General features: G+C 38.5%; 2 protein-coding genes, 1 long non-coding RNA gene and 1 other non-coding gene across 11 annotated transcripts; 3 read left to right on the top strand and 1 right to left on the bottom strand.

The window, feature by feature from the left end:
* Positions 1-8,256: 8,256 nt before the first annotated feature.
* Positions 8,257-191,811, top strand: TFDP2 (transcription factor Dp-2). Of its 8 annotated transcripts, XM_058730088.1 has the most exons (15): positions 70,035-70,080; positions 74,790-74,856; positions 119,693-119,773; positions 120,269-120,349; positions 131,331-131,365; positions 136,007-136,110; positions 143,572-143,693; positions 145,102-145,149; positions 163,179-163,341; positions 167,296-167,439; positions 170,739-170,807; positions 183,377-183,528; positions 186,855-187,021; positions 191,294-191,399; positions 191,611-191,811. In XM_058730088.1, exons 1-15 carry the CDS (start codon positions 70,050-70,052, stop codon positions 191,792-191,794), a joined length of 1,554 nt encoding a protein of 517 aa, XP_058586071.1. In that variant the 5' UTR covers positions 70,035-70,049; the 3' UTR covers positions 191,795-191,811. The 8 variants fall into 8 exon arrangements, with proteins under 8 accessions (XP_058586065.1, XP_058586066.1, XP_058586064.1 ...); XM_058730084.1 differs by lacking the exons at positions 70,035-70,080; positions 120,269-120,349; positions 131,331-131,365 and adding exons at positions 66,792-66,897; positions 72,513-72,589 and having other exon boundaries at positions 119,693-119,777; positions 167,293-167,439; XM_058730082.1 differs by lacking the exons at positions 70,035-70,080; positions 119,693-119,773; positions 120,269-120,349; positions 131,331-131,365 and adding exons at positions 8,257-8,589; positions 66,782-66,897.
* Positions 80,673-80,745, top strand: TRNAN-GUU (transfer RNA asparagine (anticodon GUU)). Its single transcript has one exon. It is a non-coding gene; the product is annotated as a tRNA-Asn (tRNA).
* LOC131511944 (uncharacterized) lies at positions 163,608-164,208 on the top strand. The gene is made up of 2 exons (XR_009261834.1): positions 163,608-163,816; positions 164,105-164,208. It is a non-coding gene; the product is annotated as an uncharacterized LOC131511944 (long non-coding RNA).
* Positions 180,773-181,857, bottom strand: LOC131511943 (ATP synthase subunit s, mitochondrial-like). Its single transcript, XM_058730089.1, has one exon. It carries the CDS (start codon positions 181,847-181,849, stop codon positions 181,214-181,216), a length of 636 nt encoding a protein of 211 aa, XP_058586072.1. The 5' UTR covers positions 181,850-181,857; the 3' UTR covers positions 180,773-181,213.
* Positions 191,812-219,360: the final 27,549 nt, after the last annotated feature.

Below are 219,360 nucleotides of genomic sequence, written 5' to 3'. Positions count from 1 at the left end.
TAAATGAGCCATATCTTTCCAAGAAACTTTCAGACTGTTCGAGAGTAGCAGTACCATTTTACATTCCAACCAGCAGTGGATGAGAGATCCAGTTTCTCCATATCCTCACCAGCATTTGATGTCACAATTTTTTATTTCGCCACAGTGATAGGTGTGAAGTTTTCTCAATGTGGTTTTAATTTGCATTTCCCTAATTAATAATGATGCTTAACATCTATTCATGTGCTTTTTTGCCATCTGTTTATCCTTTTCAGTGAAATGCCTGTTCATATCTTTTGTCCATTTGCTAATTGGGGTGTTTGCTAAATGAGCCATCTTTAGATTAAATCTCTTTAAAAAAAAAAAAAAAGAAACAACTTTAAAATCAGTCCAGTGACTTAAGAAGTCATTAAGTAACATTCCTAAATCCTTCTAGGCAAAGTGTATACAGCACTTGAATGTGATTTTATAATGTAGGGAGCAGAAGAGTTCTTACATTCTTTCTGTATTCGTGTAGTATAGTCATAATATTGTATAATGGCAAAAAAGTTTCAAGGATACTTTTCCTTAGAATGTTAAATAAGGTGTACAAATACGTATTTTGTACATAAGCTATCATGATGTTTGTAATCATTTTTATTTAAAATAAGCTGATTTGTATAAATGTTTCAGAATGATTTTGTGGAAAACTAATTTGAAATTTCCCTATTTGTGCAAGACAATTTTGATTGTAATTCATATGCATCAACAAATTTGTAATCTTATTTCTCTGATGTTCTTTACAAATTTCAGAATTATACTAAATAGTCATTGAGAACCTCATAAATCAATGTTAAGATCTACAGTTAAAATCTAGGATGCATTGCAATAGAAATGTATTATGTAAGTTTTTCCCTTACCTTTTTTCCACTTTAACTTTTGGATTTGTTTTTTAATTTTACCTGGAAATTCTTTAATACTATTTCCTGTTTTGGTTTTTGCACATTAAGAAGGTCACAGAGAAATAAGCATATGTTACTCAATTGTTACTCAAGGTAAATGTGAGCTTAATACGGTCAGAGAAGAAAGGTTTTCTGTAACCCTGCCTCTTTAGATCATGTTAGACTTATTCTACATTCTACATTCTTGCACAAGGGAAATTACTAGAGAAGAGGGTTAATCCTTTGCGGTGGGAAAAAGATGCTATAACTTGTTGTGACAATATACTGTATTTTTAAATACTTAGATTTTAAATAATGAGGAAAAATTCAAATACTAATATGATAGAATCAACCTAGTAGTTAAAAGTCCCTTCTGAAAATTACCTAAAATTATTTGGGAAACTACAATGAAAAAGTAAATTATTTTTCTATACATATTATGTTTTAAGGCCATTTTTATTTAGTCTTTCTCTGTTCATTGCTTTGGGTTTGCACACATACACATCCAGTATGGTGAAGTGACATCCAGATGGTGAAGGATTCGGTCAGTCTGGATTCCATTCCTTGACTGTAATGGAGACCATGGTATCATTCCAAAGTAGGATATTTGAAGGATGATAGACATTCACTTAATAGAGTAAAGGGGTTTTCTTTTAATTTTATTTTAGGTCAAAGTAATATTAGTCTAAAGAGGAGGATAAGGAAAGGGGCTATTATGGAGATAATGTGGAGCTGACTTTTCTGAAATTTATCTATTTTATAGCAATATTTTTAAAGAATCTTGCAATTGTAAAAAATTGTAGGAAAAAATGGGGATGGTAGGGAATAATGATGGGTTTTTTACTACTTAGAAAAAGGAACAGAACCCATTAAGAGGTGAAGATTTTAGGGCAGATATATTAGATTTGCTAATTTCCCTTCCTTCTCACCTACCACTTGGGTAAGAACATGAGCTAGCAGATACTAGGAAATTCCTGTATCCTCATGCAGTCCACAAGCCTCTCGTCCTGTCTCTCCTAGAAAGTCCAGTCTCTGTCGGCATCTCGGCTTCATCACCAAATGCTGTCAAGAACTGAAAAGGAGTTTGAAATTTTACTCTACTTGAATGGAAACCAATTTGACAATAAACTTCATATATTGGGGAAAAAAAAGAATAAGAAAGGCAAAAAAAAAAATTTACTCTACTTGGAAAGTAATAAGTTAAGTGTCCCACAGTTCTATGGATATTGGCAGAAGATAGGAGACTCCTGGGTCAGAGATTAAGGACTTTTTACTCAGGCATAGCAAACATCACAATCTTCATATTTACATTGGTTTCCTTTGCCACTCAACTCCTACATGGAGCAGTCCAGGTTGATGCTGTGCACACACTGAGTCTTCTGTACAGCTGAGGACTCTCAAGCTGAGGAAATTTGAGTCTTTTGTAATGGGCTGCAAGTAAACATGTCCAATGCTTACTCCAGAGGAAACTATTTTTATTATAGTGGATAATAAGCAAAAATGCCCTCTGTTCTGGATGGAGATGTGTATTTTGGGACAAAGGCCTCAGTGCCTCTTCTTGTAAGACAAACAAATGAGAGAGCCATGTAAAATTGACTGTCAACAATAAATTCATTATCTTAATAGTGGCAGTGGTCTCATGGGTGTATGCATATGTCAAAACTCACCAAATTACGTTTACTTTTTGCAAGTTTATTGCATATCAGTTTCACTTCAACACAATGGGGGGAAGAAAAGTCCCAAATACGTTGTTGAGACCAGTAGCTTTAGTGTCCCCAAAGTGCTTTTCAGAAAATGTAATTTCAGGCCCCATTCCAGATCTTCTAAATCAGACCCTGTATTTTATTTTATTTTATTTTATTTTGTTTTGTTTTGTTTTTTATTTTCAGAGAGAGTACATGTGAGTGGGGAAGGGGCAGAGAGAGAGGGAGAATCTCAGTCTGTGCTGACAGCACAGAGCCCAACACGGGGCTCCATCTCACAACTGTGAGATCATGACCTGAGCTAGAATCAAAAGTTGGATGCTCAATCAACTGAGCCACCCAAGTGCCCCTGGATTCTGTATTTTAATAAGATCCCCCAGTATTTAGTTTTTTAGCTTTGTATTTTGAAGTAATTTTAGACTTAACAAAAAAGTTGTGAAAATGGCACACAGAGTTCCCCCCAACACCCAGCTTCCCCTAATTAACATCTTACTCAAACCAGGACATTCACATTGATATAAGAGGATTAACTAATCTACAGATCTTAGTTGGATCTTATCAATTTTCCAACTTACTGTCCTTTTTCTGGCCCAGGATTTAATCACAGATCCCACATTGCACTTATTTTCATGTCTCCTTAGTCTCCTCCAATCTGACAGTTCCTCAGTCTCTTTTTTCTTGACATTTTTAAAGAGTACTGGCAGTTACTTTCTAGAATACCCTTCAATTCTGGTTGGCCTGATATTTTCTTAGGATTAGGTTAAGGCTCTGCGTTTTTGTTAGAATGCTGCAAAAGTGATGTGGCCTTCTCAGTGCCATTAGCATGTAGTCTTATTGATGACGTTAACCTTGATCTGCCATTGTAAGGTTACTATTCACCCCTTTGTGGCTAATAAGTGTCTTGTGAGATCGTTTTAGACCGTGTAAACATCCTGTTTTCCATTACACTTTCACTCACTATTTTAAGCCTTCGTGGTCGTTTCTTGGTGGCAACAATCATTCCTGTACTATTTGCCTAATAATCGTGATTTTCTACTTACATTATTTCTCTACGTTTATTTGTTAGAATTCTACCATAAGGAAGAGCTGTCTCTTATCCTCCATTTATTATTCAATTATTTGTATCAGTACTGGTCTTCTTTTGGTCCACTTGACATCTTCTTGGCCCACCTTTTTATTCCAGTTGTTGCAGCAATCAGCTGTCCAGGTATAACCTCACAGCACCTTGCATCACCATAATTTCTGGGCTGGGCTTTCTCTGCCTCACAGCTTAGAACTGATTTGAATGCACTCTGTCATTTTCACCTATGGTCAAACCAGGAGGTGCTAGAGAGTTGGCACCCTATGGTCCATCTTTTAAACAATGGGGATGGGAGCCAGTATACAAATACACACCCCTTAAGTGGACAGTTCTGAGGTGTGTTCTTCACAGGCCCTTGCAGAATCTTCACTATCAAGCCTCAGTGGCCTCCAGCAGGTGATCATCTCAGAAACAGCCTTGGATTGGCTTTTCCTCCCTCATGTTTCAAGCTTCCCAGCCCCTATTCCTGTTCCTTGGAATCATTTTCCAAAATAAACCACCTGCACAGAAGAATTTGTCTCAGAGTGGGAGTGGGGAAGGAGAACAAGTAAAGATTTATGTATTACCAGTTGTTAAATATTTTGACTCTCACCCCTGTACATAACTAAAATCCTATGGAAACTTTCACATCTCCAAAGGAGTTGTACAAGTATATTCATAACAGCAGAATAGAGAAAAAACCCAAATACCTATCAATTAGAGAATGGATTATGTAAATTTTGTTGTTTTTTCCATCAGTGAAAATGAATGAACTATGTCAAGAAAGATGACTCAAAGGAAATGAGCAAATAATAACAATAATTTGCAGATGAGTAATAAAGTTTGACCCCAAATGTATATAGTTCAAAAACATCCAAAACTAAGCAATATATTGCTTGGAGTTACATATATATGTGTTAAAATTTTCAAGAAAACCAAGAAGATTGCAATTCAGAATAGGGTTATTTTGGGGAGAGAAAGGTGGAGGGTCACACTGGGGAGGCACACACAGAGCCCCAGTGGTGTTACTAGTCCATTTCTTAAGCTGGTACATAGGGTTTATCATTATTCCTTATACTTTATATTTTTAGGATAAAATATTTTATTATAAAAAGATTTTAGGTTTGATATTAAGAAGTGGTTACTTTTATTAAGAGTGGCTGTGGGGGCGCCTGGGTGGCTCAGTTGGTTGGGCGTCCAACTTCAGCTCAGGTCATGATCTTGCGGTCCGTGAGTTCAAGCCCCGCATCAGGCTCTTTGCTGACAGATCAGAGCCTGGAGCCTATTTCGGATTCTGTGTCTCCCTCTCTCTGACCCTCCCCCATTTATGCTCTGTCTCTCTCTGTCTCAAAAATAAATAAACGTTAAAAATAAATAAATAATAAATAAAGAGTGACTGTGAAATCCTTCCACTGGCCTAACCAACTAAGTCATTCCAGAAATGAACTGAAAAGAAGGTTGTGTCCCTGGCTGAGAAAATTCCAAGGCTTAGATTCTCCTGTGCCCTATTGACGTGATTAAACTGTGCATAATAGGACAGTTTCTGGAAGACGAGGTCTTGATTTAATACATTTTTAAGTGTTATTTCTTTTGTCAGTCGCTGGATGGATTAGGTGTGAAAACAGGATGCTGTTTAAAAAAAGTCATATCTGCAACCATCCAGACAACCACAGATCTTTTTGTATAATAAAAAGGTGTCATCAAAGGACCTGTTACTCAAAGTGTGATGTTTGGTGTAGCAGCACCAGCACCAGGTGGAAGCTGGTTGGAAAGGCTGACTCCATACCCCACATCAGATCTACTGACTCAGAGTCTGAATTTTAATAAGATCTCTAAGTGATTCTTGTATCTCCCTCTCTCTCTGGCCCTCCCCTGGTCGCGCGCTCTCTCTCTCAAATAAAGAGAGAAGAAAGAAGAAAGAAAGAAAGAAGAAAGAAAGAAAGAAAGAAAGAAAGAAAGAAAGAAAGAAAGAAAGAAAGAAAGAAAGAAAGAAAGAAAGAAAGAGCAAGCCTCCAGCACCAGGAGAGGGGGCAGCTCATAGAAGCTCCTCAGGTTTAACTGTAACAGATCTGTCTCTTCCATGATCCTTTCTTTGTTGGCCCAAATATTTGTAAGGAGAGACTTTATTTATGCTTCTTTCCTCTTTCCAACTGTGCTGGGCTGTGGCACTCTCATCCATTCAATAAAAACCTACTGAGCTTCCCTTGAGCATTGAGGAAAGGGTAGTGAATAGGATGACATGAATCAAAATATCAAGGAGCTTCCAAAATACAGATACTAAATGAGTAATTACGAGTTTGGTGAATGTTAGAAAGCAAAAAATTTTAGAGCTGGCTATGGGAAGTTAGAGGAAAGTAATCTCAGCTTAGATGAGAAGGCATATATGTAGGTGAGATGTGGGTGAACTGTGGGATTATTCCAAGCACAAGGAATACCTGTGAATGGAGCTCTTTGGGCACTTATATGTGTATTTCCAAAGCCTTGCACTGTTCTTGGCATACAATAAGTGCTTAATAAGTGTTTGCAGAATCAATATGTGTTCTGTCATATTTCAGACATCTACTCTCTGGCATGGGAGATAGTGGAAGCTTTATTTTCCTTTTCAAAGGAAATAAGATCCCTTAATGGGGAAAAGAGAAGGAAGAGAGCTGACTGTTGTGCAAATTGCTAAATTGGAACTGTGAGTGGGAACGAAAAATTGATTTACATGAATTTTCCTCCCAGAGGCAACTTGACAATTTATTCTGTTCTGGAGAATTTTCAGTTTTTGGCTTCAAAACCAAGCTGTTCCTTATTCTGAATTTCTTGGCCTGCTGTGAAACTAGCATTTAGTGTCTTTTACAGCATACCCTGATTAGGTCATGGAAATTCACAGCTAGATCAAACCAGTATATGGAAAATTTGAAACTTTCACTGCCCATTTTATTTCATAGTGCTGGAAGAAACATTGACTTTTAAATAATTTTTTTCAAAAGCAGTATTATCTATTGATCATAATTGCCATCATTTATTGAACACTTACTACATATATATATTACAGAGCAAAATCCTTATATTAACTCTATAAGAGGGTAAGTTGAGCCATATGAAAACTGCCAAATATTAGCAATTCATATGGTTCAACTTAATGTTGTTTTCAGACTCTCATTTTAGAAACTTATAAAGAGATTAGAGAATCCCTAATAGCCATAGCCCTCCTCCAAAATTAAGCACTGAATTTTCACAATAGATAAATCCTGCGAGAGTTACAGCTCCTTAATAACATCCACCCATCTTATTCGCATTAGTACATGTGTCTATCGTGGTTTACACATTGTAGTGAAGTGGTTTACAATCCATTTCCCCTGATAGACTTGAGTTCCTTGAGGGTGGAGGGTTGTTTGGTTTTTTTTTTTCTGTCTTGCTCATTTTTGTATCATGCATAGAGTGTTTGAAAAGTATTCGTTAACTTGAAACTTTAATAACATTTCTGTCAAAACTAGACTAATCCTATTGATTTTTTACTGGAAAATGCTCGGTAATCACTCCACTGGGGCTTTTGCATTTTAGAATCAGTCTGAGGAGGAGTACTGCATTTGGCATTCTTGAACTCCTAGGAGTTTATCTATGTACAATTATGCAGAAATTGTCTCCACCCCACCCCAGAGAAAAGTCCAAAGGTACTCTCTCACCTCCCTCACCTCCTTTAGGTATTTCCTTAAATGGCATCTTTTCTGCCCTTCCCTGAGCACCCTATTTAATAAAAGTCATCCCTCAAACACTTTCTCTGCTTATTCCCCCTGCCCCATAGCACCTATCAGCATGTAATAGTTTACATTTTGCTTATTTCTTTTGCGTATTTTCTTTCCCAACTCACTAGAACGTAAGCTCATAGGTGATTTTTCACACAGGCGCTGAATAGGCAGAGTGTTCTCATTTTTGAACAAAATGTATGGGTATTTGGGAGTGTGGGCCGCAATTTTCTCTTTAGCTTCTAAGTGACATGGTGACCTGGCCTGGTGTGGATCTTGCTTGCCCGGATATTGAAGAACTCACGTCCCCAGTGGTCGCTAACCCATTGTCTGAATAATTAATTTCAGGGTGCCCCACACGTGCCTCAGAGTTATTCCTCCCCACCCCCCTCCTCGCTGCTCCCCAGGGGTGAGCCAGCAAAAGCCTGGGGACCCAGATGTTACCACCTTAGTTCCCCCTTTTCCAAGACAGATGGGGTTTTCCTGCTTCGAGCCTGGGGGATGGGGTTGGATGGAAAAGTCAAGATTCTGACCCAAGTCCGAGGTAAAGGAAGGGGGAAAAGGGCGTGTCTATAAATTTTAGGCCTCAGGCCTGCAGCCCGCCTCGCAGGCGGCCTGGGAACTGAGTGTTGGTGTCAGCGCGGGGCGCCCACTGGGAAGCTCCTGTGAGCACTGGGTTGCTTGAGGTCCCGCCCCTTCACCTAGCGGCCCCCTCCCCTCTTTGGGAAGCCTGGGGGCGGGGTTTGTTTACTCCTTGCACGCACCGCCGACCTGGCCAATCCGTAGGGACCGGCGCCTTACGACACACATCCGGGAGCCAATCGGCACCCACCGTGCTGCTCCGCCGCCAAAGCTTGCGCGGGGGAAGCGGGGCAGTGGCAGGGTTGGGTGAGGGCGGACGAAGCAGCCTGTGATCTAGGCTGCAGCAACCACTGCTGCTCGGCACGCGGCCGCGCTCTGACCCTTCCTTTTTGGGCAGGCTCGCAGGCGCAAGCACGGTCGGCGTCCCACGGCCTCGAACTCCAGGGCCTCCCCTGGGCAGGCCGCGGATCGCCCACCCCTGCCCCGAGTGTGTATCCGCCGGGACCCAGCCGCCGCCTCGCGCGGGCGGCACAGGAGCGGCGGCGCCGAAGCCGCGCCCCAGGCTCGGAAGAACAACCCTGAGAGGCCGCCTCGTCCTCTGCAGCCGAGCGGCGGTAAGGTCCAGGGCGAGGGCGCGGGGCCGCGTGCCGAGGGCCTCTGGACCCGGCCCGGCGTGTTCCTGGGCAGGTTTCCCTCCCTTCGCCTCGGGGCCCCCTCGTTACCGCGAGTTCCATCTGTTTATTCCCACGCGTTCTCCCAGGCCTGGCCGAGTAACCCCTGAGTGTCTGGGGGGAGTCGGAAACCGGCGAGCCCCCTCCCCCGCCCCATACACACACAGCAGATTGGGAGGAGGCAACGTCCCCGTGTCATGCCTCGTGGAAGAGAGGAAGGGCTGCTTTCTACTTTCTCGGTCTCTGCAGGTCTTCAGGGCAGAACGATGGCTTCTAAGTCTGGTTTTCTGACTTTTCAGCCTTTCATGAGTCACACGCCTCCATCTGTTTCTACCAGGTGTATTTCAGAGTTCGAAAGCTTTGAACTTGAAAGAACCTCCTATCCCGCAGAAGGGAACTTTTCTTTAAAGTAGAGGATCGCTTTTGGGGCCCAGACTCCTTTGAGAAATTCCAGAGAGCCAAATCCTCTCCACAGAAAAGTATAAAGGTTTTGTAGGATCTCTCAGAGAGACGGTTCAGCTAAGTGGATGAGCGCTCAGTCACTGGTACCAGCTTGTGTTATCTTGCATTGTGTGGTCTCAGTTTCTTCATCTGTAAAATAGTAGTCACTGCCTATTACGGGTGTTTTGAGGAGTAAATGGACTAATCTGTGGAATGCATTTGGAACGGCGCACCACATATTAAGTGCCCTGCATGAGTTAGGCATTTTTATAATGGCCTTCCATGAATGCCCGGTCAGAAAAGTGCCCCGCGTTGTTTCTCTTTTTCTGTTGAAACAGTTAACAGGCTCATCCTTTTCCATATTTACTGCTGAAGCTCCCTTTGAGCCTTTGATACGTTTCTCTTCCTCATTCAGTCTCCTAGGGCTAAGGCTCCCTGTCCCACTTATTTGCTCTCTTTTTAGTAAGTTAGTTAGCTCATTCTCTTCCTTCCCCTTTCTCCCCTAAATCTTAGTTTTGTGTCTTTTCGTTTGACTTCTATAGCCTAATTTTTTCTGGGCCACTCTCCTTTTCTCTTAATGGTCTGAAATTATCTTCACCTAATAAATATAGTTACAGTTATTCATCTGTCCTCTGTACAGTGTAATCATGACCCAGTCTGTGTTGAAAGTTAAATGTAAAAGGAACTTAGTTGATCTGACATCCCATTTTGCTTTTCCATTTCCTTGGTGAGCCTATAATTTAGCTAAAGCTTTATCACTGTCCTGTTACTGTAATAAATCTTTAATAGTAGTGTCCATTCTCAAGTAGCACCAGGAGAAAAAAATCAAATGCCTAGACCCACCCTATGTACTGGCTCTGGATGCTTTTGTTATTTCTTGGAACATCTTGTGCCTGGAACTAGAGTCTAGTCTACTGGCAGACATGGTGTCTGTAGCACTGTTTTGGCGGTATAGTTGCAGCAATGTGGCACCTGTATTTAATAAAGGCCAAACACTTATTAAACTTACTTTTGGGTTCTCGTTATTTCTAGTTGTTTAAGAGGGAAAACAGAATTTTCAAGTGTGTAATGCTTCATATTACCATTCTGTGACCATGTAACTTTCTCCCCAACTCTTTTAAATATGTAGTCCAACTGGCACCTTCAAGTTTTTCCCTGGCAGCCAAAAATCTTAACTGAGTTATGTGCTCTCAGTACAGCTTGAAATTGGATGTACAGATGTTTATCCTTAATGTGAGAAGCATTTGTGGATGAAAATTATACACTAAAAGATACCCTAAAGGATTCAAAGATTGTTTTTTATAATTAGGAATTGAAATGTGAATGTACATTTTCTTTTTTTTTTTTTTTTTTCCCCTTAAACATGATAGGAAGACTGGCTTTGTTTTCTGGCTGTTGATAATTTATGTTTTGTAAAAAATGGATGACTTATTTATATTTACATTGCAAAACAGTATATTTAAAGCCCTTTTTAGATATTTGAAAGTTTTTGGAACACAGTGAGGAAACAAACTAAGCAAAAGTCAAATTCATGGCAAAGGTAGTAAATTAGAACCTAAGTATTCTGACTTCTAGTTTATTGTTTCTTTGTCTGTCACTCTTACCAGTTAACCCGGAGCAAAGGATAGAAAGGGAGAGTTTAAAATGAAATTTTAAAAGCAGAGGGGGGAAATTGCTAATTTGGGCCTTGAATATTAGATAGGGAGTAGTACATTAGCATCTTTTTTTTTTTAATCTTTAAACTTAGGTATTTTTTTTAAAGGTTAAATTATAAGCCATATATGTATGAATTTACTCACAGTCAAGTTTATATTGTCACTTGGCAAATTTGATTTCACTTTTTTTCTGACCTTGTCATCATAGTTTAAACTTATTGCAACGTGCATTATGATGGATCTCAGAAGAAACTAGAAAGCATAGAGTTGAGAGTTTTTTAGATAATAGAATTGTAAGTTGTAATGAATTTTAAAGATTATTAAATATACTTGCCTTTTCTTGAATCCTTTCCATTTTGATCTGGGATATATTACTCTAGGGGTGGGGATTTAAAAGTAGATTTGTGAACTCTTGTAATTTTATGCAAAATTATATGTACTTGTGTATTTTTCTGGAGAGAAGATTCATAGTTATCTAGTTTCTGAGGCAAAAGTATTTGTACAACTCCAGTTTTTATAATATGATTTCCTTTGCTGAATCAGAAATTACATTCTCACTGGTTCTAGTTCTCTCTTCCATTAGTGGGTTTTCAAATATTTGAAGATACTTATTATAGTCCCATTAATTCTTTTCTTCTCTAGACAAAATATTCTGTCTTTAACCTCTTCTAATCATTTTGCTGGTTTGATTTGAGTCTTCTCACAATACTGATGCCTTATTTGTGGATTTGTTTGAGTTTGTCCGTATTCTTGTTAAAAGTGTGATACTCCTAGATATTAACCTGTAGAGAAGACCGTAAGTTACCTCTTTGATTTTAAATCATATACTTTAAGATTAAGAGTAGATTTGTTTCTTTGACAACCATATTGCACTGTTAATTCAAAATAATGTCCTGGCGAAGACAGACTCTGGAGCTAGCCTGCCTGGGTTTAAATCCTAGCTCTACAGTTTATCAGCTGGTTGACCTTGAGTAAATTATGTAAACATTTTTTAGGCCACAGTTTTCTCATCTGTAAAATGGGATTTATAATAGTGCCTATCTCATAGGATTGTTACAAGGAATGAATGAAAGATATTATGTAAAATATTTAGAATGGTCCCTGACATTTAAATGCTGTATACATTACCCATTATTACTGATTTTGTAGTCAACTAAAATTCTTGAGTTGTTTTATGTTCTTCCAATTCTTTAATAGAGTGTTTTTTTGGTAGGGCTTTATATTTATCCATATTAAACTTTATCTTGTCAGACTGGTTATATTCTGTTGACTTAAAAAAAAAACTGATTTGGGGGCACCTGGGCGGCTCAATCTGTTAAGTGTCTGACTCTTGATCTCACTGTTTCTGAGATCAAACCTTGCATTGGGCTCTGCGCAGACAGTATGGAGGCTGCTTGGGATTCTCTCTCTCTCTGCTCTTCCCTTGCTTGTGCATGCACGTGCACTCTCTTGCATGCTCTCTCTCTCTTTCTCTCTCTCTCAAAAATAAATAAATAGTTAAAATTTTTTTTTAAAAACTGATTTGGTCATATGATATGTATGGGCTTATTTATTTATCAATGGATTTGATAAACTGTAAGTGTGATAATGCTGACATTGCCTTCCTGCAGATCTTATTAAAATGTTGAGTAGGCAGGGCCAAGAACAGAGCTCTTGCTCTGCTAGTGACCTCTCTTAAGGGTGATAAAAAAACTAATTCTTTGGTTCAAGTTGTTCAGGCAGTTAGAAATCCAGCTAATTTAACATTATTCACCTCAGATATTTCCAAGTTTTCACAAGGAATATATAAGAAACTTCAATAATTGCCTTCCTAAAACCCAAATAATTTTATATACTTTATTAAAAAAAAATCCTATCAGTTCAGTAACTGTCAGGAAAAGAGCACTAATCTGTGATTATTTGTCTGTAACCACTATACTGGTTTCCAGTAGTGTATGTTGGCTACTATCTTTTTCTGTGTTCAAACTTCTCTTGGTAATGATTCTAGAATCTCGTCTAGAGGTACATTTAACTTCAATGATCGATAGTTGGCAAGGTCACCTTTCTCCTTTTTTGAAGAGCAGTACTACATATCCTGTCTTTAGTCTTATGGTAACCTCTCCTGCTTTCCATAGTTTCTGAACAGTTGCCAGCAGCTGTGTGGAAATTTCATCTGGAGCGATATACCTTATTGAAAGTTTACTTGGAGCAGTTAGGAACTCTCTCTAATCTTCTCATTCATATTGAGCTTTGGTTTTCATTAACTCATTGATTAAATTTATTAGATGCCCCTTTTACACAGAATACCAGTGTTTGTTTCACCCCATCCAATCTGAGAGAATGTTTCTTAATAGAGATGGCTGAAGCAAAGGAATAATCCACATCCATTTCTCTCTGTTACTACTGTTGTTATCATACATAGCCTGGGCCTTCTTCTCTGGACAGCAGCAGTAGCTTCCTATTAACCTTCTTTATTCTAATCTTTTTTTTGTTTCTAATGCTTAAGCATTATAGCCCTTGGCATCCTTATTTTTAAAAATGCATGGATCTCAGGGTGCCTGGGTGGCTCAGTCAGTTAAGCACCCAACTTCGGCTCAGATCATGATCTTAGTGGTTCGTGAGTTTGAGCCCCACGTCGGGCCCTGTGCTGACAGCTCAGGGCCTGGAGCCTGCTTCCCATTCTGTCTCCCTCCCTCTCTGCCCCTCCCTGACTTGTGCTCAGTCTCTTTCTCAAAAGTAAACAAACATTAAAAAAAATAATAAAATGCATGGATGTCAGGGGCGCCTGGGTGGCTCGGTCAGTTAAGCGTCGGACTTCAGCTCAGGTCATGATCTCACAGTTCTTGGGTTCGTGCCCTACGTTGGGCTTTGGGCTGACAGCTCAGAGCCTGGAGCCTGCTTGGGATTGTGTGTCTCCCTCTCTCTTCCACTCCCCCACTGGTGCTGTCTCTCTCTCTCTCTCTCTTTCTTTCTCTCTCAAAATAAATAAACATTTGAAAAAAATTAAATGCATGGAAGTCTTTAAAGTCTTCTCTTCTTCATTGGAATAATTCAGTTTCTGACTTTGAGTAATTCCCAACTTCCTTAGCTTGTTCTGTTTATTGTCCTTTTAAATTCAATCCCCCTCCACCTTTTTAACTTTTCTTATTCTTAGGGATGATATGGATCATCAGGCAGATAGGCATGGAGAGATGGTGGCTCTCCACCGGCTGGTCTTTGTGTGAGTCACTTAGTAGACAGATAATGGAGTGATTACTATGTTATGGACACTTTAGGCACTGAGTTGACAAAGGAACATGATACAAACTCAGCCCTTCAACAATTCTAAATGCAGGGAAAGATAGAATAGAGGAAAGTATTTGAAGAACCAGAAATCTTTTTTTTTTTAATACTCATAAGCATAATAAGCAAATAAGTTTTTAACAGACTCCATTTTACTTTAAAAAGAGCCAAGTATGTTGTTACTTAAGGATGAGTTTGTTAAAGTGGCCAATTCAATTCTAGTTGAGTTAAATCAGATTGTAAAATGGCAAACCTATAAATGTGGGAAAATAGTATGTATTTCAGAACTGCCAAAAGAAAATATTTAATCAAAACTAGAAGGAGAAGGGGAATGGGGGATGGGCAAAAGGGGGTGAAGGTGAGTGGGAGGTACAGGTATATGAGTAAGCATAGGCAATATGGTCAGTGGAACTATAATTATGGTGACAGATGGTAGTTTTACTTGTGGTGAGAACAGCATAACATATAGAGATGTTGAGTCACTATGTTATCTACCTGAAACTAATGTAACCTTGTGTGTCAACTATACTTCAATAAAAAGGTAAGAAAATAAAAATAAATAAATAAAAGCAGAAAAGTGGTTATATAAACCTATTCCTACTTCTCAGAGGCTCCATCCTCTGAAGTACACAATGAAGGACCCCCTTCAAAAAAAAAAAAAAAAAAAAAAAAAAAAAAAAAGGATAACCAAAAAACTGGTAGCACTAACTTCTCTTTTATAGTCCACTTCAGAGTGGACACTTAAAAAATCAATTTATTAAGTTTTTCTTCACAGCATCCTTGAAATTGTGGTGGTAATATATATAAAACTAAGTATAAAAAAGAAGGATTTATTAAATGCTCTTCAAAGGAAAGAAAGGTGATGATAAGCAGTTGCTGTAATAACATATACAAGTAACAAATGATGGTCAATAAAGTGATTTCTAGGTTAATAAGTGTTTGAAAAACCTGCCAGGTAGGTAATTCTGCACTAATTGATACATTTTTAGCTATAAAATCTATACAAGTAGAAAAATTTTGTAAGCCTAATGATTATGTATTTTTAAGTTGAATAAATCAGTGTTTGTAGGTAACAGAATAATAGAAAAACAGGTAATTTGTGCAGGCATTCCAAGAAACATAAACTGAAACTCTGTGTGAAAAGTTCCATCATTAAGTATGAAAAGCAATAAAATTTTTACCGATACTAACATTCTGCCTGAAATTTTGCTTTTAAGTTCATATTGTCCCAGACATACTGTATCATGGTTGTTGTAAACATAGCTACTATTCTCTCTTCCCAAATCAAATTATTTTCTTTTATTGTTATTGTATCTTTTACTGTTATTGCTATTCTCGAGGTAATCTGGAATATCAGATACTACAACTCTGAGAAAGATCTCTTTTGAGTTACTAGTTTTGTAGGTTAGTTGAAGTTACGCTCTAGGGAAAGAGTTCAAAACAATTGAGTTTCTTCTCGACACAAGTGACAAAAAATAAGAATAAATTTCAAGAAACTGAAATGCTAAGCAAAAAGCATGTGAAATAATGTTAAGGAAATGAATTTTTAGAAAGCGATCTCTACATGCAAAACACTTCTTCCTTATAACAAGGAGATTCCAAGAGAGATGTGAGAGAGATCATAGTAAGTAAAGAAAATAAGAGATTCTGTTAATATAAGCAGCTCATTGAGAAAAATTAAATCTTGTTTACAAGGCCATTCCTCGTAATCTGAAAAATATAAAAGACCATGATATATTTTTTTAGGATTAAGTAGGAAGATAAAGATCCATATTCTGGGAACTTTGTGTTCATTATGAATTCCTAATGGCTTACTTTACCCAATACTTACTATGTGATAAGGATCTCATTTAAACTTCCCCCAAAGTGTATGAGATAGATTTTATTGTCTTTCATTTTACAGATAAGGACATAGGTTGCTTTACTGGGATCAGAAAAGCAGTAATGGCAGAGCTGGGGCTGAAACATGAATCTGTAGGACTGTAATGCTAGCCGCTTCACTGTCTTGCTTTGCTAACATACTGTTTTACGCCTGTAACATTCAAGAGCCCAGAATCTTTTTTTTTAAATTTTTTATATGTTTTTATTTATTTTTGAGACAGAGAGAGATAGAGCATGAGTGGAGGAGGGGCAGAGAGAGAGGGAGACACAGAATCTAAAGCAGGCTCCAGGCTCTGAACTGTCAGCACAGAGCCCGATGTAGGGCTCAAACTCACAAGCTGTGAGATCATGACCTGAGCTGAAGCCGGTGGCTCAACCGACTGAGCCACCCAGGCGCCCCGAGCCCAGAATCTTTATAGCTTCTTAGTTGGGCCTTTCCAGTATAGTTCCACATATAAGTGAGTGACTTCAAAATTAGCCATTGTTTTTGATTATCCTTTCACTGTGTCACTCTTTTACTATATATTTTTTTTCTTTTACTATGTTTTATTTTATTTTATTTTTTTGTAGTTTTATTTTTTATTTTTTAAAATTTACATCCAAATTAGTTAGCATATATTGCAACAATGATTTCAGGAGTAGATTCCTTAGTGCCCCTTACCCATTTAGCCCATCCCCCCTCCCACAACCCCTCTGGTAACCCTCAGTTTGTCCTCCATATTTATGAGTCTCTTCTGTTTTGTCCCCCTCCCTGTTTTTATGTTATTTTTGTTTCCCTTCCCTTATGGTCATCTGTTTTGTATCTTAAAGTCCTCATATGAGTGAAGTCATATGATTTTTGTCTTTCTCTGACTGACTAATTTCACTTAGCATAATACCTTCCAGTTCCATCCACGTAGTTGCAAATGGCAGGATTTCATTCTTTTTGATTGCTGAGTAATACTCCATGGTATATATATACCACATCTTCTTTCTCCATTCATCCATCGATGGACATTTGGTCTCTTTCCATACTTTGGCTATTGTTGATAGTGCTGCTATAAACATGGGGGTGCATGTGTCCCTTTGAAACAGCACACCTGTATCCCACGGATAAATGCCTAGTAGTGCAGTTGCTGGGTTGTAGGGCAGTTCTAGTTTTAGTTTTTTGAGGAACCTCCATACTGTTTTCCAGAGTGGCTGCACCAGCTTGCATTCCCACCAACAATGCAAAAGAGATCCTCTTTCTCTGCATCCTCGCCAACATCTGTTATTGCCTGAGTTGTTAATGTTAGCCATTCTGATACCTGTAAGGTGGTATCCCACTGTGGTTTTGATTTGTATTTCCCTGATGATGAGTGATGTGGAGCATTTTTTTCATGTGTCGGTTGGCCATTTGGATGTCTTCTTTAGCGAAGTGTCTATTCCTGTCTTTTGTCCATTTCTTCACTGGATCATTTGTTTTTTGGGTGTTGAGTTTGATAAGTTCTTTATAGATTTTGGGTACTAACCCTTTATCTGACATGTTGTTTGCGAATATCTTCTCCCATTCTGTTAGTTGCCTTTTAGTTTTGCTGATTGTTTCCTTCACTGTGGCAGAAGCTTTTTATTTTGATGAGGTCCCAGTAGTTCATTTTTGCTTTTGTTTCCCTTGCCTCTGGAGACGTGCTGAGTAAGAAGTTGCTGTGGCCAAGATCAAAGAGGTTTTTGCCTGCTTTCTCCTTGAGGATTTTAATGACTTCCTGTCTTACATTGAGGTCTTTCATCCACTTTGAGTTTATTTTTGGAAGAAAGTGGTCCAGGTTCATTCTTCGGCATGTCACTGTCCAGTTTTCCCAGCACCACTTGCTGAAGAGACTGTCTTTATTCCATTGGATATTCTTTCCTGCTCTGTCAAAGATTAGTTGGCCATACGTTTGTGGGTCCATTTCTGGGTTCTCTATTCTGTTCCATTGATCTGAGTGTCTGTTCTTGTGTCAGTACCATACTGTCTTGATGATTACAGTTTTGTAGTATAGCTTGAAGTCTGGGATTGTGATGCCTTCTGCTTTGGTTTTCTTTTTCAAGATTGCTTTGGCTATTCGGGGTCTTTTACTATATTTTAAGAAAGAGACGTTTTGTTTCTCTTTACGTGTAATGTATGTGATAGATATCTTAAATTCAGCCGTATTTCAGTTAATTGGTTAAATCATGATTATGAGCTATGGGAATCTATTATACTGACTTGTTTGCTGTGAATAAAAATAAGTACATACTTCTGGGGCGCCTGGGTGGCTCAGGCGGTTAAGCCTTCGACTTCAGTTCAGGTTATGATCTTGCAGTTTGTGGGTTTGAGCCCCACGTCAGGCTCTGTGCTGACAGCTTGGAGCCTGGAGCCTGCTTCAGGTTCTGTGTCTCCCTCTCTCTCTGCCCCTCCCCTCATACTCTATCTCTCTCTCAAAAAAATAAATAAACATTTAAAAAATTAAAAAAATTTACACACTTAGATAAGACATGAACCTAACTTCTTTTAATATAAAAATTTTTCTTTTATTGTGAGTTCTATATTGTGTCACCTGTCCTTTTGAATTATTCAAAAATTAAATTATGTAGTCTAAAAGATAAAATGGGTATAATGAAACGATGCAAAATCTTGAACTTGTGATGAAGGAAGAGAAAAAGGCTAAAAGTGTTTTCAGAAAGTAAGAAGAATAAAAATATAATAGCAAATAATAGTGACAGTGTTCATTGTTAGGCACAGAACAGGAGCACCATGTAGTTCATAATCACAGATGTGGTGGCTAATTCATTTTGTGTCTGTAAATTGAATATGCAACAAGAAAATAAATGTATTTGAAAATAAGAATGATAGTACATATCTTTTCATCAAAGTAGAAAATATAGCACAAAAATATTTTTTTCTTTTTGACTTTACACATATATCGAAGCCTTCTGACAAACTGCTGAATGGAGCTCAGATTGGCTGTCTTATCTACTGTCTTAGTATGAAAAGTCTCTGACTTATTAATACTTATTCCTGTTTCTGTAAAATTCACTCCAGAGTTTCACCCTGGAAAGAAACAGTTTGATTCAGATTGGCTTTGAGTGAAAATAGACAGCTATTACATTAATTTAACTTACTTTTATGTAAAACTTTTCCTCATAATTTTTTACCATCTTAATTACCTCAAGGGATTCTAGAATAATTTTCAGCCTACCATGTAATTATTTACTAGGGTTGCTAGAACAATAGGCAGAATATGAAGCAATTTTTCATGTTGTGCTAAAGCTGTTTCAATGAATTTTATGCAGTTAAATAGTTACATCTATTTTAATTAACCAGTCTGTGGTTGGTAATATTTGTATGTCCAGTATTGGAAGTTTTTATAGTTTACATTTTCTGGTGCTTACTGTGTGAATATTATGTGTCTGATAGTCCTCATTACGACACTGCCTATTTTATTTACTGTTAGTGTTTTTTTTTAAGTTTATTTATTGAGAGAGAGAGAAAGAGAGAGCGAGCAAGTGCATGAGAGGGACAGAGAGAATCCCAAGCAGGTTCCACACTGTCAGTGCAGAGCCCAGTGTGGGGCTCAAACTCACAAATTGTGAGGTCATGACCTGATCTAAAACCAAGAGTTGGACCCTTAACCAACGGAGCCACCGAGGCCCCCCCCCTCCCCCCCGCTCCACTGTTAGTTTTAAGAGTGTGTTCTAGGAGATCTGGTGGCTAAGGGTGAGGAAATAAAGTCAGCCAACTGTGCTTTCTGGATTCTTCTGGGCTTAGGGTCTCAGGTTTACCTTTTGACTTCTTATATTAATATTTAACTGTTACCAATTTTAAAGTTTTTTAAAAGAAAGGCTTTCTTCATATTTTTAGTCCCATTCTCTAGAGTTAAAATCATGTTTTTAAAAAACTATTCTTTTAATTGAAAGGTGGTTGATTTTTAAAATTCCACCATTTTTCACTAACTAAGCAACAGCTGCGTAACCAGCACCCTAGATTCAGAAACAGACTATTATTGGCACCCTAGTATCCCTTTGCACTCATGAGCCCCTCAGCCCCCAGGGAACTATCCTAACTTCTAACAGCATGGATTGGTAAAACTACCTTTAACCACATCTACATTTAGTTCTTTTGATGGTTATCACTCTTAATGGTGTAATTATTGCTATGTTTCTTTAAAAAAAAAACTTTTTATTTTGAACTAATTTTAGACTTACAGGAAAGTTGTAAAAGTTGTATAGAGAGTTTAATTGTATCCCTCAGCCCATTTCCCCTAATGTTAGCATTTTATGTAATTATAGTATAATTATTAAGAGCAAGAAACTAACATTGGTACAATATTGTTAGCTAAACTACAGACCATATTTGAATTTCATCAGTTTTTTTTTTCATTAACATTTTCTGGTCCAGGATCCTATCCAGGTTCCCACATTGCATTTAGTTGTTATTTCTATTTAGCTTTCTCTGTTCTCCAGTAGTCTTCAGTTTTTCTTTGTTGCATGACTTTGACCTGATGTGTCATTCTTTCATAGAGCATCATTTCAAGGGGTTCATGTCAATGTGTTTTATCATTAGTGATGTTTACCTTGGCCACTTGGTTAAATCGATGGATACCTGTTTTCATTTTTTATGTCTAGTTCTCTAATCCTTTGGAGTTTATTCTTGTGTATGGAGTGAGATATGGCTCTAATTTTCTTTTCCAAAATGACTACCAAGCACTCTTTATTTAAAAATTCATCTTTTTGGGGTGCCTGGGTGGCTCAGTCGGTTAAGCGTCCAACTTCAGCTCGGGTCATGATCTCACAGTCTGTGAGTTCAAGCCCTGCATCGGGCTCTGTGCTGACAGCTCAGAGCCTGGAGCCTGCTTCGGATTCTGTGTCTCCCTCTCTGTCTGCCCCTAACCCACTCGCATTCTGTCTCTGTCTCTCTCAAAAATAAATAAACATTAAAAGAAAATTTTAAAAATTCATCTTTTTAACTGGTACAGAAAAACATTTGAGGGAATCCAACAGTCTTTCATAATAAAAACATTCAACAAACTAAGAACAGAAGAGAGCTCCTCAACAAAATACTTCTAAGTTCAGGAATAAGACAGGGATGTCTGCATTTACTCCTTCGATTTAATATAGTATTGGAATTCCTAGCTAGAGCAATTTGGCAAGAAAAAGAAATGAAAGGCATCTAAATTGTGAAAAAGAAGCAAAATTATCTCTGTTTATAGACAGATCTTATATGTAGAAAATCCTAAAGATTTTGCAGACAAAACCTGTTAGAACTGATAAATTCAGCAGAGTTACAGGATAAAAAGACAACACACAAAAATCAGTTGCATTTCTGTACACTAACACAGTGAACAATTCTAAAAGGAAATTAACAAGATTCCATTTAAGATAGCATGAAAAAGAATGAAATATTTAGGCATAAACTTAACCAGAGAGGCAAAACATAGTATGCTGAAAACTACAAAACATTGCCGAAAGAAGTTAAAGAAGACACAAATAGATGGACAACCTGTGTTCGTGGTTGGAAGACTTAACATTGTTAAAATACACAAAGTGAGATGTAGATTCAATGCAATCCTTATCAAAATCCCAATGATGTTTTTTATGGAAACAGAAAAATCCATCCTAAAATTCATATAGAATCTCTAGGAACCCTGAATAGCCAAAAGAATTTTGAAAGAAAACAAGGCTTGGAGGTCTCACACTTCTCAATTTCAATACTTATTATAAAGCTTCAGTAATCAAACAATATGGTACTAGCATAAGGACAGCCATGTAAATCAGTAGAATACAATAAATAGCCTTGTATGTATAGGCAAATGATTTTCAACAAGGGTACTAAGACCCTTGGCAGCCTTTTCAACAAATGATTTTGGGGAAACTGGATTTCTACTTGAAAAAGCATGAGCTTGGACCTTACTTGATACCATATACAAAATTTAACCCCAAATGAATCAAAGACCTAAACTTAAGGGCTAAAACTACAAAACTCTTAGAAGAAAAAATAGGGAAGACACTTCATGACATTGGATTTGGCAAAGATTTCTTGGATCTGATACCAAAAGCACAAGTACCAAAAATAAAATAGGTAAATTGGACTGCATCAGAATTTAAAACTTATAAAAGACACCAACAACAGAGTGAAAAGACAACCTGTGGAATGGGAGAAAATATTTATAAGTCATATATCTCTTAAGGGGTTAGTATCTAGACTCTATAAAGAACTCCTACCAAAAAACAAACAACCTGATTTAACAATGGATAAAGGACTTCAATAGACATTTCTCCAAAGAAGATATGCAAATGGCCAACAATCATATGAAAAGATGCTCAACATTATTATTAGGGAAATGAAAATGACAATCACAATGAGATACCACTTCACATTTTTTAGGAAGGCATCTATCAAAAAAAAAAAAAAGAGAAAATAACAAGTGTTGGTGAGGATGTGGAAAAATTGGAACCCTTGTACACTGTTGTTGATGGGAATATAAAATGGAACAGCTACCATGGAAAATAGTATGGAAGTTCCTCAGAAAATTAAAAATGGAATTACCATATGCTTTAGCCATTCACTTCTGGATATATACTCGAAAGAACTGAAAGCAGAGTCTTGAGATATTTGTGCACCCATGTTTACAAAGGGTAGAAGCAACCTGTGTGTCCATTAACAGATGAATTTGGGTAAGCAAAGTGTGGCATATACATAAAATGAAATATTATTCAGACTTAAAGAAGGAAAAAAGTTCTGCCACATGCTATAACGTGGATGAACCCTGAGGCCAGTACGCTCAGTGAAATAAGCCAATTATAGAACAGACAAATACTATATGATTCTACTTATATTCTACTTAGAGTAGTCAGAATATAGAGACAGTAGAATGATGGTTGTCAGGGGCTGGGGAGAAAGGAGTATGTGTGGAGTTATTGTTTAATGGTTATAGGGTTTCAGTTTTTCAAGAGGAAAAGAGTTCTGGAGATTGGTTACATGCAGTGTGAATGTACTTGATGTGCTGGACTCCGTACTAAAAAATGGTTAAGATAGTAAATTTTAGGGGTACCTGGCTAGCTCAGTTGGTAGAGCATGCAATTCTTGATCTCGGGGTCATGAGTTCAAGCCCCATGTCGGGCTTAAATAAAACAACTTAAAGTAAAACAACCCTTCCCCCAAAAAGGTAAATTTTATTTTGTGTGTATTTTACCACAGTTTCAAAAGTCACCTGAAGAAAAAAAGTCCACCTTTACTCAGTGATTGGAGCTGCCACTTTTGTCATATACTAAATTTTCATGTATATTTGGGTCTAATTCTGGACTTTCTATCCTGTTTCAGTGATCTGCTAGTGAGTTCATGCATCTGTACCACAGATTATATTTAACTATAGAGGCTATACATAGTATTTTTAATGTCTGGTAAGGCTGTTTTCTCTTCGTAGTTTTTCATTACTTTCTTGGTTATTCTTGCATGTTTGTTTTTTCATCAACTTTATTTTGTTTTGTTTTGTTTTGTTTTGTTTAAGTAGGCTCCACAGCCAATGTGGGGCTTGAACTCAAGACCCTGAGATCTAAGAGTGGCATGCTGTACAGCCTGAGCGAGCCAGGTACCCACCCCCCCCATATCAACTTGTCTAACCTCATAAAATGGCTCGTTAGTATTTTGACAGGGATTATATTATATGTATAAATGAAGTTGGGGAGAATTTATATCTTTATAAGGTTCAGTTATCTTAGCCAAGAACAGGATGGGACTTCCCATTGTTTATGTCTTCTTATTTTAGGAGTTTTAAAAAATTTCCTTAAATAGGTTTTTTGGTTTTTTTTTTAAAGAGCTTTATTGAGGGGCGCCTGGGTGGCTCAGTCGGTTAAGCGTCCAACTTCAGCTCGGGTCATGATCTCACAGTCCGTGAGTTCAAGCCCTGCGTCGGGCTCTGTGCTGACAGCTCAGAGCCTGGAGCCTGCTTCGGATTCTGTGTCTCCCTCTCTGCCCTTCCCCTGTTCATGTTCTGTCTCTCTCTGTCTCAAAAGTAAATAAAAACATTAAAAAAAAAAAAAGAGCTTCATTGAGATATAATTCACATAAAATTCACCTTTTAAAGTGTATAATTCAGTCATTCTTCTTATATTCACAGTTATGTGAAATGATCCCCACTACCCACTTCCAAAACATTTTCATCACCCCAAGAAGAAATGATGTACCCATTAGCAGTCACTCTCCAGGCCCCTTTTCCCTCCTGCCTCTGGCAGCTAATCTACTTTATGTTTCTGTGGATTTGCCTATTTTGAATATTTCATATACAGTAAAACCTAGGTGTGCGAGCATAATTCATCCTGGAAACATGCTTGTAATCCAAAGCACTTGGATTTTAAAGCAAATTTCCCCATAAGAAATAATGGAAACTCAGATGATTTGTTCTGCACCCCAAAAAAATTCATATAGAAATGATTACAACACTGTAATATAATACAAAATAATAAAGAAAATACAAAATATAAAGAAAACAAATTAACCTGCCCTTACCTTTGAAAACCTTTGTGGCTGGTGTGACAGTGACAAGAGAGAGGAGGGTTATTGTGTAGGACGACTTTCACTATCACTATGGAATCACTGCTATCTTTTGGCTCACTGGAATCTTTTTCTTAAAAAAAATTTTAATGTTGATTCATTTTTGAGAGAGAGAGAGAGACATTGTGAGTGGGGGAGGGGTAGAGAGAGAGGCAGACACAGAAGCAGGCCCCAGGCTCTGAGCTGTCCACACAGAGCCCAACATGGGGCTCAAACTCATGAGCTGTGACATCATGACCTGAACCGAAGTGAGACGCTTAACTGATTGAGCCACCCAGGTACTCCCAGAATCTTTTTCTTTTTGTGTGGCTTTAACAAGGAACCTATCCAATGATACTTATTTTTGCCTCCTTTTGAGAATTTTGCCGAAATGTGACGTTGCATTGTCATTAAACAGATTTATTGCTTGCACTGCTACAGCCTTTTTCGGGTGGTGCTTTTCTACAAAATTTTGCACTGTTTCCCACATTTTACACATCTCCCTAATCTCATTGAAGTGAGGGATTCCTCCTCCTTTTTCTTCTCTTCCTCTGCAGACGAGATCTCCTCCATAACCTCTTGCTATTGCTAATGATGCAGATCCATTAGTTCATCGGTGGTCAGCTCCTGGCCATGTTCCTCCACCAGCTCTTGAGAGTCATCCTCATTCACCTCCAGTCACATGCTCTTCCCCAAGGACACAGTTTTATCGATAGCTGGTGGCTCCTGTTTGTTCATTGCAAGGCCCTCTAAGTCATGTCCAAGAATGCAGTCAGGCCACAGTTTTCTCCAAGCAGAATTGAGGGTTCTCTTGGTGACCTCATCCCAGGCTTTATTGATGATCTTGAGGCAGTTCACAATGTGGAAATTATTTTTCCAAAACTCTCACAGGGTAAGGTTTGTTCCTTTGGTCACCTCAAAGCATTGCTGAAATAGTGCTTTGGTGTAAAGCTTTTTAGAGTTCGAAATGACCTGCTCATCCATGGGCTGGAGGATTGGAGTGGTGTTGGGGGGGGAGGAAACTTGACCTTAATGAACTCAGATTCCTCCAGTACATTGTCCTCAAAGCCTGGAGGATGAGCAGGAGCATTATCCATAACCGGCAAGGCTTTGAGTGGCAGATTCTTTTCTAAAAGGTATTTCTTCAGTGCAGGACCAAAGACCTTGTTGATCCACTCAACAAACAAGATATGAGTGACCCAAGCCTTGCTGTTGAACCTCCACATAACCTTTAACTGTCTCTTCTGCACCTTGCCTTTCTTGAATGCTTGTGGATCTCGGAGTGATACACGAGCAAGGGCTTGACTTTGAAATCCCTGGTTGCATTAGTACAAAACAAGGGGGTGAGATGGTCTTTCGTGGGCTTGTGACTGGGCATTACATTCTCTTCTTCTGTAATGTAGGTCCTCTTTGGCACCTTTTCCCAAAAAAGCCCTGTTTCATCACAGTTAAAAACTTGCTTCGGCAGGTAACATTCAGAAACCATGGCCTTCTGGAACTTGGTAGCAAACGCCTCAGCTGCCTTAGCATCTGAACTCGCAGCCTCTCCATGCCTCACAACAGTATGGATACCACTTCTTCTCTTAAAGTTATCAAACCATCCCCTGCCTGCCTTGAAGCCTTCTTTGTTTTCTGTTGACATACCTGGCAGTTTACTTACGAGGTCCATGTAGGAAGCCTTTGCCTTCCCACAGATAAAGTTCTTGGTCACAGTATCACTTGCTAGTTGCTTCTCGTTTATCCAAACCAGAAGCAACTTTTCTCCATCTTCCAGAACACATGGCCGTGGCTTTGATACTTGCGTGACTCCTTTTGCTGCATCTAGCCCCCTTATTTCTTTTTTCTTCTTTAATATTGTGCAAATGGTCAATGTAGACTTCTTATAAAATCTTGCAATTTTGGCCACTCACATACCTCGTTGGTACTTCTCAATGATTTCCTTCTTAACTTCCACCATAATCTTCACCTTATAATCATCTTCACCTTCTTACTGTCTTTATTTTCAACCTTTTTCTGGATGGGGTCATTGTATACATTCACACAGATGTTGACTACTGTATAGTATTAAACTCTTGTCATATACTGTATTTAAAGTAACTGGCAATAAGGCAGCAGAGGCATGGGTCTATATCTGCTGGCAGCCTGACCTAGAATGGAGCAAATCATTCCTAAGCTTACTCTTGTATGGAAAAGCAGAGGACTGTCCACAGGTGCTTTGAAGTGACAAAAAATACATTAGTACTAGTTATGGGCACCTTCCAATATTCTAAAAAAATCACTGATTTCTGCCAAACACCATGGCCTGAGACTGAGCATCCAAACATGGGAGATGATCACCCATAATCCTGCAGTGAGAGAGAGAGAGAAGAACCATTGGCTTGATTGTGATCATGTGACATCTGGTATTGTGTACTACTCGTATTGCAAGTCATCGCTTGTTTGTCAAGTTAAAATTTATTAGAAATGTTTGCTTGTCTTGTGGAACACTCTCAGAACAAGTTACTTGCAATCCAAGGTTTTACTGTAAATGGTGTCATACAGCCTTTTGTGACTGGCTTCTTTCACCTAACATAATATTTTCTAGGTTTTTACATGCTGTAACATGTATCAGTACTCCATCCCCTTTTTATTGCCAAATAATACTCCATTGTGTGGATATTCTACATTATGTTTCTCTGTTCATCAGTTGGCGGACATTTGGGTTTGTTTATACTTTTTGGTTATTATAATAATGCTGCTATGACCGTTCATGTACAGGCTTTGTGTAGATCTATGTTTTCAATTCATACATAAAACTCATGCAAGGTTTATATATTTCTAATAATCTGTTCTTAAGTATTTCATCTTTGCTGTTGGGTTGTCTTTACCATTATAATCCTCCTAGTATTCATTGATTTGTTTGTTTTTCTGTATTTATTTTGTTGCTATACATTAGTTAAATTCAACTGTAACTTAACATTATTGGTTCTATTTTTTTTAAGTTTATTTATTTATTTTTAGTAAGAGAGAGACAGAGCACAAGCAGGGAGGGGCAGAGAGGAGAAATAGAATCCCAAGCAGGCTCCACACCATCAGTGCAAAGCCCGATGCTGGGCTCAAACTTATGAACTGTGAGATCATGACCTGAGCCAAGATCAAAAGTCAGACACCTAATTGACTGCACCACTCAGGTGCCCCTATTGGTTCTATTCTTACCTGGTTTTGGTGTAAAGGTTATGCTGACCTCATCAAATGAGGCACTGTTTGGAAGAGAATTCTTTGGAAGACAATGTGTATTCTTTCATTTGGAGGGGGGCTGGTTTCTACATATGCCTCTTACTTAGATCAAACTAAGTGTGTTGATGAAATTTTGTATCTATTTGGCTCATCATTTCTAAGAGATACGTTAAAATTTTCCTATATAATTGTAGATTTCTCCATTTCTCCTTGTACGTTTCTCATTTTTTGCCTTAACATTTGTAAACTATGTTATAAAATACTTTGAAATTTAGAGTATTTGTGTCTTCCTGCTGTAAAGAACCTTTAATCATTATATCCTCTCTATCCTCTGTAATGCTCTTAATATAAAGACCATTTGTCTATTTATAGAGTCACATTGTCTTTCTGTTTTCATTCTATTACTTTCTCTGAAGGTATGCTTTTGGCATGCCTTGCAAAGAGCAGTTGGATTTTGTTTTGCTTTTTGTTGTTTATTTTAAACCTAGTGTGACAATCTTTTAACTAATGAGTGTACTTATGTATTTGTGTTTCTCTACCATCTATTTATACTGCTTTTTCTGTGCTGCTTCTCTTCTCCTTTTCTGCATGCATTTGATTATTCTTTTATACTTTCATTGGTTGCCTTTACATTTTTAGTGAGCACATTTAATTTACCATGGTATTTCCTAAACAATACCAGGCCCTTAGAATTCTTTCATTCGGATCAGACTTCTCCCTTCTTATGTTATTGTTGTCCAAGCTGTATTTCCTCCTGTTCCCCCCTGCCCCTTTTTCATCTTTTAATGCATTTTTTTTCAACGTTTTTTATTTATTTTTGGGACAGAGAGAGACAGAGCATGAACGGGGGAGGGGCAGAGAGAGAGGGAGACACAGAATCGGAAACAGGCTCCAGGCTCCGAGCCATCAGCCCAGAGCCTGACGCGGGGCTCGAACTCACGGACCGCAAGATCGTGACCTGGCTGAAGTCGGACGCTTAACCGACTGCGCCACCCAGGCGCCCCTCTTTTTCATCTTTTAAAATTATTCAGTGTAGCTATTGTACAGATGATGTTTGTTTATATATACTCCTTTGTTTTTTAATTCTTTTGTTCCTGTTTCTTGAATTTCTACTGTGGTTTCAGTTTAGTTTCCATTTTCCTGAAGTATATTTTTTGGATATCTCTTTATTGAATGTCTACTGATGATAAACTCACTGAAAATGCCTTTATTTCACCCTTATTTTTAAAAAATAGTTTAAAATTTTAGTTTGCTATTATTTTCTTTTAGTTGGCACCTTGAGGATTTACTTCACAGTGTTTTTGCTTTTAATGTTGAGAAGTCTTCTGCAGTCTGTCATTTCTTCTGCAGTCTAACAGACATTTCTAACTGTCTGTTTTTCTCTCTGCCTGATTTTTCCCCAGAGTTTTTTTATTTATTTATTTTTATTATTATAGTTAAATACACAAACATAAAGTTTACTATCTTAACCATTATTTTTAAGTTTATTTATTTATTTTGAGAGAGAGCAAGTGGGAGAGGGGCAGAGAGAGGGGGAGAGAGGGAGAATCCCAAGGCAGGCTCTGCACTATCAGAGTGTGGGGCTGAAACCCAGGAAGTATGAGATCACAACCTGAGCTGAAGTTAGACAGGTAACCAACCGAGCCACCCAGGTGCCGCACTATCTTAACCATTCCTAAGTGTATAGTTCAGTGTTAAGTGCACTTACATTGTTGTGTTACCATCACCACCATCTCCAGAACTCTGTTCATCTTGAAAAACTGAAAGTCTGTCTTCATTAAACAGTAATCCCCCCTTCTCCCCTCCCCTTAGCCCCTGACAACCACCATTCCAGTTTCTATGATTTTGACTACTCTAAGTGGTTATATAAGTTAAATAAGTAAAATCATACAGTATTTGTCTTTTTCTGACAGGCTTATTTCACTTGTTATAGTGTCCTCAAGATTCATCCATGTTTTAGCACATATCAGAATTTCCTTCCTTGTTAAGGCTGAATAATAATATTCTTCTGTACGGATATGTGGCATTTTTTGCTTGTCTGTTTATCCATTGATGGACACTTTGGTTACTTCCACTTTTTAGCTACTGTAAATAATATTGCTGTGAACATGGGTGTACAAGTATCTCTTTGAGACCCTGCTTTCAGTTCTTTTGAGTGTATTCTCAAAAGTGGAATTGCTGGATCATATAATTCTATTCTTAATTTTTTGAGGAACTTCCATACTGTTTTCCACAGAGACTGTACCATTTTATATTCCCACCAGTTATGCATAAGAATTCCAGTTTTTCTGGATCCTCACAACACTTTTTGGTTTCTTTCTGTCTTTTATTTTTTTGATAGTAGTCATCCTAATGGGTATGAGGTGGTACCTCACTGTGGTTTTATTTTGCATTTCTTTAATGATTAGTTATGTTGAGTGTCTTTTCATGAGTTTGTTGACAATTTATATATCTTTATATATCTTCTTTGGAGGTCTTTTCAAGTCTTTTGTCCTTTTTTGACTCAGGTGGTTTTTTTTTTTTTTTTGAGTTTGAGGTACTCTCTCTATATTTTGGATATTGATCCCTTATCAGATATATGATTTGCAAATGTGTTCTCCCATTCTGGGGGTGGCCTTTTTCCTTTGTGGATAGTGTTTTTTTAAAAAATATTTTTAAAAATGTTTTTAATGTTTATTTTTGATAGAGATAGAGACAGAGTGTGAGTGGGGAAGGGTCAGAGAAAGAGGGAGACAAAGAATCTGAAGCAGACTCCAGGCTCTGAGCTGTCAGCACAGAGCCTAACGCAGGGCTTGAACTCACAGATCGCGAGCTCAAGACCTGAGCCTAAGTCTGACACTTAACCAACTGAGCCACCCAAATGCCCATGGATAGTGTTTTTTAATGCACAAAATTTTAAAGTTTTCAAGAAATCCTGTTTCTCTTTTTTTTGCTTATACTTTTGGTATCATCCTCTGCCTGCTCTTAAGATCTCTTTTAATGTTTTGCTGTGTCTGGATGAATTGCTTTTGTTTTGTTTTGTTTTTAATTGGAGGCCATTGTGAAATCTGAATCTGTGGATTTTTAGATTTTTTTATTCCCCTGGTTCCCAGAGTCTAGAGCTAGAGGGAGACATTTTCTTGTCTTTTCTTTAATGTTGGTTGATTTTTTTCTCCCCTCCCTAGTCCATTCTTTCACTGAGAATGTGTTTAAGGGGGTGGGGAGCCTCAATTCTAACTTAACTTCATGTGGTTCCCAAGGCCTTGTCCCTTGTCACTGTAAAGCCATTAAAAACAGAAGTTTTGGTTATTTACGTTGACAAAGTCCTCTGTGGCAGCTGAATGCTTTGTTTTTTTGTGAGCTCAGTGTTTGAGGGAGTATTTATTTGATTTCTCCATTTCTAGATGTTTTGTTAAGGTGAAGTTTACAGATCATTTATTTCACTGTGTTGCCAGAAACAGCAATCTCATATTTTTTGTATAATTTCTTTCCTTTTTCCCTCTTTTCCTTTTCTGTAATTCTTTTGTAGTTGGACATTCTGAATTGGTATTCTAATTTTTTTTTTTAACATTTTGTTCTACTTTGTGTTTCTTACCCTTTCTTTTGCTTTTTTTCTTTCTCCCTCTCTGTCCTTCTTTTCTTTTTTCTTTCTTTTGTATTTTGTTTATTAATTTGGTCTACCATTGTTTTGTTTATTTGATCTCTTCATTTCACATTCAAGGCGTTTTCTCAATTGTTCAGTAAAGTTTAGCCATCTGTTCAGATTAAAGAATGAGGGAGTAAAAAAAGCTGAGTAAAATTTCTGTGTATGGGGAGCTGTGAACTGCAAGTCTTAACACAGCGTGATTGAATGATTGCAGGTCTTTTCTCTTGGGTCAGATTCCCCATGGAGGAATCTGCTTGATTGGGCTGTGTTCTGAAGCTGATTTGGAAGATAAGGCTTGGTCCACCATTCAGCATGTAAATCTCCATTTAATCTCTTTGTGGTATCATGTGACACACTACCTTATGTGTACTTGATTTCTACATCTTGTCTGGTTTAGTACCTTAAGAACATAAACACTTGTGTCTTGCTAGGGTGCACAAGAGGTAGTTTCTTGGTTACATGGTAAGGCATCTGGGTAAAAACTATCCCTTATTCAAACTTTTAACTTGATATTCTTATTTTCAGCCCCAAGCCACACTCCTACCTTCCAATGTCTCCAATTCTTGAGCATTTCTGTTGTGCTTTTTAGTGGTTTCATACCTTCACCGACTGTCATATGCTCAGGTTTGGCTTGTGTGTTTTACCAAGTCAATTATTATTCACCAGTCTTCTATCTAGCTTCAAAAAGCTTTATTTATGTCTCATCGGCTGTGGTTCCCTTTCATTATAGAGATGTACAGAAAGGTTTTTTGATAGCTATATCCTTTTTCAGTCGTTTCATATCATTTTATTGTAGTTTCAGGAGAGAATGGATATAAACCTGTGTGTTCATAATTAACCAAAACAACCTTATAATACATTTTAGTTAGTTATAGTTGCTTAAAAATAGTATTGTTATAAATTGAGGAATTTCTTCTATCTTCCTTTTCCATTTATGTTTATTTCAGTTTCATATCATGGGTGAAGAGTAGAAGGATAGGTAAATATAGGAGGGAATGCAGGAAGGCAAGGAGAGAGACATAAGAAGAAAATCAGGTTTGTTAATAACAAAGGATCAGAAGCTTAGAGACTGGTACCAGTGGGACTTTAATGAGGTAATATCGCCATCTTCTGGCTTTTTAAAAACTGTGTTCTGTAATTTTATCTGTGTGTGTCAGCTTTAGTGAATTTGGTCTTGTTTAGTTGTTCTCTGTGCTATTGTAGACAAAGACTTTTCTTTACACAGGATTTGATTACAATATAATAACTATGTCTTCTCAAGTTTCCCAAGAGAGGATTCTATCTAAAATATTACAAAAACCATACCCTGTTTCTCTAAAGCTCAGACAATTATTTCTTCTTATATCATGAAAACAAGCATTGTTTCTATATGAAGGAAAATTGAGAATTTTAAGAATTAAGTTTATTATATAGGTAGTTTTTGTTCATGGTATAAAATACAAAATGTAGAAAGGGCATCAGTAGCTCATCTTACTATTTCATTAATATTAATCAAAGAAAAGAAAAAAAAATGTATTCTTTATACTCTTTGCCATACATCCAGCCAGTACTGTGGTCTCAGAGATGGTCTTTTTATACAAATGCCGGTATGCCACACATACTTCTCTATTACTTAGTCTTTTTCACTGAATAAACTGGAGGTCATTCAATCAGTACACAGTGTGCTCCCTTATTCCTTTTTTTAGGCCTTGATTTGTTTAACTAGTCTACTATTGGTAAACAGTTAGGGTTTATCTGTTACCTAACCAAAAGATCTTTTGCTCTAAAAATGACACCATTGTGATTATCCTTGTGTGTATGTGTATTTATGTATGTGTATGTGTATATACGTGTGTGGGTGTGTGTGTATGGTATCATGTGACTCCATAGAAAAAAACTCAGGATATACATATTTATGATTTTCAGTGACATGGTGAAATTACCCGCTGAAAAGATGGTACCTATTTATTCTACCACCAGCAAAGTATGAAAAAGTCTGTTTTTCTCCATCCTTCTCAATATAGTATACCAGTATCAATATTTTTGATGTTGTATATTACAACTTTATTTTGCATTTCTCTTATGAGAGAGGTTGAACTTTTTTTTTTTTTTTTTTTATGTTTAAAGGCCATTTGTGGGGCCTTTAAACATTAAAGGTTGGTTGAGCATCTGACTCTTGGTTTCGGTTCAGGTCATGATCCCAGGGTCACGGGATCAAGCCCTGTGTCAGACTCTGTGCTGAGTGTGAAGCCTCCTTAAGGTTCTCTCCCTCTCTCTCTCTCTTTCTCTCTCTCTTCCTCCCTCCGTCTCCCCCCTGACCCCTTCCCCTGCTCCCACTCTCTCTAAAATAAGATTACAACTTTTTTTAATTTAAAAAAAGAAACAAACTTAAAAAAATTGTTTAAAGCCATTTGTATTTTCTATTATAAAGCCTTGGCCATTTTTTTAAGGCTCTTCATGTTCTATTTATTTATAGCTTTTATAGTATAGAAATTAACTCTTTTTCTGTAATGTGAATTACAAACGCTTTTTTCCAGTTGACTTTTCCTATGGCTTGCATTGTGGTGTTTTCTTTAAAAGGCAAAAAAAGATATATGCACATATTTTGTATTTATATCAGGTTTTTTTCTTTTATAAACTCTGGGTTTGGGTTTGTAGTTAGAAAGTTTTGCACACATGGAGATTAAGAACTCTAATTCCCATGTTTTCTTCTAGTACCCCCCCAAATTGCATTAAATTTCTTGATCCACCTGGAATTATTTTGAATGAGGTGAAAATTATAGTTCCAGTTAATTTTTGTCAGATGGTTACTCAATTATCTATCTCAACACTATTTATTTAATAATACACTTAAGCCACTTAAACCCCACTGATTTGAAGAGTCAATTTTGATACACTCTCAATTTCGATAAAGAAATCCATAAGGATTTGGGTTTATTATCAGACTTTTTCTCCATCAAACTATATGCCTTTTCATTTACAGTGTATAATATTTTAATTATTGTAATTTTATAACTTGTTTTAATAATTGGGTGGGGCTAGACCTTACTCTGTATTTTCAAAATTTGGCTATTCTTGCTCATTTTTTTATATGCTTTCTTTCTTTCTTTCTTTTCTTTTCTTTTTTTTTTTTTTTTTGGCTTGGGATCGACTTCGTTTTCTGTCCGTTAAAAAAAAAATTGTATTGTGTTAAAATACCCATAACATAAAATTTGCCATTTTAGCCATTTTTAAATATACACTTCAGTGGTATTAAGTATATCTGTAATGTTTGCGACCACCACCCCCATATCCATAACTCCTTTCATCTTTTAAAACTGAAGTTCTATACCTATTGGTAATTCCTCATTCGCACCCCTTATCCCCCAGCCCCTGGCAACAACTATTCTCTTTTCTGTCTCTGTGATTTTGACTACTCTAAGTACCTCATGTAAGTAGAATCAATATATTAATATTCAGTACATATTATATGTTATAATGTATATTGGATTTTTTAACATATTATAATATATAATATGTATTGATTTTTTTAAATTAAGTCTTTTGTTTTAATTCCAGTATTGTTAACATACAGTGTTATATTAGTTTCAGGTGTACAATATAGTGATTCAACAATTCTGTACATTATTCAGTGCTCATCTCATTAAGCGTAGTCTTTAATCCCCATCACCCATTTCACCCATCCCTCCCCACTTCCCCTCTGGTGACTATCAGTTTTTTCTCTATAGTTAACAGTCTGTCTCTTGATTTGTCTCTCCTTTTTTTGTTTGTTTTGTTAATTTTGTTTCTTAAATTCCAGATATAAGTGAAATCATGTGGTATTTGTTTTTTTCTGAATTATTTTGCTTAGCATTATACTCTAGTTCTATCCATTTTGTTGCAAATGGGAAGATTTCATTCTTTTTTATGGCTGAATAATTATCTGTCTATCTGTCTGTCTACACAAACACACACACACACACACACACACACACCCTACACCTTTATCCATTTATCTATTGATGGACACTTGGGCTGCTTCCATAATTTTGCTTTTGGAAATAATACTGCAATAAACATAGAGGTGCATGTATCCCTTTGAATTAGTGTTTTTGTATTCTTTGGGTAAATACCCGGTAGTGCAATTGCTGGATAGTAGGGTAGTTGTATTTTTAACTTTTTGAGGAGCCTCCATACTGTTTTCCACAGTGGTTGCACCAGTTTGCATTTCCACCAACAGTGCACTTAGAGTTTGTTTTTTTCCACATCCTCACCAACATTTGTTGTTTATTGTGTTTTTGATTTTAGCCATTCTAAATGAGGTGATATCTCATTGTAGTTTTGATTTGCATCTCCCTGGTAATGAATGATATTGAGTATCTTTTCATATGTCTGTTGGGCATCTGTATATCTTTTTGGAGACATGTCTAGTCATGTCTTCTACCCATTTTTTAATTGGATTATTTGTTTTTGGGGTGTTGAGTTGTATCCGTTCTTTATATATCTTGGATACTAACCCATTCTTTATCAGATGTGTCATTTGCAAATATCTTCTCCCATTCAGTAGGTTGCCTTTTAGTTTTGTTGATTGTTTCCTTTGCTGTGCAAAAGTTTTTTATTTCGATGTAGTTCCAATAGCTTATTTTTGCTTTTATTTCCCTTGTCTCAGGAGACATACCTAGAAAAATGTTGCTATGGCCAGTGTCAAAGAAATTAGTGCCTGTGCTCTCTTCTACGATTTTTATAGTTTTAGGCCTCCCTTTAGGTCTTTAATCCATTTTGAATTGATTTTTGTGTATGGTTTGAGAAAGTGGTCCGTTTTAATTCTTTTTTGTGGTTGTTCCAGTTTCATTCTTTTGCATGTAGCTCTCTAGTTTTCCCAAAACCATTTGTTGAAGAGACTCTTTCCCCATTGCATATTCCTTCATCCTTTGTCAAAGATTAATTGACCATGTAATTGTGGGTTTATTTCTGAGTTTCTATTCTGTTCTATTGATCTAGATTTCTGTTTTTGTGCCAGTACCATACTGTCTTCATTACTACAGCTTTGTAATATAACTTGAAGTCTGGAATTGTGATACCTCCAGTTTTGTTTTTCTTTTTCAAGATTGCTTTGGCTATTTGGAGTCATTACTTGTTCCATACAAGTTTTAGGATTGTCCATTCTACTTCTGTGAAAAATGCTGTTGATATTTTGAATAGGGATTACATTAAATCTGTAGATTGCTTTGGGTGGTAAAGACATTTTTAAAATATTTTTTATTTGTTATTCAACATTACTTGTTCTTCTAGTCCATGAGCATGGAACGTCTTTCCATTTCTTAGTGTTGTCTTCATTTTTTTCATCTAGATTTTATAGTTCTCAGAGTACAGTTTTTTCACTTCTTTGGTTAAGTTTATTCCTAGGTTTTTAAATTATTTTTGGTGCAATTGTAACTAGGTTTGTTTTCTTAATTTCTTTTTCTACTGCCTCATTATTAGTGTATAGAAATGCTACAGATTTCTTTTTTTTTTTATGTTTATTTATTTCTGAGAGACACACACACAAAGTGCAAGTGGGCGAGGGACAGAGAGAGAGAGGGAGACACAGAATCCAAAGCAGGCTCCAGGCTCTGAGCTGTCAGCACAGAACCCAGTGCAAGGCTCGAACCGATGCTTACCTGACTGAGCCACCCAGATGCCCCTGGAAATGCTACAGATTTTTGTACATTGATTTTGTATCCTGAGACTTTATTGAATCCATTGATCAGTTCTAGTTTTTTGGTGGAGTCTGTAGGATTTTCTATATATACTATCATGTCATCTGCAAATAGTGAAAATTTTACTTCTTCCTACCAATTTAGATGCCTTTTATTTCTTTTTGTTGTCTGATTGCTGTGACGAGGACTTCCAGTGCTATGTTAAATAACAGTAGTGAGAGTGGACATCATTGCCTTGTTTCTGACTTTAGGAGAAAAGCTCTCAGATTTTCTCCATTGAGTATGATGATGCTGTGAATTTTTCATGTAAGGCTTTTATTATGTTGAGGTACCTTCCCTCCAAACTGGCTTTGTTATCATGCATGGATATTGTACTTTATCAAATGCTTTTTCTGCATCTGATGAAATGACCATATGATTTTTGTGTTTTCTATTATTGATGGTATGTATCACACTGATTGATTTGCAGGTATTGAACCACCCTTGTATCCTGGGAATAAATCCCACTTGATTGTGGTGAATGATTTTTTTTTAATGTTTATTTATTTATGTATTTTAAATTTCTTTTTTTTTTTAAGTTTATTTATTTTGAGAGAGAGAGAGCATGTGCTGGAGGGGCAGAAGAGAGAATCCCAAGCAGGCTCCACACTCGCAGTGCAAGGAGCCTAATGCGGGGCTCTAACTCGCAAACTTGCCAGATTATGACTTGAGCAGAAATCAGTAGTCAGATGCTTAACTGACTGAGCCACCCAGGTACACTTGTTTATTTATTTTTAAGAGAGAGTGAGCGTTTATGTGTGCACATGTGAGCCAGGGTTGGGGCAGAGAGAGAGGGAGACAGAGAATCCCAAGCAGGCTCTGTTGCTGTCAGTGCACAGAGAATCATGAGGTCATGACCTGAACCAAAATCAAGACTCAGACACTTGACCGATTGAGCCACCAGGTGCCCAGCAAATGATTTTTAATGTATTGTTGGATTAAGTTTGTTAGAATTTTGTTGAGGATTTTTGCATTTATGTTCATCAGAGATATTGGCCTGTAGTTCCCTCTTTCTCTCTCTCTCTTTCTTTCTTTCTTTTTTTTTTTTGTGTGGTGTTTTTAATCTATTTTGGTATCAGGGTTATGCTGGCCCCATACAATGAATTTGGAAGCTTTCCTTCCTCTTCTATTTTTTGGAATAGTTTAAGAAGAATAAGTATTAACTCATCTTTAAATGTTTGGTAGAATTCTCCTGTGAAGCCATCTGGTCCTGGACTTTTGTTTGTTTGGAGTTTTTTGATTACTGATTCAATTTCATCGCAGGTAACCAATCTGTTCAAATTCTCTATTTCTCCTGCTTCAGTTTTGGTAGGTTGTATGTTTTTAGGAATTTATCTGTTTCTTCTAAGTTGTAGAGTTTGTTGGCATATAATTTTTCTCAATATTCTCTTACAACTGTTTGCATTTCTGAGGTGTTGATTTTTTTCTCCTCTTTCATTTGTGGTTTGGTTCTTTGAGGCCCCTTCCCTCCCTCCGCCTTTTTTTATGACTGGTAGAGCTTAATCAATTTTTTTGATCTTTTCAAAGAACTAATCCTGGTTTTGTTGATCTTTTCTATTGTTTTTTTAGTTTCTATATTTCTGCTCTAATCTTTATTGTTTCCTTCCTTCTACTGGTTCTGGGGTTTTTTTTTTGTTCTTTTTCTAGCTTTTTTAGGTGTAAGGTTAGGTTGCTTATTTGGGATTTTTCTTGCTTTCTGAGGTAGGCCTATATTGCTATATAAACTTCCCTCTTAGAACTGCTTTTGCTGTATCCCACAGATTTTGGACCATTATGTTTCCATTTTCATTTGTTTGTTTAGATGTAATTTTTGCTTTCTTTGGTTTCTCATATGACCCATTTATTGTTTAGTAGCATGTTTTGTTTGTTTGTTTGTTTGTTTTTAAATGTTTTATTTATTTTTGATAGCGTGCAAGCAGGGGAGGGGCAGAAAGAGGGAGACAGGGGATCTGAAGTGGGCCCTGCTCTGATAGCGGTGAGCCCAGTGTGGGACTTGAACTCATGAACTGGGAGATCATGACCTGAGCTGAATTCAGATGCTTAACCAACTGAGCCACCCAGGTGCCCCTGTTTTGTTTTTTAATTTTTTTTTTTTACATTTCTTTTATTTTTGAGAGGCAGAGAAAGAGCGTGAGTGGGGGAGGGGTACAGGGAGAGGGAGACACAGAATCCGAAGTAGGCTCCAGGCTCTGAGCTGTCAGCACAGAGCCCAGTATGGGGCTCGAACTCATGAGCCTGTGAGATCATGACCTGAGCCGAAGTTGGACACTCAACCGATGGAGCCACCCAGGCACCATTGTTTTTTTTATTTTTTTTAAGGTTTATGAGAGAGACGGAGACAGAATGCGAGTGGGTTAGGGGCAGAGAGAGAGGGAGACACAGAATCTGAAACAGGCTCCAGGCTCTGATCTGTCAGCACAGAGCCTGATGCGGGGCTCAAACTCACAGAGCTGTGAGATCATGACCTGAGCCTACAGCCTGACGTTCGAGCCACCCAGGCGCCCCTCCCCTGTTTGTTTTTAAGTAAGCTCTATACCCAGTGTGGGGCTTGAACCCATAACCCTGAGATCAAAAATTGTAGGCTCTACCAGCTGAGCCAGCAAAGCACCCTAGTATCATGTTATTTAACCTCCATTATTTGTGCTCCTTCCAGATTTTTTCTTGTGATTGATTTCTACTTTCAAAGTGTTGAAGTCAGAAAAGTTGCATGTATCATTTCAGTCTTTTTAAATTTGTTGAGACTTGTTTAGTGGCCTAATATGTGATCTATTCTGGAGAATACTCCATGCGCACTAGAAAAGAATGCATATTCTGTAGTGTTAGGATGGAGTGTGCTGAATCTATCTGTTAAATCCATCTGGTTGGTGTGTCATTCAAAGCCATTGTTTCCTTGTTGGTTTTCTGTGTGAATGATTGGTCTAATGATACAAGTGGAGTGTTCACATCCCCTGCTATTATTTTATTATTATTATTGATTAGTTCCTTTATGTTTGTCGTTAATGGTTTTATGTATTTTGGTACTCTCATTTTAGGTACATAAATAATTGTTATATCTTGCTGTTGGATTGTCTCCTTGATTATTATATAGTGTCCTTCTTTATATCTTATTATGATCTTTGCTTTAAAGTTTGTTTTGTCCAATAAAAGTATTGCTACTCCAGCTTTCTTTTGGTGTCTATTTCCAAAATAAATGTTTTTCCATCCCCTCACTTTCAATTTGTAGGTGTCTTTAGGTCTGAAATGAGTCTCTTGAAGGTAGCATTTAAATTAGTCTTTTTTTTTTTTGAAATATACTCTGTCACCCTATCTCTCTTGATTGGAGTATTTAGTCCATTTACATTCAAAATAATTATTGATAGATACGTATTTATTGCCATTTTGTAACTTGTTTGTGGTTGTTTTTGTAGTTTTTTCTCTGATCCTTTAATGCTTTGCTGGCTTTCTTTAGTGATATACTTGGATTCCTTTCCCTTTATTTTTTGTGTATCTATTAATAGTTTTTGACTTCTCTTTACCATTAGGTTTTTATATATGATATCATCTGCATATAGTAGTCTGTATTAAGTTAATTGTTACTTAAGTTTGAGCCCATTCTTTACTTCTCTCCCTGCCACATTTTAGGTATCTGGTGTCATATTATACACCCTTTTGTTTTGTGGACTCCTTGATTGATTTTTACAGATATATTTATATTTACTGTTTTTGTGTTTCCAGCTTTTCATACTCTCACTAATAGTCTTTCCTTTGTACTCAAAGAACCCCTTTAATATTTCTTGTAGGGCTGGTTTAGTGGTCATGAATTCCTTTAGTTTTTGTTTGTCTGAGTGACCCTTTATCTTTGCTTCTATTCTGAATGATAGCCTTGCTGGCAGAGTATTCTTGGCTGCAGATTTTTCCTTTTCAGCACCTTGTCTGTGTCATGCCACTCCCTTCTGGTGTGCAAAGTTTCCGCCTACGAATCCCCTACTTGCATTATGGGGTTTTCTTTGTATGCAACTGTGTTCTTTTCACTTGCTGCTTTAAAAATTTTGTCTTTATCACTACTTTTTGCCGTTTTAATTACTATGTGTCTTGGTGTCGACCTCCTAGGGTTGATTTTGTTGGGGGATCTCTGTGTCTCCTGGGTCTAGGTATCTGTTTCATTCCCTGGATTAGAGAAGTTTTCAGCTATTATTTCTTCAAATAAATTTTCTTCTCTTTTTTGTCTCTTCTTGTTCTGGGATCCCTCTAATGTGAATGTGATCGCACTTGATGGCATCACTGAGTTCCAAGACTATTCTCAATTTGCATATTCTTTTTTCTCTCACTCAGCTTGATTGCTTTCCATTACTCTGTCTTCTAGGTCATTAATTCGTTCTTCTGCTCCTGTAGCCTGCTATTAATTCCATCAAGTATTTTTAATTTGATTTATTGTGTTCTTCATCATTCATTGGTTCTTTTTTATCTCTTTGTTAAGGGTCTCACTGATGTCTTCCTCTCTTCTCAAGTCAGTGAGTATCTATATAATCATTGCTTTCAGTTCTCTGTCAGGCATATTACTTGTATCTGTTTTGCTTAGGTCTCTTGCTATGGTTTTTGTCCTGTTCTTTCAGTTGAGATATATTCCTCTGTCACCTCATTTTGTCTAACTCTGTGTGTCTGTTTCTATGTGTTAGGAAAGTGAGCTGCATCTCTTGATCTTGAAGATAATATCCATGTAAAGAAGAGATTCTGTAATGCCCTGCTGTGCAGTGTCCCATTCCTCAGGACCTGGTGCTTCAGGGAGTGTCTCCTGTGTATATTGCCTGTGCCTTGCTCTTGTGTCTTGTGTGCGTTTTTCTTCAGTCCTGTCATCTGCAGCCCTCCTTTTACCTGTTGTGGGCAGTGTTTGGTCCCAGCCAAAACTTCTGCTTGTGAAATGAGACCTGCTGCTGCTGTCACCAGTACTTAGGCCTTGCAGAACGCTCATGTTGGATACATGGTGTTGGCAAGGTTTGCACTGGTCTTCTGAGAGGAGGGGACCTGCAGGGCCGGGACTCAGGCAGTGTGACTGGGAAGGGCAGATTGCCCAAGCATGGAGGAGCGAGGCTTGTTGTGAGCAAGTTAGTTGGTGAGTGTTGGTGCTGAGCTGGTTCTTACAGGTAGCCATGTGCTTTGTGCTGGGAGGCAGGGGAGGGAAATGGCACCTGCCAGCACCTTTGTTCCTGGAGAGGTCTCTCTCCCTGCATCACTGCGTCTCTAGGACCTGCTCTGAGATGAGTAAATAACTACCTCCTGTCTGCCCCAGGAGTTTTTCAAACTGTAGCTTCTATGCTGTATCTCTGGAGGCTGTTTGTCACTGGTCTTTTTTTTTTTGAGAGAGGGAGCAAGCAGGGGAGGGGCAGGGAGAGGGAGAGATTGAATCCTAGGCAGGCTCAGCACTGTCTGTGCAGAGCCCAGTGCGGGGCTGGAACTCACAAACCATGAGATCATGGCCTAAGCCCAAGTCGGATGCTTAGCTAACTGAGCCACCCAGGTACCCCTGTCATTGTCTCTTTTAGCATGGGACATCAACTTCCTTAGTTCTTAGGGCTCTCCCAGAGCTGAGCCTGCTGAGTTTTCAAATTCCAGCCTTTAAGTCCCACTGGCTTTAAGAACGCATGAAATTCAGCCCCTCTCACTTTTTTTTTTTAAGATTTTTTTTCTTCTTCTTTTTTTAATGTTTATTTATTTTTGAGAGAGAGAGAGAGTGAATGCACATGCATGGGTAGGGTAGGGTAGGGGGCAGAGAGAGAGGCAGACAGAGAATCCAAAGTGGGCTCTGTGCTGACAGTAGAGAGACCGACGTAGGGCTCGAACTCATGAACCATGAAAAAATATTTAACTTCATTAAAAAATTTTTTTTAAGTTTATTTATTTATTTTGAGAGAGGGAATGAGAATGAGCGGGGGAGGGGCAGAGAGAGAGGTAGACAGAGGATCCGAAGTGGGCTCTCTGCTGTCAGTGCAGTGAGGAGCTCAAACTCACAAACCTTGAGATCATGACTTGAGCCGAAGTGAACCACCCAGGTGCCCCAGCCCCTCTCACCTTCAAAGCCAAATGCTATGAGGATTCATCTTTTATGTGCAGTCTCCCTGGTGTGCTAGTCTGTTTTTCCCCCTTCCTTGTACCACAGCTCCCTCCCTACTGCAGATAGCCATGGTCTGTTCTTCCAAATTGAGTCTTTGTCCTTCCTACCTTCTTTGATGTGGCTTCTTCTCTATCTTTGGTTGCAGAGTTTGTTGTGCCAGTTTTCGGGTCATTTTCTGGGTTATTTTGGCTGATGTGAGCATTATCTAGTTGTATCTGTGGGATGAGGTGAGCTTTCTGGTCCTCCTACTCTACTATCTTCCCAGCCTCTGGTGCTAGTCTTTTTTTGACTGGCTTATTTTACTTAGCCTAATATCCTCAAGATTCATCCATGTTGTAGCACATGTCATAATTTCTTTCCTTTTAAAGTCTGGATACTATTAGTTTTTCTGTATATATCACATTTTCCTTATCCATTCATCCATTGATGGACACAGATTGCTTCCATGTTTTAGCTTTTGTGGATAATGCTGCTCTGAACATGGGTGTACAAATATGTCTTCAAGACCCTCCTGTCAGTTCTTTTGGTGTATACCCACAAGTGGAATTGCTGGATCATGTGTCAATTCTATTTTTTTTTTAAATTTTTTTTAACGTTTATTTATTTTTGAGACAGAGAGAGACAGAGCATGATTGGGGGAGGGGGGTGGCAGAGAGAGAGGGAGACACAGAATTGGAAGCAGGCTCCAGGCTCTGAGCCATCAGCCCAGAGCCCGACGCGGGGCTCGAACTCACGGACCGTGAGATTGTGACCTGAGCTGAAGTCGGACACTCAACCGACTGAGCCACCCGGGCGCCCCTCTATTTTTAATTTTTAACGTTTTGAGGAGCTTCCATACTGTTTTTTACAGTGGCTGCTCCATTTTTTTAAATGTTTATTACTCATTTCTGAGAGAGAGAATGCAAGTGAGGGAGGTGCAGAGAGAGAGGGGGACAGAGGATCTGAAGCGGGTTCCGTGCTGACAGCAGAGAGCCCAGCATGGGGCTCAAACTTAGGAGTCATGAGATCGTGACCTGAGCCAAAGTTGGGTGCTCAACCGACTGAGCTACCCCAGTGTCCCTGTGGCTGCATCATTTTATATTCTTACCAATAGTGCACCAGGCTCCACTTTGTCCACATCCTCATCTCCTTTTTTTAAACTTAACTTTTTACTATCAGTTTTAAATGGTATTCTTTGACTCTCACCCATTAAATATGTAACAATCAATGATGTTACTTTACTTTCCTCCTTTTCTTTGCTCTCTCCTAACAGTTTTTAGTTGCATTTTTTATACTTTGTCAAAGCCTGTACTGTTTACATATTGTCCTTCCCTCCATGATCCCAGTCGTGTTTTAGTTTTACGTCTACAATTGAGTATATAAAATGCTCACTGGAAGTCCTCTTGAAAAATTTTTCCAGACATAATTTGGTTAGATAAAGCTAATCCTTTAATAGATTGCTCAGAAAGGGCACACGTGCATAGTATTTGTTAGGTTACATCATATTCAAACTGGGTTTTTCCCCAGTTTTAGTGATATAATTGACATGTAACATTGAGCATAAGGTGTACAACATATTATTTAATATGTATATATATTGCAAAGTAATGACCACAGTAACTTTAGTTAACGTTTATCATCTCATGTAGTTAATACAAATTCTTTTCTTGCCATTAGTGTTTTTAAGATTTATTCTCTTAGCAGCTTTCAAATATACAATATAGTATTGTTAACTGTAGTCACCATGCTGTACATTATATCCTCAGAATATATAACTGGAAGTTTGTACATTTTGACTGCCTTCACCTAATTCACCACCAACTTCCACCCCCTGCCTCTGGCAACCACCAATCTATTCTGTCTTTATGAGTTCAGTTTTTTTAGATTCCACATAAAAGTGAGATTATACAGTATTTGTTATTCTCTGATTTATTTCAGTTAGCATAACACCCTCAAGGTCATTCATGTTGTTACAAATGGCAGGATTTCCTTCTCTTTTAAGGATGAATAACATTCGGGGCGCCTGGGTGGTTCAGTCGGTTGAGTGTCCGACTTCAGCTAGGGTCATGGTCTCGTGGTCTGTGAGTTTGAGCCCTGAGTTGGGTTGTGTGCTGACAGCTCAGAGCCTGGAGCCTGCTTTGGATTCTCTGTCTCTTTCTTTCTCTGCCCTTCTCCTGTTCACACTCTGTTTTTCTCTCTCTCAAAAATAAATAAACATTAAAATAATTTTTGAAAAAAAAAATTTTTTTTTTTAACGTTTATTTATTTTTGAGACAGAGAGAGACAGAGCATGAACAGGGGAGAGGCAGAGAGAGAGGGAGACACAGAATCCAAAACAGGCTCCAGGCTCTGAGCTGTCAGCACAGAGCCCGTCGTGGGGCTCGAACTCACGGACTGTGAGATCATGACCTGAGCCGAAGTTGGACGCTCAACCGACCAAGCCACCCAGGTGCCCCTAAAATAATTTTTTAAAAAAAGGATGAATAACATTCCGCTCTCTCTATATACACATCTCATTTTCTTTATCCATTTATCTGTTGATGAATAGTTCGGTTGTTTCCATGTGTTGGTTTTCGTAAATGCTGGATGAACATGGGGGTGAAGATATCTCTTTGAGATAGTGGGTTTAGTGATATCATTTCCTTTGGATATATGCCCAGAAGTGAGATTGCTGGATCATATGGCAATTTTAATTTTTTAAAATTTAATTTAATTTAATTTTTTGAGGAAACTCTATGCTGTTTTCCATAGTGACTACACCAATTTACATCCCCACCAACAGTGCACGAGGCTTCCCTTTTCTCCACATCCTCACTAACACTTATCTCTTCTGTTTGATGGCAGTCATTCTGACAGGTGTGAGATGGTATCTCATTGTGGTTTCGATGTGCATTTCTCTGATGATTAGTGATAAGCACCTTTTCATGTACCCTTTTGCCATTTGTATGTCTTCTTAGGAAAAATGTCTGTTTAGTTCCTCTGCCCATTTAAAAATCAGATTGTTTTTTGCTTTTGAACTCTATGCTTTTTAAAATATATTTTGGATATTAACCCCTTATGACATATATAATTTTCAAATATTTTCTCCCATTTAGTAGGTTGCCTTTTCATTTTGTTGATGGTGCCCTTTGCTGTGCAGAAGCTTTTTAGTTTGATGTAGTCCCACCTGTTCATGTTTGCTTTTGGTGCCTTTGCTTTTGGTGTCAAACCCCCCCAAAAAAAATCATTGCCAAGACCAATGTCAAGGAGCATACCCCCAAAACTGCTTTTTGATGTCCTTGAAACTTGAAGTACAGCTTAGCAGGGTATAATATCCTTGGTTTCCATTTTGTTTCCTTAAGTTTCTTGAAAAGACCTACTGTTGTCTTGCTTTATATGTTATTTTTGAGAAATCTCATGCTAGTCTAATTCCCTTGCCTTTATCTTTGTGAATTGTTTTATCATTTTGCCTGGATGCCATAAAATTTTGTTTTGCTTTTTTTTTTCTTTAAACAGTTTACAAGGATATGTGTCCAAGTTGATTGTTCTGGGTCAGTTTTCTCAAGTATCTGATAGGCCTTTTCCATATGTAGATTCAGGCCTTTTATTTCTGGAAAGTTTTCTTGTGTTATAGTTTCAATGTTTGTGCTGTCCCATTAATTTCATTTTCTTCAATAGGGACACCAATAATACTAATGTTCTTTTCCTGTTACCCATTTCAGACAGTTTCTCTCTGACACTTTTCCTTCTTTCTTTATGTCATTTTCATTCTCTTTATCATTTTCTTCCTCTTCTTCAACAACATTTATTGAGTTTTCATTAAAATCTGTTCTCTCTCATGTGTGCCTTATAATTTATTTTTCATTTCTTTTTAAAAATTTAATGTGTTTATTTTTATTTTTGAGAGAGAGAGCATGAGCAGGGAGGGGCAGAGAGAAGGGGACAGAGGATCTGAAGCAGGCTCCGCGCTGACAGGAGTGAGCCTGATGTGGGCCCCGAACTCATAAACCTTGAGATCATGACCTCAGCCGAAGGTGGATGCTCAACCAACTGAGCCGCCTGGGCATCCCAGGAATTTAATTTTTCATTTCTTACATGATTTTGTCTTTTCTTCTACTGATGGAGTTCAACTCTGATTTCTTTCTGTTTTTGTCTGTTTTGTTTCTTTGTTTTTGTATTTCTGACTCAAGGTTTTTTTCAGATCTGCAAATTCTTGTTTGGAGATATTTAATTCAGTTTGAAGTGAGTGCTGGTTTTCCCAACTCCATGATTGGTTCTGGGAGAGAAAACTATCAACAGAAAACCTTTTGTTTGTATTTTTCTGATTGTTGCAATACTTTAGTAGGCATATACTTATTTTTGTGTCTCTTCCTTCTGTGAACAAAGTGTGTCTAGTTTTAAGGTTCTTCTGCTACTCTTCCCTATTCTGTTCAGTTTTTTTTGTTTTGTTTTGTTTTGTTTTTTTATGAATTTGTGGCTTTGGTGGTGCAGAAAAAGGGTAGAAGAAGGGTTGGTGTGTCGTGTTCCCATTTTGTTTCCGTAGTATGTGTAATTAATTTCTCCCTCTTATTGCCTTTTTTCCATTAAATGCCTTACCTGCAAGAGTTACCATCTCCTCTCTCTATCTGTATATGCAATTTCCCGCCAGAAGCACTGTTTCTGGGGGGCTACCACTGCTGGTTCAGTGGTTTCTAGATACTTTCACATCACTAGAGCTATGAACTATTAAGTCCTAACCTTGTGTTCAGTATTTTCACCTTAATTATTTTACTCTTTGGGGTAATTCTGTATGTGTTTCCTCTGAATTTTTTGTACCCCTGTGCTCTTTTTCATTGAATCTTCATAGCCTCCTTTCACTTTCTGTATCCACAGACTAGAAGGTAGAGAATTTGTTTTCCTTTACTTATACCTAACTTGAAGGTTGCTGTAATCTCTGCCTCTTTTTAATGATAATGTTGAAGGCGTGAGTCCTGTGTGGTTTTATTTATTCTCCTTGTTTATTTTCTATCTGTTTGGGGAAGCTGAGAGAGATTAGTAATCAGGCTACCTCCATTGTTCTATAAGCTCAAAAGATCCAGTAATCCCTAGTTTCATATAATTTTATACCTGAAAAACCCAAGAGTCAAGTGAAAAACTACTATAGATAGTAAAAAATTCAGTTTTGTAGTGAGTATAAAATTAGCAACTAGAAATCTGTAACTTTATTACATACAAACAGCTTGGAGGCTATGATGGAGAATTCCACGTGTAAAAGGACAACAGCCAGCTAAAACAACAACAACAAAACCTGGGGATAGCTATAAAAAGAAATGTATAAAACCTAGTGTGTTGGTTTCCTAGGGCTGCCATAACAAAGTGCCACACACTAGGTGGATTAAAACAATAGAAATTTATTCTCTCACTGTTTTATAGGCTAGAAGTAAAAATCAAACTGTTGGCAGGACCATCCTTGCTCTGGTGCCTTTAGGAGAGGATCCTTCCTTGTCTCTTCCAGTTTTTGGTAGCTCCAGGCATTTCTTGATTAGTGGCAGTATAACTCCCATCTCTGCCTCCATCTCTACATGGCTGACTTCTCTTTGTGTCTTTGTCTTTATCTCTTCTGTTCTTTTTTACTTTTTTTACTTTTTTTAAGGTTTATTTATTTTTTGAGAGAGGAGAGACCGAGTGTGAGCAGGAGAGGGGCAGAGAGAGGGAGTCGCGGAATCTGAAGCAGGCTCCAGGCTCCAAACTGTCAGCATAGAGCCTTAAGTGGAGCTTGAGCTCATGAACCGTGAGATCATGACCTGAGCTGAAGTCACACGCTTAACCGACTGAGCCACCCAGGTGCCCCTCTCTTCTCCTGTTCTAAAGAACACTAGTCATATTGGATTAGGAGTCACCCTAATTCCAGTGTGCCCTCACCCTATCTTGATTCCATCTACAAAAACCCTAATTTCCAAATAAGGTCACAATCATAGGTATCAGGGATTAGGAATTAGGAATTGGACATATCTTTTTGCAGGACACAGTTCCACCCATAACACCTACGTGAGGAAAAATTGTAAATATCCCTGAAGGGCATAAAGCAGATTTAAATAAATGGAAATATATACTCTGTTCTTAGGTAAGAGGACTCAACATTTTTAAGATGTGAAACTTCTAAATTAAGTTAATTTAGGCAGGATTGACATCCAGTAAAAACACTGACAAGTTTTTGGTTTTTGTTTTTTTCTTGGAATTGGAGATGCATATTCCAAAGGCTAAATCAAGAAGTAGACAAGTAGGGGTGCCTGGGTGGCTCAGTTGGTTAAGTGATCGACTCGATTTTGGCTCAGGTTGGGATCTCACAGTTATGAGATCTGAGACCCATGTTGGGCTCCATGCTGAGCAGGGAGCCTGCTTGAGATTTTCTTACCCTCTCCCTCTACCTTCCCCCTTTCAAAATAAACATAAAAAAAAAAGTAGACTAGTAATGATCATCAAATAAACTGAAAAAGAACAAAAAAATTGCAAGTAAATGTCATCTAAAAAATCTTTTAATAAACACTAATAAACATTCTGTACTGGTGAAGCTATGGCGAAACAAGTACTTTTATATACTGCTGGTTGGGGTGCAAATTTTCACACCTGTCGGGGACAATTTAGCAACATTTCTATAAGTGTATATATATCATTAGATCAAAGAATTCCACATACAAAATTATGTGTGTATAAGGTTATTCATTGAGCCATTGCTTATAATAGAAAAGATTGGAGACCCAAATTCCAACAAGAGGGAACTGGTTAAATGTTATATTACAAGCAGTTGTAAAAGGGAATAAGGATATTCTCTTTGTACTGATTTGGCAAGATCTCAATGCTGTATTGTTAAGTGTAAAAAAACCAAGATACAGAACTAAATGTTTAGCTTTTTTAAAAAATAGGAAAACTAGACCATTTTTATTTTACCTGTATATACTTAAAAAAACCTGGGGCAGATACATCAGAAACTTAAGTATTGAGACTTGTCCATACAGAGGTATAAATGAGATAGGTAGGAAATAGGCAAATGGAGGAATAACATTGGGAGAATGATGTTTCACTCTGTACCTTTCTGTACTTTCTACCTTTCCTGTCCTCTTTTTTTTTTTTTTTTTAATATAGGAAATTTATTGTCAAATTGGTTTCCATACAACACCCAGTGCTCATCCCAAAAGGTACCCTCCTCAATACCCATCACCCACCCTCCCCTCCCTCCCACCCCCCATCAACCCCCAGTTTGTTCTCAGTTTTTAACAGTCTCTTATGCTTTGGGTCTCTCCCACTCTAACCTCTTTTTTTTTTTTTTTTCCTTCCCCTCCCCCATGGGTTTCTGTTAAGTTTCTCAGGATCCCCATAAGAGTGAAACCATATGGTATCTGTCTTTCTCTGTATGGCTTATTTCACTTAGCATCACACTCTCCAGTTCCATCCACGTTGCTACAAAAGGCCATATTTCATTCTTTCTCATTGCCACGTAGTATTCCATTGTGTATATAAACCACAATTTCTTTATCCATTCATCAGTTGATGGACATTTAGGCTCTTTCCATAATTTGGCTATTGTTGAGAGTGCTGCTATAAACATTGGGGTACAAGTGCCCCTATACATCAGTACTCCTGTATCCCTTGGGTAAATTCCTAGCAGTGCTATTGCTGGGTCATAGGGTAGGTCTATTTTTAATTTTCTGAGGAACCTCCACACTGTTTTCCAGAGCGGCTGCACCAATTTGCATTCCCACCAACAGTGCAAGAGGGTTCCCGTTTCTCCACATCCTCTCCAGCATCTATAGTCTCCTGATTTGTTCATTTTGGCCACTCTGACTGGCGTGAGGTGATATCTGAGTGTGGTTTTGATTTGTATTTCCCTGATAAGGAGCGACGTTGAACATCTTTTCATGTGCCTGTTGGCCATCCGGATGTCTTCTTTAGAGAAGTGTCTATGCATGTTTTCTGCCCATTTCTTCCCTGGGTTATTTGTTTTTCGGGTGTGGAGTTTGGTGAGCTCTTTATAGATTTTGGATACTAGCCCTTTGTCTGATATGTCATTTGCAAATATCTTTTCCCATTCCGTTGGTTGCCTTTTAGTTTTGTTGGTTGTTTCCTTTGCTGTGCAGAAGCTTTTTATCTTCATAAGGTCCCAGGAATTCACTTTTGCTTTTAATTCCCTTGCCTTTGGGGATGTGTCAAGTAAGAGATTGCTACGGCTGAGGTCAGAGAGGTCTTTTCCTGCTTTCTCCTCTAAGGTTTTGATGGTTTCCTGTCTCACATTCAGGTCCTTTATCCATTCTGAGTTTATTTTTGTGAATGGTGTTAAGAAAGTGGTCTAGTTTCATCCTTCTGCATGTTGCTGTCCAGCTCTCCCGGCACCATTTGTTAAAGAGACTGTCTTTTTTCCATTGGATGTTCTTTCCTGCTTTGTCAAAGATGAGTTGGCCATACGTTTGTGGGTCTAGTTCTGGGGTTTCTATTCTATTCCATTGGTCTATGTGTCTGTTTTTGTGCCAATACCATGCTGTCTTGATGATTACAGCTTTGTAGTAGACGCTAAAGTCTGGGATTGTGATGCCTCCTGCTTTGGTCTTCTTCAAAATTACTTTGGCTATTCGGGGCCTTTTGTGGTTCCATATGAATTTTAGGATTGCTTGTTATATTTTCGAGAAGAATGCTGGTGCCATTTTGATTGGGATTGCATTGAATGTGTAGATAGCTTTGGGTAGTATTGACATTTTGACAATATTTATTCTTCCAATCCATGAGCAGGGAATGTCTTTCCATTTCTTTCTATCTTCTTCAATTACCTTCATAAGCTTTCTATAGTTTTCAGCATACAGATCTTTTACATCTTTGGTTAGATTTATTCCTAGGTATTTTATGCTTCTTGGTGCAATTGTGAATGGGATCAGTTTCTTTATTTGTCTTTCTGTTGCTTCATTGTTAGTGTGTAAGAATGCAACTGATTTCTGTACATTGATTTTGTATCCTGCGACTTTGCTGAATTCATGTATCAGTTCTAGCAGACTTTTGGTGGAGTCTATCGGATTTTCCATGTATAATATCATGTCATCTGCAAAAAGCGAAAGCTTGACTTCATCTTTGCCAATTTTGATGCCTTTGATTTCCTTTTGTTGTCTGATTGCTGATGCTAGAACTTCCAGCACTATGTTAAACAACAGCGGTGAGAGTGGGCATCCCTGTCGTGTTTCTGATCTCAGGGAAAAAGCTCTCAGTTTTTCCCCATTGAGGATGATGTTAGCTGTGGGCTTTTCATAAATGGCTTTTATGATCTTTAAGTATGTTCCTTCTATCCGACTTTCTCAAGGGTTTTTATTAAGAAAGGGTGCTGGATTTTGTCAAAGGCCTTTTCTGCATCGATTGACAGGATCATATGGTTCTTCTCTTTTTTTTTGTTAATGTGATGTATCACGTTGATTGATTTGCGAATGTTGAACCAGCCCTGCAGCCCAGGAATGAATCCCACTTGATCATGGTGAATAATTCTTTTTATACGCCGTTGAATTCGATTTGCTAGTATCTTATTGAGAATTTTTGCATCCATATTCATCAGGGATATTGGCCTGTAGTTCTCTTTTTTTACTGGGTCTCTGTCTGGTATAGGAATGAAAGTAATACTGGCTTCATAGAATGAGTCTGGAAGTTTTCCTTCCCTTTGTATTTCTTGGAATAGCTTGAGAAGGATAGGTATTATCTCTGCTTTAAACGTCTGGTAGAACTCCCCTGGGAAGCCATCTCGTCCTGGACTCTTATTTGTTGGGAGATTTTTGATAACCGATTCAATTTCTTCGCTGGTTATGGGTCTGTTCAAGCTTTCTATTTCCTCCTGAATGAGTTTTGGAAGAGTGTGGGTGTTTAGGAATTTGTCCATTTCTTCCAGGTTGTCCAATTTGTTGGCATATAATTTTTCATAGTATTCCCTAATAATTGTTTGTATCTCTGAGGGATTGGTTGTAATAATTCCATTTTCATTCATGACTTTATCTATTTGGGTCATCTCCCTTTTCTTTTTGAGAAGTCTGGCTAGAGGTTTGTCAATTTTGTTTATTTTTTCAAAAAACCAACTCTTGGTTTCGTTGATCTGCTCTACCGTTTTTTTAGATTCTATATTGTTTATTTCTGCTCTGATCTTTATTATTTCTCTTCTTCTGCTGGGTTTAGGCTGCCTTTGCTGTTGTGCTTCTATTTCCTTTAGGTGTGCTGTTAGATTTTGTATTTGGGATTTTTCTTGTTTCTTGAGATAGGCCTGGATTGCAATGTATTTTCCTCTCAGGACTGCCTTCGCTGCGTCCCAAAGCATTTGGATTGTTGTATTTTCATTTTCGTTTGTTTCCATATATTTTTTAATTTCTTCTCTAATTGCCTGGTTGACCCACTCATTCTTTAGTAGGGTGTTCTTTAACCTCCATGCTTTTGGAGGTTTTCCAGACTTTTTCCTGTGGTTGATTTCAAGCTTCATAGCATTGTGGTCTGAAACTATGCATGGTATAATTTCAATTCTTGTAAACTTATGAAGGGCTGTTTTGTGACCCAGTATATGATCTATCTTGGAGAATGTTCCATGTGCACTCGAGAAGAAAGTATATTCTGTTGCTTTGGGATGCAGAGTTCTAAATATATCTGTCAAGTCCATCTGATCCAATGTATCATTCAGGGCCCTTGTTTCTTTATTGACCGTGTGTCTAGATGATCTATCCATTTCTGTAAGTGGAGTGTTAAAGTCCCCTGCAATTACCACATTCTTATCAATAAGGTTGCTTATGTTTATGAGTAATTGTTTTATATATTTGGGGGCTCCTGTATTCGGCGCATACATTTATAATTGTTAGCTCTTCCTGATGGATAGACCCTGTAATTATTATATAATGCCCTTCTTCATCTCTTGTTACAGCCTTTAATTTAAAGTCTAGTTAGGGTCGCCTGGGTGGCTCAGTCGGTTGAGCGTCCGACTTCGGTTCAGGTCATGATCTCGCAGTTTGTGAGTTCGAGCCCCGCGTCAGGCTCTGTGCTGACAGCTTGGAGCCTGGAGCCTGCTTCGATTCTGTGTACCCCTCTCTCTCTGCCCCTCCCCAACTCATGCTCTGTCTCTCTCTGTCTCTCAAAAATAAATAAACATTAAAAAAAATTAAAAATAGGGGCGCCTGGGTGGCGCAGTCGGTTAAGCGGCCGACTTCAGCCAGGTCACGATCTCGCGGTCCGTGAGTTCGAGCCCCGCGTCAGGCTCTGGGCTGATGGCTCGGAGCCTGGAGCCTGCTTCCGATTCTGTGTCTCCCTCTCTCTCTGCCCCTCCCCCATTCATGCTCTGTCTCTCTCTGTCCCAAAAATAAATAAAAAATGTTGAAAAAAAAAAAATTAAAAAAAAAAAAAAAAATTAAAAATAAATAAATTAAAAAAAAATAAAGTCTAGTTTGTCTGATATAAGTATGGCTACTCCAGCTTTCTTTTGGCTTCCAGTAGCATGATAAATAGTTCTCCATCCCCTCACTCTCAATCTAAAGGTGTCCTCAGATCTAAAATGAGTCTCTTGTAGACAGCAAACAGATGGGTCTTGTTTTTTTATCCATTCTGATACCCTATGTCTTTTGGTTGGTGCATTTAATCCATTTACATTCAGTGTTATTATAGAAAGATACGGGTTTAGAGTCATTGTGATGTCTGTATGTTTTATGCTTGTAGTGATGTCTCTGGTACTTTGTCTCACAGGATTCCCCCTTAGGATCTCTTATAGGGCTGGTTTAGTGGTGACAGATCCCTTCAGTTTTTGTTTGTTTGGGAAGACCTTTATCTCTCCTTCTATTCTAAATGACAGACTTGCTGGATAAAGGATTCTCGGCTGCATATTTTTTCTGTTTAGCACACTGAAGATATCATGCCAATCCTTTCTGGCCTGCCAAGTTTCAAAAGAGAGATCAGTCACGAGTCTTATAGGTCTCCCTTTATATGTGAGGGCACGTTTATCCCTTGCTGCTTTCAGAATTTTCTCTTTATCCTTGTATTTTGCCAGTTTCACTATGATATGTCATGCAGAAGATAGATTCAAGTTACGTCTGAAGGGAGTTCTCTGTGCCTCTTGGATTTCAATGCCTTTTTCCTTCCCCAGTTCAGGGAAGTTCTCGGCTATAATTTCTTCAAGTACCCCTTCAGCACCTTTCCCTCTCTCTTCCTCCTCTGGGATACCAATTATGCGTATATTATTTTTTTTTAGTGTATCACTTAGTTCTCTAATTTTCCCCTCATACTCCTGGATTTTTTTTATCTCTCTTTTTCTCAGCTTCCTCTTTTTCCATAACTTTATCTTCTAGTTCACCTATTCTCTCCTCTGCCTCTTCAAGCCGAGCCATTGTGGTTTCCATTTTGTTTTGCATTTCGTTTAAAGCGTTTTTCAGCTCCTCGTGACTGTTCCTTAGTCCCTTGATCTCTGTAGCAAGAGATTCTCTGCTGTCCTCTATACTGTTTTCAAGCCCAGCGATTAATTTTATGACTATTATTCTAAATTCACTTTCTGTTATATTATTTAAATCCTTTTTGATCAGTTCATTAGCTGTTGTTATTTCCTGGAGATTCTTCTGAGGGGAATTCTTCTGTTTGGTCATTTGGATAGTCCCTGGAGTGGTGAGGACCTGCAGGGCACTTCCCCTGTGCTGTGGTGTATAACTGGAGTTGGTAGGCGGGGCGGCAGTCAGTCCTGATGTCTGCCCCCAGCCCACCACTGGGGCCACAGTCAGACTGGTGTGTGCCTTCTCTTCCCCTCTCCTAGGGGCGGGATTCACTGTGGGGTGGCGTGGCCCGTCTGGGCTACTTGCACACTGCCAGGCTTGTGGTGCTGGGGATCTGGCGTATTAGCTGGGGTGGGTAGGCAAGGTGCACGGGGGCAGGAGGGGCAGGCTTAGCTCGCTTCTCCTTAGGTGATCCACTTCAGGAGGGGCCCTGTGGCAGCGGGAGGGAGTCAGATCCGCTGCCGGAGGTTTGGCTCCGCAGGAGCACAGAGTTGGGTGTTTGCGCAGAGCAAGTTCTCTGGCGGGAACTGGTTCCCTTTGGGATTTTGGCTGGGGGATAGGCGGGGGAGATGGCGCTGGCGAGCGCCTTTGTTCCCCACCAAGCTGAGCTCTGCCCTCCGGGGGCTCAGCAGCTCTCCCTCCCTTTGTCCTCCAGCCTTCCCGCTTTCCGAGCAGAGCTGTTAACTTATGACCTCCCAGAGACTAAGTCGCTCTTGCTGTCGGAACACAGTCCCTCCGGCCCCTCCGCTTTTGCCAGCCCGACTCGGGGGCTCTGCTTGGCCGGCAAGCCGCCCCTCCGCCCCGGCTCCCTGCCGCCAGTCCGTGGAGCGCGCACCGCCTCGCCGCCCTTCCTACCCTCTTCCGTGGGCCTCTCGTCTGCGCTTGGCTCCGGAGACTCCGTTCTGCTAATCCTCTGGCGGTTTTCTGGGTTATTTAGGCAGGTGTAGGTGGAATCTAAGTGATCAGCAGGACGCGTGATGAGCCCAGCGTCCTCCTACGCCGCCATCTTCCCTCTCTCCCCTGCCCTCTTTTTTTTTTTAATCAATGTTAATTTTGGTTTATTATTAAATATTTAGTAAATACTAAATAAATCAAATTAAAAATTATGCAATAATTATCTTTAAGGATGGGAGCTCATGCACGTGAGACAAATGTTCTTATGACCTGCCATTTTTCCAGAAGTCGCTTTTAGATCATTTTAAACTGTGTAGTATTTAGTTTATATTCTTCAACATTTGTAAATAACACAAACCTTCAGTCTCCTAAAAATCTTAAATGTAAAATGAAAACTGCTTGGAACTCATCTTTTCATGATTTCATCGAACATATGTATAGTAACATCTCATTTCTGTAAACTTTATTGTAAATTTTGGTTCTCTGTGACCTTGGGGAAGTTATTTAAGCTTTCTGACTCAGTACCCCTCTCCCCCCCACCACCCCCTAAAATGGAAAAACTATTCTGCACAGTTATTTTGAAGACTTATATAGTAAATAGCTCTTATGATGATGCTGATTTTAAAATTGTTTCATTTTCATTTGAATATAGATTAGGTACCTATATAAGTATGGTGGTATTCCAAATGACAATTGGAAATTGTACTATTTTCCTCACAGATTACTCCTTTTTGATTGCCTGCAATTTTGTCTTTGTGCACTTTTGGGTAAATTGAACGTTTGATGCTTGCATAGTTCTTTGTACAGTACTTTGTCTAAATTTATTACTACCCAAATGATATTTTAAAAACTCACCTGTCCTGTTGTGATGGATCAAGTTGGGATAAGTCTTAACATTTGTATTACTAATCTAAAGCTGTGTTGATCTGGAAATGTGACTTTGCTGAAGAGCGTATGTGCAGCCAGTGATTGAATCCGTGTTGTCATTGTACATAAGTGAATAAAGGTTTAAAATTTGGCTTGCACTGCTTGCAAAAAAAAAAAAAAAAAATTTGGCTTGCACTAACGAACCTTTCTGTTAGGTCTTGGCATGATTTTGAAATGTGATTTTGTTTTAAATTTGGGTGATATCTTCTAACATTGCTTCTTTGGTCAGGGTAGACTTGTTTTCAGTGAGTGAGAACTGGTAATAAATGTTATAATCTATGGAAATGTTTGAAACAAAAATATCACTTAGGTTTCAATATAGAAGCACATATAAGGAACATGTCATAAGTCCCAATTTTGTCAGGGAATAAGGAAGGAATTCTACTTCAGTGAATTTACTTGGTGAAATGTAATTCTATGTCTAATCTTTCTTTAGTATTAAGCTATCAGTTGTGAATTACTTTGCTAATGTACTCATCCCTAACACTAGCTAACCATTTGTTCCCTTATTACTACATCTTTTCTACTGGATATAATTGGCTTGACGCCTGAAAATCAAGATAAGCAAATTTAGTAAGAATTTTATGTTAATTAAAATTAATAACATGAAGGAAAGCCTGAGGACTTGAGTTACTGACTAATGCATGGGTTTTGTGAAAGCTAACTTGAAGGCTGGAGACCCTTTTTTTTTTCCTCTCATTTCTGGGATTTGCTTTGAGTTTTGTTTCTTTGAGTTAAGTTTGTTAGATAAATGGATTATGGATGGTAATTATAAACTTATCTGATGTACACAAGAAGTGAGCGAGCATTTCAGTTACTAAAGAATTCCAGAATATAGCTGATATTGCTAGTTTTTAAATAATTAAGATGCAAGTAATTTCTACATAATCTTTGGTGAACATAATTTAGTATCTCTCTGGTTCAGATGTTTGGCTACCTGCTTAAAATCTTTTTGAGGCTTCCCACTAATCAGATGACGTTTCACTGTGCACCTTTTTGTTCTTTCTGGCTTTTGTGTCATCTCTTAGCAGCCCTCCCATTTGCCCTATGTTTTCAGGTACCTAGATCTTCCTTCAGTTTCTGCAACTTCCCATAGGCTTTTCTTCCCATGAGCATTCATTTCCCTGTGCTGCTGGTTGTTCCCTCTGGCTGTGTTGTACCCTCTCTCTTTGCCTCTGGTTTACAAAGTTTGCTTGTTTGTTGAGTTTGGCTCAGACTTCACTTCCTGAAAGAAATCTCTAAAACCACTGGAGGCCCAGTCCTTTAGTGTACATATTTCCTTTGCATCTTTTTTGCCTACTGTAGTAGCACCTACAGTGATTGTCATAAAGTAGTTAATTATAAAATGCATGTTTAATGCCTAAATGTAGGTTCCACAAAGGCAGGGACTGTTATTGTTTCTCGTAGTATCTTTAATGCTCAGCCTAGTGTTTGACATGCAGCAGACATTCAGTAAGTATTTATTGAATAAGTAAATGAATGAGTAGCGCTGAGACAACATTATTCATCATTTCACTGCATGTCTGTAGAAGACTGTTAAAAGTTGTTATTGATTGCTTATAGTATTAATCAGGTTTTATTGTTGCTCAGGATCCTGAATAAAAGCTTATGTAACACTGGAAAATTTTTTTCAACTTAAAAAATAAGCAATGAACATAAAACCAATTTTCTTTTCCTTTTTTTTAATTAAAGATTTTTTTTTAATGTTTATTTATTCATGAGAGAGAGACAGACTGCAAGCAGGGGAGGGGCAGAGAGAGAGGGAGACACAGAATCTGAAGCAGGCTCCAGGCTCTGAGTTGTCAGCATAGAGCATGCATGATACAGGGCTTGAACCCATGAACCGGGAGATCATGACCTGAACCAAAGTGAGACCCTCAGCCGACTGAGCCACCCAGGTGCCCCTCTTTTCCTTTGTAAAATGTTGACGGTTCTTTGGAAGAGTAGCTTTTGGTAAAAGTGTTTTTCAGATTTTACTCTTGTGTACTGTTGTTTTCACCTTAAAAATTAGTGAAATTAAATGTGCCCTTTTATAAATATTTTTCTTATAACTTAAATTAATGAAACACAAATACACTGCTGGATCCAAAAAAACCTTTCTGTTCATGGTAGAAAATTGTCACTCAAAATTATCCTATATAGCTTAATGACATTTCAGAGGTGTAAATGTGGTATATGGTTAAAAATCTTTTCATTTTCTGCTTTCAAGTCATTGTTCAATGAGATTATCACTCTATTTATTTATTTATTTAAGTAGTCTCCACACCCAACACGACCGACCCCAAGATCAGGAGTTGCATGCTCTTCTGACTGAGGCAGCCAGGTGCTCCGAGATTATCATGCTATTAAAGGATGAAAAAAAATAAAATATTGAGTATGTAATTCATCAAATAAATATTTTCTTTAAAACAAACAAAAAACATGGGGCGCCTGGGTGGCGCAGTCGGTTAAGCGTCCGACTTCAGCCAGGTCACGATCTTGCGGTCTGTGAGTTCGAGCCCCGCGTCGGGCTCTGGGCTGATGGCTCGGAGCCTGTTTCTGATTCTGTGTCTCCCTCTCTCTCTGACCCTCCCCCGCTCATGCTCTGTCTCTCTCTGTCCCAAAAATAAATAAAAAACGTTGAAAAAAAATTTAAAAAATAAAAAATAAAAATAAAACAAACAAAAAACAAATATCACTTGAGTTCCAACCATGTACCAGACACTGGGTATATATAATAGTGAACAGATAGGGTCACTGTCCTCATGAAACTTACACTTTAGTTGTCAGAGATAGGCCACATTCTGATAATCGCACAAATAAATAGATAATGAGAAGCTGGTGTGTACTGTGAAAGAAGAAAGTACGAGAGAGGGTAAATAGAGGGAGACCCTGACCTAGTCTGGTAGCAGGAGAGGGACAGTTTTCCCTGTGGAAGTGACATTGAGAAGAAATCTAAAGGATAGGAATTAACTTTGGTGAATATTTCAGGCTGAGGAAACAGCGTGTGTGGAGGCCCTGAGGCAGGAGGAGCATGTTTTTGAGGAACTGACAGAAGACCAGTAGAATTAGATCACAGAGAGGAAGTGACTCAACACAGAGATGGAGAGGTAGTCGGAGACCAGATCAAACATTAAGGATTGAGTCATTAAAATGTGATTACTGACACCAGTTTGTAGCCTTAAGAAATCTAAATATCCATCGCTAGGGGACTATATCATAAATTATGGTACAATGATGTAAAGGAATACTATGTAGCTATAAAAAAAAATGAAGTTTACTTATGTACTCAAAAATAAAGAAAATTTCAATTTAATATTGAAATTAAAAAAGAGAAAGAACTAAAAAAGGTTAAAACCTGACCCAAAGATATGTGACCTGTGCCATATGAAACTTTCAAGGATGTTGTTGGTGTAGTAAATTATCCTTTTGTATACATGTATTGTAATAGTCATTGCATATTTTGTTATATTTTGAGAATCTGTTATATCTCAAGTCAGATATATTATGGAAATTAGCATAATAATTAAGAACATGTCTACTGGTCTGAGATCCCAGGTTGATATACCGGCATTGCCATTTACACAGTTGGTTAACCAGGCAAGTTACTTCAACTCTCTAAAGCTCAGTTTTGTCATCTTAAACATGTAATAATATTTATCTGATAGAGTTGTGGTATGAATGGTATGAAATCATGCCTGTGAAGCATTTAGGAGAGTGTTTGGAAATGCTCATCACCTAAGAAAGAGTTACACACTACCACTTTGTATGAAAATATCTTCTCATTAATACCACTTACGGGAGTCAGAGTGCAGAAAGAGAACACCGAAGGATGTTATACCCAAAGCTTATTGTAGTTGCCTCTGAGAGGTGGGATCATGGCTGATTATTTGTTTCTTTAGATATTTGATTATTGTTTTGTATATTCTCCAGACTTTGAAACATGGGCATGTTTTTAAAATTAGTAATGTCTTCATTTAAATATGCTGCCTTTGCTGAAATGTAATTGTTTCATAGCCTCTTTTTCAGCAGTGTTAGAAAGTCTACATACCCAGATTTAGGTGATGTTAATCCTACAGACTTATCCATAATTATTCCTTCTCCTTATTTTGATTAGTGCTGTACAATTTTAAAAGGCTTTGTGGCCAGAGCTGCTAATTGTGATTGGGAAGGAAAAGGATTTGCATTTTGAGACCATCTGTGGGAGTTGCATTGTTTGAAACTGACAAGAGATCATGGCAGATGGTGAGGTCACAAAGATTGACTTTTTGAGCTTGACATAATGTGTTCATGAAGCTGGAAGAAGAAATCCAACTTATTTTTTAACCAACTGAAGAGTTTAGTGACAGGAAAAAGTATACAGTTGTTGAGCTAGGATAAAACATAATGCATTAGTGCACATGACTGGTTTATCTTTGAAAATCACCAGTGCCACCAAAGATGGCAAGTTCTTGAAATATTCAGTGCCATGTGTATTTACTTTCTAGATACTTGGTTTTAATCATATGTTGCAAATAAATTTTAGATTGAAGACAATGTTTAAAAGCAAAAGCTTTAAAAATACTTAGAAATGTGCATTTTTATTTATTATTTATTTACTTTTTTAAAAAAGTTTATTTTGAGAGAGACAGAGACAGTGCGAGTGGGGGAGGGGCAGAGAGAGAGAGGGAGACAGAATCCCTAGCAGGCTCTGCACTGTCAGCGTGGAGCCTGATGCAGAGCTCCAACCCACAAAACTGTGAGATCATAACCTGAGCCTAAACCAAGAGTCAGCGCTTAACCTACTAAGCCACCCAGGTGCCCTAGAAATGTGGTTGGTTGGTTTGTTTGTTTATTTATTGATCTAGTATTAAAAATTTTTTTTATTAGAAATGTGTATTTTTAAATCAAAGGCTATACGCTCTCAAAGGCAGTATAGCATCCTTTTCAAAGGCAGTATAGCATACTTCTTCAAAGGCAGTATAGCATACTTCTTCATTTTTAATTGAATGAGGCAGATCTCTATCATAATCCCATTTCTTTTTATAACATTTTTCTTAATGTAATTTTACATAATTTAAATTACATTTGAAGGTTTATGCTTGCTCTTTCATCTACTACGATGTCTTCAGTGCCTAGATTAGTGCCTTGCACATAGTGTTCAGTGCTTACTGAATGAATAAATAAATCAACGAATAAAGTTATTGCCTACTTTTGTTAATTTTAGGAGAGTTTTTCTTAACCACAATTAGACACATTGTTTCCTTTTTAAACTAGATTTATGGTGTGGTATTTTTTACTTCTACTTACATGTGAATTATGTATTATTTACTTTGGAAGAAGAAACCTTAATTTGTTGTTTGTTTTTTTTTTAATTTTTTTTTCAACGTTTTTTATTTATTTTTGTGACAGAGAGAGACAGAGCATGAACGGGGGAGGGGCAGAGAGAGGGAGACACAGAATCGGAAACAGGCTCCAGGCTCCGAGCCATCAGCCCAGAGCCTGACGCGGGGCTCGAACTCACGGACCGCGAGATCGTGACCTGGCTGAAGTCGGACGCTTAACCGACTGCGCCACCCAGGCGCCCCAGAAACCTTAATTTGTCATGAGAAAACAGCAAACTACTTTTTTCTCTAACATTGAGGGCTTACACTGTGCTAGGCCATGTGTTATCTTGACTTGTTGAATTAAGTGCTATTTATTACTATTTTGAAGATGAAGAAATTTTTTTTTTTTTAATTTTTTTTTTCAACGTTTTTTATTTATTTTTGGGACAGAGAGAGACAGAGCATGAACGGGGGAGGGGCAGAGAGAGAGGGAGACACAGAATTGGAAACAGGCTCCAGGCTCTGAGCCATCAGCCCAGAGCCTGACGCGGGGCTTGAACTCACGGACCGCGAGATCGTGACCTGGCTGAAGTCGGACGCTTAACTGACTGCGCCACCCAGGCGCCCCTGAAGATGAAGAAATTGAGGCACAGAGATGTTAGTGTAAATTTACTCAAGAAATCCATGTGCTTTGGCTCTGTTTCAAACATTTATCATTTAGGTAACATTTAGAGGTTTTAATTTGTCCTTAGTTCTGGTGAGAGGATACAAAGGGAATACTAAACAAAATTAAGTTAAAGTTAATTAATGTGGTTAAGAAGTATTTTATTGGTAGCCACTTGTTATTGTGTGCTGAAATAATAACGCTCTGTTAGATTTTTTCTTTTAGTTGGGTGAATATCACAGTGTTGCTCAATAGCCCAGCCATTAGGAAATATAGTACCATACTGAATACTGAATATTGTAATGAAGCTAGAAGCAATCCTGACCATTACAACCATATTCTGGAATGAAGAAATGGGAGAAGGGAAAAAGGACATTTACTAGTTGAATCTGGTAGCTCAACCCAGTGATGTCTGCTTATATTTCACTGACCAGGATTATGTCATACAGTCAGACATCTGAAAGGGAGAGTGAGAATGTAGTACTTTTCTTTAGTTGGGCATATTGCCACCTTCAACTTCTCCTAAGGAAGAAGAGGGAAAGATACTGGATAGGCAACAATATCTGCCTTAGATAGATCTAGCAGGTTTCTAAAATTTAACAGGAACTTTGAATGGAAAACCCTTCCTTATTTTTTGTTGTACATTTAGGGGCACCTGGGTGGCTCAGTCGGTTAAGCCTCTGACTTCGGCTCAGGTCATGATCTTGCGGTTCGTGGGTTCGAGCCTTGCCTTGTGTGGGGCTCTGTGCTTACAGCTTGGAGCCCGGAGCCTGCTTTGGGTTCTGGGTCTCCCTCTCTGTCTCTACCCCTCCCCCGCTTACACTCTGTCTCTCTCTTTTTCAAAAATAAATAAACATTAAAAAAATACATTTCAGGGGCGCCTGGGTGGCTCAGTCAGTTAAAACGTCCGACTTCAGCTCAGGTCATGATCTCGCGGTCCGTGAGTTCGAGCCCCGCGTCGGGCTCTGTGCTGACAGCTCAGAGCCTGGAGCCTGTTTCAGATTCTGTGTCTCCCTCTCTCTCTGACCCTCCCTCATTCATGCTCTGTCTCTCTCTGTCTCAAAAATAAATAAACGTTAAAAAAAAAAAGAATAAAAAAATACATTTCAATAGGTCAGAAGGTAATCTTAGAAATATTTAGAATTGACTTTTCATGGGATGCCTGGGTGGCTCAGTTGGTTAAGTGTCCGACTTCACTCAGGTCATGGTCTCGTGGTTCATGAGTTCAAGCCCCATGTCGGGCTCTGTGCTGACACCTTAGAGCCTGGAGCCTGTTTCAGATTCTGTGTCTCCCAGAACTTATTTCTGCGCCTCCCCTGCTCGCACTCTGTCTCTCTCTCTCTCAAAAATAACTAAACATTAAAAATTTTTTAAAAAATAAAATAAATAAAATTGACTCTTTGTGATTAGGAATGTTCAGTGTTTATGAATAAAATTTGGTGTATTAACTTGGTGGATCTGATGATTTTCATTTGGACAGATTGTACCTAATTTACTGCTTAACATAACCCTGAAAAACTCAGTATACCTGTTTTTCAAATGGGGACACTGAAGCTCAAAGTGGTTAAGTCACTTTGTTCAAGGTTGCACAGCTAAGTGTCAGAGCTGAGATTGAGCCTAAATTTAAAAAAATCCATGCTCAGGGTGTTTGGGTGGCTCAGTTGGTTGAGTGTCCAACTCATGTTTCCCACTCAGGTCATGATCTCACCAGTTTGTGGGATGGAGCCCCATGTCGGGCTCTGTGCTGAGCGTGAAGCGTACTTAGGATTCTCTCTCTCCCTCTGTCTCTCTCCTCTGCTCTTGTGTGCGTGGACTCTCTCTAAAATAAATAACATTTTTAAAAAGTTAAAAAATAAGAAAAGTAAGAATACTTTTTTTTTTCCCCCACAAAGTTTTACTTATAGATTCCAATTCTAGTGTATGAGATGGACATTTTGGAGTTCCTGTTTCTTCAAGCTCCTATTGTTTATGGTCTTTTCCAAATTAAATTTTATTTTTTCCTTCCCCTTAAATTTCTTTATTAAAGCTTTAATTTTGAAATGATGGTAAAATAAGAGGAAAGTTGCAAAAGTAGGGCAAATAACATCTAAATACCCTTTTCTCAGATTAACCAGTTGCCAACATTTGCCACATTTGTTTTATCATTCCCACTTTATCTCTATATACAGATTATATATATTTTTTCATCATTTGAAAGCTAGTTGCTGCTATCATACCTCTCCACTTCTAAATATTTTGGTGTATGTTTTCTAAAAACAAGCACATCCACCTAAAAAAACCCCATGGTCCTCTGATCAAAAGCAGGAAATGGAACACTGAAACAATACTATTATCCAGTCTGTGGACTCTATTTCAATTTTTCCAGTAGCCCTAATAATGGTGTTCATAGTAAGTATTTTTTTCTGGTCCAGAGTCCACTTCAGGATCATACTTGGAATTTAATTTTTATGTGATTTTTGTCTTTTTAAATCGGGACTGTTAGTCAAGTTTTTTTATTTTTTCTTTCATGACAGTAACATTTTTGAAAAGTTCACCTGTTATTTTATAGAATGACCCTCCATTTAAATTTCTCTGATATTTCCTCATGATTAGATTTAGGTTATGCATTTGGATGGAAATACCTCAGAAGTGATATTATATCCATCTCAGTGCACTTGTGGAGACGCGTGATGTTGGTTTGTGCCACTGTTGGTGGTTATTTGGTAGGTTTGATTACTTTGGCTATGTGGTGTGTGTCAGGTTTCTTCACTGTGAAATTTGAATTAGTAGGTATTTTGTGGGGTGATATTTCAAGACTGTGTAAATATCCTTTTTCTCACCCACTTTCACCCACTAGTTGTAGTATCCAGTAATGATCCTTGTCTAATCAGTTATTATGTTTACAAATTGGTGGTTTTCTTACGTCGTTATTCCTTTCTATTTACTAGTTGGTATTGAATTGCAAAGAAGAGCTTTCCCTTCTTTCTCATTATTTCGTTTAATCTGCTTTTTATCAGTATGCAGTCCTGGATCGTTACTTTATTCAAAGAGTTTATAGTCATAATCTGTTACTGTCACTGTATACTTTGGCGCTCAGTTGTTCCAGATTGTCCAGTTGTAGGCCCTTTAGGCTGGCTCCTGTATACTTTTGATATATCTCCATCATTTCTTGAGCTCTTCCTTACTGTACAATAAAATGTTCTAGTCATATCTTGTACATCTCCTGCCCCAGCTCTGGAATTGGCTATTTCTCCAGTAAGCCTTGGTGTTTCTTTCATTGCATTATCTAAAGTAACATAGTATGATATTTCAAAGCCCAGGTTTTATCACTTGTTAGCTGAGTTGATTGGTCAAATTTTTTAACTTCTGTGAGCCCAAATTTTTATCTGGAAAATGAGGGTTAAAATGGTATGTGTCTCATAGTGTTGTGAAGATTAATTTAAATGATCCCCTTAAAGAACAATGCATGTCACTTGGTAAATATGACATGAACATTGCCTATTATTACTGTTATTATATTACTGTTCCCTCTCTTTTCCCCTTTTAACAGGATGTTCTTTTAAGGAGTTATTGAAGACGAAGTTTTTTTGTTTTTGTTTTTTGCTTGTTTTTTAATGGCTTTACAGAATTTTAAATCGAATACAGTTTGACATGACGGCAAAAAATGTAAGTATTTGTAAATTTTTAAATTTAAGTATTCTTAATGTGAGTTGTACTTTTCCCTATGTACATTTTCTTCACTATTCTAATTTTACTGGCATTAATTTATAATTGTTTTTGTTTATGCATAGAACAAGATAGTAAACTTTAGTGCTGTTGAATATAGCATTCTACTGGACACGGTAGCATTCTTATAAATTGCTGCCAAGTTGTGTCTTCTCAACAGCTGCAAAATTTCCATCTGTAGAAAGTTTCCCACCCCTCTCCTTTTTTGGTACTGTAATAAATTTGTTTTCGTGCTTGCTGGAGATTTTTACTTAGAAGATCACTGTTTTCTTTGGCCCAGTTTTTTTCTTGTGGACATAAGGGAATATGTATACTGGATATTGTTCAAAAGAAGCTTGCTATCTTCCATGAGATGATTCCTGAGGGGACATTAGATTTTGGATTTTTTGGAGAACTTATTCAGTTTGTTTCCTCTGCTTGAGGCTATCATTTCTGAATCTACTTCCTTTCAAGTTATTTTCTTATTGTCAGGCTGTATCAATGGATTTGTTTCCAGTTATGTGAGGATTATGCTAGAAAATAAATACTACAACATTTAGGGAAATAACTTACAATTGCTTTACTGTTCCCAGATTGTCATTTTGGAATCTTTGATTGCATGTAACAGAAGCCAGCTTAGGCTACCTTAAAAAGGGAATTTATTATAAAGATACTGGAATGTCTCAAACAATTTATGAGTAGGAATTTAGTGGGCCCTCAGAAAGATCTGAGTACAGGAACTTGAAATCTACCAGGAACTGAAGCAGTGTTTAGTTTCCATTTATTAACTCTGCTTGTCTGTGTGCATCTGCTTCATTCTCTCTCTCTCTCTCTCTCTCTCTCTCTCTCTCTCTCTCTCTCTGCAAATCATGCTCCTTAGTTTTCCAGGCAGCATCTCAATATATGTGTTACAGAGCCAGCCTGTTCAGAGAAAGAGAGGTGTGAAGGAAAGGAAGGAGGCAGCTTGGCAGATCCTGTCTGCCCATGTGAGCTCCAATTCCAAACTCCTTGGGGTGGACCTCTGACACTGCTCAAGTGTGATGTCTACTAATGGTTTAGTTAATTGCGACCAGGAAGAGCCAGCATTCTATTGTGTGGAAAGGTCTTTTGTAAGCCAGGCAGTTCCAAATACTGCCTGTTATACATCTAAAGAATAACATTAAAAAAAAAACAACCACCTTAATTATTTATCTCTATTTTCCTATTATTAACTTTGCTTTTGACATGCTGTAAGTAGCTGTAAGCAGATATAGATTTTGTTTCATTATAATTTAATTAATTTCATTAGGATAAATTATCAGGAGTAGTAGGCTTTAATCTAAGACTTACATATTTGTTAAAGTGCTGTTGGGGGGAAAGAAGAAACAAAGTTTTAGTCTGTGTATAGGGAATTTTCTTATAGGATATTATCCTGATTTTTTTTTTCCTCCTTTAGGAAAAAGGGGAGGTAAAACTTATCCTGAACCACAAGATGGTTAACATTCAAATAGCAAGCATATTTTGGCTTAAAATGTGCCTTGAATCAAATATCATCTTCTTAGTCATATGTACAATTCACTATATTAAAAGTTGTTTCCCTAAAGTAGCATAAAACATTTGAACCAGTGATGATTATACTCCCATTATTTTGTTTGTATATTTGGAAGAAATCAAACAGTGAGCAATATATTTCTCTTTCTGCTATGGCATCCTAGGGGGAGAGGGATAAGTGATGAGCTGATGGTCTTTTGATACCTTTGAGTTAGGGACATGGAGAAGTCAAACCTCAGATTAGGCTAATGTATGTGGAAAAGAATTGGAATAGACTGTCTGAAAATAACCAATCAAGTTTACTACCTATTCTGCAATAGATACGAACATTTTTGTGGCTTTTAATATGTTTTGTCAAGATACTTAGTGAAAGGATTATACTAGTTCACAGTGCCACAAACAATTCATTCTCCTTCTTCCCCCACCCACCAAATATATGTACCTGATCCTGTTCTAGGCTCCTGCCTTCTTTGGGCTTATAGTCTAGTGAGAGAAGACAGTGAATACATATATACTGTCAGGTAATGATAAATGTCACGAAGAAAAATAAAATAGGGTAAGAAGAAATAGGGTGATGGTAGCAAGGGAGAGCTCTTTCAACTCAGGTGTTCAGAGAGTTCTCTTTAAGGGCATGACATTCAGACAATGCTCTTGAGTCTCAATCCAAGAAGAAGCCAATCATATGAATATATGGGAAAAGATCATTCCAGGTAGAGGCAGGAAAAGGTGTGGTTGTTTAAGAAACAGCAAGGTGACCAGTTTTATAAGTGGAACAGAGTAAGCAAGGGATAGTGGTAGGGGATGAAGTCAGAAGGGAAGCAGGGGCTGGATCATGTGGACCCTCAAGGACTGGGGCGTTGGGTGTGTATTTGAAATGTCAGTAAGGAGCCATTAGAGATTTGGTGGATAATTGCATGACCTGACTTACCATCTTAGAAAGTTTGTCCTGGCTGCTGAGTCAATAGATTGAAGAGGGGCATAGTAGAAGCAGGAGACTCATTTGGCACTTAACTTAGTAGTTCAGACACACGCACAGGTCTTAGAGAGGCATTAGTAAACACATACTCAAATATTTACATCCTTATTTTCTGTTTCTCATGTTACATTTCTCTTACGAGAGCAGGTTTTTTTGTGAAGAGTTGTTTTTGCCTTATCCATGCCATAGTAGGCCTCATGATTACAAATGATAGCGACCCTATTCAAAATAGCTTAAGGCAAAAAATGGAATGTGTTGATTCACATAACTGAAAAGTTTGGAGTAGTGTGGCTTCAAACATATCTGGATTCAGGGGATCACATGATGGTGTCAGGGATCTAGTCTCCCTTTTTCCATCTCTTGGCTCTATATGGTAGCAGAATACCCTATATTGGCCTTATAATTCTTATATCAGAAGAAGAGAGGGAACTTTTCTTTTTTAGCGTGTATATTTCAGATTCCCTGGAGGAGCTTTGTTTGACCCTGCTTGGCCCACATGTTCAGTTAGACAAGTGGAGAAAGAAGTGGGCCAGGTCTGGGTCATGGGTCCACTTTTGTTGAAATAGCACAATTGAAGCTCAAGGATTAACAGCCATACTGAAACTACATGGATTGTGGGATGGGTCATTTTGCAAAAAGTAAGTTCTGTAAAGCTGGCAATATATTCATTGTTTCTGAGATAAAATTGTTGTCAAATGGTATCTAGTAGCCACTGATATGCTTCATGACCACAAATGCAGGTGTGTTCTAACTTAAGCTCCCTCAATATACAATCAAGAATTTGGAAGGTAATTTGATGTGTATTTTGAGCCTTGTCAAATAATCTTTTAAAAAATATGTAAGCCTTGGGGTGCCTGGGTGGCTCAGTTGGTTAAGCGTCCGACTTTGGCTCAGGTCATGATTTCATGCTTTGTGGGGTTGAGCCCCGCATTGAGCTATGTGTTGATGGCTCACAGCCTAGAATCTGCTTCAGATTCAATGCCTCTCTCTCTCTCTCTCTCTCTCTCTCTCTCTCTCTCTGTGTCTCTCTGTGCACCTCCCCGACTCACCCTCTGTCTCTCTCTCAAAAATAAATAAAAAACATTTTTAAAAATGTAAGCCATGATACTCATTATAGAAAAATTAGAAAATACAGATAAGGAAACGGCATAGAGATTAGCAGCAGAATTTTGCCTAGGAAGACATCTGGTATATATACAAGTGTGTGTGTATGTAAAAAATATATGTATATATTTCTAATAAAAATGTCATGCTGTTTTGTAACCTACTGTTTAGCTTAATCTCTGTGATGAATGTCTTTTCTTATCTTAATATCTCTGCAACCATTTTAAATGACTGTTTTATGTTATCTACTAAATAGGCATTATACTTTCTTAATATTGGCCATTAAGTTATTTCTATTTTTATATATTTTAAAAAATTTTTTTAATGTTTATTTATTTTTGAGAGAAAGTGAGCGGGGAGGGGCAGAGAGAGAGAAAGACACAGAATCTGAAGAGGCTCCAGGCTCTGAGCTGTCAGCACAGAGCCTGACTCGGGGCTCAAACTCACAAGCCTTGAGATCACGACCTGAGCCGAAGTCAGACGCTTAACCGACTGAGCCACCCAGGTGCCCCTCTATTTTTATATTTTTTAAGTTTATTTATATTTCTAGAGGGAGAGTGAGGGGCAGTGGAGGAGGGGAAGAGACAGGGGGACAGACAAACTGAAGCGGGCTCTGCACTGAAAGAAGAGAGCCTGATGTGGGGCTCAAACTCACAAACTGTGAGATCATGACCTAAGCTGAAGTCGGATGCTTAACTGACTGAACCACTGAGGCACCCCAAGTTATTTCCATTTTTTTTTTAACTTTCTTTCTTTCTTTCTTTCTTTCTTTCTTTCTTTCTTTCTTTCTTTCTTTCTTTCTTTCTTTCTTTTTTCTTTCTTTTTTTTTTTCTTACTCATTGGATTATTCTCATAAGGCAAAGTCTTAATGAAATTACTGGCCGAAAGGGTGTGTGCTTTTGGGGGCTTTTGTTTCATATTGCTAAATTGCGTTTCAGAAAGGTTGTACCAATTTATATATTCATCAGTGGTATATGAGAGTGCCATTCCCCTTTCTTTTTTTTTTTTTTTTTTAATGTTTATTTTTGAGAGAAAGAAAAAGCGAGTGCATGAGAGCAGGGGAGGGAGCAGAGAGAAGGGGACAGAGGATCTGAAGCAGGCTCTGTGCTGTCAGCACTGAGCTCTAGGCTCCAACTCATGAACTGTGAGATCATGACCTGAGTAGCTCAACTGACTGGGCCACTCAGGCGCCCGCCCCCCCCTCCCCCATTATTTTCTTTTTAATCTTTGTCAGTATAATCAGCAAAAAATGGTATGTAATTTATTCATTTCCCTCATTACTAACTAAGTCAAACTGGTATGCTGTATGTTCATTCATTCATTGGTCCCTTGCATCTCCTATGAATTGACTGTCAGTGTTGAAAAGTTAAAAGCCATTACCATTACCGTTTGAATAACAATCCACACTTGAACGTTGCTTTCATTAATAATCATATTCACATAATTATTTAATTTGATCTAAGGAGCTCTCTGAGTTTGTTGTGCACATGTTTTGTCAGCTCCATTTTGCAGTGATTGTTCCAGGATCACCTTGCTTGTAAATGTCAGAGCTGAACTTGGAATACAAATCATCTCACTCTGAATCTTGTTGTCTTTCAGTTGTCAATCTAAATATGTTAATGTCAATGAAATTATAATGTTGTTAGTGGGAAATATGGTTTTATTCTTAAAAACTAGGCTTGGCTGGGGCGCCTGGGTGGCGCAGTCGGTTAAGCGTCCGACTTCAGCCAGGTCACGATCTCACGGTCCGTGAGTTCGAGCCCCGCGTCGGGCTCTGGGCTGATGGCTCGGAGCCTGGAGCCTGTTTCCGATTCTGTGTCTCCCTCTCTCTCTGCCCCTCCCCCGTTCATGCTCTGTCTCTCTCTGTCCCAAAAATAAATAAAAAATGTTGAAAAAAATTAAAAAATAAAATAAAATAAAATAAAAAAAATAAAAAAACTAGGCTTGGATATTTTTTATTCTACAGACATTTAGTGACTGTTTACAGTGTGCAGCACAGTGTTTGAATAACCCAGTAGAAGCCTTTTCTCAGGACCTTGTTAGGTAAAAAATTTTACATAAAATGAGTTCACCTTTTTCTTTTGCTGTGTGAACCATTATTATTATATCCTTTTTAAGTAGAATAAGGAAAAAGGCTGTTTTTAAATGCCTTTCCTAGCCAACTTTTTCTATTCTCAAATAATCCTTTTCTTTGTCTTTAAACTATAAAGTGTTTATGAAAGCAGAAATTATTGCATTTTTGAAATTTTAATTAAGTTAATTTTAGTGTTTATTTAAAGTCTAGATACAAACACTTCTCCATCTACTGGACCCAAATCAGCATATAGTATTGACCCACAACTGACCTTTGTCTTTTTAGTGTGTAATTTGTTGGTTATTAAGATGCAAATGTAGTTCTGTTTAAAAGTTTCCAAATTGATTCACTGCTTCACTCTGCAGAAGTTGGCCATTAAGAGCAGGTGTTTAAGCATAACAGTAACTCAGTAACTGTGAACTCTCTCCACTGTGAATATGTGGTTTCAGTTGAGGTTTTTGCCGTTATCTTTGTTTAGTAACAAAAAGGTATAAACTAATGCTTTTGAAATAATTGTAACACATGTATTAAATGATCACATTGTATTAACCTTGGAATATTAAAATCTGTCTTCGCCTTCTTTGCTTTCTTTTTACAGTAGAACACCAATGAAAGTTTTGTCTTTCTCTTTTTATAGCAAAAAATTTTGTTATAAAAGGGCAGCATGTTAGTGATGCCACAGTAAACTCTTGGCATTTACAAGTAAAGCTCGCCATTAATATTTGTGAACAACTCTGGAGATCCATGTAGTGGTAATTTGTTGCAAATTTTGTTGCAAAGGGTTTACTTCCAATAGCATACTTATAAGAAGCTAGATAGAATTAAGTATCTGCACCATTATATACATAGGATTAAGAAGCTGCATTTTAGATGTCTTCTGCTCAGCTGCTGTCATAAAAATTTGGTATTCAATGAGAGAAATAGGTTTGCATCAGAATTACTTTTCCATGATGTGAATGATATGTAGAAATATTTCTGGTAACATATCTCTTGACAAAAAGAAACAGCTATTAGTAGTGCATTTGAATTATTAAATAATGAAATAATTACTCTTACATTATGAAATTGTGAAGTATCAAATGAGTTCTCATGAAGAATATATAATGCTAATACAGTGTGTAGTTTAAAAACAACACAAGTGCACAGACATAAAGTTATAAACCTTTGTGTGCTTTAAAATGTTTTCAGTGTGGTAGTACTTTGAAAGGATGTTTGAGGTACCAAGTTAGCATTTGGTAGATTACAAATCTACAAGGATTAAAACAATAGCATAATAGTAATAATAGAACAACTTATTAGAATCTTGCTTTATGTCAAGTTTTCAAAAATGTAGAGTCTTTTCATTCCTGGCTCTATAATAAATTTTTTAAACTCTGTTTGATGATACTACTGTATTTAGCTCTATGATTCCAAGAAGTCCAGTGGCCATCACATTAAATGAAATAAATTGCCTCAAGGTGAATTTATAGTTACACTTGTTATAGATAGCCCCCAGGTATTATATTAAAGTAATGAAGGTTAACATGAATTGAGCACTTTGTGCCTTACACTGGGCTAGATGCTTTATATGAATTATCTTAATCTTTCTAATAACCTCAACTGATAAGCACTTCTAGCACCAGTTCAGAAGACTGAGGTATAGAGAGCTTGTGTGATTTGAACATGACCATGTGTCTTACTGAACCAGAATATGAGCCCAAGCAGTTGTATTTGAGACCAGTAGATCTCACCTCTGTGGTATAGTATTAATGGTCTTTATCTGATCCATTACGTATCACAATGTTGAAAAACGCATAATAGGCAGTGATTGTGAACAGTAAAAATTAAGGGCAACATGAAAATGGAATTTTGGTAAATCTGTTGGCAGCTTCATGGCTGCCACAACTTGCTTTCAAAAAAACCATCAGTAAAATCTGTAGGTCTCAGTTCTGCTCACAAGTAACATTATTTCATTGATTTTTATCTTAATCTGTACAATTCCTGCTTTTCCCATTGCAAGCAACATTTTCTTTTAATTTCTACTCCTATTGTTGATATAATTAATTCATTTTTATGTGGCTTTGTTTATTATTTTACATGGGATCTTCAGTGGAAGGTATAAAATAACTTATTAAATGATCACATAATACTTAAGATTCTATTTTTAATTTTTAAAACTATTTTATTCAGGTTGGTTTGCCTTCCACAAATGCAGAACTAAGAGGATTTATAGATCAGAATCTCAGTCCAACAAAAGGTAAGGACAGTTGAATAGAAATTTTCTGCATTGAGCCAGTTTGATTGCATTTGTTTTATAAAATATGCAGCTATGAGTATTACTTTACGTATAATGATTGCTATATAATATCACTGGGTTGTGTTATACCAAATAACTTATATCATATGAAAGTCAATTCTGAGAGGTGGGGAGAGAGTGAGGTTGAGTGTGTGTGATATTTGTGATACTTTTCTCCATCTCTTTCCTAAGAGGTCTCTAAGACCACCCTTGATAAATGATCCTCTTGCTGTTGAAACTAACTGTTCAAGCTACTTTTTTTCTTGATTTTCTTGTTTGATAGTCCTACATCCTAGTAGTTTAACTTGTAAGGAAGTACAGTAGAATGAATGAATATACATAACATTTCTGTATCTAATATATGGTTTACTGGAGGAATGCTTATATCAGAAATCTGACCCACCAGTGCAGGAATTTATGCAGGACACTGTCTGTATCTTTCAGTATGTATCTTTCATCAGTATCTTTTAGTATGTAGAGATAATATACTGAAATATTTATGGTTGAAATGATACGATGTTTGGGATTGCTTCAAAATAATCCACTGGGGGAAGAAGAGTAAAGTGAGTGGAATTATAGATAAACTGTCTATGAGTTGATTAAGTATTTTAAGCTGGGTGGATAGCTGTAAGGGGTTTCATTATTCCTTTCTCTCTTCCTTTGTATATGTTTGAAATTTTTCATTATAGAGGTAGGAACAAAATAGATGTCATTATATACACATAGCTATGAGAGAAACATCAGCTTCCTCAAAGGGTTTATGTCCAAGGTAGGCTATATGCTCTGGAGAGAAGAGTAGAGAAGTCTGTATTTCAGTATTAAAAAAATCTAGTTTAATAATGAGAATGTCTGTGAGAATTTAATTATGTGTATGAAACAGTGAAAGAGACACCACAAGCCTTAATGCTTTTCATTTTTCCCCAATTTTGTCATTGTAGTAAAATACGCAGAACATAAAATTTACAACTTTAACCATTTTTACGTGTACAGCTCAGTGGTATTAAGTACATTCATGTTGTGTGGCCATCACCACCATCCATATCCATAATTCTTTTCACCTTGTGAAATTCAAATTCTATACTCTTTAAACAATAACCCCCCACTCTCCTTTTCCCTGTTGTCTCTGGCAACCACTGTTCTTCCTGTCTCTATGATTTTGACTACTCTAGGTACCACATGTAAGTGGAATCCTAATAGTAATTGTCATTTTGTGACTAGCTTATTTCAGTTAACATAATGTCCTCAAGGTTCATCTATATTGTAGTATATGTCAAAATTTCCTTGCTTTTTAAGGCTGAATACTATTCCATTGTGTATGTATACCACTTTTGCTTATCATTCATCCATCACTGGACACCTGGGTTGCTTCAGTGTTTTAGCTGTTGTGGATAATGCTTTTATGAATAAGGGAGTACAAATATCTCTTTGGGACCCTTCTTTTAATTCTTTTGGTATATACCTAGAAGTGGAATTTCTGTGTCATATAGTAATTCTATTTTTAATTTTTTGGAGGAATTAACCATTCTGATTTCCACAGTAGCTGTACCATTTTACATCCCTACCAACAGTGCACAGAGGTTCCAGTTTCTCCACATCCTTGTCAACATTTATTTATTTTTTGTTTTATTATAGCCATCCTGGTAGATATGAAGTGATATCTCACTGTAATTTTGATTTGCATTTCTTTAGTAACTAGTCGTGTTGAGCATCTTTTTATGTGCTTATTGGCCATTTATATATCTTCTTTGAAAGGTCTACTCCAGTTTTTGGAGTTGTGTTTTAGGGATTCTTTATGTATGCTGGATATTGATCCCTTACGAGATAAATGATTTGCAGATATTTTCTTCTGTTCAGTAGGTTGTCTTTTCTCTTTCTTGATCATCTCTTTGGATGTGCAAAAGTTCTTTATTTAGCGGAAGTCCAGTTCATCTGTTTTTTTCTTTTGTTGTCTGTGCTTTTCTTGTCACATCCATCACATGGTTGCCAAATCCAGTGTCATGAAGATTTTCCTCAATGCTTCCTTCTGAGAATTGTATAGTCTTGGTTCTTTAGTTTAGGTCTTTGATCCATTTTGAGTTAATTTTTATATAAGGTAAGGATCAAATTGGCATATGGATAACCAGTTTTTCCATTACTGTTTGTAATAGAGGTCAAGGTCTTAGCACCCTTGTCAAAAATAAGTTGGCCATATATGTGAAGGTTTATTTCTGGGCTTTTTATTATTTTCCCTTAGTATATATGTCTGTCCATATGTCAGTACCATAATGGGGTTTTTTTAATTAATTAATTTATTTTTGAGAGAGAGCAGGGGGGAGTGGCAGAGAGAGAGGGAGACGGAATCCCAAGCAAGCTCTGTGCTGTCAACACAGAGCCCAGTGTGGGGCTCAAACTCACAGAATGGTGAGATCATGACCTGAGCCAAAACCAAGAGTCAGACACTTAACTGACTGAGCCACCCAGGCACCCCCAGTACCATTATGTTTTAAATTATTGTAGTTTTGTAATAAGTTTCAAAGTTGAGAAGTGTGAGCCCTTTAACATTATTATTTTTTAAGATTATTCTGCTATTTAGGATTCCTTGTAATTCCACATGAATTTGAGGATCAGCTTTTCCATTTCTGTAAAAAAAAAAGGCTGTTAGAATTTTGATCGAGATTGCATTGAATCTATAAATCGCTTTAGTTTTATTGACACCTTAACAATGTGAAGTCTTCCTATTCATCAAAAAATTTCATATATTCAGGGCCTGTTTGATTGTATCATTTCTTTTTGAAGTAAGAAATATGTTCTGGAAATAGATAATGGTGGTGATGGTTATACAACTTTGTGAACATACTGGAAACCACTGAATTGTACTTTAAAAGGTAAATTTTTGGTATGTGAATTATACCTTTATTTAAAAAAAAAAAAAAACCACTAACCACTTTCTTTAACTTGATGTCTGTTTCCAGCTCTGATTTGTTCTTCCCCTCATTGTCAAACTTCTGGAAGAAGCTATACACTTATAATCCTATTCTCAGCTTTAATTTACTCCTCTGCCCAATGTAATCTGGCTTTGACTCCAATAATCCACTGAAACTGCTCTTGGTCTTTGTTTTTTTGCTTTGTTGTTTATCAGCTTTTCATGCAGTTAATTTCCCCTCTTGTTTTTTAAATAATATTTTACTTTTAGAATAGTTTTAGATATGCAAAGAAATTATAGAGAGAGTTCAAGAGAGTTCTCATAAACCCCTTAGTCAGTTTCTCCTACTGCTAACATCATACATTGGTTTAGTACAGTTTTTTCAATTAATGAGCCAAAATCAACGTATGTTAATTAACAGAAGTCCAACTTCTTCAGATTTCCTTAATTTTTAGCTAATGTTCTCTTTCTGTTCCAGGAGAGCATCCAGGATACCACATTACATTTCATGACCATCATCCTTAGCCTCCTTTTGTCTATGACAGTATCTCAGACTTTCTGTGTTTTTAATGACAGTTTTGAGGAGTGTTCAGGTATTTTGTAGAATGTCCCTCCATTGGGATTTTTCTGATGTGTTTCTCATGATTAGATTGGAGTTATGAGTTTTTGAGAAGAACCACAGAGATAAAGTGCCATTCTCATCACAGCATATCAAAGGTCCATACAATCAACATAACATGACTTATCATTGTCGATGTGAACTTTGATCACTTGGCTGAGGTAATGTTTGTCCTGCTTCTGTACTGTAAAGTGACTTTTTTTTTTTTTAATTTTTTTTTCAACGTTTTTTATTTATTTTTGGGACAGAGAGAGACAGAGCATGAACAGGGGAGGGGCAGAGAGAGAGGGAGACACAGAATCAGAAACAGGCTCCAGGCTCCAAGCCATCAGCCCAGAGCCTGACGCGGGGCTTGAACTTACGGACCGCGAGATCGTGACCTGGCTGAAGTCGGACGCTTAACCGACTGCGCCACCCAGGCGCCCCTAAAGTGACTTTTTAACCTCTCCCCCTTTCCATACTGTAGTCTTTGGAAGGAAGTCATTATGTGGAACCCATATTTGAGAAGTGGAGAGGTTGCTCTACTTCTGGGAGGGGGAGTATCTGCATAATTTATTTGGAATTCTTTTGCACCCTAGATTTGTCTCTTCTCTCTTGTTTCTTCACTTATTTATTTAATGCTTGATTTATATTATTTAGTTTGTACCTGATATTTCGTTTATACTCTGGGTTATAGTCCAATACTTACTTAATTTTCTGCTTGAGTTGATACAGCTGTGGCCACAGTTGGTTTTCTGTGTTCCTTTGGCATATGTCCCTTGTTGCGGGTGTGGTTTTGTGTTTGTTTTTGTTTTGAGCGCTTATTTCTTTAGCACTCCAAGATGTTCCAGGCTCATTTTACATTATTTCTTGCCTACTTCTCAGATCAGCCATTTTCCCAAAGATTCCTGATTCCTTTTAATGGAGAATGTTATTAGAAACCAAGATCTCGGTGCTGGATGAACTCATTGCTCCTGGGATGGTGTCTTTCTTTTTGAATCACTGGTTTTTACGTGTCTGTGATACCACACTTTTTAAGACTTTCATAAGAAAGCAGTATAGTGTAGCAGTTGAGAACAAGGGCTCTAGAGGACTCAGTGTGATCTGATCTTGGTTGTACTTCTTACACCCAACCAAGTGTGTAAACCTGAGCAAGTTGATCTCCCTAAACCAAAGTATCCAATCTATAATGAAGCAGGTAGCAATAAGTTGCTTAGAGAGTGTCTAAGGATTAAATGAGGTAGTGCACATAAGTCACTTAGTACAACACCTAGCACATAGTAAGCATTCATTAAGTGCTTGCTCCTTTTCCTCATATTAATATTTTCATCTTCCTTTTTGTCTGCTCTCTTTCAGTCTACTCTGCTAGCTCTCTCTCTGTCTCCTAAATGTTAATGTTCCAGGGGCAACTTGGGTGGCTCAGTCAGTTAAGTGTCCAACTTTGGCTCAAGTCATGATCTCGTGGTTCATGGGTTCGAGCCCTGCGTCAGGCTGTGTGCTGACAGCTCAGAGCCTGGAGCCTGCTTCGGATTCTGTGTCTCCCTCTCTCTTTGCCCCTCCCCTGCTTGTGCTCTGTTTCTCTCTCTCTTAAAAATAAATAAAAACGTTAACAAATTTTTTAAATGTTCGTTTCCCATGGGGTTTTGTCTTAGGTTTTTTTCCTCATTTTGTAAATTCTCCACAGGCAATTTCATCTATTCATCATTGCTATAGTTATCATTTACTTTGTATATGGACTATTGTCAAATCTATATCTCTGACCCAAATTTGTCTTGAGATTTTGTATAGCCAGTTGCTTATTGAATGCCTTCACTGAGTAACTTAAAGCATCTCAGGCTCAAACTCCAGAATTAAAGTAATTATTTCACCCTCTCAAAACCTGCTTTCCCCTTTTCCTTATCTTACTGAATAGTAGTACCATCCATCCTTTGCCTAAACCAGAAATTGAGGTCTCATATTTGATTCCTTTTCTTTCTCTCTGCTTCCAGTCAAATCATTTATAAGGCTTGTTGGTTCTGCGTCCTCAGTCTCTCAGTCCTCCCCAACCGTTTTCTCTATCTTTGTTGCTAATATCTTAGTTCAGACTACGATAAATCGTTTCCTGGATTACTGCAACTGTTGTACTTACTTCCAGATTTCTTTCTTTCTGTTTCACTACTGTAGTATAGCTCTCAAACACAAACCTCAACAGTCTTTCCATGTTAAAAAAATTAGTTTAGTAGTTCCTTATTGCCCTCAAGATAAAGTCTAAACTCTGATTTGAAAGATCCTTGGGGCGCCTAGCTGGCTCAGTTGGTAGAGCATGTGACTGTTGATCTCAGGGTTGTGAGTTTGAGCCCCATGTTGGGTGTAGAGATTACTTAAAAATAAAGCAAATAAAAAATCCTTCATGTTAGAGTTCTTGCTTTTATCCAGAGCCTTATCTCAGATACCTCTTCTTCTGCCACTTTGCACTACGTTCTCTCTTTAACTTTCTGTCTCTGTCTGTCTCCGTCCATCTGTACACACCTCTCTGTGCCTGGAACTCTGTGATCCCTGACATGGTCTTCTACTCCACTCCTGACACATATTACACCTGGCTAATTTCAGTTCATTATTCACATCTAAGTTTAGGTCTTATTTCCACTTGGCCCATAAGCCTCTAATACTCTCTCCTTATCCCTTCTGTAGTATTTATCACACTGTACTTTAATGACTCATTTACTTATTTGTCCCCCTCCCCGGACTCTGTAAGTCAAAGACTTTTTCTTAATTCATCATTGTATCTCTAGGACAAGTATTTCAAAGTATCTATCCCACAGTATCTGTCTCAAACTAGGAACATCGTTGAAAGAATGTTATGTCCTTACCTTCTGTCTATAATTTCTTTGACCACTGGGCAAATTCCTATTTACTCTTTAAAATCTAGCTGGCCACGAATTCCTTTGTGGCTCCTTGTTACTACAGCTCCTTTCTGTTAGTTAACCTTTGGACCCTGTACATACTTTATTATTGTCCTTATCACATTATATTGTATTTCTTTATAGATTGTCCTTTTCTTTTGCTAAACTCTGAGCTCCTTGAGAGCAGGGTCCTTTTCCCTATTTTTGTCTTCAGAATCTTGCTTGGTGTGTAGCACAGTTATATTCAGTAAATACTGAATTGCAAGAGTTTGTTTTGCTATGTTTCCAGACTTGTAATAAAAATGTTTATTTATCTAAACGTTGAGAAGTAAGCATAGAAGGAACTTACCTTAAAACTTTCTGAACAAAGTGTTAAGGAATTTAGAGTGAGGAAGGTTTCTGAACTTTTTGTCTTAGGACACATAACTAAGAGTTGGAGCTTAAAAATTACTAATTAATTAAAATAAGAACAAGCCTGAAGATAATTATATTCACTCATAACCAGGCGAGTAGTAGAGGATTTAAAAGCAATAGAGTATTTGTATGTCCTGGTTATGAATCATGTAACTGTGCATTATTGAGGAAAACGAAAGGTAAAAATCCTGTGACATACAACTTCACTTTGTGTGGTGTCGAAAGTCCATCAGTGTCTTTGGTGAAGACCAAGGATCTCTCAGTTATCTGGGAGGTGCATGCTGTTGGGTGGTCTGTACGTTTGGATATTTCTGCATGTGGAAAGAGGCCATACTTGCCTGCAAGCTATACACAGTCCTCTGGGAAGCTGCCTGATCAGCAGCTGCTAGGAGGGTTGCACTTGTGGGATGAATTGCTCATGTCTTTGCAGGCAAGTGAGGTCTGCCATATATTCCCCGCTTGTTCCTTTATAACCTCAGCAGAGCAATTTCACTTTGCCAGCTCCTTCATTGCTTGCACATCAAATTTAAAATATGCATATCTTATACTGACTGCCAGTTCTCCACTATCCAAGAGATTGCAATACCCTATGGCTATTAAAAGTTCAGCCTATTAAAATGAATTCAGCAACTTGAAAGAGGGAATCACTGAATAATCAAACAGATTCCTCCTGTGGAAACAGAGCTAATGGAAAAGATGAGAGAAAGCCGTGATAGAAAAGGGAATGAAAACTCTCAAGAGGATACAGTTGCAACATAGAAAAAGTTGTTTTGGAACTAAAAATATATTCAGAATTCTTAAATCTAAGAAAGATTGAAAATAAGGAATGGCCAAAGATGTACAATGAGCAAAACAATATTGATATCAAATAAAATACACTAAAAGTCTCAAGGCATTAAAGGGAAGAAAGGAATATTGTATAGTGAAACAAGGGAAAAAAATCCAACCAACAACCAAATTTTTAGAAAATGGGCAAACCTTGTGAATAAGGGGTGCCTGGGTGGCTCAGTTGGTTAAGCATCCAACTTCAGCTCAGGTCATCATCTCGTGGTCCATGGTCCGTGAGTTCGAGCCCCACGTCTGGCTCTGTGCTGACAGCTCAGAGCCCGGAGCCTGCTTTGGATTCTGTGTCTCCCTCTATTTGCCTCTCCCCCTCTCACGCTCTGTCTCTGTCTCAAAATAATAAACATTAAAAAGAAAGTTATGAATAAACAGTTACAGAAAAAGAAATATTAATGGTTCTTACACAGATAAAAAGGTACTGTACCTCATTCATAAAACGTGTAATTTGAAAGTACACTGAATACCACTTTCCACTCTATAAGATTGGTGAATATTAAGAAGTTTGATAAAACACTGTTGTGAAGAGTATAGGGTAACATGTTCTCTTACACTGCTGGTAGGAGCATAAATTAGTACAGCCTTTATGGGAAGCAATTTCACAGTACTGTAATTGATTTATCATTCACATTTCCTATAACCCATCAATCCCAGTTTTAAGAATTGATTCTACTGATGTGCTAGCAAATAGGGAAAGTGAAGCTTAATGTTTGCAGTATTACATGTAATAGCAAAATATTGGAAACTCTTAAGCTCATTGGTAAGATTTGATTAAATAGTGTTCAATATGTACAAAGGAATACTATGCAGATATAAATTTGGGAATGAGAATGCTATGTACAAGTATGGAATGGGGGCGCCTGGGTGGCTCCTTCAGTTAAGCATCCTACTCAGTCTCAGCTCAGGTCTTGATCTGTGGTTGTGAGTTCAAGCACCACATTGGGCTGCGTGTGAAGCCTACTTAAAAAAATTTTTTTGTTTAATATAGAATGATCTACAAAGATACATTATTAAGTGTAGAACAATGTACTATATATATAACCATTTGTTTAAATAGAGGTGTAATACAAACACATAATGTTTCTTGTAAGAAAACACAAAGGCTTGACATTCATTATCTGGTGGTAGAGAAACAGTGTCTTTCACAAAGAAGTTTTTAATTTTAATAAAGTCCAACCTGGCAGTTTTTTCTTTCATGGATCATGCTTTTTGGTTGTATCTAAAAAGTCATTGCCACAAGCACCTGGCTGGCTCATTCAGTACAGCATGTGATTCTTGATATTGTGGTCATGATTTCAAGCCCCACATTGGGTGCAGAGACTTCTTAAAAAAAAAAAAAAAAGTCATTACTAAATTTGAAAGCACTTTCGTAGTCTCCTGGGGCTTTAAAAAAATTTTTTTTAATGTTTATTTTTGAGAAAGAGACAGAGCACGAGTAGAGGAGGGACAAAGAGAGAGGGTGACACGGAATCTGAAGCAGGCTCCAGGCTCCGAGCTATCAGCACAGAGCCCGATGCAGGGCTTGAACTCACGAACCTCAAGATCATGACCCGAGCCAAAGTTGGACACTCAACCAACTAAGCCACCCAGGCGCCCCTGTTTTTCTTCTAGGAATTTTGCTGTTTACATTTAGGTCAGTGATCCGTTTTGAGTTTATTTTGTTAGAGGTGTAAGATTTATTTCTAATTTTTTTTTTTTTTTTTTTTTTTTGCATGTAGATGTCTAGTGTTTCCAGCTTCATTTGTTGAAAAGACTCCTTTCTCCACTGAATCTCCTTTGACCTTTGTCAAAGATGAGTTGAATATATTTATGGGGTTCTATTTCTAGGCTCTTTTTTCTATTCTATTGATCTATTTTCCTGTTCTCTTGCTGATACCAAATTGTCTTCATTACTGTGGATTGATAGTAGTCTTAAAGTTGAATAGTGGCAATGTTAGCTATTCTGAATCTTTTGCCTTTTCACGTAAATTTTAGAATTAGTTTGTTGATATCCACAAAATAACTTACTGGGATTTTGACTGAGTTTGTATTGAATCTGTACATCAAATTGGGAATGACTGACATCTTAACAATATTGATTCTTCCTATCCATGATGGAACATCTCTCCCTTTTGGGGGTGTTGAATTGTATAAGTTCTTTATATATTTTGGATACTAACCTGTTATCAGGTATGTCACTTGCAATTATCTTCTCCCATTCCATAGTTTGCCTTTTGTTGATTGTTTCCTTTGCTGTGCAGAAGCTTTTTATTTTGATGAAGTCCTAGTAGTTTATTTTTTCTAGTGCTTCCCTTGCCTCAGGAGACATATCTAGAAAGAAGTTGATACAGCCAATGTCAAAGAAGTAATTGCCTGTGCTCTCTTCTAGGATTTTTATGGTTTCAGGTCTCCCATTAAGGTCTTTAATCCATTTTGGGTTTATTTTTGTGTATGCTGTAAGAAAGTGGTCCAGTTTCATTATTGAGTATGTTATTGTCCAATTTTCCCAACACCATTTGTTGAAGAGACATCCTTTTTCCCATTGGATATTCTTTCCTGCTTTGTCAAAGATTAATTGGCCATATAACTGTGGGTTCATTTCTGGGTTTTCTATTCTGTTCCATTGATCTATGTGTCTGTTTTTGTGACAGTATCATACTGTTTTGATTACTTCAGCTTTGTAATATAACTTGAAGTCTGGATAAATTCCCTAGAATCTTCTACATATACTGTCATCTGTGATTAAAGACAATTTCACTTTTCCTTTCCAATTTGTATTTCTTTTTTCTTTCTTGGTATCACTGATTAGGACTTCCAGTTCAAAGTTGAATAGAAATGGTGAGAGCAGAAATCCTTGCTGTGTTCCTGATCTTAGGAGGAAAGAAAGCATCTAGTCTGTGTTATTAGGTATGATGTTAGCTGTAGAGCTTTCCCATAGCTGCCTTCCATCTGGTTGAGTAAGTTTCCTTCTATTCTTAGTTTTCTGAGTATTTTGATCATGAATGGTTGTTGGATTTTGTTGTTTTTTTCTGTACTAATTTATTACAATGATTATATGGGGGGTATCTGTAGCCCATGAATATGGTGAATTACATTGATTGATGTTTACATGTCACAAAAACTTTGAATTCCCTGGACAAATACCACTTAGTTATGAGAGAATCTTTTAAATTCTCCATTTGGAGAGTATTATTGCTTAGAACCTGTTCTGTGCTATTTTTAATCCTTTCCAGTCAAGAGATGATTGTAGGATCCCTGAGTAGCAACAGGGAACCAGCTAGGGTCAGAGTACATATATCTGTAGTGAAACTAATTGTTTCAGGTTTTGTAACGTTTTTGAACAGATCTTCATAGCCTGGGAACAGGAATAAAGGAATTTGTGGGCAAAGCAGTAGGAACAGAAGGAATTCACAGTTTCACAAAAAGTGTTGCTGGAATGGCTCCCTATAGGGACCTTAATAGTGCATTTCTGCCAAGAAAGGAATGTGAGCACTTTATTTCTTGGTAAGAAAAAATTTTAAAGGAGTTGGAAAGGTGAAAAAGGTAGGGAATTGGTGTTAAAGATCATTTCACTGTTCAAATTCTTAAAAGTAAATTAGCTTACATATTTTAGATTTGTATGTTTAATGTAAAAGGCTACTAACGTTTGCCCATAGGCTCTTTCTCGGAGTTTACTTAATGATTTAAGTCCTGAAATATCTAGTAAGCTTTTATTTTATTTTATTTTATTTTATTTTATTTTATTTTATTTTAATTACTCTAAACAGTAGGTATAAGCAACATTTGGTTGCTATTTCTATAAAGATTCTTTGGCAGGGTTCTAAATCTAAGGTCATGTTAGGGTGAGTTTGGCCTCTCTTACTGTGCAAGACTTAGTAAGAGATTGTGTTTTAATAAACACAGTGAATGGTTCTGGCTTTGCCTTTTGAATCTGGGTTTGGTTTCAGGATATTTAAAAATATCTTAATGATCTGAAAATAGACAACTATCCCATTCTACAAATAGTTTTATTGACCTGCTCATTCCAGTAGCTTGCTTTTCCTGAAGAACCTGTATCATCTGATCTTTTTTCTCTCTTGTATTTTTCCTATATTTGTCTACAAGAAAGCTTCATTTAAATAATAGTGTTAGGTTGCCATATTAAGTAATTAAACACTAGAATTAAATAAGAATTACCTTTTGGAAATAAAATAAAAGTGTTCCTGATTTAAAAAAAAAAAAATTAAAGTGTTTTAAAATGGGCTGTGGTTACCACATCTTTTACCTTCCTGTTAACTGCTTTCACAATGTATATTGTGGTTAGGTAGAATTACATAACTTTGCTTTGTGTTTTGATTGCATGTTGTAGATTTATAAATAGGTTTGATAATGCAGTATGTTATATGTGAGTCACAATCAAATGAATAAAAATAACTTTATTCTCTATTCTGGTAGTTCATATAAATTGCTTTGTTATAAAGAGTATGATATGATGATGCCTATTTTTTTTATAGTTCTTGAAATCATTGTTTCTTATGAAAAGGTGATATACTGATATTCTTCTTTTGGGAGGAAAGGATATCTGCAAGCTTGTTTCTATATTATTTTAATATTCACTTCCAGTGAATTACCTTATAACTCAGTTGGCAGAGTAGAGTGGTGTTGAAATTAAAAGGTCTTTCTTTATGTGATTTATTATTTACTTAGTATTTTTAAAATGGAGTTGATCTGATTGTTCTGTTTACTATTCCCATATGGCCCATTGTATTCTCATGGAAGAAAACCTTTTCTATAAAGGCTTTAACTTGAGCTAGCCATCTTGCTTACCATTGGTAACAGCTGTTTTGGTTAGTTCAAACCCACAACACTAAGGGAAGATCATTTTGATTGCCAGTTTGAATTTAGTTCTGAAACTCGCATCTTAAATGTTTTTATTTTTGAATTTGTCTTGTTTGTGACCAACATAAATGTGCATGAGTTGCCAAATCCAAAGGCAAAATATCAAGAAACATGCTTTAACGGTATTAAACAACTTTGTTGCCAACACAGTGTTTTTAAAATTACATCTAGCAATTTGCCTAATCTGACGTTTAACCTGGTTTCTCCTCCTCTTCTTTATAAATTATATGGTAAATAAAAATGTTCTTTTTTTAAAGTTGTATCTGTCTTGGCTTTTAATAGCATAGATTTATTATTTACTGTTTTTGTGCCTTATATATGGAATCATATGGTATTCTTTTGTGACTAGCTTCTCTTGCTCAACATTATGTTTTTGAGATTCATCCATTTTGTATGTAGTTGTAGTTAATGCTTTCTCATTGCTATATAATATTCCATTGTGTGAATAAACCATAATTTATTTATTTATTCTAATGTCATTAGGCATTTAGGGAGTTTTCAGTTTTTGGATATTACAGTTAATGAGCTTATGAACATTCTAATCTCTGTCCTTTGATGAACACGTGCATGAATTTCTCTAGAGCATATACCTAGGATTGGAATTGTTTGGTTAGAATATACGTCTTCAGCTTTAGTAGATATTTCCAGATGACTTTTTCCAAAGTGATACTACCAATTTACCCTGTTAGGTAGCAATATATGAAGATTCCCAATTGCTCATATTGTTGTTAATCTTAGTATTTTTCATCTTTTCCCTTATACTCATTCTGGTGGGTGCTTAGTGGTAATGCACTGTGCACATTTCCCTGACGATTAATGAGGTAAAGAATCTTTCCCATAGTTTGGCTATAAATTATGATAAAACATTGTTGTAGTGTACAGTTCTGTACCAGATATATTTCGTTTCATTCCAGGGAGCTGAATTTCAAGAATTATATTACAAGCGTTATGTGCATTTAAAGGATACTATAACGAGTCAAGGCCATGGATGTGGATTTTTAAAATAGCATACATTTAATACTAGAAGTAAGACTGAAGTAATAATATAATGACCTGTAATATGACATCTACTGAAATTTGGCTTGAATCTGTCAAGTGTATATTTATAATTGAATTTTATTTCATTGTGACTTCAGTTATAAAATTGAAGATATGTTCTCATATGAAAACCTTTCAGCAGAATGAGTTTTAAGGTTTTTTGGCAAAAACAAATGAGTAGATTGATAGACTTTGTTGGCTGTTGTAATCAGGAACATTGCTAGACTCAAATAAAATATTTATAAAGCATTACACAGATTCTTATATTACTTTTAGAGCTTTGATAACTTTGAAATGTTCTTAACATCTTGGTTTTCTTTTCATTTTATCAACCAATACCTTCTTCCTAACTCTACATGTATAATTCTCAGAATTGATTCCTTTCTTCTGTTGTCAGAATCTTTAGAACAAGGTGGAAAGCACAAAACAATTCTAAACTTCTCCACCAAAACAACTATGTGTGTGTGTATGTATAATTTTACTTAATATATTTAGCTAATTTTAATGTATTTAAAATACATAAAAATTTGAATGTATTTACTATATTTAAAATAATTTGATATACATGTAATTTTATTAGCCTTGTTGGTATTTTAAGATTAAATTATAATGGTAGGCTCTTGAGATAAAGTAGGACTTGTATCTAAAACAATACCTGACTCACAGGAGTTTAATATCTGTTTATTGAGTAGATGAAGCAGTGACGAAATTCTGTGAAGTTCTTCTCTTTTCACATTGTTGGTGTTTCCACTTGTTGTCTCCTCCCCTCCAATTTTGGCTCTCTAGTTTACAAAGGAGTATTTGAGGTGAATAAGAGAAAGTTGTTGTTAATGAAGTTTTTCAAAGTGGCACTTTCTCTCAAGATAATCAGTGAAATAAGAAATTCTGCATTATATAGTAATTATTTATGAATGAAGAGAACTAGAAAAAAATGATGTTTTATGAAGAGGAAAATTAAAGAAGTTCCAAATATGTGGAAAGAAAGCTGGAGGCAGAGAGAGTAGGAACAATGAAACCGTGTCTAAGTAGCATCTGTTATCCTAGATGATATTAATGAATTTTGTGTTGAATGTTTTTTTTTTCCTCAACTTTTTTCTACTCTGGATCACAAAATATTGTATAGTGTATTGTTTAGTTAGAAAAGACAGCTAATCCTCGAGAAATTTTTGATAGTTTTGCTGGCTAATTTTTAAAGCTTTCCTTGGTTTTTGGTTCCAGATCTTTAGACCTCACTATGAACCAACAATTGTTAAGAAACATTGGATACAAGTCATTGGAAAATCTTAACTATATGTGTTAGCATAGCCATAGAGAAAATGCATGGGTCTTAGGCCTGAAACTTCAGGGCTTTGTTTAATATGTGTATCAATTTTATATATTTAATGAAAGCAAATATATAAAATTGCTACCTAATTCTGGAGAAAAATAACTGAATAACTATTGCTTTATAGTATCAGCTACTCGAATTCAAAGATACTCTAGATTTTATTTGCTTTGATTGCTGTGTTCTCTCTTTTCATATCTAAGATTAGTATACCAAGGTAAATTTTAAATGAATTGGGTATTTTTAAAATAGAATACTGAAAAATGTTAACTGACATAAAATTTCTAGAAAACAGGTTAGATAAGGCTTTACGTAGATTGGTGAATTAACTATCCTGGAGATATAAGTCCATTAAGACAATGTCCTTGTCTCAGTTTCTATGAATATTGAATTGGGGATCTTGTAAAACAATTGTGACTGTTTTGCAGGCCATAAAGAAAAAAGTGACATCTGATATATCTGGAACACAGACCTTAAAGGATTCTAACATACTAGGCTCGTTGGTATTGAACTGGCCTGGGGAAAAATATGTCATAATAGCATGAACTCTGAGATAATTTGGATAGAAAACTTTATTATAAAGCCAAGGGCTGAGTCTGGGGGCTGTGGTCAAAGAAAACTTCTGGCATCTGCCTATAGTCATATTAGGTTCTACACTTATTACCCACTCCCTTTCAACTCATCCTGTGTTAGGGGGAAAAAAGAGAAATGATTTTCTCTGAAATTTTTCTGTTTACATTAGATAGTTGGAATGAAATCACTTAAACTTGATCTGTTGGAATAAAATAATTTATGGAATTTATAACACTCAAATTGTTTCATCAAAGTACTCTTAGAAATTCTGGATTAGTTAATTAACCACAGCTCCCAGCTCTTCAGTTGTACATTATCCTTAAGTTTCAGAAATTCCCTTCTGGATGGGAGAGTCAACACAATGTACCCAGGAACAAACTGTTTTCCTGGTTGTGAGAGCAGTATTAATTCTTAGCACACATGAAATCAAGCTGAGAACCACAGCTAATCCAAGACCTGGATTTTTCTTTGCTCTATTACTTTACTCTGTTATTTTGCTTTTCCTTCTGTTTTTACACAGTTCTCTCAAGTGACTGAGCTGCACTCAGAGAAATATTTCTGTTTTGTTCTTTTAGAAAGATTTTCTTGTGTTTTAGAAGGATATGCTGTCCTTCATAAGCTTTTATGATGCTGTAGCGACCATGGAAATACACCATTCAGATCTCCTGATGGGAGGTGTAATTGAGTGACAGTCACAGCTGTGGCCCTTCTGGATCCACCACCTCATTCTTGCTGAGGCCACCCACACTAATTGTGGCTGTTTTCAGCAATGAATGAGCATGATGGGGTCCTAGTGTAGGCCCATTATTTTGGGATGCAGAACTCCTCTAGTGGGCACAGCATTACTTACTTACTGCCACATAACAAGATATCCTAAAACTTGACAGTTTAAAACACCAAACATTTCATATCTCACACAGTTTCTGAGGGTCAGTATGGCTTAATGAGGTGATTCTGCCTCAGGGTCTCTCATGTATTGTAATCAAGCTGTTGACCAGGGCTGTAGTCGTCTGAGGGCTGGGCTACATCTGGAAGACCTACTTCTAAGATGGCTTACTACGTGGATCTTGGTAAGAGCCCTCAGTTCCTCACTGGCTGTTGGCAGGAGGTTTCAGATCCTTGCCACATGACCAGCAACTGATAAACATTTTCAGCGTCCAAATTCATTCGAGACAAGTAACAATTCAGTTTTCATCTTAAGTGTCATTTCCTGTGAGATACTTTTCTAAATACCATCGCTACCTAGGGTTGCCAGATGTAGCAAATAAAAATACAGGACAGTATTTGGGACATACTTCTGAAAAAGTATTCATTGTTTATTTGAAATTCAAATTTAACTGAATGTCCTGCAACCCTACTAAATTTCTGTGTTTAGTTGTCTTGTTTCTGCCCCTTTGGCACCCTGTGCTATCCTGTTTCTGCATTACTGCACTATATTTAAATTTTCCATTTAGTTGTCAGTAACTTCCCACTAGGGTAAAACTTCCCTATGGGTAAGAACTGTGTCTTGTTGATTTTATTCACTGTTGTATCCCCAGTGCCAAGCACTGGCTTGACGACGTTTATAGGTACTCAATAAATATCTGTGGGCCATTCAAAGAATGAAATCACTTGGTCTTGTAATTCATGTACTTCTCTCCTCCTCCATTTTTTCTCCTTCATCATCATTATCAGGATGAAGGTCAGAGAATGCTAATACAGAGAAACGCCATGATTTAGAATGCCATGATTTAGAAACGTGCTGTATCACTTTGTATCTAAGTTTTAGTTTCCCCTTCTGATAGCTGGAGGTAATACCTGTTTCCTGCCTGCCTTAAGATAATATCTGCCTCCTATCTACCTTGGAAAAAAAGCAAAGATTATTATGCCTGCTATTTTCTAGGAATTGTGCTAGCTTCAATAGTTGGGAGCTAGACTTTTTATATAATGGTAATAGGTTTTAAGTAATGGTAAGGACATGTAATCAAACGCTGAGTTTGAATCTTAGCCTTGCCACATACTAATGGTGTCACTAATGGTGACTGCTTAGATTACTAAATTGTGTTTCAGAATGTCAACTTTCGCATCTCTAAAACAGGAATAATAATCTCATCTCTAAAATAACTACTTTGTAAGGGCTAGTGTAAAGATTAAATGATAAAATATGTAACCTTGCACATGTTTTTGACACATGGTAGGTATATAGGAAGTCCCTATGAACCTTCTCAGTCCCGCCATATTGTAATTCCTCGAGTGATTCTGGCTTTTGATTTTACAGGCTTTCATAATTCCACCAATTGTAGATTCTCAGCCAATTTCATATACCAAATATCAGAACCTGTGACTTCTCTTTTACTGAAATACGTTACTGTGGGAATAATACGTCAGTAGAGTAAACTAACCTGTTTTATATCAGTCTAAAACAGCTAATTTTCCCTATGTGTAGGGTCTGTTGAATCTTATTCCCAATGATAGAAAAAAATTATATTGGCTCGAAAATGGATGCTTCTTTGATTGTCTGCCACAAACCAGTTATCCCTGTAGTAACTTTTCTGATATCTTCTCCTTAACATCCAAACGGGTCATGAGCCCCCACTTTCTCAGTCTGTGGTTCTTCTGAAAAATCAAGCTTGAGTGTGACTTTTGGCCCTTTGCTCTTCAGGAGATTTCTGTCCTTACTGTGGCCTCACATACATTGGGATTACTGATTGTACCACTCCAGGGTTCCCAACACTCTTTCTGCACTTCATCCCAATGCTTTTCGGTTTAATGAATGAGGAAAGTGAATCTCATGTAGATTAAATGACTTACCCCAGGTTACTCCATGTAGTCAGCTACGATCTGAACCCAGGTGTTCTGACTCTATTGTAATATGTGTACTACATTCCACCGTTTTATTGAATGAGAATTATGGAGCCTGTGCATTGATACACATATGTGTAGTAGTATTGTGAAGTGCTGTGCGGAGATACACAATAACCCTTATGGGGGTGCCTGGATGACTTAGTCGGTTAAGCATTCGACTTTGGCTCAGGTCGTGATCTCATGGTTTGTGGGTTCAAGCCTCACATTGGGCTCTGTGCTGACAGCTCAGAGCCTGGAGCCTGCTTCTGATTCTGTGTCTCCCTCTCTCTCTGCCCTTCCCCCACTCACACTCTGTCTCTCTCTCTTTCAGAAATAAACATTAAAAACACACACATACACAATAACCCCTATGGCGGAAGGTTTATAGTTGATTTGAGGCTAAACACATAAGTTAATAAAAAGTAGTTAAATGCCAGTGATTAATATAACTACAAAAAGCTACTGAAAATCAGAATTATTTTTAGCTATATAGAATAATTTTGGATATTTTATTAATACCATTTGTATCTGGATTCCTATACTGAGGTTAATGCTTTTGAGATTTATTAATGTTGTGTGTGTTAGTAGCTCTTTTTTATTACTGATTAGTATTCCATTGTGTGGATGTATCACAATTTGTTTATCCATTCACAAGTTGATGAATATTGGTATTGTTTCCACTTGTGGACTACTGTGAATAAGCCTGCTATGAACATTCGAATACAAGCTTATGTGTTGACATAAATTTTTATTTTTCTTTATTTTTAAAAAAATGTTTAATTACTTACTTTGAGAAAGTGCGAGTGAGTAGAGAAGGGACAGAGAGAGAGGGAGAGAATCCCAAGCAGGCTCCATGCTGTCTGCATAGAACCTGACGTGGGACTCTCACAAACTGTGAGATCATGACCTGAACTGAAACCAAGAGTCAGACTCTTCATCAAGTGAGGCACCCAGGTGCCCCAAGTTTTCGTTTTTCTAAGGTAAATACCTAGGAGTGGAAATTTTGGGTCATCTGGTAAGTGTATGTTTATAAGAAATTGCCAAACATGTTTCCTAAAGTGTCTATACAAATTGGCATTCCCATCAGCAATGTACAAGAGTCCTAGTTGCCCTGTGTTCTTGTCAGCACTTGGTATGGTTGGCCTTTTTTTAAATTTTAGCTATTTAAGTGGGTTTATATAGTATCTCAGTGTGGTTTTAATTGGCATTTCCTTAATGACTATTTCACACGCTTATTTGCCATAGCATATCTTCTTTTTTTTTTTTTTTAATGTTTATTTTATTTTTGAGAGAGAGAGAACATGAGCAGGGGAGGGGCAGAGAGAAGGGGACAAAGGATCTAAAGTGGGCTCTATGTTGACAGCAGACAGCCCAATGTGGGGCTCAAACTCACAAACTGAGATCATGACCTGAGCTGAAGTCAGATGCTTAACCAACTGGGCCACCCAGGTGCCCTGCCATCAGCATATCTTCTTTGGTGAAGCAGCTGTTTAAATTGTTTGCCCATTTTTCTTTATTGGGTTTTTTGTCAGATTGTTGCCTTATTCTGCATACAAGTTCTTTATCAGATGTATGTATTTTACAAATATTTTCTCCCAGCCTGTAGCTTGCCTTTTTATGTTCTTAACAGTAAGTTTTAGGGCACAAACATGGTTTATATTTTAATGTGTAATTTATCAACTAAAAAAATAGTTTGGGGGGGCGCCTGGGTGGCTCAGTCAATTGAGCATCCGACTTCAGCTCAGGTCATGATCTCACAGTTCGTGAGTTTGAGCCCCACATCAGGCTCTGTGCTGATAGCTTGGAACTTGGAGCCTGGAGCCTGCTTCTGATTCTGTGTCTCCCTCTCTCTCTCTGTCCCTAACCCATTTGCATTCTGTCTCTGTCTTGCTCAAAAATAAACATTAAAAAAATTTTAAAAAAATAGTTTGGGGCGCCTGGGTGGCTCAGTTGGTTGAGCATCTGACTTGGGCTCAGGTCATGGGTTTGTGAGTTTGAGCCCCAAATCCGGGGCTCTGCTGTCAGTGCAGAGCCTGCTTCAGATCCTGTCTCCCTCTTTTTCTGTCCCTCCTCTGCTCGTGTGCTTTAAGGAGAAAGAAGTTTATTGAATATGCCACGAGGGAGTGGTGGGAAGGACAGCAGAGGAGAGACTGTCTGCCTGTTTCACTGATTTAAATGTCTATCTTTATGTCAATAACACGCTTCTTCATGTAGCTCCGTAGTTCAACAAAGGGCAAATTTGCCCCCCGTGAGACATTTGGCAGTGTCTGGAGACATTTTAGACTGTTACAACTCTGGCAGGGGAACGGGTTGCCTTTGATAGGGGTAGAGGTCAGGATGATGCTAAACATCCTACAGTGTACTGGCCAGTTCCCCATCACAAAGAATTAGCCAGTGCATAATGTCAGTAGCACCAACATGGAGAAACTCTCCTTTACCTGTATATTAAAGTCCTGAAATCAGGCAGTGTAAGTCCTCCAACGTTGTTCTATTTCAAAGTTGTTTTGGCTATACTAGGTGTTCTGCATTTTTGTATACCTTTTTAAATCAGTTTGTAAATTTCTACAAAAGTGCCTGTTGAGATTTTGATTGGAATTGAGGTGAATCTGTAGATAAACTTGGAAACACATGACATCTTAATACTGAATCTTCCAATTTATAAGCATGGTTTATCTGTCCATTATTTCTTCTGTAGTTTGTCTTGGCAAAATGTAGTTTTCATTATACAGGCCTTGCACATATTTGTTACATTTATTGCTAAGTATTTTATATTTTTCATGTTATTATAAATTATATCTTTTTATTTCAGTATCTGATTTTTTAATTGCTGGAATACAGACATACAGTTGATTTTTTTAAATGTTTTTTTCATTTTTGAGAGAGAGCATGAGCGGGGGAGGGGCAGAGAGAGAGAGAGAGAGAGAGAGAGAGAGAGAATATGAAGCAGGCTCCAGTGCGAGCCTGATGTGGGGCTTGAACCCACAGACTGCAAGATCATGACTTGAGCCGAAGTCGGTCACTTAACCGACTGAGCCACCCAGGCTCCCACAATTGATTTTTTAAATTTATTTATTTTGAGAGAGAGAGAATGTGAGCTGGGGAGGGGCAGAAAGGGAGAGAGAGAGAATCCCAAGCAGGCTCCACACTGTCAGCCCAGAGCCCAACGTGGGGCCCCATCCCATGAACCATGAGATCATGACCTGAGCCAAAACCAAGAGATGGGTGCTTAACTGAATGAACCACTTAGGCACCACTATAATTGATTTTTATATATTGATCTTGTTGCCTGTGACCTTGCTAATAAACTCAGTGTAAGTAAATTGTTATAGGTTCCATAGAATTTTCCACATAGACCAACATTTTGTCTGTTTTACTTATTCCTTTCTTATATTTATGTCTCTTTTCCTTTTTCTTGACTTACTGCGCGAAGAGTATTTCAGTGTTGAATTAATGAAAATAGGCATCATTGTCTTGTTCCTAATCATAAGGAGAAAGCAACAATTTTTTTTACCGTTTAATGTGATTTTTAGCTATAGGTTTTCAGTAGTTCCCTTTTTAGCACATTGAAGAGATTCATGTCTATTCCTTGACTACTAAAAGTTGTTATCACAAATGGTTATTGAATTTTGTCAAGTACCGTCTCTGTATTTATCAAGATGATAGTGTAGTTTTTCTTTTTTATTCTTTTGATACACAGTGAATTACACAGATTGATTTTCTTTTTAAAAAATTTTTCTGATATTAAATCAACATTGGATTCCTGATGTAAACTCCAGTTAGGCATGATATATTTTCTCTTTATATATTCTGGTCTCTATTTACTTATGTTTTTGGGTTTTTTTCCATTTGATTTTACTTTTTGCCCGAAGTACCATTTGACCTTAATTACTACCTTGTTTTATCTCAGCACTTTCAAGGGATTAACACCCTGAAAGAGGAAGCCAATTTACTTACTACAAAAAGTCTGCTGTGTGTTGAAGTGCTATTTGCCAGAAGTTGTGCTAAGCTCTTTTTTTTTTTTTTTTTTTTTTTTACATAATCTCTGCACCCAATGTGGGTCTCAAACCCACAACTCCCAGATCAAGAGTGGCATGCTCTACAGACTGAGCCAGCCAGGCGCCCTTGTGCTAAGCTCTTTATGTTCGATATTTCATATAATCCTCACAACTTCCTTACAAGGATAGTACTATTATTATATCCATTTTAGAGATGAGAAAACTGAAACTCAGAGCCACTAACTTATTTCCTAAGTGGTAGAGACAGTTCAAATCATATCTTTCAGGGGTGCCTGGGTGGCTCAGTCAGTTGAGCGTCCAACTCTTGGTTTCAGCTCAAATCGTGATCCCCGGATCATGGGATTGAGCCCCTCATCTGGCTCCGTGCTGAGCATGGAGCCTGCTTGGGATTCTCTCTCTCCCCTACTCATGCTGTCCTTCTCTCTGTCTCTCTCTCTTTTTCTCTCTCTCTCTCTCTCAAATAAAATAAACAAATCACATGTTTCAGATTGGTGGGCAGACTTTTTAAACACATTGCTCTGTGTTCATGTCTTTCTCAAGAAATCTTTGACTATGAACACAGAACATTATTGATGAGAGCAAAGGGAATTCAAAGTAATCTCAGTCTACCTCACTATATTAATTGGTTTTAATATTATTTGTATGCTAACTTGTTTTTTAGTTTATTTTGAGAGTGTCTCTGATAATTGGCATACTAGCTCACCAATTTCTAAGTTTTATCATGTGTACTTTATTGTGGAGGAACTTGAATATATATATATATATATATATATATATATATATATATATATATTAATGTTTATTTAGAGAGAGAGAGAGAGCACGAGCAGGGGAGGGGAAGAGAGAGAGAAGAGAGAGAATCCCAAGCAGGCTCCATGCTCAGCATGGAGCCCAACGTGGGGCTCGAACCCACAAACTATGAGATCATGACCTACACTGAAATCAAGAGTCAGACGCTTAACCAACTGAACCACCCAGATGCCCTGGAGTTTGAATATTTCTAATTGGTTGCTATAATGCTTCTGTTTAAACCTTACATCTATTGGCAGTTTCTAGCTGTTGTTAATCTGGGCTAGAGCTTCCTTGAGAGAAAATAATACTTTTCTTTTTTTTCTATGCTCTATTCTGTATGCTCAATAATATCAATAAACATTTCTATATATGTGAAATCGTAGTATGTGTGAGAGTTAAAGGAAGCAAGAGTAGATCAGAAGCTATCTCTTCTACCTATCTGTTGTTCCCAGGTTGCATATGTGCCAGATTAGTGTAGGACCTTTTAACCTCAAAAATTCAACTGTGGGAAGCTGGGCTTAGCAGACAATCAGCTAGTCAGATGCTTAACCAAAGTACCCAACTTAATCTCCTCTGTTATCCCATGGTCAAATAGGTGAAAATATAGAGAAGCAGAGTTATAAATAGAATGAACAACTAGAAGTACAAATTAGAACATATCAGGCATTAGGAGGATTTTCTGTCAGTAGAAGACAGATTTCTGTGCCAGTAGCAAGGACAGACAGGAAAAAGGTAGATTTTTCTACCCATCTCTGTTGCATACCTACAACTTAAGGAAGTAGGGTCTTTGCCAACCAGAAACTTGGCAACTACCCACTGTGTGTTGCAACTGTTATCTGCAGCATCCAGGGTTCTTTCTCCCCTCCCATCTCTCTTATCATTACCTCTCTACTTCCCTTGGTGACCGCAGTTCTGTAAAGGCAGAAGTGAACTCGTTTGGGCACATTTTTCAGATGTAAAGGGAATAGTAGTAGGAAGGGACAGAGAGGAGAAAATCCATGGGGTTGGTATGCATTTTTTCAGGCCCTACTTCAAATAAACACAAATGAAGTGTTTCTTTTGGAAAATTTCAAGTATGTGTAATAGTAAAGAGGATAGTTTATGAACTCTCTTGTACCAGCCACCAGCTTAAACAGCTCTTACTTAGTTAGGCCCTGCCTTTTTTTAAAAAAAGTTTATTTATTTATTTTGAGAGAGGGAGGGGCAAAGAGGGAGAGGGAGAGAGAGGATGCCAAGCAGGCTCCGCACTGTCTGTGCAGAGTTGGATGCGGGGCTTGGTGCGGGGCTCGATCCCATGAACCTGTGAGATCATGACCTGAGCCAAAATTAAAAGTTGGGTGCTTAACCCAAGTACCCCAACCCCTGCTTTTTTTTTTTTTAACTTTTTTTTTTAACGTTTATTCATTTTTTAGAGACAGAGACTGAGTGCAAGTAGGGGAGGGGCAGAGAGAGAGGGAAACACAGAATCTGAAGCAGGCTCCAGGCGCTGAGCTGTCAGCACAGAGCCCCATGATGGGCTCAAACTCATGAACCATGAGATCATGACCTGAGCCGAAGTCGGTTGCTCAACCGGCTGAGCCACCCAGGCGCCCCTCCAAGCTCTGCTTTTGATTAGGGAAGAACTATGTCCTGTTTCAAAGTATCCGGGATTAAACTGCTAATTGTATACACCGCATAACCAGGCAACAGGGTCAGGAGAGCCTTCCTTAGTTCATCAGAGCAAATGGTAAGTCAAGGGATCCTTAACCTAGGATCCACATATTGACTTCAAGGCATGACAGACTAAACTGGTAAACAAAATTCTTTGTGCTGGAGAGAAAATATATGATTCTGATGGATCCTCAAAGAATCCTTAATTTCCAAAATAGATGAGAGCCACAATAGTATATGACTGCCTATCACCAGATAGTTGACTGAGTTGTATGAATCAATCTTTTCTCCAGATAAAGAACTGAGAGTTAAAAGTCAAATAATACTGAAGTGGATAGTAAAGGGGAGAAACTAACTAGAATTTATCTACCTTTTTTCTTAGCAAACACCAAACCTGGATAGTTTGCCCAACCTTCAAATAATCGATTTTTTTTTTTAAAGCCATCATGGGCTTATTAAGAAACTGCAAAATAAATAAATCTTATACTTGACACACAGAGCAAAATTGTACTTGGAAAAAACAAGATATTAGGTGGTATTTGTTTTCTTCTCAAAGTTATTTAATGAATCTGAAATGGAATGTTAAAGACAACAGATTGACATAGAAGGGAACCAGTCAAGATATCAGCAAAGATTATAGTAATAATAACTAAATATTTATTGAGTATAACATACTGTATTAAAACTGCTCATGAATTAGTTAATTAAATCTAATTAAATGAGTATTCTCAAGAAAATTTAAATAAATAGTTTAAATTACTTCCCCAAGATCCTACAACTAGTAAGAGGGAGGTCTCATATTTGATTCCATATAGACTGACTCCAGGGCTCTTGAGCTAGAGGAAATAAGGATGATGACAAAGGTTCTTGAATCATTCTTGGTATTTTTCTGTGTTTTAAAATTTCTTCAAGACTCAACAAAACTCATAAAAATACTGAAATTCAGTATACTTTTAAAATTCACAATGAAGGGGTCAAAAGATAGTGTGAAAATCAAGTCAGTGATGTGGAAGAGAAGTTGGAGGATGTCTTCTCAAATGCAGCAGTAGAAAAGGATCAAAAAGTTGAAAATGACAAAGGGGAGCCTGGGTGGCTTGGTTGAGCATTCAACTTTGGTTCAGGTATTGATCTTACGGCTTGTGAGTTCAAGCCCCTCATCAGGCTCTCTGCTGGCAGCTCAGAGCCTGCTTCAGATCCTCTGTCTCCCTCTCTGCTCCTCCCCTACTCATGCTCTCTCTCCCTCTCTCTCAAAAATAAATAAACATTAAAAAAAAAGATGAAAATGACAGGTACAAAGAATAAAGACTCAATGTGTAGATGAATAGTATTCCTGAATAAAAGAATAATAAATAGAAGAGAAGCAATAATCAAAGGTGAAATAGACGACAACATCCTTGAACTTAAAAAAGCCCAAGTTTATAATTTGAAGGATTTCACTGATATATTAATATGAGATATATCAGGTTGAAAATTTTGAGGATTAAAAGATATGCTGTAAGCATCCAGGCAAAAGGTGAAAAGGAGACTGCTACAAAAGCTCTAAATAAAACTAATCAAAGAGTTTCTGTTCACTATGAAATAGCAAAAGACAATGGAACAATATTTATGGTGTTATTAGGAAAAGGAAAATGTCTACACATTTGCCTATTAGCAAAGGGCAGAAAATAAAGGAGATAATATTAAAGAGGTGCAAGAATAATAGAGTGATAGAATGTAAGACCACCTTATCATCAATGAGAATAAAAATGAATGCATTAACATATACATTTAGAAGACAGAGACTCAAGTTGGGTCAAAAAAACAATATCCAAGATTTACATGACCTGATTCTGATGCTTACTATAAAGCTACAGTAATCAAGACAGTGTAGTATAAGTGAAAGAAAGATACTTAGATCAATGAAGCAGAATATAGAGCCCAGAAATATAGTTGACTGATCTTTGACAAAGGAGGAAGGGCAATTCAGTGGAGAAAGGAGAGTCTTTTCAGTAAATGAGGCAGGAGCAATTGAAGTTTACATGCAAAAAAATGAACCTATAAATAGATCTTACACCTTTCACAAAAATTAACTGGACATGATTAATAGACTTAAATGTAAAACCTAAAAAGATAAAGCTTCTAGAAGAAAAGTAGAAAATCTAGGTGACTTTGGGTTTGGCAACACCTTTTTAGATACAACAGCAAAACATATCTGATGAAGGACTTTACAAAGTCAGCCAGTTGCAAAGTTAGGGAGCAGTGCACAAAAGGCTACCCTTACTTCTGACATTAGTTGCAAGTTCAAGGGTCTTGTAAATTACCTTCAGGTTTGGTAGGTTCAGAAGGACTCACAGAATTCATTGAAAGATATTTTACTCATGGTTATGGCGTATTACAGCTAAAGGATGCAAATTAAAATCATTCAAGTGAATGGGGCACCTGGGTGGCTTAGTTTGTTGAGTGTCCAACTCTTGATTTTGGTTCAGGTCATGATCGCAGGATCATGAGATTGAGTCCTGTGTCAGGTGCCATGCTCAGCTTGGAGATTCTCTCTCTCTCCTTCTGCCCCTCTCCTCTCTCTCTCTTCTCTCTCTCTCTCTCTCTCTCTCTCTCTCTCTCTCTCTCTCTCTCTCCCTCCCTCCCTCCCTCCCTCCCTCCCTCCCTCCCTCCCAGAGACTGGAAAAAATAACCAGTCAAGTGAAAAGGCACATAGGCCAAAGTCCAGAAAAGTACCAATGTGGAGCCTCCAGTTGTCTTCTTCCCATAGAGATATGGACAGATATGGACTTTGCCAATATTGATGCTTGACAGCTTTGCACAGAGTATTGCCAACCAGAAAAACTCACATGAGCTTTGGTGTCTGGAGTCTTTTTTGGGGTTCAATCACCTAAACCTGACTAGCAGTTCATGTGACTCATTTGTCTCCAGTCCCTCAGCAGGTTAGTTGATGTGACTCAAACACCCCCAGTCTAAGTCTCATTGTTGATATGACTCAAAGCCTCCACCCTTTATCATATTTTTAAACACTTTTATCAGGCAAGACGTTTTAATTAAGAGTTTAGAGATTACCTCCCAGGAACTAAGGACAAAAGCCAGACTTCTCTTTGGGTAAGAAATTCTTGACTACCTAAATAGGTATCCAAAATATGAAAAGAATAATAACAAGAATTGTATTCAACAACAATAAGAAAACAAACAACTGAATTGAAAAGTGGGGAGACACCTCACCAAAGGATGTATACAGAAGAATATGAAAAGATACTCAGTGTCATTTGTCAATAAGGAATTGCAAGTTAAAACAACAGTGAAATAGCACTATACTCCTTTTAGAATGGCTAAAATCCAACAAGATGACAATGCCAAATTGTTGATAAGTATGTGGAGCAAAAGGGACTCTCATTTATTGTTACAGAAAATGCAAAATGGTGCAGGCACTTTGGAAGTTGGTAGTTGCTTTCAAGCTAAACAGTCTTCGAGAAGTCCTGTCTTCCATTATCCTTTAGGTGTTTACTTATGTGATTAATTTCCCATATATAACCAATTTCCCATCTCTGCCACTGCCCTAAATGAAAACCTTCCTCACATTAATTCAACTCTGAAACTGAGTACATTAGAAACAGAGAATAACCCTTCTCCTCAAGCATTCATAGAGTATTTACAGACAGTTGTCATACTAGAAAACAAAAATATCAATGTAGCTTATTGAGCAGAAGTGTGATAGACCATTGTATCTGGCCACAATGCAATAAACTTGAAATTAATGAATGAGGCCCACTTGTCACTTTCTCCAAAAAGCTATTAAATCAAAGCGGAAACCTAAACTGCAACAACTATTAAAAATAAGAGGAAATTATAATTTTATTTATACATACCTATACACATATATATGGGATGCAGCCAAAGCTGTTTATGTGCTTTTATTATTTTAAAATGGAATAAAGGGAGGGGTGCCTCGGTAGCCCAGTTGGTTGAGCATGTAACTCTTTGATTTTAGCTCAGGTCATGATCCCAGGGTCATGAAATCCACCCCCATGTAGGGCTCCATGTTGAACGTGGAGCCTGCTTAAGATTCTCTCTCTCCCTCTCTCTCTCCCCCGCTGTCCCTCTCCCCCACTCATGCTTTCTCTCTCTCTCTCTCTCTTCAAAATAAAATTTAAAAAATTTTAGATGGAATGAGGGGCACCTGGCTGGCTCAGTTGGAAGAGCATGCAACTCTTGATCTCAGGGTGGCAAATTCAAGCCTCCCATTGGTGTAGGGATTACTAGAAAAATAAACTTAAAAAAAAATAATAAAATGGAATGAAACAATGAATTCACCTCCCAAAGTTAAACAAAGGTTAGCAAGAGGAGGAATATATAAATGTAAAGACAAAATTGAGCAAAATCAGAAGATAGAAAAGTGGTAAAACAAAATCCAGGTAAATTGGCCTGGTAATAAACAAACTCTAGGAAGTCATTTAGCGTAATGTTAGAATATTAGAGGAATCTTTATATAGAATTTTTTAAAAATTATCAAATTACCATATAGCAATTATGTTAAAAATTTGAAAATACTGATGAAAGAAATTATTTGGGGGAAATATAAATGATCAAAATTGAATATGTTAACATTAAAGTTTGTTTATTTTGAAAGGAAGGGTGAGGGGCAGAGAGAGAGGGGGAGAGAGAATCCCAAGCAGGCTCTGAACTGTCAGCCTGGAGCCTGACACAGGACTCAAAGCCACAAACTGGTGTCATGACCTGAGCTGAAGCTAAGAGTCAGACATTTAGCTGACTGAGCCATTTACATACCTCTAATCTATTTTTTTAAAGTCTGTTTGGGGAGCCTGGATGGTCAGTTAAGTGTCCGACTCCTGATTTCCGCCCAGGTCATGATCTCATAGTTCATTAGTTTGAGCCCTACATTGGACTCTGCACTGACAGCAACAGAGCCTGCTTGAGATTCTCTCTCTCTCTCTGCCCCTCCCCCCACTCATTCTCTCTCTCTCTCTCTCTCTCTCTCTCAAAATAAATAAATAGACTTTTTAAAAAGTCTGTTTTATTATTATTTTTCAGTAAACTCTACACCATCAACATGGGGCTTGAACCTGAGATCAAGAGTCACATGCTGTATTGACTCAGCCAGCCAGGTGCCCCCAAAATTGATTATTTTAAAAAGTAGAAAAATTGAATTCTAATATGTTGGAAGAAATAATAAATATTATTATATCCAAAACTCATTTTTTTTTAGAGAGAGAGAAAGAACATGCAAGCAGGGGAGAGAGGGAGAGAGAGAGAGAGAGAGAGAGAGAGAGAGAATCTTAAGCAGGCTGTATGCTCAGCAAGGACCCTGACACAGGGCTTGATCTCACAGACCTGGGATCACAACCTGAACCAAAATCAAGAGTTAGACGCCCAACCGACTGAGCCACCCAGGTTCCCCGCCCCCCTGCCTCAAAATCACTTTTAAAAAGACTCTTCTCACAGTGTTAATGGGTAAGCTTTTTTCCTGTTGCTGTGAATATATAATTCAGGTGATAAAACGTGCAGACTATAAAACCAAAGGCTTCCATTGCATGAAAAACTAATTTAACTCACATAATAAAATGTAACAGTACAGAAAGTAACAAACCAATCACACAACTATTAAAGCAAACAACCAAATTATTAGCAAATAAAATTGACATTATCATAAGAGAACTATGTAGCATGAACCAGATAGAATTTGTTTCAAGACAGTATGATAAGAAATTACCGATAATACAGTTATATAAGTAGATAAATGGGAGCCATATTTTTGTCTGAAATACTTTACGGGCTACAGTTTTAAAAATTGGGTCACTTTTTAAAAAATCTCGATGAAGTAGGAATTAAAAGATTAAACTATATATTTTCTAAAAGTCCATCTTTTTTTTTTTTTTTTAAGTTTATTTATTTTGAGAAAGAGCAGTGGAGGGGCAGAGAGAGAGAATCCCAAGCAGGCTCCACATCGGCAGGGCAGAGCCCAGCTCGGGGCACTAACTCACAAATTGTGAGATCATGACCTGAGCTGAAATCAAGAGTGGGACACCTAGCCAACTGAGTCACCTAAAAGTCCATCTTCAAGTTAATTAGCCAATATCATGTTAAAAACATTTCCATTAGAAAAAGAATTCCCATTTAAAATAGAAACAAGATAAGAAAGTTCACCGGCGCCATTATTATTTATTTGGTTTTCTGTTTTTGTTTTTGGTTTTTGGTTTTTTGAGAGGTTGCCTGCGCGTTCATGCACAAGTAGCGGGGAGGGACAGAGGAAGGAGGAGGGACAGAATCTTAAGCAGGCTCCACACCCAGCCTGGCGTGGGGCTTGATCTCACAACCTCAAGCTATTGACCTGGGCCACAATCAAGAGTCTGATGCTTAACCAACTCAGCCACCCAGGCACCCATATTTCAGTCATTTTCAAATGTGTCATTTGGTGGCTTTAAGTACATTTATACTGTTGATGCTTAACCATCTGAGCCACCCAGGACCCCTCTGTTGCTTTGTTTTTTTTAAGTCAGGTTTATTGAGGTAACTACATGCAGTAAAGTTTACTCGTTTCTGTTTTTTTGTATGTTGTATATAATGAGCCCTGCAACCTTGCTAAACTCACTAGTTTACTAAAATTTATTACTTTTGCTAGCTTTTTAAAATAGATTTGGAGTGTCTGTGCCAGCCAGCATTCCTTGGATAGGCACCATGTGCTCATAATGTAATATCCTTTTTTATCTATTGCTGTATCATTTGCTAACAATTTGTTAAGGATCTTTTTTATAGTGGTAAAATATACATAACATAAAATTTACTATTTCAACCGTTTTCTTTTTGAACTTTATTTATTTATTTTGAAAGAGGGAGAGAGAGAGAGCACATATGTGGGAATATGTGAGCGGGGGAGAGGCCAAGAGAGAGGGAGAGAGAGAATCCCAAGCAGGCTCAATGCTGAATAGCATCTTGATGCAGGGTTCAGTCTCACAAACTGTGACATCATGACCTGAGTTGAAATCAAGAGTCAAACGTTTAACGGACTGAGCCACCCAGGTGCCCCTATCTTCACGTTTATAATTTGGTGGCTTTAAGTACGTTCACATTGTTGTGCAACTATCACCGCTATCCATCACCATTTTTCTCATCATCCCAACAGAAACTCCATACCAATGAAATAATAATTCCTTATTCCCCCTTTTCTGGCCGCTAGTAACCATTGGGTCTCATTTTTTGTCTTTATGAATTTGATTATTCTAGGTAACTTATGTAAGTGGAGATATATATTATTTGTTCTTTGGCTTATTGTACTTAGCATAATATTTTCAAGGTTCATCTAATTATAGCATGTATCAGAATTTCCTTCCTTTTTAAGGCTTAATTAACTGGTTTTTTGCAACTGTGTTCAAGAAGGATATTGGTTTGGAATTTCTTGTAATTTATTTGTTTGGTTTTGTATCTGGTTAGTGCTGGCCTTATCAAATGAGTTGGAAAATGTTTTCTACTCTTCTGTTTTCTGGAAGAGTTTGTATAATATTAGATTAGTTTTTCCATAAATGTTTGGTAGAAATTGCCATTGAAGACCTTTGGTTCTAGAGTTTTCTTTGTGGTGAAGTTTTAAACTGGGAATTAAATTTCTGTAATAGGTATGGGGCTATTCAGGTTGTCTGTTTTTTTGGTTTTGGGGGTTTCGTTTGTTTGTTTGTTTGTTTTTTCTTTTTGAGTGAGCTCTGGTAGTTGGTATCCTTCAATGAATTTGGAAATGTGTTGTTTAATTGGGAATTTTCCAGAAATCTTTGTTATTGATTTCTAATTTAATTCTTTTGTGATCAGAGACCATCCTTTGTTTTACAGTTTTGAAGTTTGCTTCAAGATCTGTCATATGGCGTATCTCAGTTAATGTTCCAAGTGTACTGAAAAGATTGTGGATTTTGCAGATGTTGAATGGAGTGTTCTATAAATATTAATGATGCCAGCTTGATTGCTAGTGTTTCTCAGATTTTCCATATCTTTTTTTAAAATTAAAAAAAATGTTTATTTTTTGAGAGAGACAGAGTGCAAGCAGGAGAGGAGCAGAGAGAGGGAGACACAGCATCTGAAAGCAAGCTCCAGGTTCCGAGCTGCCAGCACAGAGCCAAGCATGGGGCTCGAACCCATGAACTCCAAGGTCATGACCTGAGCCAAAGCAGACACCTAACTGACTGAACTGCCTAGGTGCCCCCAGAATCTCTATATCTTTATTTTGTGTCCACTTGTTCTGTTGATTACTGAGAAAGCAATGTTGGTCTCCAGTTTTAATGGTGCCTTTTCTATTTCTTCCTTGAGTTGTCACTTTCTTACATATATTTTGAAACTCTGTTGTTGGGTACATGCACAGTCAGGATTGTTATATGTTATTTTGGGTTTTTTGTGCTGTTTTCTCATATCATTATGTAATACCCGTGTTTATCGCTGGTAACAGTGCTTGTTCTGGGAATCTATGAATTTTAATTAGGGTCTCTAGATAAGTTATATTCAATGTAATTATTGAGAAGTTGGATTTAAATCTGCCATATTGCTAACAATAAATTTCATATTAAAAAAAAATAAATAAATCTGCCATATTGCTAGTTTTTTTTTTTTCTTCCTGTACGTCCCTTCTGTTCTCTATTCCTTTCCTTTTTTTCCCCCTTTATTTATTTTGGATAAATTAGGTATTTTTATTGTGATTCCATTTTATTTCTACTTTCTACTTTGCTAATTTGTTATATCTCGTTTTAATTTTTTTTTTAGTGTTTGCACTAAGGTTTACAGAGTACATCTTTAAGTTATCACAGTCTCTTTCTTTTAAAAAATTTTTTTTAAGTTTTATTTATTTATTTTGAGAGCAAGAGAGAATAAGCAAGGGAGGGGCAGAGAGAGAGGGAGACAGAGGATCCGAAATGGGCTCTCTGCTGTCAGTGTGGAGCCCGATGCGGGGCTTGAACCCACAAATTGTGAGATCATGACCTGAGCTCAAGTCAAAAATTGGATGTTTAACCATCCAGTTAAGCCACCCAGGCGCTCCTGTCACAGTCTACTTTCAAAGAATGTTACCATACCATGTATACTTCCTTTTCTACTCTCTTATCTTTTGTGCATTGTTAGCATACATTTTGTTTTTACATTATTACAATCCTATAATACATTGTCAATGTTTTGGTTTATATTCTCAGTTATCTCTTAAAGTGATTAAAGATTAAAGAGAGGAAGAAATTTTTGTCCAGTCTAATAATGAGAAAGTTGAAATAGTTATTTTAAAGCCCTTGTCTTATGTTTCTAAAATCTGGGTCATATATAAGTCTGTTTCAATTGATTGATTGATCTCTTGCAATTGTTTTCCTCCCCCTATTGTAGGTGTGTTACAGTTTTAATACCAGACATTTCATATAAAAGAACAGTGGAGATTGAAATGAATAGTACCTATGCCTGGAAATGGGCACACTTCTTTTGTTAGGCCATTTGTTTATGGGATTGAGGCAGTCAGTCAGAAGTTGAGCTAGGTTTAGGTTCTAGTATTGCTGTGATTATGTTCAGTGTGCGTCAAGGGAAGAAAGAGGTTGAACCTTCAAGAAAAATGTTGGTCTTTAGAAAGGGAAAATAATTCTTTTTTAATTAACTAGTTAATTAATTAATTAATTCTTGAGAGAGAGAAGGTGGGGAGGTACAGAGAGAGAGGGAGACAAAATGCCAAGCAGGTTCTGCACGGTCATCACAAGAGCCCGATGCGGAGCTCGAACTCATGAACTGTGAGATCATGACCTGAGCTGAAATCAAGAGACAGATGCTTAACCAACTGAGCCACCCAGGTGCCCAAGAAATAATTCTTAATACTGCATAATGGTAGTAGAGTTTGTCTTATGGCCAGACCTATTCAAGTCATGTGTGACTCTTAAGAGAATAGGGTAGGTGTAAATTTTTATGAAACAACAAAACAATTAGCTTTTAAAATATAATTTAATGAGAGTGATCTTATTAACTCACTAGCAGTACTGTCTATGTGTATCCCTTATAGGGTAACATAATATAGTAAGGGAGCAAAATATTCTTCCTTATTTCAGAAAAGGCAAAACTTGAAACTTTGGCATCTCATAGACTACCAGTGTTTCCACAGAGGAAGGGGGAGGTGATCTGTTCCTAGTGGAGGCAGCATTACTCAGCAATACTTACTAGGAATGAGCTTTTAATGAAGCCACGTAAAAGACTAAAGTGGTGTTTCTTAGCTTCGATACACACTAAAATCATCTGATTCCTTTAGAGCCATATTTATGCCTTAGTCCTGCCCTCAGTGATTCAGATGGAGTTGCTTTGAGGTGTGACTTGGATGTAAGTTTCCTAATCGATTCTAATATGCAACCAGGCCTGGGGATCACTGCTCTAGAGGCTCACAGAAATCCGTGTGGGCTGTTGGAGACTTTGTAAGGTCTGGAATATTTGTATTAGCAGATGAAGGAAATACCAAGTGATATTTAAGTTACTATTATTGCTGTGATATACAGAAAAAGCAATTGTTTTTCTTTTCTTTTTTTTTTTTAACATTTATTTATTTTTGAGACAGAGACAGAGCATGAACAGGGGAGGGTCAGAGACAGAGGGAGACACAGAATCTGAAGCAGGCTCCAGGCTCTGAGCTGTCAGCACAGAGCCCGACACAGGCCTCGAACTCACGATCCATGAGACCATGACCTGAGCCAAAGTCAGACACTTAACTGACTGAGCCACCTAGGGACCCCCAGATTTTGGTTTCTAATACTATTCTCTAAGACTCCTTAGAAAAATAGCTAATGTAGGGGCACCTGGGTGGCTCAATCAGTTAAGTGTCCAGCTCTTGATATCAGCTCAGGTCATTATCTCAAGTCTCATGGGATCAAGCCCCGAGTTGGGCTCTGTGCTACCTGGAGCCTGCTTGAAATTCTCTCCCTCTCGCTCTGCTTCTCCCCCACTCGCACTCTCTCACTCTGTCTCTAAAATAAAATTTTAAAAAATAAAAATAAAATAGAAAACTAGCTAATGTAGGTTTGGGGCAGGAAATACACAAGATGAAGCTGGAGTGCCTTATCATACCAGAAAGTAAGGAAGTGCTACCAAAAAAAGTGGATCCTGCAGAGCGACACAGGAGCCAACTTGAAAAAGTTCCCAGTGGCCAAAACTGGAGCAATTTGAGCAGCAAAATAAATAGGGCGATGTTGGATTTTAACCTGAGGTATGAAATAAAAATACGTGAGGGGCGCCTGGGTGGCTCCATCAGTTAAGTGTCCAACTTTCACTCAGGTCATGATCTCATGGTTCATGAGTTTGAGCCCCACACTGGGCTCTCTGCTGTCAGCACAGAGCCTGCTTCAGATCCTCTGTCTCTGTCTCTGTCTCTGTCTCTGTCTCTCTCTGTTCCTCCCCCGTCCAAAAAATAAATAAACATTAAAAAAATAAAAATACATGAGTACATACTCATATAAATAGTGATTGAATAAATAAGTGAGGGAGAAGAGACAAGTCTCTATACAGAATTCCAAATAATTTACTTAGACACTGATTGAGACACTTCTCCCTCAAGGAGGTAGAGCTTAAACTCTCCAGCCCTGCCTTGAATATGGGCTGCACTTAGTGTGGTGTTTCCAAATTGTAGTTTATGGGAACAAAGGGTGGAGGTGGGAGAGTAACTTTATGGTGGAGACACCTAGAAAAATAGCCCTAGCCAGTTGATCCTCAAAGTTCACTTTCTCAGACATAAGTCATGTTGATAGCAGGTGCCCTTGATATGATGTGATGACATCTTCTTCCCTATAACTCATAACCCTAGTCTAACAATGAGAAAAAATCAGACAAACCCATATTGAGTGGCATTGTACAAAATACCTAACTTCTCAAAACTGTCAAGGCCATCAAAACCAAGGCAGATTTGAGAAACTTCACAAACCAGCAGAGGCTTAGTAAACATAACTACATATAAAACAAATAAATACATTAAATATTGGCATTATAAGAAAAAAACAGAGTAGCAGTGTGAAAAATTCACAAAAGAAATGTAAATGGATGATAAAAATATAAACATGTATTCAACTGGACCAGTAATCAAAATGAAAATTTATTTTATTTTTAATTTTTTTTTTTACATTTATTTATTTTTGAGAGACAGAGACAGCATGAGCAGGGGAGGGGCAGAGAGAGGAAGAGACACAGAATCAGAAGCAGGCTCCAGTCTCCAAGCTGTCAGCACAGAGCCCGATGCGGGGCTCGAACCCACGAACTGTGAGATCATGACCTGAGCCAAAGTCTGAGGCTTTAACCAACTGAGCTACCCAGGCGCCCCAAAATGCAAATTTAAATTAAAAAGCCAATGTTTGCCAGTCAGTTCAGCAAAGATTTTGCTGTTTTGTTGTTGTTAATACCCACCTTGAGGTAGTAGAGGATGGTCTAGGGACTCAGAGTGATACAACCTCTCTGGAGGATAATTTGCTCAGTGCCTATCAAAAATCTTCAAAATAGGCAAAGTCTGGCTCAGATTTTCTCTTCTGTGGATTTATCCTGATTAAAGAAGATCTGTGGGAAGATTTTGGCAAAGAATATTTACCACAGCATTGCTGATGAGAATGAAAAATTAGAAGCAGTTAGATAATTAGTTGAGCATTGTGACACTGTTGTATGACGGTATTCTATAGATGTTACAAACTAAATAATTTATTGTATTAAAAAATTTAAACCAGCATGGATATAGCATGATCACTCCCCCTGCTTTTTTTAGAAAAAGAAAAATACGTAGCATAGGAAAAGATATATGTATGTAAAACATTAATTATAATTATTTCTGGGTATTTTAATTACATATTTTATGTTTTTCTGCAATGTGCATGTGCAATATTTTGAACATCATGTAAAAAGTTATTTCAAAAAAATCTTTTTTCCTCTGTGAAATTAACAAAAGTTTCTTTAAAATTTTGACCTTGTTGGCAAAAGTGTGGGAAATTGGTATCTTCATATCATATCCACTTCTTTTTTTTTTTTTAATGTTTATTTATTTTTGAGAGAGAGACAGAGCACAAGCAGGGGAGGGGCAGAGAGAGAGAGAGAGGGAGACACAGAATCCAAAGCAGGCTCCAGGCTCTAAGATGTGAGCACAGAGCCCGACATGGGACTTGAAGTCACGAACTACAATATCATGACCTGAGCCAAAATTGGATGTTTAATTGACTGAGCCACCCAGGCACCTCTTCTTATCCACTTCTTAGTCTACTTGTATTTATTCTCATCTTCTTATCTATTTCTTATTCTTCATATCTACTTCTGTTAGGAGTGTCAGTCAGTATAAGTCCTCCGAGAAGCAAATTGGTAATACACATCAAACTCCTAAAAACAGTTGATATGCTTTCACCTAGTAAAAACCCTTCTGGGAGTTTGTCATTAGAAAAAAATTAAAGATTTGAGGGGCACCTGGGTGACTCAGCCAGTTGAGCGTCTGACTCTTAATCTTGGCTCAGGTTGTGATCTCACGGTCATGGGATCGAGCCCCATGTCAGGCTCCATGCTGGGTGTGGAGTCTGCTGAAGATTCTCTCCCTCTATTCTTCTGCCTCTCTCCCTTGCTCACACACACAGTCTCTCTGTCTCTCTCTCTCTGTGTCTCTCTCTCAAATAAAAATAAAATAATACAAAAAAAATAAAAAATAAGAGATTTGAGTGTAAAAGTGTTTACTACATAATTATGTATAATGGCAAAATATAGAGACTGTGTAAATATCCACTTATAGGGAAATAAAATATGACACATCTGCACAGTGGAATATTGTACATTCATGATGTGTTTAGAGAATATTTGTTGAGGTCTGATAATCCTTGTGTTCCTTTTTAGACTTCTCAGAATGGCATCCATAATCCTGATTCATTCCCCATGTTCTTTGCTGTAGCCTCAGACAAGAAAATAAGAAATAGTTTCCTTCTACTATTTTGTGCAAAAGATAAAAATTAGCCAGTTACTTTTCCCCTAGAGCCAATCCCTCATGTGGATTTTATTTGGCTTCTTCAGTTTATTTGGTTTACTTTTAAGATTATAGGTGTTATGTGAGCCTTTTCACGGTTCTGTGCTGCCTGAAATGCTCCTCTCCCTGCTTTTACCATGTTGACACCTCCTCATCCTCCAGGTTGCAGCTTAAATATCACCTCCTTCAGAGAGACCTTCCTAGAACACTTTGTCTAAAGAACACACGTGGAATATCACTTCCCAGCTCTCTGATACCACTAGTTTCTTTCCTAGTAATGGATGTAGTTGGCATTTTTATATCTGCTTGCTTGTGTATAGTGTTTCCTCCATTAAACTGTAACTTCCTGAGGCTAAGGATTATATTTTTTCCTTCTCCAGTGTATTTTTAGATCCCCTGCTTAAGGCTGGCGTAACAGTTAGCGAACAGTTAGTAAATATGCATAGATTGAATGAACTGACTTAATTTTACATCTCATCAAGAATTTATCACGTAATTTGGGGCACCTGGGTGGCTCAGTTCATTCAGCGTCTAACTTAATTTAGGCTCAGGTCATGATCATGTTTGAACCTCGCATCAGCCTCTGCACTGACAGTGTAGAACCTGCTTAGGATTCCCTCTCTCCCTCTCTCTTTCTCTCTCTCTCTCTGTCTCTCTCTCTGCCCCTCCCCAGCTCACTCTCTCTCTTTCTCTCTCAAAATAAATAAATAAACTAAAAAAAAAAAACAGAATCGTCATGTAATTTGTTATTATAATGTAGATTGTACCAAAATTATTTTTATAACACATTGATCTTAGCTGTCCTGGTCTTGATATTTTAATGTATTTAATGTTGAATATAGAGGTAGGAGGTTGGGTTAGACTCAAGAAGTAAAAGATGCTCTTATAATAGAGGTGGAACTACTAATGGATGCAGAGGAGTGGGTGGACTGAAGAAGTAAAGCAGAGGAGAAAAGACATTTTCACAAGACTGTTGTATGTGTTTTTTTAAAAAGTAGACTTTATTTTATCAGCAAAGTTTTAGGTTCATAGTAAAATTAAGGGGAAGGTGCAGATTTCCCATATGCCCTCTGCTCCTGTTCCTACATTTTTTTTTTTAATTTTTAAAAAATACTTATTTATTTTGAGAGAGTGTGCACACAAGTCGGGGGGGGGGGGTGGCAGAGAGAGAGGGAGAGAGAGAATCCCAAGCAGCCTCCGTGCTGACAGTGTGGAGCCAAAGCCCAACACAGAGCTCAGTCTCACAAACTGTGAAATCATGACTTAAGCCAAAATCAAGAGTCACTTGACCAACTGAGCCACCCAGCGCTCCTTGTTGTTTTTTTTTTAATGTTTTTATTAGAGTAAAATAGACATAATATAAAACTTATCCTCTTAGCCATTTTTAAAGATTCCATTCAGTGGTACCGAATGCATTCATAGTGTTGTGCCACCATCATACCATCCGTTTCCATAATTTTTCATCTTGCAAAACTGAACTCTTTACCCATTAAATAGTAACTCTCCATTCTCCCCTCCCTAAGCCCCTGACAGTCACAATTCTGCTTTATGTTTCTATGATTTTGACAACGCTAAGTAGTCATGTAAGTAGAATCCTACAATATGTCTCTATGTGACATAGTGTACTGTCCTTAAGGTTCATCTGTGTTGTAGCATGTCTCAGAATTTTCTTCCTTTTTTTTTTAATGTTTATTTAATTTTGGGACAAAGAGCACAAGTGGGGAGGGGCAGAGAGAGAGGGGGTCAGAGAATCCCAAAGTGGGCTCCATGCTGATAGCAGAGAGCCCAATGGGCTCGAACTCGTGAAGTGCAAGATCATGACCTGAGCTGAAGTAGGATGGATACTTAACAGACTGAGCCACCCAGGCACCCCGAATTTTCTTCCTTTTTAAGGCTGAGTAATATTCTATTGTATGTATTTACTACATTATGCTTATCATTCGTGCATCAGTGGACACATGGGGTTCTTCTGTGTTTTAGCCATTATGAATAATGCTGCTAAGAACATGGAAGTACAAATGTCTCTATTAGGCCCTGCTTTCAATTCTTTTGACTATATACTGGGAGGTGGAGTTGACCCAGTGGAATCATATGGTAATCCTGTTTTTAATTTCTTGAGGTGTCAACATTCTGATTTCCATAGTAGCTGTACATTTTACATTGCATCAACAGTGCTCAAAGAATCCAATTTCCACACATCCTCATCAACACTTATTTTCTGTTGTTTTGATAGTAGCCATCCTAATGCTTATGAGGTGATACCTCATTATAATTTTAATTTGCATTTCCCTAAAGATTAGAGATACTGAAATCTTTTCATGTGCATATTGGCTATTTGTATATTTTCTTTGGAAAAATGGTTATTTAAGTCCTTTGTCCATTTTTGAATCAGGTTGTTTGGTTTTTTGTTGTGGTTAAGTTTTAGGTAGAAGATAAGGTTTGATACCTTCTAAGATAGAAGATAATGGGCCAAATCAAGGAAAATTTAGATTACTGTCTTAAGTAGTTTGCTGTTATTGTCTAGACCAGAGATGTTTAATAGAACTTTCCATGATGATGGAAATGTTCTGTATCTGCAAGCCGTTAGCCACATGTGGCTGTTGAGGACCCAACATGTGTATAGTGCAACTGACAAATTGAGTTTTGCATTTTATTTAACTTTAATCAATTTAAATTTAAATAGCCACATGTGGCTTAAGGCTACCACTATTTTTGATAGAGTAATCAGGAGGTCATCAGTTGTATTTCTTATTTCTTTTCATTTTTAAACCAGGAAAATGATGTGTGGTTTAGGAAAAACACTGGAAACAATGTGGGCATTTGAATGGTGAGGAAGAGACAAGAATAGAAAATCACTTTCTATTTTGGATGAATATGCCTTTAATGAGAATGGGGAACATAGGAGGATGAGCTGATTGGGGAAGGTAGACATGGCGTTCACTACTGCAGAAATTGACTTGAGAGTGTGGGACATAGAGACAGAGATGTCCAGTAGGCAGTTATAAATAAGAGTTTAGAGCAGAGCAGAATAGGAAAGCCTAGAGGTAGAAGTATAAATTTTCATTGTCATCTACAGAATGGTGATAAAGACAGAGAAATAGCTAATACCCTTTAAAGAGGGGATGTAAATCTTAAAGAAACAAGCATCAAGAATAGGTCCTTGAAAAAATCTGTATTTAAAAGGTGGGAAGAGGAAGAGGACCAAGTGAAGGTGAAGTTACTTTACCGCAAGGTGTTTTTAAGCAACTATCATTTATCTCTGCAAGAGGTAGCAGGAACCCTTTGCATTAGATGTAGTTCTCATCAGGAAGATTAGACATTTTATTTCAAAAGGTGATTGAGTATAAGAAATTAGCATAGGTGATTTCCATTCCCTCACAGTATGGATCTGATAGGTAGTTATTTTAGCAGGAATAGGCAAATAAAAACTATTATTGTGCTATCATAGTGTCATTTCTGCTTATAGAATCAGAAAGGGATCTGTAAAATGTGGTTGATATTTCGTCAAGTTACCAATAAGCATAGCAAACTCTAGTCTGAATAAATTAGCTTATAAACGTGAGGGAAGGAATCCCTAGCCCCATTTGGTGTTTTCTAGATATTTAGTAGTTATAAATAATACAATGCTTAAGTGGATTTTCTAAGTAAGATTAAGGAAAAATTGTTTGAGACGACCCACACAAGATGCATTTTCTTATGTTGGTAGGAAGACTCCTTATTCCCCCCCAGTGTGTGATACAGTCATAAGGGAACACAGAAGCTACTAATCGTGCTGCCTGCCTAAAGGCTTGGGAGTAGATCAAAGGGCAGTGTAAGTGAAGTTCTGGGGACTGGATAAAGAAGGGGCACTGGCAATGAAGGCATATAGGGAGAAGAAACATGGAGGAATAGGAATAGGCTTAAGGTCACATCTGTGGAGTAGATATGGGGGTTCTAGGGAGCAGATCAGTTTGTTGCCTAGCTCAGTGCCTGATATATAATAGGTACTTAATAAGTACTTCTTGAAGGAAAGAATGAGTGATGGTTAGGGAAAAGAAAAATCGCTTCTGCAGGAGCCATTCCTGACGAAATCCTGCTTTGGCTCCACCTTATCTCACCCATGACTTGACCTCTGTCATCGCATGTCTTCCTGACCTTGGGGTGCTGTTAGATTTATTGTTAGAACACATGCTAAGTATGTGAATATTCCAGGTAGTTTATATTTGAACTTTCATATTTGAACTTTTATATTTGAATATTCGTCCATCTCTAGAGGTGGGACAGAGGGAGGGAGGAATACTCTATTTGGAAGTATGATGAGCGTATCTGAGTGCTGAGAAGTTTAATTTCCTTTTGTTTTAAGACTATACCAGAATAGGTGTGACGGTATGTAGCCCTTGAATATCCTGGCCTTGAGTGACATGTACAGGACTTCTGGCTGATTTGACAGGGTAGAGGTGTACACTTATTTTCTGTGTCTCACTGGTTTACAGTAAGACAATCAAGAATGATGAGAAGGAGAGTTTAAAGTTATTTCCACACACACAAAACTGATGGGATGCTATGTAATTTCCAAGATTCTTTTTTTATTCAGACCGCTCTAAAATCTGGTAATCCACAAAAAGTTAGTGTATAGAATTTTTTGAATGATTCTTTTACTCAAATACAGTGACCTCACATTTGATAGCAAAAACAGGTTTTATTTTATTATTATTTTTATTTATTTATCTTTTAAACTTTTTGAGAGAGAGAGAGAGAGAGAGACAGAGTGCAAGTGGGGGAGAGGCAGAGAGAGAGAGAGGGCGACACAGAATCTGAAGCAGGGTCCCGGCACTGAGCTGTCAGCTCAGAGCCTAACGCAGGGCTCCAACCCACGGACCACGAGATCATGACCTGAGCCGAAGTCTGACGCTTAACCAACTGAGCCACCCAGGTGCCCCGCAAAAACAGATTTTAGACTCTGAAAAGGTACAGGGCCATATAGGTAGTGTTTTCAGTTTTAAGCTATTATGTAATTGCAACCCAAGTTAATTAATACCCTCGTGCATGTAAGTGTAATAATACATGGTGCATAGTCTGCAGAGATGGACTAAGGAAAAGCTCTTTTTGATCTATTTCATTTACTGTATATCTGTTTGAAGGTCTAATAGGCAGTGTTTCAGACACTAAGGATGTAACACTGAAGAAAGCACAGAATCCTTGCCCTTCCTGAAGCTGTTGTCAAGACATACTTTCAGAGGGGACTATTTCAGATTAGATGGGAACTAATCAAAGAAGCAGAGAGCTATCTTAGTCTATCTAGGAGAGTTGTACATTCAGGGAACTGAAATATAAACTAATAAGCTCACTGAAGATAAGGATTTTTGTTTGGCTTTTGTCTGTTGTGTTCACTGCTATATCCTCAGAGCCCCAAGTAGTACTTGGCTCATAATAGGCATTAAGTAAATATATGTCATTGTTCAAAGTGTTTATTGATTTCAATTTGTATAATCATACACATGTACTTTAGTAAATGATTTTTACATCTAGCTAACTGAAAATTTTATCTCAGTTACTTTATTTCTATGTTTGTTACCTACTTTTAGTTTCCCCTTGTGCCCACATGTCAGGATGCAGAAAAAGCTTATTAATATTAATAGTCATATGGTGATCTTATATTGCAAAGGGTAGATTTAGAAAGGAACTTCAGAGGTCATCTTTTGTTTAGCTTCCTGACTAGGAAAAACAGAGTTAAGATGATTAGGTATATATTTTTAATTAATCATTTTTAAAACTAGGACAACATAATTGGGTTCTCTTGAGAAAATGGACAAAGGTACTTAACCCTAGATATAAAGATACTAACCTGAAAAATTTGGAACTTCTAACTGTGTGGGAAAGTGAAAAAAAATGGAGCACAACTAAGCTGCTCTTTGTTGATATCAGAAATGGGCCTGTCATTCATTTTGGCATTGAAACATAGCCTCCTATCTCAGGGGGCAGGACCAGGACTTTTTTTTTTTTTTTTTTTTCCCCCTCCCAGAGGAACTAGACAGTTATTACAGGTTGAAAAGCCCCAGCCAGTTTTTCAAGAGTCTCTCCTCCCCAGCCCCCTTACCCCCTCCCCACCCCCACCCCACCCCCCCCCCCACCTATGGTGGTTTTGCTCTGCTTTCAAGATGCATTAAGGTCTCCTGCTTTGTGACTGCTTTGGAGCCAGCAAATACCCTGACATGCACAGTTCGAATTATGCAGATTTCGTGAGTAAGTTTAATCTTATTTTTTAGCTAGTTAAAGTTCAAATGATATTTTAAAATATGTTAGCTTGAAGTTAGCCATTTTATCGTTTTACCACTTTTATTTTAAGCATATTTTTAAAACAACCTTTAATTAATGAGAAAGTAAGATTCTGCACATAAAAAAGCCCCTTTGTGTCTTTAGACTTACACTTCCAGTTTCTTTTGAATGATCTTTGTTGCATTAGACAGTTCTCATATGTCTTTTGAAAGTCAGTTACCTAAACAGTTTTCTTGAGCATCTTTTTAGTTTTATTGAGTATTTTAAATTGAGCTTTTCTGCGCTCGATTGCTTATGTCTGACACAGTCTCAAGTTTCCACTGAATGGTAACAAAGACTGTAGAGTGTTGTTGGTACTGCAGTGAGAGGCATGCTTCTTTAGACCAGGTAAGAGAGATCATTTTGTTTCTTAGTGCTGGGTGAGTTTTTACCGCGTTTATTTTATATTCTTCCAACAGCAGCAATATTAAGTTGATAAACAGCCAGGAGCACGCTGAATTCAAGACGTCCTTGCTTGTTGCAGACAGGAAAACTACAGGGTATGGGGGTTGGGTTGGGTGGGGGGGGGAGGGGTAGATTAAGCTTAGTTTATCACTCAGTTACTTATATAAATCAATTAAAATGTGAAAATAATTTTGGAGCTCACTTTTCCTCGTTCAAGAACTAAGAAAGCATTTGAGGAAATGAATAATTCTGAAGGTACTTTATAGTTATTACTTGTGACTGCAATTCAAATGATAGTTTTTACTTTCATTTCTTTCCAGTAGTTAATAAAATAAGCTTTGACCTTAACTCTACATTTTTTTATGTATGAAAACTTACATTGTCAACAGCAAAATATGCTTCCTCGGGATCTTTGAAATAAACCTGACACTTAAAAAAAAAAATTTCAGCTTTTATAGCTGTTTCATTCCTTTCTTTCCTAGTACTTTTTTCTTAAAAGTATTTGTGCTTTGAAAATGTCAGCTGTATTCTAATGAAGCTCAGGCATTGTTTGCTCATAAAGGGGCCGGTGCATTCCACTGCTTTATGGTTTATTATGAGGCACAGTGTGAGAGTGTGGGTGGCACCATTTGGTGTCTGCCTCTTGGGGTAGTGACTGCCATTATGTTAGCGTTAGATTGGCAAAGAAAATATAGCATGCAAGATCCCATATGAAGAAAATCTTAACCCTAAACAATACTGAGTGAGCCCGGAATGTGTGACAACTTGATTGAGTTGATCACTTCAAGTATCCTCTCGAAAGTCTGCATTTCAGTTACAATTAATATTCTACCAGTCACATCTCTTATTTTTTGATGTATATAACATACTCATTCTTTGAATTTTAATAAGGAAGTGAATGTTTCTGGATAAATGATGACATTTTAAGTAGATACAGTAAAATTTTAAATAATACATTTACTTAAAGAGTTTTAAGGAACTTAGTGTGGGTGGGAAGGGGGAGTGGAAGAGGAGGTCAGGCAGAGAGCCTTTCTTTCAGTTAGGAAAGCCCTTATGAAGAAAAAAGCAACAGATGTTTCTTCTGTTACAATTGAGGTTGTTTTATTCAAAATTCACAGTAGCTGGAATGGGGAGGGGAGATCATAAATCTGACTTAATCAGGGGATAAATAGAACTTAGTCATTTAAAATTTATTCTTTTATACTTGGAATTTGAGAATCAGTAGAGTAACATATTCTGAGTAGCATACCTTTTGGAGAGGCTTTTTTTAATCTTAAAAAATTAATGTGTAATTAATGGAAATATGAGAAAGTTAACTTTAGTGCACTTAAGTTATGGAAAAAATTCATCATTAAATGCTAAAGAATATTTGGAAAAAAACTTAGTATTATAAAATATATAAGGAATACTTAGGTTGCAAAAGTTTGTAATTGCACAATAGGTACTGAGGCTCAAAATGAAATTTCATTATGAAACATTGTTTACATACAGTGAGAGAGACTTTTATCTTCAGTGAGAAGCATGAGACTTATTCCAAAAAAGATCTTTGAATAAGAAATGTGGGAGAAACATTTTAAGTTTAATTAAAATCAGCCTCTAAAAAGAAAGATAGTAACCTTAGATTGGTTGCTAATGGACAGAGAAGAATGTTTATTTGCTTAAAAAAAAAAAAGCAGCAAAGGAAGAGCTTGGAAGCAATATGCATGTAATGAAAGCAGTCAAAATAAAAAAAAAAAGTTTTTGAATTTGTGGAATTCATAATGAGTAAAAACCTTTCCCTTTGCAAGTAACAAAGAGAAGTTCCCTGCTATTGTGTAGTGTGCATTTATACACATTACAACTTGATGCATTTCTTAAAGTTAGCTCTTGAAAAACCAGGCCTGAGCACCAGATCTTTCACAAATTAGGCACTTAGTAAAACTTTGCCATGCCCTACACTGTAAAATTACAGTGTAAGAATAGATAATAGCCAAAAAATTCTGTGAACCACAGTTCAGAATTTGCGTAAGGAGCAAATATTGAGTGGTTTTCTGAATGTTTAATTGGTATAAAGAGAAGACAGGAAAAGATATCAACATTCAAGGAGATTATTAAAAATTTCCCTTGCTCTTAGCTGGGATCTGTTGGTGTCCCTGAAGGTTTTCTTTGTTTCAAATGATGACAGAATGTAGAGATTTTGAAGCTTTTCACATCATTGTTTTAATTAAGATTATAATTATATCAATTCTCAAATTGATCTTCATATATTTTGCTTTTGTAAGGAATAGCAGTAGGTAGCAGTTGAGGCGTGTTTTTCTCTGTAGGGTAAATAAAATAACTTATGGAGTTTAAAATGGATTTACAAACTATACAGGTATGACTAAAGTAAGAACTTTTACAATTGTGACCAAAGTAATAGGTAAGTTTGATGAAATAGCCCTAAAAAAATATTGACGGCCCCACATGTGATACAGTTATCAAAATTTGTAGATTGTAGTTATCAAAAATGTGCATCACTTGTGCTTATAAGTGTAGGCATGGCAGTAGATTACTTAGCAGCATTAGCAACAACAACACAAATCTCTGAGACTGTTAACCCTTCAAATTAAGAGCAATACACTGAAAGCAGACTTCTAGAGTGAGTTAGCTGTGGTTCTTGCCTTGTATATTTGAACTCTTTAGGACAAACCTGAGGCCTGGGGGATTCTGAGCCTTACCTATTGCATTGTTTTCCAAGTTGGAATACCCAGAGAGTGACTGGTGTAGACATTCTTTCTGCCTTACATATATGTGTGCAATTAGAAACAACAGCAACCTGGAAATCTCCTTTTTTCTGAGGTGGAGGGCAGAGGGAAGATTTGCCTGATCCCTGCATTTTTCGAAAAAGAAAATCTTTTACATCGCTGTTTAGGAGCAGATAAAATAGTATGGATATTGTGCTTCAAGTATATTACGAGTTAACTCTTGTGGATGGATCCAGGAACCTATCCTGTAATGGTAGCATTGCTTCTTTCTACCAAGTTTCAAGCAAGTAGTTTGCAAATAAACTTTTGGATCTTGACTCTGAAGCTAAAGACCATCAGTAGGGGCCTTTGTTTTGGATATTTTGCTCACTTATGGTGCAAAGTTTGTCACTCTTTTGGCAGTTTGTCTGGCAGAAAAATGAAGAGACTGCTAACCGAGCGCTTACTGTGTGTCAAGTAGACCCAGGGAACTTATTTATAAAAATTTGCAAAATCTTTTTTTTTTTAATGTTTTAATGAATAAGATTTTGATTAAAGGATTATTGTTGATATTGATGTCTGACTTTAAGATGTTTTTGCTCTTCAAAATACGATTTAGATGTAGCTTCGATAATAGCTCTCAAATGGAACGTATCGGTAAAGTAATATTGATCATTGCAATTTTCAGTATTGTATTATGGAATACATTGCTGCCCTTTTTAATTTGCTAGGGAACAGAACTGCTTTGAAAAACTCTAATTCGTGGGTGGTCTTTGGTCTTTTTGAGTTTGTCCTAAAGTTTTAAATTTAAGAATGCAACTTTTAAGTTGTAGGTGCATCTGTAGTCATTGCCATCTTTTATAAAATCAGGATGATATCTCTCTTGACTGTGAATTTTAAATGATTTCATTTGTTAACATGGTCTGGGGCAGGTTACCATCTTAAAGGGGTTGTGAGCTTCTTCATGAGGATGATTAAGAGTGCTTGTATATTCTAATCCTTGTAAATTCTGATCCTTGTGGTTGCACACAGCTGCCTTGATCTACTCTAGCCATTCAGTGGCTGTTGGTGTAAGATAAAATGTGCTCTCTTCCTCTCACTCTTTTACTAGGCATGCACGCAGTGCCCGTGTGCCATCTGGTGGGTGTATTGGCTGTGGTGATGGTGCTGGAAGTAGTGGTTAAATGTATCTAAACATTGAAAAGTTGTAACATTTAAGAAGGAGAGACTAAAGAAAGGGTCATTCACCTTTCTTTTTTTTTAAGTTTAAACAGAGATAAGTGTAATAGAGAGTCTATTTATACTCTATTACTTCCTTAATTCGAACAAAGAGAAAAAGGAACCTTGAAGCAGTCTTTCCCATATTTGTTAGAAATATGCATTCCCACCCAGTTTCTGATTCTTTAGATGTTGAGTGGAGCCCAGGAATGTGCATTTTGAATAAGAAGCACACTAGCCCCCTCCACCCCCTTTGCATCTTATGACCAGGCACATTTGGGAAGAATTGCTATGAAAGATTGGAAGAGCCAAGCTGTCTGAGGCCATATGGTAAACTTATTCAAGTATTAATCAGAAGATATATTGTCCAAAAAATGGAAAATTCTAATTAAGCATGTAAAAAGAAATGAAAAAATTAAGACTTAAAGGTTTCCTTTAGTGAGCAAGATCATAGAAAAAGGACAAAATGACATGTTTTAACTAAAGATAAAGAAGCCAGTGAAAAAAGCAATAGGATCAAACCTATAGATGAGACCAATATTTTCTTTTTTTTTTTAATTTTTTTTTTTAACGTTTATTTATTTTTGAGACAGAGAGAGACAGAGCATGAATGGGAGAGGGTCACAGAGAGAGGGAGACACAGAATCTGAAACAGGCTCCAGGCTCTGAGCTGTCAGCACAGAGCCCGACGCGGGGCTCGAACCCACGGACCGTGAGATCATGACCTGAGCTGAAGTCGGACGCTTGACCGAGCCACCCAGGCGCCCCGAGACCAATATTTTCAAATAGACATTTAAAATATATTGAAAAGGGAGCACCTGGGTGGCTCAGTCAGTTAAGTGTCCAACTCTTGATTTTGGCTCAGGTCATGATCTCATGGTTCATGAGTACAAGCTCCGCGTCAGGCTCTATTAACTGTGGAGCCTGCTTGGGGTCCTGTCTCTCTGCCTCTCCCTCCACATAAATAAATAAACTTAAAATATATATATTTTAAGGAAAGGAAAAGAAAAAAATATATATTTTAAGGAAATATATATTTAAAGAAAGGAAAGGAAAATATGTATATTTTAGGAAAGGAAAAGGTCCTACAAAGAAAACCTAGTGAGAATGGATTAAATGAGTTTGAAGATGTTTTAGGTTTGAGGAACTAAATGAAAACAGCTATAATATTCCAGATATCAGAGCTTGAATTAAGTTCATTCAAGAAATGAAGAGGCATTGTTTAAATCCTGGCATATGGGAAGGTGAAGGAAGAAATTCTTTTCTCCTTTGAAAGTGAAGAATCCAGGGCATTTATGGTTTTAGATACCAGAGAAACAGCAAATCATTTTCAAAGGTGTCCTCCATGTAAAAATGCTTATCAAAGCCAAGAGAACAGATTTGATCCTTTAGGCAAAGTATGTAGGAAAGACTGACAGAAAGATTTATTGACCCATTTAGGAGCATGCCCTTAGGGCCAAGAGCCTGTTTCTTGTTAGGGCCATTTCAAGGGTTCTTTCTTTGGATCCAGGAAAGATTTTGGTTAGATGGTCCATTTGGGGGAATCCTACAAGTTCTGTGTTCTAACAGCTGCAAAAACATTGAAGCTTTTCTTCCCTGCCTATGGTCTGTAGGAATGTGCATTTCAGATCTTCTGTCCTTATCTCTGCACTATAGAATGCTTGAATTCCATTTTAGAACCAAGTACAGAGGGGGAGATTCTAGAGGCCACTTTAACTATTAAACTTTGGAGATACTAGGAAATTTATCTTCTGTTTCTCATACCTCCCATTTGCAGCAATGTTGTGGTTATGGTTATGTAGATATGCTCTATTTTACTTATCTTACAGTTTTGGTGTTTCCAGTTGGATATGCTGTCTTTTCAAATAACTATGAGTTATTAATGTGTTTTATTTATGAAGATAGTGTGTGGAACTATTGAGCCTGAGTTACTTGTCAAATAAAAGTGATAGATATCCTCTAAGCCATCCGTATTGTTTCTCTCTAGTCCACTCTTCAGTGATGTATATGGCTTTCTAGATGGCTGGCTGAAATTAGAGCTACAGTCTTAAGGTGTGGAATCTTTTCTGTTTGCAAAATGAATTGGCCTATTCTAGAATCAACCTGTGACTTGACCTCATTAGTACTGTATTTGAAACCAATTGATAGTTCTTTATAACACTTATTAACAAATAGCTAAAAGGTTAGTGCAGGAAAGAAAGAAATGCTTGACACTTTGCATTTCTGACTCTGCTTACTCTCTGGTGGAAATGTTAATCACGAATGAAATAAAAGCATGTGATACTGTCACATAAATAGGCAGATCTGTGGAGCAGAATAGAAAGCTAATAAATTGACCCAAATGAGTAAACAATCAAAGTAACGTTTCATATCAGCATAAGGGAGGGAAAGTAGATTATTAAAAGTAACCATTGGGGGGGGGGGGAGTGGATCTTTTACTTCTCACATTGAATAAATTCCAGATGAGGCAAGGATGTAAAATTTTAAATGAAGGCATCAAAGTATAAGAAAACATGGGGTGTGTTTAATACAATCTTAATGATAGCTAATTTCAAAGAACAGCATAGCCAACTGGAAATACCAAGCCTGTAAGATATGTAGAATGTAGTATGTCTATGTATAATGTGCACCTCCAAGGAGGAGAATAAAGATAAATAAACTTTGCTCTGACCTTCATTATTATATTTAAACATACTTACAGGCCTTTTTACGTATGACACAAAAGTCACAAAAGGAAAGAATTACTATAAAATTGACCACCTTCTTTAAAAATGTGCTTAGAAAATCATACGTAAAAGCAAAAGGCAAATGTCAAATTGGGAAAAATATTTGCATCAGATATAACAAAGTATACTTTTTTTTTTTTTTAATATTTAAAGAGGGTCTGCCGATAAAAGAAATCACCAACAGCCAATAGAAAGATGGAAATCTTCAGGAAGGAAAATTTAGATGACTTAAAACATGTCAGCCTTACTCATAATAATAAATTAAAATCAAAATAAAATGAGAGGCTGTTTTCAATTTAAAAGTTGACAAAGTTTAACACACTGAGATGGTAAGGATATGTGGAAATGAACATTTTTATATATTTCTGTATGGAGGGTGAATTGCTGCAATCATACAACCAGTGTGTGTAAAGACACATATAGTCATTGCATTATTATTTGCAGTAATAAAAGATTTTGTTAATAATGTTTGTAATACTAAAATATTTTCCATTACTAAGGGATTGATCAATAAACTTCTAGAACCATAAAAAGTAATACTGTGTAGCTAGCAAAGTAAATATTGAGGCAAAAGTATATATATGGGTTTGGAAGGACATCTAAGATACAGTTATTAAGTGGGGAAGAAAGCACATGCAAACTGATATATGGGAACAACTATATGGGAAGGAAAAAAGAATGTTGTGCATATATGTTTGTGTATGCTTAGAATCCTTCTGGAAGGTTATATACAACTTGGCACCAATAGCTATCACTGGGAAAGGGAATGGTTAGGTGGTGGTTGGGGATGGGACGAGACTTACGCGTCTCCTGAATCTGTATCCTACGCTTCCATCCAAACATTCATGTATTCATTCATTCATGTAGCAATATCTGTTGAACTCTACTATGTTGTCAGGCACCATGTGCTAGGTGCTGGAGATAGAGCAGTGGATGAGATAATGAAGCCCCTGTCCTTATGGAACTTAAATTCTGGGAGTGGGCAGGCAGATAATAACCACCACAGCAAGTAAATATTAATAAGCAATATATCATATAGAGATAAGTACTCCAGTGAAAAACCATAGTAAATTAGGAAGTACTTGTATAGAGTGGTCAGGCATCTCTGAAATGATGACCAACCAGAGACTAGAATAAAGCTAGGGAATAAGGCAAGTAATTATCTGAGGGAAGAAAGCAAAAGGATTGCATAATCTATAATTAGCCTGTTACTAATGAGTATGAAATTGCCTAAGTCACTTTTTTCCCATCATTTTTATTAGTAAGGTATAATTTGCATGGAACAAATCCTAGTCCTTTTAGCCTGGAGTTGTACAACTTGGATGAACACCTACACCACCACAAGCTAGGTCATTTTCTAACTATTTAGAGCTGAAGTTGGACCCTGTGTATGTGTATGGGATATACCACTACTTCTGATTTGAGGTATTTATAAACCCATAAAATAGCCATATTCTTTTTTATGGTAACTTTCTAATTTGGTTCTTCTAGAAAGGATGTGATATAGGCTTAGGTGAAGGTTTTTCCAAAAATCAATTCAAGCCAAAAAAAATTTTTTCCCCAGAGAGTCAGTACTGTGAAAAAATAACTTATACTGGCATCATGTAGACAAACCACAGTTATTTCACTGAATTTTTCATTCTAATTGAATATTGAAGGTGACTAACTGTAACTGGAACCCTGTAAAGAATTATGAGTGAAAGAAATCTTTGGTGTCTAGACAATTCTAATGGAAAACAGAAAGACTGTAATTACTTAGAAAATTGAAATAAAATTTTGAGCCAAAATTGTGTGCCTGTGCCAAGATTTGGCATAAGTTTTCAGCTGTTTTTCCAAGCCACTTCCCTAGGTGATTGATCTTATTTAGTTAATTCAGGGAATTGCCAGAACCAAAATCCAGGAAGGCCTTTAAATTTTTGTTTTTAATAAACACACCAACTGCCAGAAATTGGCTTCTGGACAGTGTCAGGCCCCTGTTGCCAAGGAGCTGTGAATTAAGGCCAGGTACTTAGGAAAAATTCTTTAGACCTGCTTTGGTTTACTTCTCTTGACCTGACTGAAATTTGGGGATATTGGATGTTTATAACCTATTTAAATACATCCTTTTGAGTCACACAATTTTTTAATCTTCAAGAAAAATTTGTTTAATGTTTATTTATATTTGGAGAGAGAGAGACAGAGACAGAGTGTGAGTGGGGGAGGGGCAGAGAGAGACAGAGACAGAATCTGAAGGAGGTTGCAGCCTCTGAGCTGTCAGCACAGAGCCTGATGCGGGGCTCGAACTCACAGACTGTGAGATCATGACCTGAACCGAAGTCGGACACTTAACCGACTCAGCCACTCAGGCACCCCTTGAGTCAGAATTTTAAACATTTTCATTCTGCTGCTGAACCTAATTGATTTGATGAAAGTGAACAACGTCTGAATACATGGCTTTTATTTCTGAATATTACAATTACTGAAATCTCAGTGGGGCACCTTTAACTACTTCCAAAGCAGATTTCATTTTAACTAATTATAAAACACAGGTACCTCATTTCTAGATCTTTATGTTGTTTCAACATCTATGACTGATTCTCACGTGCTTTCCCTTCCTCCCTCCTCCCCTCTATCTTTTCCCTCCAGAATGGCAGTGGTTTTTTAAATTATAAAACAAGTACATGCATGTTCATAAAATGTTTTTTCAAGTAATAAAAAAGTGTAAACCAAGTAAAACCTTTCTCCTCACCATAACCTCTCTTACATTTGTTGTTTACCTTGCCATACCTTATATGCTTATATAAACTTATGTGTATATGTAGTTAGGTAAATGGAATCCTACTAATCATAATCTCTTATAATGAGAACGTTTTCCATGGCAAACATATACTTGTAATTTTGTTTTAGGGACTGTATAATATTCCATCATATACATGTACCAAAAGATGTTTATACATTTAAATTGTTTTTAGGTTTTTGCCTGTATCTATAATGCCGCAATCCTAGGACATGTATAATTGTTTTTATCGGCTTAGTTTATTAGGATATATACCCAGCAGAGGAATTGCTGGTCACAGGATGTTCTCATTATTAATTGTGATGTGGATGAAGAGGCCAAGGGTCAGCTTGCCACTTAGGCAATGGAGGGCAGTTGAAAGGACATTTGTTGAAGTGGAAAGAAGCTTTAAAATGTATATAATTGTTTTTAAAGGGCTTATTTAAAATTTTGTACTCTAATTCACAGACTCATTCCTCTCTAATTACTGTCCTCCAGAAAGACTCTTTAATACCCCCTCCACCACTAGGGTGTTAGCCCCTTGAGCACAGGGGATGGTGTCATTTGCACTGAATATCCATAATGCTTGGCATAAGTACTTAACATATAGTAGGTGCCAAGTAAATATTTTTTAAATGCACCCATTTTGCCACATTTTTACCAACTCAGGGCATTATCAAACTTACTCATCTTTATCAATCTGGCAGGTGAAAGGTTTATTTATTTATTTATTTATTTATTTTTTTAATGTTTATTTATTTGTGAGAGAGAGACAGAGTGTGAGTCAGGGAGGAGCAGAGAGAGAGAGAGACACAGAATCCGAAGCAGGCTCCAGGCTCTGAGCTGTCAGCACAGAACCTGACGCGGGGCTCGAACTCAAACCACGAGATCATGACCTGAGCCAAAGTTGGATGCTTACCAACTGAGCCACCCAGGCGCCCTGAAAAGGTTTCTTTTTTTAAAAAGTGTTAAATTTTTCATTAAAATCAAGAATCTTTTCATATCCTAGATAATTTGGGTTTCTTCATGTGCTCAGCTTATTTTTGTATTGAGGTACTGTTTTATTGTTGTAGACATATAAGTGGGAAGTTAAGTAAATAAAAGTTTTTAAGGATAGTTTTTAAGGATGACCTATGTGTTGCAAATTTGTTTACCAAGTCTGAGATTTGACTTTTAAGTATATTAGGTCTTTTGCTATTTAGAAAAATATTTATTTTTAGGTAGTCATGTCTGTCAGTCTGTTTTCAGTTAAGATTTCTAAATTCTGGGGCACCTAAGTGGCTCAGTCACTTAAGTGTCTTGATTTCAGCTTAGGTCATGATCTCACAGTTTGTGAGTTTGAGCCCCGCTTTGGGCTCTGTGCTGACAGCTCAGAGCCTGGAGCCGGCTTCGGATTCTGTGCGTGTCCCTCTCTTTCTGTCCCTCCCCTGCTCATGCTCTGTCTCTCTCTCTCTCTCTCTCTCTCTCTCTCTCTCAAAAGTAAATAAACTTACAGATTTCTAAATTCTGTAACATGATCAGAAGGACCTTCTTCATTCCCAAATTATAAAAAAACTATTATTATATTTCTTTAAATACTTTTGTGGCTTTAATTTTTATGTTTAAGTATTTGATCTTTCTGGAATTGATTTTTGTACAAGATAAGAAATTGAAATCTAAGGTTTCTTTTATCCAGGTGGACACTTCTTGTCTCAGAAACATTTCTTTCAGGTGTGTGTCTTTATTTTGTTTTAAATTGAAGTATAGTTGGCATACAATGTTACATTAGTTTTCGGATGTGCAAGCAAAAACATTTTTTAAGTAATCCACCCTTTCCCCACTGATTTGAAAATGCTACCTTTGCCATATATAAAATTTTCATGTATACATGCAATAATTTCTGGACTTTAATTTCTGTTTTGTCAAGGTTTTTCTATCTGCTTCTTAGCAATAGCACATTTCAATCACTTCAACTGTGTAATAATTTTGAAATCTGGTAGGCTAAAGTTCCCCTCTTCCCTGTTATTCCTTTTTTTAGTTTTCTTGGCTGTTCTCTTTGTCTTTATTCTTCCAGATGCACTTTAGAATCAATTTGTCAAATTTATGAAGTTCCCTCTAAATTCTTTTGGTATTAACTGACATAACAGATCTGGCTTTAGTGATGTTTTTCATTTTGTTTTGACCAAAGTTCTATACTCTTAATTCTTCTTTAGTGTTAGGTTTAAAATTGGAGTCAATTTGTTCCCTAACCTTAATTGTCTTTTTGTGTTTCTTGTTCCACTGGTTTTTGCAAGTTTTTGACTTTTGTTTCTACCAGTATGTCAGTGATGATCTCATTTTAAACATTCAACAGCACTGAGGTCAATTTTTAAAATCATCTGAGAAGACAAATACCACATGATTTAACTTACATGTGGAATCTAAAAAATAAACGAACAAACAAAAGCAGAAACAGACTCGTAAATACAGAGAACAAAACTGATAGTTGCCAGAGGGGAACAGGGTGGGGGATAGATGAAGCAGGTGAAAAGGATTAAGAGGTACAAACTTCCAGGGACACCTGGGTGGCTCAGTCAGTGAAGCGTCCAACTTTGGCTCAGGTCATGATCTTGCACTTTGTGGGTTCGGGCCCTGCGTCAGGCTCTGTTATGACAGCTCAGAGTCTGCAGCCTGCTTTGGATTCTGAGTCTCCCTCTTTCTCTGCCCCACCCCTGCTCACACTTTTTCTGTCTTTCAAAAATGAATAAACATTAAAAAAACAAAAGAAGTACAAACTTCCAGTTATAAAATAAGTAAGTCCACAGGGTTGTAAAGTGGGGAATGTAGTCAATAGTATTGTAGTAATGTTGTATGGTGACAGATGGTAACTGCACCCATCATGGTAAGCATTTTGTAATATGTGTAATTGTCAAATCATTATGTTGTACACCTAAAACTATGTAATATTGTGTGTCAGCCATACTTTAATTAAAAAAATAAATGTGAGGGGCACTTGGGTGGCTTAGTTGGTTAAGCGTCTGACATCGGTTCAGTTCATCTCACTTTGTGAGTTTGAGCCCCATGTCAGGCTCTCTGCTGACAGCTCAGAGCCTGGAGCCTGCTTCAAATTCTGAATTCTGTTGTTTGCCTCTCTCTCTGCCCCTCCCTCCCTCCCTCACTCTTTCTCTCTCTCTCTCAAAAATAAGTAAACATTAAAAAATAATAATAATAAATCTGAGAATCAGACTTTTCAGTGTTGTGCTCTTCCTCATATGCCTGTCCTACCTGGGACTGAGTTTATGGCACAGGTCTATCAATTCCATAGCTGTTCCTCCCCGTAGAATCATAGGTTATTACTATCCAGTTAGGGTGAATTCTAAAGTGGTGAACAACTATATTTAGGATGTTTGATATAACCTTAATCTTTAGCAATTGGTAAGATATGCATCTTAGATAAAAAACAAAAATCAGTTTCATGGTTACAGAGCAAGGAAACTTTATTTGATATACCAGTTCAAAATAATAAACAAAGGACCTAGCATTTTAACTTATTTCAAACCCAGTATAAGTAATGGCACCTACTAAAAAGTCACAAAAAAAATGCAGCTTAGGCTATATTATAGGAAATATGGTATCCAGATTAGAAAAGGTGATAGATAGCTCCAGTCTATGCTAATCAAGTGGTTATATAGCTTTGTGCATCTGTTTTGTGCCAGGGACTAAACCAGGTGCTAGGATTACAAAGCTTAGAGACATAGCCCACTTAGAACTATGTAAATGGTAGCTAGAACAAGCAACTATCATAGGTTTTGTGAAAAGTCAGAAGGGCATCCAGGAACTAGACCACAGAGGCTGGGGACAGCTTTTAAGGAGGAGGTGACACACAGAGCAGAGGCTTGGGAGGTGGAGCTATAGCCACCTTGTAGAAATTATTTGTCCTCACTCTGTCTCCATTACTTCATGTGTAAAACGGAGTCTCTAATAATACATTTTACACTGTTGTCCTAAGTGTTAATGATATATATATGTATATAATATATATACGTATATATGTATATAAGTATACACATATATACATATATATGTGTATACATATATACATATACATATATAATATATATAATTGTATATATATTATACAATTATATTTAATATTTAACAATTGTATAATGTATATAACATATATACATATATATATACACGTATATATGTATATAACATATAATGATACACACACACACACACACACACACACACGTATAGGAAGCCTCTGGAGCAGACTCTGGCACACAATAATGACTTAGGAAATAGTATGGCATGCCATTTTGAAGTGCTGGGAGGTAGAAGTTGTCCCAGCAGAGAGAGACTTCAAGCAGAAGGAAAGGAGTGTGCCAAAGCTGGAGTGGTTGAGCTGGAGCCTTTCTGGAACTGCAAAATATTTAACCTGATTAGAGTGGAGGAAGCAGCCGAAGATGAAGCTGCGAAGGGAGGCAGGGGTGAGATCTCCAGATAAGAGCTGTTGTGCCATGTTGAGGAGTCTGAGAGGCATTGGACATGTTTGGAATCTTTAAAGGCCTAAAGTAGGGGAGTGTCCAGAGCAGTTTCCCCAGTTGAAAGACGGGTTTGTTACAGATGTGTGGAGGGGCTAGGAAAGCTGTTTGAAGTAGCATTTCCAGGTGGAGTGGTAGTGCTCAGCCCTGGCTGCAATGCTGAAGCCATCTGGAGAACTTTCAACAGTCTGATGCCCAGGTTCACTCCCAGTCAGTTTTATCAGCAGCTCTGGGGGTGGGACTGAGGCCTTGGTATTTTTTATTGAGTCCCAGATAATTCCATTACACAGGCACCATGGTGAATCACTGAGTTAGCGGGTATATGTAATTCGAATCAGATTTAATAAAGTTGCAAATTAAACAAGTGCTAGCAGCATAAAGGAACCAGAGTAAGAAGATAACAAGTAGGATACAGTGGTCAGTTGAATGAGGTGGGGTTGGTTATTTCTGGATTGGGTCACTGGGATGATTTTGATCGTATTACCAAGACTCAGTCATATACCAAGACTGAGGACATGAAGGCAAAGCAGGTTTGTGTATTAGACCTTGCTGAGTGGGCGTGAAGAAGATAAGGAATTTTATTTTTAAATGTGGGTATTGAGGGAAAATGATAGAGGATAAATGGACAGAGAAAGAAACTGAAGGGGAGAAGCCAATGGTGCGGTCGAAAACTCAGGGGACAGAGTAAATAACTGATGAGTGAGACCCCTGAGAAGACAGGACGTGCAGAGACACTAAAGTAATTTGAGAATTTCCACTCAGAAAGAAGTAAAAATATGTGAGGGTGCAGATAGGTTCACAGGTCCAGGAAGAGAAGCTATAATATAGCCTGATGGCCTGGTTTCCTTAATTGTCATTTTTTTCCCCCAGAGTTTCAATATTGAACCTCTTTCAGATACTTTCTTGGGTGATCTCTTTTGTTATATTAGGTTACTAAGAAAAACATTGATAAACTGAAGTTTGTCCAGAGGAGTTAATAATTGATACAGTTCAGAAAATTATAGGTTAGTTTTTCATCTCAGGAGTAGCACTTGGCTGCCTTAATTTGAAATTCAAAGAGGGGCGCCTGGGTGGCTCAGTCTGTTAAGCATCTGACTTCGGCTCCGATCATGATCTCTCCATCTGTGAGTTTGAGTCCCGCTTTGGGCTCTGTGCTGATAGCTCAGAGCCTGGAGCCTGCTTTGGATTCTGTGTCTCCTTCTGTCTCTGGCCCAACCCTGCTCATGCTCCTTCTCTTTTTCTCAAAAATAAACATACATTAAAAAAATTTTTTTTGATTTAAAGTGTTGAAATCACTTGAAAACACTGTACACATCCCATAGTTTCCGATATCACTAACTAGGTAGCATCATATTTTTTTTTCTCTAGTATAAAACCTCAAAAAACTACCGTCTCATTTTGAAAACATGTTAATTTTTAGTATAACTATTTTCTATTATACTATAAATATAAATAAATTCTAATGGATATTTTACTTCATATTCTACTTCATACTTCTTTTTATTCTATGATACCTAATAAAGACCTAACTGGATTTCTCAACTGTGATACAAACTGTGATTTGCATTATGTATTGCATTATGTTTTTTCCTCAAAAAACCCACTAAAAGTCTGTCAGGCAGACTGAACTATTTATTTTATAGTTTTCCTATTCAGAAGTAATTGTATTCACTACAAGAAAGCAATCATTAGTATGGCTTTTCAGTAAGGCTTCTTATATATAACTTAAATTATTAAGATAATTATAATTACTAAAGCAAAACTGGGGTTAGGAGCATGAATGTATAGATAGAAGGTGGCCTTGATATTGCAGACATTAACCTTATATTTGGTATCATTTCAGGTAACATTTCATTTGTTGCGTTTCCGGTTTCCAGCACCAACTCACCAACAAAGATTTTACCAAAAACCTTAGGACCAATAAATGTGAATGTTGGACCCCAAATGGTAAGAAAATCATCAAATCTTAGAATTGGAAATTTTGCGTGGGCAAGACTAATTTAAAATTAAAGTTTAAAATTTAAAGCTGTAGGTAAAAAATTCCCATTCATTTCTTAACTCAGTCACTTTTTGAAAAAAATTTTGTTTTCATCTGAATATAACTGGTTAAATCTTGAGAAAAAGAAAGCCACTGTGCTCTTCAGTGTTTAATTTTCATGTATTTGAATATGTGATTTCTGGATGTGTAATATCAAGGTTTTTTTGCTCCCTGTGTGAGGATTCTCTTGTTTTTAAATTGTTTGATTAAATTGGTTCAAATCTGTTATGTTTTATGTTCTCTTTTTTCTTATAAAATAACTTTTATTGCCCTAAACTGCGTACTCTCCTATAAATTGAATATGACCCAGCAGTTCATCTATATTGAGAGCTATTAATCTTCGGCAGTAGAAATAATGAATGAAAAATGAAAAATGTTTAACTGTTACTCTGAAGGTAGTCCATTAATTATTTAATTATGCAAGAGCTTGAACTATACAGCACTTTTAGAAAGCTTTATTTATAAACAAAGTTGCATGCAATTTCTCTAAAAACTGCTTACTGTAATGGTCTCACCCACCTTTAGCAAAAGTATGTAAACACTTGAATAGTAAACCTTCATTGTCAGCGCTTGCATATGTTCTCATCTACAGAGCAATAAGGATACATTTTGCCCATAATACTCACTATTGTGGACTCTGTTGAGTGCAACATTATTCAGGCAAGAATATATTTTAACATACTTAGTGACTTCAGCAAATCTTTGAGATTTTAAGACATTCTAGAAATGACATTTTTCTTGATCACTTGAGGACTGTTAATTATCTAAAAAATTCAAGCCAAAGATCTTACACAATTTACTCTAAGTATGTGAAGAATGTTATCTAGCTTCAAACCACATGGAGACTTAAGCTCAGGTAAGTGTCCCCATTTGTAGGTAGTTCAGGGTATGTTTCAGACATTACTGAGCTTTTGCTTCTCACCAGCCCCTGCAGTGGGTGCAAATGAGATAAGGCACCTGACTTTAAAGTCTGTATTTTGAAAGCCTTTTATATAAACACGAAAATTAAATAAACATGCCCAAACTCTTACGAGTTTCATCCTTACAGTACTCCTCTGTTTTGAGAAACTGTTTCCTGTCAGTATTTTAGTGATACTGCTACGGCTCAAATTTGAATTCCTCTTTTGGCGACAGTTTTTCTTTCCATTGTCCATTTGAACTAATATGTATGGAAGTAACTTTATACTTCAGTTTTGACGATGATAGGTGGTCTTACTCCATTACTACAAACCTGAGAGTCAGCAAAACAAAGGTCAGAAGAAGGGAAGGAGATTGGGGCTCTTTAAGCCAGGCCTTAATTTGTCTCCTTAATTCTGAGGTGCTTTTTACAGTTCTTAGTTCTTAGACAGGAATGAGAGCTTTCTTTTTGACCTCCTAATTGTTGTAGAATTCCACTTAGTGCCATTTCTCTCTTCTGTTGCTTGTCTCTTCCGAATATTGTCCCTTCACCCTCAATCTCTCATCTGTGATTAAAAAAGCATTTTTTTAAGTTGAAAAATTCTTGACTAAACCTCACCCATTTGCTTCTTACAGTTGTCTTTCTCCACTTGCCCTTCAAATTTCACATGACTCCTTGCAAGCCAAGTCTTAATGGTAGATAGAAATTTCAAATAGCCCCAAGAAGAGAGTAGTTTTCTGTGTTAATAGAAACTAGTTTAGCAATAACTGTGTTAGTTTGGGATACTTGCCCTCTACTTAAAGGTATCCTGTTTTTATATATATATATGTATGATAATCTCATAACTGTATTTTAACATGGTTAAAAAGTACATGTTTCTTGGGGAGCCTGGGTGGCTCAGTCAGTTAAGCATACGACTTTGGCTCAGGTCATGATCTCACAGTTCGTGGGTTCGAGCCCCGCGTCAGGCTCTGTGCTGACCACTCAGAGCGTGGAGCCTGTTTCAGATTCTGTGTCTTCCTCTCTCTCACCCCTCCCCCACTTGTGCTCTGTCTCTTTCTCAAAAATAAATAAACATTAAAAAAAATTTTTTAAGTACATGTTTCTTATAGTGAAAACTAAAGTTTTGTGAAATAATGAAATCCTTTATTATAATCCCTTATAATTATATAGATTTTTTCCCTTCAGAATACAGATATTCCTTTAGTTTGTCTTTCTTTTTTTAAATTGAAGTATCATTGACACACAATATTACATTAATTTCAGGTGTACAATGTAGTGATTGGACAAGTCCATACTTTATGCTGTTCCCCACCAGTGTAGCTACAGTACAAGACTACTACAGTCTCTTGGCTCTTACTGTAGATGGCAGTAGTACATAAGATATATTGATTAAAGGCAGAAAATCTTCCGAATGAGGTTCAGTTGCTGTATGATTTTCATAACCCAACTGTAATCTGTTGTCAAAAAAACCACATAATTACACTTAAATTAAGGATGTCTTTGGGCATGGGGAGAGGTGGGCACTTAAATTTAAAATAAGTGTTCATTTTCCTTATTAGATCAACAGAATATAGGAAGTAATTACCTCTAATTTCAACTTGGGATTTCACAATTATGGTTCAGTTTTAATAAAGCATATCTGGACCATCACCTATGTAATTTTCCTGCGTTCAGTGGTTGATCAAGTTCTGTTGACTTTTCTTTGATTTTGTTTCTTAAGTTTCACTGCCATTGTCCTAATTTAGGAACTCATTGCATCTCACACGAACTTCTAAATTGTCATTTTAGTTCAAGTCCATCATTCCTCCAATTTGTTCATTCAGGAAATGTTTACTAAGGATTTCTATTATTTTTTTTTTCAACGTTTTTTATTTATTTTTGGGACAGAGAGAGAGCATGAACGGGGGAGGGGCAGAGAGAGGGAGACACAGAATCAGAAACAGGCTCCAGGCTCCGAGCCATCAGCCCAGAGCCTGACGCGGGGCTCTAACCCACAGACCGCGAGATCGTGACCTGGCTGAAGTCGGACGCTTAACCGACTGCGCCACCCAGGCGCCCCTAAGGATTTCTATTATTAAGGACACACCAGGCACTGTGCTGAGAGAAAGGAATAGAGTATTGTTAATCACTCTCAGATCAGCAAAGAATATCAACTGACAGTTTAACATTGAGGAAGAAAAGAATAAGCCAGAACATAGCAATTCATTTACAAAGCCCTTCTCAGTAATGATAACTAGCTTTTTTCTATGTCCTATTTTCCTTCATCCTCTCTTCATCTTTACTTTTCTACAAAGCCCTTTAAATTGGGTAAACTGAGCCTGTAGGCTACCGATAACAGATATAGAAAAAGAATTTAGTAATAATATTGCACAGGGGCCCCTGGTTGGCTCAGTCAGTTGAACATCCAACTCTTGATTTTAGCTCAGGTCATGATCCCAGAGTCGTGGGATCAAGCCCCGCATCAGGTTCCATGGTGAGCGTAGAGTCTTCTTAAAAGTCTAAGCTCGGTGGGGCGCCTGGATGGCGCAGTTGGTTGGGCGTCCAACTTCAGCCAGGTCACGATCTCGCGGTCCGTGAGTTCGAGCCCCGCGTCAGGCTCTGGGCTGACGGCTCGGAGCCTGGAGCCTGTTTCCGATTCTGTGTCTCCCTCTCTCTCTGACCCTCCCCCGTTCATGCTCTGTCTCTCTCTGTCCCAAAAATAAATTAAAAAAAAACGTTGAAAAAAAAAAAATTAAAAAAAAAAAAGTCTAAGCTCGGGGCGCCTGGGTGGCGCAGTCCGACTTCAGCCAGGTCACGATCTCGCGGTCCGTGAGTTCGAGCCCCGCGTCAGGCTCTGGGCTGATGGCTCGGAGCCTGGAGCCTGTTTCCGATTCTGTGTCTCCCTCTCTCTCTGCCCCTCCCCCGTTCATGCTCTGTCTCTCTCTGTCCCAAAATAAATTAAAAAAACGTTGAAAAAAAAAATTTTTTTAAATAAAAAAAAAGCCTAAGCTCCTGGGTGGCTCAGTTGGTTAAGCGTCTGACTTTGGCTCAGGTCATGATCTTGCAGTTTGTGAGTTCAAGCCCCACGTTGGGTTCTGTGTTGACAGCTCAGAGCCTGGAGCCTGCTTCGGGTTCCCTCTCTCTCTGCCCCTCCCATGCTCGAGCTCTGTCTCTCTGTCTCTCTCAAAAATAAATAAACATTAAAAAAAAAAAAAGATGCTCTTTCTCTCTCTCTCCCCCCCCTCTGCCCCCTCCCCCCACTTGCACGTTCTCTGAAATAAAAAAAAATAATACTGCACAAATTATGCAGTCTATTTCAAGGGTAAATTGGAATGCTTAGATTTGTTTTGTCTCCTGTTCTAGAAATAGAGTAGACAAAGACTCATCAAATACTCAAATTTTCCTTCTTAAGCTTCACACTCAAGGTCGGCATGATATAGGACATTTGAACGTGTGATGTAGTGATTGTTGAGAATGATATCCTTTATATTGTAGAGTATTTCCTTACTGGATTTTATGTGGACCTTTGGCATGCCAGTGAATAAAGAAGCTCCTTTATTTTCATTTTAAGAGCTAAGTCTTCAGTTTCAGTTCATTAAGTATTTGCTGTGCCTTTTCTGTGAATATCTCCTAGCAGTGTATGAGGCTCTGCAAACATTCACTCTACCCTTAAAGATGGTACACTGAAATGGAGGTGCAGAGGTGAGGTGGAATGTGTAGAGGGGGTAGGAGGTACAAACACATTGTCCAGTATTCATATTTTTTCATGAGGTAAACTTCTGCATTCCTCATTTAATAGTCCTTGGAATATAGTAGAGAATCAGAATTCCCCAGATACCTATCAGTGTTTCTTGTCTTTTGTTTTTATTTTCTTATCTATAGAATTAACTTACTAAAATTATTTCCTAGACATTTGTATATAGTAATATCTCCCTAGCCCCAAATTCGCAAAATACACACAAACAGAGGTAACTAAAGTTCTTAAATATTTAGCAAATGAATAAATGTTGGCAAGACTTTATTTTTTTTAATAAGTTCTTCTTTTTTTTAATGTTTTTGAGGGAGAGAGAGCACGTGCATGTGTGAGCAAACGAGGACAGGGGCAGAGAGAAAGGAACCAAAGCAGGCTCCACACTGACCACAGAGAGCCTGATATAGGGCTCTAGCCCACAAACCGTGAGATCATGACCTGAGCCAGAGTCAGACCCTCAACCGACTGAGCCACCCAGGCACCCTGATGAGACTTTAAAAACCAAGTCTGCAGGCCTCTGGGTGGCTCAGTTGGTTAAACCCCACACTCTTGATTTCTGCTCAGCTCATGATTTTGTGGTTGATGGGCCTGAGCCCCAGGTCGGCTCTGTGCTAACAGTGCAGAGCCTTCTTGGGATTCTCTCTCTCCCTCTCACTTTGCCTCTCCACTGCTTATGCCCCTGCGTGTACTCTATCTCAAAAATAAATAAACATTTAAAAACCAAGTCTGAACTGAACTTGAAATACAAATGGATCCTTCTCTTTGTTCTTTACGGAGCACATTAGCAACTAACTTAATGACTAGACTTACACCCAGCTTGCAGAAACAGGTGTCATTTGATCAGGGAGACAAAAATTAATTAATATTTTGACCTACATAAGGCAGTAGAAGTAGAATTATTTCTTTTAAGATCTGTCATTTAAAAATTATGTGTTACATAGATGCTTTTCTCTCTTAATTGGGACTTAAACAGAACCTTACTATTGTGGAAATTTTCAAAAGTATACAAAAATAGAATCTCTTCCCTTAGAAAATCCAAAGATCTGGGGTTGCCCAGGTAGGGACAGTCCCGTGCCTCTGGGTTGGAATGAAAAAAAAAAAGAGCATCCCTTTGTGCCCAGCAGCTCATTCTTTGACGGTTATTCACATGGGGCCAATATTGTTTCATTAACATCCCCATTCACTGGAGCATGCCCTTAATTTTTTGACAAAAATACTTTTAAAGATATTACTAAAATACTAAATTGTTTTTTGTATTAATTATTATAAACATTTTGGAAAGAAACATGGTCTCTTTACCAGTGAAGTCTAAGAAGCATTTTGGTAACATATATCAAAGAACTTTTTTAAAATGTCTGTATCCTTAGTTCCATTAGTTACCTTTCTGGAGTCTGTCCTTAGGAAATAGATATTAAGGCTAAGATCATTGTACAAAAATGTTCATCACAGTATTGTTTATACTATTGGATAATTGATCATCCATATGTATCTAACAGTAGGGAACAGTAAATCAAATGTTTTACCATTAAAATGTGTTTGAAGAGGAGCATCTGGGTGGCTCTGTCAGTTGAGTGTTTGACTCTTGATTTCGACTCAGGTTGTGATCACCGGGTCGTGGGATTGAGCCCTGCCTCGGGCTCCAAGCTGAGTGTGGAGCCTGTTTAGAATTCTCTCTCTCTCTGTGTGTGTCTCTCTCTGTCTCTCTCTCTCTCTCTCTCTCTCTCTCTCTCTGTCTCTCTCTCTCTCTCTCTCTCTCCCCAACTCAGGCTCTCCCTCACACTCCCTCTCAAATTAAAAAAAAAATTAGTAACAAATACAATGTCTTCAAAGAATATTTAATGACATGAGGAAACGCTCTTGAAAAAGAAGATAAAATTGCGTCTGTATAATAATCCAAATTGTGGGGAGCCTGGGTGGCTCAGTTAAGCTTCTAACTTCAGCTCAGATCAGGATCTCCTGGTTTGTGAGTTCAGGCCCCACATGGGGCTCTCTGCTGTCAACGCAGAGCCCCTTCAGATCCTCTGTCTCCCTCTCTTTCCCCCCACCCCCGCCCCAGTCTCCCATGTGCACATACATGCTCTCTCTCAAAAATAAAAAACATTTAAAACATGGGGCACCTGGGTGGCTCAGTCAGTTAAGCGTCTAACTTCAGTTCAGGTCATGATCCTGCAGTCCATGAGTTGGAGCCCTACATTGGGCTCTGTACTAACAGCTCAGAGCCTGGAGCCTGCTTCAGATTCTGTCTCCCTCTCTCTCTGCCCTTCTCCCACTCACACTCTGTCTGTGTCTCAAAAATGAATAAATGTTAAAATTTTTTTTAAATAAATATAATAATAACAAGCTAAATTGCATAATGCCTTTGTATATATTTGGACATGAAGATCCAATTTACTGTTGCCCTAGTTTGAATACATCAAGTTCAACTGCAGTTAGGTTCTGTAATTTCAAAGAAAGCTTCTTGCTTTTCTCATTTTTAAAACATTGTTAGTTACCAACTTAATCCTTCCAAATTGCTGTTCACTTGCTGAAACCTGAAGCCATATCACTATTCAAGATACTTGTGCTTTAAGATCCTAGAATATAAGCAAATCAAAGTTTATGATTTAGATGATTGATATTAAGTACATTTTAGGCAGTGAGATTTCCTCCTTATATGTAGCTTAGCAATCAACATGATTTTCTACATGTATGCTTTTCTTTATAATTAAGAATATTATTTTCTGTGTCCTAACCTTATAGATTATAAGCACACCACAGAGACTAACCAGTTCAGGAAGTGTTCTGATTGGGAGTCCATATACCCCTGCACCAGCAATGGTTACTCAGACACACATAGCAGAAGCTACTGGCTGGGTCCCAGGGTAAGACTGTTGTTGCAAGTTAACCATTTTTAAAACTTTTTTTAAGCTGTGATCTTTTCCTCTCACTCTCTTGTGTTCTGTTCTTGTTTCATGTTAGTCTAGTCCTTAAAAACTAATGTGTGGCCTTTAAAATCACCTGTTTTATTTCACTTTATATCTCAGATATGAATCATTTATGGAGCAATCATTTTTAAATACAATAATTTGTACCTGTGTCTTCTGACTTTTTCACCTCTCAAAAAGTACTGTTTTTATGATTATCACATTTAGCTGCTTTGGAGATGCACGAACTATATTGTTTTAATAAACATAAGAAAAGAGTTTTATATTAAGTGTTGGCTATCCTCCGAATTTCCTATAACTTTTTATTTCCTTAAAAACCAGAAAAGGAACTAGGGAAAAGAAGCCAAATACATTAAAATTTTTATTGAGTTTTTTCTTGATCCTTTTAAAACACTGGACAGTTAAATCAATATCCCTTGCGTTATTCATTTACCACTTTTAGTATTAAACTTTTACATGTTTCATCTCTGCCTGTAGATACCCTTACCCAGCCTTTCTCTGCTCCTTATCATTTTACCATTTAATCGTCCTGTAAAAGAAAAAAATCTTAAGATAAAGGACTCAAAACTTCATTTTGTCACTTTAGAAGTTATTTTCATGGTGACATACTGTACTCGTAGAGTAAGTTTGACTTACAATTGTGAGTTAGCAGACAGTAAATTTTGGTTGTGTAAGAGCTTTCTTGTTCCCAGGATGTTAAATAATTCTGGCAAAGTGTTTTAAGCCATATACATGTTCATGTGTATACACATATAAACACACATTAGAGACAGAATAGTTTCATATGAATACATCCTTTTCCACTATCAAATGAGATGAAACGACACCATCACCTGTAATCCCATGGCCTCTATTCAGTCCTTAATACATGAGGACCTAGAAGTTACCTTGGATTTCTGCACAGCCTTGAGAGATTATAACATGAAAGCCATGCCTGTGCCAGTCGTGTTGGCCTGCTTTGGAGATGGCCAGGGTTTGGGTATTTTCAGCCCAGCTGTGTTTCATATTAGGGGTGGAATGATTGCTCTGTTGTTCTGGAATGAGTCATACTTTCTGTGCCTTTCTAAGTCTGCAACATTGCTTCCCATATTCCTCGAGCTCATTTCAGCCTACAGTATTATATTGTGGTCTTTTTGATCCTATGATAAATTTTATTATGTTGTGATCTCTTACTCCTATGATAAAATTATAGTTTTTATTTTATGGACATATCTTTCATGTTTGTTAGGTTTTGTGTTTTGATATATTTGCTGTGAAACTAGACAAGTTACAGTAAATTATTCATAAAATAAAGTTGTGTTTAAATACCTGTTCTTTTTATGCTATCTTTTTTTTTTCTTTTTAGTGATAGAAAACGAGCTAGAGAATTTATAGATTCTGATTTTTCAGAAAGGTGAGTATAAGCGTTAAGTGTTTTGTTTGAGAGATGCTACTGTGTAGAGAGGAGTTTGATGTCTGGACGATTCTAGTTTAATTAGAGATGTTTTTCTTCACAGGACTTAATTGAGTTTCTGCCATTATTTTATACCTCATTGAGTGTTGTATTTAATTTGTCATTACATAAATTCATTATATTTACATAGGTTCAAAAGAAATCATCCTGTTAGTAGATTGGCTGTTGGTAGTGTATTATTTAGCCCTCTCCCTCCTTTTGGAGGATGAAGTGTCCTACCAAAGTGAATATTCGACGTTACCTCAACATGCCCAGATTTTTTAAAAAGAAGTTTTATTGAACACATTTAAAGATTGTAGTAAATTCTCACTTCTTTCTTAACTAATAAGTCGAGTACAATATAACATTTCCTTAGACTATTAGGACAGTGTTTCTCAGTGTGCATCAGAATCACCTGTGGAGGGGCGCCTGGGTGGCTCAGTCGGTTAAGCGTCCGACTTCAGCTCAGGTCACGATCTCGCCGTCCGTGAGTTCAAGCCCCGCATCGGGCTCTGGGCTGATGGCTCAGAGCCTGGAGCCTGCTTCCGATTCTGTGTCTCCCTCTCTCTCTGCCCCTCCCCCGTTCATGCTCTGTCTCTCTTTATCTCAAAAATAAATAAAACATTAAAAAAAAATTAGAAAAAAAAAAGAATCACCTGTGGAGTATTGAATGCAGTATGAATGTCCACCAAGTCAGAAACTCCAGGAATAAAAACGATCATGTAGGGTCATTAAAGTTCAGTATGCCATGAAAGCCACTACATGAGGTACCATATTAATGTTGTGCTGGTTTTTTTTTTTAAGTTTATTTATTTTTGAGAGAGAGAGAGAGAGAGAGAACACAAGGCAGGGAAGGGCAGAGAGAGAGGGAGAGAGAGAATCCCAAGCAGGCTCTGCACTGTAAGCACAGAGCCCAGTGTGGGGCTCGATCTCACTAACCCTGAGATCATGACCTGAGCCAAAATCAAGAGTTGAATGCTTAACCAACTGAGCCACCCAGGTGGCTCTATATAAGAGCCACGAGGGGCTCTATAGTGCCCAGTGTGGCACTATATTAAAATAAGACCTGTTGTCTTCGAGGCAGGAATTCTCTAAGGTTGTTACTTACTATCTTAAATAAAACTTCCCCAGCTGTGCTTTCTAAATTTAATTTTTGATTTTTGATTCTAAGATCTTTTAACTCCTTTTTCCAGTGGTGTTTTAATCTCTGTTCTTTTGTTAGGTCATTTGCTCTCAGGATGATAAATAGTTTTCTGTCTTATCTCTTTTCTAGTTTGCCACCTCTGATTTGCTGTGCCCTGAGAAACTAGGTAGCCAAATGCGTTAACATTCAGTCTAAAATAAAAATGAGAAGACTCTGAGTGAGGACCTTGAGGCGATATGTATTTTTTAAAATGTGTGTTTTCTTGCATTGGGACTGGCTGTACTTCTGTTCCTTTGTGGCATTTGTTGCTTGGTTCTTGATTCTTAATTGTTTTGAACAGATAAAATAATGTCTGAGGAACTGCTATATCATATAGAAATATATGGGGAAATATATTCTTTTCTTCCTACCTAATGGAAATTCCTCTTTCTAGCTCCTGCTGGTCTTTGTGTTTATCCCTAGAAAGGGCAGCAGTACAAGTTCTTATGATGTATTCAGCAATGCATAAGGCCTTTTATAGTACTTTTCATTAGTTATGATTGGTGGCCCTTATGTACTGCCAACAATATAAAAAACATGATTCTATTTACACTCCTTCATAAGAGAGACCTCTAAAGATCACATATAAAAGTGCCAGATTGAGTTTGTTGGTATAAACACTGATTCAACTTTTCCTTTTTGCATATGATTCAGTGACCTTTTTTTCTAGTGATTTTTATTCTTTTTATTTTTTAACGTAACTTTTCTACAATGAATCCCACCCCCACCCCCACAATCAAGTCACGAAGATTACTGCATGTGATTTTTTTTAATGTTTATTTATTTATATTTATAGAGAGGGAGAAAGAGAGAATGCAAGCAAGGGAGGGGCAGAGAGAGAGGAGAGAAAGAATTCCAAGCAGGCTCCATGCTGTCTGTGCAGAGCCCAACAAGGGCTTCATCAGGAACCATGAGATCATGACCTGAGCTGAAATCAAGAGTCAGACCTTAACTGACTGAGCCACCCAGGCACCCCTATTGTTTTTCTTACAAATGTTTATTTTCCTCCAAATGCATTGTGTTCTTCTGTAACGCTGTGAAACATCTTTGTTTCCCTTCTCCCAGAGTTGAGGTTCAAAAAGCCAGCTCTCAACCATAGACTAGTCTTTATCTCTTCAATGTTTTGTATGTTGATTTAGTATTATATCTGTAAGTATTTGTATTTGTTTTCTTCAGGGATTTATATATCAGTATATAGAGATACGTTCAATGTTTTTATCCTCATCTTAACACTTGACAGTGCAACTTTAAGTATGTCTTACACAGCTGTTCCTTTGTCAAGGTCATTTGTGAGAGCAAGTCAGTTTCTGAAGAAATCTTGTTTGGTAGGTAAAGGATCCTTTGAGGGATTCTCATTAGTTTTTTCCCTGTATTCTGATCCACTGGACTTCTTTTCAGAGAGCTCGTAGAAGAAGATGTGAAAATCCCCTTTCTGTTCTTGTCTGGGGGTTTAATCCTGAAAGATGTTTGTTCACTCTCTCTTTCTTCCTTTGGACAGAATCTGATGGTGTCTTCTACATGCATCTCTTCCAGATCTAATTTTCCATTTGAACCTCTGCTGAGGGATTCAGAAGGTCCTGGGTGCCCCACAGGCGGCAATGGCAGCTTGTGGGTGTTTTTCTTTGTTCTTGTCTTAAATGAAGATTTGGCACGCTAGTGTTGTATTCTTCCTGTAGGCTCATGTAATCTCAATATCTTTTTGTTGGTGGAAAAGTTAGAATTCCACTTATTTATAATAAACTAATAATTTATAATTAACTAATGTAAACTGTAATAAGCTAATAGTAATCAAAATCAGTATAGTTAATATGTGTACAGCTTCAATGATGTTTATGAAATTGTTCATTTAGCAAACATTTTTAATATCTACTAGCTTATGTTCTAAGCATTGGAGAGAATAATAAACAAGACAGTAAGTCTGCCCTTAGAGAGCTTATATGGGGGGGGAGGGAGTATAATAAGCAAATAAGATTATTTTTATTTTTATTTTTTTTTAATTTTGTTTAATGTTTATTTTTGAGAGAGACAGAATGTGAGCAGGGCAGGTGTAGAGAGAAAGAGAGAGACACAGAATCTGAAGCAGGCTCCAGGCTCTGAGCTGTCAGCACAGAGCCCGACGTGGGGTCAGACTCACAGCCGTGAGATCATAACCTGAGCCAAAGTCAGATGCTTAACCAACTGAGCCACCCAGGCACCCCAGATTATTTTTAGATTACGGTAAGTGGTATACAAAAAAATAAATAAATAAATAAATAAATAAATAAATAAATAAGAAAAGTGATTGTGGCTACCTTGGAGAAAGCCTAAAAAGGGAGGTGATATTTGAATGCAAAGGAGTCATGCTGCTAAATAGATTAGGTGAGGTGGGAGAGACAGGGATTCTGGGCAGAGGGAGTGGCAAATGTAAAGCTCCCAACTGAGGAACCAGGTTGATGTATTTGGGGAAGCACAGTGGCCTAGAGATAGTTTGAAAAGCAGAGTGAGGGGCGCCTGGGTGGCGCAGTCGGTTGAGCGTCCGACTTCAGCCAGGTCACGATCTCACGGTCCGTGAGTTCGAGCCCCGCGTCAGGCTCTGGGCTGATGGCTCGGAGCCTGGAGCCTGTTTCCGATTCTGTGTCTCCCTCTCTCTGCCCCTCCCCTGTTCATGCTCTGTCTCTCTCTGTCCCAAAAATAAATAAAAAACGTTGAAAAAAAAATTAAAAAAAAAAAAAAAAAAAAAAGAAAAGCAGAGTGATATGACATGAGGGTGGAGAGGTAGGCAGGGTTCAGATCATGATGAAAGACCTTTGCAGGTCCTGGTAGGGAGTTTGGTTTCTGTTCTAAGGAGGATTTTCAGCAGGGAAATGGCATGATTTAAGTCACTGGCTACTGAGGGGTAAATGGATTCTAAAGAGACAAGGACAAAAGCAGGAAAATCAGAAGACTATTGCAGAGGACAGTGGCCTGGCAGTGGAGATGGGAAAAAAAATGGATAAATGATAGACATAGAACCAACAAGATTTATTGATAGATTAAAGGAAGGAAGAGGAGAAATAAAGGATAGCTTTGGTTGTTTTACATGAACAGCTAGGTGAATATTGATGCCATTTACATTTAGTGTATTTAGGAGTAGGTTTGGGAAGAATTTTGTTTTAGACATAATGAAGTTCAATAAGTTTATTAGTTATCTAAGTGATGATATCATTAGTATATAAGTAGTATCATTAGCACATAAGTGGTCGCAAGCCTAAATGATATAACCCAAGGAGGGAGAGAATGAAGATCCATAAGGAATAAATATTTATTTCCCATTTCACACCTCCTCTTCCACCCATACCCAACACAATGGATACATACTTCCAGGAAAGTAAAGAGTTTTTTCTAAATTGTTTTACTAAATTACCACATGAAATTATTTTGCTGATTTACGTATTCTTGTTGGCTCACTTAAGTGGGAAATGAAGTTTTTATTACTTTTGTAAATAAAAATAAATCATTATTGGGAAAATATAAAAAGACAGTGGTTATAGGTTCTAGTTAAGCACCTGGAAAGATAATATTCTTTGGGTATAATTCATCTGAATACTTCAAACGAAGTTATAAAAGTTAACATGCATTTCAAACTATACCATATTAGTAGTTTTGTTTTCTATTTATTTTCCTTTTTTTTTCTCAATTTGGCTTTATTTGGTAAAGAACACTTCCTACTGGTTTCTTTATTATATTAATAAACTAATAGAGATCATAGTGTTTATACCCTGTAGCCATATTTTGGTGTTATTTGGAAAGAGGGTCCTGGTGTTCCAAATAGCTCGATTCTGAGAAAACTTAAGTAAAGTAAACTCTAAGATTCAGATAGTGAGTTGGACACCTGGGTGGCTCAGTTGGTTAAATGTCAGACTCTTTTTTTTTTTTTTATTTTTTTTAAGGTTTATTTATTTTTGAGGGAGACAGAGCGCAAGCAGGGGAGGGGCAGAGAGAAAGGGAGACACAGAATCTGATGCAGGCCCCAGGCTCTGAGCTGTTAGCACAGAGCCTGATGCAGAGCTCAAACCCATGAACTATGAGATCATGACCTGAGCTGAAGTTGGATGTTCAACCAGCTGAGCCACCCAAGCACCCCTAAGCATCGGACTCTTGATCTCAGCTTAGGTCTTGATCTCAGGGTTGAGAGTTCAAGCCTTGCGTTGAGTCCTGCACTGGGTGTGAAGCCTACTTAAAAAAAAAAAAAAAGATAGTGAGCTTCCAATTTAAGATGATAGACTGAACATCATGTTTATACCCCAAACCCTAAAATCCTATCGAAATTTTCATGTAAAAAATAATAAAAGGAAGTATATCTCTAAAAGTGCTATAAAAAGTGGTAAAGATATAGATTTTCCAATTATATGAAAGCCATTGTGATTACAATAAAGGACAAGTGGTAGTAGAGAAATTCACATCCCAAAATATGCATTGGAGAAGTCAGAATTGGAAATGGAAACCATTCTTCCCTATACTGACTGAAATGGAGAGGCTCTAGGCTTAGAGGTAACAAGTATGAAAAGCAAGAATAGGGCAGCTGGGTGGCTCAGTCAGTTGATCATCTGACTTCGGCTTGGGTCATGATCTCACGATTCCTGGGTTCTGGCCCACATCGGGCTCTGTGCTGGCAGTGCAGAGCCTGCTTTGTATTCTGTGTCTCCCTCTCTCTCTGCCCCTCCCCTACTCGCACTTGTCTCTTTCAAAAATAAACATTAAAAAAAATTTTTTTTAATTTTAAAAAAGCGAGAATGAATTAGGGAGGTAATGAGGGCACTGAAATGAAGATTATCCAAGGAGCACCTAGCAAGTTGAAGCTTGCCAATCTTCCAAATCCCTTTGTACCTCACATTTCATCTCCATACACATAGATATTACACCAAAGACATTTCTTCCCCAGGGCTGAAACTTAACAGAATTGATATCAAGGAAATAGGACTCTTTGCCTTGGTTAAGCTTGTAATTGACTTCTTTCATTTAGCATATTTTCTTTTTTTTTTTTTTAATGTTTATTTATTTTTGAGAGAGAAAGAAAGCATGAGCAGAAGATGGGCAGAGAGAGGGAGGCACAAAATCTGAAGCAGGCTCCAGGCTCTGAGTTGTCAGCACAGAGCCTGACATGGGGCTTGAGCCCACGAGTTGTAAGATCATGACCTGAGCTGAAGTCAGATGCTTAACCGATTGAGCCACCCAGGCTCCCCTTATTTAGCATATTTTCAAGATTCATCCATGTTGTGGCATATATTAGTATGTTACTCCTTTTTATTCCATGGTGTGGATATACCACATTTTGTGTATTTGTTCATTAAAGTTGGATATTTGAGTCGTTTCTGCTTTTTGGCTATTATGAATGATGCTGCTTTGAACATTTGTGAACAAGTTTTCATTTTTCTTTTTATATATATACCTGGGAATGGAATTGCAAGGTCATATGGTAATTCTTTAGCCTTTTGAGTAACTGACAGGCTGTCTTCTGGAGTAGCTGTACCATTTTACATTCCCACCAGCAACAGCTTCCAATTTCTCCACATCTATCCAACACTTATTATTTGTCTTTTTTATAGAGCCATCCTTGTGGATGTGAAATGATATTTCATCATGGTTTTGATTTGCATTTCCCTAATGGCTAATGCTGTTGAGCATCTTTTCATGTGCTTATAGGACCTTTATATATCGTCTTTGAAAAAGTCTTTCTAAATCCTTTGGTCTTTAATTATTGAGTTGTAAGAGTTCTATATGTATTATAGAGGCAAGATCCTTATGAGATATATGATTTGCAAAAAAATGTCTTATTCTGTCTCAGTTATCTTTTCACCTACTTGATGGTGTCCTTTGAAATACAAAGTTTTTAATTTTGGTTGGGTTTAATATATGTTTTTTGATTCTTGTGTTGCTTATGCTTTTGGTGTCATCTTTAAAAAACAATTGAAAAAGCCAAAGTCATGAAGCCTTAGCCTGTGTTTTCTGCTAAGAGTTTTATAGTTTTTGCTCCTACATTTAGGTGTTTGACGTAATTTGAGTTACTCTTTAAGGTTAATTTGTGTAACATAACTGAAAATCACACAGAATACATGTGAAATGTGTACTTCTTTGGCATTTATTTTTATAGCATTTCACAATTATGTAAAATTTTTAAATAGGCTTAGTTTTAAGTTTATTATTTAAAATTATTAACCACAGGGGCGCCTGGGTGGCTCAGTCGGTTGAGCGTCCCACTTCGGCTCAGGTCATGATCTCACGGTCCGTGAGTTCGAGCCCCACATCCGGCTCTATGCTGACAGCTCAGAGCCTGGAGCCTGCTTCAGATTCTGTGTCTCCCTCTCTCTGCGCCTCCCCCACTCATGCGCACGTGCGCACACTCTCTCTCTGTCAAAAATATACTTAAAAAAAATAAAATAAAATAAAATTACTAACTACATTAGAAAGCAAACTTTATACTATTTTGTCTTTAACTCTCATTTTATGATGGTGAAATGAGCATTCCTGAACTATTTTCTCAAGAAAAGGCAGACCTTTTCTGAATGTGACCATGATAGTAGTAAACCAGATTTGAAGTGGGAGTGGTTTAAAGAATGAAGAACAATAGAATTTGTAAATGTTTTGCTGAGAGGCATGATCCTTTGTATATTGAATTTGGGTTTTTAGCCATAACTAATGATGAAATGCTAAAACCATGGCATCTTATTTTACAAAAATATACTGGCTAATGAAGCCATGACACCATCAACACTTAAGCATAAAAGACAACAAAACATAAAGAAGTTTAAAACCAAAAGAACCACTGAGTAAATAAATAATAAACTATTGTTCACCTATCACCACTATCCATCTCCAGAACTTTTTCACCATCCCATACTGAAATCCTGTACCCAGTAAACAATAACTCCCCACTTCCCCCTCCCCCAGCTCCAGTAACCATAGTTTTACTCTCTGTCTCTATGAACTTGACTGTTTCTATTTCATGTGGGAGGAATCATATAGTATTTACTCTTTCATCTCTGACTTATTTTACTTACCATGTCTTTAAGGTTTATTAATGTTAGAGCATGTATCAGGATTTCATTCTTTGTTACGGCTAAATAATGTTCCATTATATGCATGTACTACATTTTGTTTATTCATATGTTGATGGACTTTTGGGTTGTTTTCACCTTTTGACTGTTGTGAATATTGTTGCTGTGAAGGTGGGTATAATAAGTATCTGTTGGAGTCCCTATTTTTAATTTGTTTAGCTGTAATAACACAAAGTAAAATTACTGGATCAGATGGTAATTCTATGTTTAAGTGTTTGAGGAACCATTGTAGTATTTTTTATAGCTACTGCACCATTTACATTGTCACCAGCAATGTACAAAGGTTCCAGTTCCTCCACATTCTCACAACACTTCTTTTTGTTTTTGATAATAGCCATCCTAATCTCATTGGGGTTTTGTTTGCATTTCCCTAATGGTTATTGATGTTAAGGGTCTTTTTATGTGTTTATTGGCCAAGTTTAATTTCTTGATTCAGCCAGGGCTGAGTAGTATCCTTCAGTTTTGTATTGCTCATGAAAATTCTGGTAACTCATGAAGAGTTTAATCCTTCCTCATAGCAGCCTTGTGAGACAGGCACTTGTATTTCTGTTTTTCAGGCAGAGGAGTATCATGGGTCAGAGCTAAATGAAGTAAACTGTTCAAAATACATAGCTAATAAATAGTTTACCAATGTTGGTATTTAACCAGTTTTCTTCAGGTTCATGAACTGATTGTATAAAATTATTTTATCTTTATATTTTTATAAAATATATAAAAATATATTTTTATAAAATCCTAAAAAATCTTATAAAATTATTTTATTTTCTATTTCTATTTTATAATTAAATCTTATTTCATTAACTGAACTAATCTTATAAAATTCTTATATATGGTCTTGTATTTGTTCCAAGGTCATGTTCATCAGCTATTGAAAGTCTAGTTTCTAGTTTTTCCTATTTAAGGACTGTGTTTAGTTTCTTCCTTTAAATATTATCCATGTCTGACAATAGAAGGCAAATTAGTCAGGTGATTGCCCTACACTATGCTATCTTATTGCTCCCTTTTTATTTTTTTTAAAAATGTTTATTTGTTTTTGAGAGAGCACAAGTCGGAGAGGGGCAGAGAGAGACACACACATACACACACAGAATCTGTGTCAGGCTCCAGGTTCTGAGCTGTTGGCCCAGAGCCCAATGCAGGGCTTGAACCCATGAACTGTGAGATCATGACCTAAGCCAAAGTCAGACGCTTAACCAACTGAGCCACCCAGGTGCCTCTTATTGCTCCCTTTTTAAAAAAGACCTAGAATTACATGAAAAACAACAACCCTGCTCCATCCCTGGCTTTTAAAAAGTTTATAAACATGGAGTTGAGAATTTTATTTACTTAAACCATTATCCACTTCTTAGCATAAATATAAAACCCCATACACAACATATTTCTTTCAGAAATAACTCATGCACTATTTTTAACAGTTCTTATTTACTTTTTTTGCCTACCTTGTACTAATTATACATATTTACATATGGCTAGCCATTTGTATCCTAAATACCCCAAACACTGAGGGCAAATCAGCATAGAGTGGGGCTTTGTGTGAAAATATATGTAGCAAATGGGAATTGGTAGATTCTTTTAAAAAATGAAATTACTTAGAACAGTAACTAGCACATACATAGCATTCAGTAAGTATTTACTATTTGCCATTACCACTGATTTTAAACTGAATAGGCCGTGATCCAGTTTACGTAGAAAGATCACCATAATGGCCTTATGGAGGAGGGATTGGAATGCCTCTAGACAGCACAAAGGAGAACCCTTATAAGGCTCTAGTGATATTCTAAGAGAGATGATGAGGGCCTGGACCTAGGGCAGTGAGAACTTAGAGAAGTGAAATTCAAAAGCTAGTTAGGCCTTGAAGTAGATTAGATTTGATACAATTAGATTGATTCATTAGAAAGGGAATTAGAAGAACGTAGGATGAATCTGGTTTTTGGTTAGGGTGATTGGGTGGATGGTTCTGTCACTCATCTAGATGAGAACTGCAGTAGGATCCAGAGTTACATATTGTGTATGTTGAGTTGTCCTTTATATTAATAGGGTATTGTGATGTTTAAACACCCCTTCCTGAGAAAGCTGAGCTGAGTATAGGAAACTGAGGATAGGACTAAACCATTATAAATAATCAAAGATATGCTCAAACCATTCTTTTTTCTCTCTTTTTAAAAGACTATTTAATTTAGAGAATTTAAAATGCAGAAGTAGATGACTGGTATCATGAACCTCCTGTGTGTGCACATCTCTGAACTTCAACAACAATCAATTCATGGCATATCTCATTTTGTATATACTCCCTCTTGTATTGTAAAGCAAATCCCTGGCATCCTATCATTTTCATCATAAATCTCTGTACTGGTATCTTAACTCCTTTTTAAATATATCTACAATATCATTGTTATACCTAGGAAAATTAATGATAATTCCTTAATATCAAATATGTAGTATTCAAATTTCTATCTGTTTCAAATGTCATGTTTTGTTTGCTGGGGTTTTTTTTGTAAAATATAATTCAGTTACATACTGGCACAAAAACAGACGCTCAGATCAGTGGAACAGAATAGAGAACACAGAAATGGACCCAGAAACCTATGGCCAACTAATCTTTGACAGAGCAGGAAAGACTATCCAATGGAATAAAGACAGTCTCTTCAGCAAGTGGTGCTGGGAAAACTGGACAGTGACATGCAGAAGAATGAACCTGGACCACTTTCTTACACCATACACAAAAATAACCTCAAAATGGATGAAAGACCTCAGTGTAAGACAGGAAGCCATCAAAATCCTCGAGAAAGCAGGCAAAAACTTCTTTGATCTTGGCCGCAGCAACTTCTTACTCAACATGTCTCTGGAGGCAAGAGAAACAAAGCAAAAATGAACTATTGGGACCTCAGCAAAATAAAAAGCTGCACAGCGAAGGAAACGATCAGCAAAACTAAAAGACAACTGACGGAATGGGAGAAGATATTTGCAAACGACATATCAAATAAAGGGCTAGTATCCAAAATCTATAAAGAACTTACCAAACTCAACACCCAGAAAACAAATAATCCAGTGAAGAAATGGGCAAAAGACATGAATAGACACTTCTCCAAAGAAGACATCCAGATGGCCACCTGACACATGAAAAAATGCACAGCATCCCTCATCATCAGGGAAATATAAATCAAAACCACAGTGAGTTACCACCTCACACCTGTCAGAATGCCAATATTAACAACTCAGGCAACAACAGATATTGGCGAGGATGCAGAGAAAGAGGATCTCTTGCACTGCTGGTGGGAATACAAACTGGTGCAACCACTCTGGAAAACAGTATGGAGGTTCCTCAAAAAATTACAAATAGAACTATCCTCTGACCTAGTGACTGCATTACTAGGTATTTATCCAAGGGATACCTGGTATACTGTTTCGAAGAGGCCTATGAGCACCCCAGTATTTATAGCAGTGCTATCGACAATAACCAGAGTATGGAAAGAGCCCAAATGTCCATCAATGGGTAAATGGATAAAGAAGATGTGGTGTGTGATATATGTATATGTATATACATATATGTGCACTGAATATGTATATACATATATGTGATATATGTATATGTATATACATACATATATATATATATATATATATATATACACATACATACATACATACAATGGAGTATTACTCAGTAATCAGAATGAAATCTTGCCATTTGCAACTGCGTGGATGGAACTGGAAGGTATTGTGCTAAGTGAAATCAGAGAAAGATAAATACCATACGACTTCACTCATGAAGAATTTAAGATACAAAACAGAAGAACATAAGGGAAGGGAAGCAAAAATAATATAAAAATGGGGAGGGGAACAAAACATGAAAGTCTCTTAAATATAGAGAACAAACAGGGTTGCTGGAGGGGTTGTGGGAGAGGGGATGGTGTAAATGGGTAAGGGGCATTAAGGAATCTACTCCTGAAATCATTGTGGCACCACCATATGCTAACTAACTTGGATGTAAATTAAACAATAAATAAATTAAAAAATAAATAAATACCAGTTACAGAAAAATCAAAAAGCAAATGTATGACTAATGAATTACTTTAAGGCAAACAGTCTTATAACCATCGCCAGATCAAGAAGTATAACCCAGAAGCCATGTCCCATGCAAATAACTATACCCTCTCTCCTCTATAATTAACCATTATCCCAATTTTTATAGTAATCACTTCCTTGCATTTTTAAATAGTTTTATTACCTAAATGTGCATCCTTTGGCACATTTTAGTCTTGTCCATTTTTTTAAAAAGTTGAGGGATGCCTGGGTGGCTCAGTCAGTTGGGTGCCCGACTTTGGCTGAGGTTGTGATCTCACAGTTTGTGGGTTCGAGCCCTGTGTCGGGTTCTGTGCTGACAGCTCAGAGCCTGGAGCCTGCTTCGGATTCTTTGTCTCCCTCTCTGTCTGCCCTTCCCCTGCTCATGCTCTGTCTCTCTGTCTCTCAAAAATAAATAAAGTTTAAAAAAACAGTTATCTTAAAAAAAAAAGTTATCTTTTATATATAGATTTCCCTTCTGTCCCCTTATTTTCCTTATACTTTAGTTGTTGAAACTAGGCTGTTTGTCCTCTGCAGTTTCCCACAGTCTAGATCTTCTTGATTTCATACTCATGTGCATCTCAGTATCTTCCTGTTTTCGGTGTTTCGTGTAGTTTGGCAATAGGATTCAGTGGCTTTGTAGACTGGTGTTTGATCCTTGGCAAGACTATAGATAATGTGTGTTCTTCCATTGTCTCTTTTTTTTAATGATGGTAACACAACCAGTGTTTAATGGTTATAACTCTTAATTTCTTGTGAGTTGCAGTTAGTGTTATTCTAACTACTGGCACTATTTTTATATAAAGACACTTTCCCTCTTTTACTATTTATTTACCTGCAGGTACAGTTACTATAAGAAAGCAGGATAACTGCTTGACCCCTTTCCTTTTGTTGTAAGTGTTATCATGGAGTTTTGGTTTTGCTGTCTAGTTGTTCTCTTTTTATATGGGGATTTGGAGAGTTTGAAAACTATACTGCTATTGCTGTTTTCCCAGAGTCCCCTATAACTGGTGTGTGTGTGTGTGTGTGTGTGTGTGTGTGTGTGTGTGTGTGTTATAGTCTATTTGAAATAAATTTATATGTCTTATAAAATCTGTAGATTCCCCTTCTGTATCTATCCTCCCCCCTAACTCCCCTTCTCTCTCCCTCCCTCCCTCTTTTTTTCCCTTACAGATTTTTAATTGAAGAAACCGCTTTATGTATCCTAAAGAGAAGGCCTAAAGAGTTTGCTTACTGGGGCACCTGGGTGGCTCAGTTGGTTAAACATCTGACTCTTGGTTTCGGTTGAGGTCATTATCTCACAGTTCCTGAGATGAGCCCCTCACGTCAGACTCCATGCTAAACAGATTGGGATTCTCTCTCCCTCCTTCTCTGCCCTATTTCCTGCTCACACTCATGTGTACTCTCTCTCTCTCTCTCTCTCTCTCTCTCAAAATAAATACACTTTAAAAAAAAGTTTGCTTATTGCATCCCTGTAGTGTAATTTAACATGTTCTTCTGTCCTTGGTATTCCCTTTAAAGTGGCAGTTGGATCTGAAGTCTTTATCAGATTCCAGTTTCACAATAAAGTTATATATTAAGAACAAACACTGGATAGAACAGCTCAAAGGAGAGCAAATACAGAAACAGAAGCACTGGAGTGAAAAACTCAAGTTGAAAAGTTGACTTTGGCAAATAGGCAAATCCATAGCAACAGAGAGTAGAATAGTAGGGGCTAGGGAGTGAGGTATGACTGTCAGTGGGTACAGCATTTCTTTTTAGGGTGAAGAAATTAGATTGTGGTCATGGTTGCATAATTCTTAAAAACCACTGAATTGTATACTTTAAAAAATGGAATTTACGGTATGTGAATTATATTTCAATAAAGCTGTTATCTTTAAAAAAGGAGGTTAGATTTAAAAACAAAGAGGAATACCTAATCCTTTGAGACTGATAGGAAGAAGGTTGGCATGGTACACATGCTGATAAGTTTATAAGTGACCTATCCTATAAGCTCACTTACAAAGTGAGACTTACATATTTAACTATCTATTGAATATATTGATTGGGAAATTCTATTGACGTCACTCTGTATCATTGCTGACCAATAGAAATGTGATTTTTTTTTTAATGTTTACTATTTTTGAGAGAGAGACAGAGCACTAGCAGGGGAGGGACAGAGAGAAACACACACAGAATCCGCAGCAGGTCCCAGGCTCTGAGCTGCTAGCACAGAAGAGCCTGATGCAGGACTCGAACTCATGAACTGTGAGATCATGACCTTAGTGAAAGTCGGACGCTTAACCAGCTGAGCCACTCAGGTGCCCCACAATAGAAATGTAATAGGAGCCACATGTGACTTTTAATTTTATAATAATTAAAAAAATAAAAAATATGAAATTAATTTTTTAAAGATTTTATTTATTTATTTTTAGTGTCTGGATATTTCTTTTTTTTTAATCCAAGTTAGTTAATATATAGGGTAATAATGATCTCAGGATAAGATTTTATTTTTAATCTCTACACCCAACATGGGGCTTGAATTCACAAACCCAAGATCAAAAGTTGTGTGCTCTACCAACTGAGCCAGCCAGGCACCCCTGAAGTTAATTTTTATATCTCTTATTTAATCCAGTGTATCTAAAATATTATATTTCAGGGGCACCTGGATGGCTTAGTCAGTTAAGTGTCTGATTCTTGATTTTGGCGCAGGCTATGATCTCATGGTTCATGAGTTTGAGCCCCATGTCAGGCTCCATGCTGACCGTGAAGAGCCTACTTGGCATATTCCCCCCCCCCCCCTCTCTCTCTCTCTCTCTTCTCTCTCTCTCTCTCTCCCTCCCTCCCTCCCTCTCCCTCCCTCCCCCAGTCACCCACAATCTCTCTCTCCCTCAAAATAAACCTTAAAAAACAAATAAAATATTATATTTCAACATGTAATTAATGTAAAGGTTACTCAGATATTTTACATTGATTTCTCATACAAGCTTTGAAACTCAGTGTGTATTTGATACTTAAAACATATCTCAATTCAGACTTCCCAGATTTCAAGTGCTCAGTAGCTGCGTGTGAGTATACCTAGGTATTGGACTGTGCAGATGAGCAGGTTTAAAATGGAACTCATGAACTTGTTCATGTCTCCTTGATCTCAGTAAATGATGCCTCTTCCTGAGGGTCATTCTCTTATTTCCCTCTTTCTCACCGTTCACATCAGTCACTTCCTTCTACTGATTTTTATCTTTAAAATTTATGCCAAGCCGTCTCTTCTTATCCAACCCTACCAGTTGCCCCAGTTTCAGGACTTGATATTTCTTGCCTGGCTTGCCTCTCAGCTGTTCTTCCTGTCTCTGCTCTTGCCCCTCGTAAGTACATCTTCTACTTTGCAGCCAGAATCTCTGCCTAACTAAAAATCTCACTGTGTCACTCCCCCACTTAACACCTTTAACGTCTTCCCAGTATTTCAGCAGTAGTCTGACCACAGTGAATGGCCACGTGATTCTTTGGGAATTTGGGAAAAAGAAAGTAGATATCCTTACTTCATTCTTTTAAAAAATACATTTAGTCTATTTCTTAAGGTATGTAACACAGAACATGTAAATAATTTATAAATGAATATAATTATACTGGTGGAACGTGATCAAGTGCATGTTTATCTTTGTGGCGATGCTGCTGGTGCTGGTGCTGGTGCTGGTGTTAAGAACACTTAACATGAGATTTACCACTAACAAATTTGTAAGCGTACATTATCATTGACTACCGACACTAGGTTGTATCAGCAGATCTCTAGAACTTGCTCATTTTGCGTAAATGAAACTTTATACCTGTTGAGCAATTCCCTATTTCCCCTTTCCTTCCAGCAAGCACCATTCTGCTCTTTGCCTCTATGTGTTTGACTGTGTGGGACACCTTATACCAGTGGAATCATACATTATTTGTCCTTCTGTGACCGGCTTAGCATAATGTCCTCCAGGTTCATCCTTGTTTACTGCATATGGCAGGCTTTCATTCTCTTTTGAGGCCAAATAATATTCCACTGTATGTATAAACCATATTTTTTAGTCCATTTATCTACCTATGGACATTGAGGTTGGTTCCATATCTTGGCTATTGTGAATCATGCTGCAGTGAATAGGAGAGTGCAAATGTCTCCTTGAGATCCTGATTTCAATTCTTTTGGATATATACCCAGAAGTGGGATTTCTGGATCATATGGAAATTCTATTTTAAATATTTTGAGGAACCTTCATACTTTTTTCATAGCAACTGTACCATTTTCCATTTGTAAAAGGGTTCTAATTTCTCCATATTTTCACCAACACCTACCTTTTGTTTCTGTCAATTTTTAAACATAGCCATCCTAACAGGTGTGAGGTAATACTTCATTGTGGTTTTGATTTACAGCTCTCTGATGATTAGCAGTGTTGAGCACCTTTTCATATAGCTGTTGGCCATTTGTGTGTTTTCTTTAGAGAAGTTTCTACTCATGTCTTTTGCCCATTTTTTAATTTGGATGTGTGGGTTTTTTTGTTAATGAATTGTTGGAATTTTTTAGATATTTTGGATATTGACCCCCTATCAGATAAAGGGTTTGTAAATATTTTCTCCCATTCCATACGTTGCCTTTTCATTTTGTTTATTGCTTTCATTTGGCTTTTACCCCAGCAAGTCTTCCTCCTCTAGGTTAAATGAGATGTCCCTCTTCCTAATTCCCATGAATATTGTAAATAACTGACGTGGCACTTACCTTACTATATTGGAATTCTCTGTCCTTTTAGGTCTGTTTTGTCTTTCTCCCGTCTGCCAAGACTCAGTACTGAGAGAAAGGATTTTGCCTCAATTGTCGTTTGTGTGCTCTAGTCCTTGTTCCAGTTCTTGGCATATAGTTGGCACTCAGAAATTAGTAGAATTAAATTGAACCCCTGAAAATGTTAGTAAGTTATCAAAGTTTGGGCCTAGGCATTAACCAAACTTAAAATAATTGAAGACTTAGATCCGTTATTAATAGTATGACCTCTGTTTGAAAATTTAGTAGATAAATGAAACTGATGAAAGTGGTACTTTTAATTTTAGGTGAAATAGAACTGTAGCATACATAGAATACCAAAAGGTAAGCATGTAAACTCTACTAGGCTAGGCAGTGTTTTTGTCGGTTCCTTTCATGGATTTATTCCTAGTGTGTAGAACAGTACCTGGCACATAATAGTAAGTTACTGGTCAGTAAATACTTGTTGAATAAATGAATGATGTGTGTAGAAAAGCACTCTAACTTCATACTTTATTAAGCTTGTAAGGCAAAAGCATTATAAGTTTATATATAACATTGTAAGTTCAAAAACGTTTCTTCATTTCTAATTCAGTTTAAAATTTACCACTTGAGGGGCACCTGAGTGGCTCAGTTGGTTAAACGTCCGACTTTGTCTCAGGTCATGACCTCGCAGTTCACAAGTTCAAGCCTCACATCGGGCTCTACGCTGACAGTTCAGAGCCTGGAGCCTGCTTTGGATTCTGTGTCTCTTTCTGTCCCTGCCCCTCCCCAATTCACGTTGTGTCTTTCTTTCTCAAAAATAAATAAACAAAAAAAAAATTTTTTTTAATTCTTTAAAATTTACCACTTGAAACAAAAATCAAATTATATTCTCACATTATTTTTTTGTAAAGGAAGTCTGGTGTATAAATATATTTTTCTCTTTTAGTAAACGAAGCAAAAAAGGAGATAAAAATGGAAAAGGCTTGAGACATTTTTCCATGAAAGTGTGTGAGAAAGTTCAGCGGAAAGGTACAACATCATATAATGAAGTGGCTGATGAGCTGGTATCAGAGTTCACCAATTCAAATAACCATTTGGCAGCTGATTCGGTAGGTAGATCATTCCCTTGACGTTGATGTGATGAGTGATGGAACAGTGTATCTCTGGGGTGACTGTGTCCTTGATTTAAGGACTCAGACAAGCTAGGGAATCCCCAACTCCTTTACTTGAGGGTTTCATATTGTCTTCTGGGGAGTTCTTTTGTTGTTGACTTTTTGTTTGTTTTGTTTTAGAAAGGATTATTTTATTATATATTTAATATATTATATTTAAAATATTATATATTTAAACATAAAGATGAACATGTATTTTTAAAACATAGTTTTGGGGGTTACAAAAGGAATATTTATATTTGAATGACTTTGGAGATGTTTCTGAGTCCTTTAGTGTTTCTTCTATGTCCAAGTCAATTAGAAAATTTTGTCTTGTTTTTCATTGAAAAAATAATACATGAACATGTCTATTAAAAACTCAGTTGTGGGCGCCTGGGTGGCTCAGTAAGTTAAGCTTCCAACTTCGGCTCAGGTCATGATCTCACAGTTTGTGAGTTCCAGCTCCACATCGGGATCTGTGCTGACAGCTCAGAGCCTGGTGCCTGATTCAGATTCTCTGTCTCCCTCTCTTCCTACACTCCCCCACTCACACTTTGTCTCTCTCAAAAAGAAATAAGCATTAAAAAAATTTCTTTCTCTCTTAGATTCAGTTTGGTGTTTTATATATTCTTAGGAAATCTTCCATTTCATTCGTGTTCTCAAAATTATTTGCAGGGGCACCTGGGTGGCTCAGTCAGTTAAGCTTCCGACTTCACCTCAGGTCATGATCTTGAGGTTTGTGAGTTCAGTTGTGTCTCCCTCTCTCTCTCCCCCTCCCTGGTTCATGCTGTGTCTCACTTTCTCAAAAGTAAATAAACATTAATTTTTTAAAAAATTTTCAAAAATTATTTGCAGTTATTTTTCCCAACAAACCATCTCTTGAATTTGTACTGACCCTCCTCTTTTGCAGTTAATTTCTTTTTTTAATCTTCATTTAATAGTCTCTTCTCTTTCCTGAAGTTACTTTTGTTACTTTTCTGCCCTATAGACTCTGATGTATACTTTATTTACTTTTATTATTTTTGTTTAGTAATGAAAATCTTTATGGCTGTGACTTTTCCTCTTGTGCGCTGCTTTAGCCATATCCCATTGATTCTGATATAATGTTCTACTTTAGATATTCTGCAACTTTGGTTTTAATTTCCTCTCTGACCTAAGAATGGCATTAGAATTTTTATAGTTTCAGGTGATAGGGAATTTTGTTTGTTTGTCTGAATTTTCACTTTTATTACCTGTGTTCAGAGACTGTGAGTGAGTGGAACTATTTATATTTTTTGGATCACTTTGAGATTTTTCTTGTGAGCCATTAGATGTTTCTTTTCTCTGGCATCTGTAGAGAAGATATATGGCATTCTGATTCTGAGTGAAAGTGAAAGTTCTCAAAATGTTCTACAAGACCCTATGTGACCTGGCCCATTACCTCTCTGATCTCATCTGCTACTATGCACTATCTCAGTTACTACACTATAGCATACATAACATTTCTTTCATTTTTCTCCAAACTTTTTTTTTTTAACATTTATTCATTTTTGAGAGAGAGAGAGAGAGAGACAGACAGACAGATCACGAGCGGGGAAGGAACAGAGAGAGAGGGAGACACAGAATCTGAAGCAGGCTCCAGGCTCTGAGCTGTCAGCACAGGGCCTGACGTGAGCCTTGAACTCACGGACTGCGAGATCATGACCTGAGCTGAAGTCAAAGTCTTAACCGACTGAGCCACCCAGGCGCCCCTCTTTCATTTTTCTTAATTAAAAAAAATCAGAAATGGATATTGAATTCAATCAAATTCTGTATAATTTCCTGAAAATTTAGGAGTTTTACACTGGTCATGAATGAGATTGGTGGGTTTTTTATTTTTTTGTTTTGGGGTGACTATGCCAGATATGCTCCTTATGAGACTATTACACTTGCTATTTCCTTTGTCTGAGTCTCTTTGCTAAGGAGCCATATGGTTTTTCTCCTCCAGTTTTCACTCAGATGTCACTGTACGGAGGCATTTTTTCTTAACATGTTTCATCATCCAACATACATTTTTACTAACCATTCCTATCCTCACCCCTGAATAGAAGCAAGGGTTGGGTTTTTTTCTATTCCCTTCTGCATTATTTTTTTTGATAATTTGGAAGATTTGTAGTCTTTAGTTCTTTAGTTGATTATCTTTATAACTTTAAGTAACTTCAATATTTTATTTCTTTTGTTTGTTATCACCTGTACCAGTATGTTGATTATAGAGAGGAAAAAGTTAATATATTTATATGTACTTATATCTCCTATTTTTCCTCTCTACCACAGGATTCAGATTGACTATATTCATGATAATTGTTAAAAGAATAATATTATTATGGTTGTTATTATGACTTTAAATGAATATATTGTGCCAAACCTCTATTATTAGTTAGTTCATCTGTCTGAATAGTTCATATGTGTTGAATCCCAGACCCTTTAAAATATCAAGGAGAACATAAGCAGACTTAATTTGTTGCCTCTTCCTCATATTTTTTACTATATTATTGTTATTTATTTAAAAAAAAATTTTTTTTTAATGTTTATTTTTGAGACAGAGAGAGACAGAGCATGAACGGGGGAGGGTCAGAGAGAGAGGGAGACACAGAATCTGAAACAGGCCCCAGGCTCTGAGTTGTCAGCACAGAGCCTGACGCAGGGCTTGAACTCACGGACCGCGAGATCATGACCTGAGCTGAAGCCGGATGCCTAACTGACTGAGCCACCCGGGCGCCCCAATATTATTGTTATTTCTAAAGTGTCAGAATTTCAGGGTTTTTTTAAGTTTATTTATTTATTTTGAGAGAGAGAGAGAGAGTGCGCGCACAAGCTGGGAAGGGGCAGAAAGAGAGACAGAATTCCGAGCTGGCTATACGCTGTCAGCACAGAGCCCAACATGGGACTCAAACTCACAGTCCATGAGATCATGACCTGAGCTGAAATCGAGAGTCAAATGCTTAAGTGACTGAGCCACCCAGGTGCCCCTACAGTGTCAGGAATTCTAATATTTACACTCAGTTCTATAACTTAAATCTCCTATTTATATAAGTTTAGTTCTGTACTTAAATGGATTCAGTGTACTCCAGCATCCTTTATTATCATGGCATTTGATTGATTGGATTTTGTTCTTAGGAACTGCTTGTCCACAATAAAATGGACTTTTTCCACAATCTAAGTTGAAACAGTCTCTTTCACTGAGAAAATCTTGCTGCCATTAAAAACAAAACAAAACAAAAAATCAGCTGAAGTAAACCGTGTGTTTTAGTGCTCTATGTAATGATGTTTTGTGCAAGTTCCCTATTTTCATTGTAGACTAGTAACAGTTTGCAGATCGGTACTAGTCCTTGGACCACATACTTGAAAGCACTGTTCACCTAGAGCTTGAAACATGCATTCTTTTCAGAGTCTAGTATCCTCCCAGACAATGCAGGGTTTCAGCCCACTTTAACATTACCCCTCTGATATACATACTGTTGTCATGTATGTTAGTTCTATATATATTCTTGATTCTACAAGACGTATTGTTTTATACAATGAGGTTAATTGAGATATACCCACAGATTTACCTTTCAAGTGGTCTTCATTCCATACTGTGTCTCCAAACTCCCATCTTAGATCCCATCCATCTTTATTCTGCTTAAAGAAGGCCCTTTAGTGTTTCTTCATTTAGATCTGTAGGTGTCATAATCTTTATTTTTTAGATTGTTTTATGTTTTAGATTGTTAGGAAGTATCTTTATCTCTTCTTTACTTTTGAAGGGTATTTTACTGGCTATGGAATTCTTTAAATACTCTAAAGATACAATAATAATAATAATAATAATAATAATAATAGTTAAATATCTTAATATCCTGTGACTATATCTTAACCCTTGGAGTTTATCACTCATTAAAAATTATTTTTTAGCAGGCCTATGACCAGAAGAATATTAGGAGAAGAGTTTATGATGCTTTAAATGTGCTAATGGCAATGAACATAATTTCAAAGGAAAAAAAAGAAATCAAGTGGATTGGTCTGCCTACCAATTCTGCTCAGGAATGTCAAAATCTTGAGGTAAGTGAGCAAAATCTGTTTATAGATAGTAGTTTGCTTTATTTTACATGAGGCATTTTAATTTAGAAATACATATAATATTAAAATATTTCTAATTGTACATGTATACTATGCCTTTTTTTTTCCTTTTCTTTTTAAGCAGACTCTTCTGTGCAGGATTTTAGAACTAGAAGGAGATTTAGAAAGATGTATAGTTTGACTGAATTCCTGATAAAACTGAGGGACATAGAAATTAAGTGACTTGATTTTTACTGTTTCTTAGAGAAGATACTTACTTTATTATAGTTTAATTCTGAGCACTCTATACAATAGATTTTTGATAATTCATGAATAGAGATAATATTTGATGAAATGCTTGTTATATACATCCCCCTCCCCAAAATAAATAGGATCAAACTGGCTGTTTACTTCTTGTGTTTAAACTTTTATCTTTGATGCATAGGGGCACTTGTACCCCAATGTTTATAGCAGCATTCTCAACAATAGCCAAATGATGGAAAGAGCCTAAATGTCCATCAACTGATGAATGGATAAAGAAATTGTGGTTTATATACCCAATGGAGTACTATGTGGCAATGAGAAAGAATGAAATATGACCCTTTGTAGCAACGTGGATGGAACTGGAGAGTGTTACGCTAAGTGAAATAAGCCATACAGAGAAAGACAGATACCATATGGTTTCGCTCTTATGTGGATCCTGAGAAACTTAACAGGAACCCATGGGGGAGGGGAAGGAAAAAAAAAAGAGAGAGGTTAGAGTGGGAGAGAGCCAAAGCATAAGAGACTCTTAAAAAATGAGAGCAAACTGAGGGCTGATGGGGGGTGGGAGGGAGGGGAGAGTGGGTGATGAGTATTGAAGAGGGCACCTTTTGGGATGAGCACTGGGTGTTGTATGGAAACCAATTTGACAATAAATTTCATATATTAAAAAAAAAAAAAGTAAGAAAAATAAATAAATAAATAAATAAACTTTTATCTTTGACCCTAGAATCAGTAACAACCAGATGGTATTTCATTGGTATCTTTATCACAAAGGATACAGTGTTCAGCTTGCATGAATTTTGGGATGATGTTTGCAGAAACATTTTTATTCCATTAACTTTAATCATTATAGAAAATCTGTCCTATATGAGCATGTGCCCCAACCTACTGATTTTAAATTGGTTTGACATAATTGTACTATCATGGCCATAAATTGAGGTTACCTATAGTTTCTGGAAATAAATATGGTCAGTTTCATGTTTTTCTCCATCCCTTTTTCCCCTCAGCAAGTCAAAACTTATTTGGTATTATTATACTTGTAGATGGAGAAATTAGACATTCATCAAAAGTTATGGGATGTTATACATACACTACAGTGGAAATGACCTCTCTTTCTCTTTCTCATGCAGTGGAATCTGAGGATCATTTTTATTACCAGTAATATTAAGCTGATAACAAAGACTCAATAAGCAAAAATCTTTTAGCAGTTCTTGCATGTTTACCCAAAGATTATATGAGACAAAATCTCTGACCCCAGGAGCTTTCATTCTGATAAAAGGAATAATAGTCAAAAGGAGTTACCAAAACTGATTGATTACTCCTGTGAAAGACATATGTACAGATGCTCTGGAAAGGGAGATAATGGAGGGCTTTTCAAGGAAAGAAGAAAATCGCCGGGCTCAGTTATGAGGGAGATGTAGGTGTTTGCCCAGAGGCTTAGGGCAGGGAGGGCCTTCCAGAGGCCCCGCATGGGCTGTTCACAGCTGGGTGTGAGCAGAGTGCAGGCAGGGCTAAAGGAGATAGCTTTCTAAGTGGGAGGCTTTGGGACTTGATCCTGTAAGCAGTGGGAAGAATTATAAAGAGGGCTGATAGGACACATTCTAAGGCATTACCCTGCTGGTGGGTTGAACTGATGGAAGTTGAACTGATGGAAGATGAGGAGGGAAACTGAGGGGGTGGATTGGAGATGTTTTGAGTCAAGTCAGTGGCCTGAAGTTGGAGAAATGTTTTAGAGGTAGAATCGATACATCTTGGCCTGGTGTTAGATGGGGGGCATGAGAGGCAGGTAGTCGCTTGGCATGGCCTGTCCCAGCTGTAGATACAGATACAAAGTCCTACAACATCTTTTCAGATATGGAAAGCCACACAGATTTTCGAGTGAATGTTAAGTAATTTAGGATGAAAGTGGTATAGTGGTTAGAGGATGAGAGGATGCTCCCGGTGCATACTAGAGTAGATACAGAGCAAATAAGAAACAAGCTTGTCATTTAAAAAAAGAGGAGGTGGGGAGCACCTGGGTGGCTCAGTCAATTGAGCACCCAACTTTGGCTCAGGACATGACCTCACATTTTGGGAGTTTGAGCCCTGTGTCGGGCTCTCTGCTGTCAGCTCAGAGCCCACTTCAGATCCTGTCTCTCTCTCTCTCTCTCTCTCTCTCTCTCTCTCTCTCTCTCTCTCTGCCCCTCCCCCATTCATTCATTCTCTCTCTCTCAAAAATAAATTTTTTTTTAAAAGGAAACATGGTTGGAATAGACAAGAAAAATGTTATATTTGATGTCATTGACTTTTGCCCAAAGACACAGTGAGGAAGTCATCCGAGAGAAAATTCAGAAAGAGTGAGGAAAATAATGGTTGTGTGAAGCTGGGAAATTTGCCCCATAAGCATGTTCCTTACTACAGGTTGGAATTGTGTATTGAATATGCAGGCTAACTGTATTAGGAGCTATGCCCACTTAAAAGTCAGTTAAACTGCGATCTTAAATGAGATCTTCCCTGATTCTTTAGGTTAGGGGCTAATGTAGCAAAGTAATTAATAATAGAGTCTCTGGAACCAGGTGGCTTAGGTTCAGATCCTGCCTCTTTCCACTTAATAACTACGTGACCTTTGGCAGTTCCTTAACCCTCAACACCTCCGTTTCTTTACATGCAAAACGCAGTACTTCTTACTTCATAGGGTTTTGTGAAGATGAATTAAGATAATGTGTGTAAAGTGCTTGGTTGAGTTGCTGGCACCTAGAGTAAGTATTCACTAAATGTTAGCTATTATTCTGATTAGAACTTGAGTAACAAATAGCAACAAGTACTGCATGCCAAGTATTCGTTAAGTGGATGGATGTCATTATAGATAATAGTTGCCACAATTCTGCTATCATGCCTACTTGCTTACCCTAACCCTAACCCTGCTCCTCAGTAATGATATTGGTAGTTAAAATGGATGGAGGTTGAAGGAAAATTCTTGATAACTCAGATAACTGAAAGGTAGGCAGTACTTTATACTCCACGTATGCTCATGTTCTTTCATAACCCATGTTTTAAAGATCGAGAAGCAGAGGCGGATAGAACGGATAAAGCAGAAGCGGGCCCAGCTGCAAGAACTTCTCCTGCAGGTAAAAATGTCGGGATAGTTTTCATTCTCTTCCCTGCCTGTATTCTGCTGCTCTGCTTACTTGCTTTTAGAGTCAGTGTTTAATACTTTGGGTGCCTTGAGTAGTGTCTGATGGTACCACATTAGGGCAACCCCTCCACATCTGAGCTCACCACCATCTCCATGGTCTAGCTTTATGAAGGTTCCACCTCTCACCATCATCATGGCTCCCTGGCAGCTCACCTGCCCTGTGTGTGACTTATATATGCAACAGTTTACTTTTGATACTTATTCTTACTCTGAACAGAAACCGTATCAGGAGTCCTTTCCTGTGTGTTTATCATGTTAGCCCTGATTTGGAATGTCAAGAAGTAAGACTGCTTACACTTCAGGCACTTTGAGTAAAATAATCAAATCCACCTGTCATACTTATTATCTGTAAATAATAGAATAACATGTAATGATTCAGTAAGCTTCGTAGAAATACCAAAAGCTAAAATGCCTTTCTTTTAAGAAAGTTAACTTTTATAGTGTAATAAGGATCCCTATATTTATACTGTTTTGGATAATTGCCTGGAATTTGAAATTTTTTTCAATATAATAGAGCCAATGTATAAAGTCATGTGAAGTAGAATCACATGTAATTTTTTTTTAATTTTATTTTTGGTAATTGCAGTTGCTATGAAAATTCACTTTGAGTAGTACACTGGGATCATTTTCAGTGCAATCAGAAACCCTTTTTAAAATGACCCAGAGGGTCTTTATGCTTTTTTTTTTTTTTATCAGCAAATTGTCTGTATATGAAGAGTTTTCAACCACTCATAAAATCCACTTTGATTTGACAACGGTTAGATCCTATTTAATTTTTGATGTAATCCACTTTTCAGAAATAAAGGTAACAAGTTACCAAATATCGTAGCAGGTTTTTTTTCTAAAGCACTCCCTTTGTCTAATGGACAGAATATGGTTAGGTATTTTTAAATACTCCACATTTTTGTTTTTCACTTTCTAGATGCTAATATTTGTTCATTTGTTTCACGTTCATGATACACGAGAGCAGCAAGAGAAGACCGTTGAGCCCTTGCAGGGGCCTATGTGTAATCTGAGAAGGAAATAGGAAAGGAAGTAGGTCCGGGAGAGGAATAGCCCCAGACAGAGCAGAGATTGCCCAAACACAGCAAGCCCCAGAGGTGATGTTTCCACCCTGATTAGGCCATTTCTTTCTTCCTTATTGTTCCTTGTCTGCTTTTCACACCGAACCCCATTGGACCTACCTGAGGAGCTAGTGCTGGAGCAAGCATTTTATGTATTTTTCGTACGGGATTTCCAAATAAGGTTATATTTGAAGAGTGTATTCTGGGAGCGCCTGGGTGGCTCAGTCGGTTAAGTGCCCGATTTCACTCAGGTCAGGATCTCACAGTTCGTGAGTTCGAGCCCTGCATCAGGCTCTGTGCTGACAGCTCACAGCCTGGAGCCTGCTTCAGATTCTCTCTCCCTCTCTCTCCGCCCCTCCCCCGCTCACACTCTCTCTCTTTCTCTCAAAAATAAACAAACATTAAAAAAAAATTTGAGGGGCGCCTGGGTGGCGCAGTCGGTTAAGCGTCCGACTTCAGCCAGGTCACGATCTCGCGGTCCGTGAGTTCGAGCCCCGCGTCAGGCTCTGGGCTGATGGCTCGGAGCCTGGAGCTTGTTTCCGATTCTGTGTCTCCCTCTCTCTCTGCCCCTCCCCCGTTCATGCTCTGTCTCTCTCTATCCAAAAATAAATAAAAAACGTTGAAAAAAAAAAAAAATTTAAAAAAAAAAAAAAATTTGAGGCTTCTGGGAAGATGGCAGCATAGGAGGACGCTGAGCTCACTGCGTCCTGCGGATCACTTAGATTCCACCCACACCTGCCTAAATAACCCAGAAAATTGCCAGAAGACTAGCAGAACGGATTCTCCGGAGGCAAGCGTAGACGAGAGTCCACGGAAGAGGGTAGGAAGGGCCGAGAGGCGGTGCGCGCTCCACGGACTGGCGGGAGGGAGCCGGGACGGAGGGGCAGCCCGCCAGCCAAGCAGAGCCCCCGAGTCTGGCCTGCAAAGGCGGAGGGGCCGGATGGAGTGTGTTCTGACAAGTGGGACTTAACATCTGGAAGGTTATAAGTTAACAGCTCTGCTCAGAGAACAGGAGGGCTGGAGGACAATGGGAGGGAGAGTTGTTGAGCCCCGGATGACAAAGTGCAGCTTGGCGGGGAACAAAGGCGTTCGCCAGCGCCGCCTCCCTCGCCCATCCCCCAGCCAAAATCCCAAAGGGAACCAGTTCCTGCCAGGGAACTTGCTTGCACTGCACAAACACCGAACACAGAAGCTGTGCTTCTGCGGATCCATCCCTCCAGCGGCGGGTCTCACTCCCTCCCGGTGCCGCAGGGCCCCTCCCAAAGCGGATCACCGAAGGAAAAGCCAGCTGAGCCTGCCCCTCCTACCCCTGTGCACCTTGCCCATCCACCCCAGCTAATATGCCAGATCCCCAGCACCACAAACCTGGCAGTGTGCAAGTAGCCCAGATGGGCCATGCTACCCCACAGTGAATCCCGCCCCTAGGAGAGGGGAAGAGAAGGCACACACCAGTCTGACTGTGGCCCCAGCGGTGGGCTGTGGGCAGACATTAGGTCTGACTGTGGCCCCGCCCACCAATGGAAGTTATTCAAGACAGCACAGGGGAAGTGCCCCACAGTCCTGCATCACTCCAGGGACTATCCAAAATGACAAAACAGAAGAATTCTCCTCAAAAAAAATCCTGGAAATAACGACAGCTAATGAACTGATCAAAAAGGATTTAAACAATATAACAGAAAGTGAATTTAAAATAATAGTCATAAAATTAATCACTGGGCTTGAAAACAGTATAAAGGACAGCAGAGATTCTATTGCTACAGAGATTAAGGCACTAAGGAACAGCCAGGAGGAGCTAAAAAAATGCTATTAATGATCTGCAAAATAAAATGGAGACAACCACGGCTCGGATTGAAGAGGCAGAGGGGAGAATAGGTGAACTAGAAGATAAAATTATGGAAAAAGAAGAAGCTGAGAAAAAGATTAAAAAATCCAGGAGTATGAGGGGAAAATTAGAGAACTAAGTGATGCACTAAAGAGAAATAATCTATGCATAATTGGGATTCCAGAGAAGGAAGAGAGAGGGAAAGGTGCTGAAGGTGTACTTGAAGAAATAATAGCTGAGAACTTCCCTGATCTGGGGAAGGAAAAAGGCATTGAAATCCAAGAGGCACAAAGAAATCCCTTCAGACATAACTTGAATCGATCTTCTGCACGACAATATCATAGTGAAACTGGCAAAATACAAGGATAAAGAGAAAATTCTGAGAGCAACTAGGGATAAATGTGCTCTAACATATAAAGGGAGATCTATAAGACTCGTGACCGATCTCTCTACTGACACTTGGCAGGCCAGAAAGGAATGGCAGGAAATCTTCCATGTGATGAACAGAAAAAATATGCAGCTGAGAATCCTTTATCCAACAAGTCTGTCATTTAGAATAGAAGGAGAGATAAAGGTCTTCCCAAACAAACAAAAACTGAAGGAACTCGTCACCACTAAACCAGCCCTACAAGAGATCCTAAGGGGGACCCTGTGAGACAAAGTACCAGAGACATTGCTACAAGCATGAAACCTACGGACATCACAATGGCTCTAAACCCATATCTTTCTATAATAACACTGAATGTAAATGGACTGAATGCGCCAACCAAAAGACATAGGGTATCAGAATGGATAAAAAAACAAGACCCATCTATTTGCTGTCTACAAGAGACTCATTTTAGACCTGAGGACACCTTCAGATTGAGAGTGAGGGGATGGAGAACTATTTATCATGCCACTGGAAGTCAAAAGAAAGCTGGAGTAGCCATACTTATATCAGAGAAACTAGACTTTAAATTAAAGGCTGTAACAAGAGATGAAGAAGGGCATTATATAATAATCACAAGGTCTATCCATCAGGAAGAGCTAACAATTATAAATGTCTATGCGCCGAATACAGGAGCCCCCAAAAATAAACAATTACTCACAAACATAAGCAACCTTATTGATAAGAATTTGGTAATTGCAGGGGACTTTAACACTCCACTTACAGAAATGGATAGATCATCTAGACACACGGTCAATAAAGAAACAAGGGCCCTGAATGATATATTGGATCACATGGACTTGACAGATACATTTAGAACTCTGCATCCCAAAGCAACAGAATATACTTTCTTCTTGAGTGCACATGGAACCTTCTCCAAGATAGATCACATACTGGGTCACAAAACAGCCCTTCATAAGTATACAAGAATTGAAATCATACCATGCATACTTTCAGACCACAATGCTATGAAGCTTGAAATCAACCACAAGAAAAAGTCTGGAAAACCTCCAAAAGCATGGAGGTTAAAGAACACCCTACTAAAGAATGAGTGGGTCAACCAGGCAATTAGAGAATAAATTAAGAAATATATGGAAACAAATGAAAATGAAAATACAACAATCCAAACGCTTTGGGATGCAGCGAAGGCAGTCCTGAGAGGAAAATACATTGCAATCCAGGCCTATCTCAAGAAACAAGAAAAATCCCAGATACAAAATCTAACAGCACACCTAAAGGAACTAGAAGCAGAACAGCAAAGACACTCCAAACCCAGCAGAAGAAGAGAAATAATAAAGATCAGAGAAGAAATAAAAAACATAGAATCTAAAAAAACGGTAGAGCAGATCAACGAAACCAAGAGTTGGTTTTTTGAAAAAATAAAATTGACAGACCTCTAGCCAGACTTCTCAAAAAGAAAAGGGAGAGGACCCAAATAGATAAAATCATGAATGAAAATGGAACTATTACAACCAGTCCCTCAGAAATACAAGCAATTATTAGGGAATACTATGAAAAATTATATGCCAACAAACTGGACAACCTGGAAGAAATGGACAAATTCCTAAACACCCACACACTTCCAAAACTCAATCAGGAGAAAATAGAAAGCTTGAACAGACCCATAACCAGCGAAGAAATTGAATCAGTCATCAAAAATCTCCCAACAAATAAGAGTCCAGGACCAGATGGCTTCCCAGGGGAGTTCTACCAGACGTTTAAAGCAGAGATAATACCTATCCTTCTCAAGCTATTCCAAAAAATAGAAAGGGAAGAAAAACTTCCAGACTCATTCTATGAAGCCAGTATTACTTTCATTCCTAAATCAGACAGACCCATTAAAAAAAGAGAACTACAGGCCAATATCCCTGATGAATATGGATGCAAAAATTCTCAATAAGATACTAGCAAATCGAATTCAACGGCATATAAAAAGAATTATTCACCATGATCAAGTGGGATTCATTCCTGGGATGCAGGGCTGGTTCAACATTCGCAAATCAATCAACGTGATACATCACATTAATAAAAGAAAAGATAAGAACCATATGATCCTGTCAATCGATGCAGAAAAGGCATTTGACAAAATTCAGCAATGTTTCTTAATAAAAACCCTCGAGAAGCTCGGGATAGAAGGAACATACTTAAAGATCATAAAAGCCATTTATGAAAAGCCCACAGCTAACATCATCCTCAATGGGGAAAAACTGAGAGCTTTTTCCCTGAGATCAGGAACACGACAGGGAGGTCCACTCTCACCACTGTTGTTTAACATAGTGTTGGAAGTTCTAGCATTAGCAATCAGACAACAAAAGGAAATCAAAGGCATCAAAATTTGCAAAGATGAAGTCAAGCTTTCACTTTTTGCAGATGACACAATATTATACATGGAAAATCCGATAGACTCCACCAAAAGTCTGCTAGAACTGATACATGAATTTTGCAAAGTTGCAGGATACAAAATCAATGTACAGAAATCACTTGCATTCTTATACACTAATAATGAAGCAACAGAAAGACAAATAAAGAAACTGATCCCATTCACAGTTGCACCAAGAAGCATAAAATACCTAGGGATAAATCTAACCAAAGATGTAAAAGATCTGTATGCTGAAAACTATAGAAAGCTTATGAAGGAAATTGAAGAAGATATAAAGAAATGGAAAAACATTCCATGCTCATGGATTGGAAGAAGAAATATTGTCAAAATGTCAATACTACCCAAAGCTATCTACACATTCAATGCAATCCCAATCAAAATGGCACCAGCATTCTTCTCGAAGCTACAACAAGCAATCCTAAAATTCATATGGAACCACAAAAGGCCCCGAATAGCCAAAGTAATTTTGAAGAAGAAGACCAAAGCAGGAGGCATCACAATCCCAGATTTTAGCCTCTGCTACAAAGCTGTAATCATCAAGACAGCATGGTATTGGCACAAAAACAGACACATAGACCAATAGAATAGAATAGAAACCCTAGAACTAGACCAACAAACATATGGCCAACTAATCTTTGACAAAGCAGGAAAGAACACCCAATGGAAAAAAGACAGTCTCTTTAACAAATGGTGCTGGGAGAACTGAACAGCAACATGCAGAAGAATGAAACTAGACAACTTTCTTATACCATTCACAAAAATAAACTCAACATGGATAAAGGACCTGAATATGAGACAGGAAACCATCAAAACCCTAGAGGAGAACGCAGGAAAAGACCTCTCTGACCTCAACCGTAGCAATTTCTTACTTGACACATCCCTAAAGGCAAGGGAATTAACGGCAAAAATGAACTACTTGGACCTTATGAAGATAAAAAGCTTCTGCACTGCAAAGGAAACAACCAACAAAACTAAAAGGCAACCAACGGAATGGGAAAAGATATTTGCAGATGACATATCGGACAAAGGGCTAATATCCAAAATCTATTAAGAGCTCACCAAACTCCACACCCGAAAAACAAATAACCCAGGGAAGAAATGGGCAGAAAACAGGAATCAACACTTCTCTAAAGAAGACATCCGGATGGCCAACAGGCACATGAAAAGATGCTCAACGTCGCTTCTCATCAGGGAAATACAAATCAAAACCACACTCAGATATCACCTCACGCCAGTCAGAGTGGCCAAAATGAACAAATCAGGAGACTATAGATGCTGGAGAGAATGTGGAGAAACGGGAACCCTCTTGCACAGTTGGTGGGAATGCAAACTGGTGCAGCCGCTCTGGAAAACAGTGTGGAGGTTCCTCAGAAAATTAAAATAGATCTACCCTATGACCCAGCAATAGCACTGCTAGGAATTTACCCAAGGGATACAGGAGTACTGATGCATAGGGGCACTTGTACCCCAATGTTTATAGCAGCACTCTCAACAATAGCTAAATTATGGAAAGAGCCTAAATGTCCATCCACTGATGAATGGATAAAGAAATTGTGGTTTATATACACAATGGAGTACTACGTGGCCATGAGAAAGAATGAAATATGGCCTTTGTAGCAACGTGGATGGAACTGGAGAGTGTTATGCTAAGTGAAATAAGCCATACAGAGAAAGACAGATACCATATGTTTTCACTCTTATGTGGATCCTGAGAAACTTAACAGAAACTCATGGGGGAGGGGAAGGAAAAAAAAAAGAGGTTAGAGTGGGAGAGAGCCAAAGCATAAGAGACTCTTAAAAACTGAGAACAAACTGAAGGTTGATGGGGGGTGGGAGGGAGGGGAGGGTGGGTGATGGGTATTGAGGAGGGCACCTTTTGGGATGAGCACTGGGTGTTGTATGGAAACCAATTTGACAATAAATTTCATCTATTGAAAAAAAAATTTGAAGAGAGTGTTCTACAGCTTAAAAGAAAATAAAAAACAAACTTGAAAGCTGACGGTTTATTCCTGTGCTCCTCCTTGTGGCATTCTGCCTTCTGAGATCTGGCCTGCCATGCACTGGCTTCTAACCCACACTGTCACTTTCTCTCCCCAACTGCCTGTGCTGTCCCTCTCGCTGCACTGTTTCCCACTAGCTCACAGTCTCTCACCTCTGTGCCATGTCTTCTTTAGATTTCCTCAAAACCTTCATGGAACATTTTGGAGCTTGCTTTTTGACATAATGTTACTAAAAAAACCTTTTTTTTTAGTATGCCTGTAATTATCTATTTATCAGTAAGAATGGTACTAGGCACAATCACCCTCAGGTATGTGGGACATTTACATCCCTAGAAAGCCTTCATAAAGAATGAAGTTGAGGGGTGCCTGGGTGGCTCAGTTGGTTAGGAATCTGACTTACTCTCAGGTCATGATCTCACAGTTTGTGAGTTTGAGCCCCGAACTCTCTCTCTGGCCCTCCCCTGCTTGTTGTCTCTCTCTCAAAATAAATAAATAAACTTAAAAAAAAATAAAAAGAATCAAGTTGAATATTTTTTCGTCTGCTTATCTTTGTACAGTGAACACTATTTTTTTTAATGTTTATTTATTTTTGAGAGAGAGACAGAATGTGAGTGGGGGAAGGGGCAGAGAGAGAGGGAGTCACAGAATATGAAGCAGGCTCCAGGCTCTGAGCTGTCAGCACAGAGCCCGATGCGGGGCTTGAACTCACGGACCGCGAGATCATGACCTGAGCTGAAGTCGGACGCTTAACCGACTGAGCCACCCAGGTGCCCAAGTGAAAAAGTACTATCTGGTCTTCTGGTAGACAGACATACAGCTTATTTCCTGCTAGTGTTTTGTTTTTCTCTCCTTCATCAAATGACATTCATGAAGTTGTCATAGAAAGTAAATTAAACACATGCCTGAACATTAATAATTTGCCATGGCAAAGCTAGCTTGATTTTTAAGAAGTTAATGTCACACTTCACTGACCTCACGTGACACAGGTAAGTTCTACTTACCTGCCACCACCTCTCATTTATCCTTGGAAGTGTAGGAGAGGAATGGCCTGAGTAAATTACACCTATAAGTAATCCAGATATCCTGCTCTCATCCATACAACTGTCCTTACCAGCCCTGAAACCTTTTCCAGGACCTGCTAATAGTGCACAACAAAATGAATGTCTGAACACACCTGAAACTGTTCAGCCTCTGAAACTGCTGTTAATGAGCCTGGAAAAGAACAAAAGGCTGAAGGAAATCAATCAAAGGGCAACAAATAAGGAAATCAGTCCAAAACAAATGGGAGTTGATTCTTCTTTTTTCTATCAAAGTAACATTGTGTATGTTATTACTGCTCTCTTCACCTGGAAAATCTCTGATGCTGTTCAGTGTACATAACAATGAACAGTGAGTGATAAATACATAATAACTCTTATTTCTTACTGTTTGTATTCTCTCCTATACTGAGACCCTCCCGTGGCACTAGGGCCACAAAGCTAGGCAAAGTATGAGAGAATCTCCTGAGATGCTTTTTCTAGTAGAAGGGAAGAGAATCTAGGCAGAAGTATTCAAACATTTCATTCTTTTTTTTTTTTTCTGCATCATACAGTGTTTATTTTAAAATTATTTCCAGCTAAGGTTCTATTCAAGACCTTATAGTTTATATTCAAGAACCAGACATACAGAAATCTACAGACAAGTTGGCCTATAATTAACAATAATAGAACCAGGGCCATTTCAGGCAGGTGAAAATAAAGATCTGTTTGTACCTATTTGTGATATTCTTTATCACTGCTTTCTAGTATAAATTGAATTTTGTGTTTATACTTCTTTTTGATGTCCCTTGAAGTCATAGGAAGCAGTACCCAACATATATGGGGAAATTTAAATTAGTTTCTAATTGGCATGTCAAAATTTTTGGTTTAAATCAATATTTTAATTTAAGCAAAAAGTATGGTCTTCATGACTATTTCCTTTGTTCTACTGCAGTTGGCAAAACTATTTGAATTCAGCCAGATATTTATGTCTAGTTTTAATAAAACACCTGACTAAGCTTACAAAATAGACAAATTAGAAACTATTCGTTCAGAGAAAGGTGTAGGTTATAAAGAACAAAGGAATGTAGGATCATGAGAAATGAATGCAAATCCTGGGAAGCAATATGGATGCCTCAGCAACCAATGACTGCTTTTCATAATCCATCAATGAATCTGAAACTTAGCTTTCAGTTTTTCATAAATATACATTTATAGTAACATGCTTCAATAGCTTTAAAGTAAAATGTAACATTAACATAAATTACTGATAAAATACAATAAAGAATATCTGTGTTGCACATTTAAATCACTTTAAAGAACTCTGTCAGTATCTACATACTGTACTGATTTCTGTATAAAATGAGGAACATATTAGAATTAAACTGCTACCTTGTTTCCATTTTTCCTAAAAGGATTTAATGTACATATATTTTTACTTCCGACTTAGTAACTTCAGTGAGTCATGTCTGAATATTTATTTTCTACATGATGGACTCTGCTTCTGAAATGTCATGATTGGATATCCTTAGGGTCTGTTGATGATTATAGAGTATTTATGATGTTTAGGATCAACAATTTCAAATGATACTTTATATTGAAATACGATACTTCTTGAATATGATTATTTTACTTCAAGTCTAATTTTAGTTCCAGAGAAGGCAGTGCTGTCTTAAAGGCGCGGATAAGGTTTTCTTTTTTTCTTACTCCAGGAAGATCACTTAACAGTAAATATTTCAGGTTTCTTGAGTGATATAAAGCAATGATGCCTTTGTCTGTGACATTCACACATGAAATTATTTCTATTTCCAATACGCTCTTTTGTAAATTTTCAAGTTTACCAAGTTTCTCCAAATAGTCATCCTTGATATAATGACACTTGCGTAGCCTTATTTTTTCAACATGGTGTAGGCCCTCCATGTAATCAAACCCAATGCTCATGATACAAGAGTCGGTGGCATCAATTGCCTGAATCTTGTACTTGTCCAGAGGTCCTGTGGGGAGGTGGTTGTAGTCCTTCTGCCACCTCTCCTGGTTGTGGTAGCGCACCATGGCCCCACAGCGCAGCAGCCACTCCGATGCTGCCCTATCGGGTCCCACATCCCTGATGCGTTCATAATCCACTTTATGAAACACTGCATTCAACCAGCCCCAGAAGTATCTGCAGTCACATGACCATGGGAGTTTCTTTAAGCCACACAACTGCTGGGAAATTTTTCCAAACAGCATCATTTGATGGCATTGGAGGAAGGGCAGACATTTCATTCTTTTTCTCAGGTTTACAGTAATAGCATATTCTTTTCGACATTAAGTAAATTAAGCAATAAATACAAAACAGCCCTCATTCTTCAGCAGAAAATAATGGGGTATGACCGAAGTAACATTTGATAGTATTGACAGTGATAGTTTTTTGATAGTGGTTGATATTGATAGTGATTTTTGGACACACTGTTGGGGCTAGAATAAATTGGTGTCCCATCTGTTTCGTGCATTTTAAGAGTAAATGTTCCCTTTCTTTTTTTTTAATATTTTAATGTGTATTTATTTTTTGAGGGAGAGAGAGACAGAGCATGAGCAGGGGAGGGGCAGAGAGAGAGAGAGGGAGACACAGAATCTGAAGCGGGCTCCAGGCTCTGAGCTGTCCGCACAGAGCCTGACGTGGGGCTCGAACTCAGGAACCATGAGATTGTGGCCTGAGCCGAAGTCAGAGGCTTAACCGACTGAGCCACCCAGGCACCCCTAAGATAAAAATAATCTTAATCAAACTTTTGTTAAGGCTCTAAACCTAAGATCAACAATCCTAGGATAAGATTGCTGAAACATAGAAAGTACCTTAAATTCATCCCTACTGGGTGAGAAGATGGGACACACTGATGGAATGAATGGATCTGACTTTAGGAGCATTTAAAACCACTCTGTTTCACGATCAGATGGAAAAGTTGAATTGTGTGGTCTTTCTAGCTGTGGAATTCTATGATACATTTGCCTTATTAAAAGGGAGTGGGATGGACATTCATTTCTTTGACTTGCAAGTAATGCTTATATTAAAAGTAGCAGTAAGATTCAGTATAAAGGTTCAGGCCTTGATATATCTTATAAGTGCTAAGCCTCACTTTCTCATCTGGAAGATGTCAGGTGGGGAGCTGGTTGACCCAGATTCCAGCTGTGCCCTGAGGATGTGGAGTCTGTGGAGGTACCCTAGGAACCTAAAGGGTGAGCGGGGGCAGAGATCAGCTGAGTTCTGGACTCCCTGCCCCACTGCACCAGCCAGAGCAATGCTACTTTTATATAGTGGGTTTTATATAGTGGGTGTCCCATAGATTTCGTGTGAAGAAAGGATGCTGTGGCTTTATATAGTTGGCTTTATCCCTGAGCTAGACTGTCTAAAAGCTGTATTGAACCCTAAACTCCCAAGAGTCTGTGTTAGATAAATGGAAGGTGTAAGTTCAACTTGGCGTCATTCTCTCTGCGTCACTCTGAGTTGGAGGCGCTATGGGGCTCTCCCAGATTTGTAAGATCCTGTTTCTGTGGATGGTGGAAACCATGGGCCCCATTATTTACATTAGGATGATGTTCACCATCATTTAAACGTAATTTTCCCTTGAAATGTATCTGAGTTAGATCATTCTAATCTTCTTTCCTAAATACTTAATTTTAATGAACTCATAGGTGGAAGGCCTTATTAAATACTCTAATTTTAAACTATTTCTTAAATGCATTTATTTTAATTCACTTAATTCTAACTCATTTATCCACATCAAATGACCATATTCTTTTTATTGATCATTACAGCAAATCGCTTTCAAAAACCTGGTTCAGAGAAATCGGCAAAATGAACAGCAGAACCAGGGCCCTCCAGCTCTGAACTCCACCATTCAGCTGCCATTTATAATCATCAATACAAGCAGGAAAACAGTCATAGATTGCAGCATCTCCAGTGACAAGTGAGTGGAGAACTAGGGGAAGAGAGTAGGGCCGGCCTCCTGGTAATGTATTCCCATCATTTGCGACATAAAGAAGGGTGTACTTCCTAATGTGAGGCCTCCAAGGCTGACTTCCTGGGGCACGAGAAACACCTTTGCAGACATGGAGCATTCTTCCTCACTCACTCTCTGCAGCCCTTTCATGTGCCTGGCACCGTTCTGCCCATGCTAGATACATAATAGAGCCTGGAGCCCAGGCAAGATGTGCACATATGTACGCTTATGTGCTAACTCTGGGCAAGTAACTGCCTGAAAGTAGACCATGCGTGAGGGCCTGGGACAAGGTAAGGTCACTGGTGATTCACTTTCCTTGTTTATTGTAGAAATACTGTACATGAGCGTGTGGCATTAAAGCAATTGTTTCTTTGTTTTGCTGTATCGTAGTTGAGTGTGCTTCTGTTTATTAATTAATGGACATGAAAATGCTAGATGCATTCTCTGCTTTCTTTTTTTCTTATTTATTTTATAACTAGAAGTTTATACCTTTTGACCACCTTCAGCTATTTCACACACTTCCCACCCCCGCCTCTGGCAACCACCAATCTGTTCTCTGCATCTATGAGTTCATTTTTGGTTTTTAGATTCCATACATAAGTGAAATCATACAGTATCAGTCTTTCTTTGTCTGACTTATTTCAGTCAGCATAATGCCTCAAGGTCCATCCACATTGTTGCAAATGGTAGAATTTCCTTCTTTTTTATGGCCAAATATTTCATGTATACACCGCCACACCGCATGCACCACATTTTCTCTATCTATTCGTATGTCAGTGGACAGGTTGTTTGTGTCTCTTGGCTATTGTAAATAATTCTGCAGTGAACATGGGGGTGCAGATGTCTTTGTGAAAAAGTGATTTTATTTCCTTCAGATATATACCCAGAAGTGGAATTGCTGGATCGTATGGTAGTTCTATTTGTAATGTTTTTACGTTTTAACTAAGATTGATGATACTTACCATAGCAAGTGAGAAGTAGCAGTTTTAGAAAGTACTGCTAAGAATTAGTTTGTAATTTATTTTACCCTTCATGAAAAAGTAGTGGACTTTAGGCTGCAACTGGGGTCCTGAGATAGTGAAGGGAATAGGGTGTAGAGGGCGATAGATCCAAGTGTGGATTGTGGCTCCCCCCACTTAGCTGCTTCCGAGCAGTTTTCTGAAGAACTAAAGGGGATGATTCCAAGGCCTCTATCACATGATGGCCTTGTTGTCTATAAAGGATCTGACCCAAGGCAAGCCCTTTATAAATATTAGCTGCTGTTACAAGGAGTCAGTGTGTAACTTATTGACCAAATTGGGATTCATCTGAAAGCGAAAGAGGGCTCAGTAATTACATCAGTACCAGGGGCATGGCCCAAAACTGTCCGCGGAGACTGGGACCTCTGGTCTCTTCTGAGCTACAGCATTGCCCTTGGGCTTGGCCTTGTCTTTACCACTCTTTTCTAGGGCAGTGTTGCTTCCCTGTTTATCTTGATGGTGTACAGAGATTCTAGGTCACTTAAATAAGAAGGTACCAAAAAGAAAAAGAAGAAAAACAGTGAGCAGGGATTTCAAAAGTATTTGATAGTTAAGACCCTAGACCCCATTAGAAATAGGCACCCAGTAGGCTATGAAGTCAGAATCTCCATTTTTCAGTCTTTCCTCTAGCTACAGTTTTTTAAACTCTCTGAGATCTGGTGCTTCTTCCACAAAAGTAAGAATTACAATATTTAACTTGCTGATTTTCAAAAGTTGTAGATAAAGTCTTAAAGGACCTAGCCCACTGCTCAGTAAATGGTGCATGATGGTGTTATTCACACACTTGTAAATCTTCACAAACACCTACATCTAAAGGGACTGTGTTAACATATTCTCATAAAACTGAGATTCCTAGAGAATGTTTAACATATTTTTAGGAGAAACAAACTTAGAATTCTACTTCCTCTCTCCAGTTACCTCTTGTTTTGTGAGGGATTATTAAATTCTCTTCATCATTTAGTCTTCTAAGTCTAAAAAGGGTAGCAGGAATATCTGGGAACCATTGGTCTCAGGGAATTATAGATTCTGTTCACCCCAGGCTAGGGCCTGGTAAGATTTCCATCCGTGGGTGGTTACTGACTCCTGCCTTTGCCCAGCCCTTCCCTGAGTAAGGGGAAGAGGCTCTGAGCTGCTTGTAGAAACTTGTTATTCAAGGTAGGTCCCTAAAGCCTTGTCTTTCAGTTACTTTGATGATGCAGTCTTTCCCCCTTAATTAGCCTGGAGGCTTTTTCATGTAGGGGATTAAATTTACAAAGCCATTTGTTTTTAACCTATGCCAAGGGTCATCCCTATGACAGGCACACACTTAAGACTTTCTGTGTTTTGTGGTTTTTTTATGAAAATTTGTTAATGTCCTTTATTCAGCTTTATATACTTCAGATTATTTAAGCATGGCATTTTACTTTCAATTGTAATTTTTGCCCTGATCTAAAATCTAGCATAAATAATTTTTACCTTCATATGATTTTAATTAAGAATTTTATGACAGCATAAACCCACCATTGTCCCAAAACATTTCATCTGCACTCTGTCCCTGTAGGGTTGAGGCCTGTAGGTGAAGGTGCCCTTGGGCCAAGCCCAGGAGTCAAAAGGACCGTGTTCTCCTACATTAACCTTTTTTTTTTTTTTTTTTTTTTAAGCATGTATCAGGTAGCCGGGCCTCCTGATTTGGTAATTTTCAAGAACATTTGGGGAAATGTGCTATATATTTATGTGGTACTTTTTCCTTAAGATATTTCACTTCTTAGGCTCTTAAGACAGGATTTGAGTTTTGGTTCGTTTGTTAAAAGTCTTCCATTTATTACTTGTCTAAAGTATGGTACAGCTAACACTTGATTCATGAACATGAAGTAAGCATTCAAAATGGTTTTCTTTCTCAAACCGAATATAGGCCAATTCATAGTAGGGATGTCTTATATTAAACTGGAAAGGCTTTCTTACTATTTTACCTTTTTGAAAAAGCTGAAGGCAACTTTGAATAGTGCTAGATTTAGACCAAAGTTTCTGACCCCTGTTTGCAGCAGCTTAATGAGAGCTGAAGGTTATGGACTCCTATTGTCTATCATAAGAAAGTTGTTTTAATTGGGCAAGTGGCGTATTTGAGATGTCATTCCCCTGAACACAGCAGAATGACTCTTACTGCTCTGAACGATAAGTTTCGAGTACTGAGGATGAATTTAGGCCCTCATTCTTTTATATAATGTACAGAGTACAGCACTGTGCAGATGTCCTCTATGCCACTGAAACACATTCTAACTTTGTTTTCTGATGCAGGTTTGAATATCTTTTTAATTTTGACAACACCTTTGAGATCCATGATGACATAGAAGTACTGAAGCGGATGGGAATGTCCTTTGGCCTGGAGTCAGGCAAATGCTCTCTAGAGGATCTGAAACTTGCTAAATCACTGGTGCCGAAGGCGTTAGAAGGTTATATCACAGGTATGTTAATTAACACTTTCACACGTTGTCCCTGATTAAATGCCAAACCCCGACCTGTTAAAACCTTCCTCATAGAAAATTAAAGCCCATTCTGTGTCCTTCCCTGCCCCTTTAAATGTAACCATTCTCTTAAATTTCTTTTTTATCATCACTTGCTTTTTTTAGAGATACAAACATATAATAAATTGGAAACCATTTATTGTTCAGTTTTACCTATTTCTCCCCTTTATGTAAATGGGATCATAGTGATGCATTCTTTAGAGATAGGGGTTTTTTCCACTCCACATCATGTTCTTTTCATCCGTCCACATGATTTCATGTAGCTGTAATTCATAGATTTTTACTGGTCTGTAGAATTCTATTCTATGACTATACCATGATTGATTTGTTCATTTTACTGGTGATAAGCCTTTAGTTTTGTTTCCAATTTGTTGATGTTCCGAAGCAGTGCTGCTTTGAACCTTCCTCTAGCGATAACCTAGTGCACGCATGCCCGCGTGTAGCGTCCGATTGCTGGGTCAGAGGCACCTGCAGCTTCAGCTGTGCCAGATGATGCCAGAGCCTTATTAGCTTGATTTCACAAGTTACATTCTCACCTACAGAATGGAAGTGTTCTGATTTCCCAATCAGGTGGATGTGAAATGGTATCCTAATTTTTTTTAATTGAGGCTTAGTTCACCTACCATAAAATTCACCATTCAGTGGTACGTGCAGTTCAGTGGTATTTCGTATATTCACAAGGTTGTGTAGTCATCACTAATTCTGAAACATTTTTGTCACTTCAGAAGGAAACCCCACACACATTAGCACACTCCCCACTCCTCCCAGCCCTAGCAACCACTAATCTACTTTGTCACTACGGATTTGTCCATTCTGGATATTTCATATAGATGGGCTCATAAATATGTAGGCTTTGTGATGGACTTCTTTGACATAGTATTATGTTTTGAAAGTTCATCCATGCTGTAGCATGTGTTAGTACTTCACCCCCCTTTTATTGCCATTCTATGAATAAGAGCGTGTTTCATTTATCCATTCACTAATTGGTATTCATTTGGATTGTTCCCACCTTGGGGCTGTTATGAATGATGCTGCTATAAACATTCTTGTACAAGTTTTTGTGTGATCATAAATTTTCACTTCTGTTGGTTGTATACCTAGAAGTGGAATTGCTGGGTCATATGGTAACTCTATATTTAACATTTTGAGTTACTGCCAAACTATTTTCCAAAAGCAGTTGTGCCATTTTATAAGCCTACCAGCAGTGTATGAGGGTTCCATGTTGCCCACATACTTTTCATTTAGATGTTATTGTCCATCTTTTTTATTATGGCTGTCCTTGTAGACAAAAGGTAGTATTTTACTGTGGGTTTATTTTGCATTTTCCTGATTACTAATGGTGTCGAGCATCTTTTTTGTGTGCTTATTGGCCCTTTGTGTATCTTCCTTGCAGAAGTGTCTATTCAGATCTTTTGCCCATTTTTGCATCAGGTTTTTTTTATTATTATTATTATTATAAGCTTTAAGAGTGTACTGAGTAAGGGCACCTAGGTGGCTCAGTCAGTTGAGCATCCGACTTCGACTCAGGTCATGATCTCATGGTTCATGTGTTTGAGCTCTGCGTCGGTCTCTGTGCTGACAGCTCGGAGCCTGGAGCCTGCTTCGGATTCTATGTCTCCATCTCTCTCTGCCCCTCCCGTGCTCATGCGCCGTCTCTCTCTCCCTCAAAAAATAAATAAACATTAAAAAAATAATAATAAAAAGAGTGTACCGAGTGTACTAGAAAACAAAAACGGTATGTTTTGCGTGTTCTATAATTCATATTTTTTTTCACTGATTCAGAAATCTTTATGATTGTTGTAATTCTTAAGACTGTGATATATTCTGCACATATAATTTGGATGCATAAACAATGCTTTCTGCCTTTGCTTTTTGCTAGTTTCCTTCAGTATTACCACCTAGAATGTCACATCATTTTCTGAAGGCATTGTAATATTAGCTCTAAGGTATATTAAATCAAATATAAGCAAAGAGGTAGTTCTTATTTTTTTTAAAGAGTTTATTTTTAAGTAATCTCTATACCCAGTGTGGGACTCAAACTCACAACTCCGAGATCGAGAATTGCATGATCTACCACCTGAGCCAGCCAGGTGCCCATCATTCTTATTTTGTTTTATGGTTTTGGCCCTTTGGTCAAAACACAAGAGTTTGTTGATTGAGATTTGGCTTCTGTTGGATTTGGTTCTTAAAACTGGCACCATCCACCTGCTGCAAGTGTGACCCCTTCTTTTGCCCCTCAGTCAACTCGCTCCATATCTTCACCCCCCCCGCCATGCTCCTTTCTCCTCCCCCGCCAACCCCAGAGTAGGCCCTGCTGTTTTATTAGCAGCCCAGTCATACTGGCAGTCCAGCAGGGTCTGAAGAAAGAGCTTACTCAATAAATCACCAGAACTTTATTTTAACTTCTTCTCAGTGAAAAGGCACAGGGCAATTAGGCGGGCTCTGTGGTTTTGATCTCTTTGTGACCTCATTTGCAGACTGGGATGTAGACTTTCTGGTTACTTTAAAAGAAGAAATGTGTGCCTTTAGTGTGCAAAGGGACAGAATGGCTCTTGAGTAAGATTGTGAGAACTATTGTGTGGATCTTATGATAATGTGAAAGAAATGTAGGCTTTTCAAAGCCATTGTGAAAAAGAAAAACTTAATGTGGTATGCACTTGGAAACAAGTAAATAGCTGTCTTCTGACACAAAGTTTCCATATATACTAATTAATATTCACCACAGGATTCTGGCTTTAATTTCATCTTGCACAGGCTTGTTCTTATTTAATATATTTAAAGTCTGCTATTCCTCTTAGAATTGAATTTTTTTTTTCCACAGCTGCCTTAGCCTCTAAAGAAAAGGTTCACACAGCCATTCTAAAATTAATCATTCAGTATCCTTTTTTCCTACATAGGAAGCCTCTCACTTGGTCAGACAGTACAAGGATAGCAGGGTTCCTAATCCCAGTCCACAGAGTGGTGGGGGCTTTTTTGTTTTGCTTTGTTGTTGTTTTTGCACAGTAATTAATTACCAAACAATTTCAATTAACTCTAATAAACGTTCATTACTAAGTTATACTTTCTGAGTATACATTCAGTCTTATTTTGTAATGTCATGTAAGTCAAAGAATTTCTTTTTAGGAATACATTTTTTATTATTTCTTCCACCTCTTTTGTAAACTTACTGTTGGAAGAGACTATACTCATGTCATGCCTTCAGTAACATTTAGATCTTACATGTTCCAGTCACTGCCTTCTTTGAGCTAATGTTCTGGATAATGTGACAAGTATTAAATAAAATTACAATAAGAATTTATCACGGTTGTGATTGGAGAAATATGGTATATGCACAGAAAATAAGATTGCAAGGATATACTTTTCTGCAGACTAAAACAGTAATGCCTGTCTCACCCTCGTTAAAAATGTGACTGCGTAACATAAGGGCTTTTAACGCAGGGCTGGTTTGGGCCACCTGGGTTGCTCAGTCAGTTGAGTGTCCGACTCTTGATTTCATCTCAGGTCATCATCTCGTGGTTGATGAGACTGAGCCACGTGTCAGGCTCCACACTGAGCCTGGAGCCTACTTGGGCTTCTCTCTCTCTTTGCCCCTCCCCTGCTTGCTCGCACACTCTCTCGCTCTCTCTCAAAATAAATAAATGTTAAAAAAATAAAATAAAGGCTTGTTTGAATTATAAAGCCAAGGATACCAGGATAAAGAATGGATCGTTGATGAGTAATAGCCCTGAGTTCATTCAGGGACATGTGAAAAGATGGTACAGTGGGGTTTTAGCAAACATGTGTGTGTGTGTCCTTCTTTACCTGTTTCTGATTTGACTTCCTTTTTACCCGCTCCTGGCTTGACTTTTAACACCAGAGTCTTTGGTGGTGAGGCCAGTAGGTGTCCAGGAATAGTTCAGCAATTACTGTACTCTGAGCTACCCTCTCCAGGTGTTGTTTAAGAAAAAAGAATGGGTGTCTGTGATTGGTTTAATTTGAATTCTTCCTCACTGTAGTCTACCTTCCTGTATTTTCTTCCTGTTCTTATGTCCTAGAAATTTCTTTTTTTCCACTCTGAAGAAACCTGGGTTCTCCCCGGGGCAGGAGACTTACCTAGCTGTGATTTAAATCAGGCTCGTCTCCTTACTTGTCTGTGCTTCTTTAAGACTGTAACAGCAGCAGCCACAGAGCTCTCAGCGTGCCTACATCTTCTGTTTTTGTTTTTTCCTGTAGATATCTCCACAGGACCTTCTTGGTTAAATCAGGGACTACTTTTGAACTCTACCCAATCAGTTTCAAATTTAGACCTGACCACTGGTGCCACCTTGTCCCAATCAAGGTATGTATTTTTTCAGGATTAGGAAGAGAAGCCACGCGGCCCTGACCTTCCCCGTGGGGGAGAGCAGGTGTCACTGCCGTCCCAGGTCTCGAGCAGCTTTTGGCAGAACTCCCCAGTGGCACCTCCTTTCCCATGTTTTGATTCCTACATTTTACAGTGCTTAAAACATTTGCCACATTAATGAGCTTCTGTGTTTTTAATCATTTGCTAGCGTAAACCAAGGGTTGTGCTTGGATGCTGAAGTGGCCTTAGCAACCGGGCAGTTCCTTGCCCCAAACAGTCATCAGTCCAGCAGTGCGGCCTCTCACTGCTCTGAGTCCCGAGGCGAGACCCCCTGTTCCTTCAACGACGAAGACGAGGAAGATGACGAGGAGGATTCCTCCTCCCCAGAATAAAGCCAGGAGGAAACCCACGTTTTACTAGTTGATGCTCATGTGTGTTTTTAGTGTGAGCTCTTGTTTTTGAAATGATTGCTTCAGTCTTTGCCTTTGTTTGCACTGTGTGTTCAGTGAAAACTAGGGAAACACAATAAGCAAATTCTGTGAAGGCTGAGAGGATTGAGATGAAAAAAGCTAACATAGCGTGAACGAGAACTTTAAGCAACAGAGCAGTAGATCACACCGCAGACAAAGCGGTTTTCTGAGGTGATAGAGGGGACAGTCCCTAAGGAATTGGCAGCATGAATGAAGCTCGTTTATCTTCCACGAGGTGGGGTCTTTGTGTTCCCCCCACACCCACGTAACCCTCCTTAGAATCAGGATTGCTGTAATGAACAGTCCTTGACATCATGTTTGTCGTGTTTCTCTTCCTTGCCTGGGCTGCCTTTTACAAGCAGAAATGAACGTGAGAAGATCCCAGTGTGGGTGAGCGGGACAGCACAGGGCGGAGGTGGCAGTCCTCGTGGTGTGAGGAGCACAGGTTGAACCGCTGAGCCAGCTGAAAGTCTGGCTGATGTGCTTTACGCATCAGCTGCCTTAGACGGCTTCTAGAAAGGAGCAAGCGCTGATTCTTAAGTACTTAAGTGACATGTAGAATAATTTATAGTAAAACTGAAATGATCATTATTAGCCAATGCATTGGTGCATAGAATTTTTTAGGGCTACTTCTGGAAGCCAAAATAGAATAGCATTTCCACGTGCATTAAATACTTTGCCAGCACTGCCTTTGCCAGCATTCTAAATCTGGAGTTTTACAGAGAAGGAAATTGTACCTATAGTTTTAATCAAAGCTGTGCATTTCATATAGCTTTTTCATTTAAAACAAAACAGACGGATTCCTGTGACCGAATTGCTTGCTTCTAGTTCCCTGCAGTACTTGTATGATTCCACTCGATGTGCAGTTTGTGAACATGAACCAAACGTCATTACTTGTCTTTAAAGTCTGTTTCAAGAATATGAACAGCAACATTCTCCTGTACATGTCACCGTTTGTACGTTTTCATTCATCAAAATTACCTTATCGGGTTTATTCCTGGGTAAATTGCATTTCACATTAACCCGATAATTCACCGTTTCACAGGGACAACCGACAAATGTTGATCACTCCAAACGATTGGATTTATAGCAGTGCGGTATACAGTTTGTTATTTCATAGCCAAAGATGCCGCTGGGCATACTGCACTGGTGTGTTCACAGTTCCTGCCCCTCTGAATATTCAGGGGAGTGAATATTCCGCCAGCATGGCCTAACCTCGATTTAATTTCACACTAAGGCCTTGAGAAGAGCAAATAATAATGGAAAATAACTTCGACTCAACTCATTTGGATATGCCTCTGGATTATGCATCTAACACCTTTGGGCCCAGCACCAAGCCCATCCCAAATCAGTTCTTTTCTAAATCCATGGGGGAAGTACAGATGCCTTCTTAAAGTTCTGCCACTCTGCTTAGAGTGAGCCAGCGGTGAAAGATTTGGCTGACCTAAAATTTTGTTACTAAGGCCATGAAAATTAATACACAAGGGACCTGCAGCTTTAACTGAAGTTCTTTGAGACAACACTCATTCTGTCAGAAATAAGCCATAGTGCAAACTCAAGAGGGGTCAAGGGCGCAGAGAGATTGAGGCAGCTTTTAGAGAATTGTGTCTCAGCCTGAGTTCTGGGGCATCTCAGTCTGGGTGGATGGGAGGGGTCCGAAATACTGCAGAGGCTGCAGCAGGTCCCTGAGGGCCTCCAAGATACTTCTGACTTGAAGACCATCAGCTACACGGGCGGGTAAAGCCAAGTTTCCTTCCAAACTGCCGCCTCCTTTACTGACCCTTTAGTACCCGCATCCCTATACTTGAGGGAGCCCTGAGCAAAGGGCCACAGCTAGCTCTTTAGTCTTCAAAATATGGTGTACAGGTCCCAAGACCTGTACATCAGTGTTTGTGATAGGTACACTAATCATTCCTCCACCAAATAGCAAAGTCCTTGCTGGAGTTCTTGGGGTACCACCCCCTTCTCTATTCTCTTTCTCTCTCTGTCTCTGCTGCAGTAGTGTTTTAAACTGATAAAATACAGGTTTGTTTGTTTTTTTTAAGCAACCAAAGACTCTTAACATTATTAGTGTCCCATCGCTGGCCATAAGTGTGTGCTCTTTGGTGGGAGGTGATCTCCGTCCCTCGATAATGTGTTTCGGTTACCACGGAGGACATCTGTTGGCACCGCACCGTGGTCTCCAGTACATGTTGGCGTAAAGCCTTGCCTGAGCAGAAAAGTAGGTTGACATGTTTAGAAAGATAACTTCTGTTATTCTTCTGTGTCTCCCACAAACAGATTTTTGAAAAATTCAGCACTTAATCACAATTCCATTTAGAAAGCAAAGTAACAAAATGTTAGGAAATGATTGTTACCATATCCAGGATTCTCTATAGGAGTAGCACTTGGGGGTTGCATGCGCACACACACACACACACACGCACTCACACACCCCTCCCGAAGGTGCTGGTCATACTCTACTCTTTGGGGGAGTTTAAGAGGCCTTTTCCTCCTCAAGGGTCAGTTCAGCTATTAACCCTTTCAAGTGCATAGTAGCATTCGGTCAGTAAATTCCTGTTTCCTTCAGCACTTGTACAGGGGTCACCAGACCTGCCACATCTGACCCTTGTGTGGGAAGGCCACGCTGCCGGAGTCCACGGCAGTGCTGAAGGCACCCGGGTACCTGCCCAAGCCTCCCTTCACCCTACCCACTAAGAATTTGTCTCATCCACTTAATCTTTGCATGTGATGAAAACAGCTTTAGTAAGTGCTGATGTGAATTGTGCCTTATGATCAGAGCGGGTGTCAGGGAGGGGGCAGGAATGGAGGTGCTAACACAGTGATTCCTCACCTCAGTGATGTGCACTGTCCCTGGAAGACTTCACAGATCATGTCCACAGTTTTTGTTTCCTTCAGTTTAATTCTTTATAAATGTACGACATGTCTGCTATGTCTTATGACATGTCTTACCAGGATGAAAGAGGATAACTCCGCTCATTCGCAAAATTTAACAGTTGTAATCATAACCCTGCCATACTTGAAAAATAAAGCCACGGTCAGTCCTCAAATGCAAACGAGCTCCTATCAGAAAATTAAAATGGAGGTATTTCACAAAGACGTGGCCCACTTTAGCCATCTATCACTCGGCTGTTTGCTAAGCCACGACTTTTTTACTTTTTTATTTATGTTTTAATGTTTATTTATTTTGGGAAGACAGAGACAGAGTGCAAGCAGGGGAGGGGCAGAGAGAGAGGGAGACACAGAATCTGAAGCAGGCTCCAGGCTCCGAGCTGTCAGCACAGAGCCCGACATGGGGCTTGAATGCGCAAAGTACAGGATCATGACCTGAGCCAAATTCAGCGCTTAACCGACTGAGCCCCCCAGGCGCCCCTGCCATGACTCTTTTTAAAAGACAACAGTGTTGCTCCAAGTACAGGCGACACTTCGGCCCTGGGGAGTCAGAACGCAGCAGCAGTGCCTGTTCCTGGGGGCAGTTACAAAGGAAGGGAGCTGCCAGAGCTGTTTCTCTCATAACCACACTCAGAGAGAAGCCTGTTTAACTTTATCAGGGATTCACTGGAAGGGCCCTTTAAATACCTCTCCGGCTCCCTATCCACAGGCCTATGGAAGAAGGGTCTCTACCCAACAAATCTGATGCGAACGTTAAGATTGTGCCTCCTTAGCTGGGAGTACTGGGTGGGAGTTGGGACAGTGAGTGGCAAGATTGAATCCTCCAGTAGGTATTTGAGTGAAGACAGAACAGAAAACATTTGAGAATGATTAGTGCTAAGGGAAAATATGACCGGGTAATGAGACAGTGGGGGAAAGGCCACTTTGCCTGGGGGTGGCCAGGGAAGGCCCCCCTGAGAAAGTGACGTTTGTCCTGAGTCAGACAATTGAAAAGACTGACGTCTGTATGTTCTTACCACACCACTCTGTCCCATACATGTACTTGGAATCCCTACTGAATTCCAAAGTCACACCATTCCAGGTTGAAGCATACATTTTGGAGTTTGTTAAGGAATTTTTAAGATTTAAAAGAAAACCAAACTTAGCTACCAACAGTATCCATAGACCAAGAGAAGATTCTAACTAATCCAGGACGTTCTCATTATTAGCTCCATAGCTGGCAATGGAACCTATACCGTAAAAAAGCAATCATTTCTCTAGGTGTTTTCTTCTAGTTTTTCAAGCTGTTGGATACGTAAAGGTCTTCTTTTTATATTAGATACGCAAAAGGTAATCTTTTACTCTGCATGTGGATTGGCTTTAGTGGAGCCACAGACTCCCTGAGGATGTTTTCACAAATAGGTTCCCCATTTTCATGACCCAAGGCACTGGTCCCAGGCACTGATGGCCATAAATGTATATTTATCAAAGACCCACGGAGTGTGTGTCAGGGGCCTGCACCATGATGTCCGACCCTCAGAAATGTGCCTCCCTGCCCTCTAAATCACAGTCGATACAGTGTTCAGTTAGTTTAACTTCATTCAAGCCACGCTGTTACTCCAAAGGGGAAAGTCTGATGTTTGATTAAGATCTTACCTTTTTAAGAAAACTTCAAACTGAATACCCACATACATTATAATCTTTCTCAGGAACCAGCCTCTCCAAGGTATCTCTGAAAAGTTACACTCCCATAACCTTTGAGATTTCCCCCCACACATCTACATTCACTCCATGCTAAAGAAGAAAAGGTGGGGGGCACAAAACTTTGACCCTCCCATTATGCCTTGGGGACCTCTGACAAGTACGGGAACTTAGATGGCAGCAGGTGTCCATTCGTGATAGGACTAAGACAGCAGAAAGTATCTTCGTTTCTTATGTGCATTCTGCGCAGCTGTTCTCTCATTCAAGGTGAAATCTTGTATCATTCTCACGCAGCCTTTGCTTTACATAAAGGGCTGTAGAAGTCAATGCTGTCTTCACCCCTTGCTAATGCAGCAGATTGGACTTTGGGCCTCCCAGCTTATAGCTGCATTGGAAGCCAGTGTAGATGAAACAGAGGAGCCGGACTCCCCCATTCTCCACTAAGGGTCTCAGAATGGAAGAGAACATCTCCTCCACCCCACTCATAGAAACAATCTGAGAGCTTGACTTGCCTAACATCCCTCAGCTTATCTGGCAGAGTCTGTACCACAACCCAGAATGTCTTCCTCCGCTGAGGGCCACACGGCCTCCTGAAAACCACACCCTCACCACGGTCCTTCCAAACAGCCTTTGGATTAGCACCAGTCCTCTGTCACACCAAGTGCTAAACAGCTGAGGAGAAGTGGGACTCCACCCACAAGTCCCCAGCATGAGGCAATGGTGTCAGCTTTGGGCCTCTCTCAACTTGGAAGACCCCAGGCTTAGACCTCACACCTGGGAAGAAATTCATTCCTCACGAGCAAAGACCATCCTGCATGATGGTCATTGGTAGGAGGCTTGAGAGGTTGGGTTATCAGTGGACCCTTCTGTACCACGTTAGCTTGTTTCTGTCTATGTCTCTCAGCATGACCAGGAAACTTCCCCAGATCATGTTTGGGTTTTAAAACCCCTTATCGCTTCAAACTCACCATGTTGGCACTTACCATGCATCATCTTCAGCGTTCCAGGCACCACCTAATAACAAATGGCCTGATTCTTTATTTTGCTCGTTCATGACTGAGTTCAAAGGTTTTTTTTTTTGTTTTTTTTTTTGTACTAAAATGTAGAGGACCCAGATACTTTTCTGCTAAAAGACTTCTCTGAGCACACTGTAGTTCTCTTTCTCCTCATAGTACCATGGCAGGTTCAGCCTTTCAGTGTCCTGAAAACAGAACTCGCAACCAGCCAGCTGTGCTGGCTGCTTGGTAGGTAGGCCTGAGCTCTGAGGACCATGATTCAGCACTGAGTTCCCTGAGGTATCTGGTTTACCACCACCACACCTGACTTTTACACACAAAAAAAGAGGCTGTGAGCCCAAATCACAAGTTGGTTCAACTTTTCGTTTGGAGATGCTTTACTCTGATCATGTGCTGTTGGGTTTTATTTCCAGAAAGTATTGGTCTGCTTTTTTTTCTGCATGAAGGAAACACTGTGGTGCCACATGCTTTAAGCAGTTTAAACAAGAGAAGTAAGGGGAAAATGCAGACACCACATCTGACTTGCCTAATGTAGACTTTATTAGATTGAAGTACCTAACCTAATATGATGTATTATTTTATAGCATCTCAAACTTTGTAAATAAATACTGTTATTTTTATATGGAAATTTTATAGAAGAGCTATTTCTGTATACTTAATTATTCCTTTTCCTGAAATTGCTTCCAATAGGTAACAGACAGGTCCTAGGCAGTTTTCCTCTAAGGATGGTTCAAGGACCACCTGCAGCAGAATTAATGGGGAGAGTTTTAAGATTTTGCCTCCCTAGGACCCACCCCGGACACTCTGAAGCTCTGGGAGTGGGCCCTGGGAAACTGTATTTTTAAAAACTCTGAGTGATGGTTTTTGTCCATTAAAGTGTATCTTTATCCATCCTGTAAGATTTAAAAAAGGAAAGAAAGAAAAAACATCTGAGATGAGTGTAAGTTGTGCTTGAGAAAAAAAAAAAAAAGATGGGTCAGACTATTCTATGATTTGAATGAGATGTACTATAAAAAAAATAAATCATTTAAATGATGTTGGTCTCTTGTTATTAGTGGGCCCATGGGGGGTTAGTGGATATTGTTTGCTGCCCAGCTCCCTTCCTTTAGACCACGACACTCCCTTTCAGTCCCCCAGGAAGTGCCCTCAGGAGAGAGCTACCCTTCCCAAAGCTATGCCCACATGCAACCAGTGAGGGTATTAAAGCCTAGCCTCCTTGCCCCAGTTTGGGGTATCTGAAGCACCCTCCCAACTACAGAATTCCTCATGGAGCTGGGCAGTTCCTCCAACAACTGCATCATGGTTCAGCTTCCTGCTTCCCCCACTCTGCAGGTGGTGTTCCCAGGAGCACTCTTCAGTACATGGACACCACCTGTCCCACCTGTGATGGAAATATGTCAGATATTTTAAAGGTTTTTCTATGATTGTACATCTTTTTAAGGTCATTTGAGAAGATTGTAGCACAAAGAATAATGTCTTCGAAGTGCCAGAAATTATTGGCCTGAATACATTTGGGGGGGGGGGGGAGGGGCAGAGGGGGAAGATGCTTTCTTAACTTCTCTTTACACCAAACCAGGATCAGTGAGAACTGCAGTGATGAGTACAAAATGCGATGCTCCCAGGCCTCAAACAGAATGTCAAGGTTCCGGGCCTCAGGAACCATAATAGCCCCTCGGCACCTGTTCAAGCAGTCTGCTTGCTTCAGGGAGAGGCAGGAGCTCTCAGTAATGTCTATCTCCTTTATTCCAACAGGCTAAGCAGAGTACATGGTCGGCACATGGATAGGAAGAAGGTACAGAAGGGTTCAGAGCAATTTGGGGACCATACAATGGGGCCAGGTCTTGAGACATTAGGAAATGGCTGAGGAAGCACTCACTTGAATGTTAATGCCCAGAAAGGAAGGTATCTTCCTGTAAAGACTCACCTGAATTCAGTAGACCAAGTAAGTGATGGTGTGGAACACCTAGTGTTGAAATGGGAGCCAATGCCCACTTCCTGTCCCAGGGATTTCCTGGAGTGGTAAACCAGAGCTGGTATGCCCTCTGCTCCTTCTATCCATCCCCTAGTAGCCACTTCTTGGAGCCATTTGGTTAATGTGTCCAAGGACCTATGGGAGTAACTACTGGATTCTTTGACCATGAGAAAGTGCTTTAGCTGTTGTGGCCATGTGGGGGATGTTGAGAAGGACTGCTGGGAGTGGTGTTGGTAGCCATCAACACAGCCGCCAGACACAGCGCTGACCAGGGAAGATGTCTGCAGAGCCCAGGAGTTGGTTCCCTTCAAAACCAGCTTTTGATGAGGTGGGCTTGCCTGCAATCATCAGGCAATCATCAGAGTGAAGACAGCCTCAACTGAGAGAGTCTCCTTCCAGAGTCCGAACCCATCTGACAATCAACGGGTCTTTTTAGATTCCTGTTCATAGAAGCTGTTTTTCCCCCATTCCTTCTGACAGATGAACTACTTCTGTAGCTCCATACCTCTTCCATTTCTGCACCTTTATTTGAGCACTAGCTCTGCTTACTAATGCTTACGCCCAAAGACACCACCAACATTCCCAGCTTTCTTGCCTGTCAGGAGGTCTTCATCTGTTGTTCTTGCTGTGGACAATTGCCAAATGCCCAGGAGCTTCGTGAACACTGCCAACTCCACCTTCCTGCTGAGAGACCTTTCCAGCTCCTTGCTTAAACTTGTTTCAGGAAATCTTCTCAGAGTATATAATGCACCGTGGTGAAGAACTGTATCAGAGGGGGGTGAAACCAATCCCACTTAATGCAAAGTAGAATTAGTCATAACCACTTTCTCACTTTCATGCAAATCATGTTATGACATTTTTGCCACCAGGTACAGTGACTATCTCCCAATCATTTCCTTCTCACTTGCTTATCTCCTGCCTTGCTCAAGAGGCCAACCACACTAAGTCCAGGAGATTTGTTTTCTTCTCTCATGCCCTAGCACTTGGCCATGGCTCCTAAAAGCCAGGACTCAATTAGAAATTTTGAGAAGAATTGCACTCAGGTTTGAAAATGAGATCATGCTCTCTAGGCCACCTGGGTGGCTCAGCCAGTTAAGTGTCTGACTCTTGATCTCTACTCAGGTCATGATCTCATGATTCATGAGATTGAGCCCCACATTGGGCTCTGCACTGACAGCTGTGAGCCTGCTTTGAGATTCTCCCTCCCTCTCTCTTTGCCCCTCCCTCTCTCTCTCTCAAAATAAATAAATTAACATTAAAAAAAAAAGAAAGAAAAGGAAAGAAAGAAAGAAAAAGAGAAAGAAAGAAAATGAGGATCCTGAAAGATGCAATCTTTTGGGGAATCATTCTCAAGTTCTGCTAATAAATAAATAGACTTATTTTTAAGCCTCCAGTGGATGCAGATTTGTAATGGATCTTCAATTTGGACACAACAAAAAGTGACTTTATAGGATGGTTTTTGTTTTTGTTTACAGAGGGAAAGTTTGAGCTGGCTGAAGGGGTAGAAGGAAGGAGAAAGAGAATCTTAAGCAGGCTCCGTGCTCAGCCTGTTGTGGGGCTCAATCCCATGACCTTGGGGCCATGACCTGAGCCAAAACCAAGTTGGATGCTCAACTGACTGAGCCACCCAGATACCCCATCAGGATGTGTTTTTAAAACATCTAGGTAATGTCTGCTTTTTGTAGTGTGTCCCTAAAATAGAGCCAAGGCCTTTCCCCACAGAGCAGTGGCCAGCTGTCCTTCATGAAGGGCTCTAGCCTGCCTGTCATCATCTAAAAGATGGACAGGTTGCTCAAGTTTTATCAAAATTCAGTTTATAAATCACTATTCACAGTTAAAGATGTGAATGAGAATGACAGATTATTTTTTTTAATTTTTTTAATGTTTATTTTTGAGAGAGAGTGAGTGGGGGAGGAGCATAGAGAGAGGGAGACACAGAATCCGAAGCAGGCTCCAGGCTCCAAGCTGTCAGCACAGAGCCTGACGCGGGGCTTGAACTCACAAACCACAAGATCATGACTTGAGCTGAAGTCGGATGCCCAACCCACTGAGCCACCCAGGTGCCCCTGACAGATTGTTATTTTAACGAATACTTTTGAAGATTATTTTTAAGAACAAGAACCAAACATGAGCACAGTAGGCCCTCTTGAAAGTCAGATTAAAGGCATGTAAAAAGATGCAGGTCATCAAACCACTTTTCCTACTGGGGTCTCCATGTTCCTGTCATTCTTCTACCTTCTTCAGGCGGACAAGCCAGGGCAGAGTGTGAGACACTGCTTGCTACTTTCACTGTGGTGTTGACTCAGACCCTGGCAGCAGGGTGGGGAAGGCAGGCAGCTTGAAAGGTCCCAGGCCTCTGGCTTCCTCACCTTGGATTCAAGGATGCAAACCCCTATTGAGGAGTCTTCAGAGACAGACAGTGCGTGTTAACGGACAACACCCATCCCAGGGCTTCCAGAGACGGTTTCTCAAGAAAACATTTCTAAAACCTCTTGGTTAAGGATCACTACCCCAAGGGCAGCCATTACCTCCCTGTTGGGCCTGTGCCAGAAAACTTGTCTATACATTGATTGTACAGGTTAAAGACAGGCCTGGCCAAACTCTCCTGCTAAGGAGAGTTCCTCCCTCCCATCTCTTCCCCATCCTGAATCCCTTCTGAAAGATTTCTCAGAGCCAGGAGGGCAAAAACATAAGCAAGTTGCTGAGTTGGGGTTTGGCCAGGGATGTAGGTGCCTGCTACAGCAGGCTGTGACCGCTCCCCGTCATCATGACAAAGGACAGCCACAGACTGATGGGAGAAAAAGTTTGGGGAGATATTGTTGGTTCACAACCCCTGGGGCTTCCCAGATGGAATCAGAAACTGGCTCTCATAGCTGGAGGGCCGGGAGAGGCTGAAGAAAGAGGCAGCCCACTCCAGGTTGGTAGGTGGCAGTTTTAATAAGCAAAGGGGACCTACATTTAAGGCTTGTCTTGGGTGGCAGCAAGATGAATGGATCACACGGCCACTCACCAAATCTTAGAAGGTCATATAAAGAGGGCTTAACTGGGTTTAGTCACGCACACTGTGCAGGTGTTCCCAAACTAGATCGAGGCTGTGTCCTTGGAGCAGCCTCTGGGAGTGGAAAAGTCAAGTGAAACCCCCATTCCAAGGACAGGGGAGGGAGTAAGGAGCCTCTGAATGCCAGGGTCCAACTCATGGCTCAACTGGTGGCCATGTCTTTTCGATGACCTTCCTCAGCTGACCACCATAGCAGAATAAGCATAGGAATTAAAGGTTGCAACACCCATATATCGCCAGCCATGCAGATAGAGAGGTGCTGGAGGGCAATGGCCCATCAACAACCAGCAGCTCTTTCTTCCTTCAGGTGGGCAGGTGATGACAACCATCACCAGCTGCAGCGGTTGGTAAACAGGAGCACAATCCCCTTTGTGTTGTTGTGTTTTCTTTAGGTTGTTGCAAGACTCAACGACACCAGTTGCTGCACTAGGAGTCCCTGATTGAATTAAAGTCCTGCTGAGTGTAAATTAATGAATTGACAAGACCAGCCATTAACAATCTACTCATTTGATGCTCTTGCAAGGGCTGCCATTTTAGAAATTTTGGTGACATTTCTTTGCATAGATGTACATAAATTCCAAATCCCATAAAATAATGCATAATCCTATAACCAAATTCCGAATTTTCTATAGGATTTTGTCATGTTCAGTAAGGGGTGTTAGAACACACCCTGCGATTGACAGTTAACTTTCTTGGCATAGTTTTAAGTGCAGAGACACCCTTCAGTAGGGGAAAGTAGGGAGTATACTTTACACACCCTAGCCGGCCTTCCTCCTTCCTACGAGGTACTGTGCATATCTGCGTGCATGTGGCCCTCTCTCCACATGCACACATTGTGGGTGGTTGGGGATGTGTGAAGGTCCTCCATGGCAGGAACACTTGCTTGGAAGAGGAGTGGGGAAAGGTCACTGCTGCTCATAAGCTCAGGAATCATAAGCCAGTGCCCATCCCACTCGGGAATACTCAAGCTTCACTTGTCAACGTGAGGGAAACCAGTGAAAATCTTTTTCCTTGGAAGTTAGAAATTCTCTAACAGTAACCTATAATCATGAAGTTGTTCGTTATACATGGACTTTCATCTTTGTAAATTCAGGGTCTGGTCCAGCAGCTGATATATAATGATAGGTTCTTGGTCTTTACTGAATGCACGAATGAAGAAAAAAGTGACCTATACACTCTTTCAAAGTATGTTCACCTTTTGGTTAGTTTTGAATAAATAAATATCTCCCCTTCAGCACAGATGATCTGGCCAAAACCTGGGTAGGTTTGAACAATTGGCCCCTTACCACCCTGTGTTCTTACTTCTGCTGGATTGAGTCGAGAGAGGACAGAGAAAAGAGTGAAAAGTTGCAAAGGTGAGGCATTTGCCTGGCTCTGGAAGCAAGTGGGTAGCAGTAGCAAATAAGCTGATCTAAGCAGAAAAAATACCCTGACTCCTGGGGAGGAAATGTGAGGAGGCACAGGACCTCGGTCACCCCGCTTCTGCTTCCTAAGAGACTGCCTCATCTTTTCTAGCACTAGCCTACCAACCCAGCTGCTTTTCCAACTGACCCAGGCCCCTACACACTGTACTCTTTTTCTCTCCTGCCTGGAAAGGTCAGTAGTTTATTTGCTATGAGCCAAGAAAAAACTATGGAAGTATGAGGGCTGCAGATCTTTGATAAGTCCCAAGCCAGTATGGTCCACGTTTCAAAACTGAAACAGCTGCTTCATTCCCCTCCCCCAGTCCTTTACCAGCTAGTTGTCCGCTTGCTGCCATTAACACACTTGTTCTAACCGGCAGCCACTGGATTTTTCCATGCCTAAGTGTGGGCAGCTGCTAACAAGAGAACACTTGCCTACAGAAGAGCGCATGGGAGGGAATGAGCTTCTTATATATTCAAAACAGATGACTAAGAACTACATCCAAAAGTCCGTAATACCTCCCAGCTGGTTTCCATGTGAGCTTATCTGTAATAGCTTCCCAAGAGAAGTTCTAGTAGTAGAAAAGGTGTATGACCATCCCAAGATTCATGAAGAGACCAAATCACTTGCAGAGAGAGGATCTCAACCCTGGAGTTGCAGGCAGAGAGGTCTCCACACCCAATCTTTGCATCCAGGGAGGGGGAAAAGCCTTACACTAGAATGGCCAACACAAGGCATCAGGCTACTGCTCCAAGCCTGAGTTCTGAGAGGTTTGTCAAACATTCACCCCACTTCCATCCTTAAGTTCAAAGGCAGTCCCGTTTAGATCCCCGGCTTAAAATTTCAACTGAATCCAGAGATATCAGTCAGATGCCCATTTTAAAAGGCCTCCTGGGTCACATACAGCCTGTTTTCCTCCTATCCTCTGCACCCATGGGTGTGTTAATAGGCCAGAGATAGGAGTACCTGGGTGGCTCAGTTAAGCATCAGACTCTTCGTTTCAGCTCAGGCCATGATCTCATGGTTCGTGAGTTCGAGCCTCTGAGCTGATGGTGCAGAGCCTACCTGGGATTCTCTCTCTCTCTCTCTCTCTCTCTATCTCTCTCTCTCTCTCCCTCTCTCCATCCTTTGGACTCTTTCAAAATAAATAAACAAAAAAATAGGCCAGAGATATACTTCTCTTAGGGAGAAACTCTTGTAGCCACTAGTTTGTAAATTGAATCAGTGACTAATCTGACTGGTTGAGTGCTTCTCCACTCCCCAGGGAACTCCCACACACCCCGAGCAAGTCTCCTCAGCTGAAGAGCTGGCACTGGAGCCAAATGGCTGATGGTGATGAGTGTAGGGAATGTGCCTAGCCAAACTGAAGGCTCCTGTGGCCAGAGCATGAAGCACAGGAGGGGAAAAACAGTTTCCCAAATAACAAAACTTTAACAACAATAATAGATAGCTAACACCTATAGCATTAATTGCCAGGCACTGTTCCAAGCACTTAGCTTTATTTTACAAACCCAAACTCTGAGAAACAGCTTGAGCAAGGGGCTGAGAAAGGATTTAAACCTAAGCAGTTATGAAAATTAATAAAAAGGCAACTCATTTAGAATGGAGTTGGGAGACCAGGAGAAGCAGTTCTCATGCCCTACCACTGCCGGGTATTGCAGCCCCAACAGGAAGAGAAGCTCCTTGCAAGGGGATACCACTTTACTATCCTTTAAAAACCTTTAAAGAAAGGTTTCCTCCTCCCCCTGGCAACAGCCAATGAGAGACTGTCACAATTCAGCCAATGAAAAGCCACGATACTGTGAGCTCCCATTTTACTCCATTTGACTTTGTTTTATAACAGCGTCTCCCAGCTGCCCCCTTTCCTCTGTAAAAGAGCTTTCCTCTGTGTTGTCCTCTGAACTTCTCTGTGGTTTTGCCCTTACCTGTTCTGGGTTGCAATTCTTTGCTATTTCCAAATAAGTCCCCCCTTTTTAATGTTTATTTATTTTGAGGGAGAGCACGAGCAGGGGAGGGGCAGAGAGAGAGAGAGAGAGAGAGAGAGAGAGAGAGAGAGAGAGAGAATCCCAAGCAAGCTCCATGTTAGCAGCACAGAGCCTGACATGGGGCTCAAACCCACTAACTTCAAGATCATAACCTGAGCTGAAATCCAGAGTCAGATGCTTAACCAACTGAGCCACCCAGGTGCCCTGGAATAAACCCGTTTTTGCTATTAAAGTAACTGGCAGTTTTATGTTTAAGGTTAATTCCATCTAGCTCTAGGTTGTGCGCTTTTTTTTTTTAATTTTTAATATCTATTTTTGAGAGAGAGAGAGACGGAGCATGAGTGGGGGAGGAGCAACAAGAGAGAGAGACAGAATCTGAAGCAGGCTCCAAGGTCTATGCTGTTAGCCCAGAGCCCTGTGTGGGGCCGGAACTCAGGGACTGAGAGCTCATGACCTGAGCGGAAGTTGGATGCTCAACCAACTGAGCCACCCAGGCGCCCCACTCCAAATTGTGCTCTTAAGGATTGTACTCCAAGCACCTCCAAGGCAGTCTTCAAATCTGGTAAGTGTACTGCTTATGTTTTATACAAAAAAAAAAAAAAAAAATCCAGGTCAAACAGGTTGTCTGCCATTTGGCAAAGAGTTGGTGGTAGTGGTGGGAGGTGGTCAGTTCTCTGGGTCTTGAAGGAGTCAAGTCCAGTCCAAAGATCTGTGCGGTTTGGACAGTTGCACAGGATAAAAAAAACAGGAAGTTAAACAGTGGAGTGCATGGGGGCAGGGAGGTGCTTATAAAGATATGCATACTTTCTAATATCAAATCGAAATGCTGGAATTCATGGGACAGTAGGTCTGGTGCTAAGACCAGAATTTCCAGTGTGGGCTCCAGTAAAAAGCCAGAGAGGGCCCTGGGCTGTTACATCATTTTGCTGGCTTCAGTTTCCACCCTTGTAGAAGGGCAGCCTCGACTCTGCCTCCTTGCCTCACATGCATTTCAGGTGAAAGCAGTTGGTTGCTATAGTGCAATGTTGAATTCTGAGGAAAATCCCTAAGGAACTAGGGCCAAGCTAATATGGCCGGAAGTCAGTACAACAGGTGACAAGTGCATGTGCCTGGAGTGCGTTAGATGCTGGATGTTCTAGTTGGCATCCTCTGTGAGGGGAGAACAAAGACCACTAGAGTGCAGGTTTCTGCCCTTGAGGGGTTTGACAGTCACAGGAAAGGAAAAATACTTTGAAGACTTACGATTTGGCGTCACAAAGTAGCAGGAAGGGTCAAGTCTGAACTCAACAAAGAAACACCTATCAGCAAAGGGCCACCACCTGCACTAGGCAGGCCTTGGAACAGCGTGGATGAGCTTTGAGCCACATCCCCAGGGCAGGACAGCACGGTGGAGAGAGAGCCACGTTGCTAGAAGGCAGGGGGCAGTCCGGGCCACAGCCCCAGCAGACATGGTGGACATGGGGCGCTCCGTCAGAAAAGACCGCTCATTTCTGGGACCCTGTAACTATGAGAGATCCACAAAAGATGGCAAGTTAGTACTTGGAGAAGTTAAAAGGGTGCCAAGACATCATCTAAAAGACTGGATTGGGTGTGTCTGCACTCGGCCCCTGTGAGAGCTCAGAGCACAGACTGTGACCATCTCCTCCACCACCCGGCCACCCCTAATCAGAAGGTTCACTGAGGAAAAGACATCCAAGAAAACTCATTCAGATGAAGAGAACATGAGCCAGTGGCTACTGTTTGCATCTGCAGTTTCTTCACCACAGGAGGAAACCACCATTTGGGGTTCCTCTAGTGAGGCTGCCGCAGAAGCCCAAGGCTCCCGGAATCTGGCTGATGCTTGGGGGGGTTCTATGTTATGGAACCACCTTACTTCAGATAGCTTATTAACAAACTCCCTTGGATAGATTCTGGGACAGCCCCTCTTTAAAGTAGCTATTTCTCTGAAGAATGCTAGTCCTTTGATGATAGTCGAAGTATCATATATGAGGTTTTCAAAGAGCCCTTGCGCTCCTTTTAAACCGTAACGTCTTGGTTTCGTATATTTGCAACATACCTGTAAACATGTTGGGGAAGCTCACTGAAAAGACATGACCACCAGTTGGCCCATGAGCTGGGCCTGGGCTCCTCGCCCCCTCCCCTGTCCCTGAAATGTAAGGGTTCCATTTGCCTTTTCTGCTCCCAGAGGCTGCTGCAGGGCATAGCCTTAAGATAATGATGTGCTGTCGAGAACACCTGCACGGTATACACGGCTGATCCTAGTTAAGGCCTTTCCATACTTCAAGATTTGGCACACAGGTGTGGGGATTCACTCATCTTGCCACCACCCAGGATGAGCCTTAAATTTAAGCTCCCTTTGCTTACCAAAACTGCCACCTACCAACCTGGAGTGAGCTGCTTCTTTCTCCCGCCTCTCCTTGCCCTCTGCATATGGGGACCGATTTCAGATTTCACCCAGGAAGCTCCTGAGACTATGAACCAACAACACAGCATATTCTTTTCTAATTCATAGGAGCTTAAAATTCTGCTTGTTGCATAGGCTAACTTTGTCCGTTGCAGTTATTTGTTATGGATCCGATAGAATCTTCTACAGTCTTTTATTGTTTTAGAGTAAAACTTATCTTTAAAGTAAAAGTCAAGCATCCCGGAGATTATGGGTATGTTGGTATGGTTATTGGCATCCCTCTGGGTGGTCCTGGATGTAAAGGCATTTAGGGGAGCCTGGGTGGCTCAGCTGGTTAAGTGTCTAACTCAGGTCATGATCTCACGGTTTGTGAGTCCAAGCCCAGTGTTGGGCTCTGTGCTTTGGATTCTGTGTCTCCCTCTCTCTCTGCCCCTCCCCACCTCATGCTCGCTCTCTCAAAAACAAATGAACCTTAAAGGCATTTATAATCCATTTCAACACATTTTTTTCAGTAAGAGGCTCCACAGACCTACTCAGTGCTGGCTGAGGGCCAGATCAGCCTACCTGGTGACAGGAGGTGAGCACAGCATGAGGGCAAGCACCTCAAGCTTACTCTGGCCTCAGCTTGTAGCTTCCAGAGACCATCACCCTCCTGTAAGAGCGGAGAGGACCCTTCTCAGCTTACCAGAAGTAGTGTCACCCGGGCTGTAATTGCTAGACTGTCAGCTCCATGAAGGTGGGAATCTTATTTTAATCCCCGGCGTGTCCCAAGCTCATGGTATGGTACTGACAGACACTGGGTGCTCCCTAAACTTAGTTGTTGCTCATGAGTGTGTCTATTCCTTCTCTGATTGCAAGACTGATTGCAACTTCGCACAGTTTTCTTGGTCAGTGAGGGGAGTTCTCTTCATCTCCCAGTTGGTAGCCTCCAGAAGCTTACCTCCTATTCAGTTGGGAGAAAAGGGGTGCTGGCAAAGACCTTGTTAACGGTGAAGTATATATCATGCTGTCCTTAGGAAGTTGGACCCATACCTACAGGCCCTTGTCCCTACAAAGGGACACAGAAAAGAGTGAAGGACATGAAAATGCCCCATCCACAGCCAAGCCCTGTCTGCTAGGCTGAACAGACCAGGGTAACAGTGCTGTAGGCCAAGGACCTAAAGATGCAAAAGCCAGGGGCCCACCAACCCAGGGCACCTCTCCTCACCCCTCGTGAATGTTATTAAACAGCTTAACACTTGCTATCCCAGGCATTTCTTCCCTCGATTCCCATTTTCTCCCTCATTTTCCTGGCTCTGAATTTCCAGGCACTGGCCATGGTGGTACACAGGAGCCTTGTGCTCAAATGCGCTCCTCAGAGCAACAGCAGAGTGCAGATCTCAGGCTTCACTCCAGATTGTGCAGAATCAGCATGTGCATTTTATTATTTTTTTTAATTTTCTAAATGTTTTTATTTATTTTTGAAAGAGAGAGAGACAGAGCAGGGGAGGAACATAGAGAGAGGGAGGCACAGAATCTGAAGCAGGCTCCAGGCTCCGAGCTGTCAGCACAGAGCCTGATGCGGGGCTCAAACTCACGAACTGTGAGATCATGACCTGAGCCAAAGTCAGACGCCCAACCAACTGAGCCACCCAGGCGCCTCAGCATGTACATTTTAAACAGGACCAATCTCTCTCTCTCTCTTTTAAAAAATTAATTTATTTTTTAATTTACATCCAAGTTAGCATATAGTGCAATAATGACTTCAGGAGTAAATTTGTTAATGCCTCTTACCCGTTTAGTCCGTCCCCCCTCCCACAACTCCTCCAGTAACCCTCTGTTTGTTCTCTATATTTACAAGTCTCTTATGTTTTGTCCTCCCCCCCCTTTTTATATTTTTGCTTTCCTTCCCTTATGTTCATGTTTTGTATCTTAAAGTCCTCATATGAGTGAAGTCACATGATTTTTGTCTTTCTCTGACTAATTTCACTTAGCATAATACCCTCTAGTTCCATCCACATAGTGGCAAATGGCAAGATTTCAATCCTTTTGATTGCCGAGTAATACTCTGTTGTGTATATATATATATATACCGCATCTCTTTACCCGTTCATCCATCGATGGACATTTGGGCTCTTTCTTATACTTTGGCTATTATTGATAGCACTGCTATAAACATTAGGGTGCATGTACCCCTTTGAAATAGCACACCTGTATCCCTTGGATGAATACCTAGTAGTACAATTGCTGGCTCAGAGTGTAGTTCTATTTTTAATTTTTTGAGGAACCTCCATACTGTTTCCCAGAGTGGCTGCACCAGCTTGCATTCCCACCAGCAGCGCAAAAGAGATGCTCTTTTTCTGCATCCTTGCCAACATCTGTTGTTACCTGAGTTGCTCATGCTAGCCATTCTGACAGGTGTGAGATGGTAGCTCACTGTGGTTTTGATTTGTATTTCCCTGATGAGTGATGCTGAGCATTTTTTCATGGGTTGGTTGGCCATCTGGATGTCTTCTTTGGAGAAGTGTCTATTCATGTCTTTTGCTCATTTCTTCACTGGGTTGTTTTTTGGGTGTTGAGTTTGATAAGTTCTTTATAGATTTTGGATAATAACCCATTATCTGATACGTTGTTTGAGAATATCTTCTCCCATTCTGTTGGCTTTTAGTTTTGCTGATCGTTTCCTTTGCTGTGCAGAAGACTTTTTATTTTGATGAGGTCCCAATAGTTCATTTTTGCTTTGTTTCCCTTGCCTCTAGAGACATGTTGAGTAAGAAGTTGCTGTGGCTGAGATTAAAGAGGTTTTTGCCTGCTTTCTCCTCAAGGATTTTGATGGCTTCCTGTCTTACATTGAGGTCTTTCATCCATTTTGAGTTTATTTTTGTGTATGGTGTAAGAAAGTGGTCCAGGTTCATTCTTCGGCATTCGGCATGTCGCTGTCCAGTTTTCCCAGCACCACTTGCTGAAGAGAGTGTCTTTATTCCATTGGATATTCTTTCCTGCTTTGTCAAAGATAAGTTGGCCATACGTTTGTGGGTCCATTTCTGGGTTCTCTATTCTATTCCATTGATCTGAGTGTCTGTTCTTGTGCCAGTACCATACTGTCTTGATGATTACAGCTTTGTAGTATAGCTTGAAGTCTGGGATTGTGATGCCTCCTGCTTTGGTTTTCTTTTTCAAGATTGCTTTGGCTATTTGGGGTCTCTTCTGGTCCCATACAACTTTTAGGATTATTTGTTCTAGCTCTGTGAAGAATGCTGGTGTTACTTTGATAGGGATTGCATCAAATATGTAGATTGCTTTGGGCAGTATCGACATTTTAACAATATTTCTTCTTCCTATCCAGGAGCACCGAATCTTTTTCCATTTTTTTTTTTTTGTGTGTGTGTGTCTTCTTCATTTTCTTTCATAAGCTTTCTATAGTTTTCAGTGTATAGATTTTTCACCTCTTTGGTTAGATTTACTACTAGGTATTTTATGGTTGTTGGTGCAATTGTAAATGGGGTTGATTACTTGATTTCTCTTTCTGTTGCTTCATTATTGGTGTATAGGAATGCAACCGATTTCTGTGTGTTGATTTTATATCCTGCAACTTTGCTGAATTCATTGATCAGTTCTAGCAGTTTTTCGTGGAATCTTTTGGGTTTTCTGTATAGAGAATCATGTCATCTGTGAAGAGTGAAACTTTGACTTCCTCCTGGTCAATTTGGATGCCTTTTATTCCTTTGTGTGGTCTGATTGCAGAGGCTAAGGCTTCCAATACTATCTTGAATAACAGTGGTGAGAGTGGACATCCCTGTCTTGTTCCTGACCTTAGGGGGAAGGCTCTCAGTTTTTCCCCATTGAGGATATTAGCGGTCGGTCTTTCATATATGGCTTTTATGATCTTGAGGTATGATCCTTCTATCCCTACTTGAGCGTTTTTAACAAGAAAGGATGTTGTATTTTGTCAAGTGCTATCTCTGAATCTATTGAGAGGATCATGTGGTTCTTGTCCTTTCTTTTATTGATGTGATATCACATTGGTTGTTTTGCAGATATTGAACCATCCCAGGTATAAATCCCCCTTGGTCATGGTGAATAATTCTTTTAATGTATTGTTGGATCTGGTTGACTAGTATCTTGTTGAGGATTTTTGCATCCATGTTAATCACGGAAATTGGTCTGTAGTTCTCCTTTTTAGTGGCATCTTTGGTTTTGGAATTAAGGTAATGCTGGCTTCATAAAATGAATTTGGAAGTTTTCCTTCCATTTCTATTTTTTGGAACAGCTTCAAAAGAATAGGTGTTAAATCTTGTTTAAGTGTTTGGTAGAATTCCCCTGGAAAGCCATCTGGCCCTGGACTCTTGTTTTTTGGGAGATTTTTGATTACTAATTCAATTTCTGTACTGGTTATGGGTCTGTTTAAATTTTCTATTTCTTCCTGTTTCAGTTTTGGTAGTTTGTATGTTTCTAGAAATTTGTCTATTTCTTCCAGATTGCCCATTTTGGCATATAATTGCTCATAATACTCTCTTATTGTTGTTTGTATTTCTGCTGTGTTGGTTGTGATCTCTCTTCTTTCATTCTTGATTTTATTTATTTGGATCCTTATTGTTTTTGATCAAACTGGCTAGGGATTTGTCAATTTTGTTAATTCTTTCAAAGAACCAGCTTCTTGTTTCATTGATCTGTTCAACTGTTTTTTTGTTTGTTTGTTTGTTTTTTTGTTTGTTTGTTTTTTGGTTTTGATAGCACTAATTTCTGCTTGACTTTTTGTTTGCTGTCCTTTGCTTGTTTTGGGTTTTATTTGCTGTTCTTTTTCCGGCTCTTTAAAGTGTAAGGTTAGGTTGTGTATCTGAGACCTGTCTTCCTTCTTTAGGAAGGCCTGGATTGCTATATACTTTCCTCTTATGATCACCTTTCCTGCATCCCAGAGGTTTTGGGTTGTGGTGTTACCATTTTCATTGGCTTCCATGAGCTTTGTAATTTCCTCTTTAATTTCTTGGTTACCCCATTCATTCTTTAGTAGGATGTTCTTTAGTCTCCAAGTATTTGTTACCTTTCCAAATTTTTTCTTGTGGTTGATTTCAAGTTTCATAGCGTTGTGGTCTGATAATATGCACGGTATGATCTTGATCTTTTTGTACTTGTTGAGGGCTGATTTGTGTCCCAGTATGTGATCTATTCTGGAGAATGTTGAATGTGCACTGGAGAAAAATGTGTATTCTGCTGCTTTAAGATGAAATGTTGTGACTATGTCTGTTAAATCCATCCGGTCCAATGTGTCATTCAAAGCCATTGTTTCCATGTTGATTTTCTCTTTAGATGATCTGTTCATTGCTGTCAAGTGGGGTGTTTAAGTCCCCTGCTATTGTGGTATTATTATCAATGAGATTCTTTATGTTTATGAATAATTGATATATTTGGTTGTTTCATGTTTGGAGCATAAATGTTTACAATTATTACAGCTTCTTGGTGGCCACGTTTGGAGCATAAATGTTTACAACTGTTACATCTTCTTGGTGGCCAAGTTTGGAGCATAAATGTTTACAATTGTTAGATCTTCTTGATGGATAGACCCCTTAATTATGATATAATGCCCTTCTTCATCTCTTGTTACAGTCTTTATTTTAAAGTCTAGATTGTCTGATATAAGTATGGCTACCCTGGCTTTCTTTTGGTGACCATTAGAACGATAGATGGTTCTCCATCCCCTTACTTTCAATCTGAAGGTGTCTAAAGTGGATCTTTTGTAAACAGCATATATATGGTTCTTGTTTTCTTATTCATTCTGTTAGCCTATGTCTTTTGATTGGAGCATTTAGTCCATTGACATTTAGAGTGAGGACTGAAAGATATGAATTTATTGCCATTATGTTGCCTGTGGAGTTGGAGTTTCTGATGGTGTTCTCTGGTCCTTTCTAGTATTTGTTGCTTTTGTTTCTTTTCTTTCCCCCCATCTTTTCTCCCCTCAGAGAGTCCCCCTTAAAACTTCTTGCAGGGCTGGTTTAGTGGTCACAAAGTCCTTTAGTTTTTGTTTGGGAAACTGTTTAGCTCTCCTATTTTGAATGACAGCCTTGCTGGATAAAGAATTCTTGACTGCATATTTTTCTGATTCAGCACATTGAATATATCCTGCCACTTCTTTCTGGCCTGCCAAGTTTCTGTGGATAGGTCTGCTGCAAATCTGATCTATCTTCCCTTGTAGGTTAAGGACTTTTTTCCTTTGCTGCTTTCATGATTCTTTCCTTGCCTGAGTATTTTGTGAATTTGACTATGATATGCCTTGTTGATGGTCCATTTTTGTTGAATAATGGGGGTCCTCTGTGCTTCCTGGATTTTGATGTCTGTGTCTTTCCCCAGGTTAGGAAAGTTTTCTGCTATGATTTGCTCACATAAACCTTCTACCCCTTTTTCTCTGTCTTCATTTCTGTGACCCCTATGATTCCTTTTAATGAGTCACTGGGTTCTCTAATTCTTAAATTGTGCTCTTTTGCCTTAGTCTCCCTCTTTTTTTTCTGCTTCATTGTTCTCCATAAGTTTGTCCTACATGTCACCAATTTGCTGCTCTGCTTCATTCATCCTTGCCACCATGGCATCCATTCGAGATTGCAGCTCAGTTACAGGATTTTTAATTTCATCCTGACTAGATTTTACTTCTTTTATCTCTGCAGAAAAGGATTCTAATCTATTTTCAACCCCAGCTAGTATTCTTATTATTGTGTGTCTAAATTCTGGTTCAGACATCTTGCTTGTATCTGTGTTAAGTCCCTGGCTGTCATTTCTTCCTGTTCCTTTTTTTTGGGGGGGGGGGGGTGTTAATTCCTTTGTTTTGTCATTATGAAGGAATAAAAGGAATTAATAAAGTAAAAAATATTAAAAATTTTAAAACAATAGACAAAAAAGCAAAGGATGCTAGAGTCTAGGTGTGTTTTGGTCTGGTTGTTGAAAGGAGCTTGGTAGATGAGAGAAAAAAAGTAAAGATAAGCAAAAAGAGGGAAAACATTTGAAAATTTGAAAAAATTAATACGATAAAATGCAATGATGGAAGTAAAATAGAATTTTAAAAATTTACCAAAAAGTAAAAAAATACAGTAGAAAAAATTAAAAATCTTTTTAATAAAAATGGAAAATAAAAATATTTTCTTTCTGTATTCATTGAATAGATATATCAGCGAACAGACTGAAATATGATTGAAATTACATCAGTTTCCCCTAGAAGTCAAACTATGAAGCACTTAATAGTCCATAAACTAAGCAGACAGAGAGGCTTGTCAAGAGTTCTGTTGGCCCAGTAGGGTGGGGCTTAGTTTAATGGCTCCATTCTCCACTAGATGGCACTGCTCAGCTTACTGGGGTGGATTGTTGTGGCGCATGTAGGCATGTATGCGCATGCATGGGAGGGGTGAAAATGGCATCACCCAACTACCCAGTCTCTAGTCTGGGAAATCTGTTCTCCCCGACAGGCAATCTAGCACCCCTCCTCTGTCTCCAGCTTCTGTCCACTCCCTGCTTCTACACTGTTCATGACTAAGCCATCAGGCTGCTAGGCAGCACCTCCCTCCTGAATTTTATCTCAGATGTGACTGTGTTTCCTAACCCCTCACTTCTGAGGGACTGCAGCTTTGACCCGTTCTGACCCTCTGGGGGAGGCTCTCATTGAGCACTGACTGGGTACCCACTGCCGGTGACATTTGTGAGACCACACTGCTGCTGATGCCTGGAGGCTGACGCTGGGTGCCAGCCTGCCCCAGAAGAAGTTCATGCAATGGTGTAGCAGCAGTGTTTCAATTATGGTAAATTGCAACATGCCTCTGGCACCAGGCTTCTACCTTAATGTCCTTGTTCCAACACCAGTTAATGTGGTTGTTCTCCAGGGTTCACTGGGACTTTGGTCTCTGGAGAGACTGCACAACCTTTACCAAATGTCCCCCTAGCAGGGGAACTGCCTCTCCCTGTGTGGCCTGAGGACCACACTCTCTGCTTTTGGGGATTCACCCTTCCTGCCAGAGCACCACCAGCTATCAAGCTGCAGAGTTTCAGACTCTGCATTCCTCCTGTGTATAGAGTCTTAATGGAATTTAAACCCTCTCCTTTCTCCCTTTTTTTGTTCAGTCCCTTGCGTACTTCCTTTTCTCTCCAGCTGCTTTCGGGCAAGGGGTGGTGCTTTCCTGTACTCTCACCCTGTCTCCGTCCTCTCTCCACAAGCAAAAACAGCTCCCTGCCCTGGGTGGCTTCTCTCTCCCCCAGTTCACTTCTCTATGCCACGTACCTGCTGAGTTCTGTGGTTCAGGTTGTGCAGATTGTTGTGTTAATCCTCAAATCAGTTTTCTGGGTGTGCAAGATGGTTTACTGTTGATCTGGCTGCATTTTGGGGACAAGAGATGCAAAAAACACTTCCATGCTGTTCAGCCCTAAACGGGATCTCTTGATGAATCACATGCACACTAGGTTTGAGAAGTACTAGGATGGAGTATATAATCTTCGTTGAGAAAATGATCATACTAGCTTTCTATTTGCTGCCACGACAAATGACAAATTTAGTGGCTTCAGACAGTACTCACGTATTATCTCTCCCATTTGTGTGTTTAGCATTCTGGGCCCAGTGTACCCCTTCTGGGTTCTATGTTCGGTGTCAAAAGGCTGTTGGTACAGTGTTGGATGGGCTGGGCTCTCCTCTGAAGGCTTGAGGAGTATTGAGCTTCTAGGATTGATTTCCCTATCCTGTTTTGTGTGTGGCCCCCTTCATCTTCAAGACAGCAACTTCTCATACTTTGGATATGACTTCTGCTTCAGGCTCCCATGATTACTTTGGTTCCCCTGGATAATCCAGGATAACCTCTGTAAGATCAGCTGATTATAACTTTAATTTCCCTCTTGCTAGGTGATATAACATAACCACAGGCATGACATCCGAAGATGAAGGTCGTGTGGGCCAAAATTCTGCCTAGCACAATGATCATCAGCAATACGTCCAGTTGAGATTAATCATCTCAAAAGGGTACTCCCAAAGGCTCTGAGTCTTTGGTCGTCTCTGTCCACTTCTCTACCTGCCATACCCCATTTGTTTCTTCTTCCTTGGCTCTCAGTTTCACTCCAGTTAGCCATTGCCCACCCTCCACTCTGCCATATAGTGTCTTTCAACATATCTCGATTCTCTTCCACCCCAGGAGAGCTCTTATTTGAGGGTACACATAATCCTGCATAGTCCATCCCCTGCCACACCACTCCTAGCTATTCTCAGCCACCCAGAGGAAGAATCACAAGGAAAAAGTCTCAAAAAATGTGGCAACCCATGCCTGCCATTTCACTCACCGTTGGTCCCCTGCATTAGAGACCTGGGACTGTGATGTGACAGAAGGACAGAAGGAGACTGGAAGCATAAGGGTCATCAGGAGGCCTCCAGGAGCTCTGCACCACCCCAGTTCACCTAACCAAGCAGCCTAGCCTCCTGGTTTTCTTGAGGTCTCTTGCCATTAACAGGATTGTAAATTCTTTGAATTCCAGAGAGACACATGTTTGAGTGGATAGACTGGTCATGTCTTCAAACAAATCCAAAGCTAATAGTCTATCACTAGCTGGTTGGTCACCAGTCACATCCACTTTGTTCTCATGAAGGCCCTTAAGAGTTACCTCAAGACCACACAAATAATTTGAAAAGACTGATTTAGGGGACACTTTCTTATCAATTACTTTGTTTTCTGTTTTTCATGCTTAAATACCAACCCTTACCAGTCTTGACTCCCAAGTGATTTTTGATTGTATCTTTATTTTTTAATATTTATTTTGAGAGAGCACATGTGTGGGTTCGGGAGGGGCAGAGAGAGAGGGAGAGAGAGAATCCCAAGCAGGCTACATACTGTGAACACAGAGCCTGACATGGGGCTCCATCTCATGAACTGTGTGATCATGATCTGAGCTGAAATCAAGAGTCTGATGCTTAACCAACTGAGGCACCTGGGCACCCCATATTTTTTATTGTTTCTAAAAAGCAAGCCCATCAAATCCTGCCACCTCTGACAATGGTCAAAGACTGTGCTCCAGGCTCCTGAAAGGAAATCCATATATCATTCCTAAAATGATTTTTTTAAAGGATTTAAAATTTTTTAACTAGTCTCTACATACCACATGGGGGTCAAACTCACAACCCTGAGATCGAGAGTCACACACTCCACTGACTGAGCCAGCTAGGCGCCTCCATTCCTAAAATGTTTTTAAGTTTGAAACATGATAGCATAATTGGTCTAAAGAAGCTTATTTGAAGGACAGTAGTCACTGGGATTTGAGGAAATTGTTCAGAGAGCAAACACACTGCTTTCTAGTCATTTCTGATCTACCTTTGCAACCAACAGCATGAACAGAGGCATCCAGTGGGCAGATTCTCCCTTCCTGAAGCACTAGCACATGCTCAGGCTAATCTCATTGAGGATCACATGCAGATACACTGCTCAAAACACAGCTCCTTCCGTGTGGGAACTAATGGATCTGGAAAACCATTTAGCAAACTCTCTTTAAGTCTTCTTTAAATTCCAAACTGACAACTTTACTAAAGCAAGAAAAGCAAGTGAAATTAAAAATTCCATATGGAGTAACTTTCAGGTTCCCATATTTGTGACTCCCTCCTGTCTTACATACCTTCTGCACAAAGCTGTAGGCAGGCAGAGAAGACTTTCTTTTTTTTTTTTTTTTTTTAATTTTTTTTTTTTCAACGTCTTTTATTTATTTTTGGACAGAGAGAGACAGAGCATGAACGGGGGAGGGGCAGAGAGAGAGGGAGACACAGAATCGGAAACAGGCTCCAGGCTCCGAGCCATCAGCCCAGAGCCTGACGCGGGGCTCGAACTCACGGACCGCGAGATCGTGACCTGGCTGAAGTCGGACGCTTAACCGACTGCGCCACCCAGGCGCCCCCAGAGAAGACTTTCAACTCCCTTTTCACCACTTCTTTGTGTGCATGATAAACAATCACTCCACATCAACACTGCAGTGGTGCACACTGTTTCCAGTTATCAGAAAAGAAACACTCCTGACAAATCTGTAAACTCAAGGAGGGTGAGCCCTTGGAAACTAACAGTTGTAAACTTCTACATGATAGCACCATGTATATATTTCCTCA

The sequence above is a fragment of the Neofelis nebulosa genome, chromosome 5, assembly GCF_028018385.1.
Source record: "Neofelis nebulosa isolate mNeoNeb1 chromosome 5, mNeoNeb1.pri, whole genome shotgun sequence".
In the NCBI taxonomy this organism is placed as follows: domain Eukaryota; kingdom Metazoa; phylum Chordata; class Mammalia; order Carnivora; family Felidae; genus Neofelis; species Neofelis nebulosa.
This window is presented reverse-complemented; position numbering and strand designations above follow the sequence as displayed.

Bases quoted from the DNA above. Each gene is read 5' to 3' on its own strand.
- TFDP2 (XM_058730088.1), top strand. From the start codon at position 70,050: ATGGATTGTGGGATGGGTCATTTTGCAAAAA. The intron at 74,857-119,692 runs GTAAGGACAGTT...TCTGCTTTCAAG, and splicing joins GAATCTCAGTCCAACAAAAG to ATGCATTAAGGTCTCCTGCT. The intron at 167,440-170,738 runs GTAAGTGAGCAA...CATGTTTTAAAG, and splicing joins AGGAATGTCAAAATCTTGAG to ATCGAGAAGCAGAGGCGGAT.
- LOC131511943 (XM_058730089.1), bottom strand. From the start codon at position 181,849: ATGAAATGTCTGCCCTTCCTCCAATGCCATCAAATGATGCTGTTTGGA.